This window comes from Caloenas nicobarica, chromosome 9 (assembly GCF_036013445.1).
Source record: "Caloenas nicobarica isolate bCalNic1 chromosome 9, bCalNic1.hap1, whole genome shotgun sequence".
NCBI lineage: Eukaryota > Metazoa > Chordata > Aves > Columbiformes > Columbidae > Caloenas > Caloenas nicobarica.
The window spans coordinates 22,347,501-22,635,858 of record NC_088253.1 but is presented as its reverse complement, the minus strand read 5'-3'; the positions used below and the strand labels follow the sequence as shown (position 1 = coordinate 22,635,858).

General features: G+C 43.1%; 3 protein-coding genes across 6 annotated transcripts; 2 read left to right on the top strand and 1 right to left on the bottom strand.

Annotated features, from left to right (window-relative positions):
* Positions 1-69,336: 69,336 nt before the first annotated feature.
* BANP (BTG3 associated nuclear protein) lies at positions 69,337-203,169 on the bottom strand. 4 transcript variants are annotated; one of them, XM_065640814.1, is made up of 14 exons: positions 203,070-203,145; positions 200,018-200,147; positions 193,201-193,345; positions 192,378-192,469; positions 190,912-191,111; positions 174,095-174,217; positions 173,366-173,541; positions 161,357-161,596; positions 144,536-144,703; positions 136,682-136,812; positions 132,909-132,971; positions 130,803-130,847; positions 74,282-74,425; positions 69,337-70,070 (listed from the first exon to the last, which is right to left on the bottom strand). In XM_065640814.1, the coding sequence occupies exons 3-14, from the start codon at positions 193,268-193,270 to the stop codon at positions 69,999-70,001; spliced, it is 1,524 nt and encodes a 507-aa protein (XP_065496886.1). In that variant the 5' UTR covers positions 193,271-193,345; positions 200,018-200,147; positions 203,070-203,145; the 3' UTR covers positions 69,337-69,998. The 4 variants fall into 4 exon arrangements, with proteins under 4 accessions (XP_065496886.1, XP_065496887.1, XP_065496888.1 ...); XM_065640815.1 differs by lacking the exon at positions 200,018-200,147 and having other exon boundaries at positions 203,070-203,169; XM_065640816.1 differs by lacking the exon at positions 132,909-132,971.
* A 14,567-nt stretch (positions 203,170-217,736) lies between these two features.
* Positions 217,737-233,692, top strand: CA5A (carbonic anhydrase 5A). The gene is made up of 7 exons (XM_065641144.1): positions 217,737-217,890; positions 219,202-219,399; positions 223,211-223,329; positions 224,963-225,058; positions 225,230-225,292; positions 227,180-227,335; positions 228,774-233,692. Exons 1-7 carry the CDS (start codon positions 217,788-217,790, stop codon positions 228,951-228,953), a joined length of 915 nt encoding a protein of 304 aa, XP_065497216.1. The 5' UTR covers positions 217,737-217,787; the 3' UTR covers positions 228,954-233,692.
* Positions 233,693-237,202: 3,510 nt separating this feature from the next.
* SLC7A5 (solute carrier family 7 member 5) lies at positions 237,203-273,261 on the top strand. Its single transcript, XM_065640682.1, has 10 exons — positions 237,203-237,826; positions 251,454-251,579; positions 261,841-261,946; positions 262,714-262,758; positions 264,118-264,241; positions 264,934-265,037; positions 265,557-265,653; positions 266,008-266,157; positions 267,291-267,468; positions 269,482-273,261. Exons 1-10 carry the CDS (start codon positions 237,235-237,237, stop codon positions 269,535-269,537), a joined length of 1,578 nt encoding a protein of 525 aa, XP_065496754.1. The 5' UTR covers positions 237,203-237,234; the 3' UTR covers positions 269,538-273,261.
* The last annotated feature ends 15,097 nt before the right edge of the window (positions 273,262-288,358 follow it).

Sequence of the window (288,358 nt, the reverse complement as noted above, 5' to 3'; positions counted from 1 at the left end):
GCACCGGCTTCCATACGATGGGTTTTTCTTTTGCCAAAAAAACACTGAACGACATTGACCTCCGCGTTTTGGCATCACCGCTTCTCATGGAACACGCGTCTGCTTTCACATCCAACTAGGATAACTGAGGTTGTTTTTGTTGTAATTCTGATACAGCTGCATGACTGAAGAGTCATTGATGGAGCTGTTATGACCTGGTCCGCTGCTCCCCAGAACGCTGATCGCAAGCAGACCAGCTGAAGAGTGGGTGTGGAACTGGCAGAGCTAAACCAAGGGCTCCCCACCCCATCAACTTCTCCTTTCCTCAAGGGTCTCGCGCTAATAAAAATGGGTGTGTTCAACGTTACGCCAAGAAACCAGAGCGGGATTTCGGTTGCGTAAAGCAGGCAAGCTGCTCTCATCCTTGCAAGGGTTGGGGGTCTGATCCCGACGAGGGCCATGGAAAGATGTCCTGGGATGAAGCTCTTCCAATACCCACACCGCAACACCATTCCAAACGAGGTGTGTCCACCCAGTCCATACCTTATGGTGCTTCTACTCTTGCTTTCTCCAGCTAAGCTTAGGCACCCAAAGGGGTCCTAGAGCATTCAAACTCTGAGGTCCTGTATGCCAAGAGACACTGAGCATACCCACCACTGAGGGTCTCACGTTCACAATCAGCATTCCTTGGTGTTACTCATAATACAAAAGCTACTCATAATTTGTAGCGTCCACTCCTGGAGCTAAAAACAGAGACACTTTTGGAATGGGCTCGGTGCAGCCGGCTGAACGGGTGCAGCTGCAAACCCTTGTAAACTCTTCCCAGCGGTGCGGGCGACAGCAGCCGTGGGCTGCTCCGCCAAACCCAGCGCTGCAGAGAAGGTAAGGTCCGTCTCAGAAGATGTTCAAATTTTGAACCATGGTCTTATCCCAGAGCAGGAAAAAGCAAACTTAAAACCTTGAGCTTTCTGCAAAGAAACGCTGAAGTCCAGTGAGGGAAAATAAAAAGCTAACAAACCCCAAAATCTTCATTTCAGGTCAACTGAAATGTTCCATTGCACTTTACACCCCATGTATGCGTTTGCACGTGTAAGAGTTGGACACAGTCTTTTAATTAAGACTAAAACCAAGGTAGCATACCATTAGAACATCCCAAATCGCTTTTGTGACACATCGCACTTCATGAAAATATACCTCAAAACAAGAAGTCTCTCTTCATTTTAGGCCCGTCTACCCTCACAGCCACACACGGAAAACAGCAGATTCAGCTTCCCACTTCACATTGAGTTACAACTGCTACGTATCAGCCGGCCCTCTCTGCTAGCAAATACATCCTGATCCTATCAATCCTTGCAAAGCTTCTGGAATGGCTTTTGTTTATAAAGGCAAGACCTACAGCAGGACACTCAAAATATTTCATATTATGCTATGCTACAGTGCCTTGACTGGCATGTTCAAAAACATTTGGAGCAGATATGACCAGGCTCAGAGCTCCCAAACCTTCTCCTGCTGTTGGGAATTCACATGCAAAGCCAGTACTGATAAGAAAAGAAAGGCAGGATGGTGAACAGAAGATATTCTCATGAGAGGCATTGGCATTGTCCAGAAACAAGAAAACCTCCCTGGGAAACCATATCCTCTTTCATACATACATCTGAATTTAACACGTCACTGAAATCTCTTTGCAGAAGCACTGAGCTCTAGAGCAGAATAACCATTAACAAAGGCTAATTCTAAGCGTTCTAGGAAAAAAAAACCCACATCACTAGAATTTCTCCCAGATTCTGCTCTCCGTTCATTCCCACAGGTAAATCAAATATACGTCGATTGCGCAGGCACGTTCCCTGACAAAAACATGAGGAGGAGAACGCTGGTGGCTGCATTTCATCAACAGCAGTTTTACAACATTTTCTTCTGTAGGACCTTTCTTATGTTTATGTTGTTCTCATCGGTCAAGAATTTCCCACGTCAACTTACCAGCACAAAATTGTCTGTGATTTTCACACTCAGCCTGCCAAGCGGTTGTCCTACCAGAGCCACCAGCAGTACCTGTAGCGTCCCCATGTCTCAAAAATAAAGGCAAAGGTGTCCAAAACTGCAGAGCAGAGGAGATGCAGGGCTGGCTGGCTACCTGCCACTCAGCTGTGTTGCAATGGAAGTTGAGGAAAGTCAACAGGTCATTCTAGTACCTTGGAGTTACCTGTCCCACAAGGATGCTGCTGCTGCTTTGATAAAAAAGCCTACGCTACATGTGCAAAGAAATGACCCTGATGCCCGTTAGTGCCTCACAAACTCAAAGTCTTTATGGGAATACACAGTAAGTTTAAGAATCAAATTTGTGTCAGCCCATTAAACACGAAATGCCAGAGCAACGAAGCAAAACTCAGATCACCTAGGCTCGCTTCCTAGTTTTGCAGCAGATTTTCCTGCTGTTCTAGTTTCCCATCTAAGAGGAAAGCGAGAACATTTCCTACCCCGAGTAGGCAGCGCACCAAGAATGGAGCCCTTGCCTCCATATGACCGTAGCCCACGGTTGCTCCTGCACTTCAAAGTCACTAAAGTCCAGCACAAACCTTGGGCGTTCGTACTCCACATACCACAAACCCCACTTTCCAACGAAATAAGCCTCTTTTCACTGGTAAGCACCACAAGCTGACTTCAGCTCAGATCCTCCATCAACAGAGACTCCTCCGCCAAGCCCAAAGTTAACCCAGAAGGAGTAACCGTCAGCCTACAGACTTCCACAACGTGACACAACAAGGTTGCTACGTCCTAGGAAAGTCGCAGCAAGAGTCAGACCATCCTATCAGCCCCAGCTCAGACAGGCTTAAGCAACATAAGCTGATGATTTCTGCAAGTGACAGTGCCAATGTCACTGGGAGGTAAGCCCAGAATAGATGGCTCTCTGAAAATTAAACTGTGTGGGCATGCAACCAGCTATTTGACCGCACATCTTTTGTTATTTATCTCCCCAGCTGCCGCACAGTCTGTATAGTCACCAGTGACATACCAATGGACACGCACACACACATATACACTGGGCTTTTCAAAAAATAGCTGTTGAAAAACTGCCTTTGGGAAAACATCTGCAGCTATAGACTCCAATCCGCTATCACACCATGCTCCAAAACTCCAGGCTCAGTACAATGTCAATGGCCATCCAGAACAAAGAAGAGGTCTACGTACATAATGGACATCCAGTCACTCTTAGTGACCTTCTACAACTCTTTTTCACAGACATCTAAAACTAAATTCCTGTCTTGGGCTGAAATCAAGATCTGGAGATGCCCATCTATTCTCATTGACTGCAGAGGCTCTGAAGCTAAATGGGACAAAAGGGAGATGTTATTATCCTGGACAGGGAAGAGCCAACCACAGAGTTTGCACACACCAAATTCCACCCTGCACAGCGCCATGTCTAGTGTTTGTGCACAGACACCTCCCCAAAGCAGGCTGAGAAGCAGGCTCCTCTTATCCAGGGCCACAAGCTAAAGGGCAAGGGCAGACTCGGGACTTCAAATCTTCAAGAAGCGAACAGAGAGATGAACAAACTTTCCAACCAAGCAGCCCTTGCTCAGCTCTCCCTGGTTGCCACCAAGGCAGTCAAGGCACCAGACACACACACCTGGCATAGACCGGAGCAAACTGCAGGTTGCATTAGCACAGAGCTCTGTATCAGCTAATTAGCTCTGCTAATTAGTACAGCAGATACAGCCAAGCTGCGTCTTGCACCCAGTCGTGTCACTGACCTATCTTTTATCCTTGCACAGCACCGCAGGCACCTCTCAGGTGACAGCAAATGAGAGATAATAAAGGAAAATAGTGAGACAAACCTACAGTCCCTGTTTCTACTTTCTTCCCTTCAACACCTTCCCCAAGAATTTCAATTCCAGATCAGGCTCAGAGGACAAAACCTTGTTCAACTTCAGGATCATAAACCACAACTTTAATACTTGAATCAGCTACCAAGTCTCAGGCAGTTTAGCTCAGCTTTGCGTAAAACAAAACCTGTGTGGAAAGACACCCAAGTATTAAATTAACAGAGATATGGGATAAACTTCCATATACAAGCACTTTTTCTTACTGAGAAGCTCAAATCAAAGTGCCAGGTGAGCTAACTGAAAAGAGCAATGCAGACGTTCCTTGTTCAGTACCTCTCCTTTGAAACACCAGTAAACGGCAATAATGGTCTGCACTAAATTCCTCCCTCCCTCTTCAGGGCAGGAAAGTGCCCAAGTTCAGGGTCGGACAACGTGACCCTGGCTCCAAGTCAGTTTTAATCAAATGAGCTTCCAGGCTGGCAGAAAGTAAAGCATAAACTAAACCAAGCCCAATGACAAAAGTGAGGAAAACAGCATATAAAGTATAAAAACTGAAGAACCATAATTCGACAACTTACACTACAGGGGAAACATAAGAAAAAAAAAAAATTGCACTAGTGGTCTCTGAGCCCAAAATTTGATGAATTTACGAGCTATCAACAGTGTAACAGGTTGGAAGCTCTGACTTCACAAGTGATCAGCACCAGACGTTCACGGGAAATTAAATTCTCCCCAGAACGTGCCCCGGCTTGGAGCTCAGCACCACCAGGGACTTCACCCTTGGCTTGGCAGAAGAGCACCGTCAGGAAAAGAGAAGAGTACGATAAGGAAAGATTTGCTCACGTGCACATTTTTGAGAGATCTCGGCGTGTTCTATCTTGGCTACACTTTGGCGCTTAAATACGCTCCAGACCTGGATGGCTCAAAGGGACAAGCGTTGTTTGAAATCTCCAGACCTCCAGGAAATAAATGGAAAAACTTTTACAGTTCGCATGCAGTGGAGGTCAAGGGCAGAGCACCGTGTACTGCAAGTGTTGAGATGTACATTTAGGAAACCAGATTTGTGTGTTCAAGTTGGAAGGGTCATGGCTTGTCTAGTCACCGGGGGACCATCTCCTCCATCCCATCAGCAGGGAGGGAAATCGGGGACTTATCTTCAACGTGTGGGCCAGGAAAACCAAAGTCATACGTTTGTCCGTTCCAATACGAGATGATGGATGCGAAGCGATGCACAAAGCCGGCACGGGATACATCCCTCCTTGCAGGGAAGGGGAAAAGGGGAATTTGAAGGGCTCAGAAACGCGCAGGCTGCTCTGCCATCCGCGCCTGCAATGGCACAATCGAACACTGGCCACGACACGGGGCTCGCAGAAAAGTCACAATCTGGTGCCCATCCGCACTGGCTGGAGTTTCTCAAGAATATATTTAGTCCAGGAGTATTATTGGTGGTTACTAGCACAAAAACATGTGATTCAATCAGCGGCAGCATTTGGTTCCACCAGACCGCAGTATCATGTGAGTCCTTGAAACAGCCGTGGTTCCCTGTTTCTAACATCCCAAGCATTTTGGAGCATTATTTTTTTCTTATTTATTGCATGCTACACAACACATTGAATTAAGAGAGACTTGCTGCATGCTGAAACTTAGACCCACCATGTCCCATCCAGATCAGAGCAAAACAGCTTGGGATTGGGAAATACAATACGCTGTACGTGATTTAACCCATAAATCCATGATTTCACTGGCACAGCTGCTATTTTGTAACATCAGACTAGACATCAATAAGGAAAGTTTGCTGGCACTGCAAAAGTCTATCATGTGGCTCAGCTAATTAAAAACTGACCTAGTCCACAATCATTAAATGTTGTAATCACATGCCTGCAAGTGATTAGATGGAGAAAGAGACACCCCCCCACCCCAGCTCCTCCTGCCCACAGATCACACAGACCAGCAGCAGAACAAGTCTAACTCAAGGCTCCCCATGCTCAACCCTTTCCATAAACCCCAGGCCTCGGCTTTTGCCAGAGATGAGGACCAAGGAGTTTTGATGGTTCGTTGTCTCCTGTTGCTCCACGACCCTGTTTTTGCCAGATGTGGAGGAGCTGCTGTTGACTTCAGCTCTTGCAGACAGATGCCGCTTCCCTATTTCACCAAACACTTTGTACTTGAACTGGATTTCAGCCCGGGCGTTAAGGCTAATATATCTTAAGCAGTGCCAGAAAGGTGATTTAAGTGGAGGTGATACCATCAGCTATCAGAGGATGAATTTCAGCCCTGGTACTCAATCCTTGACAGGTACATGACAACAGAAAAATTGATTTTCAATTCTCTTGAAACTTTGCACACCCTAATCTCAGGAGTACGTATGTTCAGCAGAATAGGAAAAGTTAATTAAGGGCAGATGAAAGATGATGGAAGTAGAAGAATGGATAAGATGGGACAGATAAGAGGCAGCATATTCCTTGGAGGATGCAGAAAGGAGGTCGCATCGAGAGCCCATGGCTTATGGGATTCTTCACCCTCAAGAGCCCCAAGTCTGCCCTGAGCTCAAACCCCTGGTTCTCAGAAGAAATCACAAAGATAAAAACTATCTTTTCCTGAAAGTGCTAGCATATGCCAGGGAGTTACCGCCACATCTCTTGTACTGGCTTCACCTACACGCAACAAGCATCTCTGCTGCTGTTCACCACGTGAAGAGGAAGAAATTCCTCCAAATCATGACAGTAAACAAAAAACCCACCCAAAACACATATGCTCATTTATAAATCCCTTTGTTCATCTTGGTTCATTAGATTCTGATTGCCTTAGTATTTTTACTCCTGGACATTTAGGCATTCATTTAGTTGTGTGTGTGATAGTTTTTGTTTGGTTGGTTGGGGGTCTTTGCTGAGTTTGGTTTTTTTTCTGTTTGGTTTGGGGGTTTTTTGTTGGTTTTTGTTTGTTTGGTTGGTTGGTTTTTTGGTTGGGTTTTAGGTGTTGGTGTGTTTTTTTTTTTTTTTAAATCTTGTTTAACTCTTATCTCACCAGCAACCTGTAGAGCTCATGGTCACAGTACTCAGTATCTTCTGACAATCCAGTTTGCTGATTTTTCAGTTTAACTGAGTATCTCTTTTCTTGCATGTTCTCAGAAAGAACATTTAAGTCAACTTATCTTGCCATTATACCCCTTCCAATGACTTCAAAATTCACTATGGGGAAATGGCTCCAAAATACTAAAATACTAACCCTTTTCATTTCTCCTGACCCTGAATTCCTTCTTATTTTGCTGCCTCCTTTATGAGATGAATTTACTAGAATGGAAGACAACGTTTCAGGCACAGGCATTTAGCCTATTTATATAATGGCAAGATATTTTCCATATGTTTTGTATGCCCCTTAACACTTCTGTTTGCTTTTTTTTTTTGCCCGCTGTTGCATACGGTGCCAAAGGCTACACTGAGCAACCACAAAGAAGTTTAAGTGCTTCTTCCCGATTAATATAATAAACTCAGAACAGAAAAATCATAGAAGCAGCTCCAATTACTTCTTTTACTGGGGCTTACTTGGCATTTGTCAGTAAAGAAGTCATCTCTTATTAGCATTTTCCAGCTTCCTCCTGGCACCCAAGCAGCGCCAGATCCCAGCACCACGTCAAAGTTGACAATAAGCCAAGGCTGAAGCCAGGTGGCCAAAGGGCTACTGCAGGGTCTGCCGATGGAGGCAGGACCCAGAAGGAAATGAATGACCCCGTTAGAAGCACCATAAACCAACACACAGCGCACGTATCCGGGATGTGCTGAGAGCGAAAGAAGAAGGGAGTAAACACCACGGGAAGGAGACTCTGCACACACTCCATATTCTTGCTTTATCAGTTTTCTAGGCTAGACTAGAAGTCAGCACATTCACCAGCAATATGTTGTGAATGCAGATGTACTGGAACCGTTTTGAAATTGTTCCTTCCTCATAAGGAGGAACTCAAGATCTTGCAGGTATTTCCACAAAATCAAAAACCCGACGATCCCGACCGGCTCATAAAGAGGCCGTTTAATTGTCCAATGGAAACCCAGCTTCAAATCACACACCCAGGATCAATCTTTATAATGTCAGAGCATACCAGGAGAAAAGGCAGCACTCAATCATTTATACAAAGAGAAACAACGAGAAAGGCAGAAATTGTGTATTTGAACGTGTGTTGCGTAACACAAGTAGCTTTCCACAAAGACAGACGGGTTTGCCTTAACAAAGCTGTACCTTCCAATCTATGAGCTACGTTACTGAAAAGTTCCCTTCAATTTTAGCCAGAAGCGCTCTGACTTCTTAACAGGCGTTATTATTTAGAATTAACGTTTCAAAACTCTGGCACATGATGTCCTCAGTGGCCGGGTCCAGCAGGGGGATTGGACTGGATGATCTTTCGAGGTCCCTTCCAGTCCCTGACATCCTGTGATTCTGTGACTTGGGATGTTGTTTGTAGGGCTCTCGCCTCTGTTGGTGTACTATGGAGAATAATGTCTTGGTAACCACATTTACTTATGCCTGAAAATGGCAGAATAATTTCCATAGGTAAATGCGATTGCCAAGGCTGCTCCATCCTAAGTTGAGTGGCTAGATTGTTTTTAGATATGCAGTTTAATATAACACTGTTTTTTCTCTCAAAAGCCCGTTACGGCTGCAGTTCTCGTCTCAGTGCCAACGTGAATGACATTATTTCTTGGAAGGACACACATCCAGACTACCATAAAGTTAATAATTAGCCTAGAACGTAAGCACTCTGTGTGTCAACATTTCAACATCTCACTGGCAGTTTGCAAAACTCCCAGAGTTTCTACCAAAAGACGCGTCACCTTCATGCCAGGATGCTCCTTTCTGCCCCACTGTGCTCCCGGCACAAGTGGAAACGTGCCATCTTGCAGCTAAGGAACACGGGTAGGAGGGTTGTGTTTCCTACCTCATTCTTGGACTGTTTCTCTTCAAGTCTCTCTGGAGATGTTCCATCATTACTGTCCCAGCCATCCTTCCCTCTTTTTGCCCTATACCCAGCCTTCAGTTCTTTGGGGTTTTTTTCTCCCCACACTTGCAATCCTGTCTCCTGGAAAAAGAGTTTCCTCCTTCACACCTCAAGCAAACCAAAAGGAAATTTATTTTTTTTTTTTTCACCTGACCCATTAGTCACACATCTTCACAGCTCACCAGAACCTCTCTCTCAAACCTCACCCAAGCAAAGCCTTTTTAATTGCTCTTCTGTGCTATTTCCTTGCACCACGTTCTACATAACGTGAAAAGATACCTTATCGTTCTCATGCAACTTTCCTTTTTAGTATAATCCGCAGTTCTTCCGTCATTCATAAAGCAGAAAAGCACTTTAATAGAAAGGCCAACTCCCCAGAGGCCGCTGGATTTACTGAGCACTGACAGGGCCCTTGGTGCTCTGCTAACGCAGAAGAGAAAGAGGAGCTCCCTCTCCAAAACGCTGATGATCTAAACTCGAGATGACAGGATTATGGCTGTGTTAAGCAGTGATCTGGCTCTGCACAACCCCCAGAAAATGACATGTTCCCAATCTGTACAGCACTCAGAGGCCAAGTAGATGTGCAGTATAAAACAAGCTCCGAAGGAAAGGTTTCTAGGAGAATATTTTTTTTCCTTAGGTATTTAGGCTGCAGTTCAGCATGTTATTTCAGCATCAGACTAGTCTCACTTAGTCTCATGCCTTAACCTAGGAATGTGCTTAGCTACACTGCTGAACTGTGACCGCCTGCATTTAAACTGGGTCAAAACCCATCCTTGCAGCAGGGAGACCAGTGAACCAGAGATGAACCAAGATGATCTTGGACGAACCAAGATCCAGCCTCCCAGCTGCGCTGGGCGTTTATTAGCATTTTACACTCTAACGTCTCATCGCTGCACGGTGTCGTACAAGAACTGCCGTACATATATATACCGCAGGTTCACTTTAAGGAGCTCTAAAGGTGCAAAGCAAGCAACTGATTTTCTTAGGCACTGTTTTTGCACAGAATAGAAGCAGCCAGTTCATTCAATCCAACTTGTAGGTGCTAAAGAGGTCCAAGGTTGTTATTACTCGATTATGCAGGTCCAGTGATGGGTCCAGCCCTTCAGTACCCCAAATAACCAGGTTCTGAATGGGGTTTTAAAGTCCAACAGCCTCCACACTAAAATTTGCACAAATTTGGGCCCTGGGGGCTCCTACTAAACAGCATCAGAAGGAGAAAAATCCTCTGTTCCAGTCAAGTTCCATTTGTTCCTGGCACAAGTCACTGTTGCTTATTTTTAAGAACCCAGCCCATTTGAGATATTTATTTACATCAATTATGTACCTACACGAGGCTAATGGAAACACACGCAGAATTCATACTGCTGCTGGACCAAAAGGCAGGGAAGAGGCATCCAGCCACCACTGCGATACAGCACTTTCCCCGGCTACGCTGTTCTCACGTTCTTCTGGCTCTGCAAACATCAATGCTGTTGCAAAACACGCAAAATAAGTGTGCTCAGAGACTTTTATCTTAGAAAAGAATAAACGCTTCACTTCCTGATAACATCAAAAAACTACAGAATGGGAAAACTCTAGGAAAAAACTAAATATTATAAAATCCTGGAAAGTAATTAATAGATTTTTCTGTGCTTTCATAATAGCATTCACTTGGGTAACCATAAAAAGCGATTATTATGGTAATAAAAAAGGATGAATAATTTATTATAAATCACAAACTGTTCCCTTCCAGAACTCTAAGATGACTACATGCACATGAAAATAATCTCTTAAATGTGTATGCTTGTTGTAGGCATTGGGCCAGAAAAGTCTCCCATTCTTTAGAATTTTATTTCATTTCTTTTCCAAAGCTTTCCTAAGGAACTGAATTAAAATGGAAGTATAAACCTGATCATATTGGTACCTCACTGTATCTGCAATGTTGTTTAACCCACGTCTTCCCATTTATTTATCACAGGGCTCAGTTTTGTCATCTGCTGCATTTCAAAACACAAAGAGCAAGCTGGGGGAATTGCGTATTGACCCCCTCCCCAATACCAGCATCTTCTCAGCAGACAATAATTATGTCCAGTATACACCAGGATTACCAGTGAGGACAGAACAACAGAAAAATAAGTGAAGCTCCTTCCAAAACAAACAGCCATAATTCAGTATCTGAGACTTCACAAATTACCTACTAAAACCAGTAGAAGCTAGATCAATAAAGCATAACTGCCTGGTTTGGATTTCACAGATGTTAAACGTGTTCACAATCTGGAATTAAACTACGCTAATCTAAACCATAAATACAAACTGTCATTTGGATTATATCCGTAACCCTCTGGTTCAATTCACAGCTCATTCTTTTAGAGTTCAACAAGCAACAAATAAACCTTAGAGAAAGATTTTTGTTCCTGTCTAGTGTAATCTACTATTAAATAAGTCCTCACACAAACCATAATGAAATTCAATTTATTGTAGTTTGTAAAATGTGATTCTCCACCTTGATAATTAAAAAGATATTGTAATAAAAGTCTTTAGTCCTCATGTGCTCACATTTGTTAAGATCGGATTTTTATCTGAGCAGAAAGATTATAAGAACGTGGAATCACTGTTACAGCCTTTACATGCAAATACAGCGTGAGGGGGGAATATTTTGGTGTTAAATCCATAACAGGCAGGAAATGTAGAGCTCCGAGCTCTCGGCAGCCACCTGCACGTTGCTGGACCAGCCCAGGCCACCGAGGACCAGCCGCCCAACTAGGGCACTGGGACATCATTCAACAACGTTGCTTCCATCTGATGGTCTCTGCACCAATTCCAACATCCCCAGACCCTCGGTTGGAACAGTGGGATTAGGGCCACTCTTCTGCTTTGGAGTCAAGGGCAAGCTCAAAGCAATGGCTCTGGTAGTCAAGTAAGAGGGAGAAGAACTGGAAGTGCAGTATTGGCCCCTTTCACCTGATGGTTAGCTAATACCCAGCATCTTCTTGCCTGGTTTCCAAGAGAAAGACTCGAGTCGCTTCCTATTTAACTGAAAAATGTGCAGACAAAGTCATTTTTCCCCTGACTCCAGTAGGAACAGGACTTCCAAGCCTACCTTCATAGCCAACGCTCCCCCTGAGAAACCTCTCGTTCTCTTGGCATCTTCTTGGGGCACAGCACCAGCACAGAATCACAGAATCACAGAATCACAGAATCACAGAATCACAGAATCACAGAATCACAGAATCACAGAATCACAGAATCACAGAATCACAGAATCACAGAATCACAGAATCACAGAATCACAGAATCACAGAATCACAGAATCACAGAATCACAGAATCACAGAATCACAGAATCACAGAATCACAGAATCACAGAATCACAGAATCACAGAATCACAGAATCACAGAATCACAGAATCACAGAATCACAGAATCACAGAATCACAGAATCACAGAATCACAGAATGTTAGGGATTGGAAGGGACCTCGAAAGATCATCTAGTCCAATCCCCCTGCCAGGGCAGGAACACCCAGGCGAGGTTACACAGGAAGGCGTCCAGGCGGGTTTTGAATGTCTCCAGAGAAGGAGAATCCACAACCTCCCTGGGCAGCCTGTTCCAGCGTTCCGTCACCCTCACTGAGAAGAAGTTTCTTCTCAAAGTTAAGTGGAACCTCTTGTGTTCCAGCTTGAACCCATTACCCCTTGTCTTACTGTTGGTTGTCACCGAGAAGAGCCTGGCTCCATCCTCCTGACACCCACCCTTTATATATTTATAAACATTGATGAGGTCACCCCTCAGTCTCCTCTTCTCCAAGCTAAAGAGACCCAGCTCCTCAGCCTTTCCTCATAAGGGAGATGCTCCACTCCCTTCAGCATCTTTGTGGCCCTGCGCTGGACTCTCTCCAGCAGTTCCCTGTCCTTCTGGAACTGAGGGGCCCAGAACTGGACACAATATTCCAGATGAGGTCTCACCAGGGCAGAGTAGAGGGGAAGGAGAACCTCTCTGGACCTACTAACCACCCCCCTTCTAATCCACCCCAGGATGCCATTGGCCTTCTTGGCCACAAGGGCACAGTGCTGGCTCATGGTCACCTGCTGTCCACCAGGACCCCCAGGTCCCTTTCCCCTACACTGCTCTCTAATAGGTCATTCCCCAACCTGTACTGGAACCTGGGGTTGTTCCTGCCCAGATGCAAGACTCTACATTTCCCCTTGTTATATTTCATTAAATTTTTCCCCGCCCAACTCTCTAGCCTGTCCAGATCTCGCTGGATGGCAGCACAGCCCTCTGGCGTGTCAGCCACTCCTCCCAGCTTGGTGTCATCAGCAAACTTGCTGATAGTACACTCAATTCCCTCATCCAAGTCATTGATGAATACATTGAACAGTATTGGTCCCAGAACTGACCCCTGAGGCACTCCACTAGATACAGGCCTCCAACCAGACTCTGCCCCATTGACCACGACTCTCTGGCTTCTCTCCTTCAGCCAGTTTGCAGTCCACCTCACTACCCGATCATCCAGTCCACACTTCCTCAGTTTTGCCGTGAGGATGCTGTGGGAGACGGTGTCAAATGCTTTGCTGAAGTCAAGGTAGACCACATCCACTGCTCTGCCATCGTCAATCCACCTTGTTACGTCTTCATAAAAGGCTATGAGGTTGGTCAAACACGACTTCCCCTTGGTGAAGCCATGTTGACTGTCCCTGATGACCCTCTTATCCTTGATATGCCTTGAGATGGCACCAAGGATAAGGTGTTCCATCACTTTCCCAGGGATGGAGGTGAGGCTGACCGGTCTATAGTTGCCCGGGTCCTCCTTCTTGCCCTTTTTGAAGACCGCAGTGACATTTGCTTTCCTCCAGTCCTCAGGCACCTCTCCCGTTTCCCAAGACTCGGCAAAGATGATGGAGAGCGGTCCAGCAATGACTTCAGCCAGCTCCCTCAGCACCCGCGGGTGCATCCCATCTGGACCCATGGATTTATGGATGTCCAGATTGCTTAATTGCTCCCTAACCCAGTCCTCATCAACTGAGGCAAACTCCTCCATTGCCCTGCCTTCCTCTGGGGCCTCAGGGGTACAGGGCTCCTCAGGACAGCCTCCGGCAGAGTAGACAGAGACAAAGGCGGCATTCAGTAATTCTGCCTTCTCTGTATCTTCTGTCACCAGGGCACCCACCCCGTTCATCAGTGGGCCTACATTGCCTCTGGTGTTAGTTTTATCTGCCATGTATTTGAAGAAGCTTCTGGGGATTTCTCCTGGTCCCTTTGCCACTTCTGACACATACAGACTCACACACCCACAAGCCATCAGGGCTCCAGCTCTGTACTCTGGGAAAACCCTTCAAATTACCCTGAGATAGTTCAGATTTAGGTTTTCTGCAAGGCCAGTGCTTCGAGCAGCAATTTCTATTGTTCTAGTTATCTTGGCCGAAAAGAAGTTTGATTGTTTCTCCCCCCAAGCTGGTGCAAGAGCTGGTGGGTGTTCCTCTCGCTGGGAGCACAGGATTTATTATACCAGCCACCCATCAGAAGGATCATTCTAGAGCTGCATCCTCATCAGCAGTGACTGATGCAAGAAGTCTGCCAGATGGAAAACAGGATCAAATACGGGGAAATGCCACCGATCGCAAGCGATGGGCAGATGCTGCACATCACCCGCAGCCCCGCTGAACGGGACCCTGCGCTCCAGGGGCTCACCCACATGGACAACATTTCTGGCTTACGCAATTCCGCTCCTCTCATGAGTTCTCTTGGCTGAACGCAGCATCCTGGAGCTGAACACGGGATCTCAGCCACTGGAGTAAGCTCAAAGGGAACCCGACTGCAAAATACAAACCCTTCATCCAAACACATCGCCCTTCTTAAAAATCCGGCAAACACACCCAATTCTAGAAAGCGCCCAAACTTCATGCTTATTTAACATGCATTCCTCCACCTCATAAGAGATTAAAGACATCTAGCTAGACAAACACTCTCGTAATTTTTTTTTTTTTGTTAAAAAAACTGTGTTAAAAATCTCTACTCCCTCCTTCTACAGCAACAAAGTTTGGAAGCACCAGAGAAGAAGGGTTATAAGCCTCATAAAAGGCTTAAGGCTTGCCCCTAGATTAATTATTTCTAAATATGCTCAGAAAGCAAGCACCCCCCAACCCAAGGTGGTTCCCAGCACAGATTCTCCCCTACCAGCACTCTGCCCATCGCAGCACGACGGAACCCAAGTCACACGCAGGCATCTCCAATTCATCATGTCCAAAGGACATTAATTTGTAGGTGCCTTTATTATAGCTCTAGTTGAAGCACCACAGCATTTCTAATTATACAGTTACACATTTCTAATTATACCAGTTATACATACTGGTCTGTAATTAAGATTATTTGTTCATATCTAGCTATATATAAAAATAACATCTCTATATAAAGCACTTAAGGGCTTTAGGCTGAATAACTTTACTCAGATAAGTCACTGTAGAAAGAGAAGACAAACTGTTCGCTAATTGGAAGAGTAGCTAAGGGTAACACATGACAATAGATGGAGACAGGAGAACGCAATGACTGTTGCTATTACATAGAGACTGAATATTATTATACAGAGCTCAACCAGCAAAATGATTGGGGGTTTGCACAGAACAGGCCAGGACTAGAAGCAAGATAATGCAAAAAGAGCAGCACAGGAGGGAGCACACAGGTTTCGCTCATTTGTAGAGTCTACGGCAAACCAGCGCCTCCAACCTCATTACATGTTTGAAAGGGTCCCACTACAGTGACAAGGAAAAACAAAACAAAAATTAATGATTTTTTTTTAAAAAGCCACAAACAAAAACCCACCACACCCCAAACAGTAATTTGTAATACCCATATTAATGTTGGATGTTTTCTTTTGGGACTATTCTGAAATTGCATTCTACACCTTGACCTCCAGTTCTTGGCACATGAGCACAGTTGCTGCCACCTGCACACAAATCGCTAGAATCTATGCTGGCTACAGCATGGAAGTCAGGAAAATAGGAAAAACCTTTAGGTTTTCCCCCACACACACTAAAGAAATGAATTCAGTGTATTGAACTATGAAGTATTATAAGAAGTGCTCATTCATTTACATATTTTGAACTATCAGTACACAAAAGCCTCTACAGCCATCATGCCACATAGACCACTACGATTAAAAAAAAAAAAATATATATAAAAGCCATAAGCAGCGACAGGTCAGTCTTCATTTCTTACTGACCCTCCAAACCCCACATCTAATTTGGCGAAGGATTTCTGGTCCCAGCTCCTGTCGGCGCCGCTCACGAGAGGGCACTGTTCTGTAGGCTCCGGGGACGCCGCAGCACGAACTCAGCGTGTGCTGCAGCTGAAAATTGTTGCGGCAGCGCCAAGCAATTAGACCTTCTCTGGAGAATTAACTGTGTAGCTAGAAACAAACCTGCTAATTAAATCAGCATCTTCAAACACCTTAGGTGATCCTTCACATCAGCAACCAGCGTCACCCTTTTTTTAAAAAAATATTTCCTTTTTCAGAAAAAAAGCAGAAGAATCAAGCCATTTATCTTACCACAACTATCAATATTATTGTTTTTCAGACATTACAAGACGGGAGCTGACCCCACGCAGGACAAGAGCTTTTTGCTGTGGGTACCTGTGCTACAGAAACCAGGAGTGACGGAGACTGCAGATGGTGTAAAAACCTCCAGAAAACTCCCAGGTCCAACCCAGGCTGGATGAGCTATTCAAATTTATCTGAGTATTTAAGGTTCAAGCAAACGGATCCAAAAACTCTCTGATTAAATCTAGCGATAAAGTAACTGGTTAGAAATCCAAGTGATGTTATTGTGCCTCAAACTTGTTCATCAGGCAGAAAACAGGTGCCAACACTTCAGGTATCTTGGTCTGCAACTAAGAGGACGCAGAAGAAACAGAAGGGACAGAAGCAAAGTTCTAGGCAAAAAAGCAAAGTAGCAGACAGGTGTAATGAAGGTTAGAAAGCACGCAGAGCTGTTGTTGCTTAAGAATAAACACTGGTGAATTTATTCATTTTAGCAAAATCATTCCAGATTTACCTGGCCACAGACCACATGGTTTATGTTTTGCTTTTGTCCCAGTCTGACACCCTTTTGTTACATGCTGCATTTTGACATGTTCTCTGCCCTCCGAGCACAAAAGCACAGCATTCATTACAGCCTTCCTCCCCTCCTCCTCCTCCTGCGACTTACTCAAATAAAATTAACAGGAAAAGGTATTTTATTCTTTAAAACACAGGCATCCGCCTCCTGTCAGGTCCCAGTTTCAGGCTTCTGTATTTCCCTTGCAGCCCGTGTTGACAGATGCTACATTCCTCGCGCTGCCGTGAATTTCTGCAGTGGGGGAAAGACAGAGGCAGACTATGGCCTTGAAACATAAGCGAGGCAGGAAATTGCTATCTGTTCATTTGGTATAAAAAGAAACGTATGCACAGCTTCTCTAAAGACAATAACGTTCTTACAGAGGAACTGGGACCAATGCCTCCCGATCAGATTACCTGCACCCCAGAGCATTTTATTTCTCCTCTCATTCACATTTTAGCTTTCGAAATCTTACAGGTAAGTGGCCAAAACCTCATATCAGTCTAGTCATCGTGTCTGGTTTTCACGTGCTTTTTCCTCTTTCTGTGCAAGAAGACCGAGCGAGCACCACGTCACATAAAAGCAGCGTATGGGGAGTCGGGGTCCCAGCCCCACCGCGCTGGGGGCTCAGCCTCCTGCTGCCATCCCAGTAACCACCGCTCCCTGCCATACTGGTGACCACAGCCAGCCCAGAACATCCCCCTGACCCACTTACCAAAGGGACTTCACTGCAGAGTAAGTGTTGTATAAAGCCTTTGGATCAGAGGCATCCTGCGTGTGCCATGTTGATCGTCAAGTGGAGGCTTTTCTTAAAAATTAAATAACCTGAAGGTGTTCTCGGTCCAGCAGAGCTGTGTGTTACCAAGGACAGAGTGCATGCCTGGAACTAAACAACTTTTGTCCTTAGGTAGCCTGTGAACTTCCTGAACTCATCCAAGCCTACGAATGGGGAGTGCATCTCTACATGCCACACCGAGGGATATTCATGTCTCCCTTGCCAATGCTCTATTACTATGGAGTCATTATATCATCATCTGTATTTCAGAGAGAGGTTTCAAAACATCTGGTTAGCTTTAAATGCACAAAACCACATGCACGCATCAGTATTTTTCATGTTAATCTGCTTCTCCCGTGGCTATGAGAGAACACAAGAGCAAATGAACCTCAATGACTCCTGATTGATGATGGACATTCTGTTTACATCTCAGCTGACAACACGAAGGTATTTCCTCTCCAGCTGCAGCCAAACAATGACAAAAAAGAGAGAACACCACCAAAACCCCTAATCACGAGTCGTGGACTCCGAGCCCGCTGTCTCGGGGCCACATAAGCTCCAGAGGTAATAACATCGCAGCAATAAATACACAGCATCCTTCATCCCTGTTCCAGAGGGATGCAGATGGACAACATCATTATACCTATTGCTTAGAGGCACTTACCTCTGATCTGGAAAACATTTAACACAATAGACGTAATTAAACTTGCTTACTCAGTTTTAGGGTAATAGAAGCAAAACGGAATTTGACTGAGAGGCAAGATGGGCACCTTGTGGCCTGCCAAGAAAATAAAAGTTCTGCTATTTTCAAGGACTCCAGGGAACAGAGCATCACCGAGATCAATCCCCCAGCTTCATCGCATTCATCACAATATAGGCTATCACTAGGTGACAACAAGAAGTCATCACAAGTCACATATCTGACCTGAAAATATTTTTGCCACATTTTTAGTTTCCCAATATTTGCTCCGCCAAAATATTTATTCTGATAAGTGAATAAATGGGTTTGGTGGGTGGAGGATTTATTGTCACTCTCTGCCTCATCAGAACTCTCTCTTCTGATGAAACACTGAGAAACGTGACAAGCAGAATGGTTCCTGTAGAGATATATTAAGAATCAGACAGAAATGAAAGGAAGGAATAATATATCCAGAGTTTCCCCTTGCCTTGACAAAACCAGTCTGCCCGCATTTCAGAGCTCCTGGAGCAAGACATACAACTGCCCTGGGTTTAAAAATTCATTGTGTAAAGATATCTAACAGGCAACTGTTTTCCTTGAGCAGACTTCCATCTAAATATTATTTTCTGTGTTTGGAGAAAACTCCAAAGCTATATAGCTGGTAACGAGCATCAGGCCCAAGAGCTTGAGCTCCTTCGATGACCGTCCCGGGGCCAGGAGACACGGTGCGCTGAGCCAGCACTGCCTGCTGCAACACTCCAGCCAACAAGAACCTTATCACGTTGTCTCAATCTCTCCTTTTAACCTCAAGCAACACCCATCCTTTCCAACAGAATCCAACAGGATTTTCAAGCTAATTTATTCATAAATCCTTTGAGTCCTGAAGGGACCATGATATCATCTGTTCTGACCTCCTGCATCACCCTGACCATTACATTTCACCCACTCACGCGGCTGCATGAATCCCAAGAACTGAAGCCCTACAACTAAAACTTCATTTGGGTCCTGGCTAAACGGTCCCTCCCGTGCACACAGGCCTGATTTGAGAAGCACCAAGAGATGGTAAATCCTCTGCAGCATTTAAACTCAAACACATGCTTTGTATCTAACTGAAATGTATTGGGTTTTAGCTTCTAGCTAGGATTCTCACTATATCTTTTCCTTTAGTTTCCAGAGTTTTCTCTCTCAGAATGATCCCAGTGCATAAATACCAAGTCACTTCATTTGTTTTGTTTTCATACATTCAGAAGATTAAGAGCTTTTAAATATCTCATTTTCCCCAGCTTTCAAATCATTTTTCTAGCCCTTTTCCACATTGGCTTCTCTTCCTTGAACAGCCTTTTGAAAAGAAAAAGGGAGACCAAACCCACGCGGTTTGGTGGGAGAACATAAGGTTCTCCTGCGTGCACATCCCAGCACCTCACTGGTATTTTTTTGCCAGCCCAGTGCCCTGGGAGCTCACGCTGCCTTTCACAAAGGCATTTATTTCTATCGGTACCACTTGCCTGCCTCGCTCCCAGAGCTCCGTCCGCATCGAAGCGGGTTTGATTTCCGTGGGCTGAGCTTCCCAAGCCTTCCAGACCGCGCGGCACGACTCCTTGAGTCACCGCTCCGCGCGTCCCTGCCAGAGCCTGAGCTGTTCAAAAGCCTCATCAGCACTCATTTTATCATAACTTTAGGTTGCTGATGAGATGATGGAATAACAGCGTGCCAAGCCCCACAAAGCCCAACAAGAAACCTCTTTTATTTCACGAGGGCTCCCTGATGATGACTATTTCTTCAGATGTATCAGCCAATTCTTAATCCACTTGATGTGAGCTTTATGCTGTAAATGTAAAATGCTAATTGCTTTCTTCAGATACACATCCAACTTTATTTCAGCTACCTTTGTCAACGAAATCCTTAAAGAATGAGGCAACTTTTCTTTGACGGTTGACCTCCATTTAACAAGCATCCACCAAACCCCACATTTGTCTACAGAACCGCAACCGGAACAGTTTATTAGCACTTTCTTCTCCACTACAGGAAAATTCGCAGGCAAACAGAGTGAGCAATCAAGTAGTGACAGTTTACTCAGTTGTGAAGCCCAATCTATCCAAGTATCAAAGGCAACAGCTGCTTTTCCCAGTACTTTGCAAGGAGAGAAGCAGAAGCAACAGATAAAAGTATCCATCGGTGCATGGCACTCAGAACAGAGAACGTGCGGCTCCCAAGAGATGATCGTCTTCCCGTAACAGCTCTCCAGAAGCACAGGCATTCACTGGTAACTGCTTCAAGAAAACTCAAATTGAAAGGTAAACGGAGCCCACGCATTTCCCTAACGTTGGTCAAATAATGCCCCCGTCATTTATCCAAGCAAATCCAGCTCTTAGTTTAAGTCACAACAACCTATAAACAGACTGCGATTCTTCCACAAATTTCTCCAGCATTTTGCTCTGATGAACAGCCTGGACAGACAGACTGGAGTTGCTACAGACAGAAATGAGTTACTATGAGCCCCGGCTACCAGTGCCACTCAATTAGTCAACCCAGGCCAGATGCTCTTCTGTCTATCCCAGACCTGACGATCAAAGGCTCAGACGAATTCCAAGCCTCCCCAACTGCTTTGCCAGTTGCCCACCAAACAGCTATAAACATCCAACGAGTCTCTTTAGTGAGTAATCGGAGGAGAATTCGCGAGCGGTTGTGTGAGCGCTCTCAATGTGGATTCTCTTGTGAATATTTGTTCGCACAAGTATGCAACGTGATGTTGCTTTCCCACAAATGTTCTTGCCAACGCAAATTTTTTTTTCTTTTTATTTTTTGCTCATCCAAAGTGGTTGGGGAATAAAGAAGCGCGGTCAAAAAATACCAGCGAAGCAGATCAGCAAATTCTAGATGGAAAAAATATTCAGGGAGGATGATGCCGAGCGTGTGACGGGGAACGGCTCGGTGCCTACACACTACATCATCTTCCCTGTGCAGGGCAAGAGGGCAAATTTGACTCACTTTCTCTCCTTTCGCAGCCGCACACCCATTTCCAAGCGGAAATAGCTAGAGGTAACATATAATAGTAAATACTAATAAGAAAACATATGAAAACTATCACATAAATGGGTAAAGTACTTCAGGCAGTTTAATTGCGGAGCCAGAACTCAACATCGCCTCGGGCTCTGTGGTCATCAGAGCATGTCATAACTTTAACGCGATGAAAAGGGATCGGGGTTCAGCTCAACAAAAGCTTTAAAGTATTTCAGAGGCTTCAGAAATGTGGGATGTCTCAGGTCACACATGGGGCTTTTCCTCCTGACATGCTACATCTGTGATAAGAAACAGCTGGGAAATCGATTGTTTTACTCACGGTTGCGAGAGCGCAACCAAAACCAGCAGGGACACCGAGGTCCTTCATCCAGCCCTCATCACGTGCTCCTCGAGCAATTGGAAATAAAGATTCTGGTTTTTGCAAGGCCTCCACATACCATTTGATTCACCCTGAACAACACAATATCCAGCCTCTACTTCCAAGGGCCCCATCACTCCCCAGTTTTCGTGAGCAAAAGCATCTTCTTGCAATTGAAAAAAATTGGAGATGCTGGCAGGAGGTGGGCAAAATAGGTAGACCAATGTCTTGAAAGCAAAATTAAAATCCAAACAAAGTATCTATTAGAGCATACAGACCTTTCTGAAGTGGCACTAAATGAAGAGATGGCACAGGTAGCACAAACACGCAATGCAAGGGAAGTACCTGGTGCAGGCATTCAGGAGCTGGGTTCGCACAGGACAGAATCAGCGTGTTGAATCAATAATCCCACCTGCAAAGAGAAAGGAAAAAGTGATTAATTTTTTTTCAGAATTTAAAATAAAGATCTTCCATAAACTATCAAAATAAAGATCATGTAACTTGTTAAAACTCTTAACAGTCATTAAGCACACTTATTCAGTAAGTGGAGACCTTGTATTTTTTCCTTTATACCATTAACTTTTTCCTATCCTATAAAGGAACTCACAATAACCATCTAGCTGCCTTCTATCCTCCAAAAGTATTTTCTTTTACAAATAAAGTGCTTGGAAGAAATACCCAAAATCATCTTTAAAAGAAAACTTTTAAAGCGCAAGTTTTGTAAACAGGCTTCTTCAGCAGCTGGTTCCTCCACGTCAGTGTGAAGTCCACCAGGCAATTTCTTGGTAGTACAAACACGAGCAATGACCATGCATCCCATACACCCCACAGAAATGTGCAATAACTTTCATGAAAGACTACTTTTTAAATTTTGTTTCAATCTTCTCTGCATTAAAAAAAAAAAGCAGAATTTAACCACATTCAATAAACCACATTTAAACAAACACCTAAAACTTCAGGGAGAGGGTGGTTGTTTCCACGAGTGTAAGTGGCTTAACAGCCAAGCTGTTTCAGTAGAGCAGCAAAAGCAGGGTTGGAAATCCAAGTGGCACTACAGGCCAAACCAGCTTGCTCTTTGTTCGAGACCAGAGTGTCTTTTCTTGCCTTCAAGGTGAGCTGGGGGAGAGTAAGACCTGACCAGGCCAAGGGGTACGCACCCATCCCTGCTCCCATGTTGTCTCATCCACAAGTCTCCAAAACATTTGATGCATCTTTTAAAAGTCCCGACACACAAAGGCTCCCCTGCCAGTGAATATTTCAGCTACGCTGTTCAAATTAAAGAATAAATCTCAAGCCACTGGAGTTGCAGAGAAATCCAGTATTGATTTTACCCGGAACCACCGCTGTCAGAACACAAGCTGAAATACCCTCCGTTGATTTATTTATTATAAATCTCATGATTTTTAGCAACTGACTCGTGATTTCCAAGCGTGCAGGGTTGGCAGAGCTGCAAATCCTTTTTGACTCATAGTATTTGCGGGGGAGTCCCCAGCTGGCTTTCGCTTTGAGCGGCTTTAGGAACACGTCTGGAAGGGAACGCGCCTCCCCACTCACCGTGACCATCGGAGATGTGTCAGCGTATCTATGGCAAAGCTATTGCACAACAAACAACACAAAGTGTCCCCTTCAAACACGGCCAGTGTTTTGAAATCATACCAAGAATGCTGAAAAGATAAATATTTATGGGGTTTGATGAACTGCTGCGCTGTGCTAATGAAATCAAGGCTTTAGAAATGTGCTTGGATTGTCCTTTACCCAAAATGAGTAAGGCTTCACTGTAAATATTGCTATTCAAAGAAACAATTTACACACTGTCTCAATGGCAGGGAGACTACACATGGTACATCAAAGGCAGATATGGGAATCTTTTAATTGCGCTGCAGTGAGAAACCTTAAACCGGCGTTGCCTCCTCCTTCCCATCACTTGCTCAGCAGTGACAAGGTTTGCTGGTATCATCAGCACAACACTTGAATTTGGGCTAATCCCAACGAGCAGAGCATTCATTTCAACTCCACTTCCCCCGGTTTGATGCTGCCCGAGATGCAAACACAGAGGAGAAACTTTTTGGGAAGGCAAGACAACCACCACAGATTACAGGAGTTGAGCTGAGGAAATTCTCCTGCATTCAGCCATTCTCTCCCGTCGAACCCACCCGATCGCAATAACTCCCGCGCCTTATTTTTAATCCCAGTTCAAGGATGGGGAGGCCAGCGGCAGTAGGAAACAGACCCCTCTGATGCTCTGAAAGCACTTTGGGATTCTGCAGCTCAAGAGTTACAACCGCGAAGCAGCACCGAGTCCCAGCTCCTTCCTTCCCTTCCCCGCCGGCCCTCGCTGCGAATTCATCGGCTGGACTCGTGTTGCAGACATTCTGCTTTTCCCACCCTGTAAAACGCTATTCCAGAAATTCCATATAAACGCCTTTCACATCGCATTACATTCCCCCAGCAAAAATAAGCCAGATAAGAAATGCCTGTCTACGAGCGTTACGATCATACTTTTAACACATCTCAACTTCAAAGCGGAAAAACTGCTCATGCCAGCAAATATTTGCTGCAGCCTCTACCTCCAGCGTCTTTCAGGTGTCTGATAATCAAGTTATGCCACGAAACACGTGCAAATTAACAAATTCCCCAACCATTCTTAGGTGGCTGATAAGCTTCTTAACACCACTGACCTTCTAAACCCCCAAAACCATCAGTGAGCGAGCTCAAATAAAAAAAGAACCCAACATATGGTAGCGCGCTTGCACACAATGGTTTTAAAAGGAAATAAAAGCTCTCTGTAGACTCCACATCCTCTAAATCCATTTTGTGAACAGATAAAAGACACATTGTAGTTGAGCCTCCACCTAAACAGCTCCAGCAGAATGTAGGTCAGGGCGCTCTCCCAGGAACTGATAAATTCATCAGTGGCGCTTCCAAAGGGGGTTTTGACTAATGCAGTGTTTTTATATAGGAACTGGCAGCCACCGCCTTTTGCAACCCAATACTCTCCGAAAGGCTCAACAAGCTAAAAGTTATACTTGAAAAGTGCTTTTAAGCCGGTTGGAAAAACAAGGTTGGATTTGCCCTTATCCAAAGGAAAAAAAAAAGTTTTAAAAAAATTATGCCGTGCACTGGCAACAGCGGCTCCAACAAGGGGTGTCTTCTCCTTGCAGGTGATGCCAATTCATCTGCTCAAGGTCCCGCCATAAGTAGCTGCAGATCCAGCAGCGCAACCACCAGACCAGGGTTCCCATCTCCACCATAAGCTGCAGGTGTCCTGATTTTACACTCTAAGTATTTAAACTGGGAACCAGTCACAAGAAGTTCTCCGTGGCACTTGACTCAAGCAGGACCATCTTTGCTGGCTGGAAATGAAGTTTCTCATCTCAGTTCTTTAGGACTAGGACTCGGGACACAGTTCCTCTTGACTGCATTGAAGGAACTTCACGTTTTTGCCCAAAAAGTCCAGAGACATGTATTAGTTCTGACAATATTTGGTGGAAAAGAATCCGAGGTCCAGTGTGAGCTATTTGCTGCCTCCACAGAGACAGAGGGAAGCAAACTGGTGGGAGTGGGAGCCTTTTCTATCCAAAACCAAATGTTTTGTCACTCTCCATTCCACTCAGGAGAGAAAACACACCACCAAATGTGCCCTCGTAATGTCTTGTTTTCATTCCTCTGTGGAACTAAACCACATTTTAAACCTCTGTGTTTGTACAAAGCAGATTTTTGTTTTCTGGTCATTTATAACTTTCACTCTATCATCAGCCAGGGATGCTGCCATTTCTCCCTGGCCATCCTGCCAAGGGGATGAGTTACCCAAATTCTACAAGGACATAAAAAGCTCTTACTATGAACACAACTCCTGATTTTATTTTTTTTTAGGAAAATAAAAAAAAGGCGCCTCAGCTTACACAACCAGGATCCAGCTACGTCCCATCTGAGCTTTCCACCCTCTTCCCTCTCCCCCAAATCCAGCCCCAAAACCTTTTGGCCGCACAAGATGCAGGTTTTGACCCTGCTGAGCTCCTGCACCTGCAAGACCTGGGTCAGAGAAAGGCAAGAAACTGGGCATCAGGGGTTAAAAATGACACTACCACCCAATTTTAGCCATTTTCCAGCAGCCGGGTGTGCAGATTTGGTGCTAATTCTGCCTTCCCAGGCCCAGACGGGCTTGTCCTCCCACGCTGCCGGCTGTCACACACCCTTCACACCTGCATTTTGATTCTGCTGAGGCAATGCCAACAACTTCCAGGGGTTTCCTTGGTCAACGCTTGCTCTGTCATGTGCTAAGGAGCAGCTAAAATCCCTGTCCTTCAGTGCACAGCAATGCCCAGAGCAGGCAGATGGAGCCACCGGGGCTCCGCTACAGCAGAAACACCGCGGTGTGTTGGTTCTCTGTGCAGCACCAAGACGGGAGCGCTCACCAACAAACAAGGAGAGAACTGCAAACAGCATCAGCTCAATTATGCATTTCTGATTACAGCCATTCAAGAAAAAAAAAAAACACACCCACACAACAAAATTTGACGATACAATTGGTCGCACTTTTTCTCCATGGATGCTAAATATCACTCAAGCTTCTACTGAAGGATACGGGTGCTACTTGGTGTAGCGGCACCGTCAGCTCCATGAGACATGGTCAGTGAAGAGTCACAACCACTTATGATCTGGAACCTCATATATGAACAATAAAACAAGTCCCAAAGGGGTAAATCCCCCAGCCAGCCACGCTCTGCCCAAAAAGCAACGGCAAAGCAATTGCACCCAACTTCCATTCTGTGCTTAGCAAAGGGCTTAGTTATTTACATCGGATGTAATAAAACCAGCATCATGGACATAAATCTATCTCCTTCATTCTTCTGACCCACTATCTTCACCAGAGTCTGCAGTCTCACTGTATGAGCTATTTATCTCAAAACTCACATAAAGAACATTTTCAGGCTGTGCCATTGCATGGGAAAGATGCACTTTAAGTTAACAGCTTGAATTAACAAGCCAGTAAAACTGAAAATGACCTTCTTTGTAGTTCTTGGCAGAGGAAGCATCAAGTCTTCCCTTTTTTTATTAGCGTGGCAGAAGACGGGTGAATAGAGAGCTGCTTATGGTATCAAATGTTCTGTTTGCACTTTGCTTTCTAACAAACAGAAGAAAAAAACTCCTTTCCTACAAGGACTCCTCTCAGACACAGGCTTTGACTGAATGATAAACAGTATAATTATATTTGAAATAGTTTGAATACTGATTCTTTGTGGGCAGCCTATCTGCTGCATCCCTCGCAGCTGAAAAGGCTTTGCAGGGAGAATCGGGGGAAACGGAGAAACTATTAAAATCACATTTCAACAGAATCATAGTATTTCTCGGTACAAGCCCATTAAAGAGATCTACTGATACCTCCATCTCCCATTGAGATTGTGTTACTCTATTTCTATAAAATGGGATGCTAATTTACCAGGAGTGTGCTGCAATCTAATTCAGAAGTTGCACATTTCTTGCACCCGGACAGCATAAACCAAGTCCCCCCTCGTGTGCAAGATGCCAAGAGGGCAGATGTGCTCCAGCTGTGCTGCAGACACACGCTGCCCTCCCATCCCTTCGGTGGGAGCCCCCAAGTGCCCACACATCTGCCCCGCAGGGACACCCCGGACTTGTCAATGGATGCTCCTGCACATCCCACAGGCAATTTGATCTGAGCATTCTTTTCCAGAGGCTGCCCGACTCTGTGCCACATGGGATCAGACACCCTGCCACAGCTCGGTCCCTCTTGCACCCTATTCTTTCTTCCCAGCTTTTAATACTGGACTTGTTTTACACCCACAGATCTCCAAGCACTTCCAAGTATTAATAAATTAAGTTCTCTGGTGCCAATGCACGATGTATGTACCATCACGCCCACTTCACAGGTAAGGATAACATTAAAGCCTGGACTACAATAATATTTCACTCCATAACACTGAATAAAGCGATGAGATTGGCCCTAGTGACATTATTATGAGTCCTGCCATTCCCTCAGAGACAGGATTGGTACCAAGACGTTTTTGCATCCAGCCGCACTCACTGCCAAGCCCGTCCACTCTCCGGTGCCATCAGACGTGTCTGTGATCAAACAAAGGATTGAGGGGTTTTTTTCTGAAAGATCGCTTTACTTTTAGCCAGTACTGTTGTGAAGCAAACATGTACCCTGTAGATAAAGTAGGATAGGTTCAGAAGAATTTACCAGTTTAAAAAAAAAAAAAGAAAAACAAAACCCAAACCCTAACAAACCAGCTATTCCTGCCTTCAGAAAGCACTTTTAGAGGACGGCCATACCCAAGAGAGCTCAAATGGAGGCACAGGATCAGCCGAGCTCATGCTTCCCATTTCCATCGCTCCCATGAAAACCAACAACTCCTTATTCCAGATTTAGGCAGTTCCAGTGCCGTCCAGCTGCCGAACCCACAGCCAGCGCCCGCCGGCCGCCTCCGCTCCGAAAAAAACCTGGAGGAACAGGAAACAACTTCTGCAGGTGCCTGGTCTTAATGCAAAGTAAATCCTGAGGAAATAGCTTTTTTTTTTTTTCTAGAAAAATATACTCAAGTACAGACATAAGCACTCACTGCAGAGGTTCAAGAGTGCAACCGTAAATGCCAAGAACCCTAAATCATGTTTTCAAAGCTCTTCAAATACCTAACAGGTGAAGGCAAGCCCTACAACTAAATCTCCAGAGAGGCTTAAAAAAAAAAAAAGAAATTAAAAAAAAATCCCAGCTCAGCTGCTACCTAATCCTAGAAACATTTAAGCCCTACAGACACTTACAGCAACTCTAAAGACTTCCAGGTATCCAATATTCTGCTTCCAGTCAGATAAGTTGAATTTCACTCATGAGAACCCAGCAACTCAACACCTATTTCCAGACTTAATTAACTCATAATCATCAATACTTTATAGGAGGTACCCAGTGAACCAGGACCTGGGTTTTACATGGCTGCAGAGCCCCACACCCGACCGCCACGGAATAAAAACAGATGTATAAACTCACAGACAAGCATGGTTTGGGATTTCGGTGTCACCCCTCACTTCCTTTTTCTCCTCTTTTGATGAAGTGCTATAAAGATTCACTTGGGAACAGAAAGTCAAGATTCGGGACACTCTGATAATTATCCTACCTGAAAGAGCTTGTGGTAATTATTTCTTTAATTAGATCAAAAAGGTGAAAGCATCTGTTTAGCACACAGGTGTTTGATGCTGATGCTCTCAAGGGACTGCAGCTGTAACGAGAAGAGACTCTGCTGGGTAGGGAAGGCAAGAGAGACTTTGAAACAAGAGTGAGGCAAACATCACAGAATCTACTCCAAAGACCATTAAATCCATTTAATTATCTCAGACAACTTCCCAATGTTTTGGATCAAAACCAGAAGTTGCTTTTTATCCATGGTTCACAACGATTTCACTAGAAAAAGTCTTTTTATTCCCATTTCCCAGCTGTGGAGACCGAGGAGCACAGAAAGCCGACGCAGAGCAGGTCGCGGGGGCAGAGCCTGAGACGGGGCCACTCCAGCTCCCCACCGAAGATACAGCCACGCGGAGGGGAGACATCACCCAAAACTCACCCTCTGCACAACCGGCAGGAAAGGTTTGCACTTATTTTCTTATTGCAACACACGAAAGAAGAAAATTGGTGCTCTCCAAATGAGAGAAGCAGAAGGTAACATGGTGCACACCAGAGTCACTATATAATTATTTAAGATTGCAGGGGCCATCGCCCTCAGTCAAGCTTCCAGGTTCACAAGGAGAAGACAATAACAGCAACATCTAGCAGCAGTACAAGTGAGGCGCTTGGTACATCCACCTTTCAACATTTGAAAGCTATAAAAAGGGGCTTGTAAGAAATAACATACAGACATACCTTTTGATGACATTGAAGAGCACAGGACCAAGAGGGACGAGGTTTTCAGAGAAACAGAGAGGAATACTAAGAGCTGTTTTGCTACTAGGGAATATCCCTCTGAAAGTGGAACAGTTTCTATATTCTGAGACTTCACAGCCCCAGGGCTGAGATGCTGGCACCAAACATTGCTGAAAACAACAGGGGGAAGGAATAAGACGAGCTTTGCATCCGAGACAGCTATAATCTCTCCTAACTTGGAGCAGGCAGCACAGTAGCAAAACCAAACCAAGAGGGAGCTCAACCAAACCACAGCTCAGCCTCCCATCCACCCACCCACCAGTAAATCACAAACCATTAAAGTCAAATAAAGGCAATTAAGAGACACAGAGAAAATAGACACCTCACTAACCTGCTGAGCTCGGCACCTGCTGCTCAGGAAGGGAAGGACAATGCTGGAAGATGCCCAGAGCAACAACCAGGTCCCAGAAGAGGTGGGGAAATTTCTAAGGTCAGCGTCAACCCAAGCGTAGCACCTCGCAACCCAAAATCCAGAAGGTTGGGGAGACTCCCCAAAAGGGGAGGTTCACTACCTATCTTCCAACTCCCTCACTGTCCCTGGCAAGCTACTAAATGAGAAATAACCCCCCAAAATCCAGACAACACCTTTCCCCAGCACTTATGGGTAGCTCTGAACCCGCTGCCATGTGGGGCGGCTGGGCTGGGCTGTCCCACCCCGTTAATCTCTTCCAGCTGCCCATGGCCACTGATTGTCCCACCTGGGGCTGAGGGAGCACCAAGGGCTGGTACCTGCTGCAGAGCATCACTGAGCCTGCTGCTCTCGTGCCCACAGGCACCTACTCCTAAGAGTCATTTCAGGACTTGTTTTTTCAGCAATGCTCCCTGTCTGTTCTAAACGTGGGTGATTTCCTCCCCCATCATATCTGCTTTGCTCTGGGAGCCTAAACAACGTCAGAGCAGCTCCCAGAGCCCGTCGCGCACCATGGAAACAAGGCGCAAGGGGCTCTTACGAGCACCTTCTGGAAACCCTGGCTAAGAGGGGTGGGTGTCTCCAGCACACGTGCTGCTAAAAGCTATGAGAATAATAGAATAATTTTGGTTGGAAGAGACCCTCAAGATCATCGAGTCCAACCATAACCTAAATCTAGCACTAGCCCATGTCCCTAAGACCCCCATCTCTATGTCTGTTCAATCCCTCCAGGGATGGTGACTCCAACGCTGCCCTAGGCAGCCCGTCCCAACGCTTCATGACCCTTTCTGTGAAGAAATGTTTCCCTACAGAGCATGCCCTGGGGCCATCTGCATTCACGTCCTGACCCCAACAACAGCCCTTTGCTTGGCTTTTCAGCTCCGGGTAAAGGAAAGTGAGACAGAGCTGGTACCTTTGACTCCAGACAGAATCACGGCAGGCATCAGCACCCTAAAAAGGTGCAAAAAATCACCCAATGGAGAAAGAAAAACCTGATCCTGATCCCACCTTCACCATCACCACCTGTGTCAATCTGCCATCAAACCAGAGGCTGATTTGGGGAAGGGGAGGGGGAAAGAGAGCACAGACTTTCAAGAACGTGGCAGCGTCTCAACAATAAAAAAGTCTGCAGGGTTGAGAAGCTGAAGTTTCCACTGGAAAAGGAAGAGGAAAGCTCAGACACTGGAATGTGTTACTGCATATCCTGTGCTATCAGTGCTGCTCCCTAAATCCAAGTGCTTTAAATCGCGGCAATACACAATAATTGTCTTCTAATAATTACTGCTTAAAATCCAGGACTTAAGTTTTTTAATGTATAGTGTTGCAGAGAGAACTTCAAAATGACAGCAAAGTGCTTCTTAAACTAAAAAAAAAACCAAACCACAGGAGGAGGTAGAGGAAAATGAACCCCAAATTTATTAGACTTGTGAGACCTCATAATTTGAAACCAGCCTTGTAAGGCTGGAAGCCAGGTCACAACTTATTAAAAGCAATAAGTGAATGAGCTGTGAGTGTCAGCAAACAGCACATGGTACAGAATGTGAAATGCACTGAGCTACTGGATGTGGTTGTATCAAATCCTTCATTTTCTTATTTATTTAGTTTTTATGCTAAAGGTGGGACCAGACACATTCCCTCATCTGCATACAGAGACCACAGAGGCAAGTCTAAATTATTTCCAATGATCGAAAGCTCCATATGCTTCCAGCCTAAATAAGCCACAGGGGTTTTTGAACCAAAGCAGGGTGCCGGTTAAAGCTTTGCTCAAGGGACGTGCTGGTCCGGCCTCAGCGCTAAGCCCAGCCTGAACAGAAGGGCAGACTTGCAACCAGAGTCTCTCAGGGAGCCAGGCTGTGGCCTCTGCAAACGGAAATCTTCCAGTTTTCTGGTTTTGTTTTAGGTTTTTGTTTGTTTGGGTTTGGTTTGGTTTGTTTGTGCTGTGTTTTTTTGTTTTCTCCAAAAGTAGGGATAAAGGGGACTGAGCAGCTGTGAGCGATGAGGGCTGTACCCGCAGCATTTCCTAAGCAATGGGTTGGTGCTGGGCGAGCTCAGCCGCTGCTTTTCTGCAGCGCGAGGACAAGCACCATCGCCCACCTCCTGAGCTGGAACTGCTGAAATCCCCTGGATTTATCCCGCAGATGGAGCGCAGCCTCATGCTGTAACGCCGCCTTCTGCAGCTGTTACCCTGCATATCTGCCCCGGCCTCAGCACAAACGTGCTCCACTCCACGGGCAACATGCAATTTTGCTGCTTATCCCTTGTAAAATCTTTTATGATCAGCAGCTGAGCGCGTTGCCTCTGCAGCCGGAGCGTGTCCTTTCTCTGCCAAACTACTGCATGGGGAACAGGCAAGTTTCTCCTCTACCCTCTTCCACCTGTGCTGCTTCATCTCCTCTCGGGAGAAGTCTAAAAAGAGCTGCCTGTGTGCTGTGTATTGGAGATGTGAGCAGCGCTAACGGCCCCGACAGCAGAGGGTGGAAGTTCTCAAACGCAGCCGCCTTCGTCTTGTCCCAAACACAACCTTGGGTTGTTTCTCAAAGCCTCTACTCCTTAGCAAACTGAAGTCCAAGAGGTGCCTGCACAACCATCTCATGGAAAAGCTGCAGGGCAGAGGCAGGGACGGAGTTTGGGGCACCCCCCGCTCCTGCTGTCCCCAGGTCCCTGCAATGACCATCAGGTCACTGAACCGCGGCGGTGCCAGGACGCCCTACAGGAATCACCGTCTTGCTTAAAAGACACGTGGCCACTCTAGCTGGGTCTATTACTTTTGAAGCCTGTGACCCAGAGGTGAGCCAAGGCATATATTTATATTTAAGGAGGTATTTATACATCCGCAGGACTCCAAGAGGTGGCTCGGCTTGGCTTTAACACTTAATTCCCCTGCAAGACATCTTGTAAATCTTCACGGCAACCATGCGACCAGCCTGCTCTTCCAACCATCCTCTTCCTCAGCCTCCCAGGCTGTGCTGACCTCAATGACATTACGGACGTGCGGAAACCGCAGAAGCGGGACCCTGAGCGATAACACAGGGAAATGCAATTTCTGGAAGGCAAGAGAACGCCGGCTCTTCTCCAGCCCCGCATTTGCAGACTGACTTATGAGATGTAGTTCCTATGGAGAAACCTTTCACCACATAGTAACGGTGTCGACTCTGCTTTTGGAAGAGCAACAAAATTGAGCATCGCCAAGATTCCTCGTTCCCCAGCAAAATGTGGCCAAGGGAAAGCCAGCTGTGACACCCCTACAAATGTGCTGTATGTGAATGCTGGAGGGCTGGATGGAAACTGGATAACACACCTCTGGTATTTGCAGTGTATGCATTTTTTTCCGAGACCTAAGCCCATTTTCACGGGGTTATAAATCAGTTATAATAAAAATTATTTCTCAGTACAAAATACTGCCCAACAGTAAATTTTAAAACATAGTTAAAAAAAAATTACTTTTGGGTCACATTTTCACAGATTCTACTCCTGAAATTTTGTCCCACGCCTGTCTGGTCAGGCAGGGCAGGACTGTACTCTGAATTTCAAAGGAATTCTTGCAGCAAATGGGCTCAGATTCAATAGCCTGGACTCAACCTATAGGAAAATAGTAAAGGGAATGCCGGCCCTTGGCAGGTCAGCTAAATCACACCGCTAAACCCTGCCGAGTGTTTACGCACCACCGAGATACCTGCCCTGTGTAAACACTTAGGAACAGCTATCTGTGCAAGTATTAATTGAATTTCCCAACCATTTCAGGCTCAGTCGTTGTGGAAAGCAGATTTTCAACCCCCCTCAGGGGATCTGGGAGCACAAATTCCTGCAGGTTGGCAGAATCCACGTCCCTCACCCTTTAGACACTTTAAAACGACAGTTTGGGGAGCTGGAGACCCCGGCCAGCCTGGTGACGAATGTTTCCCCTGTCTAGGTTTGCACGTGAGCAGCACCGGCTACAAATCAATGTGTTTTAATTAGCCACCAAAAATAAGGATTTGCCATGCACTTGCTGGAAAGTGATAACGGGAGAGCATCCAGGACCAGAAAGATGTCGGATGCTGACCGTAGTCAACCTCAAGTGAGATGATGGTTGGATCCCAAATCAGCTCCACGCACACCAGGCCAATCCCCGCGCACAGGACATGGGAGATTATTAGAAGTCAGCCCCTGGCAAAGATCAGCAATGGGCAGCTTTCAGCCAGAAACCCTGCAATTCTGCGAATGTACCTACTCCACAAACTGCAAATTCCTGCTTTTCATCTGTCGAATCTCCGGTTTTTTGGGCACAGATCACTGTCTCTGCACCTCGCTTTCCTTTGCCGGCAGACAACGACTTTGTCCTTGGCTTTGTTGAGTCCTTCCCATGTCTCCAAAAATAGACTTACTTTTTTCCACTTTAGATTTAGTTTTAGCCGTTATATTCCTCTCATCAAAGCAGGCAGCAAACGTTTTTAAAGATATTTATCTTCCTTTAGTGGCCTGACTCCAACCTCACATGGCATGGCATAAATTGGGAGTAAACTCCCTGAAGTCCAAGGAGTATTGAATGGGTGTAAGGGTAGTGCCACTCTCCCCAGGAGGCAATGTTGCTATAAATTGTCCCAGTTTCAGTCTTAACCCTACAGAGAAGAAGCTAAGCTCATCACTTATGTGCTTGGAGGCTCAATTGACTTTGTAAAATCTGCCAGAAATGAAGGAAATGGCATTTGTAGACCAGCTAGGTCTGCTTGTCTATATAGTGGATATAGTTAAAAAATACAACTTGCCTACAACAATTTGGAGAAAATGCCTCAGACACAGGAAATATACTATTTTTGTCTCTGACAGGCAAACAGCTTCATCTTGCAGGGAGAGCACCATAGATCTGCGCTAACGGCGTGACAAGAATTCAGCGTGAATTCCAGGTGAAAAAGGCAATAGCAGGAGATTTGCAGCATCCCAAACTCCTCCGCGAGACCCTCATCTGCAGCGGGATCAGAAACAGATGTGAAGTGAAGGCAACGGCTCCCGTTCGATTCGATGGCAGCACCTGAGCTGGGGCGGATTTCCACGCCGAGCAAATATCTTGTCAGCCCGCTGAGAAAAGAGCCAAGAAACGGCAGGGGAAAGGTTGAAATTCAAATAAAACTCAACACCTAGAAAACGGGGAAGGTCAAATGGTGCCACTGCAGCACTGTATTTCATTTCATTTTGGATACGGCGCAAGCCAGTCTTTATGGGAGGAACATAACGCTGGTGTCATCAGATTTTTCTCTACACCGCAGTTTTGCAGCTGGCAGCGGTATCGGGTCGGTCCGAGCCCCTGCGCAGGGAAGGGCTGCGTGGGGACGCTGCTCGGCATGGGAAGCTTTGCAGACAGCACCAACGTAACCCAAATTTCTACATAAATTCAAAGATCTGTGCATTAGAAGATGGGAAAGCGGCTCCCAGAAAGCTTCATCTATCAGATGGCCGCTGGAGGGGGGGATGCTACTCCCAGATGATGCTGTTAACCATCGCACACCTCTGTCCCATCGTCACCCAGGGGACACCCAGGGACCCCCCACCAAAGCCCAGGCAGCTCCCAGCTCCTGCATTCAGTGACTTTGGGGCTCCCAGAACTTTTAAGCAGTGCCCTAAGCTGCAGCCCGGTATCCGCTGTCTCCCCTGGGGATTTGTAGTCCCAGGAGAAGCAATCCCAGCACCGGCCTGACGTGTCTCGCAAGGGTTTCCTTTGAATGAGCTGCGGTAAAATAGAACGGAAAGAATGAGAAAAGTTGCCTCTGCCCCTCCGCTTTCCAGCTGAAATCCGCTTTACAAAACCCTGGCGCGGGTCGAGCTCTCCCTCCCGGTCAGCCCCAGACCCTCGGCAGCAGCAGCAAAGCTGCATCGCTTGGGATGCGGGAGGTTTGGTGAGATGGGGAAGGCGGGGGTCAGGAATTGATGTGGATTTCTTCAAACTCTGCAGCCGGTAAAGGTGAAAAAATGGAACAAACAAACAAGCAGCAAAGAAGGGATCTCTGTGATCTAAGAATAAAATTAAGCTGGGGAAGACTTCGAATTTCAGCATTTGCATCATCCCTTTCTCATCTGCCCTTGAACAAAGACAGATAGTGAAATACCTCTGAAATAAGAAAAAATATTTAAAATGTGATAGAAATGCCGTTAGCATGGGGCAGTAGCACTAGATGTTTTATCTCGATCACCAGGACAAAAGGTTCATTAATCATATTGCACTATTTTACACACCATGTCTTATCTTCAGATTGCTCCCTATACTCCCTTTTACAGGACATCTGTAAGCAAAAGTGACAGCAGTAAAATATTGATTAATATTAATATATACCAATGTTCTTCACTGAAATTGCTTTATTACTTTACAAAGATGTGAACACAGGCAGCACTTTGCCGCAAAACGCAGCCACCTCCTGGGTGAGATCTGCCCACCAGCAGAATATTTAGGATAGGAAATGGAATATCCTCTAACAATGGGGAAAAATTTAAGGCCTTAAGGAAGGTGGAATATAAGGGCAGAATACAAGGGAATATAAGAATTAAGACAAGAACTACACAAAATCCCTTCTCTCTTGGGAAAGTGCTAACAGACCTTTGGAGAACATGACTGGTGCAAGACCCTGATTCTTCATTAGATACGGAAGAAATGTGAACGTTCATTTGCATATTTTATGGCTTGGTGGATAAGATTCCCCAATCATCAATTACAATGTGCTTTTACACGTTTTACTGAATCTCTTGGCAAGAGAATCAGTTCTCCAACATGTTAAATATGGGGTGTGTTTATGCCTGGGTTGGGAACAAGCAGATAGAGCTGATTTTTAGGAGAAAGCCCAAATTCCTACTTCCCATCAAATGAGCATCAGCGGCAGAGCCATAGGATTAAATAATAAAAATCCTTTGCAGTTCTGAGACTACACTCTAATTAATTATTCCTGGTGCGTACATATGGACACAAGCAAAGGGTGGGATCGAGCTGAACGCGGCCACGGGTGGGAGATGACCACCAGATCTGCCAAGTCTCTACGCATGGTCTTAGGAGGAGTTTGAAGGGTTTTTATGAAGCGCTGGGGGGAGCGGGATGGGGGGACACAGCAGCCGGGAGAGGACAGTGGCACCAGACACGCGCGGGTGTCACCGGCACGGCCGAGTTGTCTGAGGATGTCACGGACCATTTGAATAATGTGAAATAGCGGCTTGCTGGAAAGAGAAATGGCATCTTCATGAGGTAATGACCTTCAAAGAGGTGGAGACTGTGAGTTATGAACCCATCGCTGCACCCCCCCCGCAACGCTTCCTAGCTCATGTATAAACTTACGTAATGATTTATTTGCATCCCGCACGAAAACAAATGGATGTTTTACATATTTATAGCGTAAGACAAACTGATATTTAAGCTGATCAAAGACGGCTGCAGATCTGGAGGTGATTACGGCAAGTGTTTTGTTAACTGAGGTCACGCTGCGCTTGGTGCGGGTGAGGCTGCGGATCTGCTCGGCACATGTGAGCAGGATGAAGGTCAGCACATGGAGACACACGCTCAAAGTCCGGCCTTGCCAAGAGCCCTGACAGTTCGAGCAAAACTGAACCTTGCTCCCTGCATCAGGCTGCGGTAATTACAAATATTGGTCAAGGGATAAATATTGTATTGTTTGCAAAATTAAAAAAAATTGAGTTCTTCTGAAGCCTAAAGCCTTTTGTCTCTAATAGAAAACAGGGTGGCAATTCCATCCAGCGGTTTCTGAAGTCTGTCCCGGGAGATGCGTGGATTACCAGCCTCCTGGGACTATGATTTCATCAGTTCTCATCCATCAGCTGAGCTGCAGTAACGGGCTGGACACGTCCTCCTGAGCCACTGTGAGCAGAAAACCACCGTCCAGCAGCTCACAAGCGGTCCACAGCTAACCTGAAGTGCAATCAGCTATCAAACGTGATGAGGGAAAAGTCATTGCCAGATTCAGGGAGACGCAGTGACTTCTTTTGGTACTGGATAACGCTTCTGCCATTTTTCCAGGTGCATGTTCAAAATCCTCGTAGCCAAGGCTCTGATGTGAAAAGCTGCAAGCCGCCTGCAGCGGAAGAGACAGATGCTTAATTCTGCGGACCAGCCCTGGCACACCAAAGCCTGGCTCAGAGGGACTTTCCTCTCCAGCATATGAGGTTATGCACTTAACCACGCTACTCATCTGGTGCCCCTGTGGAAACGGGCGAAGGATAATATGGTTGTCATGCTTGCGTTTGCAAAGCCTGGCGGTGACTGTGGCTGGGCAGAGGTGACAAGATCCAGGGATGAGCAGCTCGCTCCAGCCTGGTAATCTGGAAATCGCGCTCCCCCGCCCCACAAGCTGAGTGTCTCCCAAGAGACACGGGCAAGGAGACTTTCGCAACACGGGAAACCCAGAGCAACGCTGATGCCAAGAGACGTCCACGGTGCATTCCTTGCCACTTAACTAAACATCATCACAATGTGTTTTATCTCCGTCTGCTCCCTTTGAAACAGCAGCTTCCCGCTCTCCAGCAAACTTGCAGCCTTCCAAAGTCTGACGTTGAAAAAGCCAAACTGTCCCTGTAACGGGCAGTCAGGAACTTGCTTTCTCATTTTCCAGCCTTGCAAAGCCACGTTGTGCCTTGCCACCCTTTCCACTCAGCCTAAATGACCGCGCAGGCCCAGAAGACGAAGCCAGCTGGGATTTGCAAACCTCCAAAGAGGCAGAGCTGCTCCAGGATTCCCCTCCCAGAGACATCCCTGCAGAACGCGGTGGCAACAGCGCGACGCAGAACTGTGAACGAGCTGCTGCGATGGGAACAGTTCTCCTTCCACATAACATGATGCTGAAATTAAAAACGTATTGTTATCTTCCACCTCCTTGTCATCCCAGCTCTCTGCAACTAATTACCTTTGCCCTGGCTCCTCTTGGCTGCTGTGGGAAGGGCGGCAGCTGCAGCCTGTGGCTGTCTGCGCGGGGCACATCACGTTCCCCAAGCTGCAGCATCCCGGCGAGCACATCCCTAATCAAGGCCGTGTGTACCATGGCGAGGATGAGGCTCCCTCTCCCTTTCACTCCCTGCATCGCTCCCATGTCAGCGGGTGCGATGATAAAACACTCACCGAGCTGGTTATCAGCCTGTCCTGGGCGGGATACGAACATCAGCACCCGCTGGTACTGAAGGGTGATTTAACCACTGCTGATGGGAGGTCTGCTTTGAAACACGGAGCAAATGGGCTCGCTGCAGGTGGAAAAATCCCCGAGAGGCCGAGAATTCTGAAACCACAGCAACTTTTTGCAAGGCTTTTCTGTAAGTGCCAATGAAGGCAACTATGGGGCCACCGACTCGATGCTCTGACTGTTGAGCACCTCGGGGATGCGCTGGGACGGCTGAAGCCAGCCCGCCCGGCAGCAAACAGAAAGCTTTGCTCAGAGTCTCCTCGCCTCTGAAAAACATCCCTGAAAAACGGTAGAAGCCTGAGGACTTAACAGAAAAACTACAGACTTGTCCTTCCAGTTCCCTGCAGCGGCACAAACAGGTTGGGGCAATCTGTCTCACTGTGCACGGGTCATAGTCTACCACAGAAAAGTAATTATTTGGTCTATAAAGGGACTTAGATACAAAATACATGAAAGAGCTAAGACTTCCCATAGCCAAATTCCTGCATAATACATAAAAAGGCAGAGACTTCAAACAGCATCTTTCAGAAACTTTCCAGCAGATAAATAAAGAGCTGTGCTTTTAAAGAAACCAGGGGAACGGGAGCTGCTACACAACATTTTGCAGCTTTTTTCGGGGGAAATGTCATGTTTCGCAGCATCTACACTCACTAAGCAGGGCTCCCAAAGAGTTTTAAGCAAATCTATTGCTGGTGAACAGGTTGAATCAAGGCTACATGCAGCCACGACTGGGGTGCAGAGCTGCCACAGCCCACACCCCGCTTGCCACTGAGAATGTTCCCAATGTGGGATGGAAAAGAGAAGAGCAACAGCCCCATGAACATCTCCTCCTGCACCCTAACTGCTCAGGAGATCAAAGGTCTTTGTGTTGAGACATGACACAGCACAGGCAAAATCCTGGTTTTGGGGAAAATCCCTCTTCTGGTAAGTGTTTGAGTCAGACTCCGTCACTTGGTAAAACCTTGGCCTCTTTGCTGAGGCTTTTGGGAAGGGTTTGTGTTAGTGCTGATGGGTTTGGGGGGGTTGTGACACCAGCCCTGTCTGAACTGGGTGGAATCCAGGACAAGCAGCTTCCCGTTAGCCAGAGAAAGACCTTTGTGGGATCTGCCCTTGCGTTTCAAAGACTTGCATCACCAGAGTGTGTCGGCACAGCCTGCCTTTCACCGATCACACAGAAACGCTGCTCAACCACAGTCAAACTGGGATGGGAATAAACAAATGACATCAAAACAAAGGGTTTCACATCCACTTCCCCCAACCAGCACAACCCCCTTTAATGTGTACTTGATCGCTTCAGTCCCCGTGTTCTTGGCACATCTAGTCCCAACTTTCCATCTGCATCCCCCAAAACCGCTGCAAAGCCCTCGGAAAAGGACAGATTTCATCATTCTTATCTGAGCTTTGTAGACAACATTCATCTTCTCCGACAGGAATCAACTTGGTTTGCGAGCAAGAAGACAAATTAAAACGCCACGAGACCCAGGAGGGCCTGGATTGTTTGAGCTGGCGCGTTTGGGGGCTGAAGCCTTCAGAGTTTCGCATTCATTTCCAGTTTGTCCCTTCGCACGTGGAAGCACCGAGACCGTTCAACACGTCGGCGCTTGCGGGAGACTAAGTGGGGCCAAGTCGTATACACGAAGCGTAGAGCTGGAGGGCTGCAAACGTGACGTTTGTGAGATGGGGGCTCCCTCCCGCAGCCCCCCGCCCTCCCCGCGCCGCTGCCCTTGTCCCATCGCCACGTTTCTGTTGGCTCCTGTGCCGGCTGGGCTGCAGTACAGGAGATGAAATAATATTTGGACGCACTAAACGTTAACAGCAAGGGGTTCGCTCGCAGTAGCGTTGCGTGCCGGCAGGTCTCGTAGGGTTTTAGGAAGGAGATGAAAGGCTGTTTGCCTGGTTTCGTGGGTGGAGAAATGGTTCACAGGCCATTTCAACGTGGTAAATCGGGATCTTCTGCCATACAAAGCCCTGCTCAAGATGGGGAACCACCACCAGAACGGTGAAGCAGGTCTCTAAAGCCTCAGGCCAGCTGGGCACTTAACATCCAAAGGGGTTTTGGAAACCTCGTTTCCACCAGGTTTCCGGCAATCCTGGGATGCCAGATCAGTCCCAAACTGAGCAATGAGGGAAGCAAACAAATCTAACGCTGAGCATCGTAAGGTCCAGATACATCTATCAACAGGGACAACGCAACACAAATCAGGATTCAGACAGAGCTGAAATCTCCCCGTTTGTGGAAGAAATGTGGCAGCTGCTCCAAGAAAGGCAAGTGAACCAAAGCAAATTCCCTGCCTGAGATGGAGATCCTGGTTTTGCAGACTATGCCCATTTCTCAAGGGAACACCCTGTCCTACTGTGCCCTGGCTGGATTCTGAGCAGAGAGGGAAGAAACATTGGTCCATAAAGAGATGAGACACCTGATGTGCTCCCCATGCATTGATTAACAACTGTGTTTGCATCAAATACCTCTTCTTGGTTTACCCAGAGCCTAAGCAGCTTCCGGCAGCGTGAAAAGACTCAACACCCAGCTCAAGGAAGGAGTCCTTGACGTGCCAGAGATCTCCAGCTGGACAAAGCAGCCCAGTCTCAAAAAACACAGTGTCCTGCCATGGAGAGGGTGTCTCCACTGACCTTACTCTACCAAAGCTTCCAGGTTTTGTTTGCTTGAACTCTCAGTTCCTTCTTTATGGTTCCCTCGAGCTGACATACTCATCACGGACTACGCTCCAGAAGAGACGCGCGGCACTGAGATCAAATGGCCAGACGGACCGTGCACATGCCAAGACCAGCGCTGTGCAGAACAGGTCCTAGGAGGTGGTGAGACCAATTCACGAGGAAACAACTGAGAAGGCTGCTCCGGTTGTAAAAAGCCCCTCAGGAGGAGTTTCCAAGCACATTACTTCACGCTGAACGGAGCCAGCTGAGCCGTGGAGGAGCCTGGGGCTGGGTTTATCCCAACGGCAGGTGCAGCGACGTGGACCTCACACCCCACCGGCCAGATCCGCCTCTGTCCAGTGTGGAGAGGCACCTGGAGATTTGGCACATGCAGCTCAGCAGCACCACCGTGTTTTTGCCTTTGGCTGAGTTCAGCCTCCAAATCCAGTCAACCGTGGGGCGCTGCAGCAACAGAGCTGCTCCCTGCCTAACAGAGAAACATTTTGTCTGCAATTAAATGAACATGTGCAGAACTGATCCAAGAGATCAGTTCACTCCACGGGGTTTTCTCTTAATGTGCTCATCACCACGTACGCTGGTTGCGTTTGGCGTGGCACACGCGTTTTGCTCACAGAAAATTCGGTTGGTGGATTTTGCAGTGGTTTTCCAAAGACCTGAAAAGGAGGAGGCACCAAACACTCAGAAATTGCCGTGGGAGTTAAGCGCACAAACAACTCAAGCTCCATGGAAAATTCCAGATGTCACTAGGAAGAGATGCTGTGAGTTACTGTGCACCTCCTGCCGAGCTCAAGTCTAGTAACGGCCCAAAGAGTCCAACCTCCGCAGAGAACCTGAAGCAATCAGGAACACGGGTCCATTCTCCACCATCCTTTGAAGGTGACCACCACTAGCCACATTTTTCACCTTGACGCTCAGATATAAAAATCATCCACGAGCAGTCTCTAGCGTAGGGGCAGTTGAAGTCACAGCTTGAGGGATTGTCCTTTAAAATGTTTCCAAGCAGACAACTCCACGCAGTGGGAGAGCCTGACCTAACTCCCCAAATTAGAAGCTGTTGACAGAGTGCAATGCACTGAGTCCCTCACAGAGCCAAGACTAGACTCCAGCTCTCTGCTTTCTGTTCCTCTCCCTGATCCCACACTCTTTCTCGTGTTTGGTCCCTTGCACACCATTGCAGCCAGAAGCCAAAGGCTCCACCAGCACCGACAAGCTCAGCCCACTTGTTTTTGGTGCACGTCCTTCCCACCCCACCTGCTCATGAACCTCAAACAACTTTCACAGCAACGAGTCAAGTTCCAGCCCCTGACTTCAACCCCATGAAAACTCCTCCAAGCCAGCCAGCGGTTTGCCTTCTGTAGGGGCTTCCATGGGCAGAGCTGCACAGCGGGAAGAAATTGGCTGCTTCTCTGACATAAAAGCTTAACGAGAGAAAACGATCCTATAAAAAAGGCTGCAGTTGCCATCCACTATTGCAGAAGCCACACTAAAAGAAGGATCTATCTTAGGTAGAAAACGATTGATGGTGTCTGCAGCTACACAGAGGGTGAGGCTTGTGGCTGGGGGACAGGGACCCCCTGAAGAACCAGCGGTCCCCTCCTCTGGGCTTGCAAAGAGCTGGGGTGATTACAAAGCTCCGTGGGCAGGTATCGCTGTTTCCCATCAGATAGAAAATGGGGGGGATATTGGAGTTAGGCCGTGACGCCAGCTGCGTCCCTGGCAGGCGATGGCCCAGTTTAGCGGAGAAGGTTTTGCACAGCGGCTCTGAGTAAAGAGCTGTGACCACAACTTGGCGGCCCAGCCAGATGCAGGCTACAGATTTCTTGAATGCTCCTGGGAAGAGCAGCCCTGCCGTGCTTTATGTGGAGCTGCCGTCAGTTTTAATGCTGTTTTTCAGAAATTCCCACTGATGATGGGAACAGAACCCACTTCCTTTCATGGCAAAACCTCCATTCGTTAGAGCAGCAGGAAATGATGCTGCACGTTTCTAAGGAGCAGAGGCCCTCTTTACACAAAGGGCCAGGGAAGAATAGAGAGAATTCACATCACAGGGTTGGAAAAGAGACATAGGAGTGTGGGTTGGGACGATGACATTGCTCAGGAACGGCGAAGCCGAGAGGGATACAGCTTCTCACAGGCAGCGAACACGCTGCGCTTCCCACTCACTGTTCTCCCGTATTTTTTTAGGTGTGTTGGAAGTAAAAAAGTGAAGCGACACTTTAGACCTTTTGCTATTTCTTACAAAGACTTCTGCAAGTGTGTGGTCATCAAAGCAAACACAATCCGAGTCCGCCCTACCAATCTGAACTAGACCAAGTATCACTTTGCATGAAAATTACCCCGAAAAACCTTTATATTAAAAAACCTAACCTCTATTCGAAGTCCAGTCACCGACCTCAACAGCACCATCAGCAACTTCAATCCATTTCCACGACACTCCTTGTGTGTCCCCCATCCCACTGCGTCTGTTCGCCAGGACTCACGTCCCCCCTGGTGCTCGGGGCTGGTCCATCCCACGGTGGCACAGCCCAAATTTCGGGTTTTCTTGCAGCAGGTCTCAGCTCTCGGCAGCCACTTCCCAACTGCTTGGAGGGCCAGAAGACACATTTCCCAACTCCTTGCCCCAAGAATTTAACGCGTGGAGCACAAGAATAAACCCATGCCTTCTCTTTGGACACCGATACCCCGTTGCACCCAGCACTTGAATTACCAGCTCAGACCAAGCCTAATCCTGCGCCAAACCATTTCCAACCCCTCAGAGGTGTATTAGCCCTTCCACAAAGACGACCAAGGTGCGTGAGCAAAACTTTCCATCTCCTGGGCTCTGACAAAGCGATGCCAAGGCTGAGGTACAGGAACTGGGCAGGACTCTGCCTCAGTTTTGCTTTTTAAGGGCTTTTCTCATGTTGTTTGAAATTTTGGTTGGTTTCTCCATCTGTTTGTAATTCTGCTGAGGTTTGGGTGTTTTATAGTTAATGAGAAATTGTTTTATGCACCCCGAGCTATTATAAGTGGGAGAAAGGGTGGGGGTTCTTGGAAGCTGTGGCTATGGACAGCTGAGTAAAGCAGATTTCCTACAAGGCCCTTTAAGTTTTGAGTCAGCGCTGGGCTGCTCCAGGGGACCCTGCAGAAGTCTCTGCTCAGCGCAGATGCTGTCCCCATTTTCCTGCTTTTTTCACTCAAAAAGGCTCACAGCAGGGAGCCGCTCTCCCCCGCAGACACACAACATCCATCCCTCCCACACTGGAAAATTTGATATACCCCATTGCCACCCGGCTGGAGACACTTTCACATCGTGCCTTACCAGCCCCTAAGCTGCCTTAGGTTTGTTACAGACCCCCAAAATGACTCAACACTAGACCTGCGCTACTGTGAAAGGGAAGAATTCATTCGTTTTACTACAATACAAAAACTCTTACTCTGATTCAAGATGGGGTCATAGGAATGGAAAGACCTTCTCAGCAACCCACGCACTAGCTTGGCTCCCACCGCCTTCTCCATCTGGATCCCACCCAGCTGAAAAGCTGTCTGGTAGCTCACGGAGTTCTCAAAGGAGTTCTGGACCCTACTCAAGTCCTTATCCTGGGTGTTGGATCAGCACAGCCTGTCCTTTTCTAACCATTTTCTCCCCACGGGTCGCCTCTTGATTCAAATCTCACTGCCTGTGGTTTCCTCTACTCCGTAAGTTTGGTACTTAGTCAAGATATCAGCTTCTATTTGTTGAAGGATTAATTCCTCTCGCTGCCTTGCTTTAGAAACGTCCGTGCCCCTCGGTCATGGTTAAACTGAGTCATTTTCTGGCCAGACACAAGCAAAACTCTGCTGAATGGACAGGCAAAGCCAAAGGACCAGCTTGGTCCTTAATTTGACTACAAACAAATCATTCATCCGCTGTGAATGAAGCGTTCCCAACAGAGCTTTGCTGCAGAGCCTCTACACATTGAAAACCATCCTCCCCACCAACGCAAACACATCTGAGAGATGTCACCTCTATGCTTTACACAGCTGTGTAAGACAGCAACGACTTTACTCACTGCTTGCTCAAGAGAGATGCTAGGAATGGCACTAATACAGGAACTATGCGTTGAATAACCTCAGATTTGGAGTGTCCGAGGTTGAGTCACTCTGGGGTATTTTATTGTTTTAAAATCAGGCAAAACGCTGGAATATAAATCCATTGGGAGCAAATCCCTGCTGGAAGGGGCTGGGGAGGATGCTGGTGGGTGTGAAACTCTCCCTTAGCATCTCCAGTGCCACCAGTCCAAGGGACTCTCCATGCACAGTTTCATAAGGGAATAATTGACCTGGCTTCATTTTAGCCACCACTTCTGTAGAAACAGGGCATCTGGGTATACCGGCATTATTAAAGGAACAGATTTAAGCCATAAATAGTAGCAGAAACAAAAATAAATCAAAAGGTGCAGGCAAAGAAGAACAGGCCTGTTTTCAGCTGAGATCTGGAATGACGTAGCGAGATAAAGGCAGATGCTGCTCCAGATGGCAGGAGCAGCAAAGCAGAAACGTTGGCACATGCTGTCACCTGCTGTCTAGCTCCTTTTGGAGTTGGTTGGCTTTGATTTTGCCAGGAATTAAGAGGACAGAAGTAGAATCCAGAACAATGCAGCAGTAAAGCGGCACTTTATCCCCAAAAGCAGGAAGGAGACAAAGCGAAGGCACCTCCCTGCAGCCCAAGGCAAAAACCACAGGGCTGTGGAGCATCCTGAGCCCCTCTCTGTCCCACGACACAGCCCAGATTTTAAGCAGACCGATCAGCACCAAGGCAATTAATGCTTTGCTCGGAGAGGTAAGGTATGATGTGACCGGCAGCTGTCACCGCTGTGACCAGGCTCCTCTCTGAACAAGCCAAGGAGATGATGTTTCTCCATCCCAAGCCCATGCAAAGCCTGCTCAGCAGCCCTGGAGTATTTTTCCTCCAGGAGGTTCCTGGCAGACAGTCGGCAAACACTTAAGAGACAGTAACGGTGGGTGGAAGCCAGGGTGAGCTCTAGATGTTTTGGAGACCGTTTTTCATGTTTTTTTCTGGAGTGTTGAAAGAAACCCTTCATCCTCCATAACTCTAGGAGCTCGAGAAACAAACCAGGGCACTGCTGGATCTCTGGAGCTAATTAAATCCAAGCACCGAGGCTCAGCAGTCAGAGAAAGCTCGTTGGGCTTTATTGGTTCTGTCAGCATTGCAGAGGCTGAGCTGAGCATTGCTCAGCAGCCCTTCCCCAGCTCGCACCAAGTTCTGCAACACCCCCAGAGGGTCCATCTCTGGGTATCAAGAAGGCCAGGGCAGCAATGCAATGGTTTTTCCATCAGCAGCGCCCTAACGTTGTGCCCAGGCTGTAAGGACAGGGAGTGAGATGCTGCCCCCATGGAGGGGACAGGCTGCTGTTAGAGGTCGGTGCCTGGATAGTTTAAAGAAATTGGCCTCAGTGACTCACCAAAAGAGGTTTACATCACAGCCTGGATTCAACCCCTTGTCTGCTGAGCCCCAGTCCTCTCCCAGGCAACTCTTCTGCCTTACACAGGAGTGTGTGGGAAACGCGAGGCTGTTGCACAAACCGAACCCATCTGTCGGGTGTCCCAGCGCACCCCGTTTTATCAAATAAATCTTACCCATGTTTCCACTCACACTGAGCAAACGGTTTTCCAGACAGCGCCAAAGAGGGAGAACGAAACGGAGGAGCTGCGCGAATCTTCCCTCGACTCGCTCGTGTGACCTCCCAGTCTGCCAACCGGTGAGGGCTTTGGTACGTGAACCTCCAAGTCTGTGCCACCGAAAGCAAGTGACTTAAAAAGGGGAAAACCATAATTAATAAACCCCCTTTTGTTCTGCTTGGACTCAGCTGAGGGATGTTGATAGAAAAAGCACAGGGAACTGAAACAGAGGGAGAAGGTTCTCTCGCCTGCCAGTTGTGTTGTTCACATCCAGCTCACTCTCAGTAAGAAAACAAAACCCAAAGCCAAAACCATCCCCGCGCGGAGCTCCGCACTCACATCCCCACTTGCATTTTTCCAAAAGATCGCTCGTATCGTGCTCCTGCATTGCAGTGCCCAAAACTGCAAGATCCATGTTCACCTCATTCACCCATCACGACGCCCGGTTACCGCAAGTCAGGAGCTCATCAGCCGCCTCCACGGCTTCTCGCTGATTGTTATTAATGATTTTTAATCCGATGCTAAAGAGGTGAGGCCGGCAGTGCTGCGGGTAACAGCTGTCTCTGATTAACTCCGCATCGCGGAGTCGTTTTCGTTTGGAAGCCCACAGCCAACTAGAAACTCCCTTTGGAAGGTCTTGGTGCCATTGTGTGAAAGGGGAAAAAAAAAAGGGAAAAAGAAGTACAAATCTCAGGAGGCGATTAATTTATCATCTGCTTCTTGCTAACGTGTGTCCACAGGATGAACCCCTGTCACAAGACAGGGGAAAAACCAACCTTTGTAAAAGCCAATCTGGAGATTTCCCCAATCCCCAAGGAAAACAAATATCTGCTAATCTCAGAGTCTCTGGGCCAGAGCAGAATATCCATTAGGCTGAGTCAAAGCCAAAACTTCAACTCTAGTCCTCTGCTTTTACTTTTTGTCTTGGTTCTTTGTGCACACGACGCAGCAGAAGATGGACATGGGGACTCAACAGGGTCCTGGGCTCCCCAGCTACACGGGAAAGAAACATCAAAAAAAGCCACGAGGCCACCGAGATCTCTGTGGCTCAGGCTGAGTTTTAACAAAGGTCTCCAGAAGAGCGAAGGTGGTGATTAACCCCTCCAACCCACCTTCCTCAGCCCTCTGAGAGCCATGCAGATCTTCCAGAGCGGTAACTCCCCAGTGGAGCAGACCACACAGATGGAACCAGCTGCAAGAGAGGGCTTTAATTTTTTTCTTTCTTTTTTTTTTTTTTTTTTATGGCGTTGTTTTAACCTGCAGACAGTAATTCTAGGAGAGGCAGCACATCTGCTTACATTTCCTTCTGCCCAACCTTAAAGGACACTCACAGAGATAGAGAAAACACTACCACAAGGACACCGTTGGGGGTAAATCCCAAATCTTCACATCCGCGCCCCAGGACTGAGCCTGCAGTTGCAAGCAAAACAACAACAAAAATCCCAAACCAAATGAACTAGAGATTTGCCTCTGCACAGCCATCATCTGCCCAGCTGACGACACCTCAGGGATGCTACAACGCACCTAGAAATTAAAACCTCCCTAAGGAAACCACAAAGAGCGACATCATAAGCCAAGACCCTTTTTCTCTCCTGACACAGGAGCCAGCTGCTGAGTACGTATTTGCATCACCGTCCTCTGGCAAACAGCATCAGAGCAACCTTCGCCACCAATTTGACGTTACTTTGCTAAAACCGCAGGAGAATTTCCCTCTTCCACCACCAGGGACCCTGGAGCCCAAGGTGTGAAGCCCATAAACGTATCATCTCCAGCACCCATCACATCACGAGATGGGTCCGATAACCCATCCACTCACTACATGCGCCACAAAACTGTCATTTCTGCATGGAATTTTAGTTAATTTTTCACACGGCAACTGCATAAGCGTTTTTTGCATGTGATTAGCTGTAAAACCTGCCCCACGGTTCCCTTTAAAATTGCTCACGTGTTATTTGAGGGGTGGCAGGAAGGTTGTACACACTGAAAAAATAGACCTAGAAAAGCTTCAAATAAATCTTTTTTTGTCCCGCAGACTAAAATTATTGGAGTTTAAATCACTGCTTTTTTTTTGGAACTGCACCTGAGAGAAGGTTTAAGCCCCTGAACAAGCATTAATTTAAAAAAAACCCGAAGTTTATTAGCTCTATTCTTCAGAGGAATATAAGTCCTGTATTATTAACAGCATCAGGGATTATTAAAAAAACGGTGAAAGCAAATTAAAATCTAATTCTGTTCTCACCATTTCCTGACCTCTTATGCTTCTCCTATCCTGGAGTTCGAGATGATGCACAAAACGGGAGGGATGGACGGGACGCACCATGGGAAGGGGTTTCCACATGAGGCGGGAATGTGCCTTCAAGTGGCTTCTCTGCCACTGACAACTGACTCGCATTTTCCATTTGTTTGTTTTCGCTTTCTTGGCCGCACACACTGGGGAGGGAAACGGTGGGAGCCCCCCGAGCCACAGCAAAAGGGTTTGGATCTCCCCCTTCTCCCCCTATTTTGCATTTGCATGAATTACTTTTTTTTTTTTCTCATTTAATAAAACAGCGTCCATAAAATAGAAAAGAAGCGAAAATCCAGGCTCTGGTTATCTGCATATAGCCCTTGATCATAAGCAAAACCGAGCGCTATGAAGAGACCCAGCAGATTAACTCATTTTTGTCGTTACTAGATGCAGCATCACTAAACATAAGAAGACCAATGCGTAACTTTAGCAGGAGAATAATTAACACCCAGCCCCTTGAAGACATTCACTCGTGTTTCTATTTGACCTTTTCCTTTATGATGTGGCCAACTCATGCAAATTACCATCATTTGCAAAGCACCGAGTACTTATCTTGCAAGATGCAAACACACAACTGCTCATCTTCCATCCAGAATGGCAGCGAGGTAGTAAAAAGGGAGAAAGAGATCAATCTCCTTACCTTGGTTTTTTTTGAAACACCTCTACACATCCCTGTGAACACTTACTGCAGGTGATATTTATTCTCCAACAGGTAATTTCATATACTGCTGCAGTTCCAATGTTTTTTAAAAGGATGTGACACCAGATCAACTAACCTTGAGCTACCGTGGCTGGGAGCGCCGGTCACTCTGCAGATCTCTCTTTTTTCCCAGTGGAAGAACAAAACTGCCTGGCGAACAGGATCAGTTTATGTGTTAACGTGCTTTTTCTGGGACACAGCTCCACCTCAGACAAGACAATAAAATAAATAAAGGAGGTTAAGAAACAATTGGAAACAGTTTTCCCTGTGCTGTTGTTTTCCAGGTCAGACACGCAGGTACCCCGAGTTTGGTGAGCACACAAAACTCCTTTAATAAATCACACATGCAAACTCTCCATCATCTACACACGCTTGTTTTTCATCTTTTTGCATTTGTCCAAACAAGATGGTTTTCCAGGAAAGATGCCATTCCTTTTAGAAATGTCATATCTGCGGATTCCTGCAGGGCACAGGAGCGGGTGCTTTTCTCAGTTTCTTTCCCAGACCCCTTGACAATAACCCATAAATACCCCAAAATCCACCGCTGGCACGTGGATCTACAGCAAAAAACTCCACGAGCATCAGGTGTCTCCAGGATCTGGAACATGTGAGAGAGGACACAAAATCTTCATCATTCCATGGATGTGTCTGAGCAGCCTCCGGGTCACCCAGGGGAGCGACGGGGAGGACTCTGTGTATGTGTCTGTGCAGGTATTCAGCATTTCTCTGAAACCTCAGGCTAATTTCTTAAGGAAAATCACTCTGTATAGGGCAGAAAGGTATAGTCCATTCTGCCTCTGAGTTTCGCTGTCTTGGAATATTTTTCAGACTAAGATGCTATAGCTGGTGATTTTGGGCTTATGTTCAATTTGCCTAAAAGCCTATAGAAAACCATAAAACCTGGTGGAAATAAATCTACGCTATAAAGCAGAACCCATACTTAAAAAAAAAATAAAAATAAAAAGAATTCTGTACAGTCCTTGTTCTAATCTGCCGCTGATGTGGTACTTTGGGGTATAAATGTAGGAACACTCCCGGTTAGGAAAATGCCGTGACCGCAGGGGCAGATGAGAAGCAGCGTCACCACTTCTATGGTTTGGGGAGTACAAGCAGAATTGACAGAAACAGCCACATCCACAGCCCCTTTTGTTCGAAAAGTCAAGGTTGAGACCCAAAGGCTCGGTCTGAAGTTCACCAGTGAGCGTTAAAAATGAACTGGTTTCCATCTTACCAAGGGCCCCAGAAAGCTGGAGAAGAACTGGATAAGAGGCACGTACGAGTCCTCCCTTCTGGTAATTGCAGGTGGTTACTCGGAAGAACCTTTGCTGAAAGAAATGTTATTTAGCCACTGATGTGACTATATCCAGGGACAAACCAGGGGGAATAAAATGGTAAAACCGGTGTGGAGCCTGTATCTCTCCTGACTCTCATCCATTTTCTTTTTCTTTTAGCAACTACATCACTGTGTAGCATCTGCATTGATTTTTTTTTTTTTTTACTGTGTAATCACCAATAACAATCTCTGCTCACTAGGACTATTAGGCATGTTTGTAAAGTGATTTCCTACCCCTGAGAAACCATGCAACTGGATACCTTGTGTGCTAACCATGAATTTTATCTAATTCAACATATACAGGGGCCTGAGGCCTTGAGGAAATTAACGATCCAAATAAATTCTGCTGAGGTTTAAAAGATGAATTATTTTAATAACACTGAACTTATATCGGATTCTGGTTTGGAGACAGCTCTCTGCAAAATCAGGCAAAACGTCTCAAACAAAGAGGGATTTGACCCAACTTCAGCTCAATTGTCACATAGTTTTCCGTCTCCTTTCCTTGCATTGCTGATTAACAAGATTATTTATGTCTAAGCACAAGTTCAGTCACCTTTCTTCATCCAGAAACTTGTTCTTTCCATGACTTCCAGAGAAAAATGAAAGTTAACGGATTAAAAATAGAAGGAAAAAAAAAATCGCTATCTCCAGTGGCTTTTGCTTCTGGCGCTTCAAGAGCTGTTCCTTGTTTTGTTTGCTTTATTTCTTGCCTTTTTGTCTCCCTCTTCTCCACAGCAAACTGCAAAGGTCGGACGCTGCCAGGACACACGTGCCTCCTGCGGCAGGGATCGCTGTGCAGCTCTTGGCAGACAGGAGAACCAGACGGTTCCCTTCAACCCGGCCTCGGTGAGATCCCCACCGAGCAACACGCTGTAAACACGAGATGGGAACCCTGAGTCACAGTCTGGGGCCAACGGAGCAGATGTCTCTCCCAGATGGGTGGCAGATGCAGAGCAACAAGGGAAGGTGCACATCGATGAATAAGTAAAAAAATTGGTAATTGAGAAAAAGAGTGCATTTTATATCTGGCTTCTGTGCAGAAGAACCTCAGCTGTTCCATAGAGTTTTAGAGAAGAAACCAAATAAATTTGCTCATGGGTGAGAAAGAAGTTTCTGAGCTAAGAATAACCTGCCCAGGGTCTTTCTGTGGAAGGTGAAGTTCAGCCAGCATTGCTGGAGTCCTTCATAGTTTCCATTGTGTTTTATCCCAAAATGGATCACAATCATTTCCCACAGGATGCTGCAGATATGAAATGTGGCCACCATGGTGGCAGAGGACAGTGATTAACTGACCAACAGGACTGTTCACAAGAGAGGGGGACAGAAAAGAGAGAATTTAGAGTAAATGCTTTTATACCCCATGATCTTTACCAAGGACGCTATGTCAGGGCGTACTTCAGAACCATTTGGCAAACACCAGGGGTGCAAACACTGAATTTAAGTCTGACCTGGAAGGAGCCACACTACCAGATGTTTGGTGGCCAGTATGACTGTGGACCCCTGTACAAAGGGCTGTAGTGTGAACCTGCAGCTTCTCGGGCGGCTAAAAGCACTGAAGACCTGCTGTTTACCTTGCCTGGTAATTAATTCACATGTTACGATATCAAATTTCTGCCTGGCACACCTGTGGTGCAGGTGTAAGAGACCCAGCAGCTCTTCCATGCGCATCCCAAACACTGTGCAATAAACACACATGTATTTTCTCCTGTTCTTTGCTATATTCTACAGGTGACAGACCTCCCGGACAGAATAATAGAATCGTTTTGGTTGGAAAAGACCTTTCAGATCACCAAGTCCAACCGTGAACCCAGCACTGCCAAGTCCACCTCTGAACCACGTCCTTGTCCTTTTCGGGTGCCTGCCCACACCATGCACACAGGTGTGCTCAGCAACCAAACCTATACAGCAACAGATCTGAAATTCTAACACAGTCAATGCAGAAAGCTTCTCGCTCTTGCTGTTGGAGAGATCTGGTGACCTCCACAACCTCTGTGATGCCAGGGCCATGGGTGATAGGCAATGTTCATGCAGGAACTACCCAGCAGTTCCAGCCCAGACCCAGCAGCAGATCCCCTGGCTCAAAATTGCTTTAGTAGTTTCCAAAGGTAAATACGCTATAAAGTATCACCAGGGGAGGAAAGGGGGAGGATCCGGCTTGGAGGAAGACAGGCAGCACCACAGGCTTAGCCAGCTGCCGATCAGTGATTCTTTTACGGCAGAAGTCGGTTTTATCTCTAGCAATTCACTAGCACCAGTTACTTAATAGTTAAAAGCTAAAGAGCTAAAATAGCTAAATAGCTAAAAAGAGTATAAGACTCTCAAACAGTGTCACATCCCCCAGCATGAGCCCCTCTCCCAGTTGCAGGGAGTGAGTAAGTGTTGGACCAGTAGAGGTTTGGTTCCAGCAGCTGCGCTGGAATGGGTGAACCGCAGCTCCAACCTGGTCCCTGAAATGGAAGCAGATGGTCACCCCGGGCTGCCAGGTCATCCTGCTTCTCTGCTGAAGGTTCCTTCACCCAAAAGCACTTCCCTCCTCTCCAGGGCTCCCAAACAGAGTTTTAAAAACTAAACTAAACCAGCTCCCCCTGCCTCGGGCTTTCTGCTTTGGTCCTGGCCTGGCACGAGTCCTGCAGCAGCAGTCAGGTTCCTTCTAGGATAAGGAAAAGCTGCCACTGGCAGATCCAGCTCCTCCCAAGCTCTCTGGGACGAAGTGGCGGTTGCCTACACATCTGAGGTCCTCACCATCGTGCCCGGCAGCTTATCCCCAAACTCCCATTGGTGCTTTAAGGTCTGTCAATGAGATAACCTTGGCACAATCCCCTTTGGCTTGTCTGAATTTCAGCTTTTCTAGGAGAAAAATAAAAAAGCTTGTTTTAAAAACCCTGCACTGAAAAGCACTACTGTGATGGACCAGTGTGTTGCTGGGTTCTGTTCTGTGCAGGATAGGAGAGTGATCTATTACATCTCCAAAATTCAGGGTCTGGGTCTGCCCAGCAGCTTGGGATCTTGGTTATCCACACCTGTGACTCGGCTCTCCTACCTATCAGTTATCCCCGTGCAAAAAGTGGATCCCAAATAGGGTCCCACCATCACTGTCTCTTCTAGGTGACAGCCAAGCCTGAACTGGAACTGATGTCGGAAGACACAGACCTAAGGATGCCGATATTCACGTGTCTGTAAACGTCACCTTCACGCGGCCAAGTGCCTTGCTGGGTACATCACCCATGCTGGAGAGGAGAGAGAAGACAGAAGTTCTGGGAACCACAGAACTGGAAGGGACGAAGTTTTCGGTGGCCACAGGCAATGGGGCAGAGCCGGGGGAATTCTGAGCTTTGTGAGGTGAGGAACGCGGCTCCAGGAAGGACGTGTCTCCACAGGACAGCTGCGCGTGTTTGATGTCCTGCCAAAGGTGTGTTGGCCCTTGCGATGGAAAAGCATCTCCAGCAGTGGTAGAAATCCAGACTGTGGTGTGGATGAATTACGATAATATATATATCTGAAATACTTTCTATTTTATTAATGAATAAAACAGGATCACGGAATGAAGATTAAAAAAAAAAAAAGGAATTCAGCTGAATTCAGCAAGCTTGTTAATTGACTGGAAGCTTTGACGGCTCGAAGTGAAAGACTCATTAATGGGAACGCATGGAACTAAATCAAAGAAAAAAAATTTGAAAGTGGATTGCAGGAAGCAACTCTGTACTAATAAGAGAATGGACTAGATCAGACCTGGAAGGGCTCAGATGACCCATTAATGATGAGAAGATATAATGAAGCTGCTGGACAGTGATTAGGAAGCCTGCATTTAGTGTTGCTGAAGAGCGCGCATGGTGAGAAATTGCTCCCAGTAGCTATAGGACTAGGCTTAAAATACTGCAAGGAGTTGAATGAGCGTAGCTGGTTTTGGCTTCATCTCCCTGCCATAAAAACAAGTGAATTTAAGACACAGGATAAAAAGAGGTAGCAACAAGTGCAAAAGAAATAGAAAGTTTATGTATATTAGCTGTTTATAGCAGGAGAATGAGTCAGTCTATCCCAGCATTTTTTTATTATGACCCAGATTAAGCCTTTAGCATATCCCCACCTTGAAACTGGAAAAAGCTTCTGTACGTGGTATATAAATAGAAATTTTCCAGACATATGAGGACAAGCGCTCAGACTAACTGGACAGACATCACTCCACAATGTAAAACTACCATCGGGTTTTATTATTATTAGTATTACTTAGAAACTGACCTTATTTACAGTAAATGTTAAGAACTAAAATAATAGAAGAAAGGGAAAAGCTAGGCATGTTTACACACTGCAGGATTCCTTATTCCACTCAATACAGCGGGGTGCTGGTTCCTGCATTGCCTGTTCCCCCTCCCAGCAATCACGTAGCTGTATAAATTTAGAGATCGCCTCTCACAGGGACAGACGCTGCTTGATGTAGAGCCCAACAGAATTAATAACCCCAGCAAGGACGAGAGCCAGGACAGGCTGACACGTTGTCCAGCGATGGTGATCACACTAGTCTGAGCCCAGGCTTCTCCCAAACGAGCTTTCTTGGGCATGACATCTATCATTGTGTTTTATCTCAAGACTTGTGTCTCTTCCACAATCAATACAGCCACGGTTTGCTAATTCCAGGTTCCTTTAGTCCATGTGGGGCTATGGCTGAGTTACCTAAAGGATTCTTTCTTACCTGGATCCAAGAAAACATGAGTGACGGCAAGAAAATGCAGCTGCTCTTTAACACCAAAAACGAGCCAAGCATGGAGATGCCTCCTGAACTCGCGAGGAACCCTCGGCTACAGTCGGCTTGCACAGGGACTCACTATCCGTAAAACTAAACTTCATAAAACGCAGCTAAAGGAGCTCTGGGCTTTCCCTGCAAAAATCCATGGGATTCCTGGGGTGTCTGTGATCCCAAGCAAAGGCCAGCAGCTGTCTGCAGCTGCTCCCTGCCTAAGCCGGGCCTGGAAAAGGTCACGCACGGACTATTTGGAACAAGTTGGTGTGCTAGAAGGAGGCCTCATGCTAAACAACCCCAAAGAGCTGGGAACGGATTTATTGGAGCACTAACCACCAGCGCTGCAAATGCAAGACAGCGTCTCATGGCCTGGGTATCTTTGATCCATCTTTGGTTCTTGGATTTTAACTTTTTTTAGTGTCTTGAATCTAATACAAAGCCGACAAAACCAGACAATAGCGTTAGTTCAGGGAAGGCTTCATAGAAACAAGAGACAGTGCCGCAATGGATTTTAAAGCAGAGGTGCACAAAGCGGTATGGAGCCAGCAACAGGGGCACTGAACTAATGAGGTAAAACTCACGGTTTGGTGCAGAAAACTTGGTCTTACTAATGGCACCCAGAGCTGAAAAAGATGCAGTTATTAGGAACCACAGAGCATGGAAAAGAATCAACAGATTTGTTGTACTCAGAGGTTACTGCAAGAAAAAATTCTGTATAGACAAAATAAGAACACATTAAAAAGAAACGTTTTCCATCACATACAAAGAGAGACATTTTTTGAGAGATGTCTAATGCCAAATGTATTTCTGTGCTTGATGCATCGGCAGTGTTCTGGCAGGTGCCCTTAGGAAAATAAAGTGCATGTTTGTGGGCATTCAACACGCTTTAAGAGACACTTTCGTCAGCCTGTCACTTGGGTTGAGTTCAGCACCAGAGGTGTTTCACTGGAAAATACAACACATTTTTGCTGGTGTTTCCAGGAAGGTTCCAAAGTCTACAGGGTGATGCTTACAACTGGGGAAAATCTTCAGAAAAGGCACGACAGAAAGCTCTAATCCACTCTGGAAAGAGCTGGAGCTGCTAAGCTAAAGCCGAATTCCACGTATGGGAAATAAAGGAAAGATATTCTGTTATTCTGTATCAGGCGCAGAAGAGTTTGGCAAGACGTACCCGGCTGCCCCAACAGATGAGGAGATTCAGGGATTTCCTGGAATGACGATGTGCAAACAAAGCTGCCCTACTTCAGCTGCTCAAATTAGCAACCTGGGAGCGCTACCGTGCAAAAAGCCGTCCCGGGGAACGAAGGATGATGATCTTCACAGAGCACACGTGGGAACCAAAGCAGCAAGGCTTGTCCTTAGACGTGGTGACATTCATCTGGAGAGGAGCTGGCACAGGCTCCATCAGCAGTGTGGTCAGAATGAAGACCCATGTCACACATACTTCGGTGCTCACGGAACTAGTACGCTCAAAAGAGATGGAGATTTCGGCCACAGTTGTGTAAAAGTAGGAGTCCCTCCTTGAGGAAAGGAGGTGTTGTCTGTTATCAACCACAAACCAAGAACACGATTGGGATCCATGAACACACGGATCCCTGGAGACATCCCAGGCCAGGCTGGACGGGGCTCTGAGCAACCGGAGCTGGTGCAGATGTCCCTGCTCATGGCAGGGGGGCACTGGGGGAGCTGGGAAGGGCCCTTCCAACCCAAACTGTTCTGTGATCCTATGAACACAACCATCGGTGCTGCCAAAAGGATGCTGGCAAGGTGCTCCTTGAGAAGGCAGTTCTGTTTCAGCTACAAACACACGATTTGCAAAGCAGATTAAGATGTCTGGCAGAGACACACTCTACACTCATTTATTGCTCTGGTGATGCCAACAACAGCTTTGCATGTTGTGTTAGCAGCACCACCACCGTGCCCTGTGCCCAGAGACCTGCTCACCCCCAGAAGAACCCACGTTACCAGGAACAGCCCTACCACGTTCGGGGACCTCCTGCTCTCGAGAATTTGTCAAAATAAACTGGATAAACCTCCCTACCCAAATATTTACAAACCAACGCAAACCAGTCTGTATATATTCTTGGAAAAAACACGGATTGCAAATGTCAGATCGACTGCAGAAGACGAGATGTCACAGGTAGGCACTGCATCAAGCTGGTGCACTCCTAACACATCTTGAATCTCGACAGGATCTTTTGGGTTGGTGACGGGATTTTGTTTAAAAGCAGCAGGATAACAGAGAGAAATGTTTTACGCTAGCTGAAGTAAACAATCCCGTGGAAGTAGTAGCTCAGGATTGTCACATATGGCAAAATCAGTCAAACAGGCGGACAAAAAATCAGCAGCCCAAAAAGCTTGTCACCAGGACAATGCAGGCACTACGAAAACAGTGGGTGATCTGGATTATTAAATCTCTTTCCGTGACACAGCTTGATGGAAGATATGGCAGCCAGTGAGATCGAGCTGATTTTTGCTAAATATGGTGCCTGAAATAATAGTCCTTGTTGAAGGGCTTTAGCCATCTGTAGTAAAATCGGGATCTGGAATTTCCTCTCTGACTTGCTCCTGTTATCACCAGTGCAATGGTTTGGCGTCAAAAGCCAGAACAGTGAAGGACCTACTAAAAAAAGCCATAGAGTCAGACTCTCATCTGAGCGTTTACACGTTGTTACTACTATTGTTATGTTTGGCGAGCGGCGGAGCGTGTGCGCGGGGACACCTTGCAGAGGCACTTTGAAGGAGCAGCTGGACGTGGCTCCTGTGCTGCCCAGATGCTCATGTTACAATAACGCAGAATAAAGCCCTGAACGAAACGGGGCCCTGCTAAAAGTCGTGGCTTGAAGTCATTGCTGAACAGCTCAGCTCCTGATTCCGCTGGAGCCTCTTAAAGCCAGAGATTAGAAATGATCATCCCTGGGAACAACCTGGTAGGAAAAGAAGTTTTACAGGGAATTCTGGTGACGGATCTGTGGCCTCCCAAATACTTGGGTGATAAGGACTCGGCAGACTGCAGTTGCAAGAAAGGTTTTGTTTCGAGAGATCAGTGAGTTTGATCTGCAGTGGAGGGCATGGTAAAGCTTTTAAAGCAGACTGAAAACCAAAAAATGCTTCTCATCTGCAACCTTGAGTCTTGGTTTTATTAGTGTGCGCTAACCCCAAGCTCATTATACTTAATCGTAACATGTAAAACAACTTTAAAACTACAAATAACGCTGCTTACACATTAATGACTAAAGCTCCTGTACTGGTGACAAGCGAAACTCATGACTTAATTACTATTAGTATCCTATAAAGAGGTGGTAGGTGCTGCGCAAGGAAGAAAGGATGGTCCCAGCCTCAAAGAGATGGAAGGCCCATAAAGACAAGGAATAAAGGGCAGGAAAATAACATCATATTTAGGAATAATATTAATATTTAGGCCCAATAGGAAGTTGTCTCGGCATGCCAGCAAGTGAAACAGTCAGGATTTTCATGGTAAGCAAGGAAAACAACACACCATAGAGGAAGGGACTAAAGGGCAAGAACTAAAGGTTGTTTGCATGAGAAATTTTGTTCCTGTCAAGTGCAAGGGGCAGCACGGGGGAAGCAATAGATCTTAAATGAGACACAGGATATAAGATGAAGACAGGCCAAGAAGGACTGAAAAGTACAGACAAGTATTTGATGCGATAGAGAAGAAAACGCCAAATGAGAGGAAGTTTCTGAATGGATACGATTTGGGCAAAAGTCAGTGCGCACCAAGGCCAAGAGAAAAGGATGTTGCATTAATCGAGACATGATGAGATAACAACTTGGACAAGAGTTGGAGCTGCGAGGAAGAAAAGGTTGAATACTTATGGTTGAAAACACTTAGTACAGGAACAGGAAAACAAGAAGATGTTTATTGGCCAGAAATAGAAGGAAAATCTCCGTCCACCACCTGAACTGTATCAGCTGAGACAAGTCCTCCCAGGAGATGTTCCTTCCCCTCCCACATTGTGCAGCTTCCTCCTCTAACTCTGCTTCCCTTCCCAGCTCTCTGTTATCATCTGGATGTCTATCTGTTCTTTTGCAAAGGACTTGACCAAGGAAAACAGAGGGCTTGTAAATCTGCCTGCCCGAATGTGGCTTTTTGATGTCTGGAGCACAGAGACACGCTGCTGAAATTTATGGTTTCCAAGGAGGATTGAGAAAGGGAGAAATTTATGTTAGGAAAATGTGACTGTCATCTCAGTTTATCTCCCAGCTTTGTAATGGAAAACAGGCATTTTACAAACACATACACACAAAGCCCAGCATGAAACCGTTTATGAACTCGAGCACTTCAACCAAGAACCATTCCACAAAGACTGGTAATAATAACATTAATAATGCAATAAATCAGACGCCAGCTGTAACCTCACATCAGCATCCACCTCGCACCCTGGTGAGAAGCAAAGCAGCAGCATCTCTTCCCTCTTCCATCCTTCATCCTGTCGGTATCGACCAAAAGACTTCAGATCCTTCAGACCAGCAGACTGACCACAAACACCCCCAGTCCTTCCAGAAGCTGCTGTACATCAAACAAATAAAACGTAGCGCTACAAGCAGATTTACTGAGGACGCTTCAAAGCGATGGCTCCAGTAAAGCCCGTCCTAAACACGTGGGTTACCTGAGACCTTCAGCTCTATGCCGAAGCAGGCAGATTCCTAGAGCAACCCAGGCAATTAGCTGGAAGGGGTTAAGCCATTAAAACAGAAATGCTCAAATTTGGATATTAAAGAAAACAGGCACATATGCATTCCCGCTCAAGGAGTGTGCTTTTCAGTCCTCTGGCAGCTCATTTGGACTTTTGAATTTACAGCAGGAAACACCACAAATTATGCTTCAATTTATTTCTTGAGACTATTTGCAAGGAAACCTGAAACTTGCATTAAGACAAAAGAGTATCTATTTGATTTGGTACCAAATAATGCGAATTCAAAGCTACCTCCATTTCTGAAGTTCACACCAAGCCATTTCAAAGTATTTAAACCATTTCGCAAGCGTTTAGACAGGAAGCTTTTCTATACTCACCCTGCAGGAAGTGGTGGCATTACTGATATATGTCCTGCACTACATTAAGTGTGGCTGTGGAGTTATTTATGTGCTTTTCCTGACTTCTTTTGACACGGGAGTTGATTGCAGTGCTGTATGATTACGTCTGCATCTCTGAATCTTTCTGTCTCAGCTGGAAAGTCTCAAGTTCCAAGCTGGGATTCCCTCTCCACCCCCTTCTCATGTGCTTAACCCTCCTTCTGCTGGAAGTGCCTGGTAAACATCCACTAAAACCTCCCGGGTACAGAAGGCTGCAGAGAGCAGGAAGGCGGCATTTTAAGAGAAAAGGTATTTTCTTAGATGCTCTCTGCTTATTAACTCTGTGCTATAAGAAGGCTTCTTAAAATTACGATTTATTTTTTTAAACTACGGCCTCTTAGAAATTGGTCTCAAAGGAATACGATTTTCAAGTCTTGGGTTTTTTTCTTTAAAAAAATTGTTTCAGTCTTGAATTGTTATGATCTTTACCAACCCACCCCTCCGCCCTCGGTCCCCAGACCACCTGTGGACAGAAGCATCGCTCATTAGTAAGACTTGCACTGTCGGCTACAAACAAGCATCTGTGCACGAGAACCGATCGCTTTTCTGTTTCACTGGTCGCAACTCAGCAAAATGCACTTTTAGCCCGTGAGGAGCTGTGACACAGAGAACACGTTCTCCCCCTCCATGGATGGCTGTGCAGGGTGACAGAGCTGCCACTGTCACCTGATTTCTGAGCCAAACACTTCCCAAGTGACAGCCCTGTGTCCGCCACTGCCCATTCGCCATTGTCTTGCTCAGGTCTCTGCAGACCGACAGAAAGACCAGAAAAAAGCCGAGCTCAGGCTGCTCTGATAGGGTTTGTAGCAAACCTCGAGCACAGTCATTGTATTAATAGGCAAAATTCACACGCTACAGCTTCCATTTCCTCCCCAGAACCAGCACCCCGGACACATCACAGACCCCATCGCCATCGTGTATTTCTCTGGACAAAGGACAAAAACTGAGAATGGAAACCAAAAAGCTACATACCCTGTGATGAAACGGGGGTTGGTGGTAATTTAGACCAGGAGCCGCGTGTTGGGTCACTTTGGGCGGCACTGGCACAGCGGCAGCAATTGCCATCTCCAGCCTGGCAACTCCTCCCGCATTTCCCCCTCATGAGGAAACCTGCCTTGTGCCTCTCAGACACATGAAAACTCCGAAATCCAGCTATTATGAAAGATCAATTACTCTAGATAAAATAAATACTAACTTATACAACATAAGTTTCCTTCCCATCCCTCCTCACATCCTAGCAAGTGATGGACAACGGTGTCGGATATCGGGATGTTTTGCTGTGTACACTTGGTATTTCCACATAGGTGTCTGTTCTAATCGCTCCTTCCAAGTAACTATCAGTGAAACGACGCAGGTAAAACCAAAATAAAAGCAAAACCGCAACAGACCTTCCAAAACACACTCAAGCACTTACTATCCACGAAGCTTTATCAGTGCCAAGCATGTTGCATTTGCTCAAACAAAGGAATGGGCGCAGAAAACCACGTCAATCCGTGCAGACGCGCACAGAGGTCAAAAGATGCTTGCGGGAATATTCTACAAAAGTTGATTTTCTGGCAGAAAAGATTAATACCTTCCACCTCTTCCAGAAAGTATAACAAAAGCAAAAAATTGTTTTCGCTAACACTGAAGCACATTCAGGCTTTTCCCACACAACGAAAATGCAAGAAAATGTCAGAGGTGGAAAGATTAGAGATGTGGGGGTTTTTTTCCCTCTTTTGTTTTTTTTTTAATATTCTGAGACAGAATGTGCCCAAGAAGCTCTTAGTTTCATTATAATGGTCAATTTAACAGAACTCAAAGGAATTGCAGGCAGAACCCAAACCAGATGTAAACCCCCCCCAGACACTAACAATCTATTTAAAAACATAGTACGGCATAAAACAAGATATAAGGCTTATAAAAATTAAAAGAAAAAAAAAAATTAAAAAATCCCCAAGCCTCTGCCCTCCACCTTGCCCCTGCCTACCTCCAAAGCTGCTGGCCCTTGGATAAAAGTAGAATAGTTTTTTGTCACTATTGTATTTCAAATAACGAAGAACTTCTCAGTGTGAACCACCTCCCGGGGCTGCACATTTAACTGCAGAAAGGAGCGAGAGGAACCTGAATGAATGAAAAGGGAGGAAGGGATTCAAAATAAATCAACAAACTGTTTCTCATCTTTTCCTTGATTCCTCCCACCTCCTCTTCTACAAACATTTGGGCTTTTTTTTATTTCCCTTCTGGTTTTGCTGATGAGAGCACGGAGCCCATTAGAGCAGAGGGATTAAGAGAGTTGGAGGATTGAGTAATAAAATTACTGTTAAATAAGAGCAGCTCTGCAGGGCAGATGGGCCGAGGAGGGAGCTCGGCGGTTCACACGCGCGGGCACGGGGAGGTAAAGCACGTCGTTTGTGTCTCGTTAAATCCTACCAATCTGGGGTTATTAGAGAAGGGCGGCCCTAAGAGGGCTGGGACCCCAGGGAGATGGAAGCATTTTGGGGACGAAAGGCACCAAACGACAAGTTTCGCTGCTGTTCTCAGTGCAACTGGCAGCACCAGCGAGTCGTTTATTCACCTGGGTGCTTGCAAAAGGAAGTTTCATTTTGCCAAATTAATTTCGGTTACTAAAACTGAAAATGTTACTAATTAATGGCAGACACATAATTTCCAATTGTGGCAATTTTTGTAACTCTTAAATAAGCCAAGTAAGAAAGTTACTTCTTCCCTGTGCACCAGGCAATGTCTGTAACCGTTCTTGTTTTTCTTTTTCCTGTTAAATGCACTTCAGAACCCAGCAGATCAAGGGTTTACAGTTTATTTCTATTTAATTAGAGGTGGCCGGCCAAGCTCCTCTGGTAAGATCAATGGGGTAAAACGGATCTAGGTTGTTCATAAGATTAAAAGTAAATGCTATAAGAAATGGGGGACCGAAAAAAAATATCAGAAGGAAGTGAGAAGAAGCAAGAAGTGACTTCTAGCACCAAAGCAGCAGGAGGTGAGCCAACCCCATGAAAATTCAAGCAACAACACAGCCATATACATATATATATATACACACACACACATCGAGTAAGCCAAGTGCACTTTTCAGCTAGACAAATGGTGTGGGGCAGCTCCCAGATTTTCTTGTCCTTTACTGAGAAAGCCAATGGTAAATTTAATATACAGTTCATCAATTAAAAATTGAATTCTTTTAAATATACATACAGGAGATTTGTATTCCCTGTGGTAATAACGAGAGAGAAAAGTTCCTTTGATTTCTGTGTACTTGCTTCAGTTCTCAGATCCTGATATGATGCACTCAACGGTTTGAGAAATAAACCTCGGCGCATCTTCAAAACAGAAATCCCAATGATTCCATAAGAAAAGCAGGGAATCGGTGTGCAAAACAGGGATATTGATTATTTTCAAACTGAATACCATAAATGTCCAGATCATGGCACAGTGAGGGACAATGACCAGCCTGTCCTTACAGCGTAGGATGGAGAGACGCGGGGCTAAACTCGGCTTTCCATCCAGACTTTGTTGATCTGTTCAGCAACCAGACTAAGTTTCCTTTAACCCATACAAAAAATCTGAAATAAAATATTTACTGGAAGGTTATATAACATACATTAACTTATGCTTAACCCAAGCTGCTGGACAGAGATGAAACTCGACAGTTGACTTAAATATTCAAAACCACAGACTGGCCTGAGGGACTAGAAGAACAAAACTTTTGCCAATCTGACAGTCAATTAAAAGTATCCATGCCGATGACCCAAATCCTAAAAATACAATTTTCTGCCCAAAATATAAAATTTTTCCTTTGCAAAATGTATACTTTAAAAAATTGAATAGGAAACAAACACGAGAAAGCTTTCAAAAATAGAATTTGCGCAAGTTTAAAAAACAGCAAAAAAGTCAAAGGAGATGTTTGCTCTTGAATTCAACCTGGCATGTGAAGTTGTAGATGAGGAAAACCAGGTTTTCATAGAGTTCCATCCAATCTATCACGCTAAAGAACAAGACTTGATTAACAAATCCCCTGGCACCTTTTGGAAGAGGAGCAGCGTTAACCCCTCGCCCTGGCAAAAGCGCCCGTGAGCCACCGTGTCCCGCTCGCTCCAGCTCTTCCTTCATCTCCGCTCACTGCACGGCAAGTTATTCCTATTTTTGTGGGGTATAAACCAATCTCTAAATACGTCAAACCTTGTTTAGCAGGGAAATCAAGTCTGTCTGTTTGTAGCAGGGCATTAAATGCAATCTGAGTTTACCTCAAACACAACTCGGAGTGAATGATTTTCTTATTCCCGGCTCTATTCAAGGAAATGAGGTTTGACTGTCGAGTACTCGCCTAAATCAGCAGAGCTTACAGGAGAGCCTGGGGATTGCAGGGAATGAAAGGAACATTCTTAGTTCCAATAATAGGAAACAGTTTTTGTGAATTATCACTACGGCTCTAAATGTTCAGTACTTAGATAATTAGGAATTCAGAAGGAATTCTGATTGCCAACAGAAGTTTGTGCAGAGTGAGATTCTACAGTGATTTTTCTTTTTTTTTTTTTTAAGGTATTGGTTTTCTCACTGTATTTTCTACCATGAAACTCCGCAGCAGTTCTGTGGAGCGGATAATAAAGCACAACCCAGCACAGCACAGCCGGACACGCGCCAGGATCTCTCTGACGGAGACAAGCGCTAGAGCCACATTTTAGCCAGAGTTCCTTGCTTTATAGGCAAACTGTCAATACTGAAATGCTTAAAAACGCAGCATGCCAGTTTATTTGAGTCACGGAAGGGCGTTCTTTTTTATAGTTCTGTTTTGCAAGAGAAAATATGCAAAACTAACAAGGAAAGAAAGAAAGAAAGAAAGAAAGAAAGAAAGAAAGAAAGAAAAGAAATAACCCACATCCTTCCCTTTTTTTAGACCAATTTCTAGCTGTACAATCCATCAAAAACCGTAACACTTTGATCAGTTTTTACAACAGGACCACAGAAGCCTTTAAGAACTCATGAGATGGATGCTCCTTCAGGTGGGATTCAAGATAAAATGACCTGAGAGGTCATAATAACGGCACCATCCTGCATGTGCAGCCACAACTACATGTCAAGAATTTCAGTATAACATCAAGATAAATGGTGAGGTCCCGTCTCCGGTGAACTTAATATCAAAAATAACCAATGGGGCCAAGCAGGGTAACCAGAGGCTCTCCTCCCCAAAGCCTCCACGCCTAAACATTATCACACAAAACAAAATCAAACCCATTCAAACAGTATTCTGCAGGTCACAAGATGAATTAGAAATAAAATATGCAGGTGATCCTAGTCTAACCTTACAAGAAATGTCCCCCTGAAGACTCTTGGTCATATGTTTTCAATCTCTGCCTCTTGGACAAAAGCAGCATGAGGAGAAAAAAAAAAAGTTAAAACCGAGGACGTTAGAAGGTTTGCTGAGGGGAAAAGAACCGTATTATTAAAAAGGCAGAAGCTGCGAATAACAAAAGGAGATATAATGAGAACTCATTTCTAGCTGACCTGCTGAAACGGTCAGTCTCAAAGGGCAGAACTACATCCATGGTCAAACACCAACCTGTGTGAACATCGAGCCAGGCAAAATCCCCAGTCCCCCCGCAAGATTTTAATTCCTTATCTTGGAATACATTTAGGATTTCTTACTGTTATGTTGATATGTTATTGCTACGATAACCTCTGTAGGAAAGTGCTCTTCACACTTGCACAGAACCTCACAGAGTCCTCACGGTCACAAGCATTTCCTAGGAGGGGATTCGTTCTTCGATTAGTCTTCTCGGGAATGACTTATTTGTACGTGACACACTCTGTGATGTCTAGAAAACACATAAAACATTCTTGGAGAGAAGACATTTCCTCCCTGGACAAGGACATAAATCCTCCAAGGACATAAAACGCACAGAGAGGGAACAGGAACAGGGGTTACTCATGGGAACACCTGGCTTGGTGTTGGAGTCTCTTTTCTTTGAAGTATAAACAGAGTGTGATAGAGCTCAGACTAATGGAAACATTGACATAACACTGAGAAAAATTCCCCTCTCGAGGAACACGCAGTCTTAACATCTGAACGCACAGGAGGGGCCTTAACGAGTTGCTCTCCTTACCTATTTATTTCAATTGATTTGTACACTCTCCATTCCACACTGGCGAAGGAGATTTCATTCTCTTGAAATCTAGTGGATGCTATTTCACTGTTTGATACGCCTTTACAATTGCTTTTAGCAGAAGAGACTGGAGCATGCAGCAGTCTAGCGGCTAAAGGAAACCTCTCCTGAACTCAGTTTCATCTTGCACCTGAGCTGAAAAATGCAGAGAGAACAGAATTCTTAGTTGCACCATCAAACAAAGACAAATACCCTACAGTTTAAATGCACGTGTGTTCCCCTGGAAAGCAGAAGATGCCCAGGATGCAGAAGGAAAGCTGGGTAAGAGGAAAATACTCTGAAAGACAGGAAAAATGCTGTGGCCACTATGAATATAGCAAGAGAGCGGTATGCGGTAGCGCACAGCAGCTTTGCCATCCCAGCTTTCCGACTGTCATTCCCAAGTGATAAATTATTATTAAACAGCCATGCTAAAATGTACAGGCCCTGCTTTATTTTAGGCTTCTGTTTGGGTGCCAAGCTCTTCAAACACCACCCAGTCTGAGAAACACTATTAAAAAAAGAAACTGAAGAGGAGCCAAATTCTTGGCCTGTTGCAAACATCGCGTTCAATAAGCTGTGGTTCAGTTTGCATTGTACTTGTGCGTCAAAAAATATCCTAAGGAGAAGCAGGAATTTACATAAAGTGTAATACTTACCAGGGACAACATTCTCAGAAACTGGGTGTGCTTAACCCTTCCTTTCATCAAAAAAAAAAAAAAAGTTATCCTGAATTCAACCATGTAGAATTTGTGGCTACGCCTCATTCATTGATGATCTTACAGGTCTTTTCCAACCTAAATGATTCTATCATTAATACATTAAATGCAGTATGAGCCACATATAGACAATAACCACATAACAGCATTAGCTGAAAAACAAATACAAAGCAACACCTCCCCCAGCAAATTCTGTATTTTTCTAAAACGTGCACCATTAAGATAATCAGGTTACAGCAAACCTATCCTTTCCACTCAAGCTTAGCAAATACGAAAATGTAGCTTTCGTGACATCGGTATCACATTTCCCATAAGCTTCAGTGGAGAGGGGATTTCACCTTCCTGCTGCAGGTTGGGTAACAAGCCGGGTCTCAGATTTCTGCAGCCCAGCTTTTGACGGATGAATCCCAAACTGAGGAATTGCCACAAATACCTGCACAAAGGAGGGAGGAGGAACTAAAAAGGGAGATAGCTCAGAAGAATTGTCCACATTTTCAACAAATAAACTCATTGTATAAAATAGGACGTACAAACTCAAAAGCTTAACTATCACGTTTTTCGCGCACTGGAAATTTAAATAACATGATCTAAGTTTGATATCTTCCTTATAGACTTAATCTTACTTCTCAGTTTGCCGGCAGAGCTTGCCAGAGAGCGTCTGTCTTCAAGTGCTCCAGAACTACACTCCTACAGCACAGTCCAGTCAAACCGTATTCATCCCTAAGGCAAAGAGCAACTTAGAGCTGCACTATTCATAAATACACATTTATTTTTCATTAGAAATGCATAATTACAGCATTTAAAAGCATTTTCCCCTAGAAAAGTAGTTAAGCAACAGTACAAACAAAATCGTTAGTCTTCTGCAAATACATTTTTCATTACACTGAACAGAAAACACCAGCAAAAGGCTAATACTTGCAGTTATGGGATTTCTCGTTGGTTTTTTTTTTAATATTTTCCATTTTTGTTATAAACACCATCGCAAATTAAAAAAAAGCTGTTTAAACAGTGAAAAATATTTGAGCTTTTTGATCTTCTATACGTGGTAAAGCAAGTATTGCAAAGCAGCAATACACTTCCTAAGATATCTGCAGACATTCAAATGGCTTATTTCACAGAAGAAACGAACAGGATGAAATGTTAAATTTAGTCTCATGGTTTTGATTCATTAGATTTCTTTCTTTTTTTCTGAAAGAATTTTTTTTTTCTCGTTAAGTGTACCTAAGTGCAGGCCACGTATTTGTTCATCAGATTCTCGCCTGATGTAGCGATGTAGCTCCAATTTAATTGAATGGGTCTGATTTATTCCAGGTGAGGACAACCAGATCATCAGAGTTCTGCTCTTTGCAGGAGATGTTCGTGGTGGGACCATGAGTCTAAGAGGCGTTTCCGTACTCGTGTTCTTGCACGACGATTACAGCACTTAACTTCGGACTGGGGCTCACAGACGTCTCGGCTGACGCAGCTTCCCACGATTCTCTTACTGAATTTGGATCGCTCCGTGTTCTATCTGCATTTCTGGTTGGATTGCTGATTGAAGGGTATCAGTGCCCTGCAAAAGGAAACATGACATCAGGAAATCAATATAAAAGTGCTTTCCATTGGTGTAGCCAAGGGAATGTGAACATATTATACTAATATAAAGTTATTGTATATACCAGTGCAAAATCTGCACGGCTATCAGCTCTATGACAGAGGTGAAACGGGAATACACTTACGAAGGCACCACAAATAACATGAAGAGTCCACATGAAGACTAAGCGGACTAATGCCCTTCAGGCTGGAAAGAGAAGGTTGAATAATGAAATCATGATAAGGAGCCATAAAATCACGAGTGGCACGAAGAGAGTAAATAGAAACCAATTATTCTCTCTTTCCAAAAAAGAAGCAGCTCTTAAAAAGAAACAAAATAAACCCCGTGTCTGGCACAACGTGTGCGGAAGCCGTGGAAGGACACGATGGACGGACCGACAGCTCGGGATACGGAGCTGAACTGTGTTAGGGAAGGAAAGTTCACCAAGGGTGGTCACAGAAAAGAGAGTTTGAAGTCTCGGAACTACTGTAGGTAAAGACAGTAAAATTACCTGTTTGCCCCATGCTGGGAATGTCCCCAGATGCTGCAGGATATGGTCTAAAACCGCTGACTTTACCTGCTGCGGTCTTTCTCTATTTTGTGTCAAATGAGAGCAGCGCTACTATAATGAACTTCTTTCTCAAATAAAATTCTTCCTACAGGTCCGATTCTACTCACTTTCCAAGCACAAACAGCCCTCCATGAAAAAAATTTAGAGTGAACACAACTGAGTGAAACTTTCAAATAAAGTCTCCTTAAAAATGACATTATTGCCCAGCAGTAGTTGGACAGTGAAAGGATAATCCCACAGCAAACTGCCTTTTTAGCCAAGTTAGCCGGAGTAAGGAAAACTGGATTATGAAACAAACGCCATCTTTAGAGCTATAAGATGAACAGCATTTAAGAACAGCTGTACTGGCTTGGATAAAGTCCATCACACCCAATAAGCCTTCCCTTGATAGCAGCCAATATCACAAACATAGATAAACTGCAAGAAAAGGGCAAGTGTTTAATGATATTTTCCTGTAGACTCCCACGGATTGCAGAGATCTGCCCTTGATGAATTTTGCCTCCATAAATTCATCTAATAGATGCTTTATGTTATGCCCTGGATACAGAATTATTTCCATGGCAGTGCTTCTGTTACGGAAAAGTCTTATTTGAAGCGCTGTTTTCTGCTCTCAGTCTGGTATCTGCAAGACGATCCACAACCAGATTTCCCATCCTTTATGTTTTCCTATACGGTCGCCACTTACTTGTTCCAATGAAAATATTGGAGGTTCAAAATTATAAAGCACTGCTCCGCAACTAAGGTTTTGTTGTCAAATTATTTCTGTTCGCCTCTCTGCCTTGTTGCCAATAATTGCACACAGATACAAGATTTTTTTCCTTTATAGGTAATCTGGTGTTCACTTAAATGTCCAATAAATTAGTGCCAAAGTGGTGAATAATTCTAACAGATTCCTAAATTTGATAGCAGGTAAGTTTTCAGGTGATCAAAGTTTTCTTTCCCATTAGATGAAAACTGTATGAAGTAATATAATTATCAAATAATAGCGACAACAGCAATACTGGATATTTATCCTACATTCAGACCAGAAGCAGAAACTGTCCAAAGATTTAGATTTGGCATTTTTTTCCAAATAGAACAAAATTTACCACCAGCATATGAATTTGAGCACAGAATTAATCCAAATATTCTTTATCATCGCCATGTTCTGTATTTATAAATTTTGCAAGCTGCTATATGTAACAATGCTATTGAGACATGAAAACAAGTCAACCAAACCTAAGTCCCCAAAATGCATCTGATTTCAAACAATACCTCCCTCCACAAATGCATTTGCAATTTTATGCCAGCAAAACATTGTTCATATATTAATATTTCGTGTTCACATACATGGTTTAGGGCCACTAGAAGACTGTTAGAATCTGAGCTATTAATACTTCTGTCTACAGCTAATTTGCAAATACAAAATTGTGCATGAATACACTGAAAATACTAAGTTGAAGTGCATGTCGGTGTCTGCTTCAGCTGCAGCCAGAGAAGGGATTCATTTCCACCAGCCTCAGCCCTGCCCTCGGCTTCGCCCATGCAATCGCATCCCAGAAAAAAGGCCAGAAAACTGGTGTCTTGGTTTCAGACATCAAATAAATTCGCATTTGTGGTGTTTCAAACAGGGAATTTCTGTGGGGCATAACATTCAAACCAGGTGGATAATAAACTTTGCTTTTATAAGCTTTGATTGATAAATTGATTCAAAATCACTAAGAATATCTCGGTACCTTAGCAAAGTACTTAAAAGGGGCTGATAATAAAGATGGGGACAGACTTTTGAGCAGGACCTGTTGGGGCAGGACAAGGGTTGACGGTTTTAAACTAAAGGAGGGAGATTCAGGCTGGACGTGAGGAAGAAATTGTTGCCCCTGAGGGTGGCGAGAGCCTGGCCCAGGTTGGCCAGAGAGGTGGTGGCTGAACCATCCCTGGAGACATCCCAGGCCAGGCTGGACGGGGCTCTGAGCAACCTGAGCTGGTGCAGATGTCCCTGCTCGTGGCAGGGGGGGCACTGGGGGAGCTGGGGAGGGCCCTTCAACACAAACCGTTCTGTGAGCCTACAATTCTAAAGAACCATATGAAAACGGACAAAAGTGTCGTTACAGCCCCTCTCGCGGGGTCTTCCCTTCAGATAACAGATCTAAGATGAGTAGGACTATCCATCATTTTAGCCAAAAATAGCTATTTGACTATCCACATAACTCAGAGCAATGCAAATACCAAGTGGGTTTCTCCAACTCACTAACGGATCCTTAGTTTTCAGCTTGTGTAAACTGAGGAAATATTTATGGCAAACTTATTTTTAGTCTTGTCTGGTTTCACTTTCATACTCTTCTCATTTCGCATTCCTTTTCTGCTTCTCTTCAGCTTTGTATACATCTCTGTGGTTAACCACAGTATTAAAAGCTAACATGGTGAAGAGAAAAAGGAATTCCTCCGGTGGCTGCCAGCTGTGTGGGAGATGGGTGCCCGTGTCTAGAACCGAATTCCGTAACCTCCTGCCCATCGGAGGTGGTGGCTGAGGAGGGAGGACGGGCACGAGGAACAGACCCGCGAAAAAATCCATGGGCGGTAAATTGGAGAATCTCCCAGGCCTAGAGCGAGGAGAGCAGCACAAAACCACCTCTCGCTACCTGGTGCCCATTTGTTTTATCAATTGCATGCGATCAGCAGCACTTGGGGATTTACAAGAAATAAGGCACAATCCCTGTAGCAACACTCTTATTGTCTAGCATACTATTAAAAGTGACTATGAATAAAACATTGACAAGGTTAGTGCAGAGACAAGCCTGGAAAAGAGGGAAAAACATTTTGTCAGTGAGTTTGTAGCCAGATCAGAATTCTCTACTAAACTACATATGTACGGGACAAAAATCCAGGCTAATATTGGCTGCTAAGGATACCATTAAGTTTTGGCCAGCAAGCAACAGCTTATTTTTCACAAGCACTTGGTGTTCTCTAGAAAAGGAGCCGACTAAGTGGGGTTCACAGAAGAATGTGTAACCGCTTTCAGAAAAACTTCTGACGACTGTTTTAAGTCAGTGTTCTTGTGTTGTCACCAGTCACGGCTTCAAGCTGATGAGAGACTTTTCCTGGGCTCAGATACACAACTGTTCAAACTGATTGAAAAAGAGAAAAAAATAAAATAAAAAAAGATAATTCCTCCACAGTAACCGAGAGGATCAAGTGTTCACTTACAATTGCTAACATTGCGACTCCTGCGGGAAATGCAGGCTGTTGATCAAAATAACTGGAAAACTGCTGTCAGAAAGGGAATAAGATTTTTAAGAGAAACCTCAGTCTGAAAAATACTTTTTGGATAGATTCCAAGTAAGTTTTTTGCCCTGTCTTTAACGTGGCTCTCAGCCTTCAAGGATGCAGAAAAACAATGATGACCAAAATAACTATTCTCTGGAGGCACTGAGCAAGAACATAGAAGCAGGAATAGGCAAAGACCATTTATACCTTTAACAAAATGATGTTTCTTATTACAGATGATTCTTTTTTTTACAGTTTGGAAAGAAGACGATGAATGCAATGGGTCTGTAGCATTTGTGATAGATGTATGGTTCACCTGACAGATGTTTAAATCAAGTTAAGTATGTTCAAATGGCAAAAAGGTATGTATACGTACTTGATTAGTCGCAGAGTGGTCTGTCACTGGGGTGAGCTGCACATACTGGACCTGGATGTCGCTCCCCTGGAGCGGGGACCCATCGACGCCCCCCGAGGTGGGCTCGGCAGAAGCCACCGCGATCAGCTGCGCACCCTGCAACACCTGCAAAGCAACCCAGAAACCCCGGTAAACACAGGCAGAAACGCACGAGGAACCACCTAACTCAAAACAGATGCGAAACCAAAGAGCGTTAAGAAGAAACACAGGGAAACTCATCTATGGGTAACAGTTGCTTTAAATCACGTGGGTTTCCGAGAGGACGTGGTGCGCACATGGGAAGATTCCCATGCTAGATGCTCACCGCATTTTGCCTTCTGAGATTCATTATTCTGTCGATGATTATGCAAAGTGGGACAGACTTCGACACGACGAGTGTGATAACATCAACGGCACCCAACAGGATGGCGAAGTAACGATCTTAACAGACACGGAGCCAAGATGCTCCTTCTCACAGCCAAAGGCATTCGACCTCTGACGATCCATTACAGTAATGTTTATATTCCTGTTGTATATCAAGGTGCAGATTTAAGAATTACTGCTAATGGATGCTTGCTCCAAACACACCTGCATTTAACCGGTGGAGACTCTAAGTCTTCAAAAACTGAACAACAGTTGATCCATCTAAATTCCTTGCTTAAAAATGTGTTTAAACTAAATTTAATTTACTTCTTGAAACACAAATCAGAACAAAATACCTGTATATAAACAATAACAACTCCCCAATTGCATTTTTTAAAATTCAGCTAAAATATACATATTTAGTTTTAATTCCTATACGCCACGACCAATGTATTTTTAAACTACGGTATTTGAACTGCGACAAACAAAAGACATCTTGCAAACGAAGGAACGAGAGCAAAGCACAAAAATAACATTCTTAACACAGGTTTTTCTTAAGCAAGTTTGATTTCTCAGCTGATGTGCAGGTGGGTGGCCATGAAGGAGTGCGCAGAGCAGAATTTCTCTGGGGAGTGTGGGAGGCAAAAGGAGGTGACCCCCATCAGTGACCTTTAGGGGTGTTGTCAGGGTTGGATGGGGACCTTCGGGTGTTCTGAGATGCAGTCAAACTGCAAAAGGATGCTACATTTTGTTTTTATAGGAATCAGCAACATCCTCTCATCCGACGGTATTTATTTTGGAACTTTATGATACATAGAGTCGGAACCACATCACAGTCTGTCCCCAACCAGAAAACCTCGTGAAAAATGTTCCTCCAGAAAAATCAGAACACTTTGGGAAATATCTGTAAGATATTGGAGAATATCTTTGAGATATATGGATACGAGGATGGCTACCAACATTCTCAAGGACATTTTGTGACCTGGCAAACCTTGATGTCCCCAACCTTGTTGCCTCAAGGATTGTCACGTTTCTGGGGAAGACAACTTTTGCCTAAATTAAAAAGCAAGATTAAAGAGCCCCTTCCCTCACTGTTCCCATCACCTTTCAGGATAAGAAAATGTTCCCTAACACCTTTGGACAAATACAAATGTGAGCTACTGAGCCTGAAGGTCCCGATTTCTATTTTTCATCCCTTCTTCAGTGAGACGCTTGCCACACAAAACACGCTAATAAAATTAGTATTAATAATAAAAACCAGCTACTTTCTCTGCTCCCTTCCTTTCCATTTAAAGACCATGTTAGCCCATAACTAATAGTTCCCATTTAACATTCAACTGCCAGGGCAGGAAATAAAATTTTTAAAAAAGTAAATTAAAATGTAATAGGTTTTCCTTCAGTTTCTTCCAAAATTATCCAAGCATAGTTTCCAAGCATGGCTCAATTCATATCACGGCCTCTGCTGATTTTACTTATCACTGAGAATTATTCTTCTAGAAGCCCATAACTTAAAGCTTCTCTCTAGACCCCAACCTTCAAAAATAGGTACCCGGTTTGGGAGAGCTGAATTTTATTTACCAAAACTGACCTTTCCTCAGGCTGGTCTTGCCACATCGAGCCTGCTCAAACACATTCTTGCTACCGTTGTGAGCTTTTTTATTAATCTAGGCAAGCACATATGTTTGCCTACCTATAAAAAGCTCACAAGCAAGACACATCGGGATTTTTTGTGTCTTTTTTCCACCATTTCTTTCCACTTCCACTGCAGGAATGCAATAAAAGATGACATTTCTTAAAAAGAAGAAAAAAGGGTTTTGAATCACTGAAAGACTGGTTGTTTATAAAAGGTTCGCATCTGAAAATCCTGTGACACTTATGGCCAGGAAGCAACTATTTCAGTAAATGTTGCACAAAAGACACGAGTTGTGCATGGGAAAAAGGAAAGATCTCAGTGACGGGCTCTAGCTAAAACATTGCTATAATAAAAGGACAGTTTGGGCCCAAAAGTCTGAGGATGCTTATGGGTTTAAATGACTCCCAGAAAATTAAAAAAAAAAAAAAAAAAAAAAGAAAAGAAAATACCTGCTTATCATCCTCCTACACCGGCATTCGCCATTGACGGCAAAACTACACGAATACAGTCATTTAGTGGATCTACAGATGAGTTTACCTGGGGCAAATGGACACTATATTTAGGTCCAGAACTCAAAGCTTTTTAGTATCAGAAATTAATGAGTTCCTTGACAATATCAGAGGCTCAGACTAATCAAAGTCTCCATCCCCTTGGCATTTAGTAAGGAAACTGGAACAGGCAATGCCAAAAGAATGGAGCTGTAAGAAAAAACAAACACAAGCCAAAAAGCCCACAGGATTTTCTCCCATAAGATTGTCTACAAGTTCTTAATTTCACTTGATGAAGCAGAGCAGGACCCAACACTCAGAAACGAGTCCACTATGGAGGATAATAAACTATAAAGGAAAATGGATAACATGATCTACTTTCCACCCTTTCCTCTTTAAGCCACTGGTTCAATTTAACCACGATCAACTGTATTGAAAAACTCATGTCTGATGGTGGCGGATACGAAGTTATTCTGGCGATTTTACAGTCCAGTTCCAATAAAATTTAAGTATTAACACTGTATTAGGCAGTGGCAGCAAAGGACGGACTGACCCAGCTGTTCTCCGAGAAGCAGTTGTCTTCACACTAACATCAACCAGCATTAATCGAAAACCATGGTAACCCTTGCGCTGCATTTGTCCATCCCACGTGTATATAAAGTAAAAATGCATATCGCCTGGTGATGCGCTGTCTTTGCACAGAAATAAATTCACATCCACCTTTTAATTCTCCAGAACGAACACACAGCTGACAATGCGGGCCAAGGATCACTACATATTGCAGCATATTTTCTACGCCGTATTTAAAATTAAGCGGCAAGTATTTTGATAGAATTACAAGGCAGTTTAAAGGACAATGTTTTATCTTCCAAACTTTTTCAAAATATGAACAGCAATAAAAGACTGGAAGTTCTTCCAAAAAGATAAGGCAGACAGATGGCCCGCAGTGTTACAGAGAATATCTGCAGCTTTTCTCTCTAAATACCTAGTGACGAGAAGCAGAGGTGCCAGGGAGCACATGGAAGATGTGACCTGTCCTTCTGAGCATTTATTGGCAACCCTTTTTTAAGCAGAAACCACCAAAGTACGAGGCCTCTCTTCTTTTTAAGATGCATTCTTATCGCTGCTCTATTTCTGACTCGAACTACAAAGATCACACTAAAGGAAAGCAAAAAGCCAAGATATATACCACTCAATTTTTTTCTCAAAATAATTTCTTATTTTTCAAGCTGAACTTGTTCTGATTATCATTTCGTTATTAGCAGCATCACCACAAGGAAAAAACCCATCTACACCATAACGTGTACTCCAATAATGGTTCATATCCAGAGTTTTTCCAGAAATTCACAGGTTTTTCTATTTTACTGTTACAAAAGGTCTGATCATTACCTAGATCGTCTCACGTAGCAGAAACTAAAGACCCTTGCGCTAAGCAACTTCCATGAAAACCACAGCTGCTTTTTGAAATATCTTTTCGAGGCCATCCCATCGTTATTTTAAATACTCCAGTTGACTGAACATCTCACATACTGCCCCATCTCCTGTCTTCTCATTATTGCCTGCAGAAAAAGCTTTGGGATGTGAAAGAGAATATTTTATACTCTCAAGCTGGCCACCAGACCTCCACCGGTCTAATAAAATAATTCCAGAATATTTGTTCTTACAAAAATACATTGCTTCGCATCTAGCTTTATTAAAAGGCAAGTTGAGCCGATCATATTTAGTAATCTAGGGCAGAGTGTTAAAACGACCTGTTACTTTCATTACTTAGCATTTAATTACTCTGCCATTTACATCTCACTAATTACTCATCTGCTGTCATACATTTGATTAAAATACTGAATAGCATCAGTCAAAGATATTTGTGGAGAAACACCAGAAAAACGCAAATTGGAAGGCCTGAAATTACTTTTTGCAATATATCAGCTAAATTCTTCTGAATCAATTTAACACCGGTTTCAATCATTTGCTATAGGGCTACACTTTGAAACGATCTCAACAGCATGTTCCAAATGTAAAGCAAGTAAGTATATTGTCAATCCAGCTTACAAAAACAAGCCCATTTTTAATAAAATAATGCTGATTCACATTAAGTATGTGAACATGTTTTAATTCTTAGCTAATTACCTTCTAAACACCAAACTGGGCATATTTATTGAATTAAAAACACACTCCTCGCAATGTCTGTGCCCAGACACCAAAACATCAAAGCAACTGATGCCAAAGCAAAGACTGAGATATTAAATCCCCTTTCCACGTGAGTAAGATACCTGTCCTCAAATATTGCAGCGTTGTACGGTAAGGGATTTGCAGAAAATTACACAGCAAGAGGTTTGGTAATGTTAAGGTTATATATTCCTCTTAATGTCCCAATGTTTCTCTTAAAAGAAAAGTATGTTTGATCTAAGATAAGTGGAAACAATATAAAAAAGATCCGCTGCTCTTAAAGATTAGGGTAACATTCTGAAACTAATTATCTAGTTTGTAAAGCATTGCTGAGAGTCCTTCCCTTACTCCAACAACAACTTGTATCTAAATTTGCTATTTATTTCTTACATAAAATGTGCCAATACAAAAATAAATTCAGCGTATATAGAAGTCTAATATATAGGAGTTCACAGAGAGAGGAACTCTCCCTGCTGTGTATTTCTAAGTGCGCTGAATTGAACCGTGCAAAATGTGACCTTAAATCTGTCAAAACTTCATTAACTAACACCCCTACAGAGTCATATAACCCAGAGCACCTCCTTTAAATTCCCCAAACTAAAAGGCATGAAAAGCGAAACCGATTTCAGCTTTACAGAGCGCGGAAAAACGAAAAGGATAATTCCAGAGTACATTTTTATCAGCGGCGTTATTTCCTCGCATAACGAATAATAAACCATCTCATCTGCTTTTACTTTGAGCGCATCCCCCAGCGCGGTTCCACTCGGTAACGTCTACTCTGAGGTTCCCTTACGAAACCTGGAGGAACACAAACTGCAGCTCTTGTGGTTACTTAAACAAACTTTGCAAAAATATCCATTTTTCTGGCTACCTCGCTTGGATTGAGCCAGATAAGTGACGGCAAATTGCGGCTTAGCGTATTCAAACCATCTGCATCTCGCCGAGCCCTTCCACCTCGCATCCGAACATCTCCGCTCCAGCGAAGCCCGAGGAGAAAGGCTCTGCCTCGGAAGACTAAATCTGCTCAATAAAGCCACTGAGATTTTCCAGCACTGTGGTTTTAAGTTGTAACAGGCCCTGAGCGAAGAAAAATGAGGCGCACAGAACTGCGGGAAGTTTTGAAAAGCGTGGCGGACGTTTGCGGTCTTTGTTAACGTTCCCTGTACGAGCTTTTTTGAAAAAAAAAAAATAAATACATTTAAAATTAAATATTCTGGGGGTCTTTTAAAAGTGTTCACATCTAATTTGGTAAATAAACTGGAGAGATATACGGCGTAGGAAAAAAAAAAAAAATACAGTTCATGTTGTCTTTTTTTTAAAAAAAGGATCCGCTCTCACTATCACCGTTCCTCCGAACCAGGCACGGCCCAACTAAAATAAGGAATCTGACCCATGATTTCCTATGTATTTAAAAACACGTACTGTATGGAAAAGCCACGAGGCTCACAACCTCTCTGGAGGTGAAATGCACGCAGCCTACATTTAAGTGAACACCCCAACCCAAGGTTAAGGGTCTCCCACCCTTTCCCTGGGTCAGCTCTCACAGGACAGTTGAAGGTCCCTCAAGACACCAACAGCCTCTCTGAGAAGTGCTTGGTATGAAACACAAAAGGGTAATCAGCGTAATTAAAACTTTATCTGTGAACTATTATACTGGCTGAAAAGGACACAAAGTTAATTACTAAGGAATAAAAACCTAAATCAAGCTTTATATCAAGTGATCTAAATACAAGGAGATTATATGAAATCCTTCTCTAAGTAGTCCACATTTACATCAGTGGTATTTTTTAACTCAGCATCACAGGTATTATTAATTATTGATACACGGACAGTGGTGGATCCACCAGCACCAGCGGATAAGAAATGAGAGAGTGTTGTCTCAACAGACTTTGGGGTCCCATCAGCACTGACCTTCCTTTGACTTCAAGCAGAGATGGGCTCAGGCCCTACAAAATGATGTAAAATACACAAAAACAAAAGCCAGACTTCCAAATACACTTTAAACCAGCACATGTGCAAAACTTCATTATAATTAATTGGCAGTTCAACGGCAGATGTAATTTCAGTAAAAATGACTCGGTTACAGAAAGAAGAGTTACCTCATCTAAATTCGCTGTATCAAATTAAAGGGGCTCTTTGGAAGGATGAAGCTTGTAAGGAAATCTGTGTTGTACGTCTGACTCATCTTTTGTACGAAGATACTCTTAATAAATCACCCACCAAGGGAAACTTCTGAAAACAAGGTTGTGGTTAAACGACAGCTCTTTTCAGATGTTGCATTTCCCAAACCGTAACCTACAGTTTAATGTCAGTTATTACAGAAAAGGTGGGGAACCTTCACCTGCCAGAGGTCCCTAAATTAGGTAGTTTTGCTATTTTGTGGCCACCTCCTCCTCTGAGGCCAAGGCCCTGGTTAATCCATCTCTTTTCTGGTGAACCAATGTTTTACATCATACGAGCTACACGGACGCGCACGGAGATGTGACTGTCGGGTCACCAACCCACCAAAAATTATTTCATATATCCTAATAACCTTCTGAGGAGAAAGAAGAAAAACCAGAAATATATAACCAAGCTTTTCAGCTCAACTCAGCCCTCGACATTTCGTTATAGCTTGCAAAATCTTCTGAGTTAATTCAGTCTAAGAACAGCAAAGATTATTCAAATCTCTGCAAGTACAACATTTTGTGATGAAATGTCTTACTGTTCGCAGTAAATACAATAAAGTTAATGGAGTTGTTTCCAAAAGAAAGGTTTTTCAAGAGCAGACAATTAAATCTATGATAATTCATTATTTTGAGCAATACTACAGATGACCTTGGCTTAAATGTTTGGGGTTTTTTTTCCCAACAGAACATTATTTTTGGGTTTTATTCAACATCAAACTGAGTGCTATTAAGAAATGGCCAGATAGTTCAGAGAAAAACGCTACAGAGTCAAAGAAATCGTCCCTAAGCTGGAGCTGCCGGGGGCAAAAGCTCATGAAACAAGTCGGACACGAGTGACCCAGACTCCGACTGACCAGCTCCGACAAAGGTTATTCGAGTGAATAATAAACGGTGACTCACGCGGCATCTGCTGGTGGGAAACTTTTTGTTGTGACATAACCAAGCCAAGATCAGTCTGTCCTAAAGCGCCGTCTTCCTTTACAGTTTTATGTGACAAGTCCCCGCCAGCCTAATAAATGTAAACATGGCTTTAAATGTCACCCTGCTGGTCCCAGCCTCAAATTCCTCACGGGATTAGTTATGCCGAAGACAAAAGGTCAAGATAAATGCTCAAGTACTTTCTGCGTTTACTACAAAATTCTGCTAAAGACTTCAGGCAATTTCAGCAGAAATAGCGTTCAGTCTTTTCATAAATAACTTTATAACTTTTCATAAATAACCTGAAAACTTGGACTCTCGGTGCTGCTGAGAGGGTGCATCTCCTCTGATGAGGCTCGTAGTAAATATGCCACTTAAAAATATTAATAGTAAGACCAGATCACTGAGAATCTACCAGAATCACGCACATCTGTTATTTTGTTTAAAAACGTCTAAACCGATTTATCAGTTTTCCCTCGGAATGGCGATTTTACTTTGATTCCAGAAAGAAAATACATTTGGAGGGAACTGCAAATGTTTACATCATAACTGGCAGTGATTTTTTTTTTTAATACTAGCAAAATAACATCTGAAAGTTTGGCTCTTGTTGCCAGGGTAACAAAACACTGCTCCTACCGTACACTGCAGGATCCGATTAAATGGGAGAAATATGGATGGGAAAAAAAAGCACATGCGACAACAGCATGAGCCTTTAATACACAGAGGAACAGAAAAGTTCTAGTGTTGCAATGTTCAGGAAAAGTCCTAAGGAAAAGAAAATTAATATATTACCTCCTGCACTTTAATTACGAAATGATGTCATCAGCTCAATTTATATCAATCAGTATCAGAAGTGCATAATGGCTACAAAAGGAAAACAGAAGAAAAATGGTAGGAACAACCACAGAGCGGAGTTAATGTAATTGTGCCTGGACTATAAATCAGGAGTTGGAGAAAGTTATAAGCCAGTACTTGTCAATTAAAGAATACTTAAATAAGCAAGCGGTACTCCTGAGAATTACCTGAATCACATTAATAAGTTTCTTACAGAAACTTGCACCAAAAAATAGACAGAATTCAAGAAAAAATTCCAGGAAGGGGGAAAAAAAAAAAAGTATAAACTTGACAGAAGTTAGAAAGCAGATTCAAACACTCAGGTTTTTTTTCCCTTTAACAAACCCAGGACCTAAGGGAAGATGCTCTTTGATTTGCATCAACAGGAATCCAGAACGTGGAAGTTTGTGTCTTTAGTTTTGCTTTGCCACCCAATTCTCAAGACGGACAGGATGACAGAGCTGTAAGATACACGGACACAAGGAGTTCCAGGCACATCAGAGCAGGGCATACACACTTCTGTACTCCAGAATTTAGGATAGAAATACACATATGAAATGACCGGGTTTTAGAATTAAAAACATACGCCAAGAACACCTGGACTTCTCCAAATACCTGGACAAAAGGTTACGGGATAACGGTAGTAAGAGAATTAAAGTACCCAAATGTATCTCTAATCTTGGCTTTTATCTACAAGTTCATGTAAAGACAATCCAAAATAATAGATGTTTTATCTACCTCATTTTCAATTACTCACACTGGAAATGCCAGTGTCACTGTAAACTGCTCAGCGTGTTCCAATGATGACCAAAACTAAAAGCAGATGTAATGTATATTAGAAGCTATATATCATGTTCCACCTCAGAAAATCTTATGTTTCACGTCAAAAACATTTTCAGACAATAGTTCTCAAACAAAAGCAATTAGGAAAAATGATTCATTTCTTTCATTAAAGTGGATGTTCTTACATATATCCACTGCCATTTTTAAAACTATCATCTTTTTGACAAATTTAATAACGTCAGACTACCACAAATCACCATCCTGCGATTTCCACCAAAGCTCACAGATAAGGCATCAGTTATATAAACCCTTTTCTCCACACGAAGCCGTATCGTATCAACTCAGCTTCTCCATCAGAAGCTTCTCGGTAACATAATTTCACATGTGCTTTCCCTTTAGTCGACACGCTACGCGGACAAATGTTTCCAATACGCTGAGAAGAGCTGGGGAATTGGTGCTTCTTCCACACCGGCCTTTGCAATGATGCAAACGTGCCTCCTCTAATTTAAAGTCATGAAATGAAAATGAATCCTAACAGAGCGGCAGTTTGTTTGACTAAGTTGTGTTCTACGCGTTATGGTACTGCAGATGATCCTTGCCCAATTTTGCAAATGAATTCCTGCCTATTGAATTAATTTCCTCCTTTATTTTTCTCAAGTTGGAGCCAGTAACCTGACACTTAAGAATTATACAAATTCTTAAAAATGTGAATTGCCACTTACATTCCACATTGCGAATTGGTAATGATTTTCAAAATTTAGTTTTTGCTTGCATGTATTGGCCTAAGACACGGAGTTCTTCAGGGGAAAGCATTTTCAGAGAAACTAATATTACAGAAAATAACAAACCGAAGAAGAATAATTAGTGATTGTTTGTACCCTCCACTTCCTGCATTGCTTAGAAAACTGTATCAAGCCATTCTAAAAATATCAGGTATAAATCATTCAAAAGTTTGTTTTGGGGGTGGAAAACAATTGGCACAGTGGTCGAGTGCCTGTTCTCCCCTGGGATTAAACTTCACCATAGTTCTGTTGTCAGGGTAATTTTACCCTTCAAGAGCCCCCGTCTCGCTGCTTCTCCAAGCTTTTGCGCATTTAGAGGCACGTGCCGTCATTTATTCGCCCGTTCGCTTACCACGTGTGTTCACTTTCCACTTCAGCAAAATCCACAATTACTTTGGGATGAAATTACAGGACGCATCCATCAGTAACGCGGTCTCCGAATCCACCACTTCTTTGCTGTAGAGCTGAAAGTTTCACCTGCGTGGAGCTTCCAGACACCAGTGGCCCGTGGTTGAACTGAAATCTGAAATCAGGGTCTCCCGTACGGCAACACGTTTCGCTACCAGCTGAGCCTCCAGGCCAGCCAAAGGTCTTTACTTTCTGAAGCCGCGTCCAGATCGTGTTTCCATACATCTTAAACTTTCCGATCGTCGTTTGGATTTTTTTAAAATGCATTTTTGAACAACTCTCTTTTTTTTCTTTTTTTTTGGTAAGAAAAGGGAGAGGAATATGGAGTGTGAATTTAAAGCAGACTTCAATGAAAGCTCTGGACCCAAAACTATTGTTTTCTTAAGAGTACACATCTGGTTTTCCCCAACATGCTGCCAGTTCTGTAACTCAGTTTAATACCCAGCTGGGATAACGTAAAACTAGCATATAACCTAAAATAAATGCTAGAAGCACATATTTTTGTTCAGTAATACTTGTATGCATTAAGTTCGACTCGAGCAACGTTCTACCCACATACCGAAAAGTTTGTATCAATGAAGGGGAAAAACAAAAAAAATCACACCCCAAACCAGGCACCGTGCACATACGTGTGTGGCCACACAACTGGAAACCAGAGCTAAAGCTCACCAGACCAGCATAAAATCTTGCTTTTAAAAGGTTAAAATTACTTGTTTTTACAATAAAAACACGAGTTTTTAAAGCAAAGACATTTAAAATGTGGTTTTCTCATAACATCGGAACGGAATTATCAAAGCGTCTGACACCAGCGTGTTGCGGGAACGTTCCCCCGGCTGCCGACAAACTTGACCCGACCAACTCCCAACCTGCTTCTTTCCACTCTGCGGGAAGTACAAATGTCTGCTAACGAAATGTTTAATTGTTAGGAAACTAAGGCCATCGGAGTGCATAGAGGAAACTGCTGAAGAAAACAAGCTGAATCTACAGAATGCGCTTGTATCTAAAATTATCTTATTTTGGCAACTTTGATGGCCAAAACATAAATCAAAACCGTGCGGCAATAAAAGCGACAACCTGCTAACGTTGTCGTGAAGGCTGCTCAGAGGTGAGCGCGGAGCAAGGACCACAGGGAGCTCCGTTCAAAAGTGGTTTCTAAAATGCTGCTGAAGGAGTTTAAAGAAGCGTCAGGAAAGGTTATTCCTCCTTGCAGCCCAGTAATGCATGAATTATTTTGCCTTGCATTTCGTTATTCACACAATAACTTTATATCCTCCAGTCTGAGTCCGACTCTACATGGCTGGCACTTCTCATAGAGATGCATAAAGGCTTAAAATGCATTCAGAATTTTAGAAAAAACACAAAACAAAACAAAACAAAAAACCAAAACCAACAAAAACTGAAACAAAACCATTTGGACTTGATCAGATCTGGTCCTGATACAAAGTACAGCACTTCTAAACCAGATTTGCAGCCCTCACACAGTTTCTGAGACTGTCTTGGGAATCTAAAAAGCCAAGATGCTATTAATATAAAGATTCCACATAGCATGTGCTCATAAAAAGCGTTTTTTTCATATCTAATACAGAACATATAACTTTCTTCCAGAAAAATTCAACATGTAAAACTCCAGCAAAACAAGATCATTAAGACAGGCACCCTGAAGGACCTTAATTACTGCAGCTCATTAACTCTGGCAGACTTGGGCCCTGAATTCACAGTTAATAAGGCAATTTTGGAAATATTTCCTCCTACATTTATAATTTCTTTCCACACCAAGGTGTTCTTAGAAACCTGTTCTCCTCCTGGTACCAACGTGTTCCTCTAGAAAAAATCTCTGGATGCATCTGGCTGCAAGGACTCCAAACTGCACATTGCAAATGTTATTTCACAACCTCCATTAAATTCAAGTTTCACACTTACAGACGCTTTCTAGTGAGAAGGGGGAAATGGGATTTAAGGAGAAGGAGGCAGCAAATGCTACTCAAGCATCTGCCACAGCAAAAAGTTAAAAGCGCAGGAAAGAAGAAAAGGGTAAAACAGACTCAAGGCTGCAGAATGTTTACAGCTTACCAAGTATTCCCTCTGATACTTTGCCTTTATCTACCTACTGATGTGAATACTGCTTTTTCCCACATATGACTTAGAAATTAGATCACATAAAGCACAAAGAAACCCATTGAATAGTGAAAGGCCGTAGAGGAGACAAGTAACAAAATGGCACTGGAAAAGATTAATTTAGACATTTCTTTCCCTTTAAACCACAGTGAGATCAAAAAAATCTTTAGTAATTATCCATCCTAGCTTTTGAGATAATTAATAAACCACTGAACAGCACAGAGCATCATTAGGCAGTGTTATAAAAAAATGCACTAATAGTTAAGAATTAGATTTTAAAGTTTAAATGGTGGTGGACAGAATCTACCAGACAAACACTGAGCAGGTAAACTTTAATAGGTCTGAGGGAATTTAACCTTCAAAATTCATGGCAATGAAAACTTGTAGCCATTTTCACTGCAATAACAACACCCTACACGAGACCGATCGGGGGTTAATTTAATTGCCGAGTGTCCAGATAGACAGATGGAAATAATGAGATGAGGAAGACAATGAAATCTCGTCCCACCCCGATCGCATCTGATTGCACTCGAGTCCATCTCGCCCGTGGTTTTAGACAAGCAGATTTTTGCACCATCCAGGGATGATCCTCCCCCGCCTGCAGTCCCCACGTCTTTGTTATTAGGGCTCAAGGACCCAGCGCTTTGCTGCTCTGCGCTACTGGGGAGCAGAGCTGAACCCAATCAAGAATTCAGCCGTAGTTTGTCACTTCGAGACAAACACACTCCTGTAATTTGCTCCTTCGTGCTGCATCTGATTTGCAGATTTTTCAGCCGGTTTTCCCTTCTGAAATCCTGTGCGTTTTCGGCGGCAAATACCAGCATTGTTGTGGGGAATGACCTGCTCGGTTGCTGGGTTCACACCAGAGTTTTTGCTGGATATTGGATTAACATGTTCCAAAAAGCCAAGAGGCAACTCAAGAAAAAAACTCTTTTTTTTTTTTTTTTTTGTGAGATAAGGTTAGTCATAAGTAACATTTACAATTGAAATACTATAATTTGAACCTTTGACAACCTTTGATATTTCTTCGCTTGGTTCAAAATTTGTTACAGCGCTAATTTCTACCACTGTACAAATGTCCCGTCATTTTGACCCAAACTACTGGTGACATTTACTGTGGTCCTTTCAGAAACCCAGCCAGGGTTTATTTACAAAGAGCTCCATTGAGAGCAGGAGCCCGCTCCGGACAGACTGATGTATGTCCTTAAACCATTACAGATCCCATGACATAAAACATGGCTGGGGCCGCTGACATCCAGAAAGGAATTTCTAATGCATTAGGGCACGGGGAAATGGTCACGTTCTACGGTTCCCTTTGGACTTTTCGGAGACCAGAACAAATCTGAGGTTGTGCAGCCCTTTGTATTTTTCAATAATGAGCAAAACTACATACGAGAGAGTTTATTAACATTACTACTGATAAGCGTCACTTCCTCAGACAAGTGACAAGTGCCGATCTTCACAAAGGCAAAGATTAAATTAAAAAAAAAAGTCAGTCGACATTGGAAAAATCAGTCTGAAATTTCTTAACAAGGGAATTTTCTAAGTACTTAGACACTGCAAACAGTGAAACTGCTCTGTACTGAAGGGGCTAAATGTGTACGTGAAAATACTCAATATGGACAAAACTATAATAACGGCACAAGAAGGAATCTGAAAATGTTTACACGTATCCCACGCCTTCCCTGCATCTCCGCGCTCATGCACGTTTATCTGTTTAAAGAATCTAAAAATAAGGACGCAGGGACAAACAAATTCCACAAAAAGGATTAAGAAAGGCAATGGAAACTTCAAAGCATCCCCATCTGTTTGTCTCTCAACAGACTACCCTCCGGATCAAAATTATGGTGGAATATTGATGGTACTGAGGAAAAAAAAAATAAAGCCGGTACCCTGCTGCCAAGCGCTGCTGTCGCTGCAGTTGCACAAAACACAGGGTAAAATGTATTGCTGGATGTGACGATAAACACAGGGCACAGTGGACAGGATTTATATCTTGATAAACGGCTGAGAACATTTGTAGACATTATATTGATGAAACATTAGATCCTACGATAATTTAGCAGTAGGTAGAATCGCAATTAGGTTTTGCTGTGCTACATTCATTAAAAACCGAAAACAGAGGGGGAAAAGTTCTATATCGAGAAACAAATTGAAAATAGTTAAAATCTGAGAAATTACGCTTAGTCCTAAATGTAAGTTCCAAAGTCCGTCGGCAAGGGCTGCACTGACTATAAACAACACAAGTCACTACTCAGCTTAAAGCGCTTGACCCAGAGCCAGCTGGGCAGGCAAATAACTTCAGCTTTCAAAAGCTTCCAATGGAATAGTTTAGATATACAGATAAAATTCAAAATACATCATATTTATCACTGGAGAGAAAAAAATAAAAAAGGGGAAAGTAAACATCAGTTTTATTGTTTTTACTGTGGCTGGAAACTAGATTTCAGACTGAAAGGAAAGGACAAACAACACTCGGTCTTATGTCTAAATATGTTTGTTCACTGGTTGATAACTGGGGCAGGTTTCCATCCAAGGAAAACAAAGTCATGAACCCGACCTTACAAACCAAAGGGTGAGAGAGGATTCAGTCTGTGTGATATTAAAGATACAAATCATGTTAAATTACGTGCTAATAAAGAGACAGCTCGGAGCTTTACAGACCAAAAATTTCTCACGCTTATCAAATATTCTAAATGCTTCTGGCCTCGATCCTTCTCTGGGCGCAGCTGCTTTCTGCGGAAATATTCAGAGATTTTGGCCCCCGAGTTAGTACAGGCCGGCCCAGAAACGCAGCGAGGACGAGCGGCCCAGCTCTCCTGTCCCACCTGGGACACCGGCTCCCTTCAGCAGCCCACTTTTAGACCTGAATTTGTAAATCAGCAGCAGCATCCCCGGGATAACACACGTAGTGGTTTATCAACTACTTATTGCACCTGCCACACAGACCGGGACAGAAGCGGTCAAGAAATATACATTCTTTTAAAAAAAAGTGCAATAAATCCTTCATAAAGTTGATTTACTAGTTGTGCCAGGCCACTTGGAGAGCTAAACTAGTTTTAATATCACGATTGTTGAATATATTCAAAAGGAAAATGAAAGGGAGGATGATTTTGCTTCAAAATTTCATTAGATAAAATCTATCATAGAGCTCAAAAGCACAAATGAAAAAGAGTAATAAGCTGCTAATCTCCTAAACCCTTCCAAGTTTTTACTCGCTCAATGGTAAAGAAAGAGAATGGTCGCAAAATTCCTTTAATAAGATATAAATTCTATTGGTCAGCTATGACTAACACTGCTAAAAGCATCAGTTTAACCATTTCGGGGAACTGGAAAAATTTTCCTGACTTTGAAAGTTCTGCTTTCCATTTCTTCAACATCATTATTGTCTATTTTTATAAAAAGCCAAGAATTTCAAACAAAGAATATTTATGAGGGTTTATTTAACATCTGTGCTGTAACTTTCTTGATTTACAGGGCAGCACTATCACCAAAAATTTCATTGAAAAAAACCTAAGGATTTTGAAATATCTGGCTAATGAGCGAAGAATTGAAGGCACTGGTATCCCAGGTAAATAGGAACTGCCCAGGTACAGAACGTTCTCAGCAAAGTGTCCAAGGCTCTGGAAAGTGGCTCATTTTTGGCCGTGTGGAAGGGAGGACTCCTGGGGACAGGCTGAGCTCAAGGAACTTTCAAAGGCTGGGGAAGATTTATCATCTCATGAAATCACCTGAATTTTTCTATGTAAAACACACTGCATTTTGAACTTAAACAGATACCTGACAGGTGTTACCATCTTTTCTTCCGCAGAGTGCTTCCGTCAAAGGAAAGGATTTTGTGGTAACCTGGGCAAGGATTCCAGCCGCAACAATAATGAAAAATGCTACACAAATAAGCGGTCAGTATAGGAGCCTTGACCAGATATTCCGAAGGACAGACCACCGAACCCCATTCCCAGCATTGCTTAAAGGCAAAAGAGAGAACAACTCACTTTTGCCTCTATAAATGGGAAAAATCTTCAAAATTAAAATTACGTATTAAACACCTCTGGTTTATATGACATCCCCAGCTACAGTAACGGGTTTTCCCAGGATTTATCTTTACAGTTGAAGAAAAAATATAATTATTCCTTGCATTAGCAGGAAATTTAACACTTCACTAAGCTGAATCTCAAAGCCCTGAGGTGCACTTGACTGTAAAGAATCAACAAGCTCTGTCTCACTCAGATCCAGCAATCCCAGTTTACTTAAGCTGGGCACGCAGAGTCCGGCCTAACACAGACCTGGGGGGACCTGAAGCTTCAACTCCAGGTGGGTCTCCTGTTCTTACACCCTTTTTTCAGAACACAACACAACGCCATCTCACCTACTATCTAACAACACTGCCAAGGACTTTTACAGACTTAGTCATTTATTGCTTTGCTTTGTTTTATTGCGATCATAACCTTTTCATTAGCTTGTAAATTAATGACGTGAAAGAGTAAATAAAGAACAAGGATGAAGATATTCCAAAGCTGTCGTGGATATCGTTTAATAAAAACATTTTGAAAACAAGTATTTTTATTAGCTCAAAACAAATGCCTCTGAGTTCCTTTAATTCTTTTATACGTAGCTTGTAGGCAACTGCTACATGAATGAAACATTCTGCAGCTACCTACCGAGAAACAAATATAGTTCAGATATTAAAACCAAACTCATTAAAAGACACCAACAGCTGACCTCAGGCTATTCCTGCTAACGTTTGGTTAACACTTCACAAGGGATGGAAAGAATCTAGAAAGTATTTCCAAGGCCTTTGGACTTCAGTTCACTACAAACAAGTTTTTCTCAAGGAGGCTCAAATTCGCTGTACGGGCATACACACCTTAGCTAGAATCTTTTTTTTAAGGAATATGCACATCAAAAACCTATATCGAAAACCTCTATAATATACATAATGACATAAACAGCAGATTGCAGGGCAATTCTGTATTAACAGAGAAAAGTGTGAAATTAGCACTTCCTAGCCTTGCAATCCCTGTTTTATTTTTTCTTGGATGTGTATTTGTGTATGTATAGATCTAATAATTTACAATAAACAAGTCATTTCGCTTTGTCAACAAAATGAAAAGCTTCCTGAAATGATTACATTTGCAACATATCGAAGAATTCATTGATTTGAAATGCACCAAGGAAATCAAATCCATCCCAAAGATTTTTGGGGAAAAACTTCTCCCAAATGTGTCGAGGTTCCTCTGTCCACTAAGAATCACCAAGTATTGGAACACGGTTGTTAACGCGGAGCAGAACTGCACCGAAACACAGGGGAATGGGAAAAACCAATGGTTTTTATATGAAGTGAGTTTTCCTATGTAAATCCGTGCTTTCTGCTAATTCACAGAAGAAAAATGGAAGAGTTTTCTCTTATTAGTCATAAGCTGCTCTGTAAAGAATCAGGGCTCAATGGGATCTCAAAGAAAGCAGAAAGGAATTAAGCCATTTTCCTCCAAAAGCTTCTTCAGCTTCTTCCTTGGTAAAAGCAGGAAAGAAATCTATTATGAATCGGAGAAAATGTTTGACAGTGTAGACAAGAAATCCAGAACTCACAATTTTTTATCTTAGCTCTCTACCAACTTAAGTGATCTTGGGCAAGTCACTGCTCCCACCTCTGCACCTGTACAATGAGGTTGTTATTATACATAATATATATAATACATAATATATAATATATAACACTAATTCCTTATAGGAACATTTGGAAAATTGACAGACCCAAAGGCTCAAAAGATGAAAAACAAGGGTATGAGCTGCTTCTAACAGCTACAGATCACTGGCAGCAACACCGCTGCACTTAAATACAGATTTAAAATGGGCAACAAATCTCTATGCCTCTCTGGCAACCAATTAGAATATGTGAAATTTGATATGGGATGAGTTTTTATGTCCCAGAATTTCCTCTGTGCTTTGTTTCTCCCAATTTTTAGAGGATCCCAGGAATCTGAGCTTCAGCTGCAAAGAGTCTGGGGCTCTGTGCTTTGCCACTGTTGGGAATATTCACACAACCACCGTCAGGGGTTTTATTTGCTATTAACCATGCAACTAATTGGTACTTCAGCAGTCAAAACTACTAAATAGTAGGTGCACCCAAATTTGTCTTTTTGTACAGTAACTATGATCGCCATTAAAAAGACATTGACAAAGAACTGCATGTGAAAGGACTTTTAATTCAAAGAAAACGTCCTCATTAATTCATGCACTTCCGAAATTATAACACTGGGACCTTGTAATAATGCAGAATATTTGTGATCAATCCCTCAAGATTCTTCCTGAGATCTGTTAAAATGCAAAAGGTGGAGTAACACACAATATCGATGAGATACACTGCAATTACTGTCTAATTGTGAATTTTTGGATTTTAAATCATGCATCAAAGAAAAATAGTTCTGCTTTAAAAGCGGCAATGTTATATTCCTTACACTGTATCTCAAATGTGATTTGTTATCCTGTTAAAGAAGAAAATTCTCTATTCGGCTGAAGGCAGGCAAATTCTAATGTGCTAATTACGATTATTTGCACAGCGTTTAATTTGCAACTGTAATGAAAAAACAAACCAACACAAAATCCATGCAGACTGAACAATAAAAAGCCAACCCACAAACATATGTGTACAAACCAGAAGTTCTGCTACTGTCTCAGATGCTCTTTTGTACATTCGCTGTATTTGTTGAATATTATGTGGTACATTCGTCTATGCTCACACAGATATTTTCAAAAGATTATTCTAGAAAGTTTCTAAAAAAAGCACTTTCACCTTCCTGTAATTAGGTCCACAGAAAGAATTCACATTTTTAAAGTAAAAAGATCAGTTCTGTTTGTGGAATCTTTGCTTAATTTAGCTAATCTTGTGGTCTAAAACTTCATTTTTTATCCTCACTGCTCTGCCTGGTCTGTACAAATTCCTCTTCTCGGCATCTTTATTTTGTTTAACCTTTTCTATCATTTTCCCTTCATAACTTTCTTCCACAACATTTCTCTGAGATCAAATACTTTATAAAGCATTTGTTCTGGCCAAGCCCCTGTTCTCGTGTGTTCTACAGCATTATGCATAAACCAAACCTGCTAAGAATAAAAGGATTTCATCTTCTGCTTGATTTATCTCATGGATGTTATTTTCTGTTTCATAGGTGACTTGCAAGAGCAGCAAATAGAAGGGCAAAAATCCAGTCAGAAATTCTCGGTTTTGTGCCAATAAACCCCAGTCCTTCCCCTTGACTCCCACAGCGGTTCAGCAAAGCTCCAACCCATGAAAAATTAGTAACAGGGGGTTACATTTGTCATAGAGTGGAAATATTTCCAATACTCAGGCTTTTTATATGGCATATGTATATATATGCATACATACATATTTCACCAGCTTGCCCAATTAGGGAAAGAGGTTCAATATTCTCTTAATTTCTGCTTAAAAAAAAAAAAAAAAATTAAATCCTGGTGTTGTCAGATGTGCACATTTTGCCAATTTGAACCAATTTCTGCCTCCTCTCCAGACCCCGGGGGCACTTGACACATGTTTCATTCCTGGACTCCGAATCCTGAGAATACATAAAAGGGACCGTAAAAGGGTTTTCACGGAATTTTTGGGAATGCTTTAACTTTGCACTGATAAGGCAGAACGACGGCAGCCAGGAGCGTGACTGCAGGAACAGAAAAACAGACAAAGGTAAATCCGCTTCTAATCGCGTCTGAAAAAGATTTGCGTGCAGTACAAAAGTTTCAATGAATACAACCCAGTAAGATGTATTTAGTAAAACACAACCCTGAGCTGACATATCACACAGTGACGAGGGGGAACTAAATAATGGATTCAACTATTAATGACTGTTGAGCCTACAAAGCAGAAAATACCAGGCAACTAAAATAATGAGACTTTTTGCAGCTGGAGCTGAAAACTTCAAGGTCTGATGCAGGTTCTTGTCAAATCAATGGCAAAATTCCCAAGAATTTGAAATGGAATAGCATGAAATGAAAGCACAGAGAGTATAAATAACCAACGTTCGCTCAGAAAAAAAACACAAACCAATTCAGCTGAGAATATGAGTAAGAGCCACATGAGCTGGGACACTTGAGATGAGCTGAGGAAACCCAAGATGCCGTCCCCAAAAGTTGGGGTAGCGTGATGTAACCTCCAGAATTAAGGTAAACACAGAAAACTGGATCCCGTTCAAGGCCAGAAGAGCTTTTTCTGCAAGTGCAGAACTATATATTTCTCCTTTAGCACCTCCACTGTGCCCCCTCATTGCCCATCTTTAGTTAACATTTTTAGGAAAGCTACAGCCACAGATAAGTCGAGATAAAATATATATACAAGTGTACGTACACACAAAATCTTGGATCTTTCCTTTTTCAACTGCGGCATGACACGTCCTGCAAATAGTGAGTATATATTGACTATTTTGTTGCTTTTACATTGACTAAGCCGACCAAGAAAATTGCGTGGTACTTCTGTTCAGCTGGAATTATACATTTACGGCTCAAAAAAGCCTGTTCTTACCGTACAGAACAAACTGTCCTGCAACAGGTAAAAGTAAACACTTAAGAGTGACTCTCCGTAACAGGACATAAAAAAAAATTAAGTGGATAAGCAAAACGACATTAAATCCCTCAGCATTCTCATTCACAATTCAAGTGACTTTCGTTAAATTCAATCTCATTTGGCTCAACACTGAATTAAGATAGATGAATTAAATCTGCTTGAATTCTGTAAAATAGTGTCCACACAGGGGCTTATTATGGTTTAAAATAATCCACTAAATGTATATCTTCGATTAATTTAGATAAGCTTTTTGAAGGATTCTTTTACAGACAAGCCCCAAAGAACAGAGGTTCTCTCTAAAGGATGAGCTCAGCAGAATTACCAAAGGTATTCTTATATATAAATCTACAATTTTTTGGATTATGCTCTTAGAACATAATATAAAAATGAACCTGTTGACATTTTCCGTGCAGATTGGTGCACACAACAACCACCTGCTCCAGCTCGGCGTTTACTGTGGGTGACGGTGATTAAACAGTTGTTGCAGACATCCGTACAAGCAGAATTCATCGAATGCAATCAATCTCCTTTTTTATTTTTATTATTGTTCAGTTTGTTATTATTCAGTCTTTCTTGTCAGCAAAGCAGGGTCAACTTTCATAAAAATTACACGCGAAAGGCACTTTTTTTTTTTTTTGTAATAAGTCCAACCTTCTAGAACATCATCTCAAAGATCAATGTCCACGATAAATATTTTGCTCTCTAATGCAATTATATTTCCCTCTTTATTAGAAAGCTTTATTTACTGGGTCTAGTAAGGCCATGCCCACTGACTCTAATCCTCTCCTTTCACCCCGTCCCCTCTGGGATGGCCACAGCCAAGGTCTCATTCCCGTCACCAGCCGTTTGGAATAACGCCTGGACCACGGTACGCTTTGATATTTTGGAGACCGGCCAGTTCCAGCCAGAACTCTATCAGGATCATATATTACCCCCATCCAAACAAATCCCTCGGGATATTCCCCTCGCTCCGGGAGGCGAATGTTCCTGGAATGTGGGAACTGGTGCCAAAACCACGAGCCGGCACCCTCTGCCTTATGAGAAATAGATTGAATCTGCTCCGGAGGTCACAGCGCAGGTGACAACCAGAACCTGCTTTTCTTCCTCCGTCTTTCACACCTCCAACATGTGACGTTCCATTAAAGAGAGAAGGGACAGATTAATATTCAAAAGATAATTTACAACCTGGATGTTACCCTTTAATTACTGCAGAGTTTGGCCACGTCCTGCATCATTACTAAGCCATGAATACACAGCCCACTGCTCTATAAATCAGCACAACACAGGAGCGCACAAATTCTTACTTGCGCAACAATATACAGTAATAAAATATTAGCACACGGATCCCAAATCTACTATTTGATTACTACCATCCAAAGCACAATACAGTTTTTCATGTGATAAATGCAAAGAAAGCCAAGGGCACGTACGTCTCGCGTATGAGTACAACCTATACGCACATTTTGAGAACACTACGTGCGGTTTCCATTTATCTGCTTACAATCCCTTTCGAAATGCTGCCAAAGCAAAACCTAAAAAACCTCTCGCTTACCGAGAAGGTCCCTGCAGTGAATATCGTAACATATCCATCAAGCACATCTACACATTTCCAATTACTGAAAATTTAATTAATAGAGTCATTAAAGGTTTAAGGGTTCCTTTTCTCTGAGGAAGGTGATGCCTGTCCCGGATGAAGAATTGTTTTCTAGGAGCTCTGTGTTACTCCTTTCAAACACTTGCAGCTAATGGCAGCAAGAAATAACTCCATGAAAAATCTTCACAAGAAAAGCTTCATTCAAGTATGTCATGGTTTCATTTCAATACACTCTATTACACAGAAATTGGAACAAAACCTACTACGATTTTAAAGCAATCTACACAAATACACATCAATTAAATCACATGGTAAAAAGCCAGGGGCAAGTTCTATAACGCTGATACCTGTGCTTACTTTGAGAGCTGTGGCTTAGGGATTTTCATTAAATTTCCAAAAAGGGAAAGCCGAGCCCCGGCTCTCTCGTTTATCTTTCTCAATCTTCATCGCGATCCCAAAACTGGAGTTAACTTTCACCTTTTAAACGCAACTTTCAGTGTAGTCACTAAGAGGTTTTTTTCTGGGAAAGATATTAATGTAATTTTAAATATTTTGAGTGCAAAAGCGCTGAGAGAAATCCCATGTGCAGCGCTCAGCAAAAGGCAGGAGGCCGAAGCATGACGGCTGAGCCGGGCCTGGCCGAGCAGGCCTGTCCCGCTCGCTGGCCTGGGCCTCTTTTGGCCACACTTCACCTTTGCCAGACTCGCGACCGATGTACAAGTTGTTTTTGAGACTTCACTAGGGTGTTTCTTGGAACGAATAAACACCAAACCCATGTTCTTGACTCATTATGGCTTAAATTTTGTTTTCCACTAATTCTGGTAGGGATGGGTTTCCCATAAGGGATTAATTCCCTGTGCTACCTAGGCTCTCCAAGATTTCTGTTTCTGTTTTAACATGCAGGACGAGAACATTTTTTGCCAGAAAGGAACACTGTCATTTCAAGAAAAATAACAAATTACCCTGTATATTGAGTCAGTATTATTCTGCTTTGCATGGCAAACGATTGCTGATAGTCAAACACTTCTGAAGTTGCAACACGATGTTTTTGCTATAGGATTTTTTTCACGCATACAAAATAAAAAGTTGAACATTTGCACTTCTCCTAGTTTTTCGTTATCTGAGTTTTCAAAAGAATCACTTCATGGAAAAGATGGGAGTTCTTAGAATTTCTGGGTTTTGTTAAACAAATCTTAAAGAACAGAAGGTTAAAGTTGAGAAATGCCACTGCTATTGTTGGCCGAATGTTTGTGAGCTGTCTGAAAATATATATTGGGGAAGTCTCTCTGTGAAAATGGCCTTTCGTTTGGATAACGGTAATAAGGATTTGCTTGGCTAGTGTGTTCACAGGAACAAGCTTTACGTGTGCAATTTTTTCCATAAAAAGACAAAAATTGAAAATAGAGACGACAGTATACAAGTCTATACGTAGAAAAAAATACTCGAGCATTAAAAAAAAAAAAAAAAAAAGAAAATTAAAAATAAAAATCTGCCCCAGATAAATTAAAGTTCACTTAGCTCCTACGTAGCCCTTTTTTACAAGTACCTTTGAGGAGACACTTGGATTCAAGCATTTCAAAGCCTGAACCCAGTGACTTGGGTGACTCTGGATATGGTCCAGAGCTTATCTTTTCATTTAATGCCAAGTTTTGAACTGTCAATTCAGTAAAGCAGACGCACAATGCCAAAAATATTCTTTAGCAGTTCTTTAGCACCCTGCTACTGTTATTTCACCCTTCTAAATCCAGCTGCAACCAAGGAATCTCAAAACCCCTGCAGGCATTAGTTAATTAGGCCTTAAAATGTGGCCATGAAACCAGTACATTTTTGGATCAGTTTTCATTGCATTTCTGCAGTGATGTTTCAGGCAAACAGTGATTTAACTGGTAAGGAACTTCGTTTGAGTTGAAAATGCGAAATTTTAAAAGGGAAAGATGCACAGGATGAGGCTTCAGCCAAGGGGACCCTGAACCCCACGTTCGTAGTGGAGCCTGAAGGGTTTGGAAGTGGAGAAATGACCCAAGTGTTGTCCTCAAGGAAAAAAAAAAAGACGGGTTAAAGATACGGTCTGAAACCTCTTTGTATCCTTGTTCTGTAGCAACAAACCCTTCCGGTTCAGCCGTGGCTGAAAAAATTGAATTTCGTTTCAACTCTTTGTTTTACATAAACTGAATTAGGAAAATAGTGTCTATACTTTTTTATTTCTCTTTAACTAAGAGCACAGGAATAATTACAGACACAAGCAGAACTTAGGTCTGATTATTTTGAATTCTGTGCCTTCAGTTATTAGCTTGTATATCATCTGTACATAACTGCATGCATTACTATCCATACATAATTGAAGATGTGTTTATAACCTATTTCTATGCAGAGAGATAAATGACATTTACAAAAACAAATCTCTCCTTTCAAAACTCAGCAGCTGGTGCTATGAAAATACACAGCACCTTCTCATTTAAAACAATGACTTCTTTTGCTTTTCTTGTGTTTGTGAAGACAGAAGGAGGGAAGTTTACAGTCTGAGCTCTCTTTCGGGCAAAATCTCCCCCCAGTTTGTAAATGCAAGCTTGGCAATCCACCGCAATCCATCCGAGCACGGAGCTGTATGCGCTGCGGGTAAATTAAGTTGCTGCATAAAACATTACTACCCAAATCTACAGAGACCTCGGGTGTCTGCTTAAAAAACACCGAGTTTTTTACCTTCCGCGTCCTGCCCGAGGCAGCTGGATGTTGAGTGTTTCTTGTTTAAGAGCATTTAATGCCGTTTAGAAAGACTGAACTATTTAAGCAGATGTATCTAATTCCCCTCAAGTGATTTTACAAAATGAATTTAATTCCTCATGAGTGTTTTGAATGTCTTCCCCCCACCCCCCAAAAAAGAGAAATGCCAGAAATGCAGAACTCACAACTTAGCAGTAACAGACTGTATCTGTAAGCAACTCAAAAGGGGGAAAACAGTCCTCGTTTCAGCCGTAGTTGTATTTACTGGTGAAAAAAAGAACATTAAAGTAGTTCACAGTACTTTTACTTAAAAGATACCGCTTACAGAAGGCTTTTCTTCTTAAATGCACCTTTATAACAGAATATATGCAACTTCTGTTGGGAACGGTAGCTTGTCAGCTCACCTGTGAAAGGGCAAATCTTTTTAGAGCTCTGTATCGATTTCCTAATATCAGGAGAAACACTGCAGGATTTTTATATTGTCTGGGATTGTTTTTTAACCTTAACAGGTGGATGAGAGAGCAAAGTGCACGTTCCAGGGGATACTGAACCGTTCTGATGACAACAGAGTAACGCAGAGCAGAAATCTGAACCCGCTTCACGACACATAAAAGCAGCAAAGCAGCAGGTGAAATTCAGCCCCAACGAGTGCAAGTTAATGCCACACACTTACAAATTAACTACGTACATTCACGAACGAGAAACGCAGTTAAACAGAGCTGTAATGTCAAGCTAAGCAGATGTGAAAGGCACGGGAAACGAGGAAATTAAAAGTGTTATGTCATCTTGTAAAATAGTATTTAGTGCTGTGCTTTTAAGCACGTGTTCAATTTTAGCTTCTCAATCTTAGAAACAAACCAGAAAGAAAACAGAGAAAGTGGCCCAGAGAAAAGTAGTAAAATATATGGGAGACCTAAAATGTTCTTTCATGTGGAAGAGGGGTTGGAAAGTTTAAAGATCACTAGACAAACAGACACAATAGGGCTGTGTTTGACTGAATAAAAATATCTCCTTGCACTGTACTGCTTGAGTTCAGCGGCGTGAGCCGCTCTCCAGCTTTGCTCTTTTTTCTTGCAGCGTTTCAATTAGTTTCCAACTGCAAACTGACAGTTACTTCAGCTCGCGTAGCACGTTTGTTTTACGTATCCGATAACATCAGGTCCGGTTACCAAAACTGCACTTAAGCCCGCGGCGAGCGGCACGGCGCACGCTGCAGGGCACCCTGCGGTTCTCGAGTTCTGGCCACGCAAACGGCGTCGCAAACACCTGAGCACAGCGGGGTGGGCTGGGGACGAGCAGAGCGAGAGCGCTCAGGGGAAAACGGGCATTTGGATCCCAAAAGGGGAGTATTACTTACGCGAAGCCACGCTTGAAATGATAGGAAAGGCTTCCAAAACAGCCAACTTATTTTCTTCGCTGCTGTTGCAAATTAAGAAAAATCCCGAACTGAATCTGAGCAGCAGGAAAATGTTTTTGATCACAGAATTGAAAAATACATCGAAGCGCTGCAACTTCAAGTTATATCTATACGTGACAAAACAACTGAAACTGATACCACGGAGCGCGGTATTCCTTTAGCAAACGGACGTGTGATGACAGCTGAAGTGACTAATAATAATATTTACTAATTTTGTTCAATACCGAAACATTATTAAAAACTGCGAATATAAATCTCACAGCCTGACGTGAATTTATTGCACCCTCAACAAAAAACAACCGGGAAAACCAAGAGACTAAAAGACAGTTATTAGATAGCAGAAAAGTATGTAAGTTCTTACCAATTTCACGCTCTTCACTATCTCAGGGTGTGATGCAGAATCTAAACTAAGTGTGGGGAAGGATTCCTCGCTCTAAAATGGCTCATCTTTAACATTCCTCCTGAAACGTGAGCACCCTCTTCATGGCAATTCACTATCTGCTAGCTACGATTTTCAGGATGTACGTTCCAAATACATATTTCTTAGTCCTTTGCTGAGCTGAGTTAAACTTTTGTCAACTGAAAGAAAGCAGACGCAGCTGGAAATGGAGCTCAAAGAAAACCACATTATACCCTCCGACTTTCAGCAAGTTAATGGGGCTCTCCTTGGCAAACAGGTAGAGGAGAAAATGGTACTTTCTAATCGCTCTATAAATTGAAAAAACTTCAGAAAGCTTTCATATTTAATTTTAATAAAATCCTTATCTCATTCTTCCTATATATTATGAATTTTTACACAAACATCCAAATAACACTTTTTCAAAACCCCTTAATCTGCATCTTCCACAAATATCAATACCAGAGAAAATCACCAAGGCAGTCCACGAAAAAAAAAATTTCCCCTCTATCAGTAAAATCTGTAGAAAATAATAAAAACTTCTTTTTTTTTTTACACATCTGTTTGACATCAAGAAAATAAATTTCTTTTTTAGAATCCTTCAGCTTGGACATAACAGTACTAACAGTGGTAGTAAATTAGAGAGTATTTTTATGTAAGCCCATGTCTTTTACCGAGACAGTAAAATCCTTCCTCCACCCATATGGGTTTAAATATTTTTATACAGGATATTAATAAATAGTAAAATACTACCAGAAAGCATATATTCAGTAGGGTATTTTTGCAATATTTCCTTTAATCTGTTATCTTCTAGCCAGATTCTGGATCATTCTTCAAAATAAAAAAAATTTATGTTATCAATGAAGAATGTTGCCAAGGGAGTAAATTACTCAAGGGATCAGAAAAACATTTGTTATTCTCCCATTTCTTAACAACAGGAAAGCATCCAACCTGTTCTCTTCTTTGGCAGGAATGTGTTAAAGCTTTGCAAAAATCAGTTTTAATAAAGGAATTACCAAGTGTTCCCTTTTTCCATACAGGCTGTAAGATATTTTTTTCCCAACACGATGGATAGCCACCATGCAAAAATAAACTTTTTCTTAGATTTTTGTATTTAATTATGCACTAAACACCGGCAATCTATTTTTCCAGGATATTTCTGAAACGCAGGACTCTTCTCTGCACCAGCCGGTGATAATTCCATCATCCCCCATGTCCCCAGGCAGAGCAGCTCCTGAACAGACCAGGCTGTGGAATACGCACACCAGGAACGTATCCCAAATTAACCTCATTATTGCGAGGTAAATTCTTTCTCTGCAGTCGTGGTGCAAGTGCTGTCAACAGTAGTGACACTGGGACTTCAGTTCTTGGTATTTAAAAAAAAAATACAATAAATCCTAGTTCTAATTTATTGCATACAGCCTTACACGTGTTGAGTTGGATGAGCTTTCAGCAATGTAGATGCTTTGAGCCAACAGAAAAGCCCGTTGTTAATTAAGACATTACTTTAGAAAGTCACTAAACGACTTCACCAGACCGAACGAAGCCTGGCCAAAGTCACCCAAAGGTGTCCTGGGTCACCAACCAGAGCGGGGCAGCTCTAGAGCTCGACACCTCACCCAGGAGGTTCACAACAGGCACTATTTGCTGGAAAAGCTCAGTGCAAGGAGCTGGACCGACCCTGCGGTGGACACATAGAGGCCCACCAGCAAAATAGCTCCTTCTCTTCATCAGGGAATAATTTGCCTATAAGAAAATGAGCTGCCTGCATCTCTTAACAAAGGGCTTGGTCGTTATTGTCGTTAAACCACTGGCACAAAATCATATGCTTACTACTTAATTAATCCAGTCTTCTGGGTTTGAAGTTAATGTTATCAACTTGTTCAAGAGAAAAGCTGCAATGACCGAGTCCTTCAATCAAAGTCAAGAGGACAAATGTGAACTCTCCGTACTCTACTCCTGCAGGACGTCTTGGAACTCTGACAGCTCTGGGGTGTGCAGAGCAGCTCGTGTTTCCCCCAATTCATTGTGGGGAAAAAGAGAGAAGGTAAAAATATCTGAATATTTCTTTATCTGCACAGCTGCACATCCTGAATCTTGGGTTTGTAGTGGGACAGTCACCAAGGTCACGCTGCTGAGGGCTGTGAGCACTCTTGGAGCAGACACTGTCGCTGAATTGCTCTCGTGTTTTATAATCCAGCTTCCCCGTTACAACTGTTACTGAGATCCAAGGCCAACACAATCCCAAGCGGCAGCACACAGTGAAAGTGCAGCTTGTATCCAAGTGCCCCCCTTGGGATGAACTTGGTTTTGCCTTGAAAAACAACTGAGAAGAAACTCAAGGACCCATGCGATGAGCTAAACATTACCAGAAAACATTCACCAATGAAGAGATAGCAAACACGTTACATCCCCTGGTACTAACAAATGCTGCTGACAGCAGGACTGATTGGGAAACGCTTCCAAACATTGGGATTTCAGGTCTTTCAGCAACTATGGCCAACCAGGTTTGCACAGTATAAACCCATCACTTCTGTAAGCCTGTTGCAAAGTCTTGGTTGCTTTACTCTGCCCTACCATCATTTTATGGTCAAGGATGAGTCAGTAGAGCAGAACACCGCTGGTCCTCTTGAACTCGTGAGGGGTGGATGAAAGCGTGGGAGAGAGCAGATGGGGTATGCAGTCTTGTAGGCAGGTTCCTGACTCAATGCTTTGCTGCTCTTACTGAAACCTTCCCTATATTTAACAAGACTACAACAATTATGCAGGTGGAAGGAAAAGCAAATCTACCTCTTGAGCATGCTTGGTCCTTTATCTCATTGAACAGAGTTTCCTTGTTCAACGCTGAAGAACCGCACCGAGTCAAGCCACTTAAGAGCTCTTGGGCTATCTCAGGGTCTTTTGGGGTTGTCCTTGGCATCTGGGTTTGAAACCGGCATCATCGACCTGCTCAAGAGAGAGATTTGCTGGCCCAACATCTCGTCACCGCTGGTTTGGCAAGTTGAATATCTACAGTTGCAGGCCGTCCTGGGACACCAGGCTCTCCCCAGATGAGAAAAGGTACCCGCAGCCTTTTATCTATTGCTTGGCTTTTTCATGTTCAATAATCTGAATCCAGGAGAAAACAGGGAAGCAGTTGTGAGCACAACAGATTTTTCTTCCACCTTTAAAAGAATCTTAGGGGTCGTCAGTGGCAACTGAAAAACCTGGTTTCATTGTCCTGCTATATAAAAGTACCTAAATCAAAAAGTGATGCAAACTGCAGGAAAGTCTCAGTAAGCTACATCTACACAGGAGAGGTGAAAAGCAGCAGACGTTGGCCTTCGAGCCCTGAAATGCAGAACTGATATAAAATACAACTCCCAGTCCGGGCATATGAACGACCACAGAGGAACGTACATATGGCTGGATTTTCATGACATTGGGAACAACATGTTTTACAAGGGAAATGCAAAACAAAACTGTTGTACATCAGCATAAGCCAAATTAAGGAAATATTTCAGTTTTGAGTCTGGGCACGAAACAAGAGGGAATAAATATTTTTCAGAAACTAAAAGACGACTGTGTTTATTTCTTTCCTAGCACCATCAACCACATTCTTTTCCATATAAGTTAAGTCCAGGTTTTACAAGAAAAACTTTCAGAAAAGATTTGGTAAAGTCAATAATCTAGATTATTTGTGATACAAATTTACACATAGAAAGTAACACGTTTATAAAAAGCAACTCTTCTAGAACCCTAAGAATGCTTTTTTTTTTTTCTTTTAATATTAAAAAAAATATCTGGCACACTTGGCACGCAACTGCGTCCATAAGAGTGACTAATAGAGCCGGGGGCACAAGGATGGAGCTGGAATGTGCCTGGGTCATATGAAGTCCCTAACCCCGCGGTGGATGGCTAAGGTTTGCTGGCTTTGTTTGGTCTGTCTCAGCGGATGCTTTCCTTGGCACTCATACAGGGCAGGTTTTTTGCAGGCAACTACATCAGCCGTCAACTATAAAGTTCTGAGCAGTCATTGTTAGAGAGGAGAGCTCTGACCGAAGCTTTGGCTGGGATATTAAATTCTAAATCATAAGAACCTAATAAAAGACAAAAATAGTCTTATAAATATTTATAATTTATTCTTATTACATTTTATTTATTACTGCAGAAAGTATGAACCATGGAAAATTACGCGGAAGCCATCAAGCTTAGCATATTATATGTGAAAGATCATTTTTTACATTCTGGAAGCAGATAAACACAAAGGCTTCTAAATAAATCCTTTAAAGCTCCCAACCCAAGACAAACATGCAGATTGTGATTGCAGAACGTTCCTGCAGAGCGTTTGTCGGGTGCTCTAATAGTTCCATGTGGCAGAAATAAACCCTCTGCTGATAGGACAGCGGCCGTAGTTAAAAGCTGGAGCACATCTGGTTATTTTACACATACTAAAAACGGTTTCTTGCTCAGACATGCGACAACCACTAAACAAAAATTGTGAAACCAACCGTTTTTCCTGTTAAAATATTTTGACAATACTCAAGCTGGAAGTCTTGAGCTGGGCCGCTGCTTTTACAGTGAAAATAAAGGTTTTTATTGGCCCGAGCTGCTACTACAGCCCGTAGGATGACGGGACTTGCCGGGTCTCGCTCTCCAGCAAGGATGTGAATTGTGAGCTGCAATTAGTGCAAAGCTACAACTGACAATTGAGATGTCAAAACTCAAACAGCAGGACGTTCTTTTCATTACTATCTATTATTTGTAATACAGAAACTAAATTTAGATTTGTAAGGTAGAAACTTAATTTGAATACATACAAGAAAGTTATTCACCACTTGGCCTTAGTTCTCACGTAACAGACAAACGTTCCCTAAAGTGAATTATGGCCAAATTTTGCCCTCTGACACCTTCTTGTATGGTAACCAATAACTTTTTTAGTCTCTTCTTTTTGAACAAGAGAGAGAAATTCAGATCATGATGCCGTGTAATGAAATACCCTTTTGATTTTAGTCAAAACAAGAGACTTCTGTTTATCCTGCTACCTGGAGCTCTTTGCCTACAGGCAGCATCATCATCCAAAAAAATACGCTGACTTGGAAGCTTTTTCAATAAAACATAAATGGCCAGCAAATGAAACAATGAAAAAATGGTAACAGAAAAAGAAAACAAAAAAAAGAGAAAAAACCCAACAAGCTTAGATTTGTCCTCTTAGTTCCACGTATTTAACTTACATACTTCAGGAAGGAAGAGGCCGGATAACGAATCAATCGCCTTTTATTGTGAATCACCTTCATTCTGAATGTTTTGATCTCAGCCTTCTCATAACCTTGAAATCCAATGATAAAATTCCAGAGATATTATGGAGACCACAAGGGCACTTAACTGAAGTGTACAGTTACAGATATGACATTTAGAACCAGGCCTGGAGTTGGCTGGACAGATTCTCTAACATCATAAAAATAGCCTTTTCTTTCCCACATTTTACTATCTGTCTTTGTTTATTCAACCATTCAGCAAACCCAGCTGGATCACAGACATTGTCATCAAAGAAACATTCTAGGTCAGCCAGAAGTGGATGCCGATTGTCTAAAAATAAATAGAGGCTTTGTCACTGGAGTATAATTTTAAGGCCCCTGTAATGAATAATGGAATAGAAAAATCTCTCCAAGCAAGTGGGATACACTGATTTCGAGCAGTAAATTTTCACAGTTAATCTGAAATCCACAGTTATTGTAAACTCCAGATAACCTAATTTTTACTTCAATAAAAATTACATAGATCGGCTTTATTAAAAGGTTTGGTATTTTTTTAAATACTTAAAGAGCTGCAGAACACCTTGGAAGATGGATGAGACTAGAATTTACCTATCACACAGACAAGAAAACAGAAATGATGTGGTGAACCAATTTCCTATAGGTCACCAAGTGGCAGAACTTGGATCAGATTTCACACTTTCTAGCTCTTATCCCTGGTATAACGCACAAATTATTTCCTCTAAGCTAAAAGAGTAGACAAGATAAGAACACATAGCTTTATCAGTATAGCTTAATTGCTAAAGATCTTAAAGGAGCTTAAATAAGAAGCAGAGCACCCACAGAAGTCAAAGATGTTACAACAACTAGAGCTTGGCCCTGTAAACATGTTAATTTGCTTTAAAGAAAATACTTATCTAAAAATAAATTCCTTTACAAAAGTTTTTAAAAGCTACTTCCTCAATGGATAAATACAAAAGTTTTCCAACTGACACGTATCCAAGTCTCGTTAGCAAAGATGAGATTTTTGTCTCAAGTGTCTTTCACTGAAGAGCAAAAGATCATGTAGAAACTGACTGTAAATCTGTAAATCAAACAGAATTTTTGCTCCTTGATTTTTGGTCTTCATTAATTCCTACGTAAGAGCATTTTCCAACCTTTTCTACTCAGCTCAAGGTGCCCCAAAAACAGAATGGTGCAAGAGAGGACACATTGAAGGTTAGTTTCTGCCGAGTTACATTGCAACGGTGTTTTCTGTATCGGGCAATTTGAGATGCCAAATAAATTCCAGTAAACGTGAGAGCTGCAGACCACAGGTAACGCCCACGGTGAGGGCACGAGTGACCGTAACCACAGCCACGCTTCCTCAGGGCACACTGAGCCAGCAGTGGATAATCTCGAGCCACCTTTTCTCTGCTGCATCAAAACCACCGGATAATCCTGCAGTTCAAAAGTAACGCTGGACACTTAGACGATAAAAAAAAAAAAAACACCACATACTCAAAAATTAGTGGCATTCAGATGAACGATTTCCTGATTATTAACTGTCAATCTGTAAATTCGCCCAACTCAGAAGTACCAAGGAAGCCCAGAGGTTTGGGGTGGAGCAGCGTGAGGGTCATTCGCACTCACAAATGTGACCGTTTCAAGTTTTTAGAAATGAAAGATTCTGCCGCAAATTCCTTCAACTTCTTCGAAGGAATCCCACCTGCCGAAATTAATTCAAGTTCTGGTAAGAATACGGTAATAATTTATTAGACTACAACTGCAAAATCATTAAGCCAGATCCAAGGTACCTCTTTGTTATCTCCTTTTCACACACAACAAAGAGGGACCGGGAGGGGAAATTTTCCATCTCCAGCTATGCAAAGAGTTCAGGTTAACGTGAACTGCACATTGGATGATTTCGTGTTTTGTATGTCAAGTTTTTGGACAGTCTCAGTTCTTATGGCAATAAAATACTACATATTAAGAAGATTTGTAATGCAGTAATAACCTCACATATTTCGTAAACTCTATTAGTGGCTGTACTTCTTCATACCCGTAAGTAAAGTTACTTTTTTCTACTGTTACACTTAGCACAGGATTTCAGAAGTAGCTGGTTTAGCTTTCTGTTCAGCACTCAAAAGATTATATGATGTGAAGGAATGGACTACACCCCCAAGAACCATAAATTCAAGTCCTAAAACAACAAAGTATGTCAATATTTCTTTTAGGAATGGGAGTCACTAAATTGATCTTCACCGAGCTGGTTATGTTTTTCACTTGTTCAGTATTTTGAAATCATCAAGATAAAACATCCAAAGAATGACATAGTAACTGAGTAAGGTTCAAGTAAATATAATCCACTGCTTCTTGTAAAACCAAGGAATTACTGAACACATTGGTAAACTCCTGGCATTGCCTCTGTGAGATATAAGCTCTCTTATGCTTCTGACATCTGATGTTGCTGTAAAATATATTAGAAAAAACATAACATCTCTTCAGAAGGAAATCCAACCAATTTCTAACCTTCCATAATCTGCAGAAATTGTTTAAAATCTAATGCAAACTATCCCAGACACAAATAATTTTCTTTTCTAATTGGCTGGAACTCTACCGCTCCTTACAAAAAACTCCTAACAAAATACTTCTTTACGGTGCTCAAATTCTGTAAGTGTTACAACTCGAAGTTTCTTAGGTTTCTCAAAGCGTTCACGATAAAAATAGCCTGGAAAAAAAACATTTAAACAGGGAAAAAAAAGGAAGAAAAGGTTTTGCACGTTTTTCTCATCAGGTTGGATTCCAGTTTTCTATTAAAGTTATTCCAAGAAAGAAATGATTCACACTCCCCAAGTTTAAATGCTGAGAAATTTTTGGTATCTTCCATCCTCACCCTGCCTGCTCCAATGAGCCTGCAAGCAATGGAAATTAAAAGCCGCAGCAATGACAAGAACGTGAAACCAACGCTTCCCAGCCTCTCGGGGAGAACATGTCGGATACTTGTGGCCGCAAACTTGCCTTTGTTTACTCTGTTGTGAAATACTTCATATTCTGATCAGTTCTGTGGTTGAAAGGGGCTTAATGAATAAAATCTGCTCGAGAGATAATACACAGACTGTTGTGAAGATGATTCCCTGTAAACATTGGTACACAAACACTACCATGAAGACGTAAAAGATAAAGGCTGTCTGAAGTTACTCTAAGAACAATCTCACAGTATTAATTGACACAACACAAGTGAAAACGCTTATCGACAAATATATCTCTTCAGAAGGAAGAAAAGAAAAGCTGTGAGGACTCTGTGATCATAATTTTCTCCTTCTGATGAGATACAGACAGGCAGCGCCCAAAGGGAAAGGTGACAAGACAACACGGGACGTTCCACGCAGCTGGAAGAGTTTATTTCTCCTAAATTAAAAGATCAGCTGGAGGGGAAAATGTAAGGAGCTGGAACAATCTGGCCTCGTGTGGTGGTTTTGCTGAAGCCCTTGCTGGAGCACAGCTTGGCTCCACCGGCCTGGCCAAAGAGTTTCACAAGGCCTTGCCCAGGGCCCGGCCCAGGGAAGCTCGGCTGTTACAAGTCCCAGTCCCAAATATCACGTCCCCCCGTTCCAAGTCAGAACTTAGAAACACATTAAGAGATTTAAAGAGCACCATTAACATGACTTGAAATATTTACAGTCAACCTTGTGGTTATGCTATTTATTGTTCAGTTCGGAAAACGCTCTCTGTGCCAGCGCTTGAACCTTCTGGGCTCTCTCAAGGTACCGCTAAGGCGACGTTCACAGTCTCATCCTACAGCCCCAGTCTGTTTGAAATGTTTTCTGGTAAAATCACCTCTTTTACCTCCTGGAATTTGTGCATCTGTCTTCTTCTCCTGTGTATTGTGCCTGTCTGGGCTGACTCTCACCCACGACCACGGGATAAGCTCACGAGACATCCCTGCTCCTTGTAACCGTTCCTTCCCACCACAGACCCACGCTGTGCCATCTTCATAAGACAAAACCAAAACTGTTATTAATACATTAGTCTTAGGAGATCTTTTCAGTCCAAGTCTTTCAGACATCACTTTCTATGCGGTGTAGACATTCTTGTTTTCATTCTCCCCTTGGACAAAATGTCAAGAGGTGACATTCAATGCTTCATTGCTGCTATTCTGCAATTTCACAGTAGCCAGTACAGGTTGGTGTGCAAGGGTTTTAATGCATCTGAGGCTACCATAAACTATTTAGATTAAAACGAATAAAAAAGACTAAACAGTCATAGTTTCTCTCTTTAAACACTTTTTCTGAACAAAACAATGAAAACACTAGTTTGCTACTTTCAAATAAAATCTCCTCTAGTCATTACCAGGCCTGAATTCACACACTGGCACTGGAGATTTGCTGCCTCAAGCCTCCTGCTGTAATAGTTTCAATTTTAAGTACTTTCTGCAAGATCCCATCCTCTCTGGTAGCTCTGGCAAGCACGGCCCACATTGTGTCTGAATCTGGACCATCTTTGTTTGTGTATAGTTGGTTTTGATCAGGTTGACATGTACTAAATTTAATTCTGGTCTTTGTTCCACTGTGCTTTTTGGCAAAAGCTCAAGAAACAATGTCTGCAAACAGAAAACGTCTAATAGCTTTGTGTTTCATTGGCTAATCGTATATCCGCAGTCAAAGGAACAACCTTTATATATTCTAGTGGGATATCGCCCATTTGCTCTATTTGGCAATAGCAGTTAGTGGCTGATGGTCAGTTGGCCTCTCAAAGACAAATCACAACAACTTTTCACGCGGCTGTGTTAAAGCCAAAGTTTCCTCCTCTTTTTGACTGTACCGGTGCATAAGTATTTTTTTAGCAACTACGCATACCACTTCTTGAGCCTTGGTTCTGATTACACAGAGAGAAGAGAAGTGTACAAAGTCAAAAACTTAAGTTATTTCAGTACTGTCACAGCTGGGGGGCTTCCTATGGTTTGGTTGTTTTGGGGTTGGGGGGGTCTGGGTGCAGAATTTGTGGATTGACACTCAAGCCCGTAAGTTTTCTTTACCCATCAGCATTCTTTGGCTGCTGATTCAGACAATTTCTCACATAGGAATCTCTCCTGCATCTCCTCCTAGTCCATCAGGACAGCACAGCAGGAACAGCCACAACATTACTGGGACCTTTCTCCACAATCTTGTGCTTCTCCAAACATGTTACAGACACCACAAGGATTTGACACTCTACGCTGAGATTTCTTTCTCGTCTCTTTTTCAAACTTTAAACTCAGCTATACAACAACTTCTTCTGAAATCCGCTACTCTGGACACCCAAATCCAGCTCCTCTCCTCCCACACGTACCAGCCCTGGATCCATCCCACCCAACACAGCCCCAGCAGAGCCGTGTCCTTCGTTCCTCCTCCCTGCCCTCGCTCGTCCTTCTGTCCCCAGGCTCACCCCACCTCCAGACATCACCCTCTTCTGCTCCTGGTCCTCTCCCAGCGCACAAACCGACCCACAACCCGAACATCTTCGCTTCAAGCCACACGTCATCTCCTTCTCCATGGGGCCCTTTCCAGTACACAAGCTCTGCTGACCATAAGTCAGACTAACTCCAGCATATTCTAATATTTATCGCCTTTCCTCCCAGCTGAGCGCATATCCAAATATAGCGACAGTGCTGCTGAGACTCAAAAGAGATTTTTCGAGCATATAAATACAGACGAGACTGCTGCAACGACCATGCACGCAGTCAATAAATACTTCTGGCAGGCCAAATTGTCCCCCTGGGCTGTCCATTGGCCATCGCTGCTCTCTGCTATCAAAACCATGCTATAATTTTCGACAGAGCATCTCTGGTGTTGAACGGAACGCAAATGATTATCTCAGAAAACGGACTCTTTCTAAAAGATCAAAATGCAAATAAAAATATAATGATGCTTTTTATGGCCTCTTCTTATGGTCTTCCTGTCCTTGTGAGGAGGAAAAGCTGCTGGATTAAACAAAATAAAATATTTAACACATTTCTGCTGGACTCCAGCTCTATGATCCATGTGGTTTGTGGCTGCAGGTCTCTTGTCCTGTAGTATTTTGTGTTCTTCCTCGTGCCCACAGCAGCAGAGCCATATCCACAGTTTTTACCACAAACCAATTGACAAATTCTACTGCTTTAAAAAGTATTTTGCTTCAGAGGCTCTTCCAGCAGGTTGCTATAATGACCTGATCTCTTATCACAGAACCAATTCAAAAATCCTTCCAATTTGAAAAAATGGCTCTTGAGACTTGGATTACTTGCAGGATTTTCTATGATTTCAACCACTTTTAGTGCCTTCTCTCTTAGAAGGTAAAAATGCATCTCTGCCTTGTGTTTCAGATCTGACTGGAATGCAGCACCATTCCAATTTCTTCCATGCGATTTCACAGTTACCTTCCCCTTTCAGAGTTGAAAGAAAATTGTTCAGTGTCTCAAGTGAGCGAAAACCAACTGTATTTCTTTTTGCTGGACCCAGTTCGTTCTTGTTCAAACATTCCTGTACACCGGGCAAACTTCAACTCCGATGTGTGTTTCACATCCTCCATTCTCCCACTTGAGGATATCTTCGATTTTCTTTTTATGCTTTGTACCACATGGAATTCAGCAATCACACGAGATTTTCTGAAAGACTGTATGTGCGCATTTGTAGTCTTTGTCGTTTTGTTGGGTTTTTTGGGGTTTTTTGTTTTTTTTTTTTTTTTTAATTCTAGATCTAATTCTATATCCTGTTCCAAGTTGGCTATGCAAAATACTAAAATAACATTCGCAACCGTCTATTTTGTCTCAAAACCTCAGCTTTTAAAGGAGCGGTCCGGCATGCTGCACCTTGCTGGTGAGAACAGGACAACCCAATAGCATTAAGTTTTATCCTGAAATAAGTATTTTAGAGCTCTCGCGTTGCTACCAAGGAAGTATAGGGGGGAAGAATTGACTATATAACATTGACAGGACTGATTTGGAATGAAAAAGATTATATTGGTGGGGAAAGCAGTCTCAAGCAACTCAACTGAAATGACGCTAACACAGGAACATCAATCCATCAAGCAGAAAATGAGAAGGGGGGAAAAAAAAAAAAAGCGGCACTCCCTTGTATTTTCTGATCTCAGTTACCACTCAGATCGAAACGCTGCGATTTTTACACGAAGTCATAATTTGAGATCACACGAATGGCACTGGGCCAGAGCCTTTGTGCTCCTGCCCGCGCTGGGATGAAGGAGCCGGACGCCCGACAGCGATGGAGCCGCGCAGGTTTTACCTGGCAGTCGCTAAGGAACCCCAGGGACCCAGTTACCCAAATCCCTCTGAATTTGAGAAAAGCCGTTTCAGCCTTTGAAACCAGTTCAACAAAAGTGGCACGAGTGTACTTCAAAGGCACCAGCACGGGACATTCATGAATTTCAGCAAAAAGGAGCCAGGGAGGCAGCGTTTGATGGGGCTGTGAGAACACAGACCAGGGGAAACCAAATCACAGCCAAAATAAGATTCTTAAGGAGCCAAACTTTCCTGGAGCAACTAAAGAAAAAAGATGCCAAAGACTATCCTGAGGGAGAAACGAGCCTTTATTAGACATATGGATGACTATTGTAAATAAAAATGTAGGAGAGCAGAGAAAGTTGACTTTTTGACCTAAAAAAAGCAGCTCAAAAAGGCTTCAAAGAACAGCACAAAAACGAAGATTTTTATTGAAGCTAATTCTTAAGATAGTACTATGCAGCCCTCAGAAGATCCATGCCTATTTTTCCACAAGGAAAAAAAACAATCCAGAGTCAAAATAATTCTAAAGCAACTTTAAATTTATAGCTCACATGCAATACAATATTCTAGTACCAGAGAGGTCTGTGCAAAAGCTGTGCAAGTCAAAGAACTGGGTTCTGTCAAGCCCATACTTTCAAAAACAAAGTTTCCCTGCTACCTATCAACACCGCTTCAAAATATAAAAATAAGGTTTATGCTTATTTTAAGGGGATGCACCTAATCCAACCTCACCTATAAAGGCATCTAGGTCCTCCATTTCCTTGGGTTCTGTTCAATTCTCCTATTTTTGAGGTTATAATGGGACATTATACCTTAAAAGACACATTACATCTCTGGCACAATTTAAAACTGAGATTTTAGAAGAAAAGCTACCTGATGTCCACTGGCATATGCGAAGATGTAGGAAATATTTAACAGCAAAAAGTCTCAGTAACCAAAGCTCTGGCCACGTTTAGCATCAAACCAAACCCATCAGTGGCACAAGCGTCTACACGACAACAAACTCCTTTGCTACGCAGACGACACCGGTGCAATTCATGCAGCCAAATTCTCTCATACTGATATATATATTTGTTTTTAAGTGTTACTTATTTCCTGTAGATTTTCTAATGGAGGGAGCAGAGTTTTCTTTGATCGTCACTTAGGGCTGCTCTCAACTCTGACACATTCGCACTCAAGGTGACAGTTTCATAACAACACGTGGTTTGCGTTTGCAAAACCATCCTGGCCAGAATCATCGGCGGTGCTGAGGAAATCGAATGTCTTGGGATGCCCCACAACACCGCTCTGCTCTTAACCTTGCCCTAGTGCTCTTTTTTTTTTTTATTATTAGATTGTAAAACTTTGTTCACCGAAACTAAATATTTTTGTTCGACAGCAGATTTCCTTTCCAGCATATACAGTCTTTCTGAGAAAGCACACAGCTGCCTAATTATGCCTTTAAACTGGTCTTTTAATTCCTCTCAGCATCGATTGGTCAGGGAAAATAACTTTAAATGTGTATTTTGTAACTACTGAGCTGGCTATGCCACCATCATCCCCAACGCTATTTCAATAACAGGCTTCCCTGAGAGAGGCATATGGCAACTGTTCCTCCAAATATTTTCCTTTTTAAAATAGTTATTCTCAAAACAATTCTCTCAGCTACAGACTTCAATCTTTGCGCTGTCTATCACAATTACAGACAGGAAGGAAAAAGAGGAATTTTAAAGTAATCTTCGCTAAGAATGCATCACAAACTCAACGCATTGAGCGTGGTCGCCACTGAGAAGTCGCTGCTGCTGTCTTCTGGTTCTTGTTTCATGGTTTGGGTTTTGGTTGGTTTTGGAGGGATTTTGTTTTGTTTGTTTGGGGTTTTCTGTGGGTTTGTTGGTTGGTTGGTTTGGTTTGGTTTAATTCAAATTCCATGGCACCTGCAACAGAGCTACGTGGGCTACGCGCTTGAGAAAACCTGCATGTGCACCTATGCTTAATTTCCCAGAAATAAGGACCATGTATGTCTGTAAAATTTCACAGAAATAACTCCTTTTGAACATGAGCTCTTGCTGCCGATACAGCCTGGCAGGAATCGTTCCTTCCAGCCCGATGCGATGAAAAACAGCACAGATAATGTCTTATGAACCATAAAACCTAATGGGCCATAAAACTAAATACATCACAGCCCCACAGGAGCAGCTATCGGTGTTATTATTGCTCAGCAAGTTCATACACTTCAATAAGATGAGTCTAAACCAGACTGGATCATTTTTTAACACTGGAAACAATTTTGTCTTGCATTTTTCCCTTCACAAAAACATTTCATTTTGACATATTTTGGTTTGAATAACGCAAAATTAAATGTTTTTCTGTGTTTTTAGTCCCATATTTCCCTACTTTTACTGCTTATTATATTGCAGTTTTTCTCACTGAAGCAAATAAAGAACTTTCCAAATCAGGGAAGAGGAAGCCTGGGGATTTTTTAGCTTTTGATTTTCGCACTCCCTTGGGTTACAAAAATCAAGGATTCTTATTTCATTCGAACCTTTAGCACCAATTTCTGATTTAATAATAATTACAGTAAAAACGCAAACAGATGACAAACCAATTTATCATTTTAACAAAATGTTTTACTTGAAATGGAAAAACGCAATTCTCAACAAATTCAACATTTGGAATTAATATGGCATTTGTATGAATTCCGCAAAAAAAAAAAAATTCAAAATAAATGTCAGTTCTTGTACTGACATCAAGGTCTGACTAATAAAAACCAAACCAATTAACCGCAATGGCTGAAGTCTGTGACTTTTAAGTTCTTTTCTTGCTTAGAACAAGAGGTGCTGGACACCACGTGCCATCACAAAACACGCCAGCTGCTCCGGTGTGTTTTCCACGTCTGAGCAAAACTAATTGAAAAAGATACTATTCACTTTGAGGGGATAATTTAACTAGCATTGATTTTCTTTATGAACTATGCTCCCTTTTTTTTTGCAATTATGCACCGGTCCACAGTTAAAAGGATGAGAATTTTTCATCACAGGAAATCCTGAAGAGGAAAAACTATAGATTTGTGTGGAAATGTCAACTACTTAAGGAGAGAAACAACGAGGAGGGTCAAAAACCTCTCAGCCAGTATTGACAAAGTCTGAGAAGTAGGATTGCACTGTTAGAATTTTACGATTTCTATAGATTTTAGATAGAGGCTGAAAGCAAAAGCTTAGTCTTTCAGGCAGGAGACAAATTATAAAACGCACAATAAACACTTATGAAACCATTTGGCTTGCTCTGATGTAACAGGAAATAAAATTAAAACTCTGCTAAAAACATCAGCCTGGAGCGAAGCTGAGAAAGCTCCGACTTTGGAGGGCTCAGCATCGCGTGATCGCGCATCAAAAACGCTGCAGGAAACCAGACTCACATTAACGCGCTCACGGTGCTGCTGCTGGCAGCCACATCAAGAGCACCAAGACTGTCCGTTTGGTCGGCTATTTTGCAACATTCTAGGAATTCTTTTACTCCCCTGGCTCCGCCAGCTTCGCTGCAAGTTTGCAGCGGAGCTTTCCAGAAAAACAAGTGATACGGGATTACTGTACAGTGAGAAGGACGTTTAAAACTTAGCGGTATTTAACTGGGGCTTCTAGCAGCGTTACAAGCTTTAAAAGTGTTGTGTTACCATTAAGAAAAAAAATAGTTATGTTCGTAGAAAAAGAGGGCCCGATTCTGCCTTCAGATGCTCTGACTTTGCGTGTCGTTCCTTTTCCATTAACTGTGTCAGTCTCGATCTACACAACCAGTGAGATTAAATTCTCCTCTTCTAAAGGTCAGTGACACCTTTTTTTTAAAAAAAAAAAACCACCAAGTTTGACAGCAGTGTCCAAATACATTCCTTATTCCTCCCATAATAACAAAAAATACACTATTCAGTGTATGGAAAACTAAAGCATCTGTGTATCTTCACTAAAATAACTCCAGAAAGTCACAGATGTTGGTAAACCAAGACTTGTATTGTTCAAAGCACGTGATCTAGATTTCTAATGAAGACATTTGCAACCGATATACCTATAAAGTGCTCTTGTATAATGGTATTTTCTAAAAGAACCGGAGAAAGTGCCACCTGAAAAGTTTTATCTACCTGTTTCCAGGTCGATCATTCAGAATCATGGATTTCCTCAGCTACGATTTACCTACTCCAGATAAAGTACATGAACTCAAATGAGAATCATGTTAACTTGGGACATCTCCACGGAATAGGGTGCATCTGCTCCTCCTGTTTGGGGCTTTTAAGCTCCTCACTACATAAAGCGTCACGCAACGTACTTATGAAACTCATGAGTGATTTTTTGCTCTTGTTAAGAATTCAGCGCTGAACCAAGTGGACACCAAAGAATGATAAAACTGTTAGCACCACTGGGAAAATAATTACGCCAGTGACAAATGGTTTTGACAGTTCCGTTCCCATTATGCAAATCTAAGTCATATTTTGTTTAATTCAGAGCAGATGATTTCCCGATCACTCCTTTCTTCAGGTTTCGGATAGCGCCTGACACACCATCATTGACGCGGAAAAATACCCACCAAAAAGTAAAATAATCTGGTATTTTACCACACACCTCTGAAGATCGGCATCTGTTAGTGCACAGATACACAGACAGAGCAGCTGTTCCTTTACGAGATTTACAATCTGGGCTCACACCAAAACGCAGCCCGTTAGTACAGGGCTGTGCAAAACATACACAGGGTGAGTATCACCCTCAAAAATTTTATATTTGCTGTTGACTTTCGGCAAATCCCTGTGTGCAACCCCGGGACATGTTCTCCTTTCTCTGCGCTTAAAACCCATTTCTACCACCCGACCTTCCTGCTGACAGCACAGCTGTCCCGTCCTTGAACACTATTGTCTTCCTGCTGATATGCATGTGAAATGCTGAAATACCTGCCACCTGCAAAAAGAAAAACTCAAAAATGAAAAAAATCTCACAACACAGTTCTGGAATTTAAAAGTACTGATCAGTACTTTTACAGCCATTTCTGCAACCCTCGGAAACCCAGGAAATGTCTCAGTTTTGGAGTCAACGCTGTAGAACCAACTCAGAAGTAACACAGAGTGAGTCCTGGAAACCACACGCAAACTAAGGGTAAGATTTGAAGACGATACTTTTGTGTCACCACTGATACCTCATTTTCAGAGTCATTACGATCCACCTATAGCAAAACAGTTAACTAGAAAAATCACACTAACGTGGTAAATAACTTAATTCTAACACTTCCTCCAGTGAACTCTGTATTGCTGTTTAACACAAATATTTAGCAACATTCCAGAAGCACGGAACGACGTATTTCAGGAATAAAAATAGTTGTAAAAAAAAAAAAAATTAAGTGATTTATAAACCAGATTCATTCATAGCTCGATCATGATCAGAGCCCAGAGTTTCCATAAAGAAAAAGAATATTCATGTACTGGTGGGGCCAGTATACAATAATTAACCCCAGCAGATTGGAGCAAATACAATGAAGCAAGCTTGTAATTTAAAGTACTTATTCCACAAAGAAGAATTTTGCTCACAGAACACTAAAGAAAGGGCTGAGGTAAGACACAGTGGCTGATTTTCTAGATGTACTTTCCAAATATTACTCACGGTAACACAGAGATATATTTTGAATAAAGTAAATAAATCTCAGCTAATTAAAAAAGCATCTGAGATCAGAACTGAAAACTGTGCTGTTGATGTGGGATTTCAGTGTCTAAAACAAACAACGCGGTCATCTTTTAGTTTTTGTAATAGATGTGCCTGAAATAGAAACACATTAACTATTAAAAAATCCAGTGAACTATACGGCATTGTATACGGTTAGTTCCAAGTCAGCAAACAAATCACAAAATTCGGCTCTTTGATCATCCTTTTCCAATTTATTAGCTATTCCCTCAGCTAGTTTGAAGTATTTTAAGGATTCTGGAAAATTAGACTGAAAATATATTAGAACTATGGAAAAGATTAAATACATGGACCACAGACAGAAAAGTCAATCAGCTGGTCAAATCTCCTGATGTTTAACATTATCTTGTTAAAACCCTGTGTAAATCACACAGGTTTCCTTCTAAAAAGATAATCCGATTGTTCACGTGCAATCGAGCCGCTGTGGTTTAGTTTTCAAAAGGGAAAAAGCAATTGTTTTAATGGAGAGGAGACAAAGAAAGGGGAGACATTTCCCATCTCCAGACACCTAAATCAGGCACAAAAGATTCCCAAAGTGAAATATCACAAAACACCATTGATCATTTAATTTAACCCAGGCAGACAATACGGAAATCTGGAAACAGATTTAAGTCATCGAGATTTACCGTTGTGCTTCACATACTGGAGAGATTAATTACGTTAATGGCCTGAACTTTCTCCTTGCCGTTCGGTGACCTGACAACACACACACACGCGCACGCTTATTTTGTTTTACGTCAGGATGAAACGAGATCTCTCCTCGTTGAGCAGCTCAGCGATCACCAGCGGCTGCCGGCGGCGAGAGGGAGCTGGGATCCAGCCAAGAATATTTCAATTATAACATACCCAGTATCAACCCATCACAGGCATTGACAACCTAATTGTACCAACCACCCCCAAAATCCTTCTTGGGTTGGAATTTGGGATGCGGGGCGGCGATTCCTGAACACACGCACGATGCCGGAGGCGTCCCCGATATTGAAAATAACCGAGCGGGGAACTCTGAGAGCATATAAAGCGGAACGGGGATGGGATAAGGGCAGATCCGCAGCATAGACAGGGCTCATATCACATGATGAGAAAAATCATAAATGAAGAGCACTAAAAAAAAATAAACAAAACAAAAAGAAATGATTTCTCTAGATTAGCACAGCAAGATAGCTTTGTGATGACTGCTATTCTACAAGCGGAGATTTTTATTACCAAAATCTCTAATAAGAGACAGCTCAGACCTATGCCTTCTGTGAAGGTGGAGAAAATTATTTTTCCTTATATTTAAAAGATTATCACTTCATATCTCATCTCTTATTATTAAGTTTACAGCAATATTAAAACAAGATTTGGGTGAATAAAGAACATAATATACTCCAAAATAGAGAACATATTCTTTGGAGCATTATAAATGCTCCCGTCTGCTTGAATGGAATTTTAATGGAACAACCCGCCCTCTCAGAAGAAAAATAAAAAAAAGAAAAAGATGACAGAAAATATGATCCTTTTCCAAAAGCTCCATTAATCAGGCTCGCTTTACAACCACACAGATCGCTGAATCAAACAAAGCACCTATAAGGGCTTAACAAATCACCTTTATTAATTCTTTCCACCAGTCAGAACATTTCTACAAATAGAAACAAATAATTTGTGGAAAAAAATCCTAATACGTATCAGTATTAAAATAACGGCTGATTTTAACGTATCTCTGTACATTTTGCTGCTTTAGATCAGCACGCCAAAGAAAAACAACCAAGTCTGTGACGTGAGAAAGGTAACGGTGCGAGGAGATATCGTCCCGGGACTCGGACTTGCGAACAGAGACTAAAATAGTTGCGTGACATAATGTCTAAATCTTGAGAAGCGCTGGGGAAAAACTCTACGTTTAAAGCACAGACGTTATATTATGTGCTTACAGCCAAGGACCTGCTGGAATTTGCTGTTTGCTCCCAAAACAAATCTTTACCTGCGTCACTGAAACGCAGCATGAAAACGGGGGCAAACGGGAACCCGCCCTTATAAATGGGGAGCTATTTCTTTATCGTCACACTTCGCCAAAAGCCGAAGAAAATGCTATAAATAGGAGATTTTGCTGCCAGAGAATTTGTTTACTTTGCCTTCAGCAGAGATTTTTTGTTTTCAGCTTATAGAGGTAGGCTGGGTCCAGATTAGAAAAGACCTAAAACAAAAAGACAAAAAACACAGTGTGGCTGTTGATATATGGTAGCTAATGATAATTAAAACAGGGAAAAACCTGAAAAACTTCTTAGAAAGGCAACTGTAAACTTTCCTATGTGTTATTCCTTAGGTGCTAGACGGAGAACCCAGATGAGACAAAGTGTTAGCGCTTCAAGACTAAAGGCATCACAACCACAGCTGCCCACAAGACCGAGGACTTCACATAAAAATGTAGAGCAAACGGCAGCAAATAACAAAATGGCTGATGAGGAATTCAAAAGAAAGTCGAGCATTTTTTGAGAAGCGCTATGGTCCAAAGATGCTTGTTCTTTTACCAAATGGTAAAACAAAACTTGGCTTTATAAGGCTCAGCCCAGGTCTCTGCACGCACTGGGCGCTGCTGAACTGCAGAGGGTTTTCCTAAACTCGCATTTCAATCTGCAGTTCAGCACCTGATTTAACAACAATTAACGACCTTTGCTAGACTACAACATAGAAATATCTACACACCAAACCTTAAGTACATTAAACCAACTCAATATTTGCTTTATCTCCAAAGCAGTAATTTCCTTTCTTCCACACCTGAGAGTCTTAGTCCAGCCTGTTTCTGTCTTCCCTGTTTCCTTCCCACATGTAAAATCTGAACACATTTATCTGACAAGAACCATAAAGTTCTCAATCCACCCCCTATTACATGGAGATGAAAACTTCACCACACACCAGATCAATTCGTTTGCGCATTAATGGCACGAATGGATGAGTGTCACTGCTTGGCCCACACTCACACAGAGATGCTGCCTTTGATTTCATAAAGGTGAGAGAAGAAAATGCAAAAATACTTGCTAATTTTGCGAAGAGTCTTTTAATCAGTCCCTACTCAAGCCAGGTTAACCCAGCATTCGGGATCAACAACCAGCCCGTGAAAGATTCTTTTCAATAGCTCAAGATTTCATAAATAAAATTAACCCAAGCTATTATTTTTTCCTAGCGGCTGGCATTAGGTAGTTGATTTTAGCAAAGTATTGAAAAGGCTGGGAAATGCTGCCAGTACTACTTGATACAACCAAACAAAAACTCCTAAAAAAGCAAAATCAGGACATTTTCTGCGCACACCAGGGCAAGGACTCGTTTTGCCTTGTCTGCTCTTTCACCCATTTCACACCAAATGAAACACTTGGAAAAGAGGAGGAGGTTCTAGGAGTCCCTGCTACGCACTCTGAAAATGGGGATATATTAATATTTATTATGATGAATGACATAACATCCAATTTCAAAAGGACTAAACTACTTCAAGGGGGTGCCAATGTACACCCGCTATGTCTCGGAACGGAAAATGCAGGAATAAACACGTAGAAAATGTTGAAGTGCTTATGGCAGGTGTAACAATTCCCACACTTGAAAATGGGCCGTGCTGCTGGAAAAAAGGATTTTCCTCCTGACGCAGCTCAGGATCCTGTTCTCGGTGATGTATCAGACCTGGACATGGTTGGGTTTCTCCATAAAATAAAGCATTATCTTCTGGCACAAAACTGCAAAAAAAATCAAACTAAACGCAGCCAGTTTGTAAATGAAACTTATGACCCAATAAAATCCTCGGGGACGCGATGCCGCTGACTCTCAGGTACTAAAGATTCTTTTCCTGTCTTCCCAGCAGCATGTGCCATAAATAAGAAGATGGGGCAGCGCAAAGAAAAACCACTTAAATCTCCACAAGGTGAAGGAGAAGACTTGTATGAATGGCAGCAACTAGGTATTGTTGGGTACACTGCTCAAAATTTGCCTGGGTCATCCCTCCCACCCCCTTTTAAACAAGATTTAGTTTAAGAAAAGAGTTGAAAAACACTTTTAAGCAATAAAAAAGTGACAAAAATTACTGGATGTGCTCAGGTTAATGCAGTGAAAGTCTTATCAAAATTAAAAATAAAGACCCCTGTCTTTTTTCTTTACCTCAAATCTAAAAAGAATTTTTAAAAATGATTAATCACTTGTTAAGTAAGAGAAGCTTAAAAAACTGTGTTAGCGAAACATTCAGGCTTCCCATTCTTTGAAGGAAACAAAGAAAATAGAATACACCTTTTGAAATTTAAAACCATAAAAACTGAAGTTGAAACTACTTTCCGGTGACGGTGGCTTTCAAGATCTGCTACGGCTTTCTGTGCTGATTAGTGAAGGCAGTCAGCCAATAACTCATTTCTGAAATCGTACATAATTAACAAGGACAGAAGCACAATTAGACACAAAGAACCAGCACATATTCTCATTGTTCTAAAAAAGTGCATTTGCTTTCAGACTCTTCAAGGCAGCTGAAAGGCGGAGAGATCGGTGGGACAAACGTGGAGAGAAATGGTCCCGTCACCGAAACTGCGTTAGAATTTTTAAGCAAACGGTACAGAATCCCCGAATCTGCGACACGGGGGCTTTTCAGAAACGTTCACCAGTTCTAGAGCAGGGCCTCTTCACTTTCAATGAGCTTCTAAACCCCATCACGCTCCCTGGAAGTGGATATATTAAGTAGTAAAAAACATATTTTCAATTAGATATCAGAATTAGTTTTACACTCTGGAACTACGGAGAGTGTATTTTCCCATCAATCTCTCTGAAGCAGCAGTTCCCCTTCTGTGGTTTTTTTCCTAATTTATGTTCTGTTGACTGCCACTAAAGGACTATATTTTCCCCAAGTAGTGTCTACTCCTCATATTGGAGTAGAAGAATTTTGTTGTTCTACTGTCAAATATAATAACCTGGAGTAAACCATTTGAACAGATTCGTTTGGGGAATCTCACACAGAGGGTGACAGGGACACTAGAGATGAGTCGTGACCCCCTGGACAGCATCTTATCCCGCTTTACAACCACAAAAAAGGTGCAAACCTTCTACAAACGCATTTTAAACTCTGCGGTTAAACTACACGTAACATAGTCTATTACAACTAACGCAAATATATTCCTGTTTTTCTTACATATTAATTTTTCTAGAGACATTTTGCACGTTACTGATCACCTAAATAGTAGGAGTTTTCCTTAAGCTTTTTTTTTTTTAATCCATACATATTTGTAAGTTTTAATCCACTCAGCTGCTGTAAAATTAAATGTCTTAATTTTAATCTGCTAAAATACTACATTCTCTAGCAAACTAAGTTTTTAGAACTAAAAAGTACGGTGAGTGGGTTTGATGTAGTTTGAGGAACAGTCACGGTGGAAACACCTCTTCTACAGAACGCCAAATGAAACAGCGTGGGTGCACAAAGGACCGTCTTCGAGGGAAAAAAAAAAACGTAATTAAAATGCTCACTTCAGTATTTAAAGCAATCTGACTTTACCCTTAAATACACTGTGCTTCTACATGAAATTTGCATACAGCACATTTTGTTTCAGAACTATTCTCTGCATTTTTGCTGCTAAAAACAGAGCAGACCTGCGAGACTTTAGTAAAACCCATTATTGAAGCAGCACCGGTTAGAAATAATAATTTCTCTTTTTTTATTTTCCAAAACCATACAAGCAGATTTTAAGTTCCAGCTGTACTATGTCGGCTTTTTTTATTTTGTTGTTTTTCTTGTAACGATCCTGTTTGTTTCTCCGCGCACGTTATTCAAAGCAGATGTGCTGAAATCAGGAGAAGCCTCTTCCATCGGCTCGGGCAGCTGGCGCGGAGCTGGGCTCGTGGTCCTCGCCCTTGCACACGCGCGTGCACACGCGCACACCCCCCACGCGTGAGGACTCGGGCGGTGAACGCGTCTCCGTCCCCACGCCCCACACTTTACACGGTTCGTGTCGGAGCAGCACGTTCCTCGCACTTCAAATTTCCTCCTCGCTTCTTCGAGCTTTCGCCGAGAAAATAACGGAGAATCATCTTAATACTACTGCCCTCTACTGCTTAAAAATTAGGGACAGGGAAACACTCCTACATCACGTTAATTCTTCACCGAGGAACTTGAATGAAGAATTTTAGTATTTTCAAATCTATAACTTTTTAATTAGATGCATTATATAAAAATTAAGAACTGTGGAAGATGGTTCTTTCCTCTGTTTCCGATAATACAGTATTATTGAAGTTGTTAATATTGATAGAAACGGCAGTATCTATTCCAAAAGCTTTGTAAAAGCAATTAAAATGCACATTCAGAAAATAAATTAAAGAAGTTTCTTTCCCAATAAAATGACATCTGCAAAATGGATTAAAATGAGCAGAAGTCAGTTAATATGTCAACACATTTTTGCTTGTTTAACTGAAAACCATGCTTGAGTTATGGATTCAATTGGACCTTAAAAAAAATGTGGCACCCTCACTGAAAACCAAGGTGCAAATATCTCAGGAATGATCAGGGAGGTAAACAGAGACGCACAAACTAGATGTTTAAAAAGTTGGTTTAAGACTGTCCCATCGGTTTGTAAATAATTCTCTCCACAAACCAACCTATTCTCATTTTAGTTTGATCCGGTCACAAATCAGATTCACTGTAATTATGTGGAATTACTAGATTTGTTTTCCTTTTCCCCTGAACATTTGGGCCCATTTGTCCACCCCCCCAAGACGTACCAGCTCACTCTGCAGGGACAGAAACGAGACAGACGTTTGAGCTGCGGTGATGGAGTCGGATCTCTTGAGCTGCATTACGGGCTGTTGAAACCAGACCTGAACCAAAACCAGATTCGTTCTCCTCCCGAAGACATTAAAGATGAGCCCTCGCTCCTCTATTTCTCATACGTTTTACAGATAGAGATGAATAATCTACATTCCAGCCCTTCAGGCCCAACAGCAGGCACCTGCTACCTCGCAGCCCTGCAGTTTGCTGTATTTTCTACGTCGCTACGGCAATTTCCCGAAAATGACTTTTCTGATCACGGATTTGTATACTCTCATACGATCATTACACGAGGATGCTGTTCTAAACCGTACCTGGTGAGCGACCTCCACAGCCCCGTATCCAAACTGCCCTCGACCCCAGAGCTGCCACGAAGCCCAGAGCAGCAAGGTCAGAGGAAAAGTTCAGAAAATGATAATGCGACCACTGCTCCACACAAATACCCCACTGAGCAGCAGAAAATACGTTATTCGTGTGATCCTCTCTCTCCACGTATGTAACTCCGCAGTTACGGACGGGTCTCCCCAACACTTCAATTACAGACTTGCCTGGAAGAGCCTCTGTCCACAACTGTACAAGACGCCAAGTTTCTTTTTGAAGAATATCACGTAGCAGAAGCAATTCTGCAGGTTTATTTCATATGTACACAGTAACAAGACTGATAGTACACAATCAATTTACACTGGTAGTTTTTTTCTGCCAAACCCATCATACATGCCATTTATTCTGGATTCTCCTGCTTCTTCTAACGTACCTACACAGACTGACACTAAGTGAACTAAATGCTGCTACTGTTATTAATTTTGCGTTCATTGAGCAGAACAAATTGCCAGCTCTCCAGGAATACATTTAATCATATTTTAGATTTTAAAATGCATTAACTTTTTAATTTAAGAACTAAGGCTATTAGTTGAAGACCATTTGCCTGGTGTCATTTTAATTAATTTCTAAATTGGAGAAACTGTGAGGATGTACAAACCGGGACATCTAAAATGCAGAATCAAGGAATGACAAACTACCGAAACTGTCCCATGCTACCTCTTCATACCCCACATATATTATTTCTGAACAGTGTGGCACATGTTGTGCGAGACACATTGAACACCCCCTGGGATGCTGAACGCTGAAGCTCAAAGGAAGAGAAGGATGGAGTCAGAAGAAAGGAGGGCAAGTCATCAGAGGAAGGAGAGACAAATTAGAAAACTTCTGTTAATTCATATGTATAAAACACAACGTCCAAAAAAACTCCCACTGGGCCACGGCTTCAAGTGTTAGTTAATATGAAGTCTAATTATTTCTGCAGTTTGGTGTTTTTATTAAACATGCACTGAAATATGAAACTTGCAGCTAATAGAACACATGTGTAGGTAGACAGCGTTCTTTCTGGCACCACTTCATTAGTTCCACCAACGATGATGCCAGAAAAACAAAAATCTAAATTCAGTGCAACTACCAGGACAGACAATTCAAGAGGGACAGAAAACGTAAAAATGAACTGGCAGCGTCCTGCAGAGAAGCCAGTATTTATTACTTATCCTATTATAAATAATATCTACCGCCTTGGAAATTTTGCTGATAAAATTGCACAGATTTATGTCATGTTTTTGGTTTAGTCCATACGAAACTCAAAGCTTTATGCTTTACATCAGCGCTAAACCTCACCTGAATAGAGAGAACACCAAATATCAGTTAAACGTACAGTAATAGGTGGAAAACAGCAGCACGAGCTGAATTTTCAAAGGGAATATTTAGCAGCCAAGCTCAGATCCAGCACCATTAGTACGTATATATTAGTCAGCTAAAAATATTCAACAACGTAAGTGCCACGTTATTCACTTTCCTTATCATCGATATTCTTCGGTGGCCCTTGGCAGTGTGCGTTTGAGCTCCAAACATGGCAGAAAAAGCCACTCTCCTGAAAAGCAATGGACAGGTGGGAAAACTACAGAAATGCCTTTGCTCTCAGGTCGTGTCCAGACGACTGCGAGCTACTGGATCGTTCTGACTTACGTTAGCGCTGAACCGTATCGTATGACAGGTTCTTGTGCTCTTATCCCACTGCGAGTGCCAAGGAAAATGTATTCGTTTCCACTTCCATCCTTAAACCACAAACAGTTTAGTTTAACTCGCTTCCCTCTGCAATTTTTATGAGCTAATAGCTCAAAAAATGGTCATTTAACAGAGATCAGCTGATGAGCTGAAGCCAGTTGCACCCCAGACCTTCCCTCTACCCCCTCGTGCAGGAATCATGTGAGAGCGACTCATCCACTCCAGCTTAAACTGCTGATTAAAGTTTCAATATCTAATGCAGAATGCAGATTAAAATGCCCCTAAATATTTGCTTGCTCCTATTTTTTTGGTCCAGCGGAAAACAGTCAAGCAGCAAATACTTTAGGAGGAGCAAAATGCGCACAGTTGGCGGGTGAAGCGTGACAGCGCTGGTGACGCCCCAGAGACAGCGGTGACGCTTTTGCACCAAAACACGGCTGAGTGCACACAGGGAAAAAGAGACAAACCAGCACTTCACCATCTGTTTTCAAGGAAAGTTTAAAACCAGGGCCCAGAGTACAATTAGTTAGAAAAAAAAAAAAAATTAAAAATTGGATGCTAAACTGATTTTCCTGCATACACGACCATTTAGGCAGAACCAAGATTATCCCAAATATGATACTGATGCTTCTACAGAGATAAGCCGATGGTGATTTCCAAACAAAACAAACAAAAAAAATCAATTAAATCACGCTTTTTTCCTTATCTTGCGTGTGCTCTCACACACTTCAAACATCCATCACGTATCCATCTACGTGCACTGACACATGCACACACATTTACAACGCTTTTCTTCCAGCGTAGCCTTATTCTGCAGGTACTAACGCAACTGCTCAGATGATCACCAAGAGCATTTAGAGTTTGGAAGGTTTTTTACTACTCCAGAGTTTACAGTTTTTCACTCCCTGACTATTTTAGCATGAGAGGTGGCTACTCTTGTACAAAAAAAACAGCATGAACTCACAACAGCATTTTAAACTACATTTTTTGGTTCTATTTAAGAAAGAGAGATGCAATTTGTGGAATACTTGTTAGGAATAGATATTTCATGGAGAAAAATAATGGTACTAGGCTATAAGTTTCAAAAAATGTAACTTAAACTACATGCCACTCTCAGAGAGACGTAACATCACCCAACATTAGCCGTTTAGATGTAACTTGGACAGATGTAATTCGAACAGTTAAGTACTAAAACAAAGGTTCTGACACGTCTCCAAAAAAATCATTTTTCCTAATCTCTCTTCTGCAAAAGTACATCTGATTAAAGTCTCAGTAAAAAACACTTAAAGCTGTCGTGGTTTTTTTTAAAATCTATTTTTTAAATTTTTTTTTTAAATACAAGTTAGTTTCCCCTTTCCTATACGTGGTGAAAAGTTCAGAGCGCTGGTAACTTCTCAAGGCCTTTGAGTTCACAGTGTGAGCCTTTTCAATTCAAGTTGTAGCCATATGCTTCGCAACTTATTAATATTCAACAGGAACAAAAAAAATTCAGAACACATTTAGTCAAGTGGCCTGGCCACAAAGCTTCTTATTTTATGCTGTGGATATTTTAATATAGCTCAACCTTTAGTGAAGTGTGTCTGAGATCAAATGTCAGCAATTTTGCTGACACCTGAGGTGGAAATTCTGCTAATTTAATCACTTGTTGAGTCATCACTCAAAGTAAAAGCTTCTTTTTCGTACCTCGTGTGTACATAAGCACCTGATAAAGCCCTCTTATCAAAAAGAACAGAAGCAGATGTGAAAGATCCGTTTCTCCCAAGACAGCCGTATAATGAAAAAAATAGCTGCTTAAATCTCAGCAATAAATGTTCTCGGGTTTGTAGGGACTGCAGCCCACATCTGGCCACAGCGACCGCTGATAAAAAAGAACAAACTGTGCAGGATGTGACCAATCCGGTCAGTAAATGCGACGGTGAAGGTGCCAAAGACAAGGAGGTATAGAACAATAAACAATAAAAAGTGTCTTGCAGGAGTAGCGAAATAAACTTGGTCAAATACTCAGAGTCCACAGACAAAATACTTAGCTTACATCTTCTCATCTTGCAAGTTGTTTATTTTAAACGACCAGAATAGATTTTCCTCTTTAAAACAGCCACTAATAATGTGAGATCATTCCAACTGCAACATTAATTTTAAAGACCAAAGTAAAAAGGTTTTTTAAAACTCAGATTCGTTCCTACCTGCCCATCTTGACCCACATGAACTTGATGTATCTGCAGGTTGCCCTGAAAAATAAGAGCATTGGCAATAAGCACAACTTTGGAATTTTTAAAAGTTGCTCTTTCCTGCAAAAGGCCTGTTTCTCATTTCATGATGAAACAACTTCAATATTAAGGAAATCTATTAATTTAGGAAAATCTGCTGAGGGTTATTTTGGCAATCCAGCTACAATTCAATGGTCAGCACTTTAACCACACGGGATAAACAGCCCAAAAAGTGAGGAGGTTTTTCAGCACCAGCATGTTTTGCTGTTTGAAAGTTACGGTATTTTTATGCAAAATTTGTTTCCATGGCTTTTGAGGTAAGATTTTTGTTTTTCCTTATTTATCTAAAACTTCCAATTTAAATCAAACCCCTTACTGAGCTAGAATTAGCAGTGTAGCTCTTTTACATGTATGGAGTGCTATTTGCTACTTGTCATTATAAAGTTACTGCCTGTGCTAACAGATTTTTTTATTTTACCAAAATTCTATAGGGAAGACCAACATAGTTCTGTTACAGGAATTACATCTATTACCAAAAAATTCTCAATATGTAAAGTATTTTAAAGGAAACCGTATCGATAAAAATCTACAAAGGAAAGCGGTATTCTTCCCGAAATGAAGTTTTTATTCATATGCTGAGAGATGTTAAAAGCACACTTAGATTAAGAAAAAAACCCAGTTTCCCAAACAGAGACGCGCAGTGAAATAGCACATTACTTTGAGGAAAAAACAGCAATTCTTTGATTTGCACGTTTTCTGCATTTTCTCTTACTGGCAGCACTTCCTTTTATTTGAAGCTGTGTACATTGTAATAAATTTAAAACCAGATGTTTTCATCTGTCTCGGACAAATGTCGTCCTTAAAAGTCGCACATACGGGAACTTCAGACGAAGCCACTGGACACGGGGTGCGCTTGACCCTCAGGACGGATCACAACTCGTATCTGCTGAATCACAATTTTTTCAGTGGCTCTTTACCCAAGAATTGCTTCAGTTTTGTTGTAGCACTCCAGCAACTCCTTTAGACCCAGAACATTTTGATGCTTTCTCATTTCTCTCTAGGTCTGACAAGCTCTTCAAAGACAACTGCTTTTAACTATAATATTTATATAATATTTAAAATAATATTTATTCTACAATAGCTAACAGTATTCCTCCACACCAAAAGTGGTTTTATGAGATGTGATTTAGGGTAGTTTGGAAATGGATTAAACTAACCCACAAGCAGATATGCTTAACATGGAGTAAAAAAACCTCAACAGCAACATCGTATAAATTAAAATCGTATTCTACATTTCTGTTTAACCTTATTTTGCTATTGTTTCTTCATGTGAGCAAACTAATCTAACAGCTGTCTGAGCAGTTAGAAACCTCTGCACATTGTTAGATAACCAACAACAGCACTCACACTCGGGTAAATTCACCTGACTTTAATAGCCGTTTTGCCCAAGCGGGTAAAAAAAAAACCAAGGCAAAATTGGAGGGTTCAGGACTGGATTTACCCATTTCCATTCTACTGTACTATTTTTATGGAAAAAATCATGAAGTGCAAATACTGCAGTGCCAGATTTACTTGGTCAGTAACGAAGATAAGTTCACTTTATTCTGCAATCCATCTTTACTAGACGGCGTCTGAAGGTTTCTCCACCTCCTGTTCAAGAGCTCCCTCAATTAAACACACTGAGTATTCTGAACACATTTAGTTCATAAACCTAATTAAATAAGTTCATTTCTCAATGGCAGTGCAAGCACCTAAGTAATTTACTCCGTAATTACTAAATTTCCAGCCAAGATCAACAGCCATATTCAACAATCATTAGCGTAACACACACACGGAGCTGTCTCAGCTGGTCAAGGGAAGAAAAATAAAATCCCAAAACACAGAAATATCGTATTGCATTCAGTGGCATAAAGCACATTTCACCCTGGCTCCACCACATGCTGCCACTTCTACCCACACTGCGCATTGGAGCAGATCTCAAGTTTTATTAGAATAGAATAATAGTTTTAAATATTGAATTTTTTTTTTAATATTAATAGAGCCAGGGCCCATCGCCCCCTCGGGTCCCCCCTTTCCGCTCACCTCGCTGTCCTGAGTGATCTGGACCTGCTCGCCCTGGGGCACCTGGGCGATGTGGAGATGACCCTGCGGGATCCGCAACGAAAGAAAACACCAAGGAGCATCAGGTGAAAATCACAACCAGAGGAAGAAGCTATTACTTTGGATTCGATACAGCTTAATGCATGGAAGTGAAATGCATATTCAACAAAAAGCATTAAAGACAGCTTTAAAAAAAGTGAATCCATATTTCCCCATCTTTTTACGCAACGTATAACCAGAGTGACTTTGAAGAAAGAATGGTTCGTGTTCACATAAGAGGAAAGAAAATAAGCATAATAGTAAATAACATTTATGTAGTGCATTTCTCCATAGACACAGCATCTGCATTTTTGATGCACAAAGCATGGGACTAACTTCTTTCGGTCAACTAGCATTGTGCCTGAAACATTAATCGCATTTGAAGACCTTGGAAACTCAGTTCTTAAAACATATATGACAAGACAAACTGCTCACTAAGAGTGAGGTTTTAAAAAGTATCTGTAAGTGTCCATGTACCTTTGTACATTCACACAGTTGTGGTGAAGTACAGCACCACGCTAACGACTGTCTTTCAATCTGCTATAAATTGCCATGAAGTCATTAATTTGAATGTAGTTATGCTGGTTTATGTTAGCGGAAAATCTTCCCTAAGCGTTTTAATAATGTCAGTACTTGGTATTGCTGACCATCACCTCCACTTCAGAGCGGTATCAGGCCTACGATTGGATCAAAACACGGACACGGTGAGGACGGAATTCCTTGTGCATCCTGACTAGCCCGAAGTCTTTGCTACTGTGATTTACCTGAAAGGAGATTGGATTCTAAATAACCTACTTCAGGGTTTAGAAGGCTTTGTGTTCATTTTAATATGCCTGCATGAGACAGAGATTAAAGATAATCATTTGGAATTCTGTCAAAGGCTGCTCTTATTTTATAACACAAGAACAATTGCATGTGATTTTCAAAGAAACACAGATCCCTCTATTTCAAACAGTTTCATTTCCTTTGGAAGGAAACAGTCTATTTATAGGGAGAAAAAACAGACTGAAAGTATCACTCTGACAATAGGGACTGTATATAAAATCAGAGCAAAGCCCAGTCCGTGTTGAGATTAGAATCACTTTCCCTCCTTAACATCAAGCTCTAAGGGCTCCCAGGGAAAAGCACTGAACGTTTAAAAGATGCATTCAGGGTGTTTGCAAATATAAGTAATTCTTTTTGACCAAAGGGAGGAGGGAGAAGGTGACTTTATTCACCTTTGTATCGTGCAATGTTCCAAAAAAGAACTGCTCGCTCACCTTTGCAGATCCATGGCTGGCCTTCAAGGACAGGCCTTGTCGTTTGTTCACAAATATATTCCAATACTGAATTTTTTTAACATATACAGTACAAGTAACTACTACCTTACTAATGACCATCTGATCTAGATGTGTCACTCTCCAGAACTGAAAAAGCATTTTAGTCTGTTTCAGCCTAGGGCCTCTCTACACATTTGACGAATTATGACAATATTTAGAGAGTCGTCGTGGTTGTAGTGGATTTTTCCTGGATTCCACAATCAATTTAAATTACAGTTGACTGGTCCAGATCTTTTAGTGAGGCAAACTTTCATCACTTAGATCTATAAACACAACCATTTTGTCTATTACGTGCATGTATTTCATATTATTTTCCCTTCTACCTTGCCTTTCGAGACTTGAAAACTACTTTTCAGTAATCAGTTAAACCTCATAAAAAGATCTATACAGTAGTTAAGAAAATATGCTCTTTAAAATATACAGGGAAACCAAGAGACAAAGAAATTCAAACGATAACACTGTAACGTTATGGCAAAAGTGAAGTGGAACCTTTGCACCCAGTTCCTGCAGAAAGAGGATTATTTCACTGAGGATGCTCCCAGCTGACAGGAGGGGAAAAAGAAGTTTGTAAGTTAATTCATCAAATTTCTCTTTAATCCTCTTCCAAGTTTGAGAATAGCAACTCAAAGCATTTAAGATCCAGTTCAGTTAAGCAATTGTTCTCCACAATTAGCTCCTCGACTTCCATTTAGGTCATATGGTGTCCAGATACGTAACAGGAATGGACAAATCCTTCCGAAAACCAAAGGGGCGGCCCAGACTTTCCAACCCCATCCGAATTCCCCAGCCGACAGTTCCCACCATCCCTTACACCTCCACTCCAGCTCTTTCCTTTCTGACTTTATAAGCAACTTCTCCCCTCTGGAAGAACGTGCTCTCCGCTGCAACCTCCTCTCCACGACTCTTCCCGTTGCTGTCTGGAGTTCCTCTCCATCACTTTCATCTCAAACTCCTTCCACTTCAATGCACTCCTTAAAAAAATATTCCAGCTGACGTTTAAGTCCTTTTAAGCCACACTCACAGCTCTGTGAGTTGCTTTCAACAATTTTCCCCCAATTTCCGTGATACTTTTCTCCTCCGATTCTACTGCTACTCCGCTAAACCTTCCGCAGGCCTTACAGACATGTCTTTTTTTATAATATTCCAAAAGCACCTGCCCTTCATAGCCCATTTTTCATCATATTTCTTTCACCGTCGCCCTTTGCACGCTGACAATTTGCAGCTCTACATGACCACACTGAGCAGTCCAGTGTCAATAGAGAGTTTTCAGTCTTTATGTGTAAATTATTAAATTGGGCAGACTTGCTGCTTCTCTCCTGCGCTGCCTCTCTTATTTGAGGAGAAAACACTATAAATATTTACCAAAGATGCCTCATTATCCTCCTTCAGACTCTTCTTTGCAATGGCATTGACTAAAACCTTTGCAACAGCCAGAACACTGGGTACCACAGTTTAGATTCTTGATTTATATCTCTCAGGAATTCTTGTTTATTTGCCCATTTCTGCCTGTTTCTTTAGCCCGGTTTCTAACCAAAGTACCTTCAAAACACTAAAACCATCGCTGAAAAAGTTTCTACGTTACACGCGCACGCATAAACGCAAAGCCTGAAGTTTTAAAAAACTAATGGTAGACAGATTTCACACATTAAATCCTCAGGTTTCTACCACAGAAGAATGAGTGTGCAGATACACATCGCTATTTCTGAACGCTGCATGTCAGAAATGCCACACAATCCGTTATTTCATTATTTTCTTCTGCCTTTTTTTAATTTGAATTGAAAACAATCCTTGTAGTCAAATTGTGGCACACAGGAACTAAAGCCAAGGTGACTTTTTTCAGAGTATACTAAAAACCATATATAAAAATAGGCATGGCCTAAGTTATGGTAGGAGTCTCAGGATTAAAAAACATCAATATTTATAACTTTGACTTATATACATGTATCTAAATGAATACACATGTAAAGGATTCAGCTAACAGATGTTCAAAAATGCCTCAGAAGCCAAGTTTCTTTAAAATGAAAATAAATAAATGTATTCTTGTTTTGAAAATCATAGCTAGAACTACCTTTGAAGCGTAAATCGTGCTCTTAGTAGTTCTGCTATTATTATTAAGGCAAACGTAAGCAAATGGCCAGGTAGAAATTAGTAAATTCCAGATACAGTAATAAACATGCATTTACGTGCAACAATTGTGTGCGCAAACCCTGCGTGAAGATTGCCAAGTAACTCTAAAACATCTCTCATGACCCTTCCACGTTTATTTTCTGAAAATCACGTCTAAGCAGTGATGACAGGTCACTTTTTCAAAATAAAAAATTAAATTTCAAATGAGGCAAAGCTTGCAAGAATCCAGATAGTTGAAAGGGGATAATTTAGAAAAAGTGGAGTACATACTACTTGGACTTGTCCGTCTTCTCCGATCTGGTGGATCTGGACCTGCTGCGCATTGGCGAGTGCGTAGTGAAGCGCCTGCGGCTGGTTCTGCTGGAGCTCGGCAGAAGCTGAAACCGAACCCTGGGAACCCTCTGAAAAAGAGACAAAAATCCAGGGGTTTTGTTACATATCTCATACCAACAGCCATGCAACAATGCATGCTTAAAACTTGTGGAAAATAACTACAGTAAGTAAGGAGATGCAGATCATTTATCCATCAATATTCCTATGCATGGTCATCGCTCACCTGGAGATTTGCTACAATTCTAAAGGCTATTTTGTCTCTGAGGAAGCACACATTTAAAAAGCATCTTTTGATTACAGAGTAAAGATTCTGCAACTGGAAAAGCTGCATCACAGCAAAACCACACACATTTCCTAAGCAGTTCAACCCTTTATTTTGGTCACCTGTGCAGCTGAGAACTGTCAGTGCCACCACCAGGCTATATTCGAAAACCCATTCTGTAAAATGGAAGTTATCATATAAAGGATCTCTCCCAATTGTTTTTCAAGAGCCATCATTTATAATTCACGCTAACACACACAAACCTAGAATTATTTTTTAACTTCAAAAAAGCAGGTTGATTTCCTGACCTGGGTGAATTTCAACACTACCTCACACTGGTCTAAAACAATTTTTTTAATGCATTTGGTGTCAGTGAAACTGAGAGACTAATAATGTCAATAACTGTAGTGAAAGGCCCAGACATTAATGCTGTGCATGGGTCTTCCTACAAATGAAGGCACCACAAGCAGGTAAAGGTATCGCTGGGAACCATCCGTCCTTTTAGGAATCCGGAAAATCAACTGAAACTATCAATCGATGACACTTTTCTTTCGCAGCACATGTGACAAGTTCAAGTTCGCACCGGTAGGAAAAACCTGGAGATCTCCCAGTATCATACTAAGATTCAGCATCAGTCCTGATTTTCTTACCTTTTTTTTTTTTTTTTTAATTTGAGACACCTCGGAGAACGGGGCTGTCATTACAGGCTTTTAGACTAATATGTTTGAAGAAATGCTTTTTTTTACATACAGCATTCCTGTAAACACTTTTAACATGTTTCTTTTGCTATGCCATAAAAATACATCGCATGAATTCTCTGAAGCATCAAGTGTTTTACTATTTTTCTAAATTATTTATTGCCCTGACAAGGCAACACAAAACACATTTACACCTAACGTGTAGTAAGATTCAATACTATAGGGCTTCCAAGCTGTTCAGTTACTGGAAACTAAAATGAAAACGTTTAAGAAATGGTGTCACACTACTTCCATTGTAGGTCATTTCCTTACAAGACTTCATGTATTGTGTAAATAAGCACTAGATAGACCTCATCCTGCTCACATACGGCTGATATATTTTGATTTTTAAAATGATGGTTCGTTTTTTTCTGAACCAACACAGCAGGAAGCCATGTTTCGTAAAATTTTAATACTTCTACTTAACGCTCTAAGATTTATACTGAAAAGAGAATGTTAGTTTTGCAAGAAAGAGCTTTATCCACCCATACAAATATTTTAATGGAAATGTTCTTTAATAAAATCATCCTTTTGGATTTTTTTCATCCTGTCTGCAAATGCTTGTGGATGAAGATAATTTTAAGCCTAAACATGGGAACTGGAAACTAACTCAAAACCACCAAGCTAGTATTTACTTCGTTGTTGAAAAGTTCAGTCGCTTAACAATTCAACTAGACAGTTCTAATTATGTTAACGATCTGCAAATCCGTAACTACAACCAGAACGCTTATGCAGTAACTGAGCGAAGCAGAACAAGCACATGTTTTTGCTATTGGACATACATCCTCAGTACCCTACATTTGACTAGAATATTAACTAATTAACTAATAATAATAACTAACTGCAGAATATTTATAATTTCTTATAGTCCTGTTGCTCACTGTACAATTCCAGCACTGCTGGCAAAGGGCAGTTTGCTGGGCAGAATTCCGGATGGGATTAACAAACCACAATCGGTAGAAAAGCCCTGTACCCGGCATGAGAAACCGTCAACCAAACAAGAATGTGAATTGTTCAAATTCTAATATAGGATCACGCTTTCCATTGCCAGTGGCTTTGTCACGGTCACTGAAAGTAACGGATATTCTAGAAAAATCATCTGCCTGAGCCTCTCTGTCTTTCGCTTCTTCTCTCATCTGCGTCCGTCCTAGTAATATTTTATGCGTTTTCTGTATTTTTTATTTTACAGATAGCCTTTTGTTAGGATGCTAAATGGCTAAGAAAGCCCAGTTACTCACCTTGCTGCTTCTCACAGGCTACCGCTGGTCCAGCCCATTGGAATTTTGTCTTTCCATCCTGCTTCCCAGTCCCCGCTATGTAATTCAACAGCTGAGTCGAGTTACAACTCAACTTCTGGTCAAACCACAGTGTCCGAATACATATTTCTTCATTTAGACGTGTGCGTATACACACACGGATACATACAAAACTTCACGTACATAGAGTGTGAATGTAAATACACATACACAGGCAGCAAAGCTGGACTTGGGACGCGGGCGAGGAAAGACCCACGTTTCACTTGGAGATTTAAGGAGCTTCTAGCAGCGCTCTTCCTCTAGATTACACTTACCATGACACCAACTGCAATGCTGTAATGCTGAGAAAACACTCATTTATAACGAGGATTTATTTTCTGATTAAGGAAGTTATTAAATAAAAGAGTAACGAAGAAACAAGAGCTGCAGCAGATAAAAGTATCTATTTACATTATATTCTAAGCACATCTTGAAATACATTTTTAACTGTAAAGTCCAAAAGCCTGTATTTGTAAACCATCTTTTGCTTCACAGATGCCAGAAGTGATCACGCTTTTCGGAGGTGGGAACAGGAGACACAGGCTGAATTCAACATACTGTACATCTCACGTTGCCACTTATAACTAGATTTCAGTTTGGCTTCACTGTAACAACCACAGTTGGGTTTTCTTTCTCTTTTTTTTTAATTTTCTTTGTTGGATTTTAGTGGAGCTTTTTTCTTAGAAGGAAAAGATTCAACAGTGTCTAGAAACAAAACACCCTTTATAAGTTTTTCCCCTCTGAATCTCTGACCAGACAAAAGTAATATTTATCCACTTTCAAACATTCCCCACTAAAAACAAACACCAACATGAATAGCACACAGCTTGAATAGAGGATATGTCAACAGTTATAAATCACTATCATGTAAACTATCTAGCCTCACATTTACAACTTTGATATATTAGAGAATCCCTGGCACGGAGAAGCCCAACAGCTGAACTCTTGCTTTGAAATTTTCCGTTGCACGAGTTACAAAAGGGCACTTGGACACGACCCGACCAGTTTCTCTGGTGCTACTACGGAGCACGTTACCCGTGACACCCCCAGAGCCCCTTCCCTGGATGGAGCCGCTCTGGAGCCACCCACACAATGGAAGATGCTGCACTGACCATTCCACTGGTGATAAAGTTGTGATACCGTGGAAAAAAAAAAAAAATAAATAAAATAAACTGCTGAAATATTCCCTCCTCCCAAGCTGAAACGGGACCTTTCACATTTTCCAGCTGTTTGCTGCACGTGTTTCTGAGCCCGAGTGAGGCTGTGCTCTCAGACGGACGTTCAGGGGTTGGCGCGATCGCCCACTGAAGCAGCTCTGCTGTCCCAGCGCTCACGGCTCATCTTCCGCAGACATTGCCAAGCAAGATCAGACTTGTCAGACAAACGTAATTCGTAACCGTTTCAAGAATACGTGTGTTTAACTCTCAGCTGAGAGCAGTTTTAAAATTCGTCACTTCAAAGGCAAAACCTTTGGCATTTTCTAATTCTTGCCTATTGTATTTCATATTAATCAGTTGAGCATCTGGCTTCTCCTTTTGGAAGGACATGCAGGAGGTACGGACTCTGGGTTTGTGCTTGGTCTCCTTCTGTGCTCTTATTCAGAATTCTTTTCCTAGTGCACAGGCTCCCGCCCTCACACTTGTACGTACAAACTAGGACATTCTTTCGTGCTTCCTTGATGTTTAGAGTCCTAGCAAGGAAAGGTTAATGGCCAGATGTAGCTAAGCCATCCTCAAGAACAAAAAGCAGGAAAAACACCATTACGGAACAATTAATAGAAATAAAACTGTATACTGCAAGCCGTTACCTCAACCTGACTCATCCAGTGCTAAATACCTCCAATTTTGCAGAACAGCTTTGAAGATTTGGCTGCACATCGCTTTTTATATGTGACATCTCGGCACAGGCTGAGCGCTTCAGCCTAAATCTACATATAAATCCCAAAGTCATAGAACTAATTAAAAATTCCAACATGGAAAACTGTGATAACAGCCTTAACAATCTTAAGAGAAATTAAAAGAAAGGGAGAAGGCACTCTCCAATTAATCCTCCTCCCAAAAACCTCATTTCCTACTGCCTTCCCTCCATAGACCACTAGCATTTTTAAAAAGAATATCTAGCTAAATTATCATGGCAGCCATGTGTATAACTCCTGTCAAAAAAAAAAAACAAAACCACACATTAAGGACTGAAGTGTTGGGTCTGAGAAGAGCGGAGCAAACCACTGCAATTAATACCTCAATTCCAGCAAAAGGCAACAGCCCCAAAGAGAAGAGCCAGATAAAATATGGAAAACCAATTTCTGCCTAACTAAAACTGTCTGTTACAGCTTCATGCAACCTATAAACGTTGTGGCTACTGTAAAGCTGCACAGTCAATTAATTATAGAACTATCTCAATTAATATATTTGGGGGTGAAAGAGAGAGATACTCAGAGTTTCCTACCAGCTTCCTTAGACATGTCCTTGCAGCTCAGCTCCTCTGGAGCTCTCACCCCTTGAACACTACCACAGAATCACACCAAAAACTTGTAAAGCTACGCGAGGACTATGGGCTCAGCCTCCTGCTCCTCTAGCTAATTCTCATAGCTAATGAATTGACATGGAGTAATCTATTAGCTGGTGAAAGCAAAGACAGGTATTGCGCAGACAGCAGCAGCCACAGCGCGTGGAGACCTGACATAATGCACCGAGAAGCTGATTTTAACAGCTCTAATACAACCAACAATAGCGGGAAAGACAGAATCCCAAGTAGCCCAATTCCAGACCCTTCACGGCTCACCTTAAATTGCCCCCTGAAACAAATGCTACCATAAAAACTGTCTGGGTTCATATGTAACACTTTAAAAAGCCGTATTTGACAGCTATGTTGTCATAACTGTGAAATACAGACCTCCTTTACTTCAGAGCTGTGAAATATGACTTCTCTTTCCTGCTCGCTGGCAGCAGGAATTCTGCTCCATCCACTCTACAGTGTGTCTAATAAGGAACAGATGCCTGTGAATTATGATGCTGTAATTCCATCGAGCGGTTCCAGGGACGTCAAATCACAAAGGCAAAGTCTGAGCAGTTCATGGAGTTACCTGAACAGTGGTGGAGTTACAGCCCTGTCATGCAAAAGTCCCCTTTTTAAACATGTGTGAATCTACTTTTTTCCTTGCATCATTTCTTCTCTTTCTTTTCTCTATATAATCATTAAGCCTCTCAAACTGCTCTCTTGTTTTTCCTCATACCTCCTGTTCTTTCTTCAGGTGAAATACCACTCCCACTGATTTTGGAATGCAAATTATTTTCTCCAAGGACCACTGGATTCAGAAAAGCGGTCTGGTTTTCCTAAGAGCTTTTTCACAGCGGGTGCAAATGTCGCGGTGAATTCAGCTCACATCTTTACGGCCTCCCAGAACACGATGCCAATGACATTCTGAGTAAGAGCAATATTTTAAAGAATATTAACACAAGGCTCTGAATCCATGGGAGCATTTTCACATACCGTTACCAAAAGCAGCTGTTAATGTCATTGCCGGCGCGCTGCTTTTGGCCGCACAGCCGGTAGAGTCCTGCCAACGACATGCCAAGGCGCCTCAGCCGACCGTCATCATCTTCAGGACCAAAGCCACCTTTCCAAGGACCTCTTTGCTATCTAGGGGACTTGGGAGGTCACCTGTACAGTGGGAGACGCAGATGGGATCAAATCCCCAGGGGAAATCCTGAGATGGATGGAGCGAAGGAGCCGGCTCAGCTCCAGGCACACGAGCATCCCTGGGCACCCAGCCCAAAACACCACGGGGGCTCTTGTAGCACCAGCTGGTGGGTGTCCGTACCACGCAATCCCACCTGCACATCACTGAAATGCCACGAGTTAACTCAGGTGTCCCTATACTCACGGAAAAAATTACTCACGAATCAGGTTAATGGAGCCGAGAGGAAAACCAATGAGTTTTCAACTTAAGCACAACCAAAACCACCAAAACTTATTATCTCATGGACTTCTGAAGACAAGAATTCACGGAGCTTAGTCTGTGTTTCACATCTCTACATGGTTTCCCCAAATCTCCAAACCAGGAGATTAAAGTTTAATATTTTTAAATACTAAATTTCAACAACGGCCAAGGAGTACAGCCTAATGAGCACAGGCCTATAATATTCACTTACTACTGCATTTCTATTCTAAAACGCCGATGGTTAAGAGACTGAAAATAAAAATCCCATCAACATATATGGCTTATGGTTAACATTACATTGATTAGTTGTTTTAATTTGAGAATTTTGGATATGATTCTCAGTTCCAGCACATAAAATTTTCCACTGAAAGCATATTTTGGCATTCTTTGCCTGAGATACAGTGGTTAGTGTTAACATGCAACCAAAAATTTTATGCAGGCAAATAAACTTACTTCCTTTTCTTTGGGCTCACTTCCAAAACACTGGTTTTAATATATGATGTACGAATGTCCCATAACACTGCTTTATATTAAAAGCATGAGCCAGAAATGTCCTAGGAGAACACTTCTTAGGTCAGTATTTTTCATTTGTTATTATTATTCATGCCTACATACCTATATGGAAATATAGAATCACCTACAACATATTCAATTTCTTCAGAGAAAAATACTTCAGGAACAAAACCTAGCACGTCCTACTAAACGGAGTGAACACACCGAGATTTATTCACTTGACTCCTCTTAAGAACATGAGTTGCAGAAACATTCTGACCTTCTACTCAAAGAATTGAACGTCGTAGAAAAAAACATATGAGAGCACAAAGCTGCATGTTCTGAATTTCTTCAGCGAGCAGCTGCGGATGGACATTCTCAAGCATCTCAGAGAAGCCAGGCATTCGGATATCGTACGAACCAACAAAACGAAGCTCTCTCACACACTAGAATAATACTGCACTTTCAATTCTGGCAAATCTGTATTTTACTACTGGTTTAGAGACAGAGTCTCTTCTCCCTCTTTGTGAACACACACGCACACCCCTCTCTTCCTTTCTAGGCTCGTTAATGTACTGCAACCAGGAGTGTGATTGCAATTTGTAGATGAAACAGTTATTAGCAACTCATCCTGTCGGGGATCTGCTATGGGACAAGCCCCATGAGGCTGCGAAGGGCTCAGAGTACCAGGAGGTGGTTGGTTTGCACTGAAAGCCCACGATGATTTAACTAGGAATGGTTGTCGTCAGTACATGAATCCACCCCTTGAGGAGCACTGTAGACATACACACACTGCCACAGAGAGGCCTCTTTGCCGATGAGAAACGGTACTTAAAAAAAAAAAAAAAAGCACAATAATATAAAATCCACTCCAAAAATTCAATTGTGAGAAATGTGGCTTTCTCCATCTGTCTTTGTCACACAAAAATATTCACATCTGTGGGTGCAACGTGCACCTGTTGTAAATACAATGTCAGATTAAAATAATTTTCAGGCATATTAAAAACCAAATGGCCTTATTACTGTAAGGTTCTGTTTCTGTTGGGGTTTGTTTGGTTTTTTTACCTGAACCACTGTAAGACGATGACGAAGGTGTTCGCCTTGAAAAGCTTTTCACAGCCAGACTCTGCCCGCGCTGTTTCCGCCTCCAGGCTGTTCGGCATTTGGAGTCGATGCTTTGCTTGATTCGGTACCAGTCTGATTCCGTGATTCCAAACTTGTAAAATAAGTGACCTGTTATTAGAGAGAAATGCAAAGGGGTGAAAATCAGCACAAATCCGTACTTTCTGAAAAGCGCTTAGACACGCGCTGTCACGCACACAAAGTGAGCAAAGAAACTCTGAAAATTTTAGAACTGCCCCGATCTTGACGCTGCCGAAAGGAACACTGCGACATTAGGAAAAATGCCAAAGCTCTGCAGCGGTGTGGCTTCGGCAGCTGTACACTAAATTCAGTCATCATACATATGCACAGTTATATATTTAAAAACGCCAGCGGTCCATGAAACATCCTTATCTACGCTTCTATCCAAGGAAAATGCACTATTACATTCAAGATGCGCAACACTGACCAACAAAAGGATCCAGCACTCCGAAGCCAAAACTGATAGTGCCCCACAATATGTCTGATAAGTAGAAAGACTTATAAAGCTCTATATAAAAAAAAAACGACCAAACCACACACTCTTATAAAGCGCAGTTCACAATTCATCAGAACCCAATAAGGATGCAATACAAATTCATAATCATCTGAAAATCTTACTACCAGTATTAAATCATTTAAAGAGCCACATTATGCACTTTCCAACATTTGGTGCTAAGTTGCCAAACTCTTATAAAACACAACATTGACTCGTGAGTTGAACGGAGTATTTTGAAACAAAGCTCATAGAGACCGGGTCCCACTGCCGACTTAAACCAGGTTCATTATCGTCTGCAACCTCCACACCCAAAAGGGAAACCCAGTTCTATAAAGGAGAGGGAGCAAAAAGACTATTGCAGGTATGACGAATATTTGTTTCAACACCTGGACAAAATGGCTTTAAAACCGGGAAGGAAACACGTTGTGCATTGTCAGTGGTTCCAAGGTCCTGCTCATATTGCTACACACTTTTACTGTTTTATTGTAGATCTTAGAGTGGTTTGAGTTTTGTTTAAAGCATCGACAGTTGAAGGCATTTGACTGTATGGTAAAAAATTTATAAGCCCCGTGGCTGCAGAAAAAAACACTTGAAAAGGTAAACCTAAAGGTTCAAAACCTGTTAATTAAAACAGAACTATCTGAATGTATAACATTCTCTAAAACGTCAGTATTTCTCAACTTTTCAGATTTAAATGTGCAATACTGCAATTAAAACTCAGTCCAAAGCCGTCATATGTATTTTTACTCACTGTGACTATGCTTGAAAGATGTCTTAAAATTCTTATTTTCCTTTTGGTATCAGTTTATTTCCATACCCTAGAAAATACCATAATCTTTTCAACCTACTGGGTTTACAACCTTATTCTCCAATAGGATCCTGACCCTGTGAAATACTTAAGTTTTTGTATAGCCCTACGAACAGGACACCATCTGCTCCTGTAAGACAAATTATTTGAAGACTACAGCCACAAAACTCCAGTTTTGCACAAACTAAGAGCTTTGTACTTTCCTTTGTATTATAAATGAGCCAAGAGTCCTCAGAAATGGAAATCTGCAGGTTACTCATCTAACGTAGTCAAGTGGAGTCCTGTATCCCTTAAGTCATGATCATAATTCTAAACACAATTATTTTATGAAGGTCTAAATTATTATAGATCTGTTCAAAGAACAATTTGAAACAGAGAACACACAGGAGGAAAACACTGGCATCAAAAAGCCAATTCAAAAGCACTTGGAAGGCCCCACGACTCCTCACTGACATCAAGGACGTTACTTCGAGATGGCTCCACGATCCTGATGTTCTGTCCCCAAAAAGGGGCTGGGAGGAGAAAAGGAGGAAAATCGCCTGCAAGTATCATCTGCTGCTCCACAACAGTTTCCTTTCCATAGGTGTGAGCAAAAGCAAAGCACATTCTGTACTGTAAATACTGAGACCACATTTCTCAGTCTAATCTATTACTAATATGCACTACAGAGAAATGGGTTTATAAATGTTTGCAGTGATGTCCAATAAAAATAGTTGTGCTTTAACTCTTTACACAACGTCAGCTGTCGGTACGTACAGAAGTACTTGTGCAGTCCTACATGAAATGGTCGTATGCTCTGTGGTTATTTTGAAAAAATGTCCACACTTCATTCAGAAATACATGTTAATGACTTTCACATTCTGTGCTGCTCCGTTTAGAGAAGCAACTGAATCAATCGAGAAAACTCTCGTAGAAAAGCAGTCCAGCTAGGAACTTTAACTATTACAGAGTAATCCATCGGGTATTCCCGGATGTCACTTAATTCAAAGAGGGATCAAAAGCAATATAAATTATTTGGGACAAGGTATTCCCAGGTGCAGTGACCATCCATCCCAGGAGACCCAGATCGTGCAGGACAAGACCTGGAGACAGATCATGGGGCCAGAGCTGCGGTATAAAACATCCCAGAAATTGTTCTGTTGAGGGAAGGCAGGAAAAGACCTTCTTCTGCTTAGTGATCCCAGAAGCTATCGTTTAATTGGTGTGATGAGGAATGGCCATGGAATACTGGACAGAGAGACCATCACCTCCATGGAGAGAACACGACTACAGAGGAAAACATGGAACACAGACAATGAGCTGAACAGGGGAGAGTCAGAGAAGATGATTCCAGGCTAGAGGGACCTGAGACATCAAGCACAGATTTTCAAAGCCAGACGTGCTTATTTCTTTTTCCTTATTCATAAAATCCCTACTTGGCTGGTGCAGTGGTGGAAGGTGTAAAACTGGTACAAACCCATCGCCTGCTGTTCGCACAGATTCTTACTGTAACTGAACACTCAGTCACAGTAACTGCATGCGCAAATCAGGCATGAAAAATTAGCCTTCAACTACAAAGATAGTTGATATAAAAGTTAAATGAATTTCAGATGTGTAAATCTATCCAGTTGGTACTACAGTCTAAACTGTTATTCTATGAGCAGGTCTTTAACGACCACATTTCACAACGGTTCGCTGATGACTGGAGAAAAATCTAATGCTAACAACAGGGGATTATTTTTTAGGGAGATAAAAACTTTGCCGTAACATTAGAAATATGATTTACCTGGCGTAGAAAGATAAATCCTGAAAACATGTGCAAACAATATTAGAAACTGAAGCGTGCTGATTTTCCGTTCTCTGTCCATAAACGATCCCATGCAGCAGAGCTCTCGGCTGTCTCATCCCAGCATGTCAAACACCAAAAAAAGCTAGAAAGACAGCACTAAAGCGAGATACTGCAAATGAGACATTGAACTTGGGGAAGTCCGTATTAGAAAAGACAGAAATACTTCAGTGAGAAGGGATTTGACTTTTCCGGAACATTTGCTAGTCAAAAGCAGCGTGAAGCGCTGTAATTTGTGAGCAGTGCGGTGTCTATGAGCCACAAAACAACCCTGCTAAAAAAAAAAAATACATTAAAAAAAAATACATTCAGCGATACAAATCAGCACTTTGGCAAAAAGACAACAGTATTTTGGAAGACAGATGCACTTATACAAGAGTGAAGTAAAGGATTTCGATCATCTAAGCCTGGCGGTGTTTTTCGCGATCTTTTTCTTTAGGACAAGGGGTGGTTGCCGGTAACATTGAAAACAAAGGATGTGCTTGTTTTTAAACAAGCTTTTTGCTTTCTTTGGGAACCTCACTTCCTCAACAAAGCTTTCTAGGAGAACACACCAGGGACTTAAAACACTTCAGTTATTTAATAAATCGCAAGAGCTGGAGCGATTTCTATAGAGCAGCTACAGATCGCGCAGCAGCCTGGGACACAGAGAGGTCTGACCAAGGAATTCAGACACACAGACTGTTCTGCAACATGCAAAGGGGAAATCGTTTTGCAAGAGAGAACTGGCATTCAAATCTCATCACACAACAGCTGAGGAGGAAGGCAGGTGTGCAGCAGGAAAATTACAGTCAGCTTTCAAAGCCAACAGGTGGCAGGACACTGAATTTTGCCTTGCAGATCGGAAACACAGCACATTTTTGCCAAAGTTCCTATAAAACTAAAAAGACGACTGACACGACAAGTTCTAGAATGTTGCTCGTGCACCACTAAATAAATCTTTCTGTGGTTCAAAGCGAAAACAAAAAAAGCTTGGAAATGCAGTGAGGATGCTCTAGTACAAATGCAAAAATCATCAGCAATGATGTCTGAAATGACTATATACTCCCAAACTTCTGGGGCATCTAAGGAACAAAACAGGGGGAGAAAGGGTTGGGATTTTTTTTTAAAAATAGAGTTAATTCGACCAAAAAAAAAAAAAAAGAAAACTCCATGAAAACAATGTTCCTAAGAAAGTAATCCTTCCTTTCTTAAAGGTCAGAAGTCAGTCAGCAGACGAAACAATCCACATAAAACAGTAAATTGTAAAGAAATTTAATTAAGAACAAATTGAAGAGAAAGAGAAGACATTTGCAATATCAAAACCAGACATGAAATATTCCATCTTGATACTGCATTGAAAAGCAGCCTCCTGAAAAACAAACTTCATGTCAAGAGCTTGCAGTTGGATATTGCTGGGTTGTGCTGCTTCCCATTCTCCATGAACACCAGATTTCTTTAGAAAATTAAAAGGTAAATCATTATTTTCCCGGACTTGGCAGAGCTCCCCTTGCTGCTGTTTATCCTGAGATACCCTCTGTTATTGTTACATTTTGAAAGATAAGGGAAAGTGTTACTCCCAGAGGATCTAACAGCCATATGTATAAAATAAAGATATATTTACATGAAACGTGTAATCCAAACAGATTTGGTTAACTGTTCCTTCCATTTCCAAATTCAACATCATTTTTAAAGCCTGGAGAAAAAGCAACAGGATGTCATATTCAAAATGCAAATGATTAAAATGATGAACAGAATCTTTTTTTAATTGACAAGAATGTGACGGCTATTATGAAAAACAAGGGCTTCAGATTCTGCCTGCACAGAATCATGAAGAGGGGTGATTATTTGGGGGTTTGGCTAACAAAACGCATTTTTTCACACAAGGGTCATACATTTGGAGTTCTTTTTATGAAGCGTATGACAACGAAATCTGCCGTACTAAATACTGGAACAGCGGAGGAAAAAATTAAGCACCCCTGAAGTTACTTCTTGCACCTTCAGGCTTCGATTCTTCAAACGTAATTATGGTTGTGCATCGACCATATTGAAATGATTTGAAGAAGAGGAATTGTTTACGCCTTTGACAGCTGGAGGGGGATGATCTGCACAGCTGGGAGGTGGATTCCCCTGCAAAGCCAAGCGTTTGGGCTTGGGATGCAGGAGGGGACGGCGACACCGGCCCCGTTGGAGTCGGGGGGCGGCAGAACCTCGGCAGCTCCTCCAACGTCACACACCTGTGGACGTCACTCGTCTCACCAGATCGTCACCTTCCGCAACATCCTGCTCATCCCCGGGATGGACAACGGCCAAAAACAGAGCGGGGAGCTGCTAAAAACACAGAGACAGGGAGGAGAGAAGGAAAATGCAGCTACCAAGCAATTACTTGTTTTCCATTTTATTGCCGGAGTTCCTTTGTTTCACTGTTACATCCATACCTTTCAACCAGCTATAAATTTATAGACCAGGGTGTGCACATTTTATAATGCAAACTCTATTCGCAGAACCTCAAATACAACTGAGATCCTATTCTGCTACACGTGCCTAAAGGAGGATTTACTAAACCTCTGTCAGTAACCAGAATACTTGAAACAGTCAAATATTAAAATCAAACGCTATAAATGTTCACAAAATCCGAAGTTTTTCAGGATATTTTCAACTGTCAGTTTTTAAAGACAAGAAAGAGCCTGTTTTCCTAGGTACAGAAGATCTGGTTAAAGGGGATTTCCACAAACAAGATTCTACAAAAACAGGTTATTTTGTTGTACTCTTCAACTAAGTTATAACAATACATAAACCTCAAAAATCCATGTTAATCAAATCCCTTTCCACTTGGACAATAGGAACTCAACTCTATACTAGAGACCACGAGGAGTCTTGTCTTAGGTAACTTTATGACAAAAGGCATAATTTCTAATTTTAAAACTGCTTTACAAAAAGCACCCAGAAGTGGTTTACCTACAGCAAGGAAATTACATTTGTCATGATAAGAGAGCGAGGAAATTCATCTATAGCACTAAGAACATGATTGAAATAGCGAGGCACGTTCGAGGAAACGCTCCAGATGTGAAAAACATCAGTGAAGTCAATGGCCTGAAGCGTGAGCATGTGATGAGACAATTTAGGGAATAAGGACGAACTTCATGGACACCAAAACCTGTTTTTTCCAGCAGTCTATTGCTCACATTGCATCATTCTCCTGCCGTTCAGGTGCCATCATGGGCGTTATATAAATACACATGTCAGCGCATTAAGGAACCAAACTCTAAATGTTGTATTTTCATACCTTTGACGAGATAACTGGAACAAAAGCCAGACTGTGGACACCAGTTTCTGCAGACAGACCTCACATCGGCCCATCGGTGGCCCCAAAATCCCAGTAACAAGGTTGTACAATTACCAAGACACCATCTGCCCCAAACTGGGACTACTATGAAATTCCCCACGTTCAAGAACGGGCCGGGTCGAGGCAGCGTTCTGCCACTCGTTTGCCTTTTAAAATTCAAATCTCCTCTCTAATACACATGGAGCCAGTGTATTTTTGCTATTTCAAGAAAGTCAATAATTTAAACCAATGTTTTCTCATCTCAGCTCCTAAAACAAAGCCGAGTTTCAATTAAGTATCTATCTGGTAGAGGAACTTTCTGGGATGAAAAGGGTGCGTTTTGGTGGACCTGCATTGAAGAACGCCAGAAAAACTGTTAAACTACAATCAGCAAGCACTTATAAACCGCTAATTAACTGTTCAGACAATCTGCTGATTACAATTCTAGGCAAACAGAACAGTAAACCATTTGGAGGAACAGGCAATAGTTTCCCTCAATAACATCATATTATCATGTTGAGGAAACATTTCAGAAAGGAACTTGTTTTAAATATCTAGCAAACAGCATACAAAGTGTTTGCACATTCAGGCTTGTGTCTCAAATAACAAATTAAAGTGAAAACGAATTTTTCACTTCTTCAATCGTTATAAATGGGTCAATGTGAAGCTGCAGATCTGGATGCAGACAGACGGCTGGAAACAAATTTATTTTTCACATTTACCTCGAGCATAACAGATCAAAGGCCCAATGCAACAGACCTTTCACCTGCTGTAAGGGATTCCTATACACCTTTCTGTTTCAGGTAAAATAACTGGTCTCCAACAGTCAGGCGGTTTTTTGTTTGGTTCGTTTGGTTTTTAATTGATGAGGAAGCGTAGAACCCAAAAGGCGTGAGGTTTCTCTTTCTCTGTTCTTGCTCTCTGTCAAACACAGATAGAATGTCTTGTATTTCAAAAGATTTGAAGCACTTTGAAACCGAACATTGCCCAAGAAAAGGCAGCACCTTCTTGATGCTTATATGCAGGTCTGGCTCAGATTTCTTTCTAGTAGTGTACTGCTCCTCAAAAGAAATCATAAATAACTTTGAATTGTCAGAATATTTAATATCTAATTTTATTAAAAGTTAATTTGTCATAATATTTCATTTAAATTTATTAATACTTATTTAGAATATTTGCCTTAATATTTCCTTTTTAACGAACCACAGAACTAGAGGGAAAATGAAATTATTTTAAATGTCGGCGTTCTACAAATTAAAACGACCCACAAAATTCTACAGGACCCTATAAGAAGTTTCAAAACCAGAAATAAAATTAATTAGCATCTAGAATCTCCAAATTCCACCAACGTATCGTATCCTCTTCTAAAAGAGAAGAACTCCTCCATGCAGACACACCTTAGCACCTTTCTGGAAATCCGTTTGTATCTATTCTGGCCGTCCAGAGCCAGCCATACGCATTCAAATAATGCCATCTAGCGGAGTGTCCAATTTACCGCTCTGGCAAGAAATTTCAGCATTTTCATCCCGCATGTGTTGGTTTGCTCCGCTAGAAAACGTCAGGACAACAACAGCCCCACAGATACACCGTGACAGGGCACAAAATCATTCCAGACCAAATCAGAGGGTTTATAATCTGAAAATGGAAGTCTTCACACCATCTACTACAGACTTGCCCCAGTTCATATATTACATGAGAGGTGCTTCACTGTGGTGATACTGGACAAATCACATATATTTGCTTGCATTTTTTTCTCCCCAATTTTTAAAAGAGAACACATTGCTTGCTCTAAAAACCATATTGCAAAAATCCAAAAAGATGCAGCAAATAAAACAAGATACCTTGAAAAAATATCACTGTTTCATTTCCTCCCCAAAATATATGTATTCATATAACATTTGGGTTTCAGCATGAAAGAAAAATTGCATGCTTCATGTAACTACAGCTGTACAGCTAAAAATTGCCACGGCAGCATTCCATACAGACTGCACCAGCATTTTCATCCCAAATGGTGTTTTGTGAAGATTCGGACCTAAAGATTCCAACACTTGTTTGACTTCACCGGCCACTAACAATCTCCTTCCAAATAAAATACCTGATGTGCTCATGATAACTATTTGCCTTCTTTTTGCATAATAAAAATGCACTTATGGGATTCCATACTTTTGAGTCGTCTGTTAAATTTCCCTCTTAGTTTTGCACATTCAGAGCATTCACTTATGATCAGAGTGAGCGAGCAAAGATCTTGCTATTAATATTTCTTTTGCTCAGTGGGAGAAACAATCCCACAGGGTTTGTCAGACGTCACTCTGTTTCGGAACAGAACATATCGAAGTATATGATGTGTTTACTGCCAAAGGATCGACTTACTGCTTGAAAGCAAAGTCTGGTGCTCAAAACAAATGGAATCACCTCAATTGAATCAATAACACTCGGTCGATATAAATGCTGCTGATTTTAGGGAGCCGCTGCCAATAACCACACACCGGGTCATTTTTGACAGCTATGATTTTACAGAGAAGTTGATTAAACAGCTGTTTTGTCTTTTACACAGCGGCAGAATGTGATCTGACGGGATCAGGAGCAGAAGCGGTGGAAAAAGGGGGGTTTTTGCTGTCCCCCCTTTCCCGAGCCGTCCCCTTACATAAGCCCTCGCCACGGGGCCTCGGGAGCCCATCTGGATGGCAAACGCCGCCACACGTGCCGCCAAGAAAAACTCCCTTTTGAATCAACAACCAAAATTTCTCCCCTTCCGAAGGCGCTTGTGGTTTTGGAAAGGGTTGGCACAACAGAAACCCGAACACTGCGGGAATTTATTTACGTTTGACTTGCAGTCGGCTTGAGGCATCTCCTCGCTTCGCTTTTTAACCCTTGTGGAATGGAGAAAAGCAAGTGCAAAGCCAGGAAAGGAGAAGCTAGGCAACTTTCTGGAATTCCAGTTATGAAATTTCGTGAAATCACAGCTCTTCTTGTATGCAGTAATGCATTTTCCAGATGAATGTACATTATTTTTGCACTGATTGATCTGTATTGGGTGGCTGAGCTGCTTTTCCTCTCAAAATGTCAGGGATCAAATACTTTCCTAGAATCTTCATGTCTTCTAAAAATCACACCATAAAATTTCAATTTTGTCATTTACAGGCCTTTGACAGTAAAGAAAATATTTGTCTAGAATCCACTGGAAGTTCATTAGGATATTTTCTTTACGCAGGGATTGAGTGTGAGTGATGCTGAGTAACCAACAGCCTCTTCTGCAGATGGAGAGAGTAAATCGCGCTCCGCATCCTTCCCAATAAAGTCCCAAAGGGACCGCACTGCTGTGCGCTGGAGTAACTTACCCTGCAGACAGTCATAACACTGGACAAGTTCCATAAACAGAGGAATCAGCCCAAAGAAAACAGTGATTAGCACAACGGTGATGCAAAGAGTCCTCTGTTTCATTTGTGACTTCATAGCTCAGATGGATCTGCAGTATTGATAAAGATGATTTTTGGACATCACACTCAACACAATTATAAAAAGTCCAATACTTCTTGCTGACATCAGGTTTGGGCTTGTTAATACATGAATCTGTAACAATTTCTGAAATCCACACAAGAGTCCCCTGATTTTCATTAGAATAAAAACCAGCACTTGTTCTGCTAAGTTATCCTATTTGCAGCAGTAACTTTCCCCATGAGCGCATCTTACAAATTACACAACTTGCCCCTTTTTTCATTACATGCTCCTGAAGCATCATTTAAAGTCACTGAGAAAACTGTTTTTATGCTCACGGACTTATCTGAATGTTTTTAGCTCTCAAGAAGTGAGGACCAGTGCACTTCAGCACGTCCTTATTTAAAGTCTGGCCAAAGTGGAAAACTATTGACAGGATGGAACAATCGGCTGGAAAGCAACGGTCCGAGTGACCTAATGCATCGGTTTTCTTCTTTCTGCAGAGCCCACGAGCTCAAAAATGCTTCACAGCACATCATGCACAATCAAGTTCCGCGCAATCACGGTCGCGACTGACGGGCTGAGCAGCTGCTTACGTTCAGGAATGGAAAATTAAATTCAGCGCTTGTATAATGCAAGAACAACAAGAGAAGGGTGAGAAGGAGAGAGGAAACACGCTGCCAACAATTTATTTTATTCCCCCAAATTGCTGCCTTTATTTCAGTTTTATTAAAGAGCAACTGGCCAGGAAAGTAATTGAAGCAAACAGAAGTGCCCAGGAAAGAAGGAAACAACAGCCAGCATTAAATTACAGGCCTTACATAAAGTCAGTAAGCAAGTGCCAGCATTGACGCCATTTATGAGAACTGCGGTGCTGAGATAACCTCTTTTGAGGGGAGGCGAGAAGATAATATGAGAACCCATTGAGTTTATCACTTCCCTCCATGTGGCAGCATTTAATTGATTCACAAAGCAGCAGCTCTTTGGAACTGAAGGCAGCTCGGAGGAGCACAACGGTTGAAACAAGCAGCACTGCTGCAGCACCCTTCCCAAGGGTGCCGTACCAAAAAAATTAATGCTTTCTTTCCCTTCTTTCTATTTAAAGATGTGCTGAACTCTCAGACTTTGCTTCATATGAGATAGTCCAACACATCCACAAACTCTGCCCAAGTTGTGCCCCTACCAACAGTCCCCACTCTCATGGAACTCAGAATGAACCACACGCAACTCTTCGGAATTTCTCAGATGGAGATGGTCCATGTGGTAAGACCCAGAGCGGAGGTCTGGACCAGCAGACAGCTCAGGAGAACCTGCTCCACCTCCATCTGCCATGGGCACGATGCTGCAGAATTGGGTAAACTCTTGTCTGCTTAGACTCAATCCTTCCGACTGCAAAACGAAGCTTGTCCTGCCTCTGAGCCCTGCTCTGGCAGGTGAGGAGAACACGCTACGGCGTCTGATAACACCGTGGGTCCTCACGGGAACAGCCTGAAGCCAATTTTTATTTCCCAAGAGCTACAGTCCACGGTATTTATTACTATGAGAAGAAAATGTCAGTAAAAAGCACTTCCAGGGACCACAAGATTAGCTCATCCATGCGGATACAAACCACACCACTTCTTTTCAGACTACTATAGCTTGGAAGATTAATGTCCTATATAATAAAGAAACAGGAGCATGGGTTAAGCAGAAAACATCAGAGATCCTCAATAAATTCCTAGCTCGAGCACTGCCACTAACCCATTTCTCTTCCCCAAACCTCCAGAGTATCTAAATCACGGCTGATTCTCGAGTCAGCCGGTCTGCCGGGGGGATGGATTGAATCGACAATTACCAGTGTGGTCGCAACAATCCAAGTGACAAAAACTCATCAATTTCTAGTGCTGATGAAATGTTGAAGAGATGGAACAAAATGCCACTTTGAAAAAGTTTGAATTTTTCTTGCACTTCTCCAACGCTCTCCTGATGGAACCCAAGGTCACATCTACAAGTGCTGATGACCAGGACGGGTAGTGATCTCCTTTGCACCCGGGTGTAACAGTGTTGTAAACCACCGGATACACACTATACACTCTGACAATTAGTGACTAGTACAATATTCAGAAATGAGACACATGAAGCCCAGAATTATAAACAGGAAATAAAAATGTCAAGAAAGTGCAAAAAAAAAAAAGGTATACAAAGATGAAGGGAAAAAGGAGATAAAAATGGGTAGAGTTTGTCAAAATGCAGCAATAAAAAAGGCTTTTTAAAGTGGAAGAATGAAAAAAATACTAAATATATTCTGTATTTATAGTGTACACTTTCAGTAACTAATGTTTATTTATGTAAAACTTTCTATATAATAGCAACAGTCTGCAGTATCTCATAAAACAGATTCAGTGGTGAGAAACATCAGAGCTAACGGTTTATGTATGAGAAGCAACTTCCTACCCTTCCTCTGGTATTTAAAAGCAGGATAACGCTTAAGAAAGACAGAACAGAAATGTGCTATATCTGCTGCTTATCCTGCATGGCTCTTAAGATCAAAATCTTCATTAAAAGCAAATGAGAAGCCGCAACAGTAGTGACTCACTGCGATCCGCAGGTTTCTGTATGACACAAGTTACAAGCTTCTTAAACTGGCCCAACCTGCATCACGTTTGGGTTATGTGCATGAATATATATATACACACACAGACCAATCTGACATACGTTACACAATCAAGCAGGAGTCAAACGTGGTTCCTATTAAAGCAACGTGGGTGGTCTGCTTCCCAAGTAGTGTCATGTCAATGAATTTTGGAAAGCAAATACAGCATTTAATTCCATTTGAACAGCCCTCTGAAGAGCACAGAGTTACGTATCATTCTCCTATCAAAGTGGATTAATTTCTCTTTCAACTAGTACAGTCGAACGGTACTTTGCTGGAAGCGATATTATGACACAATAGAAACGCCAAGCTTTGATTACTGATTTCTTTCTATTTCACATTTCTAAATGCATCTAAAAAAGTAATGTGCCACTTGCAACAGAACATCATTTCCCATATAGTTAAAAATCCGGCTTTATCGTAAGGTATTCTCAGATAACACTTTTTTCTTATGTTATGTAAATGACAAGGGTGTATTCTGGATGGAATAAATGTTAACTCATGAACAGAAAACAGCAAAAATTCACTCTGCAAAGTAGTCTTGGAAGCAGATGGGAAAATTCAACAGAACGGTACTAAGGTGGTTACAACAGTATTTTTCACCATGGTGCCCTCTCCTTGGTGGATACTGGATTTTTTGGTGGTTTTTTGCTTGTTCTTCCTTTTGTGTGTTTTGGGGGAGGTTGTTTGTTTGTTTTTTAAACAATCATCAGTGTGAGAGTTATTTCAAGATGCATAAACAGTTCCCTGAGCAACAAACAAGTGTATGGAGCCAAAAGAAGATTTCTGGTGCCCAATAAACAACCGAAGGGCACAGGTTCCCCTTAATGCAATTAGTGCATTTGTGTCTCTTTCCTCTACCCGCCCACTTGTTCTGCATTTAATTTGTAGGTATTGATCTTCTATTCTCTTGTTATAATGGAACAAAATTGACAAATATGTTAAAAATGGCTGGTGATAATCTGCAAATAATCTGCAGATGCAAGAGGGTTTCACGGAAATGAAACACTAACAAAGTTACACACGCAGGAAATAACTAACATTATTTTGTTTTCACTTCATTACCCAGATTATTTTAAAGAATAAGAACTATAGATAGATTTTTCTTTTATGAACTTCAGAAATCCCCTCTCCGTTTTCTCCAAGATGAAATGTGAAATCATCCTTTGAGTTACAAAGTTTCTTACCAACGCAAAATTCTGGATTTGAAAAATCTGGTTTTTCAACCTCATTTGTGGAGATTGCCATAAAATCTCAAGAGAGCTAAACCTGTATTTTCTGTTACACAAAGAAAATTATAACTGCGGATGTTCTTATATCACATTTCACCAGAAAACATCTGCATTTTTAGTAGGGCTGAAGTAATGAGCTACTTAATGACATGTAGTGTGTTTAAGTCATTTTGGTTTCTTGCCCAAAAACCACTGCCACCCCACACACAAATTTATACCGCAAGTGAAAACTTACACTTCCAAAGATAAACTTGCATCTCTCCTGCGGTAAACCTTATGCAGCATATCAAGAATTTTTAATAAACATACTTCTTGTTTCTGCCTGTTATACAAAATATTCTCTCTATTAAATACAGATTTGGTTGGTTTTCTTTTTCTTCTAGAAAAATAAAGGAAGGAATAGCTTTCCACTGACAAACTTTAAGAAACTTGAAAGGAAAAATAAAATCCTTTCTATTGGCTTGAGCTTTCTAGTTATGATTGGCAAGTGTGAGGCTGATGACATTAGATTTTTCATTTAAAATTTAAAATAATGCATCAAAGTATTACTGCTCAGAGCAGAAGCAAACCACACAGTTGGGACAACAACCTAATTTAGCTCCCATGCATTGCACTCAGTTTTTGGTAGATTTTATGGAACGACACTTCACCACTGAAAAAGCAAAGCGGCTATGAATGGCACATCCCAGCACCTTGCTGACAAACACTGGGGATGAAATTGTGGCCCAGCTGAACTGGACAGCAGTTCTGCCACCAAACACGGCTGGAATCTCATCCTCCGAAGTTATGAGTTATCCCGGTGCTCACCCACATCACAGCGGATTCATAAACCGGCCACCAAAATCAGATTTCATTTCAACTAAATTATTTGCAGTGATGACATGTTATTACAGGAAATCATCATTTCTGGCCCAATGTCGTCACTATTTGCTGTTTCCTCATGTTTTCAAGCATTTTCTTCCTTGGTTGCCACAGGATTCTTTGCCATTGCTGATAGCAAATCTCAATAACCATTAACACTAAGGTACCCAAAATGTAAACTCCAGTCAGATTCCCACAGGGTCTATTTTTCAAAAAACCCACAAAATCCCTAGTCCATTAGGGAATGGTTCTCAAAACAAAACGCTAGTCAACAGGAAGAACAACTAAAGACACATTTCAGATACCTGGATCCCAAAGCTTCCAAACCATGGTAATGACATCAAAGGCACAGACGTGGTTTCTGTCCCGTGACTCGGAATGTGGCTGCTCGCGATCCACCGCGGGTACAATTCTGCCACCGCAGACCTTTGCCAGCTGCAGGGATCGCTTCTATAATCCAATTTTTCCGTGGCCAGAACGCCTCATATAAATGACATAATCCCCAGCTTAAGCAGCCACATGAGCACGTTCTTTCACCGTGCTCCCATTTTCAAAACCCTGTGATTCTTACACAAATAGTTATAAACTCATTTGATCTGTGCTCACAGATTTAAGGGGTTGGGAAACAGGTTGTCAGTGACTTGCTTTAACACTGGAGCAAGAATCATTTCTTCACATTTCTAAAAACTACTGTCAACAAAAATCTAAGTTTGAAAACCAGAATAAAACAAGGTCATTTACATTGATCAAAATTACTTTGAATCATAACCTCCTCCCTTAAAAATACATATTTAATACATTTGCAGCAGGAGCCTGAAGGCTTCTGCTTCAGGTGTGTAAGGAGACAAAAACTGGTCTAACGCAGCAACCTGAAAGGGTTAGTTTTGCCTTTCAGTTTTCCCAAGATAGCCAGTAAATGGCTAGAAACAAATGAAGGTTTCCTCAGCAGTCTCATCATCAAATATTCTTCACGTTTTCCTCCACATAGCTGTCAAACCCGCTGCCCTAACAGAAGCGTAAAAACAAAACATCCAACTCTTCAAACACCACAAAGTCAGCTCTCTCTGGCTGTGTTCTTAAGCCTTAATTGGCATTTCAAATCAGCAATTGCACACAAAACACTCTAGTATAACAAATTATTCCCACTCTACTAATCCATTTGTGACCTACATAAGATGTGACTATAAAGAATCTTTCAACAGCGTGATCCTACTGGTATATTAAAATGTAGTTCAATTCAAAAAGTTGGTCATTTTTAGATTCTAATTCCACACTAACATTTACATTTGTTTCCTCTTCACATGCATAACAAAGAGCTGTAGCACTTGTGTCAGATGCTTGGCTGTTTGAGAGGCCTCCGCTTACCTCCTTTACTAGAAAATATTTACACCGCAGTGTACAGAACAGCCTTGGCTGTCCTCAGTGGATCCCCCAAGTAATATTCTAGTAGAAGTCACCGTATCAGAGCAAGACACATATGTCCAGATTCTGCTCTTAAATCTGGTGGCTGTGCCTACTACATTCTATATGCAAAACACATTTGATTCCTTTTAAATTGACAAAAATCGCATCTTCAATATAATATCTGTTCATCACTGCATAATAGCTTTAGTAACCAAAAGACTCGTGCAGACTGGAGCAGACACAAGTACATTTGCATCGTATGAGTTCCTCTTACGAATCCACAGACATGATGATACTTAATCTCTCCTTTACCAGAGACTGCAAATTTCTTCCATCTCAATGACAGCAAGTCTTTCGAAATAATACACACAAAAAACCTGAGATTCAAGACGTACGGTGTTTTGAACATTTGAACAATATTTGAATTTATGTAATTTGCTTTATTATTTACTGCATTTTCTGAGAAAGTAATATTTATCAGATATTTACTACATTTGGTGTGCTCACAGCTGGTAGTTGCAAAGAAATCTGAATTCAGATTTCAAGATTGAGGAATTTCTGGTGAACACCCACAACAAACTAAATTAAACCAGCCCATTAGGATTCCTTCATAAACACACACTAACAAAACATCTGTTGGCAACAACAATACCTACCCCATTCTTACAAAACGTAGTTTAACCGCAAGTAGCAGTTTCCGCCTTATCTACACAGTATAAATTCAGAAGTTTCAGTGTTATACTCACAGCGAATTCCGTAAATCATGAGAGGATCAAGCTGCTTCTTCCCGTGCTTGCCCTGGCCCGACAGGTTGGAGATGGCCTGAATTTCCCGATGGAACAGGTAATCGAGCAGCGTCAGCGCCATCTTCTCAGCCGTGCGGCAGTTGGTGCTGATGTGCAGCATGTCCGCGGGGGTGATGGGGCAGCGCACCCGCATCTCGGGGTTGTTTTCATCTCCGAGCCACGTGCCGTTGGGGTAATCCTCTAAAAACAGAGATTGGGGAAATTCTCATTGTGGCACAGAACGAAACAGTCAGGTTCAAGTTACAGTCAATTACTGAAGTTATCACGACCTCTTCCAATTTTCTTCGCAGTCTCCACAAACTTCTTTAAAATCTAGCATGACAAATAGGCTCGCAAGATTTATTACAGATAAAAAGCTATCCTCTAATCCACACCAATGGTGACCAGCAGTGATTGCCATTAATGTTCTGGCCTACACGAGGAACTGATGCCATTAGTCCAGATGTCCTACTCTCTCTCAGATATCATTTTAAATATCTCATGCGGGAGGCCAAGAGCTGAAAGAACACACTGCAATCACAGCGTCCTCATTCATCACGTTAGTCATCCCCTAAAAATGAACATTACTGCAACCCCATAATATTCTTAAAGTACAGCTAACATCAAGCTAACGGCTTTGAACCAGAGTTTTCCCCAAAAGCATCAGATTAAAATGAGTCTAAGCAAGACTATAAGTTTAAGAAATTATAATCAATAGCGAGCAGTAACTCAATCACTTAAAAAGCGTTATTTCAAGCAGTGACAATCATTCAAAATGTAGCCAGAGATACCTTTCAAAATTTTGGTCTTTCTTTAGATTTACAGAATAACTCTACGTTATTTCCTAAACAGTTTACCAAGGAACAGGCCCAGCATAAAGACAACAAATCAATTTCTAATCACATGCCAAGGGCATCTTCCCTTGTATTCAAATATAAGGTCAGCAGCAGCAGAACTAGACCGAACTCCTCGTGTTGACATACAAACATTTTAATTATAAAGAAGTTTGTCTGATTTCTGTCCAAGCCTCTCAGTTTAGTTGGAAAAGTACTATTCGTTTAAAGAGAAATATTAAGCCCTCACTGGAAATTAGTCTTTGCAGGCAATGCCAAAAGTTAGTGGATTCAAAACTAACCAGAAACCAGAACCGAACTCCTAAGGATGAGCGATCCCTACCGAAGGGGAGGGTGCAACACAGGACAGGGGATGAGACACTCATTCCAGATAAAAACACCATTTCCAGTACAAATCTTGACAATGCTTATAGGAACTGGATGAAACAACATTCCAGTACTATTTTGATGTTCACTGACAAAAAACATTTGGATTTTATTTCTATGTTTGCTCAACTTTTTGGAGTAAAATGACATTTCCTGACTTAGGAGTCACTCAGCCCTTCCACACTAGAGCTTGGCAGCATTTCATTGTTGTTTCACTTACCTTCAGAATGGTAAAAATGTGAATAAATCATTCAATTACATGATTTACCTTTCATTACATGCCTCTAAAGTATGGTTTGATGGTATATACAAAGTCACAAACCCCTGTTTTCCATAACCCTTCCAGTCACAAAGCAGGCTGACAGGGATGAGACAGCCGAGCGAATCCTTTCCACATTGACCAGGACCCCTGCGCGAGCAGCATCTTTATTTCCAAGTACTGGCACAGGTTAAGCAGCCAGCACTTTACTAGACTACAAGCCAGAAGTACGCACTAAAATATACCATAAAAGCAACTCAAGACACTAAAAACCACTTTTCCAACATGACCTTTGGGTTGAGTCATACCACACATCAGATGCAAGTTTACTGCGATGAATAATGACAGTACGAAGCAAATGTCAGATTATGCAATACTGATACATCATTATAAACATCAGATTATCAACGATGATAATTTGTAAGGGAAAATATTTATTGCTGATGTTCGCAGCAGCGAATTCCTCAAACTTTTTTCTGTTGAAATCAGAGCTTACTCCTCTGTTCTGAATATATTTTCAGGCACTCACAGGTTTTTTTTTTTCATGTATATTTTATTTGAGCCTTACTTTTTATCCTGAACTACATAACAGGGCACGCTGGCTGCTTTCTGCGCACAGTACCAGGTGCCATCTGAAAAATAAGGTGGTTCAGATGAATGATGACTTGTTTGGAATGGCGCGGTGTCTGGCCTCACCACAAGCCTGGTGAACATTATCGGGGCAAACAACAGCCAGTTCCTGAAGATAAATTAACTGGTTTAGAAAAATCTGGGCAGAGCTGGCAAAGCAAAAACATCTTTGGATGAGTGTGTAAGTTTTTCAAAGAAATTCTAGAAAGCCTAAGTAAATTATTTTACATCCTATCAAAATCTTAATTCCTTAGCAGTTGACAGAATTACTATTAGATATGAGTTATTACTATGTATGGAACACCTTTCACCAGCAGTCTGGTTTAACAAATGCTAGCAACGTACATAAACCAAAGATTTTTTCAATTTATAAAAAAAAAAAAATCTGCCTTTTTTTTTTTTTTTAACTGGCACCAAGTCCAGAACATACTGTTTTTACCACATGCAACTGTTCTTTTATTGCTAACAGCCTGGAAAAAAGACACTATCTGGTTATTCTGACCTATGAACACAAGCCTCACATTAAATTATCTCTTGCATTTTCCTCCTGCTTTAAAAGCTTCAACAGAAAGAGAATTCGCTTTATAATCATTTTGCATTACGTGGAACTTGCATGACTAAAGTTAACCATGACTCTACTGTCTCACTGCAGCTACTTGAGGGCATAAAAGCTTAAACTATTCCTTCTGTAGATCAAAATAATTCCTACCCGCCTGCCAGCACATCTGGCACTTTGCGCAGAGCAAATCCGATGAGATCGGCACACAAAAAACTGGTGAAAAGAGGAAGCGCGGGGGGAAAAAACACTGAGTAAGGAAGGAAAAAACTGGGAGTTTGACGGACATTCTCTCTAAGCAATTAAGTACATAAATAATATTGATTAAAGCTGCGTTATTTGAAGCTCCTAGCACTCATGCGTACTTTTATGCTTACTGAAATGGTTCTTTACGTGTATTATCAGGCGTTATAGGTAATATCTAGATAGAATCTAGAGGAGGCAGGTTATTTAGTAGATATACTATAATAGGCAGACCCCGAGTGAGGACTTCGCCAGGCCCTGTACAACCACAGAGCCGCTTTATTCCTTAAACACGACCAAAACACAAATGATGCGAAGGGTTGAAAAGAAATAACACAGCCAACACACTCTTGTTAAAAATAATGAAACATAAATGCAGACACTCATCTGTAACTCAGTCCATCATGGACCCTTCTCATTTTGCCCTGAAGTTTTGGGGGTTTTTTTGCTAATTTTCCTACCGGCCTTGCTGCATTTTGAGTGCTATGCGGAAAGGTGCTTCCTTGTGTTTCTTCACACCACACGTTATATCATCAGAGAAGTGGCTCTTGATCATTTCTACTCCCAATGCTAAAAGTCCTGACATTTTTATCTGATTTACTCTGCACTTGGAAGCTCATTTCAATGACAGACTAATATCTAGCTCCTCTTCAGTGCTTAAGATCAGAAAATTTGCCTTTATCTCCATTTTACTGAACCCAGAACAGTTTGCTTTTCAACGCTGTCTTCAAATCTTTTTTACCATATTCAGTCCATTTCTTTTATCTCCCAACACAGCCGACCGCTCCTCTGATTCGGACAGGAGGCGGCTGGGGCTGCTACGCAAAGAATTTCTATGGGAACAGGACGAGCCAGCCTTAAGGTTAGTATAAAAAAAAATTATGTCAAGGGAACAAAAAAAAAATCAGACAAGAGTCACTGTGGCTCTCAGACTTGCTCCCAACGTGTGTTTTTTCCAGCCGGGGAGATGACACACACTCCACTCATCTCTGTTGGGTGCAAATCTGGTAGCTGCAGTACAAAGGCAAAAAGCTTAATTAATCTTTAAAAAAAAAAAAAATCCAAGCCTACAAAAATAAAGCCTCATTTCTAGAGAAATTAGATAATATTTTGGCTGATGCGTAAAAGATTTGACATGATCTTTTTAAATAAACTTCTGTCAATTAGGTCGAGTCCTTTGCCCCTGCAAGAGTTCACAGGGCAGTGATTAACTGACAGAGACCGACCTCATTAACTAACGATCATTAAATATAAGGAACAGAGCAATAGGCTATATATTAACCTACGAATCTCAAATGTGATTTAAAGCTTGTGCTAAAGGAAAGGTTAAAGAACCAGCTTTAAAACTCTGCTCACCAAAACCCCCTCTGACCACAAAAATCAGTGAAGATGCGGGGATTTCTGGTCAAAGGGAGCGAACAACACACATACGTCCACAAACAGCAGAAACCTGGACACAGAACTGGAGTTTTTCACCTGATGGTTCTCACGGGGGGGCAGGGGGAAAAAAAAAGGTTTAATTTCCATGTAAATATAAAAGAAAAATAGCCAAAGAGTATCGTGCTCCAAGTCTAATCTGTACGGCACAAAGGATTTGGCTAATGGAGACACAGTTCCAGGTAACTTCTGGGTCACTGTGGTCAGAGCACCACTGCGATACACAAAATATCCTGAAAATATCTAATATCCTGCACTCACAGGTTCTTCAGTTCTCCGACAGACAACAGCCAACATGGACAAACACACATGGGCACGCGGGACTTGTCTCAGCAAATGCGATGGTGTGCACAGAAGGCTCAGTATAACATCCACGAGGTGGCTTGTTTGGTAAAAATAAGGCCTCAGTTTTAGTATATGGTTAAATCCATGAGAGAAAGAGGAGGTTCACTTACTTTATTACTCATGGAAGGCCGGGAAATTTACTCAACAGAAGCAGAAAATGAGGACTATGCGATCATCTCTAATTTAGAACACTCAGTTAAAAAAATTCATGATAAAATTAAGAAAATTAAAATCCATGCACTTAAAGGGCTTCTTGAACCCCTACAAAGGGGTTTCATGTCAGAAAACCAGACTTCTAATTTGGATTTTGCCCACTTTCTTGTTTATTGCCTCTGTTATATTTAACTTTACACAGTAGACCAGACTGTTGATTCCAAACATCGCTATGATAGACAGAAAAAAAAACATTGTTCTTTTGTTAGCTCCCAATAATAATAAGAAAAAAATCTAAGCCATTCAATTTCTATAGTTTTGTTTGGCTTTAACAAGTCACTGAAGCTCTTGAAGTCTCATCAGTGTCTTCACATCAGCTGCATATAATATTGGTTGAAGGTACAAAAAGTTGGCTATTTCCAAGTTCATTCTCGCTGTCTGTATCTACTCATAAGGAGCTTGGCAGGAAAAGCAAAGCGCTGCAAATGATCATCTAACATGTGAGATCTGATCTTGCAGTGAACTGGAAAATCCTGCAGACAGATAAGTCTGGGCCACGTACAAATAGCTGCTTGGATTCCCATTTGGAAAACAAATTCTGAGCGCTAGTTAATACTACGATTGTAAAATGACTGTTTCAGATGCAAGGCTGAAGAGACATTAAGTGACTAAACAATTTTCTTTGGAAAAATATTACTCATCCTTTAATTAACACACTATGTAGACCAGTTTTCCCTTATCTTCTCCAAAAATACGCATGTTTACATTTCTAAGCCTGTACTTTTGATCGTTTAAAAAGGCAGTAAAAGGAATGCAGAGAAAGCAGATACAATACAAAACTATCAGATACGGTGCCAAACATCATATGTCAGTGTATTAAGTGTAAAGTTCACTGAACCAAATTCCAAATCAATGGATTTCGCAATTTTATTTATATCACTTAAAACCAGCTTTCCTGGAGCTCTGTTCATCTGCATACTTGGGAGATACTAAGGACAGTGTGTTTGTTTCTCAGTAATTTCAAAGTCTTGGCTTTGGAATAGACATTTAAAAAAAATATCTGCTTTTAAAGCAGCATAGTAATGCTGAATGGGACATTCTTATACCACAAAGATGAAAGGTCCTGCTCTTTTTTTCCTTCCATATTAAAAATAGGACAGTAAGTCTATTGTGAGAGACTTAAAAGGATCACACAATGTGCATTAATGTTTTAGGAACAGATGCTCCTGTTGTTTGTACAGCAAGTCACAGATTAAGTATTTTAAATGTTACCATATACTAAAGATGTGTACAAACAGCATTATGATATTCCCTACATCTTGAAGCTCCTTGTATCTTGAAAGCAATATCTAATATTAAGCAAAATAATGCTCTCATCTCTCCTAGAGAAGTGTGCAAGTACAGAATAAAGACAGTGCCTTAAGACGACTTACTCCTTAGTTGAACAGCCAGTATTCAATATCTGAGCTTCCTTGAGCTAAACTGAAGCAGCTGTTCAAGTTAATGTTCATAAAAAGGGAAATTCTGTTTTCACAAATATTCTAATGTGACATCCTGAAGAGCAAGTTCTTGTAAAATTTTTCAAGATAAAATTCAACACCTTCAGAGGAAACACATAACTGCCTGATCACAGCAAAACTAATTTGTCAAAAAAATTAGTAAATACATTTGGATAGTAGCTACTCTTTGCTTTCTGCTGTTCGCACACATTTCTTGGGAAATAGTACTTAACAGTGTAAAATTCTGAAACTGCTATTTAGTGCAAGCTTGAGACTGATCAGAAAGAGTTCTTTATGAACTGTGATCTTCTATATACGAATTCCAAGCAGTTTACCCAACAAATGGAAACCACAAGTAAGCAACAGCTACACTTTCCGACCATTTCCTACAAATCCAAGAGTGTGACACTCTCAAATCAGATTTGAGTATTGCAGAAGGTACTACGGAAGTACGGAACAAATACAATGTTCTTACCCAGCAATTTTATAATCCAAGAATATGAGAACAGGCAGATTACAGAGAGGCAGGCAGGTGGCGACACACAGGTGACGACTGGAATCTAGACAAAAGACCACTATTTTCATCTCAGATGTTGTCTATTAAGAATATAAAAGGCTCCTTTTAACTGCTGATCATTTGAAAATCTACTCACCATTCTTACCAAACCTTATTTGTTCACAGCTACTGCAACTTGCTTTTCTTCATCTAATACTAAGACTCTTCAGTTAAAAAAAGTAGACAAATATATTTGAGAATGTCATAATGTTTTTTAATAGCTTTGTGGTGAGCATGGAAGTGCACATGGCTGCCAGGTTACAGCTCAGTCAACTGGAAAACCAACCCTTGACAGGATTACAGCCACATACCAGAGAATTCATTAAAGTCAGAAAACAATATAGGTACTTAATATCATAGGTTTAAAACTTCTGTAATTTAAAACTACTGTGGATCTAATGTTCTCCACAGTATTATTTTTTGCAGCGGACGGCAAAATCTAAAAGAACAGAGTGTTAGGATGAAAGTTTTTGTGAACAGAGAAGTCCGGAAAAGCCGCAATAAGGTCTCCCCGGAGCTTCTCTTCTCCAGCTGAACACCCCAGCTCTCTCAGCCTGTCCTCCCAGCAGAGCTGGTCCAGCCTCCGATCATTTTGGTGGTTCCTCTGGCCCCTCTCCAGCAGGTCCATGCGTGTCCTGTGCTGAGGACCCAGAGCTGGCCCAGCACTGCAGGGGGGTCTCACAGAGCGGAGCAGAGGGGCAGACTCACCTCCCTCCACCTGCTGCTCACGTTCACAGAATCACAGAATGTTAGGGATTGGAAGGGACCTCAAAAGATCATCTAGTCCAATGCCCAATTCCTTGTGATGCAGCCCAGGACACGGGTGGATTTCTGGGCTGCAAGTGCACATGGCAGCTCACGTCCAATCTTTCATCCATCAGTGCCCCCAAGTCCTTCTTCGTGGGGCTGCTCCCCACCCCTCCATCCCCAGCCTGGATTGATACCGGGGGGTGCCCCGACCCAGATGCAGGACCTTGCACTTGCCCTTGTTGAACCTCATGATGTTCGCATAGGTCCCACTTTGCGAGCTTGTCCAGGTCCCTCTGGATGGCACCCTGTCCCTCAGGTGGGTCACCTGCACAACTCAGCTTGGTGTCATTCGCAAACTTGCTGAGGGTGCACTCGATCTCACTGTCTACATCACTGACGAAGACATTAAATAGTACTGGTCCCAGTTTGGACCCGTGAGGGACACCACTTGTCATCAGTGCCCAGCCAGACATTGAGCCATTGACCGCTACTCTCTGGGTGTGACCATCCAGCCAGTTCCTCATCCACTGAACAGTCCACCCATCAAATCCATACCTCTCCAATTCAGAGAGCAGGACATTGTGGGGGACAGCGTCAAAGGCTTTACAGAAGTCCAGACAGATGACATCCATAACCCTTCCTTTGTCCACTGACATAGTTACTCCATCGTAGAAGGCCACGAGGTTGGTCAGGCAGGACTTGCCGTTGGTGAAGCTGTGCTGGCCGTCCCGAATAGCCCCTGTCCTCTATGTGCACAGCTTCTAGCAGGATCTGTTCCGTGATCTTCACAGGCACAGCGGTGAGGCTGCCAGGTCAGTACTTCCCAGGTTCCTCCTCTCTACCCTTGTCAAAACCAGGTGCGATGTTGCCCTTTTTCCAGGGCCTTCACCTGTCTGCCAGGACTTCTCAAATATCCTGGAGAGTGGCTTGGCAGCTACATCAGCCAACTCCCCCAGGACTCCAGGATGTACCTCATCAGGTCCCAGAGATTTATATTGGTTCAGTCACGCAATTCTGCCCAGCTTCAACACACCTGAGAGAAATATCAACTCCATTCTCATCACACCTGAACAGACGGATAAAACTGATTGCATTAAAAACCATTTAACACACAGAGCAACTAAATCGTCAAGCACAAATGGACAAACAAGTTCTTTGTAACAGTTCCTGAAGACCTACGACAGCTCATGAGAAAAACAACATGTACATCAACACAAGGCCCAAATGATGACAGTTTAAAAATGTTCTCCATTAATCAATTGCTTACGGTTTTTAAGCCTAATAAGAAAGTTTGAGATTAAAAAAAGGCCAAGTTTATTTAAACAGTGTATGCTGTACGCCAAAACTACAGTAAAAACACATTCATGTCAAAACTGGACTTTTGAAAGAGGAAAACACAGCTATCAATTGTTGACATTTACTTTAAACACTTCGTATTGATAAATGTTTGTTTCTTGTTGCATCAAACAAGAAAGATGCGTAATCCATACTGGGGCAGGGTGGGAAATCGGGACAATGAACAAGAAAAGTTCTCTGTATTTTTGAACACAGGCTTCCTCCAGATTAAGGAAAATGCACACAGTGCCTCAGAAAAACACAGCAAAAGCATTAATTTTCATCATATTTACACTGTCTTCATCTACCAAAACCTGGCAGAAAACCAGCCTCTATCCAAATTCTTAGATACTTGCACAGTGAAGTGGTTCATTTATAATACTTTGCAGACCATTAACTGCATCTATAAAACAGATAAGCATTTTCAGCTTTCTGAAAAGCAAAAGAATCAAGTAACTGTTGCTCAGAGAAAAGAGAGAATATGCCTTAGTGCACATGCAAAGAGTAATATACAACTGAAGATGGAAAAAAGTCACAGTATACAGTCAGAAGTGAAAAAAAAAAAACCAACAAAACACCCCACCAATTATTCTAGATGATTATTGGAACGGGGCTCCGAGCTTCTGTATAATTATTTTTCAGGAATAGAAAGGCAATAACACTCATATTTTGAACTACCATACATAATTCAATGCTCTTTGAAAACAGCAGAGAACAAACAATGCCCTTCTATAAATCTAAATTCTGAGAATATCCAGAGGTCAATGACGTACCCAAAGTCAGGGCAAGGCCAACGATAAATGGTTTAGTTTTGATTTCTGGACACGAGATGACTGACAGGAGTCAGACTGACAACCTCTTGTTTAGTCTCGGTGTGTAAAGGCTGAATTACACCATTCTCCACCCTCTCCTATTTTCCAAATAATTGAGATTCCTTGGAGCATTTCGAAGTCACTCAGGATTCTTCCAGAGATGATGAAGCGAAGCTGATGGGTGCAGCAGCTTTTGCTTTTACCGCTGAAGAAAACGAGTCTGCACAACAGACCTATTCTTCTTCATCGCTTCATTTATTATTAATTTCATTTTGTGACATACTTCAGGCTCGTTTGCTCAGCATTCTTCTCTCATCTTCACGAGGGCAAGAGGTACTGATCTGATTCCCAAAGCATTCATCAATCTCCAAGAGATTTTTAATGGATGAGAGTTCTAAAGGTCTGAAGAAAATCAGATCTGAAGGCTTCAATGGATTAGCCGTTTCTTCAAAATTTACATGTACAACAACGGCATAAAAGGCCAACAACACGTTTGTCTGTGCAAACGTGCCAACCAACCAAGCTAAAAAGGGCATTATAAAACAAATCCCCTCCTCACGTTAGAGACTTTGTTCCTGGCATAGCTGACGCAGAGCTGTATGAAATATTAACAGACTCCACAGAGAGTACATTTTATATGTATTTTCACATCAAAATATCAGCACTAGCTGCAATCTGATGATTTTTTTTGAGAGGAACGCCTCCGACAGCCTCGGTCATCTTTAATTCCCCGTTGGCTCCAAACGAAATCCCCCTCAGCAGCAACCGTGTCACAACACGCACAGGACAGGACCCAAAAGCTCTGAAATGCACGTGTTGTCTGAGGATCCAGAAAAGCTGCAGAATCCCAGGTTCAAATGCCTTAGAACAACATTCTCGGAAACAATCTTTCCTGCAGGGACTTTCACTAGACCGACTTTTGAAGTTTTCTAAGTATCAAAGTTTTAAAGCATCTTGTTTATGCAGGAAGCTTACCATCCAGAATTGTTCAGCTCCAAAATCTTTGGACACACTCTTAAGTACTCAGTTTCAGGCTATCTTGAATTAACCCTTGCCACTAATTGCATCATAACCTGTGCACACCCAACATGCTTTTACCAATAGCTGGAGATCATGCAAAAGAAACTGAATCACTCATATATCAGAGCCCTTCTGTTTCAATGTTAGAGATCAAAAAGAAAACGCATTTGCCTCCTAAGTACAAAGGTCACCTCCTGAGCACATTCTGCTGCTGGAAATAATTTATTTTCTCTGGTACATGAATGTAAATATGAACCGCCACATCCAGAATTACACTTAAGTAAATATTCAATAACTATGTTTTTAAAAAGGTAAAATTATTAAATGGTAGTCTAGGATTCAAATTTTGTACTTCTGAATCAAAAGAATCACTGATAGTTTCAAACGCATCATAATTTATCATCATATCTTATTTTCACCTAAAACTCAGTGTCCCTTATCCCATATTCTTTGTGATTAAAATATAGCAACTAACATTCATTTCTAAGATTGCCAAACATATAAAATAGCATAAGGTTAGAAGGTTAACCTAAAATTCTTAGGCTTCACTATATTTGATTTGTGTCCTAAGGAATTGTCATAAAAATCTGACACTACACCCTATCCTGTCAACAGTGTGTATTTAATATTAATTTCCTTATTAAAATGGTTCACAGTTGCTAAAATAACTATTTTACATTAATAATAATTACGCAAGTAGACTGTCATAATAAGTTACAGGAGGAGATGAACTAGTAGGTTTTATTTCCCACAGAAGGCATTTATTTTCCTGAAACTGTATTTCACCTTGGTGACAGGCAGCCCTGCGGGTTGCATGTGTTAATTTAAAGGGTTTAAAATGTAAAGCTACAGTGCTATAGTGGGGTATGCTGTTTAAATTTTACAAGCCATTTTAATTAGCTGTTCTGCGTGCAAAATTAGTAAAAATAAAAATAATATAATAATAAATACAAATATAAAATATTTTTAAAAATAAATAATCAAGTAAATGATTCATTCAGATTCCTTCACTCCTACCTGACACCTGCTGCACTGCCTGACAGTTCTCGGTAGCCCCCACGATACGATCTCTGACGCTTCCAGCTGAATCTCAGTTCATTCCACCACCACATTTACTTTGCTCAAACATCCTCCCAGTTAATCAGTTAATCGTACCTTCAGAGTTCAGCGTAATGAGCGTCACGTTGTTCCCGATACTTTGGCTTCCCAACTGTCCGCTGTTGGACACGGAGTCGCTGGCCTCAGAGCCGCTCTCCCCGTCCTCGTTGTGACTGTCGTCGTGCCCCGGCACCTTCACCACGATGGTGTTCTGCCTGCGGCCGGGAACCGCGCTGCGGAAAACAAAACCACGTAACTTTGGGAAAACACAAGCCTCCAGCAGGAATCACATCACTATAAGGGAGTGAAAAACAGTAATGAACAAAATTAAATGTATTAGAAAAGCATACTCCTTTAAACAAGACTACTCCTGTTTATAACTAAGAGCTATCCCGCAAAATAAAGTGGAAGGGAAATAGCTGAAGAAATGAGAAATTTTGGATGCACGCTTACTAGATTTGCATCAATGGAAAAGTCTAGGCCCAGTGTGCAAAAAAAAAGTTATAAAAACATATTATTTAAGACCATTTTCTACCCAGAATCTCCAGTTCCACTTAACTTAAAATTTGCTTTAGATAGTACAAATTTTAACCAGCCTTACTGGGCTGCTGCACATCCTTTCTTCGGTTGGTTAAATACAAGATCTTGGCGTGTTCTCAAGTGATTGTTTTCCCCCCATTATTACCTACGACATTCCCCATTTTGCACTTCAAATTGCTGCAGAGACTGATACAGATCTGTCAATGGAGGGAACGAAGGGGGAGGATTCTCAGAACTGCTACTAACTTGCTGAGGATATTTTCCAGAGAATCAGCCGCTCTGCTCAACGGCTCTTCCTGTCCAACCATCTTGGCTACAATCGAATTCTGCCGGTCATTGTTCAGGATCACTGTGGTCTGAGGAACAACACTACAAGACAAAAATCAGAGAGGAAAATGGAATGTAAAGGAGTAAACCTCATAAATAATACATTAACGCAGTCTTAGGGTTTAAATAGTCTACTTAAAACCAGAGGCTGCCTCTAAGCTTTGCTCTTTCTCCCAGTATCGCAGTCATGTATCAAATGCTAAAGCTGGTAATCCATCGAATTTGACATCTGCACCATTTCAAGTACTCAAATTCTTTCAGAGGACAGATGGCTTCAATGGAATTATATAAAAGCCCACGACCCCTGGCAAAGCGATAAAGATCATCTGCAGGAGGAAATCTGTAAATCACAGCTCCAAAGAGCCACCAAATTCTTGTTTTGAAAAGTCTCAGAGTGAGCGTGTTCAGAGGTACTACAGCCAACTCACATGGCAATGTGCTGGGTTTAGTAGGATAATTCCCAAGAAAAAAAAAAGTTAAAGTATTATTGCGAAATCAGATGATGAGCTTAGTTAAAAAGCTTGCATCGTTTGGGAGGGCAGGGAGACAAAAGTTGGACTGGGGGCATCAGAGCAGGAGAGGGACAGACTGTAATTGTAAATAGTGAGCAGACTGAACTTGTGTGCATTTCATACAACAAAAACAAAAAAACCCACACCAAAAAAACTCCAAAACAACCAACACAAAAACATTTAGTGGGTGAGAAACCAGAAAGCCTTCTCTATTGCTTCTGATGACAATATAGAAGGAAATAACTAGAGAAGTGTTGCATGGAAAAATGCACTAAGTCTACACTGTAATACAAAAGTAAATATAAAGCAAATAATTGTCTCCAGAATGCAGCTTATCATTTAATGTGGTTTCAGAGATTATTGCCATTATTCCCACACCATTACTCAACCTCCTCAGACACGGTTTTGATATTCCAGACTGTTTCCACTGCGTTCATCGTAAATTTAAGGAGACAACCTAGAAGCAAATGTGTGGGTTAGTGGCAGAGTAAGCTTCCTTCTTGCTCTTTGCTTCCCACAGTAAATAGTCCACTATTGTTTTTACTGGTCCAACATCTCGAACATGACCGATTGTCATTTATTTTTCTTAACTGTATTCCTTGGCTAATTGTCGAAACACAAATTAAACAAATCTGATGACAGCAACTGTTAATTTCAACTGCAAGAGAGTGCCTGCCTGCTTGAATACTCACATCTACATCAGACTTTAAGCGCTACAACATCCACTGTTAAGACCTAAAGAAAAGATAAGAAACTGTCAGAAGAGCTAACAATAGATGGATCTCAATTTTGGCACAGATAAACTGGTTGACCACAGGCTTTTTGGATCCAGAAAGCCCCAGGGCCTAATGCCATCCTCCCTCTCCCAGCAATTGCATCGGTTGCTAAAACAAATGGGATTCCTCGTGGGCTGCCAACGATGTGTTGGAGCAAACCCTTGGGGAGCTCTGCAAGATGTTTGTCAGACCACAGACAAGTACAGCGTGTGCTACAGCTTTTCACGGGGATGCAGAGTTCAGATTGTATTAAGCAATAAATGGGGGCTTTCTGTTGGGTATTTTTAGTTGCTATCTAGACTATAAGGGGTTATGATGCTTTCAGAGTCACCTTTTCCAAATTTTCTATGTTATCAAGAGGGGGAAAACCTCACACGTTTCTTACCACTTAAAAAAAAAAAAAAAAAAAAACCACGGCAACTCAACGCCAGAACCTCATCTTTAAAAAATCCCACACCAAATCCTTGATAAAACACCGATCCATGGCAATGTTGTCAGTCCCCCAGCAATGCGTTCTCATTATTTCCCAAACTGTCCAAATAGCGACATTTGAAGTTTTTACAGGCCGGTTTAAAATGTTCAATAATGTGACGTTTCCTTTTAGACACTGCTCTTTATCACCGTCTTCCTTGCAATCGCTTCTGAATGCCTGTTTAAAATGTCACTTACCAAAGCTTATTTTTAATGAACACTCTGAATAATTAATTTCAGCTGTAGAGATAAATGCAATAAAATTACTTTTTTAAAGTCCTTAGGATTTTGGTCCTATTAAGTTCATATTTGAAAAAGAGCCTTAGCAATAAAATTTGATACAAAATAAGGAAGAGGTTGGGGGAGTTTTGCCCCTCCTTTTATTTTTAAGAATATTCATCTGTAAGGAAGACAATATCTAGAAAGTGAGCCAGATGACATATAACTAGTTGAAGCAAACTTAGAAACAATTTTATACAACCCACCAGCACAGATTAATCCCCTCCTCAATGCATCCATCTATGTTCAAGCTTGCTTACTTGCTTCAACGCATAAACGTTTGGCCTTTTTTTAAATGTATTCCTAAACAAACACCCATGACAACACTGGTTCCTCTCTAAGAATTAAATTTTCTCTAGTTAGTAGAGTGGATTATCAACAGGAAAAATCTAGCTTCACCGTTATTTTGGGAGGAGCAATTAACATATCATTTTCCTGAGACATGTTTTCCTGGCTAAACAGCACAAAGGCAAAAGCAGATCCCACAAACACAAATCAAATCTCTGTAACAAGCCACAGCAACTGCCCAATTGCCCATCAATTGTTCTCCATTTGGAAATGAACTGTTATCAAGTTGTAAGGACTCAAAGAATCTGTGAAGCAGTTTGGAGAGAAAAATCGAGTCACGCAGAAAGCACAGAGGTAGAGAACAGCCAAAATCAGATTGGGAAATGTTTCACACAGCACAACAAACCTACAACCACCAATTAACCCTTCTCAGTGATTAATCTACCTAAGTAGGAACTCTGCATCTAGTTTGAAAATTACTGAATCAAGTGTCTTGTCTATTACCAGTGTTTTATAAAAGATTATTCTTGTGGTTTGTATCTGCTAACACAAAGACTCCAGTAAAACTCACTCAACTCTCTTTCAGTCTTAAAGGAAAATTAATTTATGTTTAATGCTTAACTCCTGAAGAATTACGCTTTCCAAAGTAGTCTGCACGAGGAGGATGAAGTGGCCTTTCCATTCAAAACATCCTAAATGTGAACTAAGAAACTACAATTCTGGCCCTTGCTCTACCCGCAACAAGAATGGCCACAATTTGCTGACAAATTCTGACAACAAGGCAGCTTGAGGGGGAAATTTTTCAGAGCTGATGCTGTGAAACTTGACCAGTTACTTATCTGGAAGAAAAAGAAAATAACAATTGGGACCAAAGCAAAAAGGCTCCACTATGTTTGAAAAGGAGAGTTTCAGAGGGTTGCCTTAGAGCCCAGTTCGTACACGGGACAAACAGATATCCACAAGATTCTCTGCAGACACTGGAATGTGCTTCCCAGTAACTTCCCTGGGAAATGTTCCATTCTCTGCTTTCAGACTTATTCATTTACTTTAAAGAGAGAAAACAATAAGAAATCTGCTGAGTATACACAAAATTAAATAAGGAATTTTATGTATATTCAAAACCCTGGGCCAACCTGACAAAGTCCATCACAGGAAATCATTACAGTTTACACAGCCTCGTGTATCCTCACACTGGATTATTCTAATTCCTTTTTTTCAGTCTGTACATCTCACACTGAAGATGAATCAACTTTAATCACTACTCGTGTACTAAAATACAGAAAACAAAGGTCAGGATGAAGCAGGAGGAAAGCTGCTGATATTCAGTCGGATCCCAAATGAAGCAATTGTTCCTACGAGCGCTGCCAGTATTATATTCATTAAGAAGATGGAAAGAAAATACTCAGAGGGGTCAGGGGGAGTCCAGACCCTGCTGTTTCCAGTTGTGTTCACAGATTCCTTTCCCCATCAGCATCAGAACTTGGAGAGCCTGGTGCTGCAATCTGTCTATTCTTGGACACAACTTACTAAAAAATTTAAAATGCATGCAACCTATAGATATTATATTTAGGGAATTTCTTTAAATGCAGCTTACCAAATAATCTCTTAAATGACAGATGAAAATATTTCTAAAAACAATAAATGATTTTCAAGCGTGCATATTTAGTTTCTGCCTTTTTTTAAAAAAAAAAGGATGTTCTATATTTTGCATAAGACAATTGCTGCCAAAGGTAACGTTCAGTATGGAAAACGTGCAAGTCATAGATATGATCATCAGTTTAACTGTTGGGTTTTCATTGCCAATAACCTGCCAATCACACAGAACGCAGCCAATGACACAAAAGAACTTTTGGCAATACCACGACCATCGTCTCCTCCTCCTCCCCGACGAGGTTTTCATTTAGAAAGAGAGAAAAATAAAGCAAAAGGAACTGACATTTCTATCTTCCATAAGGTACATGATCAAAAGTGTTTCTCCACATGGATGAAAACTACTTGTGGAAAAACTCAGATCGGAATTCTCAGACGTTCTTCTCCTCTTAGACACACTTCCATAGACTAGTTAATGGAACATTTATAGCAGTGCTCCACCAGTTAAAAAAGATAAACAAGAGTCTCCTCTGTTTAGGGCATTTCTGAGCCTTCTTTGCACACGTGAACATTGAAAATAGGTAAATCAGAGCTTGGAGACAGAGCTGAGCTCAGAGCCTTTCAGGTGGCACCATCCACGTGCGCTGCTCTTTCTCATCTTTATAATATTTGGAGGTCACGGCAAAACCCGCAGAGCGCGCGCTGATCTCATCCGCATCTTCCTCTGGCGCACGTTCTAGAAGGAGCTGCAGAAAGGAAGGAGATGAGGACGGCGGAGCTGGAGTTGCTGCTGGGACTAAAGGGTCCATCCAAGCACAGCCCTAAGGAAAAAGCAAAGCTGGCAAGGAGACTTTTTCTTCTTTCTTTTTTATCATTCGCTAACACTTGTGTCCATCTTTAAGAACAGACACCCTTTGGATCTTTTCATCACTATTTAGAAAGATAATGTTAAAATACTCGTTCCTCTTGATGACCACCTGCTTCCTTTGCCCTTCTGCACACACAGTTAAGATTCCCCATCCAAACAGGAATGAGAAAATTGACTTATGAATTTACACTATGGTAAACACGAACAAAACCACAAACTGGCAAAGCATACACAAAATTACATTGGATTTATGCCCAAAAAATGAACGCAGTTCCTCATCTTCAGAGAGAGAACAAACTTGCCAACAACCAAACCAGCAAGATGAGACCAGTGGGACACCCACCGTGAGGCAGAGTTGTACGGGCACCTGAACAGTTAAAAGTTTTTAATGTTCCTAAACCGCGCATTCGCCTGGTCGTAGCCAATTGCCAGAAAAGCAGCAGTGCTATCCATCATCTTCAGTAAGAGTTCAGTCATCAAAAATTATCTTTGGATTCTTTGCATCTGGAACATCAGAGCAGACATTATAAAGATAGCGCTAACGATTAGGTCTGGTGAAGTCACAAGCCAAAGTACACCAGCCATCACGGGAGAGATGGATGGATCCGAAAACCGAGAAAGCTGTAATCGATTTGTAATAAAGATAAAGCAACAGCATGCTTTAATAAATGCTGCATTTAACAGTTTAAGAACATTTGAAAAAAAAACTTTCAGCTCAAGTAAAAGCCAGACATTACATTATTTACATACATTTCTGTAGAGTTTATTGTACTCAGACTTACCTACAGAGAGCACCTCTAAACTGGCTGACGATCAGAAAAACATTAACTACTGCCTTTAAGACCAATTTTATCAACCCATTTTAAAAGCTGCTAAAATCTGTTGTGGATTATTCTGCTCAGAGACAAGTTAAACACACCCGGACAATGAAGCGGAATCATTCACAAATGCCCACACCTGCTGCCAACTAGTTCATTAACAGCCCAATGACGACTGACCCAAAGAACCTACCTCTGAAAAAGTCCAGCTTATTACTTCAGAGATTTTACAAGACCTGGATGTATAGCACAAGCAACTTCATACCTTGTTTGGTTTTTGTTAAAAAAAATAAAATTCTCTTATTTCAAACACAACTGAACTCCGTAAAAATTAAATGCGCAGTGATACACAGTCTGCAAAAACCTTTTGGTCTAAGCAGACACACAAAAGCAGCAAAATCAGTATGTCCAGCCCATGTGCAAGCAACGTAACTAGGACCGAAAAAATACTTTATCAGAAATGGCATTAATTAGTCATCTTCTACTTTTGATTATGGACAAGGACAGGTCATGACTTACAATTAACAGGTTAATACAAGCCTCTCTGAAGATAAATGACAGTATAGAAATAATGTCACAGTTGTTACCCTTCTTCCAGCCTTAACCTCCGGAACCGCTGCTGGAGATGCCATTAAACATGAAACGAGAGAGGCTGATCCATAAGGGAAGGACACTCATTTTCCATAACAAAATGTGTGGGCTTGACTGATCTTGAACACAGTTACTATGAATGAAATGATCCACTGCAGCCTTAGTACTAAAACAGAAATCGCCATGTTTAGAAAACACCGTGTGAAACCAAAGACTTTGAATCCTTTATTATACAGTTAGCTACTTCTAGATTTATTTTCCAGATTTTCTCACAAATTCTAGTATGTCCTATCAGCCTAAGTCTGACTGATGTGGCTGGAAGTTTGGGGGTGACGGAAACAGCGTTATAAATCGGCTTTCAAGACACTAGTTCCAGTAACCGAAGCCTCGATCCTCACCAGATAAACTGCAAATAAAGAAAACATGAGGTTCCTGCAAACGGAACTCAAACACACAGCTCTTACAGAGCCTATTTGCAAATAACTTCCACTATGTTTCTCTGTTTTTCTTGCTTTTCATAATTACCCAACCAGCTACATATACTTGCCACCATATGCACATTTCTATAGCAAGGTCAAGGATGCTGCTACTCTGAGAGCTGATGTCGGATCTTTCATTTCCATATACCCCAAAGGGATGGTAAAGCAGCACCATTCTTCACTTTTCACAAAAAACGCAATTTTGAAAGTTATTAGGAGCAGATTTCCTGTCTCATACTCCACCCTTCAATACGGAACAAAGAGATTGAGCTAAAGATATGCAAAAATGTACAGCTCCACAAAAAGGAAAAATTTCCTTTGGAAAGACACTCAGATTCCAAACTGTGTTTTTTTACGTTTGGAAACGTATCGGTGAAATAGCATCTGCTGCCAAATAAAGCAGATGGGAGATGGGCTCTTTGCCATCTCACCAGCCTTGCCGAGCCCTCGCTACACGTTTGGCTGCCCCATCCTTTTGAAGCTCTGAACCCACTGATAGCTCTTTTCCACCTTGCTTAAGTAAAACTAGGAATCTCCAAAACCACCGCGGGTTATTTCTCTTCAGACTGTACTACTATGTGTTATTTTCCGTAAGTAGCGAGACCAGTTGTTTTTGCAACTTTTAAAAATGCTGTTACTGGTGCTTGCATCTCATGCAAACTCGTCCGCAAATTATTTTGAAACATAGCTGAAATTACTGTCCTTTCCAAAGGAAGACGAAAACTTGCCCCCTTTAACTGATTAGCTGTTCTCCTCTTCATTGGTTTTGTTGTACTTGCAGAACTAAATACCCCAACTTACAGGACAAGTTTCCAGGGAGTGCTCTTACTGCTGCATTTTCAAACTCCCAAGCATCTCCAGAGACTGCAACATTAAAAATATTTAAATTCTCAAAACTGGAATCCAAATGAATATATAAGGCTTTTCTGCCCCCTTCTGTTTATTATATGCCTGATAAATTACTTCTTAAAATACACAGTATGCAACATGTGCTTCCACAGTCCCGTGCACTGCTTCAAATATACCAAGATTTTTAGAGTTTCACTAAAATGTAATACTAACAATAATTTTCAGCCATTTTACAACATTCAGGAGGTAAAAACTTTCATTAAACACAATAATCCTTTTCAATTGCTTATTTAGGTAGAAGGTAAATCATGAGCCATATGAAAGCACTTGTCCTGAACCAAATTTCAAGCCATGCGCACTTTATTTCTTGAACGCAAGAGCTGGCCACAGAATTCAAGTTCTGCTTTCCCCAGAACTCATCTAACGTGAGCTTGTGGGATTTGGCAAGGGGGCAGGTTAACCCGCGCTTTTAATACAACTATAATTGGTTTAAATGTTCTTAGACAATAATTACACTCGTAAATGTGTGTGTAAAACTCAAAGCCTTTCTGATCCCCATGCACGTCTCTCTTTCATTCTCAGATACTCTTAACAATTAAAGGATGTTGCTTTCTAAAACATGTTGGCACAAGGGGCAAATTCTGCGCATATTCGGTTCTCTCATTTCTTAGCTTGCTGTTACAAATAGCAGTATATTGCACCACGAGAGACTCCACGCAACTGCATTTCTGATTTTGGTGTCACAACTTGCACATAAGGTTTTTCTTTACAAAATGAAAATAAAAGGATTCACTAAGGTCTCAGATGCAGAACAAAGTTCCTGTGTATTAGCAAAGTGGGGATAAATAAACTGTTTGCTCACATGTGGTTCAGAGCAAGCACAAATGACTCCCAATGCTTTAAACCTTCGTATTTAAAGGATTTCACATTTGTCATGGGCTGAGAGTAACAACCAGGAAAACTTACTGTATGATTAGGTGGCAAATAGCAAAATATTAAACCTTGTAACACATCTACAAGACTGAAACCTTTGTCTAAAACTTCAAGGAAGTTTGTTACCTAGGACTTTCTTTTCAGTGTATATTGCTGAAAATCTTACCTAGCATCACATTTAAGAATTCTAAATTATATCTTTCTAAAAGATTCTTTTTTAGTGTTTTAAGCCTCACAGGCACATTTTAAACACTACCACCACAACTGAAAAAATCCAAGCCACACATTTCACATCCACTGCTCAGACATAAGTTATCAGCTGCTACTTGCTGGGCTCTCATTTGAACCATTAGACTATTATAAACAATATTTCATCAAAAACCATTAACTTCAAAAAAATCGGACCCGGGAGAGTGAATCAACACAGTTCAAATCGTGGTCAGTTTGAAAAGTTTTCTAGATTAAGTTCCATCCCATATACGCATGAATTATTGAACTCTCCAAAACACAGACGAAATGTTGGTATTGTTATTTTAATTCCATAACTGACCTTGCTCTCTCAACCTAAATGCTATTGGGAAGTTACACATTGTTTCTAGATTTATCAAATCCCAACAACAAATTACTAAACACTTGGCTCTTCAATATCTTCATGCAACAATAATGGAATGCAAAATTCCAATGAGAACACTGGTGCACAAGCTTCTTAAATCCAAGACACCATTTCTCCTTAGGCCTCTGTGAATTTTAACTCCCAATAGTGAAGGGAGTAAATGTAAAATCTTCAAACCACTGATGCGTGGAATTTAGAGCACTTGCTGATGGTCTGTAACAAAACGTACAGACAGACAACCAACAGGACAAGCTTAATTCAAAATATGGCAGTCTCCAGCAGAAATGCCCAAAGCAAGAATTCCAGTGTCTGCAGCACTGCTGCTGTAGATAGTACAGGATGCAGCAAATAACGACAAAAATCACATCCATGAGTGTTCTTAAACTATTTTCAATATAAAGCTGTATTGATCCTAAATATAATGAAGTGCAGAAGTCCTCTTGATTTGTAGCAGGTACTTCTACATGAAACGTCTGTTTCATTACAGGTAAAATAAAAAGATGTAAATCGATATTCTTACTGCTGTGAAGGACCAGAATCAATCTCAAGATGTTGAGGCTGGTAAGTTCTTGTGACAAATTAGGAGACTTTGGAAAACGCTGTCATGGTTTGCAGGGAATCCAAGATGTCAAGTATTTTTTTCATACTGCAGCCAAACTAACACTGCGCAGCCCTGGATAAAGCAAGAGGGGCTGACATCTAATCCAAGAAATTCCTGTATTTGATACGTTCCGTTTCATAAATTGAATTTTGGAATGCAAGACAGAACCATAATTTTGATATAAGTTTGTGTGTGTGTTTATACATGAATGCATGTATAAGAAACTACTTTATAACCTGTTTCGCAGTAAGGTTTAAAAAAAAAAAATTAAAAAAGAAAAGAAAAAACCACCACACAACAGGAGATGATAGAGCTGAAAAGACAGGCCCAAAAAGGCAGGAAAAGTAAGAGCATTGTGGACTAATAGATGCAACTATGAATGGAGTTCAAATTCTGGCTCTCTTAGCCAAACTTCCACTTTACCAGGAAGTCTTTATTAAAATATCAAAATTTTGCTTACATTTATGCGCTCTTCAAGAAACTTGAGATTCTGAACAAAATCTTTAAATTCATAAAAGAGGGTAAAATCCTCTCAAGTCACAAAGTTTTCATTGTTAATATCGACTTTGTTCCCTAATTGTGAGTGTACCTGAAATGAACGTGGTGAAAATGGAGCAGAGGCAATTGTGCCACTTTCCGTCAAAAACAGCATGAAAGAGCCATTGACACCAGGGCAGCACCATCCCCCTCGATTCTTCCCGAAACAAACCCTTTCATTTGAAACAGAACTCTTACTGGCTGAAGCTACAGACATGACACTCAAACTGGTAATTTAAAATAAATGTTTGCACACAGCATCATTGACTGATGACAGCAAGTGACGGGAGAAGGCTGTTAATTTATGGATAGCACAGGGTTCAGGCCAAAACAATGACAAAAGTTCAGTTGTGTTTTTGTCAGCCCCTCCCAGACTTCAAGGTTTGCACTGAAGACTGTGCGGGGTGAGGCCCCAGACAGAGCTCGAACAGAAAATACCCTGCAGGATAAATAAACCTGCCTGGCTTATAGAACGTGACACGGATTTCTGAAAAACTGAGGAATTGCAAAGCTTCTCCAAATAAAATCTTTATAATACATTCTGATTAACACCCCAAATCGTCGATTGTATTTTCAAGACATTATCTGTAACGCTCCACTCCCGCTCACGCCCCAAAACAGGGTTAAGTTTACACCTTTTGCTGACCTGCCTGGGTTGTCCTGAGGACTCAATCTGCTCCCAGGGAAATATTATTTCAGGCTTAGAGTTCAGTGCATGAGATCAGGCTCACAGCAGGGAGAGTAATGTACCTGCAACTTGAAAATGAACCATGTACCATACAGCTTTCAGGATACTGTATTCCTCAATTCATGCTTTGTTTCAAACTGGCTACTTAAAAAAAAAAAAAAATCTTCTGCAAATAGAGGCTCTTCGGACCTGGAGAGGGGGTATTTCCAAGAAGGGACAATTAGCTCTCAACTTCATTCAAAGAAAGTAACAATCCCAAAGGTTCACAATGTTAATTTATCACTGAACTGGGAAAAAAAAAAAAAAAAAAAAGGAAAGAAAGAATAGTCATAACTTGGATAGTGTTTCACATCACCTAATGATTTACAGTATCGACTGCAGCAAATGTGGGCAAGAGGTTAATTACACACCCCAGAGACTCCACAGCCACTATTTAGCAATAAGAACTGAAGAATTACTATTCCTTTTTAAAGCCTGGATTAGCATAGCAGGATAGTTTATTATAATCTATAGAAAACCTTACGCTAAGCATGTGACAAAAAAGAAAAAGCTATTCAACACCTGAAAACATGAAATGAGGTTGGTCAAGGGTTTTGCAACTCACATAAAATATTTAAAAAAAAAAAAAAAAAGTCAAGCTATTTTGTTTCATTATACCAATACCTTGATTACATTTCTTTAGGTTTGTTTGTTTTTCCTAAAGGCTTTATGCAGGAGCAACAATAGTTTTGCTAAATCGAGAAGAACAGTCATCCTACAATTCTGCCCAAGCCACATCTCCCTGCTTTACAACGTCATTTAAAATCATCTCAGTTTTCAACTTTGCATTATTTGACAACAAAAATCACTTGTAATCAAAGAAACAATCACACAGCAGAAGCACAGAACTGGAGCTTGGGAACTCCGGAGCCAAAAGGCTTTGCCAACAGCACATTGCAAATGAAGTAGATGAACAAATCTCGCTCTTCAAAACCTATTACCCCCTGTTGATTAAACTTAACGGTAAAACAAACATATTAATGATCAACACCTACCAAAATCAAGCAAGTCCATACAGCCCATCTGGTACACAACTGCATCAAGGCTTCTCTTTTGCCATGTAAAAAACCCCTTATTTTGTAGCTTAAGACAAATAAAGACAAACGCTGTTTCCTGAAATGAGCTGCTGATTGAACCAATCAATACACAATTAACTGCGGGCAAGACTAACGAGCTCCACTTTAATAAGCTGGTGTTTAACCCACCAACACGGCTTGTTCAAGGCCACTCTATGAGGTCTCCACAAAAACTGAGTGCATTAAACTCTGCGATTCCATTTAACTCTGCAGTTCCCACCAAGGACACAAACACACGCAATTCTACCGCCACCCTTAGCCATCAGTATCTTTCATCAGCCACAAATGCTCACGGTAAAGAACCAGATGTGTGTGGTCTGTATTTCAACTGCACCCTGACAAAGGCTCAAAAAAAATCTGAAGAAAAACTCCATTTAGCCATGAATTTCTGTATTTCCTCAGAAATACTTTTAAGTATGAAAAAACATCAATTTTAAATTTAAATCCTCTCCAAATTTAACATATTTTTTCAAACTGCTCTCAATTACACCTATTTACTGAAAATTTCCAGAATAACAGAGCAGAATTGTACAATGTAGCAGTTGCAGAAAATACCCATAAAAACAAATGATGGAGAGTTCTGTGAAACCAAAACAAATTCCGATGTTATCTGAAGCAATCAACCTTAACGATTCATACTTGGGCTTACCCACTCAGAAAAATGATTAATGGAAAGACATTGACAAAAATAACAGAGTTTCTGGACTAAAAATCTTTCAGATGAAAGATTTTTCTTTAAAACATGGATGAAATATTTTAGTCGCACTGTCACACTGCGTGTTCATCAATTTATAAATCTCAAGACCTGGGCACACGCTAAATTTCAAACCTATCATTTGAGGCTGCCACACTGACAGGCCACCAGGCATTGCACCAATTCTCTTATCCAAGAAGCTTTCAGCAGCTACTGGAATTTTTGACCAGCATGGTACCTCATCAAGAAAAGAAATTAGAGATTTCTAATAACCATGCCAGGAAATGTCACAGACAGGGGAAAGCAGGGCTGTACCAAAGCTGCACAAAGGCGGATGAAGCTCGGAACATCAGGACACCACACATACTCCGTTACTAATTTATCACATTACTTTGCTACTGTTCTTGGCTCTTTTCAAGCTCCATATAGCTCAACATAACTCTGCAATCTAAGGATTTTTGCCATCCGTTCTACTAGTTCTGAAACCTCCTGACAGCCTTTACTCCAAGAAAGAAATTTAAGACACTCTATATTAAGACTGTGTCTTTGTGGGTGATCCTGACAGCTACATATTTTTAAGCAGCAGCCACCAAACATTGAGAAAATATTTGATAAAACCCTTTTTTTTCTTCCTCTCAAATAGAACTAGATTTGCCATCATGTTGTTTCTCCAGTCCCAACTAATACTTTGCACTGTGATGACCAAATCTGACGAAAAGAGAGAGGTCAGAGATTTAAAACACTAATTAAAAACTATGGCTGGGATAAGGACAAGCCCAAACGCTACAGCCCACTAACAGAAACTCGGAAAGGTCTCGTTGTCACCCACAGCATCACCTCCATGTGCTGCTGCCATGGAATAGGATGAAGATTCCAAACCCCAGAGCAGGGAGTGTCCTGAACCATACGGGAAAGACGAGGCTTGGCCAGTGACAAGGTAGAGGACAAAGGACAAAAACCTATATGAAATTACACTTGTTTAGATCTGCTTTTCATGTGACAATTTATTGAAATAAAACAGCTACAAGTCTTTCCGTATCGTTTATGGCCTATTGCTTTTTCTTCCAAAACAGTTTCCATCTCATAAATTTGGAATTACTTCCTTTCAAAAGAAGTTTTCTCCAGTTAGTTTTTCCTGTAGCTTGCACTTCTTATTGGAGACCTAAACTACTGTTCCTCCATATCTTAACTGTCATACAAATTATTCATTACACAGCACCGTGTACCCTTTATTCCTTATCTGCGCTGCAATTAGTCCATATATAATAAAGTACCGTAACAGCGGATCAGAGTAAACACTAAGAACAAAAGAACTGAGAATACAATCCGGCTTTCATGAAGATGTACTTACGCAAAATATCAAGAGCAGTACGCAGCACTGGCACTTCTGAATTCAACATTTTGTAGTTTTGCAAGAAACATCAGCAAGCCCTCAAAAATCACATACCCAGAAAAGGGTGTTGGAAGATTTCCACACATATCATCTCTCGTGTGTTTAATAAAGAGACAGAAAGCAAAATGAGAGGCTAAAATGCACTGCATCTCTGTCCCGGCAGATCATAACATGGGGTGGTTCCTCATTTACTGCAAGTCTCCATGAAAACTTCTGGTTCAGTTCACTAATAAGAATTTTTAAAACTTGGAAACAACAGCTTGGCACAAAATAAAAGTATGAGTTATCCCACTAAATCAATGTGTTTTCTAGAAAAGACAACTTAGCGTTGAACGTTACAAAGCGAGAGTCCGGCCTCCCTAATCACTTTGGTTGGAGGAGACCATTAATGCAGCGACACGGACAGATTGCATTTATCACTGCATTGTACACCCAGCCGGGGACAGTGCTGCACACAGCCCAAAATTCCCCACAGCAGGCAGCCCCTGGTGCAGGCTGTGAACTCGCTGCCCAGGCTGAACTACTCAATCCACCATCAGCTGACACAGAAGAAAGCTCCTCTGTCCAAGTTGTCCTCGTTTTCACATGTCCACCTAAGCATATTTCAAACTGACAAGTCTTAGGAAACTAATATAATTTGAAAAGCACAAATAGCACAAAGCAATCAAACTGTGTGAATTTATAATGCACAGTTCACACACTTTATTGTGTGCACTGCTGTAAAACAAATTTTGATTCTGTTAAACCTGCACCAAATGAAGGCAAGTAACTAAATTACCAGAAAAACTGTAAACAAAATTCACCGCAGAGCGGAAGAGAAAAGATCACAAAGCCTAAGATATTTATCGGAAAAAGAACAAGAGTTTGCTTTCATGGCAGCGCAGCACCACCTGGTTGACATGCCTTTGCTAACTACAGCGCTTTTGGTAAAGCAGCAAACCTGGTGTTGTTGCAGTGGCAGGAGGAGAAAGAGGCTGAAAAATCTCCTTCAGATGCAGAATCTGAAGATCACTACCCAAAATACCACCTCCTGCTGGCAGCTCCCTGCTGCCATCTGCAACATAAGGGGAAGAGGGACCAATAGAGAGTTGATAGAACAGAACAGTCCACACAGAGTTTAATTGTAAATTATCAACAAGTGATAAAGGTTCTTATGAATGAGAGACTGGGAATTCAGTGGAACATGTGAAACCAAAGTGTTGCTAATGCCAAGTTAAACACACACACACCTCTAATTATTTTCTTTTGAGTCATACAGGCCACAGGCTGCTAAAAACAAAAAATCCTCAGTGCTCTATTGGCAAGTTACATCTGATAATGGGCGACTTCCTACCAACACTAACAAGTACTTGGGGCAGAGAATGTTACAGTCTTCAAGACTTCTATCTAAATTACATTCAGACTGAGAAGCTGTCATCATAAATTTGTACACCCAAACCAAAACATTAAACACCAAGCTCCCCATTAACACACAGGACAGATTTCCAGTGGTTACAGAGCTTAAAAAAAACCAACCACCTCAGGTCTGACGAATCCCATAAGAAACTCCAAGCAGTACAATCTACAAAGCATTCACAGAACATGAATTAAATGATTTAAAGAGGGTTCCTGGAGAAATAATAACTGATAAAGAGTGTTTACTGAAAGTGTTGGTGTAATACTCCAGTGACTTGCTCTGTGATCCAAACAGTTATTCCCTGTACTTTACTTCTTTTGATACAGAACTCGGCCATAATTGACCTCTTCAGTGTGTGACTGGGAAGCCTTCAAAAGCACACATCAATGTAGACACAGCACCTACTTGGAAGAAAAATTAAATGGAAAAGGGGGAAAACAGGCTGAAAAAGATTAAGTTCGCATATCTTGACTAGAATGGTATGACACATGACAGTTGCCTATACACCTTTGTAATGGAGAATAAAAAAATTATTATTTGGAGAAGTATTAAGTTTTTTCAGCTATGAAAACATGAATGAGGGGAGAAGTCGTTAGACAATAGTCTTTTGATAAGCATAGATCTCTGCCTGGAATCATCTCCAGGGTAAAATGACAGGCACATCAGGATTTAGATATTTAAAACCATATTAGGCAACTCATACATAAGGTACTGCAGGTCAAACCTGCTGTTTCATCCAAGTGGAGTAGATTATTTAAGAGATTTTCCATTTCCAACTTCTAACCACAAATAAGCACAGAATTCTAGCACGAGTCTTTAGAAAACAAATACATAAGACAAACTCCATTGTATTTCTAGTGAATAAAAATAAAATGAGAAGTAATTAGAAGGAAGATGAACTCATTAACTCAAAGCAGCCACATAAATAAAAGCAAAGCAAGTCTAAAAAACACGTCTAAAATAGCTGATGAGACTTTTCCAGAGGATGGATGAATCAGTCTGGTTTAAGTCAAAATGAAATGTGGAAATAGTTGCAAACTGTCCACGGACCACTGTCTCATTCTAACTCTAAGTAACATCATGAAACTGGTACAAAAATTATCTTTGAGATAAATTAATTCTACATTCATAAGCAGCAAACCGAGCTCTTGACAGCTACACAGAAAGCTGCAGAGCTGGATGCCAAAGAAATGGATTTACATTCTTTTTAAAAGTGCATTGATGAGTAATTTTTTCTTTTCTTACCATCGGACTTTATTGCACGTCTGTGTAGCACCAAGAGGAGAACCGGCCACCATGGGGACTTGGATGGGGCTGTGCTGTTTGTTCATGACAAGATCCAGCTTCTCTTCCAATGATTTACAGGTGGCCTCTAGTGCCAGCAGCTTGGCCTCGATGCTGTCCAGCCGCAGGCATATTGTCTGATTAATGGAATACAGGAACGACTAGAAAGGGGAGAATGCAAAGAAAATTATTTTAAAAACTTAAGCATTAATCTTCAGCAACATACACATAAGGAAGCTCCAGATAAATGTGACTGGAAACCAATGCTAAAGGAACCAACAGTGTGCCTAGTGACAAAATTCAGCCACGTACAAAACTGATGACATCCAGGAGCATTTTAGCATTCTCAAATTCTTCCAGATCTTTATTTAGAAGCCAAAAGCATCCGAGCCAAACACATTTGCACCTAAGCACTTTGTTAGTGTGATTTCATACACCGCAAAATCATTTCAAATGACATGCCAAAGCCTTTCGTTCAATACATGGAAAAACAAAAGGATTATAAATCGATGAATGCGTTGTCCTGGATAAAGTTAAATAAGAGTTTTTTCCTGCCCAAACAGATAAATTCAGATGATTACAATGGAAATTATATCAACACAAATAACCTCAGAGACAATTAATGCCGCTCACTTCAGCTTTCTCCTGAACAGCAAATCAAGAAAAGCAAATAAATAAAATGTGTTTTCCTAAGCAATTTTATTCAATAGAAATCATATTCTACTGGGTTTCTCTTGGGAAAAACAGGCCATTCGAGGGGAATGTTTCACACGTTCTCCTCTGCAAACAGCAGCTGTGCCATCTTGTGGCATTACAATGAACACAGCTAATCCGGCTGGTTTACAGCGCAGCTCTTCCAATACGGAGCTTCAGTTTCTACCATCATTTCAAAAACACAGAATTACATACTATTTAATGTGCACAGCAGGAAAATACTACTCACGTGCTCATGCTCCAAGACCAAAGCATCACCTAAAGCACAGCAGTGAGAACAGCAGGGGAAGGTGTGCAAGGACAGAAAAGCCTGAATCAAACGTGGCTTAGCTATTAGAAGGTTGTTACCTTAAAATAACTTAAAACATGCTGAAAGTATCTACAAATTGTAACAAAAAAACATGCCCAAGTTTATCTTGTGGGTGAAATTCATTCAGTTAATTAAAAAAATATGCCAAAAGCAATGTCTGAGTCACCGGACTAATTCTGATGACATTTTATATTGCATATAAAATTCCTGCTACTGGTTTTACAGTGCAAGGTTAGCCAATCGTGCAGATTTTAAAATTTATGCACAAAAAAGAACAAACATTTACAATAGGGCTATGAATTATTATTATGTTTAAACTGTTTATTTTACATTCTTTTATTTCTCCAAGCAAGTTAAGTTAACCGGTATTATGAATAAAACCAGAAAAAGGCATTATCATAACCTTAATAGAGGGATCCTGGCAGTTAATTTCTATCCGCTGACGTTTCAGACCAGGCTCTACATCATCATCTGTCACTTCATTCTCCAACACAACTGTGAAGAGAAATAAGTATTGTCATAGTTTATAATACATAAGGACAAGTCTCAAATTAAAAATACATTAAATGGATAAACCAATGAAATCTAAAAGGCATTTAACGACATACCGTATGTATTCTTTTACATTTACTTGTGTTTTGTTAAATACATGACAATGGTTTACTGCTTCTCAAAAAACCTTTATCCCATCAATGACTGTAGCTGACCTCAACACATTTTTGCTTAGAAGGTCAAGTTCCAAGCAAGGGATATCACAACATTTGCTTTCAGAAGTGTTTTTTTAATTTCACTGTCATTTTGTTACATATACAAAGAATTTTAATAACATATGAGATAAACTGTTTTACAAGAAAGACAACAATTCATAGTAGATGGGTGATAGTTCTCACTTGAGGGAAAGCCTAAAACACATATTTCATCTGGAGAAAAACCAAAACATTGCAGGAGGCCACGTGTCATTCTAAGTTTTCGGCACTAGTCTACCTCTGCACAAAAAAAGGCCCAGGCAATAAAGCCTTTAAAATAAAAGTAAAATAAAAAAATAATCGGATATAAAGAACATTAAAAATATACCAGTTAAGCTACTGAAAATGCCTCTCAGAAAAAAAATCTGCAGCACTGCTTTATATTTTTAAGAGAAGTTCAACAGTGATTTGCACCTTGTTAATGGGCAATACTCCAAATGATCTTTCTCAGGCCATCACTACCAACCCTACTGTATGTACCTGGGTTATCTGGAGTCAAGTCTTCCACAGCAATCTGAACAACATCTGCCAGATCCTGCTCTGACATCATTCAGAACCAGGCAGCGATATCCCGTCACACACCACCGCAGGTCCCCGGAGAACTGATTGGACAAGTCATGCAATCCTGAAAAACAGCAGCAAGAGGAGTGTTAATACAGATGTACTCGATATATCAATACTGCCTGGAGTTTGTCATTCTTCCTCTCTAAAAGACGATGCAGTTTTTAACAGAAGTGACCAACCTACAGAGTGATCATCCAGTGGCATCAACTGCTCCTTTATCAAAGAGCCAAGGACTGAAACACCTGCGTCTGCTCCATGCATAAACCTTTCTATACGAGGACCGAGTCAAGCTCCGACTTTCCCCACTGATCCACCTTCCTGCATTTTCCCAATGGACAAAGACAACATTCGGCTTCAGAGATTTGGCAGCTCATCCGTATAAAATACAAAAATAAAATGTTTTCTTTTACATTGACTTTTTGTTTTAGAAGTTTTAAGATCCTACAAGACCATTCCTAAATTGCAGGGTTTTAATTTACAAATTATTACTTAGCTCTTGGAAGCGATCAGATCTGAGTATTTAGTCTTGATGTCGCAGAAGCACATGAAGCTCCCAAGCCGCATCAGATTTGCAATTGCATTCTGTACAGATCTATATGTACATGAAATATCCTGAACGTATGAATCTTCACAGGCGTCTAAAATCCTCACAAACATCCAGCGAGAACAGCTCATTACACCTAGACTTGAAGCAAAACTTGACCATTTTTCTTGGCTATTGATCTTGCCTGGTTTTTCTACAGCTCAATTCTGATGAAACTGTTTCCAGAATATGGTCCTGATTTTAAAGCAAAAATATTTCTCAGCCCTGCTCCCTTGGAATTCTCTGTCAAGGTTATTTATTAGTGTTTTAAGAGAAACTTTCAGCCTGTAAAATTGAATTAAAATCACCGGAACCACTCAATATCTGTGCTTTCCCAGAGTTTACAAAACGGCGGACAACGAATACCAAGAAATCAGCCGATTTTTTCCTTTTTAACCCGAAGTGAAACACACTAGAGAGATAATTTGAGGTTTACCAATGGAAATAGTCATTCATCCCTTAAAACTGACACTGAATCAAATCCAACTATGCAGAAAGATTTTCCTCTGTCCCTCTTCCACTTCAGCACACGAAAGCCATTCAGCCAGACAGGTGGAGCAGAAATTTTTGAACAGGGCGACACAACCTACAGAAGAATTCTGAGAGCGGCCTGAGTGCCGTGAAAACCCATCTCCAGAGGACTCCCCACACACCACAGTTGTTTATTCAAAATACCCGCACTGCCAGTACTGAGTCATTTGAAATTCTGATCACGGTGAAAAAAAAAAAAAAAATGAAAAACTGCTGGGCCAGCACAGAGTGTGGCAGCACGCCTGAAAAACCTGGCAATATCTCAGTGCATGTGGATGCCATTTTGGCAAATTATATTTGCCATTTCTGAGAAATCCTGGGAAGCAGCCAGGCCTAACATAATAAAACAGCTGTGCTACGGTTACTGTTTCATAATGTCATATACTGCTAGCAATATTTAGTAATATTAAGAACCCTGCCCTCAACTTGAGGAACGGCACCCATGACTCCAAATGCTAAAAAAGGACAAAGAAAACCCAACTTGAAAAAACTTCATCTAGTTACACGATTTGAGATTTCACTGATACTTCACGTGTTGCATTTAAACCAGTTATAGCTAGAAATAAATCGATATTTCATAAAACAGTCCAAAGGATTTGCACACTTTTTTTTAAATCCACTTTAATACTTCATGTGATGCACATACGTAGCCTTCTAAAATTCATTATTAAAAATTACTGAATTAAGCCTTTCTTCAACACAAACAAGAAATAATTTCACACTTCTGACATCTGTTCTGCACCTCTCATGGGCCATAGTCAAAAAGCATTCAACCTCTCATCAGAAAAGAAGTACCGAAATATTCTGAGAGCCTTTAAACAGGCATGTAACCACCCATCTATGACTGGCAGAACAGCTACTACACATACACAGCGGTGTGTCTTCATAACATTAGTATTTATCTCCATTTAAACACATCTTATTACAATTTCAGCAAGTCAGACACAGCTCATGGGCAATTAGCCAGCGTCTTGACAGAACACATTGCAGCCTCTCAACGGGCACAACAAAACCTACTCTGCTGTCACCAGCTGCAGGGAGCTCCAGGATCTAAACAGGAGAGGAAAACAAATAAATGTGATATTAATACTGGATGTGTGTATTAGGAGTGCCCAAGTAAGCTGCACTGGGTACTGCAAGCACGGCAGCTATCACAACTTGAATAAAATGCTCCTCTTCCAAATTCGGTTTTTCAATTTCTAACAGTGAATTTTAGCAGCGGTCTAACCTTGCTTTCAGAACTAAGGGTAAAAGCCCAATAAAATTTAACAGGATTAGAGTTAGTTTATCAGCTTTAAAAAGCCTCATTCAACAGATTCAGAATAACTTTGCCAATATAGTTTCCACACATTTTACTCGGTGAAGTACTTACCAGCATTTCCTCACACAACACACTTACTTTCTTGAAATTTACTATACTTTCCCAGCCTTATTTTTTCTTTCTCCTTTCTTCTGGCTGAAACCCCATTTCCCATTAACTCTAAATCAAGTGTATGTACATCTGCATTAAGAAGCCAATGCTGAAATATTACCTGGAACAAATATTATGCTATAAGAAAGAAATATTAACAGAAAGCCAGGAAGCAAGGACAGAGTCCAACGGGGACATGAAACGTGCCCCCTTTTACTCCCCCAACCAGCATGTGGAGGTTGGATCAACAGAGCAGTATTTTATAGTCAATTAACCAGTATCCGGAGGAGGCTTATACCAGACAATGGAAAAAAACCTCATTAATACATAAACTACAGGAGGCCTTGGCCAGCCCAACTCCAACCGAGCCGTTCAGGTGGATCCACCCTGCGCTCATCACTTCTCCAGAGGGTTTTTTGTCGGTGTTGGAAGAGACACCTTCAACTCTTATCCAACCAAAAACTGAAAAACCAGGTTACGGTGCATATCAGAGTGATCTGCTCCCACCTCAGCCCCTGGTGCCTCCAAATCGCAGTTACCCACCATGTTTCCGAGCCTTCAGGCCTCTTCCATCCTGCAGCCAGTTCCCAGATCTTGTCCCATCCACGCTCTCCCCAGCCCAGACACCACTTTGGTAACCTTGCCCTGCAAACCCACCTGAAACTCATTCCTGTTGTATAAAGCAGCACTAATTAAAAGCTGTCTCTCATTTTAATCACAGTGAATAACGGAAATAATCACACATGGCAAGCATACTGCATTAGTTCCTCTTACCTCCCAAAGGAAAAAATATTTTTTCAAAATTTGAGAAAACAGTCCAAAGATTCCAAGATGGAACAAGCATCAATATGGAGTAACAGAACTAAATCTTCCAGTAACAGATACAATCTATTTCATCACCCATCAAAGCTTTAAAATATTAATTGCCTTATATGTGTATTATGAGTTGAAAGTAAAGACAAACATTCCTCCCGGTTCTTGGCTTTTCATATTCAGAAACAAAGCCCAAAAGGGGAACGAACAGCCCAGAGAATCCATCCCTACGACTATTTGCTGGGACGTGGCTCTAGTACAGGAACCCCCAAAAAAACTAATCAAAGACAACTAAAGGTTTATATTTAAAGCAGATTACAAAAGTGCACGAAATATCTCGGCCAATACTCTTACTCAGAATTGATACACTTAACACAGAATTAGTCTTTGTTTAATTAAGTAAATTAATATTTGTAAGCAACTAAATTAAATTCACCTGAATTCCAGATTAGGTTTTCCATACACAAGTTTAATGCAATTTAATTAATCTATTTTAAAACATTAATTCAAAATAATTCTTCTGAGCAGTCCCTTGTAAACAAACCTATTTAGTGAAATATCTGATGGCTTTACAAAGTCACAGGGCATCATTCCAAGGTGTAAAATCAAAAACATCCAACACCTTGTTAACATACAAAAACATGCACAAAACATAAATCTTCTCTCTCATATTAATTAGCGAGGGTAAATATTGTATTTCAAATAAACAATTTCCAAAGCTCTAGTCTATGTGGAGTGTTTAACTGAACTTCTCTGATTTGAGCAGCTAAACGCTACTCTGGTTAATATTTCTCAGTGCTATTGATAAATGAAAAAACTTCTCTCGCAGTTCAATTTGCACTACAGCAAAAATTTACTTCCGGTTATACAAAAAAAAGCTGAAGGATGCCATTTTACTTCGCCCAATCCAAAAGCCCCAGATGTTTTTCCTCTTCATTCCACTTTTCCTTTAAATTGATTAAGGCAAATTTTCAAATATGTCATTTCTGTTACAAATATTCTTTGTACAATCACTATTAGCCAATCAGCCCATTTTTCTGAGCCTGGTCCCACAGAAAGAACTGGGAAATCTTAATATGATTTGATACATTAACTTATTCACGGGTATTCCAAGGTTCAGAACCTGACAAGGCTCTTCTAGTCTTGCTCTGTGACCGGCAACATTTTTATAATCCTAAAGTCTGGCTCTTTCTCTCAGATAAAGTCACTTGGTCAGCTGGAACAGATCCTTCCTACACTAATTAATAATTCCCCAACAACCCACATCAGTGCAAATGTTAATGCACTGTGACAGATGAGGAATAACAGAATAAAAATCTACAATTTAACAGCGTGCAGGGTTAAATGTGCTGTAAATACAAGCGCCACCAGCCTCCCTTACGCTTCAGCTCTCTGAAGCTGCAGTCTATCAGAATACGGAGTTGAAAATTGTTCTCAGAGGAAGGATGGGGGGAAAAAAAAATGTACACATCTTTATTACTACTAAAAACTATAAAGGAACATAGCTGCCATCCTTATTTACAATCCACTTTAAACCACAAGTAAAAATATTGTATTTTAAGTAGACTTCTTAGTAAAACCACACAAGCATTTCTGTTGAACAATTTAAAAAATTAGCGTAACAATATACAGGCGTCTTTGGTTCAGCCAAAGACCAGGAGAAAAAAAAGTCTATCCTCCCAAAACATGACAGAAACATTCCTTATCAGCGAAAGCACGGACACCAGCCATAACATCCTGGAGACAGATCTCTAAAATAAAGATCACTCACAGAGATGCTTTGCTAATGGACTCCAGTACAAGTTCTTAAAATACAGATAGCAGGAGAAAAAACAAAACAGCTGCTCCAAGCATAAAAGTTCTTGAAATTTGGGAGGGGGGGGGGGGGGGCGGCGGAAATCTTGCAGGAAGGCATGAATTCTCAAATATTGCTATGAAAGCTCGCAGTATTATTATTATTATTAATGGTTTGTTGTTTTGCTTCTAGAAGTGTTGCCCTTTTTTTAAAATTACTCTACCTGGCAGAAGCTGTTTTGCTTGGATATCTAACTCTTCTAATACCCTGCCGCTGGCCACGACCTACAAACAACTAAACCAGAAACACCACTGTCCTGCTTTCCAGCCGAACACATTGGGGCAGGAGCAACGAGAGCGCTGAGCGTGTGTCACGGACCCTGTAAAACACTCCTGCCACAGCTTTGATATGGCAAAGACTCCCAAGTGAGCTTTGAGGGATATGTTAACACCCATTACAACTACATTTTCAGGTGCTTAGACATGCAAAAAAGTCTGAATTTAATTTTGCAGACGTATAATCCCATTGAACTTCACAAGACTACCCATACGGATTTGATATACCTCCCATATGGACCAGATATACCTACGTGTTTGTAGACTCGGTGCCTTAAGGCAGAGGTCGCCTTTCTGCATCGTCATATAATTACTCAGGACATAGATCATTAATGTTAGGCACAATTTATACGGCTGAAAACCAGCAAATCCAAACCAAGAACTGCCCAGACAGCAAACGCAGAACCAGATGGAGTCACATTGTTTTATTGTCTTCATCCACTAGATGGAGAATCTTTACTGGTAACAGCTGAAAAAAACCCTGCAAATACTTGAATTCAAAGAACTTCCAGAATTAGTTTCATATTATACTTATATAAATGTCTCAAAGAAGTTCTAACCATGCTTAGAGGCTTTTTGAGATCAGCAGTCCATGTGTCCTTTGAGCTTCGGGTAACTACTCCCATTTGAAGTGAGAAGTTACTACTTTAATAGCAACACGAACACCTGAACGTCCTTCGGTGTGTGCTTTGTAAGACTCTCTTGCCTGGTGCCTGCCTTTCGTCGACAGAGAGTTAAACTGGAAGGTTACAGGGTTAGAAAGTCTGAATTTCCTCTTTGCAGGAAAGAGGCTTGGCCTCCCAGAGTTGTTCAGTCTCAGCAAACACCCCAGGAACAGTATCCACTGTGACAAGCACTTGTCTCAAATTGAAAGGAAATTTAGACAAAATGCTTTATTCTTAAGTGTTCAGCTTACCTAAACCAGAACTTTTGACAACAAAAGGGAATAATATAATTTATATTTCCTTCTTAGAATTCTGTATTCTTCCTAGCAAGTGCACTGCTCATCTTCTATACACCGGAAAAACTTTCCAATCCAGCAATTCCAGGGGCACAAGGACAGACCCCAGGGTTGCCACAGGCTTCTACTATCAAAAAGCACCACGGTCAACACAAGATATACAAGTAGTAAACTGCTTACTCAAATGTCTTCTAATAATTCACCACCTGCAGCTATCTAGAAAAAGGGAACATTCAACCTGCTGAAATAGACCTTAGCACTGCTTTAGAACACATGGATAATACTAATACTTGAAAATTCTTACCAAAAATACTTATGAAAATAAACTGAAGAGCATCATTTCAGCAGAAAAGCGAAGAGCGAGCAGTTCTTCACATTCTGAAATACTTCCATGAGTACAGTCTGATCCTGTTTTGCCATTCTCGCTCCCTCCTCTAGGAAAAAAAAAAAAGTCACTCCGGCTTTCAACTTGCAAGACTATATATTGATAGGATGTTCAAGAGAGAAGAGTTGGTTCGTGTAACAGCTACATTGGTGTCCAAAGAGCGGGGAGGGAAGGGGCATGTAACTTCACAGCTGCTGTACATTCACCCCATGGGGAGGAGAGAACCACCCTTTTTCCACCATAAAATACAGGTGCTCCCATTTTCACAGGAAAATTTGAACTTAATGTATTTTTTCCCTAAAGTGGACTAAGTCAGGGTTTTACAAACCAGAAGCAGGATAAAATAATTCTGTTCAAAGACAACATTACAAGTTATTTTATTTAAAGCCCCAAATGCAAAGGATTTTATGAAGTTAATGCTTTTGTGCACTTTTGCTTAAAGCCTCAACATGCAGTCTAACAAGTGGTAGGCAAAGCTAAGCATTTAACCTAGCTTTAAAAACCTAAAACTGCAAAGAAACAAGTGTTTGACGTGATTTTAAAGACACTTTATTATTTTTACTTGAAAAAAAATTATTTAGGCGTTTAATGAATATGTGAAAAACAGAAAACAAAATTACTTCAATAGTTAACAACTAAATATCAAATTTCAAACTAAGGAAATGAAATCTGTGAAAAATATTTTATTGGCAAAGTTTAGCATACATAGACATTTTATTGTTCTAATTCTAACCATTAGCTTCACATTGTCTCCTCCTACAAGTAGCTCTTGAGGTTCTGCTCAGTTCACATAAAGAGCTTCTGTAGATCTCTGGACCAAGAGCTTCTGTGACAAAGAGAAACACCCACCTCTTCCTTTCCAAATCAACATTAATGAGAGAGTCTTTACTAAGGAACATCACAGCAATCTCAATTCGGGACATTCTTCAGTGAAAGAGATGAAGACATTCACGTTCAGGAAAAATAAAGGCATGGATTCTTCCTGCACCAACAGTGCTTTATGAGTTATGGGAAAAGCTCAAGATAAAGACCAGGGACAACCTGTAGTCCTTGCAAATGTGAGGATGTTACTGTAATTAACGTGGGGCTGAATCCCACAACACAACTCCTTGCAAAACCAAGATAAACCCAGAAGGAGCACTTCTGGTTACAGGGAGCTACGAATACAAGCTCATCGTTCTTCACCAAATCAGTCCAAACCAGTATAGAACACATTGTACTGTGTTAAAAACAATACAGGCAGGAAAAGCCTTTTTCAAACATATGTAGCAGAACATGCGCTGATGGGAACCTTTCAGCTGTGAACACTGATAATTAGCACTCACTATATTACTACCATACTCTTAATGTTATTATTCAATTACTCTGAATGTTACTAATCAATTACTCCTTTAACAGAACCTTAACATTTAACACCTGTCCTGTAACCACACAACTTAAACATGGCTGGATATTTAGGACATTAAAGCCAGTTACTGTTAATGTAAAACAGATTATAAATTACGAAACAAAGAAATAAAGTTACAAAATATTTTCATGCTCTGAAGGAAATGGAATGTTTCCCAAATCCAAACTCAAATCTTTTTAACTCTCTTCAAGGGCTTTTCATGTATTATTGAAAACTGAACTACTGCCAAGATGTCATTTAATGTATGGAATAAGGCTCATACAGTTTCAGAATAAAATTGTTGTTCTGGTCATTTTCTATGGGCAACCATTTTTAAACATATATTAATACTTTCTAAGAGGGAACACCCGTTGTTTCAGGAGACACGGCTATGAAATTATTAAAACAAAGGGGGGTTTTGTTGGGTTTTTTTGTTTGTTAAGATCTTGCTTAATTACTCAAAATTCTACAGATTTGGTTTGCTTCTTGAAACCCGGACGTCAACACGGCACTGCACCTAAGGTAACCTCACACAGAAGGCGAAAAAAAGTAGCAAAAAAAGGTTCCAAACTGGTGTTTTATGACAACGTGAAAGCTGCTTCCACTGAAGGAATCACTCAGCTGCTAATACCCCTCCAAACTTGTTTACTTCAAAAAAAAACCAAAACACCTTCCCTTGAGAGGTCTAAAAATAAACTGATACATAAACTATATGTCCCATGGCGGGATAAAGTTACTATATTTGGTTAAGTACACAACTTCCCACTGTAGAAAGATTAAAAAAAAAAAAAAAAAAGGGCAACACTTGAATTGCAAATAAGGAAAAAGAGAAAACCGAGTGTGTCGTCAAACGCATCACTAATCTGAAGAGAGCAGAAAATGCCACCCCGAGATGGATGTGAAAACCCCTTGTGATGACTCGATGAGCACACACGCAAAACGGCACCGCAGGAGGCTGGTTTTTCACCCCCTCTTTGCAGGGATGAGAAGAGAACCGGCCCCTGTTCCACCCGCTACCTGCGAGCAAGGGAGGGGGCGCAGCCAATGTCACCCGTGTCACCGAACACTGACACTCCGCTACGACACCGGGGGGGGGGGAGCGAGTGCGCCCAGCGCTCCCCTCCCAAACCAGCCTGCGGTGCAGAACCTGCCCCGTCCCGGGGGAGACAGGGGGACACGGGGACACTGCCCCGGCCCCGACCGCCACCCCAACCGCCGCAGGGCTGAGGGAAAGCGACGGGGCAGCGCTGAGGAGCCGCAGCAAGGGGGGGGACACCCCTCCCCAGGCCTGCGTGCGGGGAACGCAGCCGGGGAGCGATGCGGTGAACAGCAGCCCCCCCCGAGGGCCCAGCTCCGGCGGCGGGAGGAGGCGAGGCCCCGGTCGCCACCCCCGCCCCCCCGGCAGGGTGAGGGGGCCCGCGGCCCCCCCGCCTCGGCCCCTCCCCGGAGCCGCCGCCTCGCGGCCCGTGTGCTCGGGCAGCGCTGTGAGGAGCGGGCGGGCTGTGAGGGCCGGGGCTCAACGCCCGGCGCCGGGCCCCCCGGGAGCTCAGCCCCAGCCGTCCGGCCGCGGGGCGCCGCGGTTACCGTGTGCGGTGCCGAATTCTCGTGGTGTTTGTCGAGCGGCTGCGATAATGGCGTCCTTCCTCGCGAGAGATCTCCCTTTCCGCAGCGCGCAGGCGCCGCAGCGCTGCGCCCGCTCGGCCCCCGCCCGCCCCGAGCGCCCGCGCAGCCGCACGGCAAACGCGGCCCCGCGGCCGCCCCTTCACCGCCGCGCCGCCGGCCGAGACTACAACTCCCAGAGGGCAGCGCGGCAGCTCTGCGGCACCGCCCCCGCCGAGCAGGCCGGGACCTGTAGTACCCGCGCCCGGCGCGGTGCATGCCGGGAACTGTAGTCACAGAATCCCAGACTGTCAGGGAGCAGAAGGGACCTCGGAAGCTCATCCAGCCCAATCCCCCCGCCGGAGCAGGAACACCCAGATGAGGTTACACAGGAAGGTGTCCAGGCGGGTTGGAATGTCTGCAGAGAAGGAGACTCCACAACCTCCCTGGGCAGCCTGGGCCAGGCTCTGGCACCCTCACCATGAAGAAGTTTCTTCTCATATTTAAGTGGAACCTCCTGTGTTCCAGTTTGCACCCATTGCCCCTTGTCCCGTCACTGGTTGTCACCCAGAAGAGCCTGGCTCCATCCTCCTGACACTCCCCCTTTCCATATTGATCCCTATGAATGAGTCACCCCTCAGTCTCCTCTTCCCCAGCTCCAGAGCCCCAGCTCCTCAGCCTTTCCTCACCCGGGAGATGCTCCACTCCCTGCAGCATCTTCGTGGCTGCGCTGGACTCTCTCCAGCAGTTCCCTGTCCTGCTGGAGCTGAGGGGCCAGAACTGGACACAATATTCCAGATGAGGTCTCCCCAGGGCAGAGCAGAGGGGCAGGAGAACCTCTCTGACCTACTGACCACTCTCCTTCTAGTCCCCCCCAGGTCCCACTGGCCTTCCTGGCCACAAGGGCCCAGTGCTGGCTCACTAGCGCTATTCCGCACCACACACCTCACACACGGCACCCCCTACACACACGCACTGCACCTGTACAATGTCCCTTCTTTTCCTCCCCCGTTCACCCTGAGTTGCGCACCCAGCGCTGCCACCACCCTGAGGGCTCCACAAACCCTCTCGCTCAGACTAGGACACAACAGGGTCTTGTCGTGTGCCCCAGGACCTGCCAGGATTTTGGGCAATGCAGCCGCATGTGTTGTGTTGGTGTCCTGCAGCCTGCGATCACGGCTCTGCAATTCCATCTCCGACGCCATCTCAGGGCTACTGCAAACTCTGGTGTCACGTCTCTTCTTTAATAGGTGCCTCCAGACCTGCCAGGCGATGTAGCCACGGGGTTTGGCCAGGAGAGCTGTCAGCGAGAAGATTAAATGTATCTGCATCTCGAGAGTCGCCCCTGTGCACTGACACGTTCCCTTTTCCTACTCCTTCCTCTGGTCCCTCCATTAAATTTCTTCCTCTTCAAATGGCTCCTCCACACTTGTACCACTGAAATGGGATGATCTCAATACGAGCTGTCATATTAAGGAGAAAAATGTCACCATGCTCGGAACGCAGCTGAGGAACAGGCAGCAAGTGGGAATTTGCGAAATTAGCTCATCAGACTGATGCTTCTGTTGCTTCGCTCCTGCATTTGGTGTGAGAACAGAATGACTGGGCGAAGGTGGAAAACCTTCTGTTCACCTTCTGGGAACGAGAAAAATATGCAAAAGCACAAAATGAAGCACGGAGGAAGCATGCACGTAGCTCTGAAAGAAGACAAAGATTAGATTATTTTACTATAGCCTTATATATCACAGTGTTGCCTGAACAAGACCATCATCATACTTCATCTTTCAGCTTCAGCTGTAGTTTTGTCATGTTCAAACTCGAGGTGTCCAATACAGGACTTTTGTACCTGTATGAAATTAAACAGTGTATGTCACAAAGGCTCCAGTTTCTAAACTGTTTCAGACCCCAGGGGAGCAGCAATTCCTCCTGCTCATCTGTCTGAGAGTTACAGAGTCAGAGAACAGGACTCGAGAGGTTTAATGTCTCAGGCAGAGAAATTTATGCTGACAGAGGCACAAGTGTCTTGTCTTCCTTCAACAGTGCTCATAATGACTTCTCAGGAACGTGTTTTCAGTATTAGAGTTATCATGAGCCTGGGAAGTAACAACTGGTGTGTTACGAAAACCCTTGCTCCTGCTTCCAGATTTGTAACTGTTCAGCTGAGCCTGTTAATTTATTTATTTATTGTGTTCTCTTCCTTCACAAGCAGATTAGGAAGATCAAAGGTTAAACTACTTACAAACTGACTTTCCACACAGGATTATTTCATGCTTTGCCACACAGATTTGCCCTGCAACAGGTTTGCCAAACAGTTGCTGCTGCACTCAAGCAATTGCCAGGTCCCAGCTAAATTGATGTAAATATCAGCATACCTGCTGTGGAAAGTTGCTAGTAAAAGCCTTTGCCATCAGAAACCAAATCTGACGTAAAACCTGTCCTGTCTTCTCATCAGTACATTCCCTCCTGGAGAAAATTAACTCATGTTCTCCTGAGGATGCGAGATCCTGCTCCTCTCTGTATGGTCAGTAAGTCATTTCTCAGTTAAAACAACACAAACCAGAAAAACTTTCATTGTCACAAACCAGTTATACTATTCTCTTGTAGTCATCAAATTAACTGCAGGAAATAACTGGTAGAATCCAACTGATGTCTACATCTTTGAGCAGAGATAGCAACATAAAAGAAAAAAAATACAGCAATTTTTCACTAACAGTCAAGACCTACTTTGTGCTTATATGAGAAAGCCCAAATTTGGGGTTTAGTCTTTAATTTACAGTACCAACACACAAATGACTTACCCAAGGATAATTGTCTCCTGTGCTTCACAACCTCCCAAGCTTTATGAGCTTTCAAAAACATGCTCACCTGAATATTTCCGTAATAATGTGATCAAATTCAGTGTAAGTCCTCCTTTAGTGAACAAAGGCTTCACTTGGCCATGGGTGTAGAGATTGCCCATGAACAAGCACCAGGAAGAAGTTGATAACACTCTTGTGTTCTGATTCAAACCATGGTAACTTGCTCAAGTGCCTACATCAAATCCATTCTTATTTTATTTCCCCCTTATAAAAATGAGTAAGAACTTCAAGGTGCTAATATATCAATTTATTTTTTTTAATTTTATAGAAGGAAATACATTTTATCGTGTTCTTCTGTTGTCCCACATAAAATAACAAGGTATTTCTTTGTTGTTTTATTCCCTCACCTTTTTCATCCTCTTTTTTTAGTCTCTTTCTCTTGCATTTTATGTATGTGCTAACTTTTCTCTGTCATGTTGTGAAGAATCATTTGGTTCCAGGAAATATCTAGCTTATTTTACTGTTGTATCAGCATTCATTTGCTATTGTTTCCTAAGGAAGTTGCTGCTTTCACATGTTTTGTGTGGATCAAGAGAGATTGGTATCTCATTCATTGGTTTCCTTTTTTTTGTTAGGAAAAAAAAAACTTGCCATAGCATCAAAGGTAAAAAATTAACACACTGTGCACACAATTTTGCAGCTGCATCAGCGGCAGGAAGACAAAGGTTGCCAAACAAAGCATTTGTTTAAACAAGTGACAGGCATTCATAATTATACTCGCTGCCGAGCATGAGAATATAGAAACAAAGGCATGAAGAACACAGATGATGTGATCAGGGCACAGAAGGAACTCCAGAATATTTGCTGTAAGAACTCTGTAGGAATAATTTTATTTCCTGTGGATAAAATCCCTGTTCACATCCTATGCTATTAAAACAAAAAGAGTACTTGAAGTTCCCCTGTTTATTCAGTGTCTATTTGAATTACTTTATTTATTTTCTATATAATAACTCTCATAACTGGACAGGAACACAAACACATTCTTGTGAACACAGCACGTACTATCTTGTGACATAGTGATGCTTAATTAAAAGTTACATTAAATACATTCTGTAAACAACAGTAATGTCCATGCTATTTGTAAACTTGCTGTAGCATTTCTCCTTTTATCAAGAGAAAACTTCTCTGCTGTTGAAATCTGTTGCCGGGTTTCCTCCTCTGAGTACAAACTTCCTCATCACTTCCTTTTCAGACACCTAACTCCATTTTCAATTCTCTCAGAACCGTTCTTTGATTTTTATTACAGAAAACAGGTCAGGATCAAGTGGGTTTTGCTCCTGCATCTCCTTCAGCCAGCGGGACGATGAAGGGCAAGACACAGACACTTTCTGTTCTGACTCTGATCTCACTTCTGTTTTATGCTGGGTAAACCCCATTTTATTCAATGAAGATACTTCTAATTTTCATGAATGAGAATGGAAGAAAAGGCCTTAAATTCCTAAAGCAGAGAGAAAAACATCATTACATGTTTGGTCACCCAGCTGGTCAAAGTTTGCGGTCTCGTAAGGTCATTTTTGCAAATCTGAGAAATGAGGTGAGGAGGGTCAGGCATGATTTATTTACATATTGTTCCATTTCCCTGTATAACGTCATGGAAAAAAAATAATAATAAAAAAAAAAGATAGGAGGCTATTCCCCTTCTCAGAAATTTGCCATTCTAACAAGCTCTGCATTAGCACTTTGCCCAGCGCTCATCTTCCCAGGATCACGCTCACAGCTGCTCCCGCTGCCCTTTTACCTCTTTCATGCGGCCGATACCTTTGCCCGGCATTTGCTGGTTTGTCCGGCTTTGCTCAGGTTTGTCACAGACCATGTTGACTTGGTCCGGTACCATTATCACCATCATCAGCCTTTTTTAATCCACTGAGATTACCAAAAGCCTGAAGGGGTGCTCATCACACTTACTGATTTTAGAGGATTTTATCCTTTTCTTCAGACTGAGAACTGCTTTTTCATTCAGTGTGTAGTCCCCACCTTCATATATTTTTTTGAGAAATCCAGATACAAAATGTATAGCAGCAATGCAGGAGCTTGATTTTGCAGTTCTTCCACAGAACCCCTTGATGACAACGATTTGCTCTTAGATATTCTGAAGCAGGCAGCTGAGGTAATAAATGACAAGCATTAAGAGACTCTCCTAAATAGTAGGTTTTGGAATAGTAAATAGCACAGATAAGCTTGTCACTTTAGGACACTAAAGAGGATTCCCTGAGCCTGAGCCTTGAACTTACACCCCATGTGATAAACATTATCAAGAAAATAAGTTCTTAATTCAAAACACTGCCATTTGTTAAGTAAAAGAAACACACAAAACACTATTGAAAAATATTTCACAGATGATTTTATGGATTAAGAAAGGCGTGGGGTTTAATGGCAAATTTTTAATGACAGAATGTTAATGGTCTTATCGTTTCTGCTTGCTGTCATTGATAGATTCTGTAGTTTTCAAAATATGTACTTAATGGAGAAAAATAATCACACAGATTTTGTAAATACAAGAGAATTATTAAAGGCCCCAGGACACGGCACTTTTGCCCTGTCATGACCCTGAGGGCACTAACAAGCTGAATGGCCCTGAGAAGCTTCACCTGCAGCCCCCACCCTCAGCCCTGCTCATGGGCCAGGAGCATATTTAAGCCCAGCCCTGGGCCCATAAGTGTTGTTGGGCCCCTTGTCTTCAGGTTTGATTTTTGTTGTGTCTCTGGGATGGACTTTGGGCCCTGGGTGTTGCTTGTCTTTGGCCATGTCTCCTTTTGCTCCTGTCTGAGCTCACTGGTTTGTCACTTGCTGGGTTTGGGACTGTCAGGGGACCCTTTCATCAGGGGTGCTCAGTGTCTGTGGGTGGCACTCACCTGGTGAAGACACTGCCTGTGTTGGGGACATCTTTGGCTCCCCAGGCCCCGTCCTCAGAGAGCAACTGGCCTGTGCTGCTCCCTGAGGTACCCAGGTGCCCTTTCCTAATGACTCTTTATCTTCTTCTGCAATGTTATGAAAAGTCTTTAGGAAATGGATTGCTTGGCCCAAGAAACTACAGCTCTAATTTGGAAGCTACTTGTGCCTGTGCCACTTACACGGATTCCAGGTATGGTAGGAACAGCAAACACCCCAAAGAAAGTTACAGGATGGGCTTTCTAGATGTATTTTTTTAATTAACAAAGTTATTGGATTGCATGTGGGAATAATAAGAGAGTAACATTGTTCTTGCTTTCATCCCTAAGAAACATAGGTCAGGAAAACCTCTCAATGTGTTCTCTCCCAAAAAAACAAAACAAAAAACTCACTTTTACTGGGTCAAAGTGGTATGTGAGTGGGAGGAGTAATGATAGTTCCTTGTGCCTGTTCCTATTTCTAGTGTATATACAAAATTAGTCCTCTCACGGAACGTTTGATAGTTCAGAAGAACAAATTCCCCACCTTGAGGCTGCAATGGCACTGTACTGCGAGCTAAAATACTCAGCTGCAGGAGGCTGCTCCCCTTCCTGTTCTCCTGGGCAAACCTTGCGTATCTACCAGATTTCTGTGAATTCCTCAGTTTGAGTAATCACCAGTTCTCAGAATTGCAGCTGTTAATGACAGAAATTCGTAGCTATCAGTATTCAAATATACAACTATTCAAATTCAAAGAACACATGCATGCAGAAATGATAAGAAACCTCTCGGACAAAAGAGTGGTTTCTGTAACCCTTTGGTCCCCTTGGAGCCAGCTGAGAAAGAACCTGGAAAGCACATGTAGAATAATCATCAACCAGCCAGCCCTCCAACAAAATATAGAGACAATGGAGAAGCCAGTCCACGGACAAGTTGAAAATTAACTACTTGGTTTGCTTCCCCTCACCAACCAGGGAAGGGTGCTCTCATGTTTTTTTTATAGCTCTGGAGACCCCTCAGTTATCTTGAAGCTGTATATCCACAGATTTTTTTTCTCCTCTCTGTGTTGATAGGTTGCTGGACTCTGGAAAGCTCCTCTGAAGATTTTAAGTGCCAAGGTGATAGCAATGAACGGTGTGAAGGCAAAAACCCTGGCGCATTTGTACAAGCAGCTGAAGACTCTGTGGAGGCCGGCGGCAGCGCCAGCGCGACCCTGCAGCCTGGCCGCCTGCACGCGGAAAAACAGGAATGATGCACGTAAGTGTCTTTGATTTTTATCAAAATAGTACCAGATACCTGCATAGGAGAGATGCAGAGGGACAAAGTCAACAAATGTTAAGTGTTGTTCTTCTTTCTTATTTGTCAGCTAACCAAAAAGGAAAATTTGAGACTGTGGCTGAAAGATTAGAGTGTGAATTGAATGAGAGAAACTAGAGATAGAAACACCATATTGAATTGTACAATTTATCTCCGTGCACAGGATTAAAATATTGTTACTTATGCTGTGTCAGTGATATTGGGCGGTTTGTGATTGTCACTTGTAACTACAAGAAAGAAACAGACTATAAACCCCAAACCCTCCAAATGTGGTGTATAGGAGATCTACAATTAATTGCTTCCTAAGATGCAGGATGCTACTGGGAGATGTCAAAGATTTAGTTATTTGTAGATAAGTTAATCATTATTTTAAATAAGATCAGGCCAGCCCAAGATTAAGTGTCTACTTGCTTGTGTGCAGATAATGTCAGCTAGAGCAATAGTAAAGAAATATTTTTACATCTAGGAAATCCTTTTGCTTCCCATCTTTTTCTCCGTAAATGTATACAGCTTAGTAACTTTTCCCAAAGAACAACCACATCCTTCCTTGAATACTGAAATGTGATTCTCTTTTACTTAGATTACCAAACCACAAATTTTGTATTTACTTAACTGATAAAAAACCAGCTTATTTTGTAACAGATGCAAAACAAAGCAGAATGGAGACAAGCACAAGGCTGTTTTTATTGAAAGCCATAAGAAATATTCAGTAACTTTTAGTGTTTCATAGCCCTGCACTTGTAAACGCATTTTGAAGACGATGCCAAAATACTTTCTGCCACTGAGTGACTAGAATTTCAAAGAACCTGGTAGAGTAGCTGCCAAGTGCAATGTGCACTGTTGTATATTCCTAGACATGGAAGCTTTGTGTAATATATAGCACGCAAGTTTCCCTGTCACTCAGGACAGCAGAAATAATTCAGAGCAGTTTTTATAAAGATACAGCGTTTGCAGCATTTTTTTGAGTTCTTAGACTAAATTTTCTTTTTTTTATTCTGCTACTCAGAAGATGTGAATTGTATTCTAAAAGCTTAACACAGAATGGGTCCTTCAATCTGGTCGCAGAACTTGTTAACACAGCTCTTTACCTTCTTTTTTAAAAGGTGCCTTTTAAATCTATAGAAGATGCCTAATTCCAGAAGCAAGATTAGCATTGAATTGTTTTAGTTGTGAAATGATCACAAGAAAGCCTAATTCCTAGTGCAAAATTGAAATGAGTCACACATGCATCCACAATGGTGTTTGTCCCTTTTCTGACCTGTGTAGAGTTTTCTCAGTACAGCTCAAGTCTCTTCAACTTTTACTTCCTTCCCTGCCAGTTTTTTTTTTACAAGCATGCTCAGAAACTATTTCCCATTCAAATAAGGAAAAAAAAAATTGTTCATCTATTCAAAGAAAAGCACTACAGTAACGTTTATAAAAACGATTCAGCTTTATAAAAATAGTGGCTTTTCCAACAAATTCATATTAATTAGTTTGTACGACCCAACAAGGATGTGTGCATGAGAGAACTTTTTCTAACAGTCACAAGCAATGTACCTTATCTGCAACTTATTAGCAAACTTCTCCAATGTTGCAGACTGAACAGCTAAACCCAAACCTGTGCCAGTAACATTTGGGCTCCCACAACGCTGCTCATCTTGTGCAGTGACATGAATTATGGCTTCAGAGGGGGAATCCAGAGAATCCACTGTAATTGTGGTTAAAAAGTTCTGGCATTATTCTGCATTTTTATTCATTATTTTTTATTACTTATTCATTATTTTTATATTTGAAGACATAAACTAAGAATGCAAGTGAATATTCATTGCAAGTCCAAGGACTTCCAATTTCAGAAGCCACACAGACAATATAAATCAACATCCTTCATTAAGAAAGTAATGAAATCCATTAATCAGCAGCACAGAATCCCTCTACACAGTTCCTAATTCTTTTGCTTGTTCAGTATTACTATACCACAAAACTTTATGGCCTATAGAATTAAAAATTTCAGGAACTGAATATATTACGGTTCAGTGTTATGTTTCTGTTTCAGGAAAGTATTACTCTAGGAAAATGATTTGAAACTGTTCAGTGGAGTAAGAAGGTGGAGAAAAGCTTGAGATCTCTGGATCTCCACGTGTGATGGAGAAAATAATTATTCTATGGTTACCCACAGTTAATCAGTTTCCAGTAAGGGGCTAAATGGTGCCATATTTTTTGCTGTGGACACTCGCCCATGGGGAACTGTACTGAGAAACCAAAACTCATTTAACAGTAATAAGCATTCCAGGAAGAGATAACACAAGGCTGTTCCATCATAAGACTGTTGCTGATGAAATGAATTACAATTGCTACCTATCTCTTTTTACTCTCATTCCTCTTTTCAATTTAAGATAGCTGCTATTTATTACTTAAATCTTTCTGCTCCATGACATTCGTGCAGGAAATGCCAAACCAAACCGATGCAGGAAAGCGCTATCTTTGGAATGCCGGTTTCGGCTGCCAGTGGATAGACATTAGTTCTGCATCTGCCAGCCGGTGGGTTCCTCCATCTGGTAGCTCGACCCTGCGTACAACATGTGTTCCAAGCGAAAAGCACAGTCAGTTAAATTCTGCTATTCCCAGCTGACAGTACAAGCAGCCCTTTCAGCAACAAAAACTTCAAAGTAATGGTAAAATTGGACTAGTGAGCTCTCAGGTAATGTCTTCAAAGTAAAGTTCATCATTTTCCCAAACTTCATCTCTTATCTTTCTCCTCTCACCCTTCCCACCCACAGAACTGGTCTCTCCCCCAGGTGGGTGCTGATGCTGCTACTTGGCAGGTAACTCAGACATTTGCTGTGAGGACACAGGTTAAATAATCCAAAGGCTGACACCTCTGTGCCTTTTCTGGATTCCCTTTATGTGCCCACAAGGACAAAGGTATTTTTCTATAATTCACTGGAACTGTAGAAACATTGCTGAGAATCAATGGCATATATGTAAAAATTTCTAGTGATGTGAACTACCGCAATGCATGTCCAAATGAAGCTCTGTAGTATCTTGCACGAATACATGGGGGCTGTGGTTTCAGATACCTTTTATAGAATCATAGAACCATTTTTAATACAATAGAGAGGGAGTAGCTGGAAATGCTCTTCATAGGGATTTTTAGTCTACGGAGTATTCCCTAACCCTAGTAATTATTGCCAGAGCAGACCTGAATGGCTTTTTTTTCCTTATCCTTTTAGAAGGAGCTACAAGAAAAGCAAAATCCTTCAAGTTTTTTCTTGTTTGTTTTAAGAATTGTAGAACACAGACACACAATCCAGGTGTGCCATCTCCAGGACTGCACACACAATTGCAGTAACCACACAAGTTGCCCAGGAGGAATCTTCTAAACCCTTTCCATACAGAGTTACTAAGCCTGCATGCATAATGTTAGCAAATGTTTTTATACAGAAAAGATAAAGCCTCTGTTTGCTTTTCCTTGCCAACTGGAATTACCTCCTCCTTATCTGGACGCAGCCTCAGCCACTGCCTTCTCATCCAGGCTCCTATCTCAGCCAAACATTCTGGAAGCAGAGAAAAGCTCAGCGTTTCACAATCTGCTGCTGCTTTCCTGTTGAGCTTAGAGTGCTCTGTTAGTTACATCCGTTTGATAAAAAGCACTGGACGCTTCATCAATAAACTGGCCGACATCACAGTCCAAATCTGACATCAATTCGGCAGAACCTTCAACACCTTGTCACAATGGACCTTGGCCAACCACCGCTGTTATCCTCCCAAATCTTGATTCCTACTAACAAAGCTTCAAATAAATCAACCTATCTTGGATTTCCTCTGTAATATTCAATCCAAGTGGCTGAAGCAGAGCCATGGTCCTAAGTTTAAAATGGTTCTTTATTGAGTTTCACTAATGTTTGTTTTTATTTTTCTAATTCGGAATGTGTTGCTATAGAAATCACCGCTGTACAACTTGAGACAAAACCCTATTTCCTTCCAGTGGGTGGGGTTTCTCAGCCATCCCCACCATGCCGTCCTCCCTGTTTCACTTCAGACTTGGGTGAACCTTCTTTGAAAAGTCCCTCTGTAAACAAATCAAAGTGCTTTATTCAACGGGTCTTTTTTTTTTTCTTTTTAAAGATTAAACCCATAAAGACTGAAATCCACTGAAGCTGAGTCATTTTACCCCTCATTCTTACTTGACAACCACCTGAATTAACTTCTTTACTCTTTTAATTTTTGTAACCCATATGTGAGAACTCTGTCCTCCCCAGGACACTTAAAGGGAATTTAGAAATGAAACATTGGAAAACGTTTTGTCTTTTTCAATCAAGTTTACAACGGTGTCAGTTGGCAGTAAATCCTTTCATTTAACTGTAAAAAGCCTCCAAATACTGTAAAATTAAATGGAGCATCACTGTGTCTGTCTGGAAGGTTTTAGCAAAATAAATCAAGCACAGATGAGGTTTGTTTGTGGCAGATCTCTCTTCAAGAGTGACTCAGATCTTGGTCATGCTTGTTATTTTACAATGTTTACTATAACTGTTCTGACAGTACTATAGAGATGCATGTAACAAAGCTAAATAATAAACTAGACCCTTCCTCAGTGAGCTGATAGTAAATGAGGCATGCATGAAGTAAAGGGTGCAAACTGCATGTTATCTTAATTCTCACCGTTGTTGTTTTTTTCTAACTTTGCACATTTGAAAACAACCCCAGCAGATGAGGTTTCTATTTCTCTTTCCACACAGATTTTGCATCACTTTAACTCACCCAGTAAGCCAATATTCAGATTTCTGGTTGCGGTGTTCCCTATATACGCAAACCACTCTTAGTTCAGGAGCAAGAGAGCGTAGCTGAAACCTCCTAGGTGGCCCAGAAACGTAACCATTTTGGAAAAACATGAGAACAACAGAGATATTGTAATTCTGGCTGCTGTTATTCTCCCCAGCTCGCTGCATCCGAGCCACGTCTCTCTTGCATAAACCACCATCTCTAGCTGGGACACAGCCAAGGAGAAACTCTCTGTCTGGAATGGTCCAGAAAATAAGATTTTGGCCTCACTGGCCAAGTGCTGGGAACAAGGTTTAGGCCTTATATTTCCTTTGCACTGGTAGTTTTTGCCTTTCTGTGTGCAGCTTCCAAAACAAACCGTGTCACTGCTACTGAGCTCATATTTTGAAGAGTTTTCTTTAACCCCCTAGAAAAGCTTTTTTTAATTAAATGCTAAAGTTTTACTGAAATTTATGCTCAGTAACAAACAGCATGTGCACCTAAAACTGGAACATATTCTGTGAATGATTCAGAAGGGAAACAAAACTGTGGTAGGTCAAAGTTATTTCTCTTTAGTTTTGCACTCAAACAGCCCATCGCTTCCGAAAGCCTACACCATAAGAAATTTCCTTTGGTTGTGCTGTTCAACCCACAAGAAATGACTCATTCTGTTCAGCTTAGTTGCTCTATAACACACTTTACATTTTCAAAACCTTGTAGGATCAAATCATTAAAAAGCTTCACAAAGTTTGGTCATCTTAATGCCACAGTGTGAAGCAGTGGAGTTTGAGGGTTGGTTTTTTTTTTTTCAGTTGCTTTTAGCATACATAAAAGTGATAGTTGTACAGAAACCAGGTTATCCTCTGCAACAGTAAGCATCTATGTATACATTAGTTAATTTAGCAGATGTGACTTCTAAACTGCCAAAGGTTATCAATTGTATTTAGAGGACACGTCACAGAAGAATGGATCATGAAGGAATAACAACCTTGTTTTGTCACTAGATGAGAATAAAACCCATTATCTCTTATGCTCAACATTAAAATATTTGAAGCTATGTCTGAGCTCCCTGCTGCAATTAAGCATGAATGTCATAGGGGCTGTCCTTGTGACCAGGAACTACCTGTTACTCTGAAGTATCTTCAGCAACAGTCGCATCTGACCTGTGCTAAATACAGTTGCCTAACTGTGATCAATAGGCTACTAAACTATGATTAAGCCTGAATGAATAATGATGTTTATGGGCAGAAACTGTTTTCAATTTTATCAAGTGCCTATCTCTTCTTTTTAAGTTACAGGATGCTGTATGTTGAGAATAGTAAGGTTAGCCATCCTGAAAAACACCGAGCCAAACCAAGAATTCATTATATTTGCAATTGAATCCTACTATACAAAAAAGGAAGGCATTTTGGGGGGATGGGGGAAATAAAATGAAATTTAAACCCAGGTCTAACATCCTAACCTCACACGTTTTTTGTTGTCTTTGCACATCTCTCGATGGCCTGTTTTCAGATCATGTAGCCACTCCAAGCAAATCACTTGCCAGATTTCAACCTCCTCTTATTCAACTCAGGAGTACTTTAAGTATGTTACACTATGAATGCAATGGAAACTTCTTACACAATGTTGTAAACTACAGCAAGCTCTTCTTCATTGGCTTGAGTTGAGTATCTAGTCTTGTCTCCATTTCAGTAAAAAATTCTCAATTCTACGTCAGGTTCCTCATGAAAATTTGAAAGTACTCACCCTAACACAATTAAAGATCTCCAAAAGGTAAATGCAGATTTGTAAAATGATTTTAAGAGAGTAACTATGAAATACGATTCAAAGCAGGTGGCAGGATGAAGGGTAGGAGTTATGGGGTGGTGTTCTGCTCCTGGTTGCCCAACGGACCCAGCAAAAATGAGGACACTTACTTCATCTTTGTGCTTTCACTGACACCATCAGCTTTCTACCGACTGCCCTTTTTGCTTTGTGTTCCTTGCTGGCAGCTGTAACGCAGAAAAGTGCAAAGAATAACCAATGTTTTAGTCACAGTTTCACGGAGGCCTGCCTCAAGCAGTGTCACGTAATCATAGAATCATTTTGGTTGGAAGAGACCCTCAGAATCATCGAGTCCAACCATAACCTAACTCTAACATTAAACCGTGCTCCTAACAACCTCGTCTAAACGCCTTTTAAACCCCTCCAGGGATGGTGACTCCTCCACTGCCCTGGGCAGCCTGTTCCAATGCCCGACAGCCCTTTCTGGGAAGAATTTTTTTTCCCCCAATATCCAATCTAAACCTCCCCTGGCACAACTTGAGGCCATTTCCTCTCGTCCTATCACTTGCTACAAACACTAGTTGAATGAGCCCATTTTACCATCCCAGGATGGGCCCATTTTGGCCTTTGGGATAGATGCAGGTGGGTACAGTGCTCATAAACTTAACTTTTTTAAACTTTTCTGTGTGCGGTTTGGGGCAGAGACCCTGCTGAGCCAGACCCACCCGCACCCCTTCGGGACAGGGATCCCGCTCCAGGTGTGGGAAACTGAAACCTACTGGACCAAAACTAACCAGACGAGAATAAACACTAATCCCCTGAAGTGTGTAAACAATCCCTGACGCTATCACCCTGGGGGAAGGTCCATTTTTGGGGTGAGTCACGCATGGGGATTAGCCTGACCATGGGAAATGGCAAACACCCACCCCCAGGGAGCCGTGGTCTCCTCTCTAACGTTGTCACGGGATAAAATGCCGGTAACAGGCGGGCTCGGCCCGCCCCTGAGGGAAGAGCCGCCACCCTCACCGCCTCGCCTGAGGCGGAGAAACGCCCGCCCGGCTGAGGGGGCGATGGCGCCGGGGGGGCCGTGCCGGAAGGGGCCGCGCTGGGCTGGGCTGGGGCGGTGGCGCCCGGCGATTCCATCGGTACCTCCGCGATGCTGCCGCTGCTGTGCCGGGCTCTGGTGGCCGCTGCCTCCCGGCGGGGGACGCGACGCTGCAGCCTGGGCGCCTGCTGCTCCTACCGCCTGCGAGACGCCCGTGAGTGCTGCCGCCGCTTCCCGCGGGGGGCCCGTCCCGGGACAGGCCGGGGCTGCCGTCGCCCCCCCCGCCGGCTGAGGAGAGCGGGTCGCTGCCCCGAGCCCGCTTCGCTCTCCCCGCCCGGCTCTCGTTCCCCCGCCCCGGGGCAGCCCCAGCGCCCGGCTCCCTTCCTGAGGGGGCTGCCGGTGCCGCCAAAGTTTGCGTAGAAGAGGCCGAGTTCAGCCTGGCTTTGTCCGCTGAAACATCAGGAAATGGCAGTAACCGTAACAGTTGTGGTACTTTTGAGGGGTGTTTTTCTCGCCCACCTCTGCCTTACCTGCGTGTTGGTGACCGTGCTCAGGGCGGTGAAGTTTGCCCCTTGCTGAGGAAACCGAGGGGGAAGGTTGTTTAGCAGCCTCTCGTGTGAGTAGCTTGTTAAAAGATCTTATATATATTTTTTTTTTTCTTTCCCCTCGCAAAAAAACCGCAAGCAGTTGTATCTAACGAAGCAGCCGGTAGCACTGTGCTTCAGGATCTCTCCATTTCGGCTTTAAGGGATGGACACGGCACAAAAAAACTTTAATGGGTCATCAATGTTGGGGGGCAGCAGGTGAACAGGTGCTCCCCGTCCACACAGGTCTCCGTTCTGGCTTTAAGAAGAATAAAATCCTGGGGAAACTTCACGCCTCTGCCCTGCTCGTGCCAGCATGAGGTGCCCAAGCTGCCCCCAGAATTGGTAGTTTAGGCCTAATTTTACAGGTGTGAAGATCAGCTGTAGGTCCTGACTGCATAAAGTCGTCTTGGTGCACATCGGTGTGGGTGTTGAGGAGCCCTGCGCCCCCTGCAATGGTGACACCCCGTAGCAGACGTAGGCAAAAGGCCAGCACCTTCAAGAGGCTGGTTTTGCTTTGCAGTGGGAATTATCCTGCGGCTGGTGTGATCTGACATGGCGGAATGGGTGTGTAAGGAAACACGATGTGCTGAGGCTCTGGCAAAGCTGTAAAACAGAAGCCACCTTAAAATCAATTGGCAGTAAAAGGAAAAGAATTTTCTGACAAATACGGGGACAGAATTTCTTTGAGGAGCATTTTGCAAATGAGGGAAGGTATCAGCTCCGTTAAGTCAGATTACTGCGCTTCCCTGTGTGGCTGAGTCATGCAACTGGAATGTATTATTATTTTTTTTTTTTTTAGTTTCCTGTTCATCAGCTGACTTGAATTAGCCTTTGGAGCCAATATGCCAAAGCACTTTCTCTTGCCAAAAAGTTTTGAAGCATTCAGTTGGAAGTTCTGTATCACTCATTAGAGTCTGACTCTCTTCATCATCTTTCAGTGCATCCACTTTGGCAGAGCCCGCTTACCATTCCTGGGGGCACCCGACAGTCTCCTATCAACATCCAGTGGAGAGACAGCGTGTACGACCCCTTTCTGAAGCCTTTGAAAATCAGCTATGACCCAACAACATGTCTTCACATCTGGAACAACGGATATTCATTCCTGGTTGAGTTTGATGATTCTACTGATAAATCAAGTAAGCAAACCTCAGAAAAATCAATTTAATGTCTTACTAATACTTAGGAGAAATATTTGCATGATGTAAGACCACAGCACAGATGTTGAAAATGAATGTACAATAGAAGAATGCTTTACCTAAACATGGGTTTATGGTGATGGGAATTATAATGCAGAAGTTCTATATAGGCCTCCTTGCTCTTACTATATATTTATTACCATGGACATTGTGCACAAATCCTCTGTTGTAGGTTGAAACTTACTCTTACTGCACAAGCCCGAAGGTCCAGCTTTTTGATTAGGTCTCATAATACCAGAGCTTTATCTACATGAGTCAGTCTTCACTCATATGTATATGTATCTGCTTTATTTTAAATGAGATTCCATCATTACACTTTAATAAAGTAATCTGCCACTTACCTCTTTTGCAGTGTTAACAGGTACATTTAATGCATTTGAGGTAATCGGTAGCAAAATGACTTGCAGTTGGAAAGCATACATACTTATCTCAATAAGCTTTTGGAGAATTAAATAATAGTGAGCTGCTACCACAGGGAGCAGGTGCGTGTGTTCCTGTGTTTTAGTGTAAGCAGGGGTCTGTGCATGCAAAATCCAATTATGCATTCCAGCAATTTGTTATGAATAAGTGCACCAACCTGAGCAGCTATTTTTTTTTTAAATGCTCAGTAGAGTCGAGTGACTCAAAATCAAGATATTGCTACCAAATTCCAGATTTCCTCTCCGTTTTTCCTTTTAAAAGTTGACTTTACCAAAGGATATTGCTGGTATTTATAAAGAAGATATTTCGTAAAGGTGGGTGAACTGGTAGCAGTTGCTTGGGGATATTGTGAAGCTCATGATTCATGTTGTTTGCTCAACGTGACCTGGAGGGAAAAACCGAGGGACCTTGGGCAAGTTTGAACCTGTTCGATTCATTTATGTTTAAGGTGACTGCTTACTGTGAGAGATGCTAGAACTTTGTAAGGGATTTAGTAATGCTCTTGGGAAGGAAGCTTCCAGCATGCTAGTAAACAAATGCTTTGTCTCCATGATACCACTGGTTTTGGTTGGTGTTTGGGAAGAAGATGATCGCTGTGATAGGTAATAAAAAAACCAAGTAGTGCCCTTGTGTTCTTACAGTATGAACTGCTATTGCATTAGTGAGGTGGGGTTAGAGGAGAAACTGAGATGGAGACATCACTTATTAACTCATTAGTGATTTTTAACTTACTAGCTCTAGGTTGGTTTTCTTTTAATTTAGCACTTTATACAGCCATACCCCACTATCTGTTGAGGATGCATTCCTGAAAAGTGTTATGATTTACAATTTGATGGATAACAAAGTCATTTTTTTCTGCGAGAACTAGTGTAGTGGAGGAGAATTGCCTGCAGGAATTTAAGAAATCTGCAACATTTAAATACCAGGGACAGTTTTATGACGTAGAGACAAGCATGGGGTGATTAGGACTTTCAGAGGCTGGCTGCTCAGAGCACATCACAGCTCTGCAAGATCTTATCTGCCTCGCCTATGAAACTGAACACTTGGGGTAAATCTTTAAGCGTGGGCGATCTTGCTGCCTCTGGATGGCTGCCTTATCATCATCCTCCTCAAATGAATTAAAGTCAATGAAGGGTGATGACGGTATTCAAGGATCAGTGATAGAACTCCAAAATGACAGAGAAACAACGGATCACGGGGTGTTGCTGGATAAATGGCTAAGTTTTCAAGTGTCTGCCTCTTTTCTCCACCTTTCTTTCTTTACTGTTGCTATTTCTGGTTTTTCTTTCTGCCAGCTTCTGTCTAACAATAGTAGAAATCCAGAGAAGGGAGCTTATGGATAAACAAACAAAAAAAATTGAAAAAAAAAAAAAATCGAAACAAAAGATGAAAAAGAAAAAAATGAAACGTGCATCCAGGATAGACAAAAATGCTGAACTCCTGAGATGAGGCGAAGCAAGACCTGGGCAAAAGACGAAGGTAGTTCTGCCATGGGGTGTTTGCTCATGAGCAGAGCACGAGGATGAAGAGGAAGAGGGTGTGGGGCAGGTATGTACGGAGTGTGGGCCTGGCTGTGCTTGAATCCCATCTGCAGGGAACTGAGGCTGAAACCCAACTAGGGCTACAATAAAAAGCTGATGTGATCCTTTCCCCTGGTGGTTGTTAGAATTCCTTTAAACCATTTTGTTTTGAAATTATCAAGACTGGTAAATTGAGAGGAAATGAAATGGCAAAAAAGTGCGTAAAGGGACTGTAAGTCCCGATTTGTTTCGTGTCACTTTCTTGTGTCCACTATTGGAACCTGATTTTCTACAGGTGTGCCTGTGCCTAACTTTGTGAGGTAAATGCTCAAGTGAATGGGATTATGAACATGATTGTAGTCACTTGGGGATTTGCATCACCGCAGAATCAGGAATGGATGGTGTTAGAGCACAGAAACTTTAATTCTGAAAGATTTGGCAGCGTGGGCCACATCTTCATCCCATCCCCAAAATTCATCTCTCTCCACCATGGTTTGTTTTTTTTTTTTTTTATTGATGGTCAGTATTGCACTTACGTTAAGAGCTCAGAAAATGTCAATTTGCCTAGCTTGTTTTAGCTTATTCCTTTATCACAAGCAGGCCTGTCTAGTTAGGATTTCAAAACTGCTGGCTGGCTTTAAGGGGAGAAAAAAAAGACAAGAAAAGCTCTTAATGCCTCTCATTGTTTTCTCCTTAGCATTAAAATGATTAACTTACTTTCAAAAGTAGTGTTGAGATTATGTACTTTAAACAGTGGTTTGCTATAAAATTTAACCATAAGGTACAGTTAAGTAAAAATTGGCAAATGGGTCTCTGCAGCTACGTGTTTTTTGTTAGCCCTTTGGAAGTAATTCTGGTCTCATTTACCAGATGCCGTGATGTAATAATGGAGACTTTGCAGGATGTTCCTGGTTCAATTAGGAGGCAGTGAGTAAAGCCCAACAGCACACAGAAAACTAGGAACAGACTTTTTCATTCATGTATTTGCAAGATGATGAGAGGCCTTCTGAAATCAGGAGAGTGGACTGAATATTTACCTTCACTCGTGGCTAAAAAGGCCATAAAGCTTCCAGAAACCCAGAATTTTGCCCATAGCCAGACTGTAATTTTAGGTGCTTTGTGGAGTGTAGCGTTAACAGTTTACAGTAGGCACAATGTTAGTGTATTTCTGGCTGTGCAGGAAATCTTTTAACATTGGTTATGCAGTCTGAAAGCTCTGCTGAAGCAGAATGGTATGTTTGGATTTTTGTAACTTGAAAAAAAGAAGCGGAATTAAACTTTTGGCACAATGTACTGATTTTTCTGGCAAAATTGGATTTTCGAAGTCTGGTATTGTCATGGGAAATTTCAATATTTTTCATAGATATTGAGGCTTTGCTGGGATGTCATTTAATAGATCTGTTCATTGCTTTGTCATCATACATGTATTTTCTGGTAAGGCAGTTCTTATATACCTGCTCAAGGAGAAGAGTATAGAATGAAACATGTAATCACCATGACTTTGCCCAACTTGATGTGAATTGGAAAAAAAGTTCCCTTGAGGATGAGGAGAATATTTAGCTTATCTTCAATTGGATATAGGTGATTCAAACTGGAGGGGAAAATTGTGATGTGTTTGCTTGACCAATTTTCTGATAGCAAAGTAAATTGTAAAAGTAGCCAAGCACTAAGGGAATGTTTCAGTTAAGAGAATTGTTCCATCTGATTTTTTTTTTCCTGGACAAATTTATTTCAAGGACAACCTTCTTGTTACTTGTCTGGACAATTCCAAATCATATTTATTAAGATGTGTGTCTTGTTTTGTTTTTTAGTAATCGTTGGAGGTCCCTTGGAAAACCAATACAGGCTGAAGCAGTTCCACTTCCACTGGGGAGCTATAAACGAGTGGGGTTCAGAGCACACAGTTGACAGCAAATTTTACCCGGCCGAGGTACAAGATAAAACACTGAACAGTGCAAATATTTGTGGGGACAGAAGGCTTGGGCTATGAATACACTACGTGCCAGAAAACCCCCAATTTGCAGAATTGCAGCTTACTGCTAAGGGTCAGACCTGGTAGGTGCCACACCTCATCTGCTGCTGTATTACTAAGCTCATCTTCATGGTATTTTCTGGAGAAGAACACAATCTTAAAATTGAACGGTGTCTCCCTTACTGAAAGTTTCAATAATGTTTCTTCTCCCCAAATGTCCCCAGGGGGTGGACAAGCTGATGGCAGCAAAGTATTGTTGCTATTCCAGCTCTGGCTGGATGGGGTGGCACAACTCTGCTTGTCCTTCCTCCTTTGGAAGGGGAAAAGGACGAGACATAAAGCAAACTAAGAGCACAGCCAGGTCTTAATGAGCTCTCAGGTCTCAGCTAATGGGGTGCAGATCAGGTGGACAGCAAATGTGGAGGTAAATGTGCAAGCTCAGATCTCAATTTAAAAACAAAACAAACATGCTTTACCTCTGAGCTGCAATAGTGAAAAGTTCACAAGAGGTGTAGGATCTCCCAGTCCTTACTGCTGTAAAATCGCTTGTTTATTATTACTAAACACTTGCAAAGAAACAAATCGCATGTTAAATACTACTTTCAAAAAATATTTAAAGAGAAAATGGAAGATCATTTAATTCTCGCACCCACACCTGTAACTCAAGGAGCCTGGTCCTGCTTTCTATACAATAACTGTCTTGTGTATGTGACCCCTGAGCTGTGGCTGATATTAGAGAGTTTATTCTAGTCATCAACAAGTTTTTGTTTGTTTCTTTAAGTCATTACAATAATATACAGCAGAGTTCTATGGTAATATAGTGGTTATCATCACCACTTTATTTTCTGTTTTCAACTTGTAAGCAATTATTAAAGTAGCAAAACTTTTGTGACTAAGTAGCTACTAAGGTAGAAAGAGAGTCAATAGAAAACATGGGGCAAATGGGAAAAATGCAGATTAAATTGCTCAGAGAGGAAAGTATGACAGGTATAAATACACAGTGAAATGCCAAAGATGGAGAACTTGAAAAATGCTTATTGCTTATTTTTGAGATGTTTATCTCCTGTTAATGTGTTCATAATGATACCTGTCAGTTTGGCAAGATATTTATTACCAGCAAGACTGTATGGCTGAGTTTTGGGGCTGCTGTTGGCTATCTGGGGAATACACAAAACCCCTCAGAGGGCTGCTTGGGCTGGATTCTGAGCAATGCAGAGGAACGTTGTGTTAAGTGCAGGAGAATGTTTCTCAGCAGAACAGCATTCTCTGTTCTTCCTGCTCAGAGACACAAGGGACCTTCACTTCCAGGCACACTAAGCTTTTTTGTGCCTTTAACCAGCATCCTTGCAATCAGTTTCCCACATAGGAAATTCCTTTCTTATGTGTAAAATACAGTTTATGGTTCTTTGGCTATTGTTTCAAAAAAAAAAAAGCGAAGTATAATTATTTTCCAATAAACTCTCAGTGCTCATTTTTGTGGCGTGTCATTTCTCAGGTGGCTTGCTGCGGTGTCTCAAATTGCCAGAGACCAAAAGTAGCAAAGAACAGAAGTCATGTGCATGTGTAGATTTCTCATTCATTTCTATTTCAGTTGCATTTGGTACACTGGAATGCTGTTGCGTACCCAACTTTTGAAGAAGCTGTAATGGAAGGCAATGGCTTGGCTGTTATTGCAGTGTTTTTAAAGGTAATTTCACCTTGTGTAATAAGCTGTAATGATGCCTTTTTCTTTTCATTTTGTTAAAACCGATTTAAGACAAAATAGTTCTAGATTGTTGTTGTTTTAAAAAAATACTGATTAAGGTAGATATGTAGAATATCAGCTTAACGATTCTCTGACTCCCACCTGTCTTTGCAGCTGGGAGCACATCATGAAGGGCTGCAGACACTGGTTGATGCCTTGCCAGCAATTAAACACAAGGTAGGTATTTAAGTGTCCCACCACTTGTCACTCGGCATAGCTAATGCAGTCATTCAACACAAAAAATACTTGGAGAAGAGCAAAACATGACCAAATGCTTCCTTCCCTGAATGTCAGTAGGGGGCCTGATTGACACCTTGGGTGTAACTGTCGATTATACTGGGGGGAAGCTCATTTTTAAGGAGGAATTGTATCCTTCAAGCTTTCCAAACCTCTTGGTTTAAGAAATGATGCCCTTAGAAGGGCATTCACATGTTTAATGCTTGTTCTCTCAGGAGCCTGCCCTTCCAATTCCATGGAAACATGTCACTGGGTTAGTTTGTTATGGTGTTTAACTGGAAGGAGCTTTCTGTGCTGTGTAAAGTGGTAGTTTATTTCTTGTGCAGTTAAGGCTTTCTTTTTTTTTTTTTGCCTGATCTTCGAAGGGGAGATTATTTTTTGCCTTTTTTTAAAACAGTAAATTTTCTGCTGGGGGAATGGGACTCTTTCTTCATAGCTGAGTTCTGCCAGGAGAGGGAGCGCTGGGTCTCTTGGTAGTGCTCAAAAGCAGCTCATGCTCCTTTAGGTGCCGGTTCCTTTGTGAAAGTACACACAAAAAATACACGCCGTGAACTTCGGTGGCTTGTAAGCACATCCAGGTGAAGTTGCTGTGCCATTGTTTATCGTAGTAAGGATTTTTTTTTAATCTAAAAAAACCCGATATTTATGGCAGTGCAGTGAAAACTCTGCTACGTAAATGCCAAACAAGTCAATTTAGTGCTAAAAAACCTACAAAAATCTGTGAATATACATCCATTATGAGAGTATATTTTACAGTGTATGAATTTGAAAGAAAGTAAAGTGAGGAGCTTTTAAAGAAAAAAAAAGAGTAGTTTCAAACGTTAGGCTCATCAAGCTGGTTAGGCTCATCAAGCTGCGTGTGGACTGCTCCAAAAGGGATCTCATTTCCAAAGGGTGTCAGTCACCCAGCAACTCCTCAGCACTTGATTTAAAAAGAGACAAGGAACCTTTGTTCCCTCCTCAGCGTTATCACTGACTTCAGCAGCAAACCCTGAGAAAGGTCACCCTGGTGAGGAGGAAGAAGGTCGGACAATGCCCATTTGATGGCCTTGACCTTCCTCTCTCATGTGACGCTTGAAAGTTCCCATCTAGAATCTCTTGTCCAACTCCCTGGTTTTAGAAAATTCTTTATTGTGACATTTCTTAGTGGGAAACTGGTAAAGCCTATCTAAGGAAAACCGGCATTTTTCCTTTCCTACATTGGCAGCATATCCTGGAAATAACCCAGGCGTAAAATGTTTGTGTAGGAAATTGTGGGCTCTGAAGCTCCCACCTGCTGGCTGGTGTCTCACTTGTGGGAGAGCACGTTCCAGAGACACGAATACTTGACGTGATTTAAATAAAATTTTAGTCCTCTTCCCTTTCCTCGCTGCCTAAAGTCATGTGTTGAAAAGTAAAAGCACTGTTGTTTGCAGTCTATTAGTATATCTGGCAGAACTACCTGAACTTATTCCACCATTTATTCTTTCTTTTTCCTGTTTGCTTTCAGCTCCCACAAAGACATAGTCAGTTGTTCCTTCGCACTCCTTGTTTCTTCTGCACTGAATTCCTAATGGCTGTTGAGGACAACAGAAATATTTAAATTTTGTCTACTCATTAACTGCCTCCTGTGCCTCAAACCCAGCTTACCAATTTTGTGCATGTTTATGGGGGTTTAAATTATTATTTTATGTAGATCATTATTAGTATTCACAATAACTAGTTTTTCAGATGCATGCATAACATGTACAGTGTTTCATCTCATTGTTAAGATCTCCCTAAATCTTCTGTCTTTTTTTTTTTTTTAAAACCCAAAATTTATAAAAATAAATTCTTTCTGGGATTTAGGACACTGTGATCGAGTTCGATGTCTTTGATCCCACCTGTTTGATTCCTTCATGCCCTGATTATTGGACCTATGCGGGCTCCTTGACTACTCCCCCGCTTACCGAATCGGTCACGTGGATTATCAAGAAGAAGCCAATAGAGGTTGATGAGAATCAGGTAAATCTCGTGCATTTGTTTCAAATCATGCCATACCTGTTTGGCTGCTGCCGTGGACGGGGAGATGCACACAAGTAGTTCCTTACCAGCACCAGTAATTCACTGCGAATACACAGAGATCAGTGGCTGTAGTCATGTTTATACTCAGCTGTATTGTCCTTGAATTCCTTTTTTTCAATTCCAAAGGTTTCAGCAAATGTTTGCATTACAGAAGTTATTTCAAGTGGAGGAGTTTGTGGTCAATAGTCTTTTTTGACACCAGCCCAAACTTGCCACCATATGCCCTCTACTGCTTTTAATTTTAGAACTTCATGTTATTCCTTGGTAGGTGTAGAGACAAGTAGGAAATGGTCAGAAGGAGGACTCATTGGAATTGCACTGAAATTGTGTTTTTTGTTGGAAGTTTTCGGGATTTTTCTTTTGGTCTATTCGAAGAAGTGGAGTATTTTGAGGGGCATTACAGCATGGGACAAGTTTTGGAGAGTGGTGCAAACCAAGTAGGAATGAACAACCCCCAAAAATCTACTATTTTTTCATGGTTTAAGAGGCACAAAAAGTTACCTGTGCACTGTCCCTGTTTTTTTGATGCTTTGACCAATAAGTGTGAGTCCAATGACATGAGGCAAAATACTGATTTTTTTTTTTTTTTTTTTTTTTATAAACACAACGTTAGCATGGAGCTAATCCATCCAGAAGGTCATGCTCCAAACAAACACTAACTCAAGAACAGGCATGTTCGTGATCTTCATGGTTCAGTTTACCTAAAGGAACAGGACGGGAAGAACTGAAGACTGTTAACAGAGCAGAGAGAACTGAATGCCTAGTGTGTCATTCTTATTTTCAATTTAAACTTTTTCTCTTTTTTTTTCTTGGCTCTTCACTCTCATTCTTTTATGGCATAGAAAGACTTATAGTTTACTTAACACTGTCACGCCCTTGTGAGCATTAAAAGCTGATCTGCTGCATACTTGTTTTAATCCCCAGCTATAAACCTCAGAGAACAACAACTATGTAGATTCTTGCTTGTTGAGGTTCCCTCTTTTCTGCATGCCAGTATATACATGTCTGAATAAAATAACAGAATTCCAGGAAAGGTGTAAATTAAGAAAGTCGGAGAGGTTTGTTTAAATACGGCGTATGTTCCCGTATTTGAATGGGAATTGTTTCAGTCTCAGCTGTTGCTAGATTTGAGATTTAGTTTGCCTAAAGATGGCAGGTGACTGACAATTCATCTTCTACATTGATATGGATGATGGTGTAATCTTTACCAGCAGGTGACAAAGAAGTGCCAGAAGTTCATGCTAAAATTTCTCAGAATGCAAATGTAATAATACTTTTATTTATTTTTTTTTTCAAGCATGAATGATTGTGTTTTGTTGTGAACTCCACTAATTCTGTAGTTAGTAAAGTGGCAAAATTGGACATTTCTCCTCCTCAGCTGGAGGCGTTTCGGATGCTGCTCTTCACGTCAGATGGTGAAGAAGAGAAGAGGATGGTTGACAACTTCCGCCCTCTTCAGCCCTTGATGAACCGAACCGTCCGTTCATCCTTCCAGCGCAGACATCTCTTGGACGCTGAAGTTCAGCCCAAGGACCGTGCTGAGCAGGTCAGGCCATAGCCGGCCCATGAAGTGTCAGTCCAGGCTGCAATACCTGGATGTCACTGATCTTTTTTACATCTTTTTCCTTTTTCCGCAGTGTATGTGCGCTGTACGGTGTCACAGCCAGCCGGTTTCTGTTCTGCTAGGTGCCATTTGGCTTTCAGTAGAGAAGCTGTGGGGTTTTTTTTAGTTTTGCTTTATTTTGGAAATAATATTAACCCTTTACAAATTGGCTTGCTTTAAAGCAGAGATGAATAAGGAATTACTTTGACAGTTAAAGGAAAAATAAGGGCAGGAGATCTTTTCTCCTACCTCTTTTCTGAATTGTTCGGTGTCTCCTCAAATGTTCTCTCAGTGACTTGGGTGAATTAATAATCCCAACTAAAAACATGTTAGCAAGCAGGATGTGTGAAGAAGTGAAAAGTATTAATACTGATCAGGTCCTTTTGTGGAATTGTTTCAGAGGTTTGGGAAGAGAACTAGTTTCTCTGCTCACATACACAGAGACATTTTATCTTCCTTTTTCCTTGGTGCTTAGGATGACGAGAAGGAAAAAAATTCCTTACAGAATCGAACCTCTTTCCATTCTCTTGACTGCATGACCCATGTTTGATATGGATGTCACAGAATGTCTGCTCTGACAAAACCACAAGCCAGAAGACTTTTTCTAAAACCTTGTAACAGATGCAGAAGCTTTTAGCTTTGGCAGCTTTTACTTTTCTGTATTCATAATGTGCCAGGAGAAGAGAGATGAAGAGAATGCACCAGTATCTCAGGACTGGCAAGAGCAGTAAATTAGGCAAAAATGTCCAGTTGATTCCAGGAAATGGATCACATCAAAGGAAAGCAAAATTAGATAAAGCCCAGCTGACCCTCCCAATGGTATTTGTGGGGGGGAAAAAAAAAAATCTGAAACCTAATCCAGTGCTAGGACAGTATGGACAAAATGCAGCATTCACATACTTGAAGTCTTTTTTTCAGTAACTCATAAAGCACCAGTGCACTCTCTTCAAAGTTTTGTCTTTTGTACTTTTCTTACAAGAAGAGTTGTCTTGCGTCAGGACAACTGGGGACTACGTTGTGTTATAGCACCTTATGGTAACCAAGTGAAGTGGTGGTTGAAATTGATTTGTGGACCAGACAAAGTTGTTGTGTAAGCTGCCAGCTGTGGAGCCTTACCCAAGAGGGAGGGTCCCATTGCCACAAGTATTATCTACCTCTGAAGGATACTATTATACTACTACCCTGTTTCCCTGAAAATAAGACAGGGTCAGTATTAATTTTTGCTCCAGAAGATACATTTTTTACATGTATAGCTGCCTGGACGCTATTTAAATTGACTTTTTAATGAACAGTAACTAGGGCATATTTTTGGAGTAGGGCTTATATTTCGAGCATCCTCAAAAATCCTGTAAAATCATGCTAGGGCTTATTTTCAGGGTAGGTCTTATTTTCGAGGAAACAGGGTACTAGACGTAATTTTCTCTGGAGCACCTTTCTCACTGGCATTTTACGCTTTACTATATTTAAGCGTGCCCGTGCATGAAATTTATGTACCAAATGTCTGGTCAGGTTTTCTGAGGAGGAGCAGGTCTGTCTGTAAGCTCATGATGCGATTTCGATTGATTGTATTTGAGGAATCTTGGAGAACAGATGGTCCTTGCTCTGCATCTGCCGGTGAGCAAGGTCACTGGTTGCTGCTGTGATTCAGCACAAGTGATGCCAGCACGCTAGCTCAGAACTTCAGAATCAATACTTCTTATTTTTTAAGCCCAAACGTTCAGTTTAAAAGCACTTTAACACTTTTTTTGTGTGACCCTGATGATTTTAAGGCTTTTCAATGTTCTTGTTGAAGCAATGAAGCACCCAGGTCCTGCCTTTGCTTCCCTAATCGCTCTACCTCAGGCTGTTGTTATGTTGCAGGAGTTGTGCCTTTCTCCCTTGGCAGTTTGAAATGTACCCCCTGAACCTTAGAATGACTCTGTGTGGTAAATGTAAGAAAATTTCTTTTCTGTCTCCATGTAGCCTACTTATTTTTACTGTGTGGTGTATTCCATGTGGCAGGATCTATCTTCAGATTCATTACCATCTTGGATGGACTCTGTAGAACTATACAACCTATATGAACTCGGTTGAACTGTATTTGGCATCATCAGACAGACTTTTCACTGTGTTACTAATCTGCAGAGTCACATCAGTGATGGTTTTGCCAGAGAACGACAGGTTCGAAAATAAATTTTGGAAGGGACGTCTGCAGTTCTGGCACCAGGAAAATAATTCTTTTACGTTCTGCCTGAGTGTCCTTGACCTAGTTGTGGTTAAGCTGGAGGTTTTCAATCAGCGTGTTCTTGCAAACGCTGTTCTGAGGAGGACCCTGTAGAAAGATGGCAGTGATGCAGAACGGGCTCAGATCTTGTCTGTCTTTGAGATTTTTGCTACTCATTGTTAGTGGTTAGGAAAAAATGTAATATAAAGTCATCTTAATGTTGCCTTTACATTTAAAAATATAGATGACTAAGCTACCTGTAGGTAGCCTGCATCAAAATATTAAACTACTGCCTTATAAATACTGAATACAGTAGAGAGGACTGAAATAGGCTCTGTCAGATCAGTGAAAAGCCACCCGTTTGTTTTATTGATGAAGACTTAAAAGTATGAAGGGAACAGCGTGTTTAATTTGGATCAGTTTGAGTTACCAGCTAAAAACATACATGAAAATTAAATGTGCTTGAAGTTGCATGTTAAGACAGCTTTTCTGAATTAGTGTATAATCTCTTATATAAAAGGCAGTGTTTTCTTGGGGCTATCAGTTTAAGTTCTTAAAAACAAGCAAACTATCCTGCCTGTCCTACCTGAATGGGTCTTTGAAAAGGCTTCATGCAATTGCTCCAAGTTTTTTAGCTGCCTTGATAATTTCCACTGAGTTTTTGTGTACCTCTGATCCCCTGAGCTTGTTTCACTAGTTAATGTATCTTTCCTAGCATATGCAAATACAAAATACACCTTTTGTTCTTAGGGTACTACTGTGGTGTAAATGTTTTTTCTCCAGATGTTTGATAATGCCGTAGTTGTGCTTATACCCAACTGAGTTCTCCATGGTCAGGTTTGCTCCACTGAATCAATTTTTCTCCTAGTTGCGTGAATCTCTTTTTAAGATGCTCACCACCGTGCATCCATCAAAGGTAGTGTTGAATATTCTCTTTTCAGTGATCTATTTAAAATTCTCATAGAGGTTTACTTATTTTGTTAAAAGTATAGTCATGGAGGCTTTGGAGAATAAATGTATTATCCATTCATATGGTTAATAAGCTATACTCCATACATATTTAGATAAAATCACATCTGAAGATACTTACATGAAATGAATACATTTTAATCTTTAGCACTGATAGTTTCAAATATCTGAAAACAGGGTCAACATAGAAAATATAACTCGACTGCATTACAAAAATAAGCCTTACAGGGATTGTCTGTTACAGTTTTTTTGCTGCTTTTTTGAGTCTTACATTTATGTCATAGTGTTTTAGCAGCTCTGGGTAAGGCAGACAGTATCTCAGTTGCAGAGTGGATTCTTGCTGAAATTAGCAGGCTGGAAATGAACAGAAAGGGGTTTTTTGTTTGTTTGTTTTAACTTTTATGTTATAATAACTGTACTGGCCTTGCAAAAGCTAACTTAAAGAAAAATAATTCTGTTTACCTGCACATGTATGTGAAACAGGAGACGGGATATAATTCTTTCGCCTTATTCTCTCAGTTACTTGGGGATGTGGGGGGAATGATTTGATTGTTGGACTTGAGCTAATATTTCTAATGATTTTGCACAACTAAGTGAAAGTCTCTTTGAAAGGTCTCTGCATAGGAATCTTTAGGCTCTTCTTTTAGGTGGTAAAATACAAAAGAGTCAGAGCACACGCTGGTATTTGTCCTTGCACAGTAGTCACTTCCATCACTTAATACTGTGCTGGGAGGTGTTCCTGGGGCAGCAAGTACTAGGAATTAAAGACTAATCAAAATAATTTAGAGGGCAGCTTATAGAGATGGGAATAGAAGGCTTTTGAGCATGGATCTGCACTCGTGTTGGTCTGACTTCCAGCTGCCTTTCAGTATTTCTGTTAAATATCGCTCTTCTCAGAAGTCTCGTTCTTGGCGACTTCATAGTTGGAGCGACTTCATTTGGTGTGTTGAGTGTTTGATCCGTATTCCGGCATTCCAGAACTCTCATACCCAGGCACCTCAGGTGTTCGTCAGCACGTGTCCCTGGCCAGGCTTTTATTCTCTTCTGTCGCCACGGCTTCAATTGGTATTTTTAAAAGTCTGACGGGAGTGTATCTTTTGGCTATGAAAGCCATAGCAATGGAGAATGTTTTGATCTCAGAAAAACCTGCTGGGTTTTAGAATACTGGAATTCTACCTGGTTTACTTTTGAGGAAGGGTCCCATTTTTCTGCTCAAATCCATAGGCAATAGTGCTGGCATTAAAATCTGAATGCCTTGATTTTTGAATGTCTTAACTGGTATTTCTTGGCACATCTTTGCGTTTTTCTTTGTGCAACTTGTTTACGTGGCAGTTGTTGCATTGCGTATTTTAATATATGTTATCTGCCTAACCATAATTTACTGAAATAATTGTCTTTGCAGACAAAATATGTAACAGGGAATGTCTTTTGTTCTCCTGGGATACAGGCCTTTGTCCTCAGTTTTTACCTGATGTAAAGAAACTTGTAGTTTTAAACTGTTAAATTAGTGTGAGACCATCCAATAAAGAAACACAGAGAAACCTGTGTCTGTATCTCATTGTATAATTAAGCTCTCCAAGTTAAAAGGCAGATTTTCTGTCAGGAAAATAACACAATTCCTCCTTGAGAATGAACCAGTTCATTAGGAGTGGAGTCTAATCAGATGTCAGACATTCTGTGATACTTAAAAGCGATGAAAGACTCTGCTGAACTGTATTATAATTGGAATGAAAGAACAATGATCTCTCTGTTGCCGCTGCACTGACGGAAGGATATCTAATTATTTCTTACATTCAGCTAGATGCAACATGTCGTCTAGAATGGGATTCCAGATTTTGAGGATCTTTGCTAAACTACTTTGTTTAACACTGATCATTAAGCTCAACCTGTCAACTAAGCTCCTTTTTCTGTGGCGTAATTGGTCTTGATAAAACCAAGTGTTGATCTGATGTGTGGTGTAACTCAAGAGTTTCACATTTAGTGGTTGTGGCTACAAAAATCTTATATAAAAATTGGGTAATCAGGTGAAATAAGCATTAATTTCTGTCTCACTGCCTAGCCGTGCTTACAGTGTAGATATCGTATAGGTACCTAGAACTCATTCCAACAAGTTTCCACTTCTTTTGATGGGAACAGTAGATTACATTCCTGGTTAAGGAATTCCCTCCTAGGATAATTGCAGACAATACGTCCCCAGAAGACCTCTCAAACTGCTGTTTGAGCTTAGAAGCTCTTGTTTTAGTGTAGCTGAGATGTTTGCTGAAGAAATGGCTTATTCAGTTCCAGCAGGCTGTCTTATTTTGATCAAGGCAGCTCTCCCGATAAATGGTTAAGAACATAGACATTACTTCTAACAAATGGCCAATTTACTTCTGATATTGGTAATTATTTGTCTTTCTGACAAATAATTCTTTCCGCCTTTCTTTTTGATGTGACAAACTTGAAGTGCCTGAGTATTAGCATATGGAGAACTGATTGTATAATCAAATAGTCTTCAAAGATTCTGCAGAATAACTTGGGGGCCTGAGGAGAGTTAATGTCTGTGCTCAGAACTGATAATAATACTTGGCATTTGTGAAGTGCTTTGAAGATATAAAGCACTATATGAACACACCCTAACACCGTGACTGCAAAGTAGGTATTTTCTCAGTAATACAAATGGAGAAACTGTTGCAGAATTAACTCTGATTAGTTTGCAAGACACTCAAGTATGTGGTTGACTTTAACTATGGCAGTTCAGCGGCTGCTGCTCCATCCCAGGGTTTTCAAGTGGAAATGCTGTCAAATCTGAGACCGAAGTCTGCAAATTCTTAGTTGTACGTTTGTTAATAAATTCCCTTTTGGAAGGAGTGGAAGCAGAGAGAAAAAGATAACTTGGTCCCATTCTTGTGAAAGTTAAAGGAAACTTCCGTGAAATAGGTTAATATCAGGTGTAAAATGCTAATTATCAAGCAGTTAATATACTTGCCTTAAGGTAAGAACTTAGTCCAGAGCATTGGTGAAGTAAATCCATTGATGAATGATTTTGTACAACTGAATTTGAGCATTCATCTGAAAATACCTGAAGAAAACTTCTGACTTCAATTCCAATCCCATCTGCTGGATCCTGATGTCATGAGGCCAACACAGAGACAATCACGAGTGTCGTAGGTACCTGGTTTTTTGTTTTCTGATTTTTATGGTCCTGTGAATGTTTTGCCTAGAATAAAGTATGAAATACACTAACAAGTAAATGTTGGTAAATATCACTTTGAGAAATAATTGGTTTAGATTACAACTGTAATGTTAAGCTAGTAAGCTAAAGAAAGGCTTTGGGGGTTTCGGGAAAATTGTGTGATAAATGTGTTGCTGTTTATTTTGAATTAATTTTCATAGTCATTGCCATCTCTTCAGGATCCCATTTCTCTCTGAAAACTAGGAAATAACATGCTCGGTGCAAAGGTAATTTTTGTCTAAGCATTTTTCCTAAATGTGGGAATATTATATCCACAAAAAGAGCCGTGAGCACAGTTTGAAGCCCCTGGGCCAGCAGCCACTAGGTGTCAGGTTCTGATCAGCACTGCAAGGATTCCCGTGATGGTTGGAAGTGGTGGTGATGCCAATTACCAGTGCCAGGTACCCTAAAAATGTTACTAAAAATGTTAACTTTTTCCCCAGAATGCAGATCTCGAGTTTCTCTGGGGTATTTTGCAGAAAACCTCCTGACTCACCCTACATGTCTGAAGCTTTGAAGGAGGAGGATGGTCTGGGGAAGAAGGACACTGACCTTGTGTTCGACTTGTGGTGTGGCACCAACTAATCGCTTGCTGAGAAACAGCTCCTCAAAGGTACCAGTTCCACCTCTCGATGGGAATGATTGTTGTTGAGAATCAGGGTTTCCAGGTTTGGTCTCTGCACTTGTCTCCTGTCCCACAAGGACAAGAGGGAGTCTGGATTTGCTGAAGAATTGGCTCCTTGGGCAGCATTGTGAATTATCCAAGTGAGTCTCCTTGGATGCAAAACCTATGCCTTCATTGAGGTAGTGTGCTAGAAGTTGTTCATTTTGCCTGCGCGCTTGTGAATTTAATATTTTTCTTTTGCAAACCAGTCTTTTTGGCGATCTTGGCATCCGCAACGACAGACGGTGCCTCTGCAGAAATGCAGGTGATGCAGCGACGGGGCCTTGGCCTGGGCTGGTGTGAATGTGTCAGATAGAAGAGCACAGCGAGTGCGCTGAAATCGGATGGGGCTGGGGGGGGAGCTGCGAGATGCATGTTTTGCTGAACTTTAGGTTTAAATTGCTCAACTTTAGGCTTAGCGGTGGAACTGGGACATGCAGGTTTTGCCGAACTTTAGGTTTAGGTTGCCGAACTTTAGGTTTAGGGGAAGAACTGGGACATGCAGGTTTTGCCGAACTTTAGGTTTAGATTGCTGAACCTTAGGCTTAGCGGTGGAACTGGGAGATGCAGGTGTTGCCGAACTTTAGGTATAGGGGAGGAACTGGGGCTTGCAGGTTTTGCTGAACTTCAGGTTTAGGGGGGGAACTGGGAGATGCAGGTTTTGCCAAACTTTAGGTTTAGGTTGCTGAACTTTAGGTTTAGATTGCCGAACTTTAGGTATAGGGGAGGAACTGGGACCTGCAGGTTTTGCTGAACTTAAGGTTTACGCACCCAGACACACAACCACATTCTCCTTCACAAGAACACACAGCCCGGTGTCGGCAGAAGGATGAATGGCAGCAAGCCTCCCCCTGTGGCAGCTGCCACCCAAGAGCCCCCCGTACCCCAGAGGTGTTTGGGGGGCCGCACCGATCCCTTTGCCCCCCCCCTCTCCCCGCGGGGTCTCTCGGGCCGCAGCGGGTGGACCCCCCGGGGGTGCCCGAGCCCGCTGGGGCGCTCGCCAGCCTCCTTCCTCCCCCCTCTCCTCCTCCTCCTCCCGAAAAGGCGGCCGGCCCCGCTCCCCGCCTCGGCGGGAGGCGCTCTCCTCACGCCGCCCACCGCCGCCGGAACAAAAGGGGCGGCTGCATGGTGGCGGCGGCGCGGCCCGCCCGGCTCCGCGCTCCTTCCCGCTCCGCGCTCCGCCACCATGTCGGGCAGCGGCGGCGGCACCGGCAGCAGCAACGGCGTGAAGAAGAGGAGCCCGGCGGGCTCGGCCTCCTCGCTGGCGCAGGAGGAGGAGAAGCAGGCGATGGAGAGGATGCTGGAGGCGGCGGGCGGGGGGGCGCAGGAGAACGGCTGCGCCCGCTCGCCCTGCGCCGAGGGCGAGGGGGTGACCCTGCAGCGCTCCATCACGCTGCTCAATGGCGTGGCCATCATTGTGGGCACCATCATCGGCTCCGGCATCTTCGTCACCCCCACCGGCGTGCTGCGGGAGGCCGGCTCGCCGGGGCTGTCGCTGGTGGTGTGGGCCGTCTGCGGGGCCTTCTCCATCGTGGGTGCTCTGTGCTACGCTGAGCTGGGCACCACCATCACCAAATCCGGCGGGGATTACGCCTACATGCTGGAGGTGTACGGCTCGCTGCCCGCCTTCCTCAAGCTCTGGATAGAGCTGCTCATCATCCGGCCTTCCTCGCAATACATCGTGGCTCTGGTCTTCGCCACGTACCTGCTCAAGCCCATCTTCCCCACCTGCCCGGTGCCCGATGAGGCCGCCAAGCTGGTGGCCTGTCTGTGTGTCCGTAAGTACCCGCAGGTGCCTGCTGTCCCGCTGTCCTGCCGTCCCACGTGGCTCCCGCTCGCCATCGCCTTCCCCAAAAAGTCTGCCCAAACAGCCGGTTGCCTTGAGCCCGCCACTTTGTAGGAGATGCGCCGTCTCTCCTGCGCTGAACCGGCTGCATACTGGGGTGGGTTTTGGCTGTTTTGAGCAGCGCGAGTAGGAAATGTAGCCACATCCCTAATAAATCGAGCAAAAAATTCCCGGGCTGCCGGTTGTGGGCTAGCCAGCCTCTCTGATTTCCAGCAGTGCAGTGAGCAGCGTGTGATAAATGTAATGTGCATCTTGCCCGTGTGCCGGAATGGGGTTTGTCGTATTGGGGCAGGGGAAAAATCCCTTTGCAGCCCTGCAGTGCCGAGATGCTGCGGAGCCTGGGGTGGGCGGTTTTGTGCAGACGCAGCTTAGGGTAACGTGCAGTTGGGAAATTATCTGTCACGAGCAACTGGTGCTGAACACGGCCTGTGCTGCAGTGCCTGATCTTTTCAGCACCAGTTTTGAGATGAGACGTGTCTCGGCTGGGTGTGCACGGATAACATGCTCAAAACCTGTGGGTGTTTTTGCTAGTAAACATGTTATCTCGTGAGAAGTTGCCTTGCAGAGAAGTTCAAGTCGTGCTGCGGTGAACGTGGGGCCACCGGTCTCTGCCAGGGCACACAAATCTCTCCGGCTGCAGTTCTGATCGTCTCTCTGGTATTTTGGGGTCTGTGGTTTTGCCAGTGAAGCCCCATTTTTCCATTGATTGCAAAGTCACCCCATTGCTTATTTAAATACAGGACCATTCATTTTCTATTCAGTCTGTGTTCCACGCCACTGGTAGCTCTTGTGCCATTGTGCAAGTGTATATTGGGAGAGGGCGTAATTTTTTTAGAAAGCATTGATTTGCTGCACAAAGTTACAGTCGGGTGGTCTTTTTATTTTTCCATTTTGAGGTTGTGAAGCAAAGTCTGCTCGTTCGGTGCTGTCCAATGGAGATTGTGTTGGATTCCATCCCCCTCTGAGCATCGCAGACGTTTGAAAGTTGCAGCACGTGGTCATTATGGAAGACACGTTTTCTGCAAATGTCTTCACACACAAACTGAGTCTTTGGTAGATACGGTATATGGCTAGTACATATAAGATAAATAACAGGCGGGGCAGCAAATTTTATTTTCTCTTGGCAAGACTGAAACTTACTCATTCCCCAACTAAATTTTTAGGAGTATCAGGGCAAGTAGATGGGCGTGTGGACTTTGCATCTCAAGTTTTTAGTGGAGTGTGTGTATTAAGGAAATATAGTCACTCACCTGAGAAAGCTGTAGCAGGGTTAGAAAATAGTTCTGCTGATGGGTTTCCTGCCTTGGGAAAATCTGATTTTAGAGCTTTCCTGCCAGTCCGTAATGTGGTTTCTTCAATGGCACAGAAAAAAGGGCCGTGCACGCACGTGGCTTCATGTGTTTTGCTGAGAAGGTAACAGCATTGATTAGATGGACTTTCTGTTTTATGTAAGTCAAAGTTTTGCTGTGCAAGAGCATATTGTAGTTGACAAGGCTTTTGAGAACATGTTTCTAATAATAAGTGACTTTTCATCTGTGGGACCTTTCCCAAAATAGGTGGGATGAGGTGTCTCTATTCCCATTTTACGGATCAGAAAACAAACAGGGGGTAAAGCAGATTTGCCCACGATGGAATCTGTGCAGTGACAGGGTGGGTCACAGTCTGGAATTTCTTCATGCCAGGTCTTATTCCCAGTTATGCTTCTCTAATAAGTCATATAAATGTCTCCAACTTGCTTTTGTTAGCAATTAGTTGTTTTCCTGAAGCAGAATTTGTTCTTGAACCCTTATCTTGAAATTCCGAGGAAAGAGTTGCTGGTTCTACAAATCTGCATCATTTCCATGTGTTTCTTCTTTAAACTATTCTCCTCCCCCACCCGCCCCACTGGCCACTACTTTGTTTATGCTTTGGGTTGAATTTTTGTTTGTCTCCTTTGCTACAAAAGGTTAGTTCATCATGCATTGCCTTCAGCAAGTTAATTTTCTGTAACTTTGATTTTTGGAGTGAGCTTTTCGACTGTCTGGTGCCAAAACCACATCATGAACTAGGAACAATAAATGGAGTAAATCTGGTCCAAGGACTCAGCGAGTCGCACAAAAGTGCTGCGGACTAACAAGCGGCTTTGTTACGTGGTTGTTCCAAACATGCCCTTACCCAGTGAGATATTATTTTTCTCCAAGAGCCCTAGGGTAGGGAAAATGACCTATTTGTGCGTACGCTCTAGAGCATATGTTAACAAGTTATCTCAAAGGGGGAAAGAACAGGTTAGGGAGCAATAGGGGAATTTGGGGCCCTGGACCGGGATACAGTTGCCATATTATTTAGCCAAACCCCAGCTGTCTAGAACAGAACCAGCTGTATTCTTTGCAAAGTTTGGATCTAAACATAAAATGCAATTGGTGACATGGTTTCTAGTAAAAGGAGAAATAACAAAAGTTGGTTGTTTCCACTTTGAGTGTTACGGGTGTTGACCGGTTGAATAAATGATGTGTTGTTTGGTATTTGTCCCCATGAAGTATAGAAATTGAATTCCTAGGCATTCAGATAGTCTAAATAAATCAGTCTAGAAAGAAAGAATAGTTGGAGTAGGGGATTTTGTTCTCCTTAAGGTGCTGAGGAAAACAAGTGGGTGGTAAGTAGAATTTAACTACAAATAGGTATTTTCTGCTATCAAGATTGTAATCTACAGACAGTTGGTATGCAAGACTGTTCTTCCATAAGGCAACAGGAACGTTTGTTATGGTTGCCAAGTAAAAGTGTGGGAATTTGCTACAGAAAATCTTCTTTCAGCGAGATGGGTCAAGCTGTTCATCATTAGTGTGGCTTATTTTATGTTCACCGTGAAACAGCCAGTGCTCCCGAGTCCTTTGTGCTTTTCAGGCTGCAGGTTACTTGGGTAACTCATAAACTGCATATTGTTTTACCTGTGAGATTGGATGGCTGATAGTTTTAGAACTGATAAATCATAGAAGCAAATGCTAAGGGATAACAAACACCAAGTCTACCTGGTATCCAGGTATTTTTGAACAGAAGAAGTTAAAGTTCATGAAACTGAGGGTTTGTGCGCAGGTGTGAAAACCCAACAATAATTTGAATTCCTGCAGATATGATCTCATGTAACCCAATTTTACCCCTTCTGCAGAGGATGGAGGGACAGTTACTGGGTCCTGACTTTGCATATTTGATGACATCTACATTACGGTATCATATTGCACATGGCAAGGAATTAAACCGCTAAGGGTTCTGTACTCTGTGTCTTGGGTGCACATTTGAGGCTACACAGATGAAAATCCATTGTATTTCTTGTTGCCTCCTCTTTTTTTTCTCTTGAGAGAGCATCACAGTGAGACATAGATTTGCACCGCACTTCCAACATACTTGTATCTTTTTCTGCAATTTCTCCAATTTATTTTCACTTTGAATTGAAAAAAAAAAAACATACTCTGTAACAGAGTAGTTAAGTAGCAAGTGTAGTTTTGAAAGAATTTGTTGATTGTATATGTTGCAGGACCATCCTCGCGTAGCAGAAGCAGGATCATTGTAGAATTGTTTAATCCTGTCCTTTTTCTCCCATTGAGGAGGTGGCATCATGAGCAGTGACGTGGAGCAGCATCCAGCTGAACGTGCATCTCTGGCATCTTACAGTGCTTGTGGGTCGGATCCTCTTTTACATTTCTTAAATTGGAACTGATAAATCTTAATTAAAAACATTTCTAAAAAAAATCACAGAACACAACCTAATACACAGTGTATGTTGTAGAAATGGCTCACGGATGGAAAGTTTCAAATCGCCCAGTAAAGGTAATGCACGTATTCCTTATTTCCACCTGTTAATTTGCAGAATTCCTGCCTGTGACAGGTCTTTGTGGTACAGAAAATTCCCTGTAGATAAGGGAAATGGGATAACGCTGTTTCCAGACCTGAACTGGTTCTTGCTTGGTTTTCCACAAGAGACTGAACTGTTCTTCCTACACACATTCTTGTGCACAGCCGGCCATGCACCCCCTGTGCACTACGTAGCAGCTTATTCTATAATTTACTTATTTCTTGACAATATAATCTGCTCCACAGAAGCCTGAGAGACTCTGCCAGTCACATATAATTTTACTCTTGATCTTCAGCATCAAATCAGTGGTTTGATTGTTAGCTCTGAAGCCTTTTATCGCTTGTTAATTATATATGCTAATCTGGCGCTAATAACCCCGACATCGCTGCAGCAATATCTGTAGCAAAGCTACAGGATTTTAATCTTCTTCAACGTTTCTTCCGACTTCCTTTGCTGCTTCTGAAATACTATTTTGGGCACTCCTCCCGCAAGCATGGAATTCCAGTGAAATGGTCACATATTTGTCTCTTTTGTCATGAGCAGCCTAATAGTAGAAGAATTAGCAGCAGTCGGCGCGGAGCTGAGTCACGTCTAACAGCTCGCGTCCTGTGGAAGCGTCAGTGCCCGACACCCCCGCGCACGTTGTGACTTACGGAGGACGGTAACAAGTCCCAGGGTTTGACAAAAGCGCTTAGACACGTGCCTTGAGCGCTTGCCAGATTATAGCTGCGGTCCGTAAGCGAATATTCGGTGTCAGCATTTCAACTGGAAGCCGCCTGTGTTGAAATCGGGAACGTCTTTATTTAGTATTAGGGTTTTACTTGAAATCTGACAGTCTGGCTGTTTGAGCAGCTGTTTAAAGTGAAGCTGTGGGTGGATTTTGGACTCGTCAGGTATTAGGTGGTAAGCAAGGCGAGTACAAAATACATGTTATGCTTGTCTATTTAAGATGGGTTTATTCTGCAGCGTTGCTGCTTGGAATTAATCTGCCAGGACAAGCAGGGTGTGAAGCTTCGAATGCTTTTTTTTCTCCTTCAGAAAGGTGGATTAAATTACTAAGCTGTATCAGTAAATATGCTGTTGTTGATTGGGTTGGAAGGAAGGGGGCTTTGCAGAATCCCTGCTGTACGGGTAATGTTGCAAGGCTGAGGTTGCTTTTTTAAATCTGCGTTTAATTAGAGAGAGTAGCATTAATGAAAATAGTGTCTGACACCAGCAGGACTCTCCTGAAATGGATGAAGGTTTGGAGGACTCTTGAAACACAGCGAGCAGCTACTGCATTTCTTGGCACCCCTCTCTTGGCCTTTCCAACAAATGTCCCATTAAATTTTATTGTAGTTGGATGATTTACATTACCACTGAGATCCTTCAGAGCCTTTCCTGACATGAACAAATTGGGAAGGCCTTTTCAGAGGAACTCTCCGTGGTCAGTGCAACTCAAAGCAACATCACCGGGTATTTCAAGTATTCCAGTAGTCCCACGGTCGCGGTGTCAGATGTGGCCGGCAGATCCAACGTGATGGATGAGAAAGCAGTTTCTTGCCAGCCGCCACACAGGGCTGGATTCTGACCCTCTGCGTGACATGGGCGGCGTGATGCAAGATGAAAACCCACCTGCAATTTTTCATCAAGTTCACGACCCAGGATTTAGAGCTCAATGCTGAAATTCAGGCACCTTCCTGTGGATTCGCGGATCCTAATTCAGCACAACTGTGGGAAGGTGCTTCTCTGGAAGTGTGGGCCACGTTTTGCAGGTCCGGGAGCTGACCATCTGTTTGGCAAGGATGGTGACATGTCTATGGGGCTTAATGTGCACATAAAATATTAATAAGTGTTGTTTTCTGTTAGATATTTCATAAGAGGTAGGCATGGTGGAAAAGATGTTTAGCTCATAATAATTATGGGGTCCTTTTGATTTGCCTCTTTCTCCCATTGCAATATGTTTTGTTCATCTTCCTGTGGTGAAGTGACCTGCTTTGTGGAACTGCTGCTCCATGTAATCTAGCAACTTTGACAGTAAAAACACAAGTGTCTTTCTAGGGAGACAAAACAGTAACTCTTACCGCAGGCTAGGAGTTCGCTCGCCTGGTGTTAATAAAGCCTTCGTAGTTTTTCCACGTACCGCACAGTTTGAACAGTGCATCGCTGCGGTTACAGTACCTTGGTACCGAAGCCATAGGTGCATTTATAGGCTTGAGATCCAACCCCCGCGGTGTCTGCAAACCGTGAAATTCTTCGCTGAGCTCGTCCCCCCGGGCAGCCCTGGTGCTGCCTTTGGCCCTGCCCGCGCTGCGCTTCTTGGCACAGCTCTAGAGAGAGACAGCAAGTAAGTGCTTGTTAATTTATTATTGCGGAATTCTGGAAGGTTGAGGGCGTGGATGCTTCTGAGATCCGTGCTGAAATGTCGGCATCGTCCATCCCGCTGGGCGCTGCCTTCTCTGGCTCCCAGCGCCGAGGCTGTTCCAGCATCAGGGGCTTTCTGGAGGTGAAAGGCAGCGGAGAGATGGAGCTGTGGGGTGTTCAGGGTGTGTGTGGGTGTTTGTTGGAGACATCCCGAGCTCATGGTCTCGGTTAGAGGTCTGGGGCTGATCCCTTTCCTTAAACTCCAGGGGCAGGGCAGCCTTCGCCTTCCTTCACCTGTTGTTGGTTGGTGCACCCGTTCCCTGATTCCTCAGCAGTGCTGTTTTGGGAAGAAAAATTAAGAGGAAACCGTAAAGCATTGCCAGGTATGTTTATTATTATAAGTTGATTTTAATATAGACACATTTGCTCTGGGGTCAAGTGTGCCTTTCCAACAGCCTCATGTGCCACTAAGTGTTTCCTTTCTACAAAATGATTGCTCTGGCTGTTAAGTTTGTCCAGGGACTTGTCCTTGAAGAAGCATCTGCAAGGTTTTTCCTTCTGCTTTTTCTCTTTACTACCTTGCAGGGCACAAGACTTCACTCAATACCTATCAAGCTGAAATTTCCCTGGCCATTTTCTGTCCATGTCCTTGTATGTATCTCAGATTGTGCTATTAGAAACAGACTGTTGGAAAACACTGCGGCATCACAGCCACCTAAATTTAAAGTGGGTTTTTTTGGCGTTAGTGAATAGCCAAGGCACTGATGTCCCCTTGGTTTAAACCACTGTAGTCAGTACAGCATAATTCCATGTTTATACTGTGTGGAGTAACTCTATTTTTGATGTGTCTAACCTCTTGTGGGCTTAGGCCATCACCTGCACTTTTATAAAAGAGTAAAAGGAGAAGCCTTTGCTGTTGGATGGGGAAATGGAAAGGATCTGAGAATTGTTCTGTAATTGTGAAGAGGAAATCAAGATCATCCAGAGGCAGATGGTAAATGGAAGCATTGTCTTCCTATTGTAAGGGCAAAGTGCTTTGGAAATGTGTGAGTTACAACAGGAATGGTTGTATGATTCATCCCCTGTGTGCTGAGGGTGTTAGAGTCCCCGTTTTCCTGGCAGGGAAGCTGAGGTGGAGGATTTTCCTTCATTCTCCCCCTTTCTTTTTCCACAAGTTTCCCACTCTACTACACATTTTCATTCTGGTCCTATAGTATCAAGAATAGGAATCCCTGAATAACTTGCAGTAAATTAATTGAGTTTACTTCTTCAAAGCAGGCTACTTAGATTTATCATTGTTATAGAGGTGTGTACTGAATTATATAGGAAGCACTGCAGGTCAAGACCAGGGCAATGTATAGGAGATGAAATAAAGGACAGAAGTGACATTGTGCAAGGCTCCCAAGGTATGTAACCTCACACACAGCATGAATGCAGCTCTGCCAGTATCTCAAGAATTCCTACATCTTTTTCAGAAATGTTTCACCTGAAAAGCTGCCAAAGGTCTCGGGTTGAGCAAACTCCCATCTCCCCATCAGCAAGTTACCTATAACTGCTGGAACTGGACCCTTTTTTCCTGCATGGATGAGAACGAGTGTGCAGAGCTGCAGATCGGCTGTGGTTTCTTTGCTTTTTTTCCAGACAAAGCCTCCCTGAGCTCTGTCTTTGCTCCATCTCTGATCCACGGCCACGTTCCATTACCTTGGAAAGCCGCGGCCCTGCCTTTTTCTATAGGATAGTTGCCAAGAGTCTTGCATCATAAATGCATAAATGCCAAGCCCCGGGTTACCTGTATTAGGGCTGCATTCACATCGTGTTTGCTTTGGGCAGAACCACGTGCCCGCAGGGTGGTTTTGCTGCATCCCGCCTTTGCTTTGCGGACACAGGAGCTGTTGTTACACACAGCGCGTTCGTCACAGCCTTGTTCTCTGTGAGGATTGGTGTGATCCCCTTTTATGTCTGCTTTGTAGGGATTTGTTCCTGTCGTCGTCTAGAAATCATGTTTGGGAGGCATCTTGGAACTTGGGAGGTCAAAAGAACATGCCCACAAAATGTGAATTATTGGGGGGCGAGGTTCTGGGTCCTGGGTTGGGTTAGGCAGCTTATCCTTGGTTCCTGTCACTGATGGGGAAATGAGCTGACTCGGCAGGTGACGCCCGCGGAGCAGGTTCAGTGACATGCCTGAAGCCAGATGGGTCTGTTAGGACAGAGTAAATAACTGAAGCTGGACCCGCTTGTTGTCTTTACAAAACCAGGCTTCTCTTGGAAAGCCTCTGGCTTCCCCTGTGGCTTGAAGGTCTTGAAACGGAGCTCACCTCCCCGCCAGAAGAGATGAAGGAGTGAACACCAGTCATCAACGAGTATCTTTCCTGCTTCTGCCAGATGGAATAAGTATTAATAAAAGTACTCCTTCTTATATCTGCAATCACAGCAGTTTTCTGGCTGCGATTATCCCAATTATGGAAAGCCTTCAGAGGTGGGCCGCCGGATCAGACAGGCCGTGTCACGTCAGGTCATGCTGAAATCTATATTCCCAGAATGATTCCCAAAAACGGCCCCGGTGGGTCACGCTGAAGGTCTCCGGCTTTAGGAAAGGCGCTGCAGAAATCGAGGCAGCGCCGTCTGATCCTTCATTGTGCGATTGTCTGATCTGCATCGGGTCATTGCCCTGATTTATGGCGAAGCCGTGGCTGTGCAGCTCTGCCCCGTCGTGCGGGTTCATCCGAGGCGAGGGGAGCGGTGCCAGCGGAGTCCCGCAGCCCCCGGATCGGGGGAATAAACCTTTCTGCTCTAAGAAACCCAAGCCTCCTGCTCTCCTGAGAAGCCGAGCAGCCGCTGCGATTTGTCTTGGAGTTTTACTGATGAACTACTCGGGCTGTCTTTTCATCTCGTTGTCTGTATGATTTTTTTTCCTGATGGGTGAGACTGTAGTAACTCCACCACATTCCTTTAGGAAAGACAAATATTGTTTCACGGTGGGAAAAGCAAAGCAGAGAGTTTGTGACTCGAAGGGCTCTGAGTCATGACTGGCATGGAAGAAGCTCAGCCCTGGTCAGAGTTCTGGCCCCAAGTGTTTTCTTATTTTTATGGAGCCTGTTTATCTGGCGCCGATATGTTTTTAAGGGCTGAATACGGACGTTTCCATTGCTTTTCAGTTTTGGACTGTGTAGAAAGCTTTTGCCTTTTATGTACATCACCGCTGTCCCACGGTCCATGCAGCAGACTCCGTGCAGAACCAGAACACAAAAAACGGCCCTGAAAAAGTATTTAATGTGGTGACTGAAGCAGCTATTGTCAAAGAAGCAGAATGCCTAAACGGGGAAGGGAATGACACTGTCACACCTCTAAGGCTTGTCTTCACTAACAGGAAAAGTGTGCTTTTAGATGCGTTAGCTCATCCTTTAAATATCCCTCTGTAAACAGGGAGAGATCTATTTTTAGCATAATCACTGGTCAAAGTGAATCCTGGATCCTCTGTTCCCGCCCCATCCTCCCCGTTGGGATTCACCAGAGGTGTTTTTAGTAGATGAATTGTGATCTGTGCTTAGTGATATTTTGCTGTGGGTTTTTTTTCTCCCCCCCTCCTCGCCTGCCCCCTGTAGCACAGACGTACTGTAAGTTGACCTTGCTAACTTTTATTTTCTCCTCCTCTGTGTGTCTGGACAGTGTCCCTTTTAGCACACTGGTTGGAGGCAGATATATCACAATCTGCTGCACAGTGACAGAGCTGTGACTCTGCAAACCTCCAATAATCCTGCCCTGCTGCTTGATGCTGAAAAGCCTCCAAACCCGGGCACGCCGTGTATTTCTAATGAGATGCTCCGTATCTCCTAGGGTGGAGAGACCGTGGGACAGGGGATTAAATTAGGGGGAGACAGTGTGGCAGGTTTGTCTGGGTGGTTCTTCACTGATTGCTTTTGGCCTTGTACTGAAGCGGGTCAGGCAGATTCCAGCTTTGACCTGTGCAGGAGCCTGTGGGTGCAGAGTGTCCTTCCCAATGAAAACAGCTCTGGGTCATTTCAGCCTCACCCACTCCAAATGCCCAGACACCCCCAAAGTGCCAAAGGGGAAAAAAAAAAAAATACAACCCCAAACTGAAATTGCTTATTTACTTCTGGCTTTCATTCTTGTAGGATAAAGAGGACCTACAAGAATGCTGAAGAGGGACTTTTTACAAGGTCATGTCGTGATAGGACAAGGGGCGATGGCTTTAAACTGAAAGAGGGGAGATCTAGATTAGATAGGAGGAAGAAATTCTTCACTGCGAGGGTGGTGAGCGCCTGGCCCAGGTTGGCCAGAGAGGTGGTGGCTGAACCATCCCTGGAGACATCCCAGGCCAGGCTGGACGGGGCTCTGAGCAACCTGAGCTGGTGCAGATGTCCCTGCTCATGGCAGGGGGGGCACTGGGGGAGCTGGGGAGGTCCCTTCAACCCAAACCATTCTATGATTTTGGATCATGTGTATTTCTTTGCGAAGATGTTCAACCCCTTCATTTCTCCAAACTTTAAATGCTCTTGTATTGAGATGGCACTAGATCCTAGGGGTTTAGTGGTGGGGAGAGCCCATGATCCTGAAAGCCAGCATCATATTCTGGGATGCGCACCCTGTTACACGGGGTCCGGCTTTGCTCTTCCCTGCCTACAGATCCCCTACTAGCAGCCTTTAGCTGAGCAATGTATGGGCACTTACTGAAATCCTCTCAGCCTGTTGTGCTGTGGCTGTGTCGAGCTCTCAGACCTCTGTGAACAAATGACGCAGCTCACGTCCCTTCTTGCCCGCGTGTGCTCTGAGTCACCGGGAAGTCCTGTGGCTCTCGTCTGATGGTTGCTATCAGACCCACATACTGCGGTCCCTGGAGACCGAGCTCTCGGGCTGTCTGTGGGTCTGTCTGTGCCGGTCCGTGCCCCTTTGTCCCAGGAAGGCTGTTCCTGGCTCTGGCCTGGGCTCTCTGCGTTCCCCTGATCTCCCACCAGTGCAGTTGCTTTCCCACAGGCAGGGCAGGGTGGCAGCGAGACAATAAAACCCTTTTAAATGCCCAAATAGCCCTTCCTGGTTTTATTTCTCAGTTCGCAGCGTGTTGTGCAGGCTGTGGGAAGGTGCCTTTGGTCCGGGCTGGTGAGATGTGAGCAGCTCCTGCCGCAAGCCAGGGAGCAAAGGCTCATGCCCTGCAATCATCTCGTGTCGGAGGTACAGCAGTGAGTACACGGTGCACGAGTTCCTCGCGTGCACGTCTCTGCTCTGGGTACCCAGCTGGGTGCTGTCGCATAGCTGGGAAGTTACTTTGCTTCAAAGCAGGGATGTGTTGTGGTTTTCCCTGTGATGCTCAGCATGGTGAAGGGTTCATTCATCCAGCGGGTGAAGGGTTTAGAGAGCAAGTCTCATGAGGAGCAGCTGAGGGAGCTGGGGGTTCAGCTGGAGAACAGGAGCTGAGGGGAGACCTTCTGATCTCTGAACTGCCTGAAAGGAGCTTGGAGCCAGGGGGGGTCGGGCTCTGCTCCCCAGGAACAAGCGCCAGCACCAGAGGAAACGGCCTCAAGTTGCGCCAGGGGAGGCTGAGGTTGGGTCTGGGGAACAATTTCTTCCCCAAAGGGCTGTGGGGCATTGGAACAGGCTGCCCAGGGCAGTGCTGGAGTCACCATCCCTGGAGGGGCTGGACAGACGGACATGAGGTTCTCAGGGACATGGGGCAGTGCCAGGGGTGGGGTAATGGTTGGACACGATGATCTGAGGGTCTCTTGCAACCAAAATGATTCTATGAGTTGAAGGTCTTAAGGCTGCTCTTGCTGGGCAGTACCCAAGCCATGCAGCTACTCTTATTTCTGCCTCCCACCTTTATCCGTCGCCTTCTCCTCCTGTTCTGAAGCAGCCTGTGCAGCTCAGCCCCACGGGGACAGGACTGGCCAGAGTCTCCACTGGCAACCCGGAGAGATCGGTGACCTGATGCTGGGCATCCTCGCATCTCCTCTGGGGGTTTGATTAAGGCTGAAATGTCTCCATCAAATGCTCTGGGCTTTAAACCGTGAGTGCAGATGTGGCCTTAGGAGAGGATGATCCGCATCCAAGCTGGATATTTTGGAGAGCAGCTGTGGTCGAGGCAGTGGGGTCCTGTGAAAATGAGCTGCAGGATGTGGGAAAGAGCCTCTGCACGAGGGCAGGGACCAGCCTGGAACGGATCCCACTGGGAAAAGCCTCCAGATCACGAAGAAAGGTCAAGGTCTGCACCTCCCCAAGTCACTTGGTGACCGGTTGGCTCCGGGGGCTGGTGACAAGCTGGCGTGGGGGCGAGAGGTGGTTCGGTGCAAGGGGGACGGGGAGGGGACGGCATCCAGCACGGGGGGCACCGTCATTCTCTGCGTGACATTTGCCCGTCTCTATAACAAGCAACAGGCTCTGGGGAGCAGGGAGAGAGTAGGGAGTGAAAACAGGGTGTGATTTGGGAGAGCAGCAAAGGTTTTAGCTTTTTTCTCTGAAGCACGTGAAACTCGGCCAGTCAGCAGCGTTGTGGCTTTAGACAAGTTTGTGCTGTCCCTCGCCTGGTAGGGGTGGCAGGAGCAGGCAATACAGATGGGGGGGGAAAAAAGGGGGGAAAAAAGCAGGAAATTAGGCTTCATTAGTTGCATTAACCACAGAGCAACTGGTAGGTAATGGGAGCGTCTCGGGAAGCAAAATACCGGGTGGGGAGGCAGCGTGAGTTCAGAGCAGCCACAGCAAATCCAAGCCGTTCGCTGCTCCGGGTGCCCCGGGGAGCATCTCGCAAAGTCCCCAGGACCGTCCCTGGCACGGCCGGTCGGGCGGATCGAGCGGAGGACGAGGGTTTCCTTCGATCCGGCGGCTGTTCCCGCCCGCGCCGCTGACCTGCCGGCGCTGTTCGTCTCGCGCTTTGCCAAATGGGTCAGGACAAGGACGCCTTTCCCTTTATGTTTCTGCGGCGGGCGGCGGAGCGTGGCCTCGGTGGCCTTTTAGGTGCTATTGTTATACGAATAACTATATATCAGTTCTGGAAGCTTGTCCTGACGTTTCTATGGTGATTTCACACAACTGCAGCGTTCCATTGGATCGACTTAACAGGGATTGCAGCTGGGTGCTTTGATGCTAATGGTTGCAATAACCCCTTTTATTTATATGCCCTCAGAAATGTGCTTTCCAGTGCAGCAGGGCAGGTCCTTGTCCCAAGGAGCATGTGCACTATTCAAACCACCTGTTGCCAAAACGAAAGACAAAACAGAGAAGTGTGGGGCTGCAGAGCTTCGCTTTTGAAAAGTTTCTGTTTCAGGAAGAGGCTCTTTGTGTTTGCTTAAGTTTTAGCAAAAAGGAAAAGCTGATTTGTTACGAATGCTTTTGCATTTTAGGTGTTTGACTGAAAACTGACGTGTCCTCTCTTTTCCCTCAGTGCTGCTCACAGCGGTGAACTGTTACAGCGTGAAAGCTGCTACTCGTGTCCAGGATGCCTTTGCTGCGGCAAAACTGCTGGCGCTGGCTCTGATCATCATCCTTGGCTTCGTACAGATTGCAAAGGGTGAGTGTGGTTCCTTTCGCTTCTGAAGGCAGTGTGCAGTTAAAGCAGAACCTGGGAATAAGGGCTAAAGCCTGAGTCTTAACCCAAGCATTTCAGAACTAGCTTTATGAGCACACTTGGGGGATATTGCCAGTCCATGCTTTGCAAAGGGCTGAGCGCTTTCGTGCATTTTATCTGGGAGATTTCATACTTACCTCGCTGAAGTTATGCTCGATTTCACGCTGCTGGAACCCAGCACGTACCACTCAAGGTCTTTTCCATTTAATTCAGTCACCACGCAGCCTCTCCCTTGAGATTGTAGAGCTGCCAAGTCTACGGGGAATTAAAACTTTGGTGCTTTGGCTCTTGGAAGTCATTTCTGTAACTGGAGGCTGGTCATGGCCATTTGTTAGTAAGTATCTGCATATGCAAACCAGCCCCCAGTAATTCTCATTCTTTCACAAACTCCCCTGCACATTTCCTTGCTTCGGGTATGGAACAGTTTGGTCGAGCCCGTGGGGTCACACAGGGACACCTGGGCCAGGCGAGGCTGCAAAAACCACATGATGAGCAGTGATATTAGGGCTCTCAGCTGACACCAGCACGCGTGTCTGTCAGCTAGCATCTACAAATTAAGATAAAAATGGGAAGATAAAGCAAATTTTCTGGTGGTTTTACTACTTTTCTTCATGCACACTTAAAGTCCTCTCAGGGAGATACTTTTTCCCAAACCCATCTGGTTAACTGACCCACACAAATAAGCTTTACCCTGTGCTTTTTTGTGCAAGTTTTGTGAAAATAAACTTTTCTTAGGGAACAGTATTTGCTAAATGTGGATAAAAGTCCATAGACAGTTCCTCTTGTCTCTGCGTTGGCAAATCTGTGCGTTCGTGTGTGCACGTTGGTCTTTTTAATTCCTGTCTCAGCCATGGGAGCCGGTGCTGTCTTTGCAGAATTTCTTGCTTTATCGGAGGTTTTATTTTCTCCCAGCTCAGAGCCTACACTCAACAGGAGCATTGTTTGAGGCTTATCACAAAATGTACCTCCTTCCTCTTCATAACTCCCCAGGCTGCTTTGCTGAACTTTTTTTTTTTTCTGTCTTAGAAGGAAAGGGATAAGTAAACATAAATCTGTGTTAGTTCTTTAACATTTTACCAATAAAAGGTCTTTACAATTGTTTTTTGCTTGCAGGTAATAATCTTAATTTGCTTCTCCACAATCACCTTCTCTCCGCACTGTGCTCTTCTCCTTTCGTTGGGGGTGAATCACTTTCTGCCCTGGTTCCTCGGGTATAAATACATATTTCCATTGACTTTTTTTGTAACCAATAAGGGATTTCAGTCTCGTGTACAAAAAAAAACCCCCACAAAAAACAAACAAACCTCCAAAACACATCTTATGCTCTTCTGTCTGAGAAGATTTTTATGTCTGATGAAGCCCATTACAGTTTCAAGTGTTTGTAGGTCCAGAGAGGTAGCTACGACTCGTGTGCCTCTTGCACTGCAGCTCATTTCATGTGCCGTTTAGTTTCCTGCTGAACCACCTGGCTGCTTCAGACGGCGTGAACGGTAATAAAATCAAAAGCAAGAGTTAGTCGGTAACATCTGAAGGCAAAGACCTTTTCTTCCTGTCTGTGCACACAAGGCGGAACCTAAAGTAAACTGGTTCAGAGCAGGAACCACGTTTACACCTTACCCTAAGTGGCACGGTTACTCCTTCTCTGTTCCTATTTTACAACACACTGCCTGGGATTCTGCCTGTGGTCCACCATGGGTTCTACTAATCTCCTTATGGAAGCTGCAAGCTCTCCGGTAAATCCTTAAGAATGTGCAAGCTCCTTTCAGATGCCCTTCCTTTGCTTCCACGTATATTTTGCAACTTTCTCAACCGTTTCTTTAAATCCTGCCAGGTAACTTGATCCTCTTATGTGGCAGAGATACATCAAGAAACTGTCTTTTTGTCCAAGGAAAGCACACTAGCATCACTTAAAGCCTACTGAAAATGGGAAAGCACTGTTCTTCTTCTTCACTGCGGCAAGAAATGATGGGTACAAGCAGTGAGGCAAGGGAAATTTAAATTAGCAAGTAGAAAAACACTTTTAAGTGTAATGCAGAGCTCAAGTAGATTGTCCGGGGGGGCCGCCTCACTGGAGATTGACAAGAACAAGTTAGTAATGCTTTTCCAGAATAGTTTGAGTTGAACCTGGACAAACCTGGCGCACCCGGGAGCCGCCGTGTCTGTGCTCCCCGCGCTGTGCCGTGCATTAGTGGTTCCGTCCCGAGCCGTGGATCTTCTCCAGGAGAAACACTACAGACCCAGACTTAAAGTGCTGACCCTTTGAAATGGGTAACTTTTTTCTAAAAGCCTGTTTAACCTTTCAGGTGAGCGATCCTGCGTCCCGTACGTAACCACGGCGCCTTTACTGCTCCTCTGTGTGCCCCTGTTTCCTTTTACACGGGTTCCAACGCCCTTTGGACAAAGAGGACTCCTCCCTCTACCAGGGTGGGAAATTCAGGCCCAAGCTGTTATTGGGGTGAAATATGCACTAAGTGGATTTGTCTGGGGTTGCAGTCGCAGCGGTGAAGGGGTCGCGTGTTCCCATGTCGCTGCGGGCGGTACCTGAGCTGATTAATTTGCTTTAATGAGTCCTGTCCCATTGCTGATTTACGTTTACAGTATCCATAAGCAGAGAAAAGGAGCAATACCACTGTTTCTTGCTCAAATGTGGAAACTTCTGAGACTTCAGAAGTTTGTCTTTCTCTGTATTGACCTCCCGCCTCCAGCTTTTGGCTTTTTTTTTTTTTTTCCTTTTTATCCTTTCATTGGATATTTTCATTATTGTCAGGAAAGCAGTAACAACTCGAGACAAAGAAATATGAGGCAATATTACCACACAGAAAAGTGTTTCCTTGTGATCTTTCTGCAGACAGCTGTTTTATATCAGTTCCTTCACGCAGCTTCAAAAGAAGAGTAGAAGTTGGTTTCCTACTTAGACAGCCTTTCCACTACTTGAAAGCTGACACTTGGGATGCAATTATTTTACTAATATGAAAGCTACACTTTTAAGAGCCTTTGTGCGGCTAGAGTTGCGTTGCTTTAAAAGTTCATTGTCCTGGACTTGGGATATTGGTGTGTAAAACCTCGTATTTGGACCACCAGCTGTACAACCCACCGGTCTGCAGCACTTAAGTAGTATGAACAACTTATGGCATAGACAAAATCAGGATTTTTTTTTTTTTTCACTCCACTGTTACTAAAAATCAGTTTTACCAGCTCTCACAAAGTGGTCCAGCCACCTCCGGGTATTTTTGGGCCATGTTCTTGACCTGGTGCATGCGATGCCGGGGACCGGGTCACGCAGCCGGTTTGCGCGGTGGCTGCGCAGGTTTAGGGGACGTTTTCTGTGCTGGGCGCGACCCAGAGCTCTGTGGTCGGGGCTGCAGCTGTGTTCCTCATGCCCCATCTCCCTGCAGCTCACAGTGCCTTAGATAGCAATCTAGACATGAAATGGAAAAAAAAAATGCTAATTATTAAGGACACACTAATGCTTTTTACGTGCAAGGAAATTCAGGAAAGGATGTCAAAAAAGTCTAAAGAAATGTAATTGCAGACGTGTCTCAGATATATTATTTTCTGTTGTCGACGTCCCAGGGTTCCTTAAACATTTATCTGCTGTGCATTCAGGCAGTGCTGCCGTGCTGGGCGATTCCTCACCAGCAGTTCTGCTTCAAAAAAAAAAAGAAGAATTGGGCATTTGGGACATAGGGAAATAGAATTTAACGCTCGTTTTATTGAATTATATTTATTGAACTTGTCGTCTCTTTTCCCTCTCAGTGCCTGATTTCTGATGTTGAATTTCTCATCCGCGGTGCCTCGAGTGCCTGTTTGATGGCAGCAGCATAATTCCAACTCCCTTCATTGGGCTTGTCAGAGAGCAGATCAAGCACGGGGTGAATTAAGGACAAAGTAAGCAGGTTTAACTCCAGACGGTTTGCCATGGAGAGCTTAGACTAGACAGAGAGTTTTGGTTTTATTTTTTTTTTTTTTTTAATAGATGTGTACAATATCAGCCAGCACTGGCACCCCCCACCCCAATATCATTTGCTATTTATCAGAAGGTATTTAGAGGTGTATTCGCAGCTGGTAAATTCTGAACTCAACACAGGAGGGTTTCTGAAAGTACCGAAAGGAAGGTTCAAACCTTGGGTCATTCACGTGTGCTGAGTGTGTCTGAGAAGCCTCCTAAAAATATTATCTAAGTCCTGCAGCTGCGAGGCAGCGTCTTGGTGCTGTGGGTGTGATGCACATCTGCGTGCTACTTTTGTTATCAAATCCCTTTGCCTTTTGCTAGAAAAACACCCATTTGATCTCTCCTTTTCTCTGTGAGGGTTATTTTGCTAGTTCCCTGTCCAAACCTTTTTCTTTGCCTTTTTTTCTGAAAAATCTTAAGAAAGACCTGAAGGAGGGAAAGATTCCTCACTCTTCCTTTCCTCTCAGATTTTCTTCTCTGCTGCCAGCGGCAACATCAGTTGAATGTCTCCAAAAAAGCCCCTCGAGCCAGGTGTGTGTTGGGAGCCGGGGCTGAGCCGATGAGCTGGGGAGGGCAGGATGCTCCGGGGGGTCCTGCTGACACGGCAGGAAAACTTGATGTCGTGACTGGTAATTAAAATCTCAGTCTCCCTTGGGTCTCGAAGCACGACGGCGCACAGGTACTAAGAGAAAACAAGAGCGGTCGTTGAATTCTCTTGGGTTTGCACCTACGCTCAATCGCGCTTGGCCATCCGGAGATCAATGGGCACTTTGTTGCCACAAGTTGTCCCTTGACCGAATCTCACAACCTTTTGTGTCTGTAGGGTGAACCTGAGAGTGAACCTGATGAGCAGGTTGATGTTTAGGAACTTGTTTTCAATTGATTTATTTTTTTTTAATTTCCTGCCACATCGGTCGTGACCTGTTTTTTTGCTGCCTGCGGGTAGATGCAGCCACATCGTTGCACGGCGTCGTCATACGCAGCGGGGTACCTGTCACTGGTGTCTGTTTAGAGGGACCAGCTCACCCAAGGGACCAACTCTAGGACACAACCTGGGATATCAGAATCCACCACCCGTGGTGGAGCTGTGGGTGTCTGAGATGAGTTTGGAGCCCAAATACAAACGAGATGGGTGTTCACCCCACCAGCCCGTGACTAACGCGCACTGTGGATCCTCTCTGGCAGGCAGGAGGCAAAGCCTATGGATAATAAACGTCCTGCAAGCTTTTCAGTGTGTCCCTGCAAGTTGGGGCTGAGGCTCGTGCACATGAAAAGCGTGCCCTGCAGCTGCCCGTGCTGTTTCTTGTTATGCTGGCATTCAAAAATGCCACTGTGATATGAATTTCCAGCAGTAAGCTTTGAAGGAAAGCTATTGTGCTTCCCTTCCTCGCCCTCTTTTTTCACAGAAAGTGGAAGACCGTACCGGAGGAGAGTGCAAACAAGGAAGCTGGGAAAGTTGCCAGCATCCTGCACCTCTAAATCATATCAAGCACACGGTGGAGATTAATGAGACGTCTTAACGCTGGAGGGTTGACACAACACAATGGTGTTTTATGGGCCTCTCGCTCTCTAATCTTTGATTTCTTTTCCAGCCAAAGGTAGATGCAAATGCGGAGGCCAGGTGGTGATGCAGGTTAGTGTGTTTGCAGCTCGCCCGCTCTGCTTTGCAGTGAGAGCAGCAGTTCATCTCTGCTCAGACAATTTTTTTCTTGCCCCCTCTGCCCAGAAAGAATTTGGCAATTATGGATTCAAGGGTAGAGTTCAGCCTGCTGGGGCTTTTGCTTTTTACAAATGCAAAGTTGCCTGTCCAAAAATGAATAAAATGCGTTTAATAGCAACAACAAAAACCCCCAAAATACAGAAGCGGTCAGTCAGTGACCTGTGCTTCTTGTTGTGATCACTGAGTTTGAGTGGCTCCATATGCACACCCCTGGCCTTTAGCGATGATGTGAACTCGTTTGTTTAACATCACATGTGGAGGTTCATTAACTCTTCAGCGTGGAAATGTGCCTTGACATCTGAAAAGCTGCTTTATCCAAGAAGTTGTAGCTCGCTGCTTGTTTTTGGTGTCCTGAACGAGCTACCAGATGCTCAGCTGGATCGGGAGCTGCTGGGGGCTGAGTGGCACATCTGGACCTGCCACGGGGACCTGCTCAGCGCTGCTGTGGCCTGGGCGGGTTTTAGGGCAGCTGCCACGAGAGGCTTTGTTGGCTCCTGATTTTTCCAAATGCAGCCACCCCAGCAACGCAGACATATTTAACTAGAGAGCAGCTAATACTTTGGTATTTGCTTCTTTGCGTCTCTGTCTGGATCTCCTCTCTCTGTCTCTCCAAAGTCTTTGGTTGCAGCAAGTTTCTGTGGATGCAGATCGAACCTCTTGTGCAGATAAGAAAAGAAAGACCAAGCTTCTGAAGGTGGCTGGAAACCCACCGGGTGGTTTGTTTAGGGTTTGCTTCTTGCTGGTAACCTGCCCTGACAGGGACAGACAAGGGGACATTTAGGAAACACCTTTCCATGCTGTGCTAAGGATTAAAGGGACCCTGTTCACCCAGGGTTTCTGCTCTGCCTCTGGGCTTTCTGGCTCCCGAAGTCCACATGGTCTTTATTTCTCATCAGCAAACGTTATGCCAGCAGATGCAAAGGTTATGAAAATTGGGAGGTGTTTGTTTAGGAGGAAGAGGGTAAAAGGTTTTTTGGTGATATCAGTAGGACGTAGAGGTAATAAACGTCTTGTCCTGGTGGCCCATGGCAAAAGGAGGAGTTGTGGAGCTTGAGTGGTGTGTGAACCCGGACACCCAGACCTTTGGCTTCACCCTGGAGGAGAAATAATATTGACAAAGCTTCCCAGCACTGGGAGGAGAGTTTCTTTTCCCTGAAAGAGAAGGAAGTTGTTGAAATGAGGGGAAGTGTCATAGCCCGTCCACAGCTGGTGGTGAGGTGGGATGTGAGCAGGAGCTCCAGCTCCTCCTTGGCTGCCCTCTCTGCTGGTCCAGGGTTTCTGGCGGTGTCTTTCCGATCCGTAAACTCATCTGCTGTGGGCCCCGTGTTTAATAGCTGCTGTTGAAAACTGCTTAACGCAAAGCTGTCTGCAGGGTGACAGCGATCAGAGAGGAGCAGGCGGCTCGTGTGGCTGCTGAGCGTGCGTTTCCTCGGGAGCCACCGGCTGCCCGAGAGATGCTCTCCTCACCCTGGCCCCTGGGCGCTTCGTGCCGTCTTGTTTTTCTGACTCAGTCCATTGAACTCTCGCTGCTTCTCTCAGGAAATGGCTCAGCAGCTGAGTGGATCTTCTCCTCTGGGGTTTTTCGTATATGCAACACATCTCTCCCTGGCTGGGTTTCCTCCACGAGCGAGACGTGCTGAGGGCCCCCCCTTGTCTTTCTGAGCTCTCTGGATGGCTGTGTTCCCTTTCCTTGCTGTTTAGGCAAGTTAAAAATATTTAATTATCATTAAACGCTTTCTGCAAGAGAAGATTGCTGTGCTATTAAAACCGGAACGGACATGACTGGGGAGCAAATGAACATTTTCAAAGAAAAGGGTCTGAACACGCAGCGCATGGACCCAAAATAGGTCCCTCCCGCAGAAAGGCCCCAGGTGACCCATCGCAATTACCAGAGTCTTGGCAGCTGGCGAGATCAGCAAATGGGGTTTATGTCAGAGCTTGTTACCTTAATTTGGTTAATGGTAGAGCAGAGTGCGGCTGAGCAGCCAGTTCAAACCAGGTTTCGGAGCGGCGGGGTGCCGGGCAGGCCATGGCGGGGCCTGGGATGCTCTCACTCGTGGGAGCAGTCGAGGCCGCGTTTGGCAGCCAAACCTGCAGATTTGCGACCCTTGATTTGATCCAAAGTCTGCAATTCCAACCTGGAAAGTCCGGAGGCCTCAGATGTCCCTCGGACACATGGTGTGAACTGTGGGGTGGTTCTGTGCAGGGTTAGGAGTTGGACTTGATGACCCTTGTGGGTCCCTTCCAGCTCAGGACATTCTATGAATTGCACGTTCAGGCTTGAAAGATGTGGAGTGTCTGGAACTGAGGTTCGTACCTCCATGTTGAGCAGCAGGTCCTAGTGAGCATTTGTATTAGATGAAGGAGGTAAAAAAGACCATGCTGGACCATCTACGTGGTGTCCCCAGCCTCCAGCTGGGGCCAACCACCAGAGTCAGTGGGCAAGTGTAGGAACACGGGGCACACGTGATGCTTCTCGGATGCTTCCCCAGCCTCCAGTGCACCTCTGGGTTTGTGCTGGGTTTCTGTTCCAAGGATTTGCAGGTACAGAGCTCACCCACTGTATTTTACAGCTTGGCCCACGTGGGCAGACACCTGGGGTTCGTTTCCAGCATCACTGCTTGAGCTTGGCGTTTTTGCTCCAAGACATATAATGTGATGCCAGTTATGTCCCGAGGGGTGTCTGAAACGCTTGGAGAGCTCTCCTGTTCTCCCAGTCCATCCTTGCGCTGTTCCAGTAGCTAACTGCGGTCACTGTTAACAAAAAGTCTATCTTATTCCCATAACAAAAGACCTGGAAAGAACTAGAGCAATAATTATTCAGGGGAGGCAGAAAATAAACTCAGGAAAGCTGAGCCCGAGGGATCCGGCAGAATATGATACCGTTCGCACCCACCTCCTGCTCAGCCTTTTTATTCACAGCCAGGCCAGGGCATTAATGCTAAATTAAGATTATATGACTGAACCTATAAACCAGGAATTAAGGTTAAACTCACGGCAATATATCAGCCTCTTTACATTTCCTGGCTTCCCAGTTACACTGTGATGTACGTGTTCCAGCCTCACTTTTTAAAAGTTATCGGTGCATTTTATTATAGTAAGGAGATTCACTGGCTGAAGGAGCATTAAATACAACAAGCATATGCCAAGGTAGATTCAGGAGAGACCTTCCTAGTGCAAGGAGATGCTGGGAGAGAGGGACAAGGCAAAACCAGTGGAGGCTGGCAATCTGCAATGAGCAGACCCTTAGGAAATTGGTGTTTTGTTCTGGTCAGATCTCAGTGAGAGGGAGAAAGGAGGTGAAGGGAGCAATGTTGAGGATGGAAAGATTTGGAGCAGTACCTTGTGGAGCCTCTTGCATGAAAGATGCACCAGCAGATCGATGGTGCCATCGGGAAAAGTCCCCCTTTCCCACCACTGCGAAGATGAGCATGAGGCACTAAAAGGTCCGTGCATCCGTATTTGTTCCCCAGCCTCTGCAAAAGTGGCTTTTGGTGGCATAGGGGGGTGAAAGTTTATAGCGTGAGGTGGGAAGAGAGGCCATCCAGAGGAAAAAAGCCTGGTATATTATATTATTAGCATGCCTCTCCTTTCCCCAGCTGCACGTCCTGGGCGCCTCGTGCTAAGAGATGAAGGGTTAAGCTCCATGCCCTGCTGACTGCCATGTGATGCCGCTGCTGGGGCGATTAGTAAAGATCTGTGCCCTAAGAGGAATCACATGGGCTTCCACAGGGCGCAAACCGCCGAATCCCGCCCGGCTCCCGCTCCCATCCTCGCCGAGGGTCCGGGGAGGGGAGCGTGGCTTTGCCGTCCCAGCCCTGCACCCGAGCTCCACATCAAAAGGCAGGGGACAAAGCGACTGCAGAGCATTTTAAAGCAAAATAAATAAACCCTCGCCTGCTCTGGGAGAGTTCTTACCAAAGGTACAATCGAGTTGTCTATTTATGGCTTTTTATTTCAAAAGCAGATACATAACAGGAACTTTAGATATTCCAGCCCTAAAGAAGCGGACTTCTGATATTCAAGCCCAAAGAAGCTGACTTCCCCCAATCAAAGGGATTGCCACAGCCCTCTGCTTTATCAGGTGGCTTGTGGGACCAGAGGAAATCCTGGGTTTCTGCTTTATGGGGTGGCTGGTGGAAGTAGAGGAAATCCTGGGTTTTTATCAAATGAAAGCAGCTTTCAGTTGAGAGGACAATGTGACAATATCTGTGTGTGTAGCATCTTCCAGCAGGAAGGACCCCCAGAATGTTTGCTTCGCAGGGAGATATCTGTGTGTGACAGCACATTCCTGTGTGAGAAAGTTTGAGCGCTTGGTAACAACCAGTTGCTTGAGACAAGTATATTTGGCACTGATTATTTGGTGCATTACTCCACATGAACTACACACTGTAAAACTGGAGGAATCAGGCCAACAGAAATCTGATAATTAAATATCCTAAGAGCAGCTTCTGCCTTCAGGTTTCTGCATTTTCTACACCCGTAAAGGCCCTTGGGGTTCATCGATCCTTTCTTGTTTTTGTTTTCTGCAGGTGATGTGACGAGCCTGACTCCTGAGCACTCCTTCAAAGGCACAAAAGCTGATGTGGGGAACATTGTGTTAGCTCTGTACAGCGGTCTCTTTGCCTATGGAGGATGGTAAGATGCAGCCCTCTGTCTCTTTTCTCTGCTGAATACCGTCCCTCAATCCTTTGTCCCCAAATTGTGTTTGCAGCAAGAGTGTGGTCCAGGACTTTCCATCTTGTAACCAGGGCAATGAGGCAGATGCTTTGGCTTTGCCTGCTAACATTAATAGTCTTCACGCCACATTTCCAGCCAGGACATAGAAGCACAAAGAATTGGTGGAACCTGCACAGTTTGCTATAAAAACAGCCCACTCGCGGCCATCCCCATTGCCTGGAGGGTGGCACTGTCGCTGGTGGGACCAGCTCTTCACCTGCCATCACCGATCCTCTTGTAGGAAAGCTGGCACCGTGGCGTGCCGGATCCACCAGCCCCATCCAGGGCTTGTGCTTCACAGGTTTTGTGCTGTAGGTCTTGGCCTAATGACAGAATCATAGAACCACAGGATGGTTTGTGTTGAAGGGCCCTTCCCAGCTCCCCCAGTGCCCCCCCTGCCATGAGCAGGGACATCTGCACCAGCTCAGGTTGCTCAGAGCCCCGTCCAGCCTGGCCTGGGATGTCTCCAGGGATGGTTCAGCCACCACCTCTCTGGGAACCTGGGCCAGGCTCTCACCACCCTCTGGGGCAACAATTCCTTCCTCATGTCCAGCCTGACTCTCCCCTCTTTCAGGATTTGGTCTTTCAACCCCTCCTAAAATTCCCTTGTAGATGAGTAAGACAAGGGTCTTCGTTTATTCCATGGACTATAACCAGAATTAACCACTGTTCTTTTTAAATTGCAGGAATTACTTGAATTTTGTTACAGAAGAGATGATCAATCCCTACAGGTAGGTGTGTGTCCTGTGATGACTTCCCTGGGGGGGAAAACTTGTCATTCCTGGGAAGCTCCTTCCTTATGTGTATAACAGGGGTTGCTGATCAGGCCAGAAGTCAAGGTCTTTTTCTAGGGAAATAGAAAACAAGATAAATTAATGGCATTGTTCTTCCCAGGAACAGGGGAAGGGGAATAATAATCTCTGTTTGAGCAGGGCTGGTGCTTAGGCTGCTTTCCTGTACTGCTAATATTATCAGTGTTGTTGGAAGGTCCTATTTCCTTGGCATGGCACCTCCCTGAATTATAGGCGAGGAAGAGGCACTCGTGGCTTTATTACTCTCTTGTATAAACTCCCACAAGTGTCTTTGTGTGTACATACGTTTGTCACGTGCTCTTCCTGTTCTCTTGAGATATAAGCTGCTTTCTGCACTGCTTGTGCCTTTTGGGGTTACGCAGGGGACCTGGTGAGATGAGGGTGAGTCAGACCAAAGCAGCACATTGCTGATAAATCAGTTTTTTTCTCATAGGGAAGGTTCCTATGGGTCACTGTCAATACAAGTTTCAGGGCCACTTGTGCAAGAACCTATTCCTGGCTGACCCTGGCAGTGATTAGTGCCTGCTGGGAAGCATAAAATTTGATACGCCGTTTCCTTGACAAACATGGTTATAAAAAAGTGTTTGCAGCTTGCAATTATTTTCCTGTCTTCTGAATGCAGTCATGGTATTTGACTCTCTCCTCCTGCGGCTTTGAGCTTCACTAGACCAATTAGACGTGGCATCAAGCAGCGTTTCCTTTTTCAGTTTCCGTTCACAAATGAAGTTAGACTATTTGGAAAAGCAGATTTGTACCAAGGCAGCCACGTCTTTACAGACCCACTCAGGCTGTGTCTCAACTGATTTGCTTTGGGTTTCATCAGTCCGGCCAGCTGCACAGGGTTAGAGCCTAAAAGCTGCCCCAAGTCCCTGATCTTTCCATCTCCCACAAGAAAACCCACCAGCACAAATGCTTCTCCATGTGCTAATGCCACTGGCTAGCAAGCGACATGGGGGGGTAACGTTTAATTAATTGCCTTTGCAGTGATCTTGGATTACTGCTCGCCCAGACAGCCAGTCTCTCCGTGCAAAAAGTCCCTTCTGGCATAATCCTTTGCTCTACATCTGTCGGCCTCCAGGCTGTTCCCGTCTGGGCATCTTCTCCTCTCTGAGGGGAGCAGCGTGTGGCTGGGAAACCGGACACGCTAAAGAGCCAAAGAAGAGCAGGACGGCTCAAGCCAACTTTAAATGAGCTGCAGCGTGAGCCACCGGTCCCCGGCGTCAACAGCTCCCTTCTCTGAGCCGCAACACTCCATTACAATTTATGTTTTCTTCCTAGAAACCTGCCTCTGGCTATCATCATCTCACTACCTGTAGTGACTTTGGTTTATGTGCTGACAAACTTGGCTTACTTCACCACACTGTCGACGGAGCAGATGCTGACGTCCGAAGCCGTGGCTGTGGTAAGATACGTGCATTTCTGACGTGACTCCTCCGTTTTGCAGCGCTGGTTAAATCAGACGTACAATCTCCGCATACGTCTCCTAGTTCATTCCAGGCTGATCCCGGCTGCTTAAAAAAAAAAAAGTTGATGTTTGACAGGAGATAAAGAGCAACTGTGACGGGAGCAGGGAAGAACAGCGTGATACCAAGAGGGATTAATCACAGACAATAGTCAGGGTGGGCAGACAGTTAACGCTGCTCTTAATTCATAAATATGCAAGGTTGCTGCTGGCCTCGTGACTTATCATCAGCTACCAGAGCATGGTATTCATGGGAAAAGGTCATTCAGTCAATACTGAACTAGATTGTTCTCTCTCTGTATCTTCCTTGTTTTAATTAAGAGAGAAAAATAATACTTCTATTAATTGAAATGCCATTGCATGACCAGGATTGTTCAGTGCTTCAAGGAGAATGTCCCAGTCCAGGATAAGCTGGTCTGGGCCGTTCAGGTGACAGTGCTCCATCCTTCGGGTTAGTACCCAAAGATGTCCTTTTTTTTGCAGTTCCATAATATGCTTTTTCGGGAAGGAAGAGCAGCAAATGGCAATATGGAAAACTCAGATTTCTAAAAATATTAAGACTTTGTAGGCTGCTGTGACTTCTTTTGGGCATTCTGAGTGTGAACAGCCTGTCTTGTTGCCCCCCCATTTAGGATTTTGGGAACTATCACCTTGGCGTCATGTCCTGGATCATACCCGTCTTTGTTGGCTTGTCGTGTTTTGGATCTGTTAATGGATCTCTCTTCACTTCTTCCCGGTAGGTTTCTTGCTCAACTTTGTGGTTTTCGTGTACGAGTTGTGCTTAATTCTGACTTCGTTTGGAGTTGTCCTCCACAGAGTGGCTGTGGGTAGACACAAAGTCCTAAAGGATCTGGAGTCCATGTGGGGAATGCCAAAAAAAAAAAACCTCACAACTTTAAAACCCTCTCCAGTTTAAAGGAGACTTTTTCAGTGGTCTTAGTCTTCTGTTCCTCAGGCAAAGTCCTGTTGAAGTTATTAGAACATAAACAAACACAGGCTTGGGGCTCAGTGGCATTGCCTGAGAAAGTGGCTTTAATGAAAAGCAGAAACTTGTGCAACTTCAGGGCTGAGAATCCCTCCAGAAAGAGGAGAAGGGACGGGGCAGGATGGGGACTGAGGACGTTCCAGCTCTGACACACATCTCCATCTCCCGGGTTGTCTCAGGAAAGTCGCTGTCTCTGGAAAGGAGGATATAAATAAATCTTTATATAAATACATATTTTTTTCTATTCCTGTCCTGTCTCCCGCACCTCAGGCTGTTCTTCGTGGGATCCCGAGAAGGTCACTTGCCTTCAATCCTGTCTATGATTCACCCCAGGCTTCTCACTCCCCTACCATCCCTCATCTTTACGGTAAATTCCTGGGTCTGGGGTGATGAGCATTGACCTGGTATTGGGAAACGGGTTGGATTCCATCAGAGAGGTTGAAGGTGGGGTATTTGGGTACCTTCTCCGGACACAGCCGTTCCTGCATGCACCTACAGGAGAGGACAGACCCTCCTCCTTCTCATCATACCCTCATGTTCCATTTCGCTTTTGAAATAGCTCCACACGCCAAGCAAAAATGGTTTAAAAGGTAAAAAAAATAGTCAGCCTGATTCTTTTGTCAGATAGCTCTTCTAAAATACCTCTGTTTAGCGTTCTAACATATGCAGTTTTGCCTGCTTCTCCCTTTGCTAATGGCTTTTATTTTTTTACTGGATGCAGTGTGTCATGACCCTGCTCTACGCCTTCTCCAACAACATCTTCTCAGTCATTAACTTCTTCAGCTTCTTCAACTGGCTGTGCGTGGCTCTGGCCATCATCGGCATGATGTGGCTGCGTTACAAGAAGCCAGAGCTGGAAAGGCCCATCAGGGTGAGAACAACGTGGGAACTGGGTGGTGGGTCCTCCCCGAGTCCCTTCTCAGCACCAAGGGAGGTTCAGCGAGTTCAGCTGCTTGTCCTGTACGGAGGAGGGACCAGGATTGCAAGCGTGCGGGGGAAATGTTGTGTTGTAGGTAACGCAGGTGTCCCTGTTGCAGGGAAATCTGCCCAAATGGGAATCGGTGCAGGAGGACTTGCCATGGCCATGGGGACATGAGAATGAAGGAGGTTCTGGGAGTCGGTGATGTGGGGTGTGCTGGTGGGGAAGCCCCCTGGGAGGTTCTCAATGATTAACACATTCCCCAGGACAAATCACAGGCTGCAGCTCTCGGTGAAACACTCTGTACCGTCATGGAATTCACTTTAAATAGTTTTTTAATAAAGCAGTCAAACCCCCACCCGCAGAGATGAGAACTTTGTTCTCTTCGTCCTTGGCCAGCTTGGCAGTGCCGTGTCCCGTCTGGGAGGAGGCCAAGACCGTGTCAGCCACAAGCATGTCTGCCCTCCTTAAAGGCGAGATTCCTGCTCCCCCGGGTCCCTGCCAGGAAACAGGCAGCCGGGGAGAAACAAACTCCCAGACCTGCACCGGTGCCTTCCCAAAGTAACTCTGTGGGATGTTGCCTTTGGTTTTTGGTTTTTCTTCGAAGAGCGTTGAATTGCTCAGAGCAGTGTGGCTGAGTCCCCCGAGAGGCTGCAGTGAAGATGCTCCGGCTCGTGCTGTGATTGCTGCTGAATTTGATGCTGTTGATACAGGTGCTTTTTATAAGGAGCCATTCAACGGTGGAATTGGGGTCAAAAAAAGGGTGCTGAGAAAGGCTCACAGCTCTTGGCAAGGCACCTCTCTGTTTTGCTGGTTTTAAATGTACATGTTAGCTGTGAGCCTACATCTTTTTTTCTCCAGGATTGAAGAGCATTCCCTAAATCAATACGTTCCCTATGGCACTTCAAGGTCATGGTCCCCTTGTTCAGAGCACTGGGACAGACAGGAGCACTGTCCATGTAGGGGTCCACGGTGGAATATGAACTCCTTCCTTCTCCGGGCTGTTTGAGTAGATAAACTTCACTGGAAAGTGCACCCTGTTCCCCTGGGACAACTTCTAACCTGTCCTTTGGGCCCTTGTTCAGGTGAACATCTGCCTGCCCATCTTCTTCATCCTGGCCTGCTTGTTTCTCATCGCTGTTTCCTTCTGGATGACGCCGAAGGAATGTGCCATCGGCTTTGCCATCATCTTCAGCGGGATCCCTGTTTACTTCTTCGGGGTCTGGTGGCAAAACAAGCCCAAGTGGGTTCTCCAAGGCATCTGTGAGTATGACCAGTGGAGAGCGAGGGTGCAGCCTTGGCTTTTGCTCCAAAACCAGCAGTTTCCCGGTGAGCGTGCTGCAGCTCGTAGCACCGGCTCCGCTTTGTGTAGTGGAGGCTTCCAGTGTCTTGGCTCTGAGACTGATCCTTGTTCAACGGTAACAAGTTTTAACCTGATGATTACTTTATCTACCAAGCACCCAAAACATACCCCGGCTTGCAATAATGGCAAAGTTTGGGCCAAATACAGTTGTTTGTTTTTATTTTTTTACCTTGGCAAGCAGGTGGTTGTTATCATAGAATCACAGAACAGTTTGGGTTGAAGGACCCTTCCCAGCTCCCCCAGTGCCCCCCCTGCCATGAGCAGGGACATCTGCACCAGCTCAGGTTGCTCAGAGCCCCGTCCAGCCTGGCCTGGGATGTCTCCAGGGATGGTTCATCCACCACCTCTCTGGCCAACCTGTTATACCACCCACTGGAGCGTAATTTGCTGCCTTTCTTCCGCCTCCTGTAAAAGCACAGGGTCGAGCCTTTTGTCAGCAGAGGATCCCTTTCTAGCGGAGTAGGAAGGAAAAAGAATTCACAGCGTAACAGTCGGAGCCCAGCTGGCCTCTAATTTGACTGTTGAAAATTCAGAATTAGTCCCAATCCATCGCTCAGCCAGTGCTAACATTTCTGATGCAGTCGATGCCCTGTTGCCACATTCTGATGTCAAGTAGAGCAGAGGGAAGGGAAAATCCCCTGAATGTTTTCTCTTATGAGGTTTATTTTTAAGGTATCTTCCTATAAGGTTTTCCAACAGCTGACGCTACATCACGGTGTGTTTTGAAGGGATGGAGATGCTGCGCTTGTAACCTCTTGTCTCAAAAACTGCATGCAGAAAGTCAGTCCGTGTTGCCCAAGTAACTGAACTCTACCGTCTGCCTCCCAGCTCTCGTACAACATGTTGACCTAGAAAAGCCGACAAGTAGAAATGCCCAGCCTTGGCTGGATGCTTTTTATGAAGAAGAAAAAGGCTTTTAACTGTGCTCAGCACTTGTTATTCTTTTTTCACCCACATCTCTCTCTCTCTCACACTCATTTATTCTGAGCATTAGGCTCAGTTCCTAGAAAAGCCATTTTTGCAGTGCCTGGGTGGCAAATTACCATATTAATTGTTTTCCACCACCAAAGGCTTGTAGGAGAATATAGAAAATATTCTGAGAACACAGAATGATAATCCTGCCAATGTCCAGTTAGAAACATGAACTTTAAACATGTATATTCATATATTGCAGATAATTACATCACCTCCAACTGATCTGAGTTTGACTTTGTGTGTCATTAGAATTAGTGTTAGCTTTACCTGGCAAGACTGGCTTGTGACCTCCGAACACGCAGCACAGGTGTGTTTGGGTACCAGCCACCAAAACTAATGGGTGGAAAAATAAAGTTACTTCGGTTTAGCCCCTTTCCTGTGCCAACTTGCACCTGAAATCCTTCCTTTGCTCTTCACCTGCCCTGTGCAAGGCAGAGGACTCTGCCTTGTGTGCAGAATTCTGAGTTGGTTTAGTCCTGGGTACTCCAGCCTTTAAAGGACTGTGTGCACATACAGCCCAGGTTTTCAAATTGGAAGTAAAAGCATTTTTTTTTTTGTGCCCATTCCTGCTATTGTGCCTGACTCAGTTTTGGCTGCTTGCAGTTCTGGCATTCAAACATAGTTACCGTATCACCATGCAATTAGAAACTAATTGTGCACAGAAGTGCCGGAGCCTCTCTCGGGGCAGTGCAGCATCCTTGCTGCGGGTACAAAGCTCCCAGTGTTGGATGTTTAAGTTCTGGGCATGAGTAGAGAGCAGCCTGCAGCTCGTTTGCTTGCAAGGCCTAAAGTGTATTTGGATTAATCTTGCTCAGAACCAGAGTGGCGAGGCAGATGGGTCGGCCCTTTTCAGGCAGAGTAAAACCAACTGAGACCATGATACATGTTGGGTTCTCTGCATGCGATCCCTGACCTGAATTTTTCTTTCTTCCCTGTAGACTCTGCAACAGCCCTGTGCCAGAAACTGATGGAAGTGGTTCCGCAAGAATCATAAGCAGGAAAAGCAGAGACATTCGGCTCGAGGAAACGCACAATATTATTTTAAGACGACACAAGGAGAAAACGCTTCTGATCCCTCGTAAACGAAACCTAGGCACTGGAGCATCCCGTCGGAGCTGCTTCGTGTCTGACACCATGTCCCCGGCTCTGCCTTGCCTCCTCCAGCCCCTCCATCACCACCCTTTATCCTGGCAGATGAGCAGCCCCGCGATGAGAAGTTCTTGGTACGAACGTGGGCCAGGAGGAGGAATTCCTGCTCCAAAGGGATCCTGCCCATCCAGCAGCAGCGAGTCCCATCAGCCTCTGTGTGTGTGTGTGAGTGTGATGCTGAGGGCTGCGCTTCAATTCGGTTTGGGTCTGGGATCCCCCAGATGATGGTGGATCTGCTCACGAGCCCAGTTTAAGTGTCGCCAGCCCTAGGGACGTGCCTGCGTCCGGGGCTGGGACTGTCCTGAGCCTGGCCCAGCTGCCTCACCTGCTCAAGGCGGGTGGTTGGGAAGCAAAGTTTGGCTGGTGTTGGCTCACGCGCTCACACACACACAAACTCGTACCAAAATAGGTGCTGCTGGATGCTGCGTACTCTGCTCGCTGGCAGTGACTGAGGTGAGACAAGGCAGAGCAGAATTAGTGTCAGAGTAATGCGGGGGGGAGGCCTCCTCTGGCTTTCGCTGCGTTCGTGACGAGCACGTGGGGTCCCCGGCCACCACGGCTTTTAACTCGGTTCCAAGCCATCTCCCTGCTGTTGAGCCGGTCCCGTGGGATGCTCTGCACCAGAACATCCATCCCGCGGCCCTGTGAATCAGCACTGGGGCAGGTGCAGGCCTGAGGGTGGAATTCCTCCTGATAAACCCAGGGAATTGCAATTAGCAGAAGGCCAAGTCCTTGGCTTGCTCACTCCGTGTTTTTCTCTAGATGGGCTATCACCCAGCATGGAGTGAGCAACATCGTGCTCTCCAAACGGCCTGTTCTCTTGCACTCAGTGTGATTCATATCATAGAATGTCCCGAGTTGGCAGGGACCCACCAGGATCATCAAGTTTGCCCCTAAACCATTTGCAAACAGAAAATAAGGGTGGGATTCCCACGGCTCGTTCCCTGGGGTCTGTCACTGCGCTGCCCGTCACAGTGCCCTTCGTTCTGCTGCGTCTCTTCTAGAACGTGCAGTGGAGATGGGACCAAATGGGGCTGGGGGTGGAGAAAGGGGCAGATGTCCCCGGGCGGCTGGAGCTTGGCTTTCATCTGGGTCTGCTGTAGATGGTCTGTTCCGCTCTAAGCAGCGGGGACTGGTGGCCTCTTCCTCCTTGGTGCAAAACCGCAGCATCGGGTTTGGCTTGGTGAGGTGCCCCCACCAAGACCCTCCCGTTTAGGCAATGGTCTTTGAGCATAAACCGTGATCCGCACGTGAAATCTTGTTTTGCTGTAGTGGGTGGTGTGTCCGCTGAAGCCACCCCAAATTCCTCTAGTTCCCGAGTAGTCAAACTTGTCCTCTTAGGAACATGTCGCTTTATTTTGTCAAAAGCATCATCTTTTCAGCAAAACTGCAGTCTGTGAACACTTTGCTCGTCATGCTTCTGCGCTCAAGGTGATAGTTGGAAATCAAAAGCATCTTTTCCCCACAAAGTGAGTTGCTTCAGTCTCTGTTACAGATCTGTTTTGTGCTTGTGCTTTGTGCAAATAGGTTGTTGAACTACTTTCTCCACAATATTTGTGTAAACTAAGCTGTTTGGAAGCCGGGATCCTCCAAGAGCTAGTGCTTTCTGCTGGATTCTCTTAGCATAGAGTTCTTTTGGATGAAGAGGCATTAAGGACACCAATGGTACTAGCTTACGCTTTGTTCTTTTCAGACGTTCTTTAGCAAACAAATGAGTGTGTGTCCTAGCAGGTGGCAGCTTCTGTTGACGTGCGTGTGGCAGTGACTGTGGTTGTGTCGACGGGTGTCTGCGTGCAGCTCTTCGCTATCGCTTCGCCCACCACGTGTCGTTGCTCTGAGGCGGGAGGAATCGGTGAGACAATCATCGCGCTGAAAACCTTTTGCTGTCAGGTCGCTCATTCCGTGGCAGCACAGGGTAGAGACACCCAAACCAGCTCAGGTGCCACTTTACACATGTTGACGTTGGGCTCTCCTGGAGCTCAGTGAACCTGTGGGGAGCTGCAGCTGGTTTGGGTGCATCTCCAGTGCAGAAGAACCCAAAGTTACGGCCGGTGCTGGCTGTTCAGGGACCTACGTGCAATGAATTGGAGCATCTCAGATCCAGCGCCTGCCGAGAGGCGTTTGCATAAATAAGGTCGCGAACCATAAAAACCTGAACTCAATTTTTTGAATCTTCTTCCAGCTGAAGGCTGAGATGTTTTGGCAGGGTAGTGATGGGCAATCGCTGCTTCTCCTGGACCTGTTTCATGGAGAGGGAACCTCCGTCTGTCACCTTCCTCTTGGTCTGCCGGTTTTTTGGCTGTAACGGTCTCAGGGCCTGAGTTCAACACAGGGGCTCTCAGTGCTCATGTTACATGTAACATATACCAGCAGAATTACTTGCGATGCAAAGGAAATCATTTTAACTCTCAGCCACCTCACTCCGATATAAATTAGCACTCCAGGCCAAGCCACAGAATGCTCAGAAATGGGGCCAAATCTCCCAAAGGTGGGGGGTGTTGCTTGGTTTGGGCACAATTTTAAATGACTTTCATCAGTGATGAAAACCATCGCTACACTATATTCTCTTGGTGAACTTTTCACACTGGTTTTAAAGAGGAGATGTCACACTGAGAAATATTTTTTTTTAATTATTATTAATTAACTGATCTTAATTAAATCGTTAACTCGCTTGCTTGCTCTTGATGAATTTTCATGATTCTTTTCTTGCTGCTAAAGATCCTTCTCTCATACTAACCTGCTGGCTCTGGCATTGATACCGTATGTTTCGTGGTGATCTCGCCAGTGTCTCCATGGCAACAGAGGTATAGGAAGAAACTGAACCAGGTACCTGCACAGAATGACAAAAAAAAAAAAAATAGTTGAATTTGGTCGGCCACGGCTCACATCTCAAAGTTTACCTTTTAAAACCTGATTTCTTTTATCCCTGATCCATTGACCCCGTGACAGGGCTCCTCGCTGCTCGTGGAATGAGACGCGTCACGGAGGGCAAGGGGAGCAGCAGCGACTTCCCAGAAAATCCCTCATCGTTCCCAGCACTGGATGAGAGGTTTTTCTGTTGTTTATCTGTTTGTTTGAGCTCTTTGGAGCCTGTGACCAGTCACACCTGTTGCAGCCCACCAGGGGGGATAAATTCCTCCCCTAAAGGACACGTAGAATCACAGAATCCCAGAATGTCAGGGATTGGAAGGGACCTCGAAAGCTCATCCAGCGCAACCTGCCGCCGGAGCAGGAACACCCAGCTGAGGTTACACAGAAGGTGTCCAGGCGGGTTGGAATGTCTGCAGAGAAGGAGACTCCACAACCCCCTGGGCAGCCTGGGCCAGGCTCTGGTGCCCTCACTGGGAAGAAGTTTCTTTCAAAGTGGAACCTCCTGTGTTCCAGTTTGCACCCATTGCCCCTTGTCCCGTCACTGGTTGTCACCCAGAAGAGCCTGGCTCCATCCTCCTGACACTCCCCCTTTCCATATTGATCCCCATGAATGGGTCACCCCTCAGTCTCCTCTTCCCCAGCTCCAGAGCCCCAGCTCCTCAGCCTTTCCTCACACGGGAGATGCTCCACTCCCTGCAGCATCTCTGTGGCTGCGCTGGGCTCTCTCCAGCAGTTCCCTGTCCTGCTGGAGCTGAGGGGCCCAGAACTGGACACAATATTCCAGATGCGGCCTCACCAGGGCAGAGCAGAGGGGCAGGAGAACCTCTCTGACCTACTGACCACCCCCTTCTAATCCCCCCCAGGTCCCACTGGCCTTCCTGGCCACCAGGGCCCAGTGCTGGCTCATGGTCACCCTGCTGTCCCCAGGACCCCCGGCTCCCTTCCCCTACACTGAGCCACAGCGACCGTGAGTTTGCTTTTCTAAACAGTAGCTGCAGTTAAACGAGGAACCATGTGAACCTATTTCATACAACAGTATTCTGCAAATACAGCCGGGGCGGTCGTGTCCGTGGAATAATTTAGGCTGGAAAAGACCTTAAAGATCGAGTCCAACCGCGGAGCCATGGCTGCGTATTTCTGCAAGCGATGGCTGTGCCGCAGCAGTCCCTTGGTCCTTGCATTAAGCCCCCATTTCAATTATTGCTCTTAGCTTGTTTTTAAGTATTTAGAGCCCCAGGCGGTCGGTTGTTGTGGGTGTTCACGGGACAGCATCCGCAGGATTGCGGAACCGCGGGGCAGGGGCCTGCGGGACCAGGGGCCAGGAGCTTCCCCACCCTTTGGGTTCCTCTTTCTAAATGAGAAACCTAATGAGGAAACCTCTAAATGAGGGGAACCAGCCCTGCCAAAAGCTCCTGGCCGAAAATGGGGGGGGAATCTATGTCATCCTAGGTGGGTTTATATTTTTTCTTTTTTTTCTTTTATTTAACTTCCTGCAGTATTTGCAGTGTTTTCCATCTCAGATACCGCGTTCTGTTAAACACGCTTCTGTTTCTAACGGAACCTTCTGTGGTTACTAAGTTCAAGGGGACTCTGTCACTGTTGAACAAAGTTTAAAGACCCTTCAACTGGATCGAAACTCGTAAGAAGCAGCTTTGTTGTTCTCCAAACCCTGTCCCGGCGGGCGGCTCGGGCAGGGGAATAAATTGGGCTTTTCCCTATGGCCACAACTTCCCAAGGGCGGAGAGATGTTTGCAGCGACAGAGTCCCAGGCCGGCTGTGAGGATGGCATCCTCTCCATCTGGGAGGTTACTCATGCCTCCAGCCGAGGCTACAGGGTTCTGGGGCTTTAATAAAAAATAATTTAAAAAAAAATAAATAGAAAAGAAGGAAATGGCCAAACGTTATTACGCAACACTCAGGCTGTTTGGGGCTGTTCTTGTGGGACACCAGCTTTTCCGTCAGTCGGTTGTGCAACTCCGTTTCTAATGGCATCCAAGGGGAAGGCGATGTTGGCCGCGGAGAACGGGCTGGAACGAAGGTTCTTACTGGAGATCGGGAAAGGGCTGAGACGGCTCCGGTTCCCCCGGGGCTGGTCTGAGCCCCTTGGGCTGAACCGCAGCCCCAGGAGCCCCGCGAGCATCTCCGAGCCGGCGGAATTTGGCTGCTAACCAAGGCGCTTTCCATCTCTGGCGGCTTCTTGAGTTACAGCCAACCAGCCACGCGCTGGTTTTGCCCTTTTCTTCCCAGTTTACACGGTCTGAACTGGAACTAGGTTGGGTGTAGGTGTGTATGGGATGCTCCTGGGCTCGGTGGAACCAAGAGCTCCCAGTTTGGTGCAGATGCTCTTGCCCATGAGATGCAGCGGTAGGAAACGCGGTTGCCCCTAAGGAACCGATGTCCGGAGGATTATTTCTTTGCTTTTAGCCCCCCATTTCTTGCGTGAGGAGTGTTGCGTCCTCCAGCTGTTGAAGTGTTAATGAGGAAAAAAAAAATAAAATATTTTTTTAAATATTGAATTAATTTTTAAATGGCCTAAAAGAGACTTTATTTCTACATTTAAATTATTCCCCTTGGGTGATGTTCATCTCAGACGCTCTCCCGCATCCCGGCGGTGCGGGACGGGGCTCCGGCTGCGTCTCCTGTGCTGGGATGAATTTCACACATCAGGGAAAAAAATCTCCTTATTTGTTCAGGGGACAGGGTGAGGTCCGTGTCCCGCCACATCCTCACAAAGGAAGAGTTTTAAGTGATACCCGGACCTTGCGCTGGGACCGCAGAACAAAAGAGGGGTGACATTCACTTCTAGGGAATAATCTGACTTTTCAGAGATACCGTTCTTCTGAAGTTCATATTTTTGGTTTTGTTTTGTTTTTTAAACAGAGAAAAAAAAAAGTATCTTAACATTCAGAAGAATAATCTAGATCTGATTTACAATTTTGTTATATTTGGTTGCTTTAAAAATATTTTACTAATTTAAACGTTGCTGTAGATGACATTCTATTTATTTTAAGGGGTAAATATCTTTTAGTCTTAATACTTCTACAGTAAGCACTGTCTACAATGTTTGTGTTCCTGTCAACACAGCTATTCCACGGCTGACCGAGTGCTGGTCAGCCCGTAGTAACTTAATCAAATTGCCTTGTAAAACAAGATGTCTCCTGCAATGTAATTTTTTTCTAGTATTTCTTGATTCTTTTATGTCTGTGGTTAACAAATCTGTTAAATGTTCGGGTTGTTCTATGTTTTGGGTTGTTGTTTTGTTTTGTTTTTTTAACAAAGAAAGCTGAATTACAACTCTCTTGTTGCTGGTCTTTGCCTCTGTAACTTTTATTTTGCACCAAGTCGCCTTGTTTATCTGTTTATCCCCCAGCACCTGACTTGTGTTTCCAAGTGTCCCCCTTGCAGACGGGTCTGAGCAATGACAGCATCCATTCCTCTGCCGCCGTCCTCCTTTTTGAAAATTCCAGTTACCATTTCTGGGTTTCGCACGTGTTAAAACTAAGGGAACGGGAAAGTGGGTGAGTTTTGGGCCAAAGGTGGGAGCAGATGCCCTAATTCCCAGGGTGTGTCTGCGTGGTTATAGGACAGAGATGCAGCTGGTAAAAGCTTGCAGCCAAAAAAACTGTCTTAAGAGCAGGAAGGTATCAAACTTTTCCTGTATAGAGTCATCCTGTGCCGCAATCCCCGTTCCCCGCGTCCTTCCATGCGCAAGAGATGCTCTGTCTGCAGGATCCCGGCACAGGGATGCTCAGGCACACGGAAAGGTGTAGGCGGGAGGGTTGCGTGAAGATTTGGGTGTGCAGATGGCACAGCTCAGGAGTTTTCCTTAAAAAAGGAGAAGATGATGCTCAGGCTGGTCTGTTCACACCCCAAGAGGAAGAAATCCCAGCAGGAATGGGAGGCTTCAGTGATGCTTACATAGGCTGAGTAGATGTTATATACAGGTTTCATACCGAATTGTAGGTGCTATGGTCAACTGATGTCTTGAACAATGACAGAATTCCCCAGAAAAAGGCAATTTGTGATTTACTCTTGAGCATTGTGGCTGTTGCAGAAAGTAACACTGGAAGAGAGAATCTGTGGTGTTACGTGCTCAAGCTCAACATCCTTGTAAAAACAAACCCCACTACCACAGTAATTTTTATATATATGTATAGTTTATATATATGTAACTTTATACATATAAAAAAGAAGTTACAGGTGCAGAAATGAGAAAGCAGTTAGGAGGATAATGTGTGTGATAAGGGGCACAGAGGCTCTCCCGTAGAGCATTAGAGACTCTTCATGGAGGAATTAGAGTAATCTAAGGAAAACATCTCTCAAAGCCAACATGACTAAACAGCAGAATAGCCTGTGCCATTAGCGCTTTAAAAGAGATCATTCAAAAAGTGACACTTGTGGCCAAAGAAGGAAAACAGAAGAGGGAATAAACTCTGGCAAATTCAATAGAAAACCTCGATAAGAGCAGTCAGCAGCACGTTCACCAGCGGGACACTGATGGCACAAGAAGATGCGGTGAGTCCCGTGCTGAGCCGCGAAGCGCTTTAGCAGACAGATAGGGCAGTAGCACAGAAACAAAACGAGTTATTTTTTACTCGTATCCGCGTTTGCTACAGCCTTGCTTGGAGAAGTTCCCGTGCTGCAGCTTTCCTTCCCGGGGAGCAAGCCCAAGGAATCGCTGCCAGACCAAGCATCACGTTGCAGAACAAAGCTCCAGCTGTGGGATTCCGAGGATTCGAGAGCTGCAAAGGGTCCCAGAGCGCTGAAGTGCTGCCGGCAGATGCGAGTTGCAACCCGCTGCACAATGCAGCGGCGATGCCCATGGTGTACGAGGTGGCAACCGGGGTGCCGGGACAAGTAAAGGGTTCAGGAGGAGCCCAGGCTGGTTCTAAGAAGCTGTTGTAGAGGATACAGAGAGATGGAGAAGAGCATCTCGGGGAGAAACACGCAGCTTTGGTCCAGGGAGGTCAGTCCTCAGCAGAGCACTGAGCTCCCAGCACCGGGTATCCGTGTCACCAAGCTTCCCACGGGCTTTGAATAAAGGAATTAGGTTTCAGTGATAATTGTTTGGGAGAGCGAAAACACTGCGGAAAAAATAGTTAATGGTGGAGGGAGGTGGTTTGCAGAGCTTGGCCGTGGATCTTCTGTTGGTTCAGGTCAGTTCCGCACACACAGTCGGGAACAGGAGAGGGACAGGGTGGCAAAGTCTTTGGGAGACGGAGCATTTTTCAGCCTCATCAAATATAAAGTTGATTGCAATGAGGGATCTCCTGGCAGGGCAAGAAAACTGCAGATGAGGAGAGTGTTAGGAAGTGAAAAAGAAAAATAAAAATTGCCGTGCTGCTGTGTAATGTCACTCCATGTGCCTGTCCTGAGCTGCAGGACCAGGAGCAGGGGAGGACTCGGGCTCACCGTCCCACGAGCACCGGGCGAGCGCTCGGGCACACGGCCCAAAACAAAGGCAGGAAGCGCTTTTTTTAACACACGACGGCATTAATCACGCACTCAGCGTCAGGGGATGTTGTTGAGACAACGTTTACGCTTGTATTAAAGTTCAAAAAGAGCTCGTATAAAAGGGTTTGTTATTCGCTGCGACAGCCCTTGGTGCAGCCTGAGCCTCCAGGAGCAACGTCCTTGTGAGTCTGGGGCTGGAAGGGATGAGACCTCATAGTTCAGATGAGTTTTCTCTGGAAGATCATCACTGCTGGCTGCTGGAGACGTGGTCCTTTGGCCACGTGTTGGCTCTTGGCTCGCTCTGCGTTCTCGCTTTGGCGCTGCTGCGGCAGCCGTGCCTTCATCTCCGGAGGATGAAGGTTGGTTCGTCACTGGTGGCAGGTGAAGCCCCACGCTGGGCTTTGCCTGGGAAGGACACGCTGCATGGAACCACACGTGGACCCCAGGCAGCACCGAGCTCTCCAGCCCCATCTCATCACGTTGGCTGCTGGTCCTTTGTGCTGGTGGCTGGTGATGGGAGGGGGCAGGCGTGGGAACACAGCCTGTCTGCTGGACACACAGGCAGCGACACTGATGTTTTTCCACCCTTGCACCAAAAATGTGACATTTTTCCCCCAAAACCCCGCAGCACCCGTGTGTTCGAGCGGTGCGGGGGTCTGACAACCAAGGAAGGGTGAGCCCTGGGAGCAGTGATTAAAATGCCTCTGCAAACTGGAGGCAAGCCCAGCATAGAGCAATAAACCAGTTGTTTATTTGAAGATTTGTCTGAAAGATGAAAGGCACTAAATATGTTTGGGCTGGGAAGAAGCCACTAAGGGTGGGGGGTGACACGGGCTGGGAACGGCTTCAAGGGTGCAAACAAATGGGAGAAAGAAGCTGACGGGGAATTGTGGATAGAACTAATAAAGGGATCCTCTGAGGCAGGAAAATTACTACACGAAACATGAGATACAGGTAGGAGGAAATTTAATAAAAGGAGAATTGGTGTTGAAAAACTTCCTTGCAGCAAAACACACCCAACAACAAAATCGTGCCCTTAATATTGAAGCAGTGGAAGTTCTGCTGAAGTCCTTTTTTTTTTTTTTAAAGGAGCTGCTAAATATTTCACCTGTTCTACAAAAGCCATGAAATAAAAGTGTCGCTTCAGACCGTGCCGGTCCGTCCTGATTTTGCTGGAGACCTATTTAAGGTGTCAGAGCTCAGCGACACCAGATTTATAGAAGAGACCTTGAAATATAACAGAGGATTTTTTTACAGATAACTGTAAGTTTCCTGCCCACCCCACGTATTTACCAAATATGCAAGTTTTCTGCCTTTCTCAGGCTGCCATTCCCCAGGGACAGATGGCAGAGGGGACAGTGGTGCAGCCGGGGGCAGCTGGAGGTCTGGGCTCCCCCCGAGCCAGCGCCGTGCCTGGCTGTGCCTCAGTTTCCCCAGCTGTGAATGATCCTTCTCACCCCCTGAGAACAGATTAAAAAGCGCTGCCTGAAGCAGGTGAGATGATAAGCACTGGGAATTCCCCTAGTCCTCATCCAAGGAAGGTAAATCCACATTTGAATCCCTACGTCAAATTAGAGAGCAGGGAAGTAAGAAAAGACAATTCCTCTTGCCTGAGCTTCTCTTTCTTAATTTAACCGACTCGTCCTTCAGACACTGTCCTCTGGGGCCACCACGCAGGTATCCTGTGTTCCCATGAAGGTTTGCTGGAGCAGGAAAGGCGCCTGTTGCCTTAGTGGTGTTAAACCGGTGTCCTCGGGAGCTTGTCCCCAGCTTTGGGGGGAGCTCAGAGCCCTTTCAGCACAACCCACTCGCCCCCCCATGAGCACCTGGAGCCGGGGCGGCAAAGAGCCGAGTGGTTTGGATGGAGCTGGCGAGGCGCTGAGCTGGGGAAGGATGCCGGGGCCAGGGGCACGGCCCGAGACAGCAGAAACGGGCAGGGCGACAGATTATGTAAGAAAAATAATTAATTTTTTTTGGTATTAAGAGCTCTTTTCAACACCTCCTTTTATAACTGATTCCCTGCTCCACAAGCAGGGCAACAAGCGTTGAAATGATCCAGCTCGAGGATCCCGTCCTGCTCTCCCAGCTCTTCCACGTGGGTTGTCATCACTTGTCACCGTGTCCTTGGGAGCCAGACCCCATCGCCGGTGGGGACATGCACAGGTTGCCAAGCAGCCTCGGTAGGTCGGGATGCGTTTGTCCACGGCTGCCTCCGAGCAGACCTGCAGAAGGTCTTTACATGTCCTCTGACACCGTATTTTCTGTCTACGCATTGTGCCAGGCTCTGTGCACAATTCAAAGCGAGCTTTGAGCAGTGTGTCATCAAAGACCTCTCCTAAAAATGAAGTACTGTCTGCAACGGCATCAAGTTATGAATCTCGTAGCCTCCAGAGCAGTCACCCACATTATCGCAAAAATGAGCAATAAAAATAAAACGCAGACAGCTCTGTGCACGCTGAGTGCCATGAGCAAATTCAAAGGACGTGGCGATATGCCTGTACAAACCCTAAAAGCGTAACTACACGGTGGGAACACGAGCGTGTTCTCCGCTTTGGATCAGTTTTCTGGCTGATTTGGTCACCGTCTCCAGGAGCCTGGCTCCGGATTTCAGTGAGGTCATTTCTGCTCTAACTTGCCCAGGAAAATCAGGGGCTCCCCCCGCTCCCCACGCGGCTCCTCGCCTGGTGGAACCGTTGGGCGAGAGCTCGTCCCTCTTTGCCTTTGGCTTTGCAGAGCTTGTAAATCAGGTCTGGGCATCTCAGGTATTCGGGAGCTGCACGGAGGTGCCGGTGCATGTTATATCTGTTATATCTGTTGCTGCAAAGACAACAGATCAATGAAAATAAATAAAATTTAAAGAAAAAACAATGTCTGAAGGGGATGTGTTACCCTGACAGGAGGAGGGCAGGTGGTGAAGCTCCTGCTCGGCCCATAGGGATTAAAGCCCTGCAAGGCACCGTCTGATAAAGGAGATGTAAAAACATAACTGGGCTTGCAAGGGCTTGAAATGAGGTTGCTGCTGGCCCTGGCTTTCATTAAACAAAAGTCAGCAGATCAGTTGTACATGGCTAATAAAAACAACAAGTACATGCAATCTTTCTGCATTGCATCTCGAGAAAATCAAGCGGAACATTTTGGGGTTGTATCACCAGCAGCTGGGGAAGCGATGGTGTGGCCAAGGGAGACCTGGGCAGCCAAAAGCAGGCGAGGAGGAGCTCAGCGTGCACATCCTGCTGCGAGGGCTGGAAAGGATGCCCAGACCTGCCAGTCCACCCAGTAAAAGCTGCCTGCCAGGCACTGGGACGTGGGCACTGCTGGGTCAAGGGAAAAGCCATCGTATGTCACAGGGACCCAAAGGAAACTCGCTTGGGTGGCCACACACTGGGCGTTACCACCTTCAGTATTTCTTGCATGGTTGAAGTCAAGTGGTTGTTTGGATCTCTAAAAGATTTTCCAGATGTCCCGAAGAACTGCAGGAATCACAGGGCTGGGAATATTCCTGCTGGGCTGAGCTCCCTGCAGTCTCGCAACTGCCCGTCCGTCCATCTGCAGCGTCGCTCCCGCTAACTGGTATTTAGCCATTTGCCAACGTGGTGTTTGCATTAGGGAAAAAACAAATAAATCCAGATTGACCGAGTCGCTTGAAACAGGCGTTTCAAAGAGGCGCTGGCTTTCTGCAATGTAAAGAGTTTAAGCTCTCACATGACGCGTGGGGTTGTGCAATTCCCCGGGGATCGGCAGCGGCTCCAGGCAGCACGGTCGGGCACGGGGGAGAGCAGCCGGATGGAAAAGTCTGGGCTGACGAGCTGCTAATTAGACAGTCCTTCCTCAGGTAGAGAAAATAATTGCTTCAAAAGAAAAATGCCAGTTCCTAGAAGAAAGCCATTTAAAGCCACGATAATCCCAGTGTACACCAGACCCTCTGAGTAACCAAAAATGACTTTTGCTGGTCACATTTTTTTTTTTAGAAGGAATATTTAGGGATGGAAAAATCCTTTTGTCACTTGTTCATGTTCATTTTTTTCCATGTATCTCTAATATTTTCTAGAAAAAGCCAGAAGCTTGGCACTACCTACATAGAAAGCCTGCAAGCCTCAAACCTCTCTGGCTTTTCTTCAGTTTCCATGTTTAATTAGAATTAATACTTAGGCACAAATAGTCTGTCTTTTTTCCAGTACCCCATGGAGCTTCTGAGCAGGTGCTATCTCTGCTGAGCAAAGGTTAAACAGCTTTTGTCTGTCTTGTTTATTAAACCAGATTGGAGAGAAACTCCTTGTACCCAAGTCAAACGAGATAAACCCAAAAATCTTGCAAAATACCCTCAATGAGATTTTCTTCCTGCTGTGTGGGCCAAATACACAGAAAAAAATAAGCCTCTAAACCCACTTTTACACCCCTCTTAATACCGTCCATGGGTTTGCAGCCTCTTCAGTATCTGATGCAAGACCCTGCCAAGGGTTGTTGCATCAGCAGAACACAGCAGGAGCCATTTCGCAGCCCATGGGGTGGGAAAGCGGCCGCAGAGGCACAGATCTGCCCCCTTTTCCCCCAAAACTGAGTGCTCAGCTTCCTGCCTAGCAGGAGGTGGGGTTTTTTTTAATTTATTTTTGCGGGAAAGGAGCCTTATACTCAACCCAGCAGCCGTGAGGCTGCTCAGCGCGGAGCTGTAACGGTGTCTCAGAAACGGGCTGTTTTGCTACAGAACAAGATCCCCAGCAGAAACACAATTTACTGCAAATATCGGTGATTTAATCACCTTCTTGTTGTGGCCTGTTCTCACTTGGGCGCGGGGAAAAAGGCTTCAGCCTGAGAGCTTTCGGATGCTGAAGCCAGCTCTGTTGATTCATGCAGAGGTTAGGCGGGGAAGGATGCTTTAATTTGATTTTCCTTACCCTTATTAAATGAATTCCAGCCTTCCCGTGAAGCTGCACACCCTGCCTTGTGTGCCATCATCTCCCAGGCACCAGTCCTGGTGCAAATCATGGTGGGATGAGTGATGTGTTAGTTTTTTTGGGGTGGTTTGCTCCCATCACTGACGCAAATGCCGTCAGGGTTGATCTGCCGCATCCTCATCCCCAAAACCCCGCAGGGATGGGGACCTGCGACCGGCAACCCGCAGCGGCTGCACGTTCAAAAAGAAACCACAGACACAAGGGAAACTCCTGTCCCACCCATCTCGGAGCAAATAGATGAAAAGACAACGTGAATCTCGAGGCTGGTGAACTGCAGCCAGGTGTGATGGACCCAGGGCTTGGGGAGGGATCACAGAATCATAGAATACCAGGCTGGACCACAAGGATCATCTGGTGCGAACTTTGGTGTGTCTGGAAGGATACAACAGACAATCACAGCAGGGGCAGTCTGAGAGGCAGGGAGAACAAATACCATAACTAGAGCTTAGCAGAAATAATTTCCTAAGTGAGCAGCATATGTCTGTGTATTTTTCTACCCTACCAATCATTCTGTAAATGTTGGAATGCTTTCTGAGAGCGGATTTGGACAGCCATTTGTGGAGTTGTAAAAATGCACAAGATTCTACTCCTCCAAATCCCATCCAATGATAATCGAAATTACCAAGTGGGTACCCAAAATATTAAAACCAACCAACCGGTCAAACAAAACAAATTTACTAGTACATACTATGTAAGAAAATTTCTGGAGTTTTAACTCTTGCTTCAGTTAAGCACTGCTTATTTGATAATGCGGTTGTGTTTTTAACAGTTGTTGGATGCCCATTTAAGTAAAAAGTCTTCCCTTGACACGCTGATGTAGAAAATGTAGGTGCTGAGCTTGCAATGGATGACACAAAATACATGGACATATATAATGGACAGTACTTCAAAGATCTGCAGCACAAAGCACATTGACGTGTCTAAGGAAAATTGACCTGGATGAAGAAGGGATCTTGATCCTGGATTAGATCAAGGTGCAAAAGGCGTGTTGGGAAGAGCTTCCCTGCCGGGTGCTGGTTTGGTGGTGGGGCCGCCGGAGGAGCTGGGAATCCTGCCCTGTGTGACAACCCCAAAGGGGTGGCAGGAGAAACTGCGCCACAACCGTTCAGTTTGGACTGCAGCCCCTTGGCAAGTGGAGGGCTCCGGATCACGCTGCTCAACAGCAACTCCCTGCACTGTCTGGGTGAAGTTCCTGGGTTTTTAGACCGATGGAGTTACCACTCAGAGCAAAAGGATTTTCCCCAACTGGGTTTGGTGAGGTTCCCCACACTCGGCTCGCCGCCTCTCCCCGACAAAATACCAGCGGCTTGTTGAAACCCCGCTGCCCTCGGGGTGCAGCGGATAAAGGTGAGGGATTTGGGAGGAATGAGGAACCCCAGCCCATGCCTGCCTCCAAATAAACCCTTCACCAGGCAAGTCTGTGCCTGGGGAGACCCGCCAGCCCATCCCGGGAGCTGCTCCACAGCTCGGAGCATCGTCAGATCGCTCTGCTGTGGATTTGTCTGATTTGTACCCATTCCCACGGATCAAAATCTGAAATCCAGCCCGTGTGAGCTAACAGCTCTGTGCAGAAGCAACGGCCTTCCCGGCAGAGCTCACCGCAGGACGTCCCACCACAGCGGTGTCGTACAGGGCTCAGTGCTCCGTGTGGGCTGCACAGCATCTTTATTCTGTGGTGTCTTGACATATCCATACTTTTTTTTTTTTTGGTGGACTGGCATCCCCCAGTGCCACAAGCGAGCAGGAGGAGCCCGGCCATGAGGGCGGCAGAGGGGAACGGGCAGTTTCTGCAGCTGGCATCGCACAAACACACCCCTCCAAGTCCTCCTGACGCTTGTCCTGGTCTCTCACTTTGCACTTGGGGAGCGGGGAAGGGAGATTATTAAATATTAATGAGTTAATAAAAATAAGTAAATATATTAAATCAGAGCTGGCCCTTTGCATGGGCAAGAGAAATAGCACCGGGATGGGCATCCTGCAGCCCACCGGCCGCGATCCCCCTCCCTCCCCGTGCGGGTGGGTTGTTTCTCACCTCAGTCTCTTAATGGGACCGTTTATCTTGTGGGAAAGCGTGAAGCTGCCCTGAGTGTCAACAGCCACCATAGAAACCCCATTTACACTCCTGAGCTTTGCCAGACAGCGCTGGAGAGCAAGCGGCGGCTATCAGAGTCAATATTGGTTTTCAGATGGGACCTAATTCCCCTCTGCTTCGTCAGCAGAATGGAACATGTGCGGTGTGTCAGATTGTGTTTCACGTGGTTATCTTTAGAATAAAGCCGTGCTTTCCATTCAAAAAGCACAGAAAAAAGCCCGCTGTGACATATCGCCAAGATCTGGTTTTTGCTTTCCTGTGTGCGTCTTTTCTTTTCTAGTAAGAGAAATGACATCATAGGTCAGGAAACCAAAATGGTTATTTTCAAGAGAAAACAGTACATGGTACAGTGATAGAAAAACTGTTAATGGATATTATTTTCACTGGGATTGCAGCTTGAGGATAAAATTAAACCTGTTCTTTAAAAAACAAGTCAGTGATAGATGGACAGATATGGGACCTATTGTGGGACCTATTACATCATGTCTGTAAAAACACCCTGAAACATGTTCAGAAGTGGATGTGATGTCATCTTTTAAAAACTAAATCATACTAATTGCTGGAGTTTGAATCGATCCAAACACTCAGTGCAGGAGAATATGATTGTGATAAGGTGGTGGGTTTTGCAGGTGGAACACGGTCTTCTGCTGGAAGGAAAAAAAAAAAAAGAGTTTTATCTACATTTAATGGTCCTTAAATTGCTAAACCTCCCTAGAGGGTCTGCTAAGTTTTGGGGGTTCACAAGGAAGAGTGAGAAAGAGGTAAGAATATAATTGGAACCATGGAGCGCATGTGTCCCATATCTCCTGTTCCATGCACAATTTTTCGCACCCACCACAACCAGCACAATCAAACCAAAGCACAGATCCCACCCCAGCAGGTCCTCCTCCAAAAGGCCAATGCTTTAGGAGAACATTTCAGCTCACAAGAGTGGTTAATATACCCACACGTACCTTTTTAAGCCATGGAGAATAAACAAATATTTTCTTTTCTTTTGCAAAACCACAAGGAATCTTGCCAGGGTCATATTTTCCTGAGGGTAAATGTTTAGCTTGATAAGGGATGTACGGAGCTCTCTTTACTGAGAGGTTAACAAAACCAGCCTGAACTGGAGCAGAACATCCCAAATCCCTCTGCCGTGCATTGCCCAGACTGGTAAAGCCTTGTCAAATCAAGGTGATAGCAGCAGGCACAACAATAAGTAGATAATCTGGTCCCAAGAGCCATCACAGCACAACCCGGAAAAGCAAATGCCACTCAGTTGTGGAAAATCCTACTCGGCCATCAGGATGGGGTCAGTGGCTTTTTGTGAAGATAAAACAGAATTAATTTCATCAATGTTGCTTTTATCAGGCGTGAGGTAGGTAAAAATCAAACACTGAAGTTCAGTCCTTGTCTTTTACTTCCTCAGCTGTAAAAAATTGTAAAAGTTGGGCATGGGAACCAGTGAGAAGTGACTCACATCCACTCTTGCCACGAGGCAGGTTGACAGTCCAACCATCTTTGGCCGACGTAGCCCTCACAGGGTCATGGACACATCTTTGGAAAGGTCACAGTCTCGTGTCTCACTAGCCTGGCAGACACTAACACTTCTCTAAAGTCTAAATTAAGCCTTTCTCTGCTAATATACACACCAGCCTCCCACCCTACCTGCCATGAGATTACTACAAGGTGTAGAGACAGAGCAAGCGGCGTGAGCCACCGAGACCGGGCAGACCTGCTCCCTGAAGAACAGACGGAGGAAAATCGGTGCTTGGAAGCACTTGAATGAGAGCATTGTATAATATCAGCCTGGAGATTGCAACAAAAGGCAGGCGAGACATTAAACCCTGCTCTGCCACAATCTGCTTACATATTACCAGGGATATCGTTTGTCCCCAGCATTTCCTTCTCCTTTAAACGCTCCTCTCTTCTAAAATTTTCCGTGATGAAGGGGTTTGTAATGGGAAATGAGCATTGGCTCGGTGTTAACAGAGCACTGATGATTTTTCAGTGAACTTGTATCTGTTTACTGAGGGAAAATAGGACCAATAACTGTATGCAGCGGCTGGTCCTTTGTGTCCAAGAAAAGGCAGGACCTGCAAACCCACCGCCTGCTCCGGCTCTGGACATGGTGGGGCTCCATCACCACGTGTGGGCTGTTCTGGCACCTCACGGCAAAACAAGTCTCCCTGGGTGAAAAGAATGTGCTTGGACTTGTTCTCAGGCAAGCAAAAACATCGGATTAATACTGACTCCCCGCTGGAGCCGCTTTCTGTGTCACCTAATTGCTGCAGATTTAAAAAGGAGGCGCTACCTGAATGAGCTGGAGAAACCGAAACACAGTGGATTTCTTCACCTAAACAACCTCCGTTCACTTGAGTACGTTGTGCTGCTTCTCTGTTGGCATCCCCAAGCCTGGCCCTGGGCTGGGCTGTTCCTTTCCCACCAGCAAGAGCTCTGCATCTCCGCAGATGATGCAACGTCTCAGCAATTCTTGCACCATGGTGAGCAAACCGGCTCAGGGCCCTTCTCTGCAGAGGAGCTGACATCTGGTGGGACACAAAAGCCATTGCAAGTCTTACCACATTCCAGTCTGGGTTGCATCAGACTTCGAATTTGAATAATGGGGAGGAAAAAATGGTTGTGTACCTAATGGCAGGGGATTTTAAGGTATTTTTGGTTGCTTTGTTCTTATGAGCAACATGACCTTTCCCGTCCAGAACTCACTTCTCACCCCAAGCTTTCTGGGGTTTCCTTTTACTCACTTCTGTTCTACCCAGTTCACCCATTTATACTTCTGTTTAGAAATGACAAAATGCATTCAAATATACCTGGGGTGCTGCGAATGGGGCTGAGCCCCAAACTGTGCACCTGGACCCAATTTTTCTACAACACCCTGACCCCAGGATGAGGTGACATGTACAATGAGACTGGCATTTAAGAGGAGCGCCTCTGTGTCACCTTGGTACATAGATGAGTGGAAAAACATCTAAACTTGTTCATAAATAAAATGGGAAGAGAGCAAAACAAGCCTGATGACAGGTAAAGAAACAGGGTTTCAGCTGGTATCAGCCGGACTCCATCCCTGATATTGTGAATCCTTCTGCCTTACACAGGGAAGATTAAGCATCTCTAAAGAAGCTTACGTAGCCTAATTAATGGTTCACTAGCCTAATTAATGAAGATCCAGGACAGACACAAAGGCGGCCTAAGTCTTCTGCTTTCTCATTGCCGTTCTGGGACCTGGCACACTGACTCGAGCAGATTGTTGGGGGCCAATGTCACAGAAAGACGTGACAATAACTGGACAGAGAT

Bases quoted from the DNA above. Each gene is read 5' to 3' on its own strand.
- CA5A (XM_065641144.1), top strand. From the start codon at position 217,788: ATGCTGCCGCTGCTGTGCCGGGCTCTGGTGGCCGCTGCCTCCCGGCGG. The intron at 223,330-224,962 runs GTACAAGATAAA...TTTCTATTTCAG, and splicing joins GCAAATTTTACCCGGCCGAG to TTGCATTTGGTACACTGGAA. The intron at 227,336-228,773 runs GTAAATCTCGTG...TCTCCTCCTCAG, and splicing joins TAGAGGTTGATGAGAATCAG to CTGGAGGCGTTTCGGATGCT.
- SLC7A5 (XM_065640682.1), top strand. From the start codon at position 237,235: ATGTCGGGCAGCGGCGGCGGCACCGGCAGCAGCAACGGCGTGAAGAAG. The intron at 251,580-261,840 runs GTGAGTGTGGTT...TGTTTTCTGCAG, and splicing joins CTTCGTACAGATTGCAAAGG to GTGATGTGACGAGCCTGACT. The intron at 267,469-269,481 runs GTGAGTATGACC...TCTTCCCTGTAG, and splicing joins GTGGGTTCTCCAAGGCATCT to ACTCTGCAACAGCCCTGTGC.
- BANP (XM_065640815.1), bottom strand. From the start codon at position 193,270: ATGATGTCAGAGCAGGATCTGGCAGATGTTGTTCAGATTGCTGTGGAA. The intron at 173,542-174,094 runs GTTAGTAGCAGT...TGTTTTCCGCAG, and splicing joins CTGGAAAATATCCTCAGCAA to CGCGGTTCCCGGCCGCAGGC. The intron at 130,848-132,908 runs GTGAGCGGAAAG...CTTATTTTTCAG, and splicing joins AGATCACTCAGGACAGCGAG to GGCAACCTGCAGATACATCA.